The sequence below is a fragment of the Myotis daubentonii genome, chromosome 3, assembly GCF_963259705.1.
Source record: "Myotis daubentonii chromosome 3, mMyoDau2.1, whole genome shotgun sequence".
In the NCBI taxonomy this organism is placed as follows: domain Eukaryota; kingdom Metazoa; phylum Chordata; class Mammalia; order Chiroptera; family Vespertilionidae; genus Myotis; species Myotis daubentonii.
In genome coordinates, this window is record NC_081842.1 from 58,211,446 (window position 1) to 58,466,781 (window position 255,336).

The 255,336-nt window shown below is 40.9% G+C and overlaps 4 protein-coding genes across 10 annotated transcripts; 2 read left to right on the forward strand and 2 right to left on the reverse strand.

Annotated features, from left to right (window-relative positions):
- Window positions 1-28,603: 28,603 nt before the first annotated feature.
- SLC49A4 (solute carrier family 49 member 4) lies at window positions 28,604-101,641 on the reverse strand. 2 transcript variants are annotated; one of them, XM_059687662.1, is made up of 9 exons: window positions 100,980-101,630; window positions 92,251-92,344; window positions 75,027-75,292; window positions 67,991-68,120; window positions 63,028-63,136; window positions 56,401-56,468; window positions 52,117-52,244; window positions 36,722-36,904; window positions 28,604-29,643 (listed from the first exon to the last, which is right to left on the reverse strand). In XM_059687662.1, the coding sequence occupies exons 1-9, from the start codon at window positions 101,320-101,322 to the stop codon at window positions 29,528-29,530; spliced, it is 1,437 nt and encodes a 478-aa protein (XP_059543645.1). In that variant the 5' UTR covers window positions 101,323-101,630; the 3' UTR covers window positions 28,604-29,527. The 2 variants fall into 2 exon arrangements, with proteins under 2 accessions (XP_059543645.1, XP_059543646.1); XM_059687663.1 differs by lacking the exon at window positions 36,722-36,904 and having other exon boundaries at window positions 100,980-101,641.
- Window positions 101,642-103,098: 1,457 nt separating this feature from the next.
- On the forward strand, window positions 103,099-157,842 carry HSPBAP1 (HSPB1 associated protein 1). 2 transcript variants are annotated; one of them, XM_059687660.1, is made up of 9 exons: window positions 103,107-103,435; window positions 108,808-108,885; window positions 119,192-119,377; window positions 135,090-135,271; window positions 145,103-145,239; window positions 149,820-149,991; window positions 152,754-152,837; window positions 156,726-156,836; window positions 156,950-157,842. In XM_059687660.1, the coding sequence occupies exons 1-9, from the start codon at window positions 103,147-103,149 to the stop codon at window positions 157,481-157,483; spliced, it is 1,773 nt and encodes a 590-aa protein (XP_059543643.1). In that variant the 5' UTR covers window positions 103,107-103,146; the 3' UTR covers window positions 157,484-157,842. The 2 variants fall into 2 exon arrangements, with proteins under 2 accessions (XP_059543644.1, XP_059543643.1); XM_059687661.1 differs by lacking the exon at window positions 152,754-152,837 and having other exon boundaries at window positions 103,099-103,435.
- A 1,541-nt stretch (window positions 157,843-159,383) lies between these two features.
- Window positions 159,384-231,402, reverse strand: LOC132230333 (protein mono-ADP-ribosyltransferase PARP14-like). 2 transcript variants are annotated; one of them, XM_059687649.1, is made up of 21 exons: window positions 231,187-231,402; window positions 225,456-225,589; window positions 224,683-224,716; window positions 218,477-218,713; window positions 215,741-215,977; window positions 209,848-212,099; window positions 207,474-207,707; window positions 206,522-206,743; window positions 201,842-201,920; window positions 199,520-199,669; window positions 199,116-199,178; window positions 198,622-198,789; window positions 196,126-196,329; window positions 188,946-189,095; window positions 188,543-188,605; window positions 188,047-188,214; window positions 184,370-184,573; window positions 181,234-181,833; window positions 166,693-166,826; window positions 160,278-160,452; window positions 159,384-159,937 (listed from the first exon to the last, which is right to left on the reverse strand). In XM_059687649.1, exons 1-21 carry the CDS (start codon window positions 231,371-231,373, stop codon window positions 159,648-159,650), a joined length of 5,985 nt encoding a protein of 1,994 aa, XP_059543632.1. In that variant the 5' UTR covers window positions 231,374-231,402; the 3' UTR covers window positions 159,384-159,647. The 2 variants fall into 2 exon arrangements, with proteins under 2 accessions (XP_059543632.1, XP_059543633.1); XM_059687650.1 differs by lacking the exons at window positions 184,370-184,573; window positions 188,047-188,214; window positions 188,543-188,605; window positions 188,946-189,095 and having other exon boundaries at window positions 231,187-231,401.
- Window positions 231,403-239,510: 8,108 nt separating this feature from the next.
- LOC132230342 (HSPB1-associated protein 1-like) lies at window positions 239,511-247,685 on the forward strand. Of its 4 annotated transcripts, XM_059687666.1 has the most exons (5): window positions 239,511-239,815; window positions 242,599-242,682; window positions 243,526-243,632; window positions 246,567-246,677; window positions 246,791-247,685. In XM_059687666.1, exons 3-5 carry the CDS (start codon window positions 243,564-243,566, stop codon window positions 247,298-247,300), a joined length of 690 nt encoding a protein of 229 aa, XP_059543649.1. In that variant the 5' UTR covers window positions 239,511-239,815; window positions 242,599-242,682; window positions 243,526-243,563; the 3' UTR covers window positions 247,301-247,685. The 4 variants fall into 4 exon arrangements, with proteins under 4 accessions (XP_059543649.1, XP_059543650.1, XP_059543651.1 ...); XM_059687667.1 differs by lacking the exon at window positions 243,526-243,632 and having other exon boundaries at window positions 239,540-239,815; XM_059687668.1 differs by lacking the exons at window positions 242,599-242,682; window positions 243,526-243,632 and having other exon boundaries at window positions 239,540-239,815.
- Window positions 247,686-255,336: the final 7,651 nt, after the last annotated feature.

Genomic DNA, 255,336 nt, shown 5'->3' on the forward strand with positions numbered 1-255,336 from the left:
ACGACAGGAGAAATTTCTGCCCGTTCTCTTAGCAGCTCTTCCAGAGCGGGAATGTGTGAGTCCGGCAGGGGAGAATTGATAAGGGTTATTTTATGAGGTTTTTACAATGCTGAGTTTAATAAAATCAAAATTGACTGAGAAATGTGTAAAGCTGTGAGGTGTAAATGAGTAAACCTGTGAAGCCCCAAGCAGTTTTTGCTGGGTTAAATACAAATCACCTCAAAGTCTCAGCCCACCACATCAATGCTGCTCTTTTGGATGAGAATGATGGACATGTTAAATTCAGAGAACAATTTCCTCACTAGTAATTAGCTGGATCAATTCTCATAGGATTCCCAGCAAAATCTACTTGTAGGTCAGCCTGTAAAGGCTGTGATCCTAGTGGTAGAGGAGGAAGAAAAGAGCATTGCTGGACCCCATGTCCTGGAATCCCTGTGCTTACCAGGACAACTGAAATAGCAGCATCCTCAGGCCAGGGTGGAGCCCGTCAGAGAGCTCAAGGAAAAGGGGTATTTCTGCAGCTTTGGGATTTCTCACTGGGTTCTTGTTAGCCCCATGAGTCCAGAACTTGTGGAGGCCTGGCCGGGGCCGGGTGGGGGTGGGGGAGAGGAGGCGGGGGGCGGGGGGGAGGCGGTATTAGTGGTTAGAACTTAGGGTCTTGATTTCCCTCAGATCTGGTAGAGCCAGTAAAGTTCAATTGTGTTTGAAAGCCGTGTGCCGGCTTCCCAAGGGCCACTCATGTATGTCCAAGTGGAGGGAGTATATTGGTCTGTAGGAAGTAGTCATGGAAAAATCCCAGATAATGCCCACCCCCTGTTGACTGCAATGGCACCATTGGGAAGAAATCAATAGATGCCATGGCAAAATGCCACACACACACTCTGAATTATCTTTTTATAAAAACTGTTGTGATTTTGAAGGCATGACCATTCAGAATGCATGAAGGGATCCACATCATGCATGGTTGATATGGCTACTCCATAACCAGCCCTGGCTGAGATGAGGAAACCAGGATTGTGCTCCTTGACAAGGAGAGTGTGGTACTCTTTGGCAAATGCTTGAAGCCTCATAGATGGCTGCATGGTGTCAGGAAGCTGAGGTGTGAAAGATAAGGGGGCTTCAGGAGCCCAACTGGCTCAGCAAGAGAAGGAAGATGCAGGGTCTAGTGTCCCAGGCCTTCAATAACGTTGTGTGGGTGTGTGTGTGTGAGTGTGTGTGTGGGGGGGGGGTGCTTTTTTATTATTAAAGTAATATGTATTCATTGCAGAAAATTTAGAGGATACAGGAAACCAAAAATATAATTACAGTTATATTAAAAACCAAGGCAGAGACTTAGGGATTTAAATGGTGGTGTGAAGACATTTCTTCCCCTTCTCTCAACAGCACTCCAAAAGCAAAGAATACAAAAAAAACAAAAGCTCTGTAACTATTTTCAATAAAACTAGGATGTATCTATAATCCCAAATCATAACACATGAAGACAGAAACAGATGGAGGAATCTCAGTCATCTAGTGGAGTGGATGTAGGTCAAATCTGGGCACCCAAGCAACATCAGAAAGAATCAGTAATTTGAGGTACCAGGTATTAAGAAAGGTGAGATTAAGGTGGGAGCATGAAAAGAGAGAGGTTGGTTGAAAATTTGCATGTAAACTTCAGCTAGACCCTCAAGTTGTCTTCATTCTGAACTGTTGAGTGTTTCCTTCCACGACTCGCGTGGAGTAGGGTTCAGTATCTGAAAGAGGAGCCGCACAACAAATGAGAGAAAAAGACACGAGATAATTTTGCAATACTGGGGGACCAGGCGGCAAGTCCCGAAGGACTTCCTCTCTATGCTCAGGCCTCACCAAGCTTTTATTGATCTGGGATGCACCCATAGCATAGCCCTAGGCAGGTGACCCCCTGAAACAGGCAGACTAGCCCATCAGCAAGGATTTACATAATAATAAATGGGGGAGTAGTTTCAGCTACCACTGTCTGGACAAACAGAGGTGGCGCCTAGCTCCGAGCTTTGGGAGGGCTTCAAAGGCACCCAGCCTTCGGGGGATTCTCTGTCTATGCTTATCAGATAGTGAAGGCAATAAACAGTTTCCCACACTGAACTTTTACAGCTAGGTCTCCATAGGGGGCAATATTTATGTTCCCTTGAGACACTGAACCAGAGAGGCCCAGGACATGGGGATGCTAGGCACAGAGGTGGGTGTGTGGTGACAGCCTGTTTAGACAACTAGTGACTGTATGATTTTCTATGGACTGTATGATTATCAATGGGCGTTAGCTGTTGCCCTTTCCAGCTAACTCCAAGACCCTGGCACCCAGGTTTCTCCCCCCTCTGCCTCTAGGCAGGAGATTGGAAGATGATTCTTTGAAGAAACAAATCAAGCCTACGGATTCCAAAAGAATAAGCCAGCTAGTCATCCATTCATCCATGCAACAGTCCTATAGCAAAGTACACTCAGTAATATGCAGCGCCCAAGCACAGAGAGTAATGGGCACAGACATCAGAAAAAAGTGCCAACATGAAAGAAAGACCAAAACAAGTAAACAGATAAAGAGGACTTCAACAAAAATACAGATGGCATATGGAAAAGCACATTTCAAAGACACCATAATTCTTCAGAATAAGTGAAGATATTGCATTCGTGAACTAATATAGGATGCAATAAAAAATTTGAAGCCAGCCCTTAGAAATGGAAAAATATATATGACAGCAAAAAAAAATAGTAAAGGCACTTAAAGATAAAGGAAATTTCCCAGAAAGTCAAACAAAAAGTCAAAGAGATGGAAAATAGGAGAAAAGAGTAAGAAAATTAGAGGATCAATCCAGGAGGTATAACAGCCCATTAAAAAACTCAGTGGAGGGCCCTCACCAGGTCACTCAGTTGGTTGGAGCGTCCTTCCATACACCAAATGGTTGTGAGTTTGATTTCCGGTCAGGGCACATACCTAGGTTGCGGGTTCCATTCCTGGTCTGGTGCATACAGGAGGCAACCAAGCAGTGTTTCTTTCTCTCTCTGTCTCTCTGTCTCTCTGTCTCTCTCTCTCTCTCTCTCTCCTTCCTCTCTCTCTCAAGTCAATTTTAAAAAACAACAGCCCTGGCCAGTTTGTCTTAGTGGTTAGAGTGTGGGCCCACAGACCAAAGGGTTGAGGGTTGGATTCCCAGTCAAGGGCACATACCTCAGTTGCAGGTTCAATCCCCAGCCCTGGTTTGGGCCTGAGAGGGAAGGCAACCAATCAATGTGTCTCTCTTACATCGATGTTTCTCTTACTAACAAAATTTAAAGTTAGAATACAGTGGAAGTTATCCTCAAAATTCTGGAAAATAATGTTTGGGTGTGAATTTTATACCCAGCCAAACTATGAATCATATGAGAATAGAATAAAGACAATTTCAGGCATTTAATCTCAAAAAATGTATCTCACATGTGCTCTTGTTTCACTAAAACAAAAGAGTAAAAAAAGAAAATGTGGATGCAAAAGAAAGGGGATCTAACACAGTAAGGGGGTGAGGAGAGAGCAGCGATACAGATTAGGAGGTTGCCCTGCACCAAGAGGAAAAACTGGAACATCAATAAATCAACAAACAGTAAGTGCAGGTGAGGATGCAGAGAAAAGGGAACCTTAGTACACTGCTAGTGGGAATGCAGACTGGTGCAGCCACTGTGGGAAACAGTGTGGAGTTTCCTCAAAAAATTTAAAATGGAACTGCTATTTGACCCAGTAATCCCACTTCTGGGAATATATTCTAAGAATCCTGAAACACCGATCAGAAAGAATATATGCACCCTTATGTTCATAGTAGCATCATTTACAATAGCTAAGATCTGGAAACAGCCCAAGTGTTCAGTATATGAATGGATTAAAAAAAAACCTGTAGTACATTTACTCAATGGAATACTATGCAGCAGTAAAAGAGAAAGGATCTATTACCCTTTGAGACAGCATGGAGGGACCGAAGATGATTATGCTAAGTGAAATAAGCCAGTAGGAGAAAGACAGATATGATCTCATTTATATGTGGAATCTAATGAACACAATAAACTGATGAATAAAATAGAACCAGAAGTATGGAAACATGGAACAGACTGATGAATCTAAGAGTGTGTGTGTGTGTGTGTGTGTGTGTGTGGTGGGGGGGGGGCGTGGGCGGGGGGCAGGAAGAGATTAATCAAAGAACTTATATGCATATATGCATAACCCACAGACAACAGGGTGGTGAAAGCCTGAGGTTAGGTGGGAACCGGGTTGGGTGGGCAAGGAGGAATAAGGGGGGACATCTGTAAACTCTCAACAATAAAGATCTATAATAATAAAAGTGTAATATGCTAATTAGACTGGACATCCTTCCAAACGACCTTCCGGACAAAGCCGGGGCTGCGAGGGAAGCCCGGGTCCTGGGTGCCAGAGGGAAGCCAGTGCCAGCAGCTGCTGGGGGAAGGAAGGCCTACTTTTGCATGAATTTTATGCATCGGGCCTCTAGTCTACACTAATAAAAGAGAAACATGGTAATTGGCGTACAACCGCTACCCTTTCCATTGGCTAATCAGCGAGATATGCAAATTAACTGTCAGCCAAGATGGCAGCGGCAGCCAGGCAGCTTGAAACTAACATGAGGCTTGCTTGCTTCAGTGACGGAGGAAACAAATGTTCCCTCCCTGCAGCTGAGGGCCTCTGAGCCGGCAGTTTCAGAAACTCTGTAACAAATACCACCGGACTTCAGCCAGCAGATTCACAACATTGTAAGCAAAGGCCAGAAAGCTACTTTCAGCCTCAGAGGCCTAAGAGCTGGAGCCAAGCCTCAAAGCTAAAGCTGGCCCAGAATTAAAAAAGAAAAAAGAAAAAAAGGAGCGGTTGGGAGCTTCAGTCACCCCCAGCCTGAAAACAGCCCTCAGCCCTTCACCCAGACTGGCCAGGCACCCCAGTGGGGACCCCCACCCTGAAGGGTGTGTGACCTGCTGCAAACAGCCATCATCCCCTCACCCCGGCTGGCCAGGCACCCCAGTAGGGACCCCCACCCTGATCCAGGACACCCTTCAGGGCAAACCAGCCGGCCCCACCCATGCACCAGGCCTCTACCTGCCGGGGTCCAGCCCCAGTGGGTCCAGGGGTCCCCAAAGGTGTGGACGGAGTCAGCGAAGACTATCCACCTTCTTCCTACGGTGGAGTCCTATCCATCCCGAGAGTGGGGCTTACCTAAGGGTCCCTGTTCAGGCGCCATATGCTGGGGTCCAACCCCAGCAGGTCCAGGGGTTCCCAAAGGCGTAGACGGAGTTGGCGAAGAAGGAATGACACGGAGACAGCGTTCAGTTGATCAGCAGCCTAGCCAGGATCTCCAGCAAAGTTCTGGTCTGGATCTCCAGCGAAGTTCTGCTTAGGATCTCCAGCCAGGTTCTGTAGCCATGTTCCCTCGCTAGGTTCTCAAGCCAGGTTCTGTCTGAGATATGTAGCCAGGTTCGGTCACCAGGTTCTAGTCAGGTTCTCTTGCCAATTTCTGTAGTCAGGTTCAGTCCAGGATCTTTTGCCATGTTCTCTCCAGCGAAGTTCTTCTGTCTGTAGGTTCTGTGTAGGTTCTGTCTTCTTGGCTCTCTTCTAAGTTCTGTCTCTTTCTGTCTTGTTACATCTGTATTTATACCAGTTGATTCAATCCTATCAATCTCTATTACAAAGGTTAGGGCGTTTCTTATCTCCATTCCAGGGAGTAAAGATTATGTAGCTTAAGCATGATTGTTCGTAGTTAAAGTGATTAACTACCCGCCTGGCACTTAGATAAGAGGTTTTATCCCCTCCCTAACTTCAGGGGAAAATCCCTACCTGGGGAAACAACCTTTCTCAGAGACCTTGGTTAAAACACATAGTGCCAAGAAGGTGAGCAAACATATTAAGAACAGTATGCCATATATGCCAGGTCCCTTGAAACAGCAAACATGGACCGGCTCCCGGCATCTACCCTATATAGTAAAAGGGTAATATGCCTCCCAGCACCAGGATCAGCGGAGCCATGAGGCCTCCCAGCACCGGGATCAGCGTGACAGGGGACAGCGCCCAAACCCCCTGATGGGCCCTGCTCTGTGAGTGACAGGGGGCAGTGCCCCAACCCCCTGATTGGCCCTGCTCTGTGCGTGACAGGAGGTGGCGCTGCAACCTCCCCATCGACCCTGCCTTGAGTGTGACAGGGGGCGGCGGTGCCCCAACCCCCCAATCGGCCCTACCCTGAGCATGACTGAGGGTGGCATCGCAACCTCCCGATCCGCCCTGCTCTGTGCATGACAGGGGGCAGCGCCCCAACTCCCCAATCGGCCCTGCTCTGAGCCCGACCAGGGGCTGCACCTAGGGATTGGGCCTGCCCTCTGCCAACCGGGAGCAGGCCTAAGCCAGCAGGTCGTTATCTCCCGAAGGGTCCCAGACTGCGAGAGGGCACAGGCCGGGCTGAGGGACCTCCCTCCGCCCCGAGTGCACAAATTTTTGTGCACCGGGCCTCTAGTAAAATATAAAAATAAAAGTCTTGGAGCCTCAGAACCTCTTTCAGCAGCTGCCCTAGGAGTGAGTCAGGGAGGGGACACAGGGCCTTGTTTGTAAAACTCCACAGGGAACCTCCTGCCCCACCCCCACCATTTGAAGTTCAATTTATATATATCTCATTTGTTTACATCACGGAGGATGTAAAATTTGCATAAAATTTGAAAAATCCTAACCTAAAACATTCTATTATATAAGTGCTATTTCTGTTACACAAATTTATCTATTCTATTACAGAAATTTATTCTACTCTATCATATAAATGTATAATTCTATTACATAAATTTATTATAATTTAAATTACTCTCATTTGTTTCAAAATTTTCTTTATCAAAGAATGCTATTATGGACCTTATCCATATCTCTATGTCCTCAGGATAAATTTGCAGAAGTGAGGGCTCCTAACGTCTAAGGCCAAATATCTTGCTGGTGGGAATGCATCCCACCAGCAGTGTATTCTCATTTTATTATTACTAACCCTAACGACTAACTCTGATAAGAGCTGTCCTTTCCAGGCATGGTACCAAGTGCTGTGCATTGATATCATCTTCAATTCTCACTGCAATCCTAAGAAGGTACTAATGGCATGCCCAATTTACAGATGAGGAAACTGAGGTTTAATAAATTTCATTGCCCAATGTTGCACAGTCTGTAAGAGGGCCAGGATTTTAAACTAGGTGGTCCATGAGCTTATTATCAACTTGATAGTTTTTTAAAGCACAATGGTTTACATTTTCATTTTTAAATATTTAGTGAGTAACCATTCCCCCCTCCCCCATAAGCATACTGGCTATTTGCATTTCTTATTTATTTATTTATTTATTTATTTATTTTATATATATTTTATTGATTTTTTACAGAGAGGAAGGGAGAGGAATAGAAAGTTAGAAACATCGATGAGAGAGAAACATCGATCAGTTGCCTCCTGCACACCCTCCACTGGGGATATGCCCGCAACCAAGGTACATGCCCTTGACCGGAATCGAACTGGGACACTTCAGTCTGCAGGCCGATGCTCTATCCACTGAGCCAAACCGGTGCTGGCGCATTTCTTCTTTTTAAGGGGGATGTTCTGTTCCTTTTCTCTTAGGTGGCCATCTTTTCCCTATTATTTTATAGGAGCTCTTGTATATAAAAAATATTAATTCTTGGTCAACAGATTTAAATATTTCTCTAATTGAGCCTATGCTTATTTTCAAACATTGATTTTTTTACATAGTCAGAACTATTGATTTTTTAAAAATGAAAATTGCACTGATTTTGCATGAACGACCCTGAAGTGATGACCCTTCTTGCGGTCACCACCATGAATCTCCGGTATGAAGACTTTAGGGGACACATTTCTCTCCTGTACACCCTGCCTGGTGAGCAAGTAAAGACGGGTCCAGGTTGGGGAATGATCAGTTTGGAGTTTGACTTAGGAAGCTCCCATCCTTATGCTGTCTCAAGGAAGGGGAATGCTTAAGCGGGAAAGAGAACAGAGTGTAGGTTGAGTGGTTCATGTCTCTGGGAGAAGGAAATACAACTGGGCCCCTTCTACCTACAGGACAAGTGAGTTTAGATGAGAAACAAAACCGAGGGCTCTTCTCTCGGCTGGCAGAGACTGGCCGCAGTGGTCAGTAGTTATTCCAACCCGGAGTACAGGGCACCTTTGATCACAAGCCAGGTCTCTGAGCAGGTCAGATGGACCCCTCAAGCATCCCAGGGTAGGAGCGCATTGGTGATGCAAAGAGATCCGCTCCCCGCACGGCCAGGGAAGGGCCGCTGACAGGAGGCGGTATACCTGCATGAGGGCCAGGTCCTCTCTGACTCGATGCTGGCTTCTGAGTCCTGCTTCCAAAGTCGTACAGCACAATCCAGCTCTCTGTGTGCAAAATTAAAATTAGTCTGACTTGGTTCACGTAGTCTGGGGACCGAGGATATTGCCCCAAACTTGCTCTGACAGCCAAAAACAGGCAGGCACCTCTCCCATCGGGCCCATTCTGCTTGCTCATTCTGTGGGAGGACAGACGTGGTACAGAATGTCAAGAGCCCAGAGTCTCTGGCTTTACCTCTCACTAGATGTGCGACCTCAGCAAGTCTCTTCCCTTCTCTGGGTTTCTGTTTTCTGGCCTATGTAATGGTAGGTAGGCCCTAAGGTCGCTGCCAAATTCTGTGATTCCCAGACCTTTGGGGAAAAAAAATCTTATATATGGTGTTTTTTTCCCTTTGGGATGTTTTACTAGCCAAGCGCTCCAGTGTTGCCCCAGCCCTGGCCCCACTGTCCTCACACAGGAGCCTGGGGAAATGTCTTCCTCAGAGAGTCATCCGGACGAGTGCTGTCTCCCCGACTTGCAACATTCTAAAAGGCGAGCTTCATTCGAGAAGGGGCATCGTCATTAATACCACACAAGGGTCCAGAGTCCCGAGTTCCTAAGACCTGATTGGGTCCCCAAGGATAGTCTTCCATATGACTCTGTGGTCAAATGGCTCAGGTGTTCATGTCCTCTGCCTAGGTCACTCTGGCCTCAGCTGCACCACTAGGTCCCTCAGAACTCCTGGAGAACCTGCAGGCCAGCCTGGGAAGGACCCCTGGCAAAGCTTTGTCCTCATCCTGAGCTCCCTCAGTGCCCGAGGGCTGGCCAGCTAATTCTACGTCCGACTGTGCTCAGCCTCAGGGTCAGACTCCTAACTCTCAAAGTCATTGGAAAGTTCATGTCTATCTGGGGCATACTCGGGGCATTCTTATCCAGCTGTGCCCAGCATTGGCCATTCTCAAACATAAGGGTCACCCCCCCCCCCAGTAAGTCTCCTTTGCAAGATTCCCAGGGGTGCAGGCTGTACATAGGCCCTGCCACACAGCTCTCCTAGGTGTAAGTAGGTAGCGCCAAATTCCTCCTCAACCAATAGCATTTCTCTCCTTGAACGTAAGTATACAACTTTCTTCAATATATTTTTTAATACATTTCTTTAATGAGCATAGTGGGTATTTAGAAAGAATGCATGTATTGGGTTAAAAAAAAAAATCAAACAGTACAAAAAAGAAATCCAGTGACAAGTGAGTCTCTCATTCTTGGTTCTTGTGCCCCAGATTCCCTTTCCCTGAGGCAGATAGAGGTGGACACACAAACATATCTGTATCTTTATGTGGATGTACATAAAATGCACCAATGTTTGGCTTTGACCTTGATATTCCACCCCAAACCTGTAAATTGGCCTCCACTCTCAACTTCTGGAAGTCTAAATCGCTGAATGTGTACTTTGCCATCATTTATAGAACTCCTGAGCTTGTGCCTGGTCTACAGGCATGATTATATAGGTTACCATTGTATCGAATCAGCACATCAACTCTAGTGGTTTGCACAGGGCACGCCACTTAGATTTATTGTTAATAGATGATACTTGCTATAAATGTATACCCGGACCTTGAAATAGAAATCTCCTTATGCTTCATATGTTAAAATACTATATATGTATATTTAGTATTGTAAGAGTAAAATGCCACATTAATGATGACTGTGAAACTGCTAATTGTATTTCCAAACACAAGTAAGCATTTTAAAATAGCAAATAAATATGGGAAAAGGTTGAGAGTTAAAAGAACATTGTGAGAGAATGATTCATGATAGTCTTTGTGAGTCAACAAATGTTAAACAATTTTACAGAGAGTTAGTCAAGGTGATTTCATTGTCCCTCCACCTCCAAGGAGTCCCCTCCTTCCCCGCATGGCCCTGGTTCCTCAGGCACCTGGTCAGACCCTCTCAAGGATCCTGCCACACCTGTTCTTTCACCATCCAACTCTGTCTGTCCGATGTCTTCCGTTTCCTAGGACCATGTTCTCTAAAATACTAGCTGGATAAGCAGATTCTTGCTTCATATAATTTCCTAGCATTAAAATAATTAGGCTTTCCAGGCCTCACCTAAAAGAAGTGATGCTGGGACTTTCAAGACCTACCTGGCAGGTGAGACCGACATTTTAGGTAGAGGGACACTTGACACTTCCTTCTTCCACCCCTTTCCATCTTTCAGGAGTTGGGAAAAAGCCTGGGGTTCTCTCAAATTCCTCCATGGCTTCCTCCAGACCCTCTACTGAGCACTTTCATCTGCACAAGAAGTGGGGTCTCTCTGGCTGCTTGGGGCATCTTTTTGTACTTAGAAGGTTCCTGTGTTTTCTTGCTCTTCATTTTAATGTCTGCATAGGACCCTGGTCCCTAAATAGCAATATAAAGGCATTATTTCAACTTGATTTGTGGCAGGAGACTGGGACAAGCAAGCATGGAGAGAACCAGACTTCCATCTCAACCCCACAGAATGACACTCAAAGGAACTCATCAGACCTAGTCCTGTCAAGTCTATTGTTCCCAAAGCTCTGAAGCAGCCCCACCCTCACACCAGGCCTCCTCCCATCAGACAAGCAACTTGGTCGTTGGTTGGTTCCACCTGCCACAGGGTGGCCTGGCATGAAGGACTCAGAAGCCCAAAGGAAAATCAGCTAAGCCAATCAGATTGGAACTCTGTGGGATTTGTGATGAAGAATAAAGATAAGATTGGCCAACAGCAGTAGAAGAATGGAGCAGACACACAAGGACTCCACCGAGACAGACTGGGCTGACTGAGAGAGATGGGGGATGGGTGGCGATGTCCCCTCTTGGCTCCACACACCTTGCCTTGCTGGGATGGCTGAGGTAACTCTGTGATTCCTGTGACCATGGAGCACACTGTCGCACGGACAACCATGGTGCAGCTCAGAACTCACTCTCCTGGTCCACCTTCTCTTCCACCTTCTCCCTCCACTCAATATCCGGCCAAGGAGATTCTCCACCCACAGGGTGTAAGACTGGCCTGGCTCATGATCTTTACTTTTAAAATTTTCTTGCAGAGAAAAGTGGAGTCTGACCTAGTCATGTTTGCCTTCCTGACCACATCCAGAAGCAAATCCAATTCCCTGAACGTCTTCTCACCCTCCTCCGAGAGGCACACCAGCACCCAGCCAACAACTCTTGTGCACCTGCTGGTCCTGAAGGGTAGAGCAGTGGCCATTATTATCATCTTTTTTTTTCCATACATACTTTCTGAAAGAATTTTGAAAAATTTAGTTTTATCTTCAGATTTTTACATTGACATCTAGAATATTTCATCATAATGTAAAGAGCTGCAAAGGATGTAATTTCTGGCATATTGTAAATACTGGCATCCTATATAATAAAAGGTTAATATGCAAATCGACCGAACCGTGGAACAACTGGTCACTATGACGCACAATGACCACCAGGGGGCAGACACTCAATGCAGGAGATGCCCCTTGTGGTCAGTGCACTCCCACAGGGGGACCTCTTCTCAGCCAGAAGCCCTGAGCAGGGCTTATGGCTGGTGAGCACAAGGGCGATGACGGGAGCCTCCCGAACTGCAAGAGGGTACAGGCTGGGCTGAGGGAACCCTCCCAAGTGTATGAATTTGTGTACCGGGCCTCTAGTTTAAAAATAAAGTTGTTCTTTTAAATGTAACTAATACAACCTAAAAAGCACAGCATTTAAAAAAAATACAGGAAGAGTTCTTTAACAATTGGAAATTCACATTGCTCCTTTACCCTTGAATGTGAATATCATCCCACTTACCCCACAGAATTTTACCCCACTGTAACTTATTTTTAAGCTCAAAAGTCTCTTAATATTCATACAATCATACTTCTCTGCAACTAAAATGTGTACATGGATTATAATGTTAATTTTTAAAAATTTCTTATGACTGTAAGATCTAAGTTAATCAAGTATTTGGAATGAGATATCATAATTATTATTAACATCAAACATTATAGAGATACTTGAATTTTAACAAATATTAAATGTAAAATAATTTTTAGGCAACAGTGGTTTAGAATAAATATTACTTATTACTAAAATGAGAAAGATTAACAATAGAGAAAGAGTCCATTTTAGGACTTGCAAAACATGTATTAATGCTGAGTATCAAGTGCATTATTTACAGAACAACACTTCAGAAAATGGTCTGGCCATTTCTTAAGTAGTTAAGTATATGTTTACTACATGATCCAGCCATTCCACTCCTAGGTATTCACTAAAGAAAAAAAGAAAGTATATGTCCACACAAAGAAAAAAATAGAGGTTTTATTTGCAAAGCCGGAAACTAGACACAGCTCCTCATCAGGTAAATGGATGAAAATTGTGGTATATCCATTCAATGGAATACTATGCAACAATAAAAAGGAACAAACTATTGATACACACAGCAGCTTGAATAAAAATCAAAATAATTACACTAAGTAAAAGAAGCCAAAAATAAAGGGTACATACTGTACTGTACTGTTCATTTATATACATTCTAGAAAATGACAACTAATCTATAGTGGCAGAGGGCTGATCAGTGTTGGCCTAGGATGGGGTATAGTGACAGGAGAGAGGAGTATTAAAGGGGGCAGTAGATATGCCCACATAGTTGATGGTAGTGATGGTTTCATGGGTATGTGCATGTATCAAAATGCATATTGTACACTTTAAATATGTCAGGCAATTATACCTCGATAAAGCTGTTAAAAAAATGTGAATAAGTGTCCAAGAAAATATAAAATATATAACTTAGCTCTTACAGTGTTTCCTTTACTTGAAGGTGTACTATTCATCTGGCTCAGTGGTCGGGAAACTCATTAGTCAACAGAGCCAAATATCAATAGTACAATGATTGAAATTTCTTTTTCTTTTTTAAAAATATATTTTATTGATTTTTTACAGAGAGGAAGGGAGAGGGATAGAGATTCAGAAACATCGATGAGAGAGAAACATCGACCAGCTGCCTCCTGCACACTCCCCACTGGGGATATGCCCGCTACCAAGGTACATGCCCTTGACTGGAATCGAACCTGAGACCCTTCAGTCTGAAGGCCGACACTCTATCCATTGAGCCAAACCAGTTAGGGCTGAAATTTCTTTTGAGAGCCAATTTTTTAAAACGTAAACTATATAGGTAGGTACATTGTTATTAACTTAATTAGGGTATTCCTAAGGCTTAGGAAGAGCCACACTCAAGGGGCCAAAGAGCCCCGTGTGGCTTGCGAGCCTCAGTTTGCCGACCAATGAATTCTGGCTAAAGTAAATAGGGAACTTCTTTCCCCCCTGGTCTTTGGAACACTCTCAAGGCCTCCCCTGGGATCCAGGCCGGGCCTGGGTGAGAGACAGCCCTCTCAGAGCACTTCCTTGGGGCTGGGCATGTGGAGAAGCAGAGAGGATGGATGGCCTTCACACGCAGCAGGCTTTATTCCAACCTGGAAGATTCTAAGACAGATACAGTTAGATAAGGCCCGTAGCCCAGACAAGAGTGTCATGTGGGGGAGATAAGGTCCTGCCACGGTCATCATCTCTCACTTGCTTTGCTTTCTTGGTCTGTTCTTTAGGAGTTTCATGATCTTTGACAATAGTTGGAGGATGGAAAAGGTGCTCTCCCATTCTATACTACATCTGAATTCTGAGCCAGAGTACCCCATTTACAATGCCATGTTTTCTGTAACAGAAATATGTATAAGAAAGGGATAGAGCCCTGACTGGTTTGGCTCAGTGGATAGAGCATCGGCCTGAGGACTGAAAGGTTCCAGGTTCAATTCCAGTCAAGGGCATGTACCTTGGTTGTGGGCACATCCCCAGTGGGGGGTGTGCAGGAGGCAGCTGATTGATGTTTCTCTCTCATCGATGTTTCTAACTCTATCCCTCTCCCTTCCTTTCTGTAAAAAAATCAATAAAATATATTTTTTAAAAAAGAAAGGGATAGATACGAAGCTCTATAATAAGTTACTATAGGAGGCATTGTGGACATGTATTTCTAATTGTCCCGATTCCTCCCCTTTTATGGGGCACTGGGCAGGTTTTCACACCCCAGGACCTCCATAGTAATATTGCTAAGTGTGAGAGATACACCTCCCACTTATAAAGTAAAAAAAGGACAAAGATGAAATGGTAAATAGGAAAAATAGAACCCAGCCCTCACCTTCCATCAGCAGAAGCCATCTCAGATGGGCGTTAGGAAAGGCCGTACTTGGCTTCCTTAAATCCAGCACCCTGTGAACCTCCTGCACTCACATGCCCTGATCTGAAAGCCCCTGATGCAGAAGGATGACCCCTGGATCTTTGCATTCTAGACCCACCATTTCCTGGCTGGGCGATGTGTGAGGTGGGAGCAGTGACACCTACCTGGCAGGACTGTTGTGAAGAGTAAATGTTATAGAACAGAGCCTTAAACAAAGTCTGGCAGTGATCTTAAAAAAAACCGAGAGAGAGAGAGAGAGCGAGAGAGAAATATTTCCAGGACCTGCTGCCTCCTGGTTAGAGTTGGGGGTCTGCATCCTCACAGCCTGGCCTCTAACCCAGCACACCACTCACCAGCAATTGGACCTTGGGCAATTTGTTCTTCTTATGCAAAATGGAGCTAATAATAGAATGTACTCTGGGTTTGCTGTGAGGGCTAAAGCATGGAAAGTGCTTAGAACAGTATCAGGCACCCAGCAAGCACCCAAAATTGTTATCATTGTTACTGAGCTAAGCATGGGGGTTAAAGTTTGTTTCAGCAATCTAAGTCACTGGTATGTCAAAGTAAATATGGAAAATATAGTCTTGAGCTTCACAAAAATGGCTTCGTTGACAAAATTCCAAAATATGTCCTAGCTTCCTTTGGGGACAGAAGATACCAGTCCAGTAAATTATGCATGAAACAGCTCTGCAAGACACCACGAGTGAAAAACTAAAGTCTCCTCTATAGGGCTTTCCATTTATCTCCATTTATCCAAACTTGAGAATTTCTCTTCTTCCCTCCATCCCTTCTTATACTGCCTCCTTCTGGCCTCTTACTTACTGGAATTCAGAATTGAACGGGATCTTAATGCTCAGCAGATCCAGTGTTTTAATGTAAGAAAGAACTAAAGGGTTGAAGCAAGGCTCATACATGCCAAGGGTGTGCAATTTATGAGAAGCGAAGAAAAGAACAGGGAGGGGAAAGAGAGACCAGTGTGACTTGCCCTCCTGTCACCCTTACTGGCCACTTTCCCACCAGAGCAGCATCTCTGAATCAAACTCATTTGCTGGTACACTTAATGGGGCTTGTGACACAATAAGAAATATACATTTGGTCTCTGCCTCCACTTTCTGGCACACAGATCCTAAAATCAGGAGAGTCTCCTAAGTGCTGTGTCTTTTTGTATGCTCATGAGACAAATGGAGGCACAGCTGAAGTACAGGGGCTGGTTGCCAGGTGAACTAACCACGGTGATTAGACTGAACTTCAGTCCCACTCTGAAACCTCCTGGGAGGGCAGAGGAATGGGAAGTTGAGCTAATCTCTAACAGCCAATGATTTAATCAATCATTGTTAATGAAACCCTATAGAAACCCTAACTGAAGGTGCTGGGACCTGAGCCTTTGGTGAACACATGGAGGTGCTGAGAGGGTGGTGTGCCTGGAGGGCGCTGAAGCTCTGTGCCCCTTCCCCCATATCTCCATCTCCTCCACCTGGTCATTCCTGGGTTGTAAAGGCCTCTGGCCATGACGCCCTAATGCCGTCAAGACCAAACAAGCAGCAGCTCTCCTGGCGGGTGGGGCAGGGCGCAAGCTACTAGTGGCGGAGAGCTATGAGGCGCAAGCTACTAGTGGCAGAGAGCTATGAGGGGCGGAGGGCAGGGGTGTGAGCTAGAAGTGGGTCGGCCAGCTGAGGCAAGCAGAAGTGAGCTACTCGTGCACGCTGGGCCTCTAGTTTAAATGTGTGATCTAGAACATAAAGTGTTTTCCTGAGTTCCGGGTCATCCTAGCAAATTATCAGACCCGAGGAAAGGCTCATGAGAACCCCTAATTTAAAGCCTTTCATTGGTCAGAAACACAGGTGACAACTTGGCTTGCCATTGCACCTGAAGTAGTGGGGAGAGGGGTCATCCTGTGGGGCTGAGGCCTTAACCTTGAGGTCTACCCTAACTCTGGGCAGTTAGTGTCAGAACTGAGTTAAATTGTTGGTGTCTCCTGAGAACTGGAGAATTGCTTTGTGTGGAAAATCCCACACATTTGATGTCAGAAGTGAGAATAGACCTGCCTCATTTTATTGCGCTTCAGAGACACTGCCTTTTTTTTTTTTACAAATTAAAGGCAAGATCTTCCACCAGCAGAAAGATTCCAATGCATTGAAGGCTCAGCTGATGGTTAGCATAATTTTTTAGCAATAAAATATTTTAAAATTAACTTATGTACATTTTTAGATAATCCTATTGCACATTTAATAAACTACATTATAGTTTAAACTTTTATATACACTAGGAAACCCAAAAATTTGTGTGACTCACTTTATTGTGATACTCACTTTATTGCAGAGTCTGGAACTGAAATATCTCCAAGGTATGCCTGTACTGAGTGTAGAGAAGAAATAGTTTTTCCATTGAGGCTGGATAAATAATCCTATATAATAAAACACTAATATGCAAATCAACCGAATGGCAGAACAATCAGCAGAACGACCGGTCACTATCACTTGCACTGACCACCAGGGAACAGATGCTCAATGCAGAAGCTGCCCCTGGTGGTAAGTGTGCTCCCACAGGGGAAGCACAGCTCAGCCAGAAGCCGGGCTCACAGCTGGCCAGCCCTGGAGGCGGGCAGTAAGGAGCGGTAAGAAGCAAGGGGTCCGACTGCCAGCTTAGGCCTGATCCCCAGGGGATCAGTATAGTTTAAGATGGACTTCCCCTGAGGGCTCCTGGACTGTGAGAGGGCACAGGCCTGGCTGAAGGGCCCCCCCCCTGCACAAATTTTGTGCACCAGGCCTCTAGTTAAATTAATATGAGGATGTGTGTCAGGAGCTAAGTCTCCATACCTGAACCAAGTAATTCTCCTTCTAGGTATCTTTCATAGGAAAATATTGAGAAACTAGGAAAAAGATAAATATCAAACAATGTATTTCCCTAGAATACATCTCCTCAGAAACAACCTTAATGTCCAAAAATAAAATTAAAAACCTTAAATAATAAAAGTGTCCCTTGTCATGGGAAAATGTTCATGACATGTTAAAGATATAAAACAAAAATACAGTGATGATACATTCTATATTAAAACTATTCACAATGAGATGTAAAGAAAGCATTATATTTTTCTGTATTTTTAAAAATGAAGACTTTGGAACCTGTAAGAGGAGAACAGGACAGTTCAGAAACTAATCCGGGAAGATTAAGAAAAACTTTCCTCTGCAAGGTTAAAGGACGTTCACGACTCCAAGTGATTCCAGGACTGGGCTCCTGGCCACTCACTCGTGGATGAACTTGCTTAGAAACTAAGAAAGGAAGTGCCCCCACGTTTTAGCAATGGATCTGGACCTACTTCAATAGCTTTTGCTGCTTGTTCATTTGTTTCAAATTCCACAAGGTAAATCCCATTGGGTCTCCAGTGGACTTAGGGTACTGTCTACTTACATAAACAACATCACCTCATTCCCAGGCTGCTCTTTCAATCCAGCTGTGATCAACAGTTTTGGGAATTAGCTTCCATGAAAAATTAGAAGCAGCATTAAATATGTAAACATCTAATCACAATCTTCTTTCTCAGATGCCATTACATTTTAACTTGAATATTAAAAAAATAAAAACGACTTTGGGAGAGATATAAGAGGGAAGGAAGGGGAGAAGGCAAGTAACACCAGGCGTAAAAAGAAAAAAATAAAAATACGACTTCAACAGTTCCAATGTGCCAGGTGCTCCATGTTCCTCACTTTTTGCTGTCATCACAAAACTCATGGGAGGAAAGCCTAATTTCTCCCCCTCCTTTATTTTGATTATGTATTTTTAAAAATATGTTTTATTGGTCTTTAGAGGGAAAGGGAGAGAGAAACATTAATTGTTGCCTCCCACACCTACTCAGACCAGGGATAGACCCGAAACCTGGGCATGTATTCTGACAGGGAATCAAACCAGCAACCTTTTGGTGCACGGGATGATGCTCAACCAACTGAGCCACACCGGCCAGGGCTTTATTTTTTTTTAAATATTTTGTTAAATATATTTTTTATTGATTTCAGAGAGGGAGAGGGAGAGAGAGATAGAAACATCAATGATGAGAATCATTGATTGGCAGCCTCTTGCACGCCCCCTATGGGGGGGATCGAGCCCGCAACCTGGGCATGTGCCCTTGGCCAGAATTGAACCTGGGACCCTTTAATCCGAAGGCTGACACTCTATAACCAGCTAGGGCAGGGCCAGGGATTTAATTATGTATTTTTAATGGATGAGAACACAGGATCTCCAAAAGAGATGAAGGAGTTCCCAAGTCTCGGGGCTTGTCTGTTGAGGGGCAGGGTTCAGTGGCCCAGCCTGTTCTGCTTCCAAGCTCACGTTTTTCCCACCACATCTCGCTGCCCAAACGCTCAGGGAGCTTTGGCTTCACGTCTCCTGCCATTTGGAGTTTGGTTAAAAACAAAATGCGGACCACGCTAGCACAAGTGCTTTCAATACACATTTATTGCAAAAGCACAGCACAGTCACTACACCGTCAACATCACCGTATTTCCTGACTGAACAGGCGATCGCCATTCTAATGTGAATTCTCCCCAAAAGCCGGCCTGTGTGGAAGCTCCCACGCTGCGAGTAATGACTAGAGCCTCCATTCTGAGCTCGGAGTTCTAAACCATTAAACATTTAATTACCACTTTGGCAAAGCAAAGCACATTACCATTTCTACAACGTAACAGCACAGAGATTTTAAATGCATCTTTATTTTTTAGAATCTTCAGTATGCACAACATGTAGAATGAAGTTTTAAATAAAAAGCTATGCCAAAACACAGTTTCTTAGAAAGGCCCAATGGAAAGGAAGGAAAATTGCACATGAATAATATTGATCAGTGCTTATAGTTGACACGAACTATGGTTTTAAAAGAACAAAAATACGACTTCAACATTTCCTTACAAAAGTATACTTGGCCATAAAATAAAAATCTAGAAAACCTCAACTGTTGAAAAAGTAAAATGCAAAACAATTTCTTTTATTAAAATGTAATACAACCTTTACATGGTAAGAATTATTTAAAAACTCACAGAACCCTTTCTAGGAGAATTCATCCCACACACTCATGTTCTGACAGTTGCATAGACCCACCAGGTCGCAGAGCTGGGACCCCCAGCATCGTCTCTGTACGGGCAGATGTTAGGCCCCCTCTCTGCACCCACTCATATTTGCACCACACCTCCTGCCAGGAGACCACGGGGCATCACAGGAAGAGAGCACCGGCTGTCAGGAGCCTGTAATCACCTGGGACTTAGAGGTGCTATTTTAAAGTCAGGTCCTGGAGGTGGGAGCAGCTCAATACATCATGTGCTCTATCCTCAGTCCCCTGGGACTGGCCTGGCCTGTTCTTAACTCAGAGCCCAGAGGCAGGCGTTAGGGCAGCCGGAACTTCTTATGTCTGTCCCACTGCAGCGGTTTCACCCGAACCACTCCCAGGACCCCCATAGGTAAGGAGTTCGTTCTTCCACAGACTGAAAAGGAGTTAGGGGCTTCAGTGTGGCCGGGACTGGGAGGAGGAATAGGGGAAGGCATGACATTCAAGGTCCAGAGGGAGGTCTAAAGCCAAGGCCTGGGTCACCTCCAGGAACCGCAGGGAATGGGGTGAGGGAGACCCTGTTTGGCATGTGAGGCCCCCGAGTGTAGAGAGTGGTGACAATGGGACTATTAAAGGTTCCCACACCAGCAGCTGCCTCTGCTATTTCTGCAGCCATCCCACTCAACTCTCTTCCTCCTGCTGCCCCCACAAAATCAAACCAAACACACCCTGGCTTGAGAACAGGAGAACAAGAGTGCTTGGGCGTTGGGATAATGGTTTTGGTTGGACAGGCTTAGTGGCTTGCTTCTAGGAGTGTGAGAGGGTGGAGGCAGATGGAAAAGTCTGAATGGATAAGACATGGTCACCTGACTTGAATCTGGGTCCACTTGGACAACTCAAGGTTCCTCTGCCCCACGCTCAGGTATGAAAAGTGATTACTCAGGCAGAGTGCACGAAACACATTGGGGAGCTGAAAGCGTGCCTTCACTTACAGACATTCCTTTGAAAATGGGAGGGGGCATTGTGAGAGTTACAGCCCTTTGAATAAAACACAGTTCCTCTTGGGAGGTGGTGCAGGTCTAGATTCCCACTGTTTCTCAGAGCAGCACAGGCACCTCCACTGTGCCAGATGGGGCATCTGGGTGGGCGGGCTCTACCTTCCGGTGTTTGGGGGGGGGGGGGGCGCTCTGGAGTGTGGAGGAAGTGCGAAATTCCTCGTCACCATTCCTTGTCACCGGGTCCTCTGCCCTGACTCGTGCTGCTGGTCTTCCCCCTGACCCCATCTCTCCTGCCGCCACTCCTTGAAAGCAAGCACTTCTAAGGGAGAAGGGGCTGGCTCTGGAACAGACGACAGGGGAGTATAGAGCTGCCATCTCTCAAGAGCTGAAGAAGCAGGTGGCCAGACGCACTGCAGACAGGATGTGTGTGGAGGCAGGAGGCTGGGCCAGATGAGTCAGGAGATGAGCCAGCTCGAGGTTGTTTTCTGGAACCTGCTTCCACCACAATTCCCTGCCTCCAAACCTGCTCCTCCACTTTTGCTCAGCAGACATGCTTACACAGGCCTATAAGCCAGTTACACCTCACTAACTCTTCCAAGGGGGTCTCCTGGGTTTCCCGTGCTGGAGGCCCTTCCCTCTGCCTCACCCCATGCCTGAACGAACACTAGCCGATATGAACGCTTCGGAAGCTTGTCATCTTTCTCTAAACTCTTTCCAATTCTTTTCAAGCCATTAAACCAGATTTCTCTGCCTTTCCCTTCGAAGGCTGTCCACAAAGGTTACACATAGCTATACGTTGATTAGAGACAGCATGGACTTTTAACAGACCAAGAAAACAGGATTTAGAAGATATTTTCCAAGGAGGGAAAGATACCATAGACAGCTGTAGAAATAAGCTGCAGAACTTCCAACAGCATTTAGGTGGTGTTGCTGGCTTTGAATCAGTTTTTATGAATGGATTCTTCAGAATATGAATGTCTCTGAGGGCCAGGACCCTGTCTTATTGTTTCTGTAGCCACAGTGCCTAGCCCAGTGCCCAGTCTCCAGCCCCCAGAGTAGCCTTCTCTACCGGAATAGGTGGTATTCCAAGTTCTGTCATTAGATGCCCTGCCCGGTTTGGCTCGGTGGATAGAGTGTCGGCCTGTGGACTCAAGGGTCCCAGGTTCGATTCCAGTAAAGGGCATGTACCTTGGTTGTGGGCAAATCCCCAGTAGGGAGTGTGCAAGAGGCACCTGATCGATGTTTCTATCTCTCTCCCTTCCTCTCTGTAAAAAATCAATAAAAAATGTATTTTAAAAAGTTACTAGTCCAAAAAAATGAAATCAAAATGATGAGTCCACATTTAAAAAAAAAAAGTTCTGTCATTAGAAATCCTTCTTTTTGGTGTTTAGACTTTGTTCTTTATTAAAACTCAAATCTCTTTCAGAAAGGAGTCTCACAGGCCTTCTGAGCATGCATATTTCAATGTGTATGCATTTGTTAAATTTTGTCTCCAGGGGGAGTTGAGGAGCCAACAGTATCCCCAGCTTCCCTAAGGAACAGTCACCCACCCCCCAGTCATGGAATTATGACAGGGTCTGGGATTCCTTGAAATTGGTCCTATGCTCCCAGGCAGGTACAGGCTCTGTCTATGATGGCAACTTCAATGGAACAAAATATCCTCCCTTGAATTCAGTGATAGTCAATGATGTTATGAGACAAATATTTGGGTTCCTGCTATGCATAATTAGGTATTTGGGAAACTCTCACCATTCCTTTTAATTGTTAGTTCAGGAGAGTATTTGCAAATCAATGCACAATTCGAGGATCAGCTTTACCATCTGATCTGACAATTTGATTCCTGTGGATGCAAACGCATTGCTGGCCCTGATGAATCAAACCAAACCAAAGGACGTTCCTGTTAGGCCTGATTCCCGGGAGCAAACGCAGTACTCTGGCCTGGTGCCGGAATGCTCTCTCGGCATCAGATGGCAGATTTTCTCTTATTGCATTTGACAAATTTAATAAACCCCACGTCATGTATATAGTCCTCCAGGGAAATAAATAGCACCTGTGGTTTATCTCCTGGCAGAAAATGAAGAAACCACTTCTTATTGCACGTGAGTGCGATGGAGCAGCCCATGTGTTCACATACCAGCAGGCACAGTAGGAGGGCTACTGCACAAACATGACCGTGACCGTACCACAGGCTGTGCAGTTTCACAGACTGCATGACCTTCAGTCATTTTCTAATACTCAGATAAGAGTGGCCCCGAATTTCCTGGAAGAAACCTTAGCGAACATCGTTGCTCACTCCCTCATTTCAGCGATGTGAATACATGAGAGACGAAGTGACTTACTCTCAAACAGCTGAAGACACCAGGGCTGGGACCTGAGCCGGGCCTGGGGCTCCTTGGCCAGGGTGCTTTCTCTAGGTCCTCTCTCGTCTAGTTCAGCAGTTCTCAACCTGTGGGTCGCGACCCCTTTGGCGGTCGAACGACCCTTTCACAGGGGTCACCTAAGACCATCCTGCATATCAGATATTTACATTACGATTCATAACAGTAGCAACATTACAGTTATGAAGTAGCAATGAAAATAATTTTATGGTTGGGTCACAACATGAGGAACTGTATTTAAAGGGCCAGAAGGTTGAGAACCACTGGCTCTAGTTCATTAAGACACTGGTCGGCCAGCTTGCCTCCCTGATGCTGGCAATTCAGAAAATCTGGGTTTCACACAACTTGCTTCCAAGCATAGTCAGAAATAAGTAAGAACACAACCAGAAGGGACAGCTGGATGGGAGGGAAGGCAGGAAAGGAAATGACCACACAAAACTAAGTTCTTGTCCTGCTGCAGCTCATCAGTTTCGCTGCTAGCGGGAAAGATAGGAGAGCTGAGGAAGCCGATCAAGAAAACAGTAAGGGTTACCAAATCTTCCTTATCTGTTATTTTGAGCAAGTGGAATCACATAAGTGCATCCTCCAGACGTGCTGCAGCATTGTGTGCCTCTGCTGAGATGGGGAGCCAAGAAACCCTGTCAAGAAATCTATTTGGCCGTAGCCGGTTTGGCTCAGTGGATAGAGCGTCGGCCTGCGGACTGAAGGGTCCCAGGTTTGATTCCGGTCAAGGGCATGTACCTTGGTTGCGGGCACATCCCCAGTGGGGGGTGTGCAGGAGGCGGCTGATCGATGTTTATCTCTCATTGATGTTTCTAACTCTCTATCTCTCTCCCTTCCTCTCTGTAAAAAATCAATAAAATAAAAAAAAGAGAAATCTATTTGGATTTTGGGGGGTCACTCATCTTCTTCCCTCACAGTATGTGGACCTTAGTTGGTGACTAAAAAACAGAAGCTCTATTTCCCAAAAGAAAAGCAGAATGTTGCATATTGGAATCCATCTTTACATTTTAGAATATGATAGAGCTTGATGGTATATAATGAGGCCGGTGAAATGCTGCTAAATATTAACCACTGTGACATTTGATACAGACTCATGAGGAGACAGATAAGGATCTCAGAAACTCCTGCTTCTGCCCAAAGTTAATGCCAATGTGGCCTGAGAAACAGTTCCTTAGGTCACTTGATTTTAAATCCCAAGTTTTTATACATTTGTAGGAAACTGCATAGAAAGATTTGAGAGGCTTCTTAGGGATGACCTCTGGAAAGGAGAACGGACTAGCCAGCACTTGTTTGTAGGGTTCACTTTATACTTCTGGACTAAGAATTTTACAATGAGCATACAGTCATGCATTTCTTGTTTAATTTTCAAAAATTTTAAAGAAATGAAAACAATTTACCTATAAGAATTTACTTCTGGTTAACACATTTATGGGGGGAAATGCTGGTCTGGGAGGAGGTGACCTGCTAAGCCCTGGCTGTGTCATTAACTTCTCAGGCTCTATTTTTACTTATCTGTAAAATGAGGTGGTTGGATCAGATCATCTTTTTGATTCTACGATCCTTCTGGGTACATGGGAAGAAAGCCAATCTGAATTACAGGAAGTCCAAATTAAACTGTAGTTTCTTAAAGAAGCATCATTTTCTAACCTTGAGGTAAATTAAAAGTATCTCCAAATCATTCTGGCCATTTTGGTCGAGCCTGAAGCCGCCTCCCTTTCAAACTGGAAGAGCCAGGCGGGAACCCCGAGAGCCCGTGACGTGGGGTGGATCTCCTGGCAGTCCCTCTGGAGCCCCAACCCTCAACATGTACCAAGCCCCAAGCCCAGCACATTTAAACTAAAAGAGTTTGACGTGTGTGTGTGTGTGTGTGTGTGTGTGTGTTGGGGGGGGGGGGGTTAAATCATTTTACCAAAGTTGCTGAAATGAATTCTGTGCTTTGTTTCATTTTTTAGCTGTGTTTTTTAAAATGTTATTTCAATGCCCCCTTGTTGAATGAACACAGCAGGTGGGCTGGGCTAACTTTCTGCTCTTTCTCAGTAAGGGCTGCGATGGAAAGTTACTGTTTGAGGCCCACCAAGTTCCAAAGCACAACAGAAAGACAACGTAAGGCAATCTAATGTCCGTATTCTACAATGCAGCAAATAACAAGTATAGAAAGTTGTTAGAGACCTTTGTGATTCTCATCTCAGGGAGACAGTCTAACTTATGAGCCTTGACCCTAAGAATTGCTACAATCTTTCTGGAGTACCTGGATTTACTTGTGTTGGGGTCATGTTAGCATCCTTTCAGGAGAGGGAGGTCTACTACCAGTCAGGTCTGAGCCTGGGACTTTGGCCTGGGAGCTGAGGGAGGGGTGGAGGGCGTGAAGAAGCCTGTGCCAGGAAGTCAGTTCAAGGAAGCCGGCACCTAGGAGTCGTAGGGATGGAGCTGAGGTCTGACTCATGCAAGCTTTCCGAAAGCTGAGGTGCCAGGCAATGAGGACAGTGGAGAAACTGTTCGGTGAAACAAGAGGCTGATGTTACTGTCCTGCCCCAGAACAAACTGCAAGTGGTTATAAAAAGAAGCATGGTTCAGGGGAGAGACTGCCCACAGCCTCTATCCTTCCCATCCCCTGGCCAGAAGTGACCCTTTCAAGGGCCTTGGTATTGTTCACCTCCTGACTCTGAGGTTCCAACTGAGCTGGGAGAACTCCTGAAAGGAAATGAATGCTCAGGGTGGCCAACATGATGCCTGCTTACCTGATGGATGCTGCTAGAAGGAAATCCCCTCCCCTGCCTGCCAAGTTTTGTTCTTCTAGGATGGTCCAACACTTTCCCCAAAGTATTGCTTCTATTTCCTAACAGAGTAGCAACTGTTTGATATTATGGAAATAAACTTTATCTTTCTTCTTTCTGCATAATTCCCAATTAGAATGGAATTCTAGTTTTCCTATATTTAGGTCAAACAGGTCTGATAATATTTTCTCACAGTTTTCTATAATTTCTTTTTTAATATGGCACTTTCTTCCTATCACAGCTTTTGCACTTGCTTGATAATATGGCATAATCATAGTAATTCCTTTATTTATTACTTCAGGGACAAATGTGGAATTAAATGTGGTTGTTAACATTAAAGCAAATTTACTATGCATTTGTATTGGATCTTAAAGTGAAGCTTGTACGTATGCAAACAGCAGGATGAATGCCTAGATTTTAATAAATATAATAGTAACAAAAACTAATTAAAGATAAGTAGATGGGAATTTAACCTCTTCAATTTAAAAGCTCTTAGCTTGAATCCTTCATTAGAAGAGCTTCATCAACAACAAGTTGTAAACATTCTCAATAATTAAACGTGAATATGTGATCTATGATAAAATTTGGCCCTTAGGCCATATATGCTTAACTATACAAGATTATACTTGTCTGGATTCCCTCTTTTTATTTTTTTTTATTCGCTCCATCCTCCAGGGAAATGTGTGTACTTGTCTTATTACTATTCCTCCATCATGGACCATATTAAAAAATGTGTCTTCCCATAGACTAAGTGTTCATTGGTAAGCCACAGGGAACTTAGACTATAACATGTCCTTACCAATTAATAATGTTGTGGACTTGGTTTATGAGGACTGAATTATTCATCAGAATCTTTCTGTATCATGTCATTGCAAACTAAGACTTAGAGCACCAATTGGAGAGTGAAGAAGAGAATAGAATGATTTCACTTAAAAACAAAATAATCACCTCAATTTAATCCCTGTACTTTCCACACAAAATAATGGCAAGATCCTTTAAGCCCCATTGTTTGTGAACATGGAAGAGTATTCATAAACTCCCCCAAGTGTCCAAATTAAGCTGCAATTCTGTGAGGTAGGAAAAAAGTATTTTAGAAGTCAGAAGATGTGGGTTTTAGTTCTACGTTTGTCACTAAGAGTGTGACCTTTGGCAAGATCCTTGACCTCTCTGGGACTGTTTCTACAAATTCTAAAATGAAGGCTTGGGTTAGTGGAAAGTTAAGATTTCTTTTAGTTATAAAATTTCATTAGGATTCTATAACATTTGTTTAGAAAGTGCAAAGATAGCAGCTGGCCTATTTTAATGCAAGCTAGAAATAAAAACAAAGATAAAAAAATATGATTTGAAATATTCAGGTAAATAAATAGTGTGTAATCCTCCCCCACTCCAAAGCTTTTTGGTTCCCTTTCTATCAGATTTGGTATATGAAATTTTAATCATTTAAAACAGCTGCAATTTGTGTTGAGAACAATGAATGATCTGCTGGAGTGGTAAGTGGATATAAATGAGACAGAGGGGCTCATCTCATGCTAAAAACAATGGCTGGTGTCTGGCACATGTGAGAACTTTGAATCACTACTCACTTGAGATGTTGAATTAACCAATGAGCTGTTAACTAATTAGTCATTTAGGTAATAAGTGTTATTCTTTACTTTGTGTTAAAACTAGAATTAACCATAATGAAAATGTCCTACTAGTATATCAGAAGCATTACAGCAAAATTTTATACAGCAACATCCTCAAACACAATCGATCTGACTAAAACCAAACACTTAAGAATTCTTCCCTCTGCTTTCTATCTTCTTTCTAAATAGAAGGGCTGGTGGTTAATTTAGGTTCTGGGGCATGAACTAATAATATCCTTAGTGGCTGCCTTTCAATCATCTTAAAGAATTCTGGTTTTACTTTATTTTTATTTAAGAAGAATGATTGAGTTCATTGGAAATAAGTCTAGCTTTCATGGGTTTTCTTCTACTTTTCAGCAACTTCCTTAGTTCCTTTGTTTCTTGTTGCTAAGTCAGCAGAGTGGTTATAAAAGGGAGATGATTTAAAGGTGACTTACAGATGTTAAATTTCAGGGTTTTTGTAAGAAACTTTCCAAGTTGCACAATTTAGGATTTTAGAAGAAGGCTCAGAAGTAATAGAATCTTCCTCCAGGACCGAGGTGAGCTAATAAATAGCTTTGAACTTACTAAGAGTTGGAACTATGGATGAGTGTGTGTGACGGTATATGTACACATGGAGAGATGAGTAATTAAGTGCTGACCAGCTTTCCTTAACCATACGTTACCGCCGTGGCTAACAGAAAGAGCTGGCTTGCACCTCGTCTGCCCCAAAAAAGACAAATATAAGTTATATTTAGCTGACAAGGAAGACACAATTTCAAGTGAGGAAAAAGGAAATAGGGTTGAATGAAACTGAGAATAATGAAGGCAAAGTATTACTCTTGACTTCTGGGGGAAATGTTTGGTTTCCCTGTGTGAGGGGAATTATGTAAATGTGAATGGTGGTAATAATCCCACCAGAGCATATTTTATGTGACAGTGAAGTACATGTCTGAGAGCTGTTCAATGAGTTACTGTTATTTTTTACAAAGCTATCCTCCTTACACAGAAAATGGGTACCGGCAAAATACTGCCTTCTCAAATACATCGACTCCATATAGAACTGAATATTTTTCAACCTGAATTGAAATACAAAAATGTAATTAACAGAAGTTTCAATGTTATAAATTATTATTTTCAAACAAGGGTCATTTAATAAAATGTAACCCCTGTAAATAATATCTGATACACACACACACACACACACACACACACACGCACACAACCGAAGATATAGAATGTCCTATGTGATTTGTCATTTCTCTTTTAACAAAGTGCTAAATCAGAATGGAATTACATTTGTCATACAATTTTTAATGAGGCTACATTAAACGTTTAGTTACCTTTAATATAATCATTTAAGAGTCTAATAGATGAAACTGTATTTCACAGAAACAAGGATAACTTTAGGTCGAGACACAAAGTGTGTGTTCTGAAGTCACTGGAAAGTGGTTGGTCACCATAATAAGATGGCCAGGGGTTTCTGACCTAATCTATAATAATAAAATCGTGATATGCTAATTAGACCAGACAGCCGAATGACCTTCTGGACATCCTTCCGGATGACCTTCCAGATGAAGTCGAGGCTGCGAGGGCCGAGGCAAGCTGCAATGGCTGCGAGGGCCGAGCCCCTTGCATGAATTTCGTGCATTGGGCCTCTAGTTAAAAATAAGGAGTCATAGAAGAAATGACTTTATTAGAAAAAAATGTAGTGTACGTGGGGCTAATTCCTATTCTGGATATATCTGTTGGCTGTTTTTTTATTAAAATCGGATATAAGGTTTAAACTTCTTTAGAAGTTAGTGGCATTTCTTCCTATTCTGATATGTCCCTTAGGGAAGGCGTTATCTCCATGTGATAGACGCCCTTTATTTCTTTTCATAGTAACAATGGATCCATCAGCAGTGTGGCACTGGCACAGAGCACAGAGGGAATTATTTAGGTAGTGCCTTGTGTGTAAGACAGCACACTGCCAACCCCAGCAGTGGGCACAGGCATGCCATTTAGAGAGTTTTTAAATCCCCGGTTATCATTGGAGTCCCACATTATCATTACCTAGTAGTAATTAAATTAATGTGATCACCAGTAACTTCACAAGACTTCTGAATGAATTTTCTGTCTTCTCCTTTTTATCCGTCAGGTGTGCAATTCCGAGCAAATGTGCAGGATGCAAAATGGATCTCCAGTCTCTCTGTAAACTCCTTCGAGTCTGTGCTATTACACTGAGACAACCACATCAAGATAGAGTCTGTCATAGGATTCCCTGAAGCACAGAATGAGGAGGAGACTGAGCAAACACGACCCGGGAAGGCACCAGTTGAACCAAGACAACTCTGTAAGACAAAAACACGCAGTTGTAAGCATTCACGTGGCACCAGCAGAACGCCTCCTGTAGGCCGGGAGCAAGCTGCTCTGCATTCAAAAGCACTTACGATAAACTCACCCTGGAAAGCCTGGCACTGGCTTTCAATAAACAGAGAGAGTCTGGGGTCTAAGTGATGCATGTAATATATGACAGGGCTTTCATGTGGAGTATTTTTAATCACTTTGCTAATAAGTTTTCATCAATTTAATCCACCTTGACTTTGGTGGCAAAAAAGAATCTATTAACTTCAAAGAAAAAAATCAATCACCTTTAAATGTTAGTTTGTTAATTATTTTTAAGGGCCCTCTATCACTCTCACTTTTGTCCTTATTTAGAAATAGCTGCTGGATTAGAAAGACAAATAAGAACATCACCTGAACTTTGAAATAACACTTTTATTTTTTGGATAGAAACATCTAATTCTCAGCAAAAACATCAAGTAGTAATTCACTGTAAAACAGATGAGAAAATATATAAAAATTAAAGAAAAACAAAAAATCCTAATTCTACCCTCACGGAAACTACTGTGCATATGTTGGCTTATTTATTTCTTCCTTTTTCCTGCTGGCATCATAGTTACATACGATGCCAATTACCAGAAAACCTACAAGAATCACCTAAACCAGTGGTTGGCAAACTGTGGCTCGCAAGCCACATGTGGCTCTTTAGCCCCTTGAGTGTGGCTCTTCCACAAAATACCAGCTCTTCCACAAAAAACCGACTTCTGCGCATGGGCCACGAAGTTTCAATCGCACTGTATATGCGTGCCCGCACGTGGTATCTTGTGGAAGAGCCACACTCAAGGGGCCAAAGAGCCGCATGTGGCTCGCGAGATGCAGTTTGCTGACCACTGACCTAAACAGACAATTCTGTTATGAGCTAATTTAATGGAATTAAGAACATGCTTCTTCAAAATGGCTTGCTCCTGAATTCAGGACTTGCCAACAGGCCAATCCTGGGCCTCTCGCTATGAATACACACCAGCCCACTGTGGCTGCTGCCAGCTGTTCCTCCAGCTCCAGTGGCCCTTCAGCGAGGCATCTGCTCAGCCTTCTCCTATCCCGACTCCTTTACCAGCCGATCCTGAGGTGCTGGGTGCAGAAGTGCGCAGCTTCTTGGCATAAAGAGGTTGGTGGCAGTGGTGGGGATAACTTCTATAGTTTAATATCCATGTAGCATTTTTAATTTAAAGAAACAGCAAATGGCCCTAGCCGGTTTGGCTCAGTGGACAGAGCATCAGCCTGCAGACTGAAGGGTCCCAGGTTCGATTCCGATCAAGGGCATGTACCTTGGTTGCGGGCACATCCCCAGTAAGAGGTGTGCAGAAGGCAGCTAGTTGATGTTCCTCTCTCATCAATGTTTCTAACTCTCTATTCCTCTCCCTTCCTCTCTGTAAAAAAACCAATAAAATATACTGAAAAAGAAACAGCAAATGAGATAAAGAAGTTCCCTGGGACATCTTTTCTTTGGGCACTGCTATCGGTTTATATTTTCCCTTTGTACTTCTACCGAATGCTAATACTGCCCTAATCTTCAAAAATCATCCTAAAGATGCCCACAGTTTAATCCATAATTCATATGGCTAAAAGAGCAATTTATGCTCAGGAATGGAAACCCAAAAACCAACAGGTAAGAGAAGGTGCTGAAATACTTTTTTTCTGTAATATGCTCAGAAAAGCCACCTCCTTACCTCTCAATTTCTACATTTTAAGTCAGACATGCTATTATATGGCATGTAACAAAGGCATGTATTTCAATCATATTTCATGCAAAGCTATTTTCTGTGCTTTACTTGTGCTGAATATAATCTAAACACTCAGAGAGGCTGTGACCTCTGGGATCTTGTCTTTATTCTGATATTCCCTGAAATGACACACCCGGTGTCTTCTGCTTTAATATTAACCATATTCTGGATTTCTGATGTTAATTTTAACAGGCAAAAAAAAAAAGCAGTAAAAAAATAATAAGAGAAAGAGCAGCAAAACAGTTGACAACATCATACCATTTGTAGCGAGTATTTTGACTTTAAGGAAAAATTTTCAGCTGTTTTTTATGGGGAACTAGAGCAAACACACATGCAGCAACAATCAACTTGTCCTTGCTCTTCTTAAACCTAGCTAAGTGTTTGCCAAAGCAAAACTTTGTCAATACTAAGCAAAACTTGGTCAAATATTGCCAAAGTGGACCTTCTAGTTTATCAGAGTTGTAAATTCTTCCTTCTACCTACATTCAGATGAAGTCTTTAAAAATGCCTCATCATTACTCTTTAGTGTCATGGTGGGTTGGTTCATGTTTACTATTATGCTTCTCTCTGAAAAGTCAAACCCACTTGGCTCAGTAACTATAAGTGTTCTTTGAAATTCTTTGCCTTTTACGAAAGCAAAAGGTCAGGGACATGAACCTGTACATTTTCCCACCGGAAGCCACTCACATAAACCACAATGTAGGCGCTCTAACAATCAGGAAATGGTTTGTGTAAAAGTGTCATTTAACTTAGCAGTCGCAAAGTCAACTGCTGTCCTTTTGAGCCAGATGTCATAGGACCCAACTGAGCCAACAGAGTCCTAATCCATTAGATTTGCTTATTCTTATCCTTAAATCTTTTAGAGTGAGCATGGTTTTCTAACATTCCTTCCCTTTGTCCTTAACTAGAGAAAATACAGATCTATACTCCAGGCTCCGCAATTCGCCTCTCTGCTTCTGCTGGTTCTCTGTCAGTTATTACGTACACTGTAACCTGAGGCTCTCTGCCAATTTACAGTTTGGACAGGTGCTATATTTCACTCGGTGTAGTGGCTCTGCACCAAATGGTGATGCTCTGTTGGGACCAAACTAATTAGGGTTTTGCTCATCCTTTCACCTTTTTCTACCAGAAGCACTACTGTGCTTTCCACCTGCTCTTTCCATTCAATGATGCCATGGCTTCGTCTCTACCACCTTCAGGTACTATTCTGAATCCAGATACCACCCTCCAGAACGAACCTTCTATTTGTTTTTGGTGGTTTAACCAGATGATTTAGCAAAACTGTCTCCATTCTCATTTGTGAGGATCCAGCTGACATCATGATTTCACACACAGAGTAACACCCTGCTCCCTTCGCTCCACGTAAATTACCCACCGGATCTGACCATCAAACACACTGCCTGATTTTACTCCTTAGATGTCAGAATACTTCTCACAGGCCCACATATGCTGAAGCTGTTGTAACCACTAGTCAATGCCTCCCACCTCAGCCAGACCCCTGAATCTTTTGAGCCACATTGTAGCCTCAAATTCAGGGTCAGCTGCTTCAAAAATGAAAGGACTGAGGTAAAAAACAACAACAACAAACTTTAAGGCTTTTAGCCAAAACCTGCTGCGAAGCTTCTAGAACAACAACAACAAACCAGATAAAGCAAATTGCAGAATAAGTTACAAATCATACAATAGAACGTTGGAATACATTTCAGAGCATATAAAGAATATACGAGCATTCCCTAATGATGCTGTAAGTGAAGTTATTAGAGGAAAGCATCACTGTGCTGCGTGAAATAACTCACTGAGATTCTCAAAGTAAATATTATAGGAAACAACTGAGTTTTATAAACATGCTTATATTAAGGAGCATGTAACAATTTTTTTTAAAGTGACCATGAAAAAGCCAGGTCAGAACAACTCTAAGAAACTTCTGACACAGTCCCAGGTACCCAAAGCAGAATCAAAACAGGACCTGGGGAGCCCTGTGACCCCGGGCTCCAGTGCCTCGGTGTAGGAGCCTGACATTCACTGTTGAGGGTGGCGATGGCCATGAGCTGCAAGCTAATTGCCAGTGGAGCCTTTCCTGCTGGGCAAGCCTGTAGAAAGGGCTCACTGCAGGCCAGTCTGTACGCCCTGAAAAACTGTCTGACGTAATCGCCTACTGGGCAGCACACTGTGGGAGACAGAACCCCAGGCAGGAAGTGCAGTGCTTCTTTGGGAAGAGAACTAAAGAGCGGCAGATCTTGATGATGATTAAAAAGCTGGCCTTCCAATCATGTAACTAACAGCTGAATTCTGACATACAACTTAACTTCTGGGTGAATTTTTCAAGTTTAAAAATGACTAAATGATGACATTTGAACACTGGCTCTAATGGAAGGGAATTCAATGTATCATAAAAACTGTCGAGGGTACTAGGCTGTGGAGCTAAAAGATATTTTTAGGAAATAATTTTGAGATTTGCAATTTCTGTATCATCATGCCTCAGTTATAAGGCACGTGAACTTTTGCTGCAGGACTTTTGGGACAACACCAATTAACTGTATGTGTAAGATTCTCAACACAGTTTTCCTAGTTCTGAGGACTGCAGCCTCAGAGAGATGTGGGGTGTGTTTGTGTGCCTTTAATAGACACCCAAAAACAAATATATAAAAGAAATTCTTTAAAATAGAAGCCTAGATATTTAAATTACTAACACCAACCAGCTAGTTATCTACAAGGAAACAAAACAAGCATTGGGGGAGTGTCAGCATCTCGGGCGTGACAGGGATATTCTGCTGGCCAAGCAGGTAGTCAGGAGTGCCCTGGGCTCTTCCAGTCAGACAGTGTAAGGATATTCCCTGCCCTAAACTGATCAATAAATACGTGTTACAGTCCAGAGACCGCACACAAGAGGGTTATTGGGGGAAACAATATCTGGCATCGACTGTTGTTTCTAAATACTGGGAGGACAGAACTCTATTTCCAGCAGACAGGAAAAGCCACGCTCTACTGGGCTGCAAGGATCACTACCAAACCTGTGCCCATGAGCTGGAAAATTGCTTCTATCACCCGGAGAGGCAACACAGCCATCTTTGATACTTTACCTGGCAAAAGAGAGGTGCTGAGCCTCTTAATTGCAACTGTGGCATAACTGAAGTAGATTAAAGCTGATAAGTGGTAATTATCAGGTGGTTCTGTTTAGAAAACTCCCTGGAAGCAAACACCTTAGTCCAGTAGGTGGTGATGGCATTTTTCTAAAGGAAACACACGTTTCCAGGACAGTCAGGAGTGGTCTGACGTCACTGACGTCACTCTCCTTCATCTGATAAACCAAGCACACATCAGGTTTAGCAAAGCTAAAACCTACTTTACCTGCATTACTGATTGACAGAAATAATCTAGTTTGTTGTTAATTATAATCAGAAGTGAATATATCGTGTGTATGCTTTTTGCTGTTAAGTGAAAGTATGATGCCGAAAGTTGCCCAAAACTTAGGGCAAATTCTGTTTCATCAGCTTTGAAAGTTTCAAAAATGTCTTTTCCAGGTAAGCAGGTTATCGTGGCTACGATTTCAATTATAAGCTTGTCAGAAAGCTTCCTATAAACAATTAGGCCTCTTGGAGCAACACATTTTAGAGCATTTCTTACATTTGAATCTTAAAGATTCTTCCATGTACAAATTATTCACATTTACTGGCATTTGATGAGTAGTAAGAGAATAGCAACCAGAGTGTGGGAGGGTAGTAATATTAGGTTGATTAAGATGAGAAATAAAATGGGACATAAATCTAGTAGAAATTAATAAAAGCTTTCTATTCAAAGAGTCACAAGCATGAGTTCTTATTTTAACATGCAAAAACAATTCTAGTTAATTATGCCCAAATTTTCTGAAAACAGTAAAACAGAATTTGGATTGCAGAAGAGAGAACATGAGAGAAAACCAGACAACTGTACAGAAAAAAACAAACCACGAACCCGAACACCAGTGGCCCTGCCTTCAACATGCCCCGCAACCTCTCCAGCTGTCCCCATAGCGCCTCCTCCCGCCCCTCCAAGGTTATGTGAAAATTTCATTCTCTTCTGAAGCCTGTCCTCCACCTTCTTCCCACCAACTCTTAATAGATGAACTGGCTTCTAAGCAGAACGGTGATGCCATCTAGAATGAACTCCTTCAATATTCTGCCCAGCAAAGGTATTTGCCTCCATGCCCATCGACACAGCCTTCTCTCCTATCTCCTTTTGTGCAAGGCAAATCCTCCACTTGGGTTCAGGACCCCATCCCGTCCTCCTTTGTACGGATTTCCCTCTTCTTCAAATGTGTACCCCGGGTCCTAACTTCAACCTTCTTTTCACTCTATACTTGCACGACTATGAATAGCTACTTAAACTTGAATTAATTAAAATGAAATAAAAAATCCAGTTCCTTAGCTGCACTAGCTTCATGTGGCCAGTGGCCACTGTCCCGGACAGTGCAGATAAAAACATTTTCATTATCATAAAAAGCTCCGTTTGGACAGTGCTGTTCTATACACTCTATACACTCCTTGGGTGACCTCTCATTCATTCCAAGGCTTCAAACTATGTACCCCTGACATTAATATATACCTCTGTTAAGATAGGAGATTCTAAATATTCTTTAAAGTAATATACCAGTGGTTCTCAATGGGAACCTGCATATTAGAATTTATAAAAATTATAAATGCTGGGCCCTGGTCCAGGTTAATTAAATCAGAAATTCGAGGACAGGGGTAAGGGTACATTAGATCATGTTAGGATGCATTTTTAAAAAAACTGAAAGTATTTTCTTTTATTAGTATGTAAAAGCTCAACTAAAGTAATTGGTCTTAATGAAAATTCTCCATATAAATTCCCTATATAGCAGTGCCACAAAACCCCTCTCATAACACATCTATACTAATGAAAATGTAATATGCTAATTAGACCAGTGAAACAGCCATTTTCTGGATGTCCGACTTCCTTCCAGACATAGCCATGGTGGTGGGGGCCGAGGCAAAGGCAGTTAGGGGCAAGATCAGGCTGGCAGGGGGATAGGGGTGATCAGGCCAGCAGGGGAGGGCAGTTGGGGGCAACCAGGCCAGCAGGGGAGGGCAGTTGGGGGCGGCCAGACTGGCAGGGGAGGGCAGTTGGAGGCATTAGGCAGGCAGGCGAGTGGTTAGGAGCCAGTGGTCCTGGATTGCGAGAGGGATCCCAGATTGGAGACTGTGCAGGCCGGGCTGAGGGACACTGCCCCTCCCCCCCCCCCCCGCATGAATTTCATGCACTGGGCCTCTAGTTTAGATCATAAACAAGAAGCCAAATTTCTTACCTTTGTGATAAAATGTGAGAAAAAGTAAAAGCACTCCCATGAACATATTACTTAAAAAAGTGACAACTCCACAAGTAATTCCTTCTGGAACTGGGTAGACAGTTTCCACAAACAGCTCGAAAAATATAGGTATACTGCTATTCAAGAACACTCCCAGGAGAATACAGGAGGCATACAACGTCACTGAAATAAAAACACAAACAGGTCAGTTTCCCAGTGGCAGCGTGAGTCCCAGCAGGTAGGTCTTCTGGGTCTTCTCTCTTGTAAGTATTGACTCTGCAGTTTCATCTCTTTTCAGTGCAGCTGATAATGTTTGACAAGGCATCATATATCCATCAGCTCTTTGCTCCGGTGGGCAGATAGGGAGAAGTTTTGTTGCTAGATGCTTAGCAGTTTAATTGTTTTATCCTTTTGGTGGCTTATTCCAAAGCACAGAAACAATTTTACCATTGTAATATAATTAAAAGGATTCTTTCTCCTTAGTCATACACTCCTGGCACATAGATAGATAAAATATAGCAACTAAATTTGAAATCTAGACTCATTCTATCATTTTAAAGAGAACTTAAAATCTAAGAATAAGTATAAGAAACATTAAGTATTACTGAAAGTTACATCTTTAAAGAGACTGGTAAAAAAAACCCCTCCCGGTACAAAATAAAAATTATTCAGTATGTAATTCCAGAAGAAACACTTAAAATAGAATTAGTCCTCAATTTTGGAATGAGTTTTGTGTCAACTGTTGTTTTAAAATTTGTAACTTTTTGGAACACAGAAAAATTTCATCCAGAAATGCATCATAAATAGTAATTAGAGTCCTGGCCAGTGAGTGTCGGCCTGTGACTGAAGGGTTGTGGGTTCGATTCCCAGTCAAGGGCACATACAGGAAACAACTAAACAATGTGTTTCTCTCACATTGATGCTTCTCCCTTCCCTTCCCTTCCCTTCCCTTCCCTTCCCTTCCCTTCCCTTCCCTTCCCTTCCCTTCCCTCCCCTCCCCTCCCCTCCCTGCCCCCCCCCTCTCTCTTCCTTTCTTTTCCTCCCTTTCTCCCTCCCTTCTACTCTCTCTAAAAATCAATGTGAGGATTAACAACAACAAAAAATAGTAGTTAGAACCCTAGATTAGTAAATAAAAAGCCTATTAACCCTGTTCTGTAGTAAAATTTTTGAATAAGGACATTATTCTTTTTCTTAGAATAAAGTTTAGAGACATGCACCCCACTCCAAATAATTATATCATTTGCTACATACAAACTGCTTACATACAAACCTTCACAAATTTTAATTTGAAGGTAAAAATGGAACCAGTGAGGAAAAAATGATATCCTATTTAGAAATCTAAAACATGTTTCCTATAGACAAATAAGTATATCATACCCACTAGTGATAATGCATAGAACTTATTCTAAGGTTAAGGTTACCAGGAAAATATATATATTTTTTAATTTTATTTATTTATTTTTTAAATATATTTTATTGATTTTTTACAGAGAGGAAGGGAGAGAGATAAAGAGTTAGAAACATCGATGAGAGAGAAACATCGATCAGCTGCCTCCTGCACATCTCCTACTGGAGATATGCCCGCAACCCAGGTACATGCGCTTGACTGGAATCGAACCTGGGACCTTTCAGTCCGCAGGCCGACGCTCTATCCACTGAGCCAAACCGGTTTTGGCAGGAAAATACTTTTAGTAAAAATATTTGTTAAGAAATTTCTGTACAGAAAGTGACGGAGTGATCCCAAATCTGTTAATGTATTATTCATAGAACATAACAAATTACCACAATTTATCATACTGATTACAATAATTAACAGTCTAAGACATTGTTGAAGGGGTAAAAAAATAATATCCACTGTTTTCTAATAAAATTTCTCCAATTAACCTCAACTCCCACTTCCTCTTCCAATTATACTGGCCTTTCAGGGTTATAAAATATTTAGTTCCTTCTAATAACATAAATAGCTGGTGATTACTTTGACTTTCTTTGCATAGACGACACATGAAAATAGAGAACAAAAGGGTGACAGTGAATAAAGAACATGCTACTGGCTAAAGCAGTGACCAAATTACCCACAAAATTAAATGGGAAGCATCTAATAGTTACAATAAATACCATTTAAATCATGAAGTAATTGTCAAGAGATTCCTGGAAACAACAAAATCTAACACTACATGCTCACTGTATATTTACTAGACATAGATCATGTAATTCAATCACCAATTCTACCTAACACATGACTCACTAGTGACCCATTAGGAAATCCAGGGATGGAATATCACTGGTAGCTTTTATAAAGTATTCTATCTATAAAACATTTTATAATAATTTAATGGGCAGTTAATGGTAATCAGAGCAGATTTGGCTATTGACCCAAACACAGACAGGCCTAGGAGTGTAAAACAAGACAACACTTAAATAAGTGACAGAAAAAAGCAAACCCTTAAGAACTAGAAAGTGCTACTGCTAAGAATTCATAAACCTTTGACAGACTTACTATTCTTTAGAAAATATGTTTGGAAATAATCCTTTTGACATTTGTATTTCTGAAGGATATATACCCTCACATGTAATGTATAATCAGGCAAATTCAAATGTAATACCTACAAAATAATCATAACCTCTGTATAATAGAATAATTGCATGTTGTTAAAAAAAGAAAGATAATGTAACGATGACATACTGAAAAGGGACCATCTAAGGGTATGGAGTCTTGAAAAGAGATATCTGAGTTTGCTGATTTTTATCAATCATGATACAAAAAAGAGAGGGAGGGAGGGAAGAAAAGAGATAGAGATAGAGATAGAGATAGAGATAGAGATAGAGAGAGAGAGAGAGAGAGAGAGAAAGAAACTTGGGATATCTCGGAGAAGGAGAGCCTGGTGACGCAGGGGAAGAGCCCTGTCTGAAAACCTCTCATGGCCATGCAGCTCCCGTGGCTTCAGTTTATGCTCATTATAAATCTTCCAGTTTTGGTTTCTTAGGTATCTAAACTGTGGGAAGGGAAGAGGAAATCTTGGTCATTGGAAAAATAACATTTTTATTGTTGATGGAGCTGTAAATAATTCATCTTCTGGTGGGTAGTTGAAAATGTCTATCAAATAAATAATGCACACTGTTTGACCCAGCAATTCCAGATCTAGGAATTTATCCTGCAAGTCCAAGTATATAAAGCAGACTCACTGAAATATTGTTTGTAGCATGAAAATATTACAACCAAGCTAAATGTCTATCAATAGGAGGTTGGTCATTAAAAAATTTATCAAACATCCAACAAAGATACATTACATAATCATTAAAAATGAATTAACTTTATATGTACTGATATTAAGGACATCTAAGATATGTAAATAAAAAAGGTACAAGTGTTATATTTTTAAAAAGGATACACACACATTTGCAAATGTATAGAATTCTCTGGGCAAATACCCAAGAAACTGACATTTAGGGTTGCCTCTAGAGGGAAATTGGGGGCACAGGAAAGTAGACATTTTTCATTGTATACCCTTTATCTATCATTTGAATTTGAGGTGTTTTTTTTTGTTTGTTTGTTTTTTTAACTATGTGTATATCTTGCCTATTTGACAAAATAAAAAGGGAAATTTCATTGGTAATAAAATAGTGAATTGGTAGCTCATCCAACTCCCCTTCATGCAAAATTGTTAGCTCACTGACTCATCAATGATGTCTGCACCTGGGAGCCACATAACCCAGTCTTGTTGCAGGAGCCTTGACATAATCATTCCCATTTTATTTACTAGAATTCCTGTTATACACAGGAAAAATGTGCTGTGATGAATAATATATCGCTTCAGAGGCCAGTAATAAAAAAAGTGAGTATTTTCATTCAACTCTCTTACTCTCAATGTTTGCTTCGTATCTCTATATATAGAAGGCTAATATGCTAAGTGTCCAACTATACGACCGGTAGCTATGATGCGCACTGACCACCAGGGGACAGATGCTCAATGCAGGAGCTGCAGAGCTGCAGTGACTTGGCAGCAGTTGTTCTCGGGTGACGCACCCCGAAACCAGAGAGGAGGGATCCCGATTCCTCATGGGGTCATGTGATTCCACCTTTGGCTGTGGGTTATGCTGTTGCTGGGGCACTGTTGGCCCTGAATCTGGTTTACTGCACACTTGTGTTTGCATTCCACACCCTGCACAACAACAACTTTGCAGAGTGCCCCCTCGCACCCTGGGACCCCTCAGGGGATATCGGAGTTTCAGCCTGATCCCCACAGGCCAGGCCAAGGGACCCTACATGCCAGAGGGACCCTGCTCACTATGCAGACACCCTTCGAGCCACGGCGCCACCCCAGGTGCAGCCAGCCGGGGAGGGACCACAGGAGGTTGGCTCCAGGATGTTTCTTGCCTGTCTTGCCCAGTCCCTCCCCGCTGGCCATCTTCTAATTAATTTCCTTTCAATGTGCACGAATCCGTGCACTGGGTCACTAGTCTATATACATAAAAGGCTAATATGCTAAGTGTCTGACTGGTGCTGCCGTGATGTACACAGAGAAATGGCACCATGGACGTGGCGCCCACAAAGCAACACTTGGCTTCTCCCAAGTGGGACACAGGCCCTGCCACCACCCTGGAACGACACCCACCCCACCAAATTGCAACTGACGCTGCCGGGACCCTATAGTGCAAAATGCGGCCCCAAAACGGTGGCTGTGGGCGCCAGGTAATGATGTCACGTAGCAACGCCTGGCTTCCTCTCCCTAGAGACTAGCCTTCTTGCAGTTTCTTCAGCCCAGGAAGACGACTTGCTTTATAGCCAGGTGGAAATATTTCACAATTTAATCAAATGTCTGTGAAGTGTTTTCCCATGCCTTATCTCATTTGATCCTCACAGAAGTCCTGGAGTAGGTAGTTAGGAGACTCAGTGGAATCCTATTTTCTTTTAATTAGCTAGAAAATAGAGATTTAGGAAGTTTAAAAACTTGACCCGACTGAAAAGAAGAAATGGTGGACCTTGAAAATGACGTCAGGTTTTCTCACTGCGCAGAATACAGTCAAACACTGCTGCAGTTAAATCTTTTACCCTTTGTTCTCCCTGCATGATCTACAATAACAATCTGCTTCGTGTTGATATTTCCTGCTGTGTTGCTGACAATTACCTGATAGAGAAGTTGGGGTGCTTCACTGGGCTGGAGAAAGTTTAGCTAAATCAGAAAGCAGGTCTAATTAAGCATAATCTATATATATGTAAAGCTCTTGCTGGCGCCAATCACATGCGTGTATTTCGATCTGTCACTGTTGATCGTGATTTTGGTTAACACTTCTATTATAGAGAAAGGGCAAACAGCAATATTAAAATATTTCTTCTAATTAATTTCCTTTCAATGTGCACAAATTCTTGCACTGGGCCACTAGTATTACTATAAAAATGATGAGCAAGCCTTAGCCAGTTTGGCTCAGTGGATAGAGTGTCAGCCCGAGGACTGAAGGGTCCTGGGATCGATTCCAGCCAAGGGTACATAAATTGGTTGCAGGTTCCCTGGCCCTGGCTGGGTGCATGCAGGAGGCAACCAATCGATGTGTCTATCTCACTTCGATGTTTCTCTCTGTGGCTCTCTCTCTCTAAAAATCAATAGAAAAATAACCTTGGGTGAGGATTAACAAAACAAAACAAAAAAAGAGCAGCAAAAGGTTGTTTTACACTTGATGGATATGCTGAAATCACTTCTTATTGTAGAAACTAAAGAATCAAAGTAATTTGCACAGGAAAGGGTTAAATTAAGATCTCCATAAGCAGAATGGGGGAATGTGGCTGTCAGGACTGATATAAAATATTCCTCCCCAGTGTTCTGGGGCATGCCGAAAGTAGAAGCTGATTTTTAAGAGCCTGAATTTGACTTCCATTTGAGTTTGCAGTTTAGAGCCTGATACATTGTCTTTATATACTGGTTTGGCAGATCTAGTGGGTGAATGTCATCTATTAAAAATCAGGCAGACAAGATAATTTCCTGCTCGTCAGAGAGGGTTCAAACTACATGATCATTAAATATTTCCATAACTTTCTATAGTACTCATACTAAAATTATAACAGACTGCCTTTCAATTAAAAAGCCAAGGTAATTTAGCAGAACAAACACAATGCTGATGTAGAGTTCTTTCAAAGAAGCTAACAAAATTCACAGGCCCATAATTTAAATTATAAAAACACAAAGCCCTCTGTAGCACAAAATACAGTTACAATGGATGTGTTTCAAGAACATGAATTGGATCATAACCCTGAACATCTGGTCCCCCAATCCTGCTCCCAATGACAAACCAAATTACTAAACTTCAGGGAAATAAAACTATGTATAAGTACATTTTTTAACCAAAATACTCAAACCTTAGATGAGTAGCAGTTATAAAACAAACACAAAATTTCAGATAAGGACTATTTCCACTCAACATCTAATGAGATTCTCAAGATATCATCAATAACAAGAACAATTTCAAATCTTGGATTTACATACTTTTAAAAACATTTTTGAAAATGCTTTCAAATATATTATCATATTTTATCATCTTATCAACTCTTTGAGGCAGGTAAGGTATTTTACAGATGAACTGACCAAAGTTCTGAAGGTCAAAAGGACTTATTTAGGAACAAAGTGAGTTAGCAGTGGTAAAAATAATGTAATTAAGGCCTACAGAATCTAGCATGTTTTCCATCAAGCCACTGTGTCAGGTTGGAAAAACACAAACAAGGCTTGGTATTTCTTTTATTCAATGGTATTGACACAACAGGCATGCTCCTCAAATCTGTATTCAGTACAAAGCTGGAAGTGATTGCACATAAGACAGATGACAGAAATCAAAAATAGAGCACCAAAAGGTTACAAAGAAAGAGATGAACTTTAATCGTGATAAATGCAAAATGAGTCCAAAAATTATTGCTTAGGCATATAACAGGGAAAACTTTAGCTTAAGTCTTTCTTCAAAATCATTTATCAGGAGCCTATTATATACATGTAAGCCACTATACTAGAACAATTAATAGGACATACTCTGTCCTCAAATCACTCTGAATCTAAAGAAATATGATAGATGCCTATTGGCTCAGCAGCCATTTACATGCACAAGAAGAGTTCGGGAGATAATTATTCTTCATTCTCTTAGAAAAGGCAATGTCTAATCATGAGAAATAAGAGCCTCCTGATCTTAAGTGCTGAGTGCAGCAGGAAAGGTGTGCTAAACTCTGGCAGTACATTTTAAGAAGGACAATGACAAGCAATGGTAGGTTTAGAAGAGAGTGACTATGCTGGTCAGTGGTGTGGAATCCAAGTCCAGTGAGAAAGAGTTGTAAGAACTGGGGGATGGTTAGATTAAAAGGCTAAGGCCAGACATGATAAATGTCTTCAAATGTTTTGAGGGCCATTAATGGAAGAGGGAGGGAGCTGGCCTGCTCTGTGGAAGCTGTGTTGTTCCACATCAGTTATTTCAATGGAAGGAACAATTTCCCAGGACCCAGAGCTGACTAACAACAGAATTGGTAATGTACGTTTGGGGAGGTATTCAAATTGCAGTGTGATGAAGATCTATGTGGATGGTAATGAAAGAGATACACTGATACATTTATGGGATGATAAGTTATATCAGATGATGACCAGGATTCATTTTAGTAGATCAATAACAAAATTAAAAGATGTGCACTGAAACTGATTTGGCTCAGTGGATAGAGCGTCAGCCTGCGGGCTGAAAGGTCCCAGGTTCAATTCCAGTCAAGGGCATGTACCTTGGTTGCGGGCATATTCCCAGTAGGAGATGTGCAGGAGGCAGCTGATCGATGTTTTTCTCTCATCGATGTTTCTAACTCTCTATCTCTCTCCCTTCCTCTCTGTAAAAAAATCAATAAAATATATTTTTTTTAAAAAAGATGTAGGCCATCAACAAACGACAAGTGCTGGAGAGGATGTGGAGAAAAAGGAACACTTGTGCACTGCTGGTGGGAATGCAGACTGGTGCAGCCACTATGGAAGACAGTATGGAGTTTCCTTAAAAAACTGAAAATGGAACTCCCATTTGACCCTGTGATCCCACTTCTAGGAATATATCCCAAGAAACCAGAAACACCAATCAGAAAGGATATATGCACCCCTATGTTCATAGCAGCACAATTCACCATAGCTTAGATCTGGAAACAGCCTAAGTGCCCATCAGTAGATGAATGGATTAGAAAACTGTGGTACATCTACACGATGGAATACTATGCTGCTGTAAAAAGGAAGGAACTCTTACCATTTGCAACGGCATGGATGGAACTGGAGAGCATTATGCTAAGTGAAATAAGCCATTCAATAAAGGAAAAATACCACATGATCTCACTCATTCATGGACAATAGAGACCATTATAAACTTTTGAACAATAATAGATACAGAGGCAGAGCTGCCTCAAACAGATTGTCAAACTGCAGCGGGAAGGCCGGGGAGGGTTGGGGGGCAGGAGGTAGGGGGGTAAGAGATCAACTAAAGGACTTGTATGCATGCATATAAGCATAACCAATGGACATAAGACACTGGGTGATAGGGGAGGCTAGGGGACTGTCTAGGGCGGGGGGATAAAATGGATACATATGTAATACCCTTTGTAATACTTTAAGCAATAAAAAAAAAAAGATGTAGGCAAGAGAGCTTAACTAGGATATGAAAAACAAAAATCTTATAGGTGCTTCTAGAATCTAGATAGATAAGAATAATAGAGAATTTGTTTGTGGTTTTATTAAAAAGCATTATAAATAAGAAATAAGGATTATAAAATAACAATACATTTTTATTATGAATTATTAACAATTAGAATCAAGAAATTTTCCTAAAGAGTAGGTTTATAACATTAATACTCTTCATTAGATAAACTTTTATTCTTGTGCATATTGATTGAATTTTTATTTTATTTTATTTTATGATTTAGGAAAATAACTGGGAGTTATTATATTAGACCTTTACTAAAAATATTTCTACAATCTAAACTTGATATTGCAAATCCTTTTGGAAATAAAGACATACCTATAAAGAGAAAGAGTAAACACCCACATTGTTAACTACACAGTCTTTCTTCATAGATTTTGAGCGTGTGGAACAGGCAGAATACTTATGTATGCATACACACTCACTGATACACATTCCTATATCACTGAGCTGTGTTTCTCTTCTCAGCCTCATATTTCCTTCCTAAAAATGACTGCTGTGGCCTTCGTGATCTACCATAATTAAAATATGCAGTGCATGAAACTGTGGTTCCAAAAGAGGATGGGCATGTTTTGCTGCAGTATTCAGTAGTGGAGATGATTTTCTTTCTTTGTGTTATTAATTTGTGGTGTCCCTTGTTTAGCCTCTTGGTTGACACAGTCCAGTCCTCCAAAGGTTGATGGTTATGTTTAGAGTCTCTAAGGGCTAGAAGTGATTATCTCGCAGGAATGAGGCACAACTAATAATCCATTGTAACAATGGTCCCCGAATAGAGACTAGTGTGGAATCAGATATTGTAGATATAGGTTTAATCAGTAACTTTCAAGCTCCCAAAGAATTACTTAAGGATCTGAAGAAGGCGATGTACTATTAAATCACGAAACACTGATCACCTGGTCAAGCCCTCTACCTTCAAGAAATACAGATTCTGCCTGGAAAATTATTTGTTCTTGACAATCTCATGGATAAACAAACAGTACATGGTCTTCCCTAATAGGCCCTTTGAGCATTTCATGACTTACATTTCAGATTTTTCACAAATTCATTTCTTCTTTTAATCTATGTTCTATTTTTTTCACTCTTGATCAGTCATAAACATGAGTAATAATCATTTTTAGTTCATAAAAATTGAAAACAATAATTAAGTCATTTCTAATCTTCTTAATATCCCTAATTTACCCTCAATACCCCTAATTTCCTTAATAATATGCATTTCTTTAATCATGTTCATCATTCTTTTCTGAATTTTCTTTTTAAAAAATATTTCTGTTTTCTAATATGTTTTTATTGATTTTAGAGAGAGAGGAAGGGAGAGAGAGAGAGAGAGAGAGAGAGAGAGAAACATCAATTTAAGAGAGTAACATCGATTGGTTGCCTTCCATACGTACCCCAACTGGGGATCAAACCAGCAACCCGGACATGTGCCCTGATCGGGAATTGAACTGGCAACTCGTCAGTGCATAGGACGACACTTAACCAACTGAGACACACCGGCCAAGGCCTGAATTTTCTTACTTACCACCCATTTTTGGCAATTATGTTTTTACTTCTTTACATGCTAATTAAAATGGGACATAATTATCTTAATAAATGCAACATACATGAAAATATATTAAGAGGATATATATACATTCCCCTATTTATGTCACATGCCTTTCAGTACAAACAAATATGTTTTCTTTCTTCAAATATCACTTGAAGTCAGCTTGTAGTCAGGTATCACTCTCAAGGAGCTCATGTCTAGCTAATTATCCCCTTTATTCCCCTCCCACTATCTGTTTCTGATGTCACCATCATGGCATTCTAGTAACTTGAATTAGAGGAAAAATGTCTCCCAAGGCAACTTCTGTTAAATACCCAAATTATATTGTTTCAGCAAACTCAACACCAAAGTGCTAACATTTTTCAAAATGCCATTTTCAAACTATTCATCTGTTCTGTGAAAAATGACTGAGTTGTGGCTAACAGGGCTAGACATCAAGTTCTCAGATAAGGTGAATAATGTATTTTCATAATTTTGTTCATGGCATAGTTTCAAGATTTTGAAACTTGCATTATCTAGTCAAGAGTTTATTTATTTTCCCTATTGTAGATGCTTCAATTTATAAAGATATAGTGCAATTTTAAATATTAAGTTTCCTTAAGGAAATAAAAGCATATTGCTGGTAGCCTACAAGAAGATGTGTGTAAACAAGTACATATAGCAAAACAGTATGCCTTTACACAACTGAAATGATCCAGTTTTCTTCTGTATGGCACAATAATGTCAAGATCAGTGGATTACAAAATGATTGCAATAGAAGGTTTTTAGTAGTAGTTAGCACTTACAACACATAAGTTGAACAAAATTAACTAGCTTTTAATTTATTATGTCAACTGTTATAATTAATGAATATATTTTCAAGTGCTTTTCATGTAGATTCTTCTGATATAGAAAAAGCAGTAACAGACATACTAAGTTTGCTAGAAATGGGGAATAAGGCTAGATATTTTCCTGATTAAAAAAAGAATGACTGTGGTAAAAAAAAGAAACATGAATTTGCCATTACTGACTTTAAATAGCTCCAAGGTCTAACTTTGTCTATAATTAGGTTTTATAGTAAGTTCCTTTTTGTGAAACCTCTTTTACTTAAGAGGAATGAGATCAGATTTTTACAAAGGCGGTAAGAGTATCTGTGACAGATTTATTCAAATGCTCCACTGTTCCATTAAAATGTGCCCTTTTGCCTTCCTACAGCTAGTGCTGAATAACAAAGAGTGGGCATGATTGCTGACTACTACTTGCAATAAGTCATATCTACTGAGAATCAAAATGGAGATAATATATACATTGCATTCATTCATTCACTCACTCATTCATTCATTCCTCAGGGCTTGTGGTAGGTACTGTGGTGGGAGTTGAGGTCAGAATTTATAAGGCACAAGTTCATACTCCACATTTTTAGAGATGAAACATACACTCAAGTAACTATTAAGTGGTATCAGGAAAGACAAAAAATATATACTACAATCAAGAGAAGGAATGTGAACAAATCTAGTCCTTAACCCAGTGTATGTATAAAATATAAATGTAAAAAATATTTAAAATGCATCTTTCAGGAGTATCTAAGTGACATTCAAAAACTGACTTGCAGTTGAAAACAACAGTAGAATTTATAAATTCAGTAGTTGTTAAGATGGCCAAGTCAAATTCAACCTTTTAATTATGGTCTTGATTTAATTTAGAATTATGTTTTTCCTTTCTGTCCAACATATTTTCAGGGACAAATTGGGAAAACAGTTGTGACCAGGTTCAGTTACATCAATTTTCTTTTAAGATTAAAAAAGATGCATTGTTTTCAAGTATATACTTTTTTTCCCTGATTATAAAAGTATGTTCATTATACAAATCCCAAACCAAAAAAAGGAGGTAAAAAGTTAAATTCATTCCTAGTGACTCCATTTAGAGATAAAACTGTTAATTTATGTTAATTAGAAAATATATATAATTTAATGAATGTACTATCTTATAATGGGTATTTTACACTTAATTCAAGGGAAAGAAATCTGTTCGTTGGGTACTCACGATCGTGTTCTTGTAAAATCTAACAGATGCATACTTGACATACAATATCACACAAAAATCTGAGCATAATGCCATGAATAAGAAAAGTTATAAACCAAAACTGTTCCACCAGAATGTTGTACAACTGCTAAACTATGAAATTATACCAGAATAAAATAAAATTATGGCCCAGAATACTTTCCCAAATTGCTCAAAACCCTAAAGTAGGAATGTTAATGTATAAAAAGTACGTAATATCCAAAAATGATTATTCTGGACACTGGGCAAAGCGATAAACATTACAGAGGATTCCCAGGGTGGTATAGAGCAGAGGTTTCAAACCTGCCCTCTCAGCAGCCGTTCTGTCTCAGTAAATTTTTCATGGTGCTCCAAAGAGAAACAGCTAACAACTGTGTTAATTACATAGTTAGAGCCAAACAATTTAAAAAATATATATGTCCTAACAGTTTAGTAGCTATTTTAAAAAATAATACCCAAATATTGAAATAAATATGTTTTTATTTCATTCTTAAATAACCACAGTTACCCACTAATGGGATGTGTGCATCTGATGGGCACTGTACAACTTCTCAGATCTTAGAATCAGATTGATACCACCACTCTCATTTCCTGTTCCACATTGATTTTTGGCAGCATTTGCTTTTTATCGCGGCAACTGCAGAAAACCTAACTTTGCCAAGACATCATCAAAAATAACGTAGCAGGATCCATGCTGAAAGTGGAAACTGCCTGGAACTAGAGGCTCGCACCGTGTCTGGCAGATGTGGAATATCCGTTTCCTTTGGAAATTTAAAATAGCCCGTGTTGCCTTGTGAGTTTGCTGTGGCACTCCAGGGCAGCTCGCTTGGCACAGTTTGGTAATCATGGCTATAGGACAACTGTATCCTGTTGCCCTATTATTACCATGAAAGTGTAGGAACTCCCAAATAAATGAGTGGACTTACCCCCCTCCTCCTTACATCTCAGATGTTGGTCCTTTTATTACAGTATAAGTCCAAATTGGGATGTGTAGTATTCCTTAATTATCTGTAGACAAGGAACCCTCCTCTCATGGAGTCCCAGGGAACATGCATGCCCCTGGATAATAGGTGGCTACAGAGCCACTTTCAGACTATTCACTCCTACCCATATAAGTGCTTTGGTATAACAAATAACCCTATAATCCTACAATCTACCTTCACAGCAAATAATCCTAGAATTAAACACATAATTCAACAGGTGGCTGAATATTAACTGCAAATGAAGTAAAAACAATATGGTAGTCCCCCTTTATCTGTGGGTTTGCTTTCTGCAGTTTCAGTTACCTGAGCTCAACCTTAGTCTGAAAATATTAAATGAAAATTCCAGATATAAGTAATTTGTAAGTTTTAAATTGCACACTTTTCTGAGTAGGGTGATGAAATCTCTCACTGTCACCTTCCCAAACTCCATCCAGGTTGGGACTTGAATCATCATTGTCTACACATCCATGATGCATACAATGTATATGCTACCTGCCTGGTACTCACTGAGTAGTCTCTGTTATCAGATCAACTGTTATGGTAGCTCAGGGATTGTGCCAGTAACCCTTATTTTACTTAATAATGGTCCAAAAGCACAAAAGATGCTGGCAATTAGAATATGCCAAACAGAAGCCATAAAGAGCTTTCTTTAAGTGAAAAGGTACTTACATATAGGAAAAAAACATAGTATGTTTAGGGTTTGGTACTCTCTGGACTTTCAGGCATTCACTGGGGGTCTTGGAACATATCCCCCATGGATAAGAGAGACTAGTGTATGAATCTTAATCTTTTGTTAAAGTGAAAAAAAAAAAGGAACAGAATCCCTTGATTTATAAAATAATTTGTCATAGTAATTTTTAAAAATGTTTTAATTCAGAGAGGAAGGGAAGGGAGAGATAGAAACATCAATGATGAGAGAGAATCACTGATCAGCTGCCTCCTGCATAGCCCCACTAGGGATCGAGCCCTCAACGTGGGCATGTGCCCTTACTAGGAATCAAACTGTGACCTTTGGTTGAAGGTCATAGGTTGAAGCTCAACCATGGAGCCACACTGGCTGGGCTGTCATAGTAATTTTACAAAGATCCTGTGGTAGGCAGAACAATGTCCCCCTAATCCTAACCCAAAATATATTTATGTCTTAATCCCTGGAATCCATGAACATGTTATCTTTGGAATTAAGTTTACTAATCAGCTGACTTTAAAATTGGGAGACTATCCTAGATTATCTGGATGGGCTCAATGCAATCACAAGGATCCTTAAAAGTGGAAGAGGGAGATCAAAGGTGAGATCAGAGGAAGATGTGGCTTTGGAAGAGAGGCACAGATGATACAATGTGAGGAGGAAGTAACAGGCTGTCCTGGGCTTTAAAGATGGAGGAAGGGAGCCACAAGCCAAGGAATGTGATAGAAAAGGCAAGGAAATAGTTCTTCCCAAGTCGGCCCACACTTTCATTTTAGCCTAGGCCTTAGGGAGATCCAAGCTGGACTTCTAACATACAGAAATGTAAGATAAATTTGTGTTGGTCTAAGCCATTACCTTTGTGGTAACTTATTACAACAGACACAGAAAACTAATACAGACCCCCAATGATACTAATAACAACAATAAAAACAACAACTATAAATGTTTCAGGTCAATTGGATGAGCTAAGTAAGCTGCCTCTAATATACGTCCAACAGATATTTCCAGTAAGTTTTGTTTTGTATTGATGATGTAATTATACTAAATATAAAATATTGTTGCTGGTTCAAAGGATTTTACTAAAGTGTACTACAAACATCATAGCTTTTTGCCTTTGTTCACTTTCTTTACTGTTCTACAATGATGTAATGGCTATAAAGAAGATAAAAATCTTTGTATTATGCACTGATATGAATGTTAAAAGCATATACACTTATGTTATATAGCTTGGGTTAAAGATAATACTTCTTTTTCATATGTAAAATACCAGTGAAATATTATATATTTAGTTATTTATTGAGTTTTTCTTAGATGGGATAATGGTTTGATGGCTGGCAAGGGACCTTTTTGCATATTTAACAATTACTTATAGAAAGCAGAAAAAGTCCTACTGTCAAAATATACATACTTCTATGAACTAAAAATATTTATTCAAAGTTCAAAAATCAGTGTTTACCTGTGGTTAAAGGCAGGTGTGTGATGCTGTTCAAACAGGTGAGGGTGAACCACGTGGATGATAGTGTAGCCCCAGAAAACAGGAGGAGAAGAATTAATTTCAGCATACCCCTGATAAAATCTGCAAACCTAAAAAAAGAAACAACAGTCTATTAATCCTAGCTGAATTTTAAAAATACTGTTTAAATCAATGATACACTTTCATTTAACATGTTAAGTGCCCAGCCTTTTTTGTCTTTGGGACAGAAAGTATAGTGTCAGTCACCGGTGACTGACAGTGTTAAGGACTAGAGGCCCAGTGCATGAAATTCGTGCACAGGTAGGGTCCCTAGTCCTGGCCTGAGATCAGGGCCAATCGGGGCCTTCCTTCAGCTGGGGTCTCCCTTCAGCTGGGGTCTCCCTTCCCATGGCTGCTGGCTGCTGGCTAGGGCCTTCCTTCATTCCGCGCTTCCCCCTGGTGGTCAGCGCCCGTCATAGCGAGGGATTGAACTCCCAGTCTCCCGGTCAAACTCCCAAGGGGACACTTTACATACTAGCCTTTTACATATATAGAAGAAGATAGATAATTTCTTAAAGAAATTTCCATACATTCTTTTAAAAGCAAGTTTTAAATTTTTTTAACTGATACATTGTGTTTGTGTACATAAGTGATAAATGTTACTTTGTGATAAATGATTTTCTTCTCTTACAAAACACACAAAAGGTGATCTCTATTCAGGATCTATAACTTACAGGATGGATTCTGAGCTTTTCAATACCACTTTTACTTTCTTTATATTTTTTCTATAATTGCTAAATATCCTCTAATGAGTACATATTGTTCTAGTTTTAGAAAACAGGCTAATTGTTGACATAAACTTGCAGAGATGGCTCTCCCAAAATTCAGACTCAGAGAACCAATTCTAATGCTTTGTGGTCCTATATGACCTGGTCTCTGCCTCCACCCTCCCTTTGCTTTACTATGCTCCAGCTGAACAGCCCTGATTCTGTTTCTCATACATGCAACGCTGTTTCCCCAGCAGTGACCTGTCCTGTCTGCCTGGAATGCTAGTACCCCGGTTCTTCACATGAGTTACTCCTGCTTCTTCCTCAGGTCATTCAGGTGTCAGTTCAACAAGGCTCATTTAAGAGCCTTGCCACTTCTTTATTTTCTTCATATCATTTACCTCTATTGTAATTCCTCCTGTTTTTGCATTTGTTTTCTGTCTTTCCTATCAGACTGTAAGCTTTGTGAGAGCAAGAACATGGCTCTGGAACAGTGAATACTATTTTTTAAACCTTGTGACTACTGTTTCCTAGCATTTTAAGTTCTTAAAATCCCTGCTTTTCCCTCTGAATTAACGTGAAACTAAAAGGCATCTGGTAGAGATGCTTACCATTTAGTTGTGACCAAAACCTTTTCCATTTGTTAATTGCTTTTCCTCATCTGCTGATTAACTGTTGACTGTATAGGCACAATCCTCTGGCTGAGCCAACATACAACTTTCTCTGTCCTTCAGAATTGTTTCCATTGCAGAAAAACAGATCCCATCCCAAATCTGGCATTTACCATGTTTTCTCTTTGAAGCTTTAAAAATAAATTTAGTTTCTGTTGTAATTATGTATCTGTCCCTATCAACATACTTTCAATACTATCTTTTGTATTGCACTTACTTGGCATGATATGGTTAATCATGTTTGTGAGCATTCTAGACTAAAATGACTTCCTCTGAGAGCTGATGCCATCTTTTGGTAGGAAAAATGACTGCACCTTTGCCCAGTGACAGGTTTATTCTCAACTATGAAAGTTCACAGACAGAAAATTTTGATCTTGAAGCTGTGGAACCTTCTAAAAAAGGTTCCACAGCGTGATAGAAATGTCCCTCAAGAAAATCTAAAAATCACACATGTTTCTGGTATATATTTTTGGTATGCTTCCTGAACATACTTGTCAGATAGGCAGGTGGCCAGGTCTGAGAGAATAGAAGAGTTTTCTGGTACAAGCAGAGCTGAGTGAAGTTGAACTGGGAGACAGTTTCGCAGGGCCAGATGATCCAAGAATAAACTGACCACTGGGATCTGCTTTTTTTGGAGGCCTAGACCTTTCAAATGGGAAAATACTATAAGTATACTGCTAGGACCAAAGTAGTACATTTATAGTGGCCTTTGCCAACATAATTATAATCACCCAAAGCACTCATGTCTACAAAGGGACTGCAATCTAGGGGTCCCAAAAACTGGTGTTATAAATGTAATTTTAAAATTTATTTAAGGTCTAGGAGATACCTATAATTGATTTCAGATCCCAGAGTAAGGGTAGTGCTTTATAGAACTTCCATTTCAACATATTAAAAACAAATTGTTCTCATTCTAATTTTCTCCTCTAATTCTATTTCTATAGAGTTAAAATGAAAGGTTTATGGAAAGAAAATGAAGAGAAAGGAGAATGTGAGATGTCATTTTTAAAAAAATATATTTTATTGATTTTTTACAGAGAGGAGGAGAGAGGGATAGAGAGTTAGAAACATCAATGAGAGAGAAACATTGATCAGCTGCCTCTTGCACGCCCCCTACTGGGGTTGTGCCCGCAACCAAGGTACATGCCCTTGACCGGAATCAAACCTGGGACTCAAGGAACCTGGGACCCTTGAGTCCGCAGGCTGATGCTCTCTCCGCTGAGCCAAACCCGTTAGGGCGAGATGTCATTTTTGATAATGGTTTCCTCTAATCTATTTGGTGCTCAGAATAGAATTTGGTAAATGATGACTCACTCTAATTGGCTTGGAGATTTAATTAGAATAATTAGGTATGATTTTTGTCAAATGTGATAGGTCAATACATTTCAGTATCAATGTAGTGATTTGCTACAAATAACTATCTTTTAGATTTTATTCTTATATTTTCTTAACTTATAAAAACCTCATAAAGTGTTTTAGAAATTAGTGTCAATTTATTCTTTCATTATCCAAGAAACACTTTGCAAACTTTAAGATCTAGATTGCCTTAGCCAGTTTGGCTCAGTGGATAGACCACCAGCCTGCAGACCAAAGGGTTCCAGGTTCAATTCTGGTCAAGGGCACATACTTGGGTTGTAGGCTCCTCCTTGGCCTGGGCCCTGGTTGGGGTTCATGCAGGAGGCAACCAATCGATGTGTTTCTCTCACATCAATGTTTTTTTCTGTCTTTCCCTCTCTTTTCCACTCTCTCTAATAATCAATGGAAAAATCTCCTCGAGGATTAACAAACAAAAGATTTACATATAATATTATCCTGTGTCAATTATGCTTAAGTGTTTAGATATTGAGGTGATTTACCCATCTTATTTACCTCCCCAAATATGTAATTAAATTCTTCCTTTCCTGGCAAAGTTGATTGCCTAATTTTGTTTCTGATTAAATAGGGTAAAATTATTTGGGAAATGAATGAATATCATCGCTTTGGAAAGACCAAGAGTAGCTTTATAGGCAGTCACATACATGAGTGACACTGTCATTCTTTCCCTTTTTAGAATAAATGAAACTTTTTCCCTCTCTTGACTCATTCTAAAAATGTGTTGTTGCCGTAACTGGTTTGGCTCAGTGGATAGAGCGTCGGCCTGCGGACTGAGGGGTCCCAGGTTCGATTCCGGTCAGGGGCATGTGCCTTGGTTGCGGACACATCCCTAGTGGGAGGTGTGCGGGAGGCAGCTGATCGGTGTTTCTCTCTCATCGATGTTTCTAGCTCTCTATCTCGCTCCCTTCCTCTCTGTAAAAAATCAATAAAATATATTAAAAAAAATGTGTTGTCATAATGTGTTAAGATCATAGGCAGTTTGATGAAACTGGAAGTCTTTATGAACATTTTTAATCAAAATAGAATAACCATTGAGATGCATGCCAAAAAAACCCAGAAGTCAATATATGCTAATCAGGACAGTACCTTTTCATGGAAATTTCTAGACATGCTCTTACAAATGACTTTTTTCAATTCTTTTCAATTCTCGATAACTATCAATTTGCCTCTATTACACTATCACCTTTCTTTGAGTTCCATCTGTAGATGTTCTCTAATAATATGGAAAGAGGCAGCTCAGTTACACTGGAAATACATCTCCAGTCTACAAAAACATTTCAGGATGGACCACTCCTGAGGTTTCTTCTAGCAGCACATTCTCCCTACTGTATGTCGATTTTCTTGTAGCCCCCTTCTCTGACCTTTGCCTATTTACTTTTCCTTAAATTTTAATTTTTATTTAGGGGAGCTGATTATTTCTTTGGGCTTTTTGTTTGTTTCTGGCTACTCACATGTTTAACATAAAATGTTCTTACCTTGCCATAGCTATTCCAACAACACAGCCCCCAACTATGGACCAAAATCCAATCCAGCCAGCATCTACCTGTTAAGAAAATGGCAGACACATTAAACATAAGATTATCATGTTGCAATTTAGAAGGCTTGAAAAAAGTCCTCTTTAATCAATATTAATAGCTATACAACAACAAATCTAGGAAATGCCATTTAAGAAAATGAATCAAATGAAAGGATTTATGTGTGACTAAGTAATATAAATGTATCTCAGTAAATATGTCTTCCATTAACTTATCAGTGTCATACCATATAATTAATGTCACAACAAATCTTTAAAAATATATTCTACATGCCTAGCTTTATAATAGGAACTCTTAAGAAAACAGGAAAAGGACAAAAGATGGTCACTGACAGAAAAAAAGTTTAAAAATAGCCAAAATGCCCTAACCAGTTTGGCTCAGTGGATAGAGGATCAGCCTGTGGACTAAAGGGTCCCAGGTTCGATTCCAGTTAAGGGCATGTACCTTGGTTGAGGGCACATCCCCAGTCGGGGGTATGCTGGAGGCAGCTGATCAATGTTTCTCTCTCACTGACGTTTCTAACTCTCTATCCCTTTCCCTTTCTTTCTGTAAAAAATCAATAAAATATATATTTTTAAAAATAGCCAACACAAAGGCAACTACTAGGAAATAATTGAGTGTTAAACACCTAGCAACAACTAAAAATGTATTTAACAGAACACAAAAGGGGGGGGGACGACAATGTAGGTTTGAGGGTTGAGCACCTGGAGAGACTGAATAGAGCAAGAGAATTTGAGCTGAGTTTTAATTGTATAGCTCAGTCAGTTCTTGAGAAAACATTTCTGGCCCTGCCATGTACTAGCTCTGTGACCCTGGGAAAAATGTTATTACATCTTCTTACCTATAAAATAGACTAAATGAGATAATTTATGTATAGGCCTTAGATCAGTGGTTGGCACAGAGGAAATGCTCAATGAAGGTTAGAGCTGTCATCATTACCTGATGATGCTTCTCCATCTACCTGAGGTCTTAATCGCTTTCCTACCTTCACGGACAAACTTATTCAGAGCAATCTACAAATGCTGCCTTTATTTGCTCATCATGCCTGTATCTTTAACTCTTATTATGACGTGGCTTCTGTGTCAACTCACACTCTAAGTTTCAGCTTTCTCACTAGGTAGGTGGGGATGATAAAGAATTATTTTTTTGAGAATTAAATAAGCTAATAAATGTAAAGTGCTTGGTACATGTTAGTTGTTGTTACACTGAAATCCTTGTTTCCCTAACAATACAGATGCAGTCTGTCTCCTCTTTCCCTTTCCCACGTCCACCACACTTGCTTATCTTATTTCCTACTCTAGACTCCTGTAATAGCATCTGGAATGGTCTCCACAATCTATTCCTCCCATCCTGCCAGAACAATTATCCCGATCATTCCCCTTCGTTTCTCAGAAACAGTTCCTGGATTTCCTTGTGGTTACTGGGAGAAGTCCAAATCTAACTGGCATCTGAGAGCTGCCCATACTAACTTCGACCTTTTATTTTTTCTAGTCATATTTTTCATTACACCTGTGTCAGAAATGTTCAGCTGTCCACCAAAACATATTATTTTCTTCTGCCTGGGCATTTGGCTAGATTACACATCCCAACCCCCATTCATTTCCATGTGACCACGTGGCTAAGTTCTCATTACTGGAAGTGGCCAGACTGAGGTATGCCATCTCTGGGCTAGAACCTGGAACACAGTTATATGCCTCCTCCATGGTTTCTTTCCCTTCTGCCAGCTGGAATCCAGATGTGGTCACCCAGCTTCACCCATGACTATAAAGACAAGGTCTTAGGAGACAAAGAGCTGCAAAGTGGAAGCAACCCAGGTCTCTAAACGAGAGTGAGGAAAATACCTGTCCAAACTGTAGACAACTGTCCTACATTACCAGGCAAGCTGTCCTAGATTGCTATGCGAATGACAAATGGATTTCTTCTTAAGACTCAGAATTTTGAGATTCTGCTCCAAGTAATACAATACTTTTACACAAGTTCTTTGTTGTGCCAGTGTTTGGTGCCAAAACAAAGAAAAACTCTCTCTGGAAAAAAGAGAACACCCTGAAGCTTAAATTCTCTCTACATTTTTTTTTATACTATTGGTTTTTGGAGCAAGAGAATTCTCTGTTCTGCAGAATTGCCCCTCTGATTGTATCCATCATCTAAGGCCCAGATAATGCTATCAGGCTCCCACTAACATTTCCATCTGTCCCCTAGGCGAGTGGGGTCCTGTACCAGGGCAAGAACCACCATGCTTCTGACCATACTAACCCTGGTCCTGTCAGGCTTTTGTGCTTTTCTGCTTCCTTTGCTCATGATAATTGCTTTATTTAATAACATTCTACACAATAATTAAAATATTTTCTTTGTTTTGATCTGCTGCTTTCATTTAATTTTAAATTTTGCTTTATTTAATACCTGGTGTGATTTATGGTCTCTATACCTCTCAGAGTTTGTACAGAGGCAGATACTTGGAAGGATTTATAAGATGACGCATAAGATGTTGCAAAATCAGTCCTTGCCTGTTTGGCTCAATATTTAGAATGTCAGCCCTGAAGGGTCGCAGGATCAATTCCTGGTCAAGGACACTCATCCTCCCTGCCTAGTTGGAGTGTGTGCAGGAGGCAACCAATCCATCTGTCTCTCTCACATCGAAGTTTCTCTCTGTCTCTACCCCTCCCTTCCACTCTCTCTACAACTCAATGGAAAAATATCCCCTAATGAAGATAAAAATGAAAAAGGATTTGCAGAATCAGAATCATTTAAATGAGTGCTACACTTTTCCTTCTTGAAAGTGAACATGCTTGAAATACCTGCCGTCCAGAAAACAGGTTAGGAAATTAAGGCTTACTTCTTATGGTGAAGGTATACTAAGTAATCTGGATTAATATTCTGGTTGAGAACTAGGAAATCTGGAAGGAAATCTATCTGATGGCATCAGAGAGCCAAGAAGGTAATACATAATTATGGAAACACTAGAGGCCCGGTGCATCCCTCTCGCAATCCAGGACTGTTGACTCCTAACCACACACCTGCCTGCCTGCCTGATCACCCCTAACCACTCACCTGCCTGCCTGATCACCCCTAACCACCTCTGACTGCCTGCCTGATCGCCCCTAACCACTCACCTGCCTGATCGCCCCTAACCACTTGCCTGCCTGCCTGATCATCCCTAACCACTTGCCTACCTGCCTGATTAGCCCTAACCACTCACCTGTCTGCCTGATTGCCCCAACCACTCACCTGCCTGCCTGATTGCCCCTAACCACTAACCTGCCTGCCTCATGCCCCTAACCACTCACCTGCCTGCCTACCTGCCTGATTGCCCCTAACCACTTGCCTGCCTGCCTGATCATCCCTAACCACTTACCTGCCCGCCTCATGCCCCTAACCACTCGCCTGCCTGCCTGATTGCCCTTAACTGCCTTTGCCTGCCTGCCTGATCACCCCTAACCCTCTGCCTGCCTGCCTGAACACCCCTAACCTCTCGCCTGCTTGCCTGATCACCCCTAACCACTAGCCTGCCTGCCTGATCACCCTTAACTGCCTCTGCCTGCCTGCTTGATCACCCCTAACCACTCACCTGCCTGCCTGATCACCCCTAACCACTCTGTCTTGGCCCCCGCCACTGTGGCTTCGTCTGGAAGGACGTCCAGAATGATGTCCAGAAGATTGTTCGGCTATCCAGTCCAATTAGCATATTATGCTTTTATTATTATGTAGAATGGGAAGGAAACTCAGATACACCTGGTACTTGGTGACACTTTTCCCTTAGGGGTGGGGTGTCTGCTGATTTTAGAAAAAGGGGCCAAGGGGCTGAGAAGTTATCAACAGCCTTATTGACATAAAGGGGAAAAAATGAATTTGAGGCTTATTGTGGGGTAAGTGGCCTTGTGAAAAATCCCAGGCTTTAGTTGGGGGCTCTGAAGGACTATACTTAAGAGTACTGTGACCTGAAAACTATATTTTGAGGGACTGAAGCCCAGCTATAAATAATCCCTATTTCTGGAACTAGATTAAATGATCTCTAGACTCCTGCAAGAAAAATATAAGTTCTTTTTGGACAAAAATAACATCATCTTGGAGCTTAACTTATATCTACAACTTTTCATAATGCTACTATGTCTAGCACTCAGTCAAAAATAGTAGAACATGTAAGGAGATTAGAAAATATCAATGAATACCACAAATATAAAAATACCCACAGGGGATCTAGAAAAGGGAATTATGAGATGCAGACTTTAAATAACTATTTTTAAAAGTTTAAAAAATAAAAGATAAGCTCAAGCATTTTACAGAAAATTGGAAACTACAAAAAAGTACCCAAACAAATTTTATAACTTAAAAATATAATTGAAATCGGTAACCCTTAGATAAGTTTAATAGCATATTAGACTGAAAACTAAAACTGGATTTGGAAGAAAGGCTAGATAAAATATCCAGTCTGAAGCAAAGGAATACAAAAGGATGAAAAACTCAGAACTGAGAGTAAGAGACTTAGGGAATACAATATGAAGGTATAACATATATAGTTAGAGTTCCTAAAGGTGAAATTAGAAAAAATTTAGCATAGCCCAGCCATCATGGCTCAGTGGTTGAGAGAGAATCATTGATCGGCTGCCTCCTGCACTCCCCACCCTGGTGATGGAGCCCACAACCCAGGTATGTTCCCTAACCGGGAATCGAACTGTGGCCTCCTGGTAATTTTTGAAATTACCAATGACAACAGCTTCAAAAAATATCAAATACCGGGAAATAAGTCTAACAAATATACAGATGGCATCTTTGCAGAAAATTATAAAGCATCATTCAGAGACATTACGGCCTAAGTAAATGAAGAGAAATACAATGAGCATAGCTTGGAAGACTCAGTATTATAAATAAGTTAATTCTCAAGCTGATCTATTGATTCAAAAATATTTCATCAAAATCTGAATAAAAAAGAGTATTATTCTATCAGATACCAAAATTTGTAATATGAGAATACTTCAGACAATTTGGTATTGGCACAAAGACAGACAAATAGACTAGAGGTTGACACACATAGACTAAAGATGACACAAAAACTGTATACAAGAGGAAGGAATGGATGGCATCAAGGATAGAGGGAAAAACTGATTTAGAAACACATTCATGCACACGAGGGCACTTCATTAAGACAAAGATGACACTAGAGACAATGGGAAAGCATGATGTTTTCAAAGACTGATATTAGGTTAATGGATATTTATTTATATTGGGGGAAAATAAACTCCTAACTATAACAAGCACAAAATTCCATTCCAGGTTTAAATATGACAGGCATAACGATAAAGCTTCTAGAACAGCAATGTCCAATAGAACTTTCCATGATTATGAAAATGTAATATATCTGCACTGTTCAATTTGGTAGCCACAAGTTACAAGTGGCTATTAAGCACTTGAAAAGTATCACTGAAGAAGTGAATTTTTAATTTTTATTTCATTTCAACTGATTTAAATTTAACAGGCACATGTTGCTAGTGGCTACTATACTTTCAGGTCTACGAGATTAACAAGGGGCATATGTTTATGAACTTGGAGCAAAGATTTCTCTCTCTCTTTTACGTTACAGTCTCTGTCTGCTAGATCCAACGTCAGGACTATCTCCAAGTTGGTTTCTACTGACTACTTTTCTTTTCACTTTTTATTTTTATTTTTATTTTCCTGTTTCTTTGTATGTCTAATGTTTTGGTGTGGTTTCTTTTTTTTTTAATTGTAAAGTATATGTCATGGAAAATACAATATAAAGATTCCGAACTCTTTCAGTTCAGCTACTAAATGATCACTTTGCACTTGGGTAGGCTTGATTTTGTGCTTCATTGTAGCAGAGAAGTAGAAACCAAGGTGAGAGGACTCAATTGCCTCCTCTGCAGATTTTCGTTGGGGCCTGGTTTTAGGCTTTGTTTCTGGGTTTAAGTAGGCTAGGTCTTACTCTCTCTCGGGCAGAGTCCTATATCCTGGTGTCTCAGCAGAAGCCCAAGATGTTAATGAGGTCTCTCCACTCTGGCAGCGCCCGAACTCCGAGAGCCCAGTATTGCTCACCCTCTACTGTATTTGTTCTGCTTTCAACCCTGTAACAGTCTCTCTGTTAAACCTCTGGTAGCTTTGCCCTTTACATGTGCAGCACATTTCTCACTTGCTGAGGACCCCACACCACCAAAGAAATGGCTACTTTTAAATACATGAGATATCCTTATCCTGAGACTAGAGAGAAAGTGAGAAATTAGATGTAGGAATAGCCATATATTTGATGATGGGATCTTAATCTTCATAAAGCATAAAGCAAGAATGTAAAGGATAGAGTCAACAAAACTAAGATTTTCCTTCTTTATTTTTCTGTTTAGTAGCATCATTAATAACACCCAAATAAGTGTAAAATTCATGGCTTTTTCCAGGAAGAAAATAAATATTGTTTATAAGTATTTCACATGGACCTTGCTTTTGCAATAATGGTATGGACTATTGTTTTATCCAGGCCTTGAAGCTAAAACCAAGAACATGCAGACAATAGTTATCATTTAAATGAACTAAAAATACCTTCAAATATAAAGACAAAATGCTTACTTGGCTGACATGCACTGGTGTTAAAATTAAGTCCAGAACTCCAGACCAGCCAGCAAATACACCGAGCGGTATGGCATATGCTAAAGCAATCATCAAAAATCTCACATTGCTGTGAAAGAGAAGTGAAAAATATTATTGCAGATTCAAACTCTAGAATTTAAACTTACTCATGAAAACAGTCATTTGAAAATTAGAACATCAGAATCAGAAATAAAAAATAGTTGTCAGTTCGTTAATAAAATCAAAGTTCTTTAAATTTTTTATTTAGTAAGAATAGTCTTTTTTGTTCATATTGTTTAAAATTGTCAATGTTTATTACATCAATGAATTACCAACATTATTTCATAGAATGATGTAGGTAGGTTCAATTTTAAAAAAGCTCTATTTGAAAGGATAAATTACTGTTGCTTAAGTGGGTACTGGACTTATCAGGTGATCACTTTATAAGTTATATAAATGTCTAATCACTATGTTGTATGTCTGAAACTAATATAATAATATGTCAACTGTAGTTGAAAGATAATTCAAATGTTAAAAAAATTATACTTTCTCCTCGAACAAGTTAGAAAAAAAGATTAAAAACAAATGTATAATTTGCTAGTTTTACCATTTTCAGAAAGTCGTTTTAATTTTTGTTTTATTATTATTTGTTTTACTATTATTTTTTAGATAATTATTTAATAGGCAATACAATTCAAATGGCTCACAATCAAACAGGGAAAATAGTATGGGGAAAATATCTCCCTCTATTCCCTCTTCCCCTCTTCCCACAGTTCTCAATGTTATCACTTTCTTTGGTAACTTCCCAGAAATATACAAAACATACAAAATATATATTTCCCCCAATCTTTTTACATAAATGATAGCATAGTACAACCATTTGCTGAATTTTACTTTTTCAATTTAAGTCTTAAAGCTCTTCCATAGTCAATACATACAGAGCTTCCTCATTCTTTCTCATAGCTGCATAGTATTCCATTATGTTGGTATATCATAATTTATTTATCCAGCTCCACACTGTAATATAGACATACAATTTTACATTTTATATAATACGTAGTTTACTATTTTTGTATATGTATATATAACATAATTTTATTCCTTTGCTCTTCCTGTTAGAAGAAGGAAGCATCATTTATGAAGTAGTCTTGTAAAACCAAAACCAAAGCAAAAGCAAAACCTTGAGTTAGAACATAGCTCTGACTACAATTTACAGGAAATACAAAGAACAGAGAAACATGGCAAATTACACCATAAGGAAGCAATCCTCAAAACCTAGACCCTGGAGACAAAAGAGTTGGCTCCTCAACAAAGAAATTACAAGGGTGAGAGAGAGAGGAAAGGAAACCTACAGATTGTAATGGATTTAAGCCAAATGCAGTATGTGAACCTAATTTGGGTCCTGATCCAAACAAATTGTTAAAAAAATTTTATGACATTTATGACAATTGGAAATATAAACTATGATGTCATATTAGTAAACTACTTTTTTAAAGATTTTAGGTGTGATAATGGTACTATATCTTAAAGTGTCCCTATCTTTTTAACATATATTACACATATTGAAATATTTATGGATGAAATGACTTGTCATCTGGGATTTGCTTCATGATACAGGAATGGGGGAAGTAGGTAAAGTAGAGCTGAAATAATATTAGCTATAAATAGGCAACTGTTGATATTGGGTAATGGGGACATGGAAGTTGAACTATTCTACCTTTGGATATTTCTATAAATTCCCCAAATGAAGTTATTTTTTTTAAAAAAAAACATCTTACCATGTTTAGTGAAAAGAGTAAAAAAGAATGAGATACACAGACAGATACACATTAAATGCATTTGAAAGGTGGCCTGGGAAAGGGAAGGGAAGAGGAATGAAAGTGGGAAATATAAATAAAAGAATGAACAAGTAAATAAATGAGTAAATGTGTTCATCTGTCCTGAAGTAAAGAACATGTTCAACTCAACTCTCCACCCTTGAAGTTTGAAAGGCAAAAACAACCAGCACCGTCATCGAACATTAAACCAACACATAAATGGAGAGAAATGTTTACATTAGGTTACACAGTTTAAATGCATATTAAGAGATGAGAATGGTATGAATAGTACAAAAAAATTGTGGTGGAAACCTTAGCACATAACCATTGCTTCCCTTCACCACCTACCCCAGATAATGCAATTAGTCTAGAAAAAGAAAACAATTATTCCAATGAATCCAGGAAATAAAAAAGTAACCAGGGTTTCTTGGAAAGACCAGAGAAAATTTAAATTACATTGGTAGGCTAGGGGAATACAGCATGGCAGGCCCAAAGAACTCCCCTGAGGAAGCTCTGTATGTACTGACTATGGCGAGCCAAAAGTAGAAGCAAGCAATTCTGCAGAGTAAACAGTCGAATATGGGAGAGACAAAGGAATGTTAACATTAATGAAAATGATTTTTTTTAAATAAAGAAAAAAATCTTACATTTCATGGTTTACACAGAAAATAAAGATCTTGACTCTGGGGCAATTAGAAGCAAACAGAGGGTAGTCAGAGTGATAATTTTAAGTTGTTTTCCCTTCTCAGAACAATATTTTATGTAACTTATTTCATTAAAATCAATCCTTCAATGACCCCACATTTCCCACAGAATAGTCCAAAATTACTAATATGGCATAATATGACCCTAATCTACCTTTGTGACCTACCCATATATATGTACATATAGATAGACTGAAACTCTCACAAAAGATATATATCATTACTATAAATGATTCAATAATATTATTCTATTTTATTCTACTTTAAAAAAAAAAAAAAAGTAAAGATGGTCAACCTTCTTTCATTAGTTGGCTGTGAACCAAACTTGAAAAATAATGTTACATAGCTATGCTAACATGGTGGTCACAAGCCAGATGTGGCTATGAAACACTTGAAATGTGGCTAGTGCAACTTTAGAACTAATTTTAAATGCAACTTTTTTTTTTTTTTTTTTTTGGTAGAACTACAATTCACTTTAACTGCTGCACTGGGTTAGATATTGTAGTGTGCATGTTGTAGTATGTGTTGCTTCTAGTATTATAACCTGTCACTGACCTTCTTGGTGTCAGTGAACTAACTCAATTCTAAATATTTTTTACATAATAACATTGTAATTTGCTTATCTAAATGTTTTATAGAGAAAAATATGAGACTGGAATAAAATATGTTGCAAATTTCGTAATGAATAGCAATTGCAACTTGCTGCAGCAGAGCAAAATGATGTCTGCTGTGTAAAACAAATTTTAAGATAATTAAGTGGATAATATTAAGAGACATGTTCAACAAATACACAATGAATTTTATTAAGAAGTTTCCACGAAAGTGAAGTGAAAGATCTTCAATTAAGGCCCAAACAATTGTCTGTAGAATATAAGACCTCTGAAATAATATCACAGATGCAATGATTCCAAGCTTGAAAAATTGCAGGTGCGTATTTTTAACTTTAGATAAAATAGTGCAATGTGGGAGACACTGCTCAATTGTTAATATAACAAAATTTAAATGCAGACCAAGTATTTCTAATGAAAATCTAGCATCTGAATTGAGATATGCTGTAAGTAAAATATACACCAAATTCCAAAGATTTTGTATGAATAAAAGAATATAAAATACTTCATTAAGATTTTTTAATATGGATTACATGTTAAAATAATATTTTAGATATACTGGCTTAAGTAAAATATGCTACTAAAATTAATTTTTACCTATTTATTTTAATCTTTTTAAATGCAACTACTAGAAAATTTTAAATTACCTATTATGTGGCTCATATTATAATCCTGCTAGAGGCCCGGTGCACGAAATTCGTGAGGGTAGGGTCCGTAGGCCTGGCCGGCGATCAGGGCCTGCCGGGGCCTTCCTTCCCCTGGCTGCTGGCTGCGGGCCAGGGCCTTCCTTTGTTCCATGTCGCCCCCTGGTGGTCAGCACACATCATAGCGAGCAGTAGAACTCCTGGCCGGTTGAACTCCCGAGGGGACAATTTGCATATTAGCCTTATTATATAGAATTAGGTAATATTACTGTGGACAAAAAGACATAGTTTTTGACCACAGGGTCTTATCATCTGGTGGGAGAGGAGGACTAGAAAAGAAAGAACCAACCAGAGAGAGTTGCTAATGAATCACTAAAAACTTATTATAACAAACTGGGGGAAAACTTCAAAAGATAAGTTCTAATGGTCCAACTGCAAATCATAATCACCAGTGATGGTCTATATATCCAAAGAATCGAGTTCAGTACTATAGCATTTGAGCCTTCAAGGGCAGAATTTAATCTAATTACAGTTAAATTATACCAATAAAATAAAATATTAAATTTCTCAAAGTATGATCCTACTGGAGGCATATAAATATGCACTATTTATTTTATTCACTTGTTATTTTAATGTGTATGGAGAAATACAAAATGGCCCGACTGGTGTGGCTCAGTGGTTGAGCGTCAACCTATGAACCAGGGGGTCACGGTTCGATTCCCAGACAGGGCACATGCCAGGTTGCTGTTTCTATCTCTCTCTCCTTCTCCTTTCCTCTCTGAAATCAATAAAAATATATTTTTTAAAAAAAGAAATACAAAATGAATAAAAAGAATTTACATAATAGAAAAAATATAATAAACACATAAAATTCATGATTTCACAGATACTATTATGTGATATGGCTCCTTATAAATCACTTAAATTAAAGATTTAATTTTTAAAATGTTAAATAAATAACAATAGAGATAGAGAAGGGAAAAATTATGGAGGTTTTTGTTTTGGGCAACTTTTTAAGATAGATTTCTGATAGGAAGTCCCATTAAAGTATTTAATCCATTTTTTATCAATTATTTACAACCTGATTAATAGATTGCTGAAAAATTACTATTTTAAATTATCTTAAATAAATGTGAAATTCTTTTTAAAGGTGCTAGTCAAAACCACTCAGTAATTCTAAGTGCATTTACCTTAATAATCTACAAAAGCTCCGCCGATAACTCAGTCGCTGACTAGCTGCAGCAACACTGGGAGGAAGGGGAGGCCGGGGTGGGAAATAAGCGAGAGTTGCAGAAAATATTAAGCAGACCACTCCAAATTCTGAAAAAAATAAGAACATAAAAAATAAAATGTTAACCAGATGACACAAACAGTTCAACATTTCAATTATTATTTATCTAACAAATATTTATTGAGCATCAACTAAGCACTAGGCATATGAAAATAGGCGAAACATAGTACCTAACCAAAATAGCTCAGTCTTGTGAGAAACATAATATGTCAAGATAAACATTTCAGCAGGTCATAGGTAAGAAGTCCTTCGGTAAGCAATGAAGTATGGTGGTACTATGGTGCACTATACAGACAAAAAGATTGAGGCAGTAAGCAAAGGTTGCTCTATGGAGAAAAAGGAGGGGGTCTGGGTGGAGGGGGGCAAAGAGGGAGGAAGGGGGAACATCTGTAATAGTGTCAACAGCAGCAAACATTTTCCTCATCCCCCCAAAATACCACCTTTCCCATTAGCAGTGACTCCACTCCCCACCCTCATCCTCCCCAGCTTGTGGAAACTGCTAATCTATTTTCTATCCCAGTGGCTTTGCCTTTTCTGAATATTTCATATAAAAATATAGATACAATGAAAACGAAACCCACAGTATTGAACTGTAAGAGATTTTGAAGCAGGTCTGGGATGGTTGTCTAATATGCATGGTCCTCATAAATAAAAAATATGAGAAAATATGTAAGAAGAGATCAGGAGGCTTGGTTGATCAATGATATGATATTCTGATGTAGGACTGACTCGATTTACAGGCTATATGGGAAATTTGAACAGAACAGGAAAGCATCCTATCTAATAAAAGAGAAAAATGGTAATTGGCGTACGATGATACCCTTTTCATTGGCTAATCAGGGCTATATGCAAATTAACTGCCAACTATGATTGGCAGTTAACTGCCAACTAAGATTGGCAGTTAACTGCCAACAAGATGGCGGTTAATTTGCATATGTAGGCACAATGCAGGGAGGCGAAAGGGAAAGCAGGAAGAAGCCCCCTGCCACTGACAGTGATTGGAAACCCAGGGGGGAGCTAAGAGCTGGGGGGCAGGGCAAAGGTGGCCCTGGGGCCGCCTTTGCCCTGCCCCCCAGCCATGATCGGAGAATCAGGCGCCTTTTCCGCCCTGGCCAGTGATAGCAGGAAGTAGGGGTGGAGCCAGCGATGGGAGCTGGGCACGGTCGAAGCTGGCAGTCCCGGGAGCTAGGGGTCCCTTGCCTGGGCCTAAAGCGGAGCCCACGATCACGATCACGGGGCCGCTGCAGCTGTGGGTCCCCGCTGCCCGGGCCGGATGCCTCAGCCAGAGGCCTCAGGCCTGGTCAAGGGGCCGATCCGGTGATTGGTGATCGGAGGGTGATGAGGGTCAACTCCTCTGGCCGAGGCATCAGGCCTGGGCGGGGGGCTGAGCCGGGGATTGGGGGGATAGGATGGTCCCCTTGCCCAGGCCTGAAGCCTGGGTCAGAGGCGTCAGGCTTGGGTGGGGGGTGGAGCAAGCGATCAGAGGGAGATGGGGGTCCCCTGCCCAGGCATGATTCCTGGGCCAGAGGCCTCAGGCCTGGGCGGGGGCCAGAGCCAGTGATCGGGGGGAGATGGGGGCCCCCTGTCCAAGCCTGACACCTCTGGCGGAGGCGTCAGGCCTGGGCAAGGGGCCGATCAGGTGATCGGAGGGTGATGGGGGTCAACGCCTGAGGGCTCCCAGTATGTGAGAGGGTGCAGGCTGGGCTGAGGGACACTCCCCTCCCCACACACCCAGTGCACGAATTTCGTGCACCGGGCCCCTAGTACAAAATAAGAAACCAAGAGACAGAAAGTAAAATTTATAAACACAAGACTAGCTACTGCAGAATATTAAACAATCAGAATTAAAATGAATATTGCAACAATCTTAGTGTGGCATTATCACAGGAGGAAAGGTTCCTAGCTATCCCGATTATTCCCTCCAGAGATTTGTCTCCTAGAAGTCCCACCTTTTGTTAGCTGTGCTTAATTTAGTAGAAATGTCTGGAAGCCTTAAAGTATATACCTGTCTATGCTACCAATTAACTTGGAATTTGAATGAATCACTTACTCTTTCTGAGCCAATAAAGGGTTTGGGTTAAGTGATTTCCAGGGACTTTTCAGTAGGATAATTCTAATTCTAGGGCTATATTCTTTGCAAAAAATACAACATTCTTATGACACTTAGCCACAGATAATATCTTTATTCTTTGTCAATCTGAGAAGCAACTAAAGTTAATGAATTGTTTTAATTTACAGTTTTTATTTATTAGTAAAAATGAATGAGCATCTATAATAATAAAAGCATAATTGCTAATTAGACCAGGATCAAGGATCCAAGCCACTGAGGCACCATGGCTGCGAGGGAGGTAACTTGAAATTGGGAAGTGTGAGTTCTTTTTCAAGATTGTTTTGGCTATTCACCATGGCTGTGAAGGCCTACTCTTGCACGAATTTCGTGCATGGGGCCTCTAGTCTTCTATATGCTTATTGGCCACTTGTATTTCTTCTACTGTGGTTGCCTTGTTCATATTCTTTACCCATCTTTCTTCTGGCATTTTTGTAAACAGCTTGAGATATAATTCACATAATATACAATTATAAACATGACTAGCTACTGCAGAATATTAAACAATCAGAATTAAAATGAATACTGCAACAATCTTAGTTTGGCATTATCACAGGAGGGAAGGTTCCTAGCTATCCCGATTATTCCCTCCAGAGATCTGCACTTTTAAAGTGCACAATTAAATGGTTTTTAGTATATTCACAATTGTGCAACCATTACCTTAATCAATTTTAGAACTGTTTCATCATCCCAAAAAAGAAACTCTGTATTCATTACCTGCACAAATATCCCAGGCCTAGGTTACCACTAATCTACTTTCATTATCTATGGATGAATATTATGGACATTTCTTATAAACAAAATCATATAATTTGGGGGTTTTTGTGACTGGCTTATTTCACTGGCATGTTTTCAGGGTTCATCCATGTTGGAGCATATATCAATACTTTATTATTTTTTTGCCAAGTAATATTCCACTGAGTAGATATACCACATTCTTAATCCATGTAATTGACAGACATTTTGGACTGTTTCTACATTTAGGTCATCATGAATAATACTACTATGAACATTCATGTACAATTTCTTGCACAGATGTGTTTTCATCTCACTTGGGCATATACCTAGAAATGAAATTGCTGGGTCATATGGCAATTTCTGTTTAACATTTTGAGGAATTGCCAAAATGTTTCCAAAGTGGCATTTTATATTTCTACTAGAAGCCTGGTGCACAAAATTTGTGCACTCGGGGTAGGGGAGGTGGTCCCTCTGCCCGGCCTGTGCCCTCTCGCAGTCCAGGATCCCTTAGGGGATGTCCAACTGACAGCTTAGCACCGCCTCAGAGGCAGGAATGGTTCCCACCACCACTGCTGTGCTCGCCAGCCTTGAGCCTGGCTTCTGGCTGAGCGGCGCTCCCCTGTGGGAGTGCACTGACCACCAGGGGGCAGCTCCTGCATTGAGCGTCTGCCCCCTGGTAGTCAGTGCGCATCATAGCGACCAGTTGTTCTGCTGTTTGGTTGATTTGCATATTAGCCTTTTATTATATAGGACCAGCAACGTATAAGTGTTCCAATGTATAATATTCCCACTTTCTCACCAACACTTATTTTCAATTTGATTGATTAAAGCCACCCTATTGGGTGTAAAGTTTATCTCATTATCACTTTCATTTGCATTTTCCCAATGACTAATGACAGTGAGTTTTTTTTTCAGGTGCTTGTTAGCCATGTATATATTTTCTTTAGAGAAATGTCTATTCAGTCCTTTGCCCATTTTTTAATTGGGTTGTTTAACTTTCTGTTGTTGAATTGTAAGTTTTAAAAAATATATTCTGGTTAAAAGTTCCTTTTCAGATATGTAATTTGAAACTATTTTCTTCCATTTTATGGACTGTCTTCTCAGTTTGTAGAAGGTGTCCTTTGAAACACAAAAGTTTTAACTTCAATGAAATCCAATTTATATATTTTTTTCTTTTGTCATTTGTGCTTTTGGTATCCTTTAAAAAAGGCTTTGCCTAACCCAAGGACATGAAGATTTACTCCTATCTCATCTTATATAAGTTAATTGTTTTAGCTCTCACATTTTAAGTCCATGATCCATTTTGAGTTCATTTGTGTATGGTGTAAGGAAGGGGATCAAATGGATTCTTTTGCAGGTGGATATCCAGTTATTCTAGTAGTGTTCATTGAAAAGACTTTTCTTTCCCCCATTGAATTGTCTTGGCACCCTTGTTAAAAGTCAATTGCACATAAATTATGCAGTAGTTTATTTTTTGGAATCTTACTTCTGTTCCATTGACTTATATGTTTATCCTTATGCCAGTATAATCCTGTTTTGATTAGCGTAGCTTTGTAGTAACTTGAAATTGGGAAGTGTGAGTTCTTTTTCAAGATTGTTTTGGCTATTCTAAATCCCTTGAATTTCCATATAAACTTTAGAATCAGCTTGTCAGTTTCTGCAACAAAGGCAGCCAAATATTATTTGGGCTTGCACTGAATTTGTAAATAAATTTGGGGATATTAGCATCTTCACAACACTAAATTTTCACATGGATTCTCTTTCCATTTCTTTAGGTCTTCTTTTAATTTTTTCCAACAGTGTTCTGTTGTCTTTCAGAGTGCAAGTTTTACCTTATTTTGTTAAACTTATTCATAAATATTTTATTCTTTTTGAGGCTATTGTAAATTGCATTGTTTTCCTAATTTCATGTTTGGATTATTCATTGCCAATGTACAGAAATACAATTGATCTTTATATATAGTAATCTTGCATCCTAAAACTTTTTTTTAGAATAAACTTGTTCATTCTTACTGAACTTGTTTTTTAGATTAATATGTTTATGGATTACAGAGGATTTTCTACATTAAGATCATTTTCAAAAGAGATAGCTTTGTTTTTTCCTTTCTGATCTAAAATGCCTTTTATTTCATTTTCTCAGTGATCCTAGTTAGAACTTCCAACACAATGTTAAGTAGACATATCAAGAGTGGACATACTTATCTTGTTCCTGATCTCCAGATAAATGCATTCAGTCTTTGACCAATAACTATGATCTTATCTGTGGATTTTTCATATTTGTCCTTTATAGATGGTGCAAAAATAGACATCCTTGTCTTATTCCTGATCTCAGGGGGAATGCATTCAGTCTTTGACCAATAACTATGATCTTATTTGTGGGTTTTTCATACATGCCCTTTATTAGGTTGAGAGAGCTCCTGTATCTATTTCTGATTTGTTGAGTGTTTTTATCTTGAAAGTGTTGGATCTGTCAAATGCTTTTTTTTCCCTCTCATCTTTTAAGATGATCACATGGTTTTGCTCCTTTATTCTACTGATATGGCATATTACATTAGTTGAGTTTTGAATGTTCAAACAACCTTGCATTCCAGAAATAAATCCTATTTGGTCATGGTATATAATCCTTTGTGTATGTTGCTGGATTTCGTTTGCTAGTATTTTTTTTCAGGACTATGGCTCTATATACCTAAGAGATATTGGTCTATTAGTCTATATTTCACTTATGATGTGTTTGTCTGGAATAATTCAGTGTAAGAGTCATTAATGTTTTAAGGTAGCAATTCTAGCAAATGTTTTTAATGGAATGAAGGTTTTGGGATAATATTTCAGGAAGGCAGATTGGAAAATATAAAAGCAATGAAGAAATAACTGGGAAGCTTTGAGTAGGTTATCTGCTATACCCAAAAGTGCCTAAAATCAAATCATTTGAAGATATAATCATTGCTTACATTTTCAATGAAAAGAATGATATAACTGAAATGAAGTTTAAAATTTGTTTCACCTGCTTTGTGTTTTATTTTCTTATTTAATTTTACAATTCAATTTTTTTTCTTTAATAGGAGTCAAGTGGGTTAAATGCTTTATATGCTGCCACTATTTCTGTTTTCCCTTTTATTCCCTTCAAACCATATTTTGAAATGTAAATCTCACCATGTAATTCTCTAGCATAAAATTCTTCAGAGTATGGCCACTGCTGAAAACGTGGTGAATTTCAAACCCTTTAGTCCTGTTTACAAGGCTTACAGGGCCTGGCTTACATCTCTAGCTTCATCCACTCTCACCACACCTAAGCCACTCTGGGCTTTAAGTTGCTTGAATGTAGCACTCTCTCTCCCCTTACTGGGCTTCTCTCTCTGGTTCTCCCTCTCTGGTATATTCTTCCTCCTGCCCATTGTACTTGGCTAACTCTCTGCCATCCCTCAGTTTCCAACTTAGATGCTGTATCTCTGGGAAGCTCTACTTGACCTCCAAAATCTGGGTTAGGTGTTCCACTTCTCAGCTCTTAGAACAAGTGTAGGCTTTTGGTTATAGTACTTACTACCCTCTTTAACAGCTGTTTGCTTTCCTGCTTGTATCCTTTGCGACACTATAAGTTCTATGAGAAGAGGAACCATGTTTACCTCAGTGCCTAGCACAGTGACAGATATATAGGAATGTAAAATATAGCTGTCAAATTAATAAGTGAATAAATTAATTCAAAGTTTATTATAATCTGGTCCCTTACCTTTCCAGTCTCATTTTCTGCCACTTGCTATCAACACCTAAACACAAATACTGAATCTACTGTAGACATACCAAGTTACGTACAGTTCCCGCCTCCGAGGCAGCACTCCTAAGCAAGCAGGCAGACATCCCCCGAGTGGTCCTGGACTGTGAGAGGGTGCAGGCCGGGCTGAGGGACCCTCCCCCCCCAGTGTATGAATGTCGTGCACCAGGCCTCTAGTATTATAAAACAAAGAAAGCACATATATGCATATGTATATATTAGCCCTCTTAAGTATTTCATAAGTGATCTGTTACACAAAAGCAGAGTGAAGATGACTGGGATAAAAGACAAAGTATAACAGGAAGGAAATAAACTTCAAAATACCTGCATATAATACAGTCTCTATACGGTCTTTAATGTGGGCCCTGCTATTCTCGGATGCAAGAAGAGGCGATGTGCCATTGGGAGCTGGAACAAAAAGCGGTCCAACTAAAAATGCACATGCTCCACCGAGATAACTGAGCATGGACGCGATAGCTGTGGCAGTGGCTCGTTCATCTGCAGAAAACCACGTTGTGGACAGGAATGGAGCTGCATTCATTACGGTTGGGCCTGCCAATCCATTTAAAAGCTGTCCTCCATGGATTAGTCTGGAATTAAACAAATTAAAAGGCTGTGAGGTAGGTAAAGCAGGCATTTTCTAGACAAGACAGTAGCCAAACAGCAGTTAACTAGGGCAATAAGAATACATATCTGTAAATAATATCCCACACCTGAAGGGTAAAGAATATTGACTCTCTCTGAGGAAGGTTAAATACAGTAATAGTTATCCCTTATTCATTTCACAAACATTTACTGAAGCCTATGATTTGTGCAACACACCAAACTAAAGACTTCCAAATAATCTTGTTTCATTTGTTATAACACTATGTGGGAGCTATTATTATCCCCATTTATTGAGATGTGAGAGCTTCACGTAGAAAGAATAAGAAACATGCCCACGTGCTAACAGGCAAAGCTGAGATTTAAGTCTGACTCCAAAACCCATACTCATAAAGAGACCTAGCAAGTGCTACCAGCCCTACAAATGAAACAGTTATTTAATGAGCTCCACATTTCATGCCTACTCTGTACCAAGCGACAGAATTATAAAAACAGAAAAAGTTACCACAGTACCTTCTAATGGAAGAGGAATTAGTGGAAGAATCAGATGACGTGATGTGCAACTAACTAGCTGAACGGCACTGGGTAATGTACCTTTGTGGGAGTCCCTTTCTTCTGCCGTAAAATGAGGGGTTAAGTTGCATAAGCAGGTACTAAGCACCTGTTAGGTTAAGGGACTGTAATCACAGGATCACTAGTTCTCGTTCTCTGACTCACATGACTTGTAAGGGTTGGTGAAGAATAGTTTCTTGCTTCCATTCCACTTGTTCTCTTGCCCACCTTTTCTCGGCATTCTAGTCAATGCTTCATCCTGTTCATTGCTGAGCAAACCCTTTCCCAGCATTTCTTTATCCATCCCTAACATTCACATACATTCACATTCATGAATAGCCTTGAAGAAGAAAAGAAGCCAGAAGTCCAAAAAGGAGATGAGTCCACTGTTTTCTGTCTTAAAGGTAAAGGAAAGGGCAGGGACAGTATATGTGACATATACATGATAATAACTACTTTTTGTTGTTGCTTGTTTTGTTTTTTAATCACCATATGGGCGTCAAATCCTCTTTATAAAAAATTACCACCTTAAGTTACTTACTTAAAGGTTTCTTAATGCAGAAAGAATAAACAAGTATATGAAAGAGAGGTAGGGCCTTAATGTAGAAGCATAAGTAAGTGGGAGGTAAAATATGTGAATTAGGTCTGCTCACATCTTTGTAAATGTTGGAAAAATTATTTGAAGGCAAATGGTTTCACATGTCATTATTAAATTAAAGCAACTAAAGACATTTTAAAATCTTCTTGTGTAAGGGGAACTATTTTCTAGATGACAAAAACAATTTAGTGTTTATAAATTGAATGCCTCCTCCAAAAGTCAGTGGATACCAAGCTGTCACACAGCAATTTCATCATAAAAGTATTCTTGAAACAATGTCACTAAGTGGTTTTAATCATGACTCCCATAATCATGACTCATTATGGCGCAACAAATAGACAGCACAGGATGGCTCATATAGGTAACTGCTTTGATATTTAATACTTTTAATAAGGTGTTCCTGCCGAAACCGGTTTGGCTCAGTGGATAGAGCGTCAGCCTGCGGACTGAAGGGTCCCGGGTTCGATTCCGGTCAGGGGCATGTACCTGGGTTGCGGGCACATCCCCAGTGGGAGATGTGCAGGAGGCAGCTGATCGATGTTTCTCTCTCATCGATGTTTCTAACTCTCTATCTCTCTCTCTTCCTCTCTGTAAAAAATCAATAAAATATATAAAAATAAATAAACAAACAAACAAACAAACAAATAAATAAATAAATAAGGTGTTCCTGAAAGACTCGTCTCATCTGGAAAGGGGAGGGGTGGAAGAAGTACATTTTATTAGTCCTAAAAATGTTAAGAATAGAAGGAGAATAAGGAAGAAACAACCCATTAAAAAGACAAAACAAACAAAAAAAAATGACAAAACAGTATGAATCCTCAAAGTTAAGGTTAAAACTAAAGTTATTGCCATGGCTTAACATTTTGGCACTCTTCTGCGGAATCATGAATTGACTATTTTCCAAATAGCAAACCTAAGAGTCAGAACATGTGAGCTTGCGATAATGTAAGGATCATCCAAATCCAGTTTACTCAATTCTCATATCAGAGTATTCCTCACTATAGTGTGGTACATGTGCTCAAGTAGAAACCAAAGCAGGTATGATACTAGGGGCATTCAATCTCTAAGGTCACTGAACTTGGTGGTGGTGGTGGTGGTGGTGGTGGTGGTGGGGGCGGGGGTGAACCTAGAACAGTGTTGGTGAACCTATGACACGAGTGTCAGAGGTGACACGCGAACTCATTTTTTTGGTTGATTTTTCTTTGTTACATGGCATTTAAATATATAAAATAAATATCAAAAATATAAGTCTTTGTTTTACTATGGTTGCAAATATCAAAAAACTCCTATATGTGACACGGCACCAGAGTTAAGTTAGGGTTTTTCAAAATGCTGACATGCCGAGCTCAAAAGGTTCGTCATCACTGACCTAGAACATATGTGTATTATCACACTGAAAAGTCATCTCGAATTAAAACATGCTGATTTTGTACTTTAAAATTACTTAAATTTAAATAATTATGTGTATTTTGTATTAAAAGTCATCACACACAGACACACCCCTCACAAATGAGCTCAGTAGAACTGGGACCTCAGTTGAACAGGATCTTGGGGTTACTCTCTGAATTCATGGGAAACCTGGCAAGGAAACCCAATTCCATTCTTACCAGCATCTTTAAGTTTTCCTGCTCCTTCTCACACTAGTATCCCAGAGCCCCTCAGGGCTTGGTAGTTACTAATATAACTGGTTATAAGCACTGTTGTCCTGGTAACCATGATATAACACTAACTTGTATTATCAAGAATTTTATGTTTGCCTGACACTATTTTCTGCTACCTACCATTAACAACTCTATTTTATAAATTGTTTATAAATATATATTTAAAAATAAAATTCAGTTTTATATATAAAATCTAGTTTCCCATAAAAGAGTAATGCAAAATTAGAGGCATGTTTTCTGGAAAAATGCTGGCCATAAGACATAATAAAATCTATAAACTTTACAATGACAACGAAGAAGATGAATAATTTTAAATTATTCATTATAAGCTGTGTTGTTAACTCATTCAACAAACATACTGAGTATTCACTGCATATTGGGGTAGGTATTGTGATAGGCTATGTATACTGGAACATAAAGTTAAAAAGGTAAAGCCCCGCCCTTAAGAATCGCTGAAAGTAGTTGAAGCCCTGCACCAGGAATATAAAGGAAAGTAAGGCAATGATTAGTCCTACCCCTAATGCTGCGGGCCTCTGATGAGAGTACCAGTGGAGGTCCCTGTGTGTCCTCCTCCTCCTCTGACCTCTGGCTCTGATCTATAGCACCAAGGGCTTCACAGGTATGCACATGACCAGCTCCATCCAAGCACCATCTATCCCCTTCAAACAGCTGTCCCTTCGGCATAGGGAACACGCACGAGGCATGCAGTCTACTCTTGGAAGAACAGACCTGGGAAGGGGGCCCGTTGCAGGGATTTCTGGGGTCTGTGTAGTTAGATAGCGGTCAGCAGGGGTGAGGGGACACACACACATTTCACATTTCCTTGGCCCTACAGACTCCTCAGCTCATAGGGAACGGCAAAACTAAAGGAAAACCAGAGTGGGACACTTTCGAGCATGGAGTCCAGGACAAGGACCCTTTGGCAGTGATGGCAACAAGAGTGCGGCTACAGAGGAGAGGGTGGTTTGGAGAACTGGTCCTAGCCACACTATATGGCTAGGTGAATGACTGGATATTGGGGGGTAGGGGGAGGGAAGGCCTGCAACCATATCTCTGTAAAAATGTTCAGTAAGTTTTTTAACATAGGTTAGAAGCTAAGGAAAGAGGTCTAAGCTAATAGATGTACATTGGGATTGGGAACAAAAACTGGAGAATACCAATATATATATATTTTCTTTTTTTAATCCTCACCAGAGGATATGCGAAGGGAAGGGAAGGGAAGGGAAGGGAAGGGAAGGGAAGGGAAGGGAAGGGAAGGGAAGGGAAGGGAAGGGAAGGGAAGGAAAAGAGAGAAAGAGAGAGAGAGAGAGAGATCAACTGGCCATCCAATCGCCACCCCCGCCCTCCCACACCCACACACACACTCCCCTATTGGGAATCAAATCTGAAACCCAAGTATGTGCCCTGACCAGCAAGAGTCAAGAAAAAGGATTGAGAAGGGGCAATTATAGAGCCAGGAAAAAAAATAAAAGGAAAGATGAACATTATAGCAACTGAGAAGAAAAGGGTATCAAGAAGATGAGAGTGAGTGGTTGATAGCATCAAAATTAACAGAGAGATTGTTTAACTGAAATGTGACCACTGGATTCGGCAACAAGGAGGTTATTCCTGATCTGAATAAAAGCAGTATGCTTCCTGAGGAAATGGAAATTTCAATTTAGACTATTCATACTTGTAGTTAGAAACAGATGCCAGAACAGAAGTTAGGTATATAAGCTTAGCAATGTGATAAAGAAAAGCACGCGGCTTAAATGAACAGTCTGGGCTGAAAAGTCTCTCTGCCTTCATGAAATGAAAGATAAATGCACCTCATTATGATTGTCTTAATGCTTTCTAAGCACGCGTGGAAGAAGTTGGCTTTCAGAAATTAATACTTAGCGATCTGGGCTGACTGTTAAAAATAATGCAGATAAACAAAAGAAGAGTGATTCACAATCTCCAGTGAAGTGAAGCGAATCGTATAACCTAATGTCTATTTTTGTGTGTCATTACGTGCTTCAGTTTTGTTTTGCAAGTAACAGTTAAATTCCTTGTGGGTAAGGACCATGGTTTCTGAATTCCCAGAGTGCTTCATGAAGAGCTGCAGCAGTGTGGACGCTCTCTAGGAATGCAGGGACTGATTCAAGTAGAGGCAGGTAGGGTCACTGAGATACATAGCTAACCTGCCCTTTAAAAATCTCAGTTACCTTTCCTGGCCGGCGTGGCTTAGTGGTTGAGCATGGACCTATGAACCAGGAGGTCATGGTTTCGAGTCAGAGCACATGCCTGGGTGGCGGACTCGATCCCCAGTGTGGGGCGTGCAGGAGGCAGCCAATCGATGATTCTCTCTCATCATTGATGTTTCTATCTCTCTCTCTCACTTCCTTCCTCTCTGAAATCAATAAAAATATATTTTAAAAAATCCCAGGTACCCAACACATGCATCATGTCAGTTGCACTTGTAGATTTTAAACTTTTCAAATTCAGCAATATGAAAAACAAGGTGATTAACAAATATTTGGAAATAAACCTTTTTAAAAAGACACTCAGGGTGGTAAAAGCAAGGCCAACACTTTAGTACTGTCCCAAGCACAGTGGACTTGGGAAGGATGAGAAGTTAAGAGCGTGAGGAGGCAGTTTTGTCTCCTGGGCAATAAGCTCTGCAGCAGAAAGGGAGCACCCTGGAAATTGACTAATTAATTCAAGGGGTGAACTCTTGCTTCCTCACCTGAAACTTCGTGCCTGATGAAGTAGGTGTACATTCAGAGTTAGGGGATAGCAAGTCTGACCTTTGCAGGCCAATCTGTGACAGATCAACCCAGTCTCCTCTCACTGACCCCTAAACTTACTCCCTCTCCCAGTCTCCCACCCTCCTTTTTTCTCCCTCGGGTCTCTTTCCTTTTCTCCTTACCTAGCTTCTGCCTGTTTCTGAGGTCTGGTTTGTGCCATCCCCATAGGCCCAGTAGAAAAGTGGATAATAGATAGGGGCATTTCCATAGAGGCTGAGAGGAAGATTAAAGATTCGTGAATTTCTCCAGCATCAGCAGAACTATACCGTAGAGACTGGGAAGGCCGAATGCTGCCCACCAGTGTCAGTCTTGCTGAGGTTTGCTGGCCTGTGGTAGGCCAGGGGGACTCCTAAATGGGACTCACCAAGTCCTGCCCTTGCCTGGGTACTTTCTGCCCCAATTAGTGCCCCTGCCCATAGAGAGGCTCAGGCCTGGTGGTCTGTGTGGTATTTGTGTACAGCTGCATTCCCTTTTGTGTTATTCAATATTCTACAGCTTTTCAAAGAAATGCCAATAGCAAAAGTTCAAACTGAAGATCTCTAGTTCACATTTTCTAATGTACTTGACATTTCCATTTGTATTTAATGGTATTCTAATATCCTAACCTTTTACTTTCTGATCTCCTGAAACAAACACCTATCATTCCTAAATTATTTTCTACTTGGAATAATCTATATATATAAAAGCCTAAGGGTCTTTATGACCAGATGGTAGCTATGACTCACACTGATCACCAGTGGGCAGATGCTCAACACAGGAGCTGTCCCCTGGTGGTTAGTGGGCTCCCACAGCCAAACTCCCACGGTTGGTCAACCTCCCATGGCCCCTCCTCCCAGCTCCTGACCTCATCAGCCCCGATCGCCAGCCAGGCTGAGATACCCCACCCATGCATGAATTTGTGCACCAGGCCTCTAGTATGATATATTAACCTTACAATTTTTATAGCTGAAAGAGACCTGAAACCTCACCTAGATAACCCACCCTTCTCATTTTATAGAAAAATTGAGTTCCAGAAAGGCTATTACCATGTTTAAAATAACACTCATAATTTTATAACTTTCCTTACCCCTAAAGTATTGGGGGGAACTCCAAAGTCATACAATTAGCTAATGGCTGAGCCAGGACTAGTAAGCAAAATTAGAAATGATTTCATCAGCCCACAAATTTCTCTATTCTTCCACATGGTCTCATTCTGAAGGTTCCCTGTTAATAATAGTAATAATAAAAATCATTGATTGCTAAGACAACCTAAGGTTCTCAGATCCAAAGGCATACAGTAGCTAGTATATTTTTATTATGTGCATAAATCTACTTTATAAACCTTCAGTTTATTATGACTAGCATTGGTGATAACATTGGAGAGTCAGCTTTTTAGAAACTTAGCAGATACAGCATTAGTGTAAGTACAGCAATCTTAACTTAAATTATATGTATTTTTAATATGAAATAATTTACAATCTATAAAAATACTTCCCTCTAAGGCTCAAGATGCCAATGGCTCACAAACATATTTTCTAATTCTTAATCATTGTATATCAGAATAAACTCATGTGTTATAGAATTTCCTGTATATTGAAAATGTCAGAAGTGCTAGAGTTTTCCTTTATGTAGCCCAAGAAAAGATAGGGCAATAAAAAGGATCAGAGATGTTATGAATCAATTACAGGAGAAAGGAAGTTAGGAAGGACGAAATAGAGATAATGGTGGGAAGGAAGTGAGCCCTTAAAGACTGTTATCACAGCCTCAGTTTTCTTTTATAAAAATCTATTTCACTTTTGTATCTTTAATAATCTTGGCCAATTAAGATTCAATTAAAAATATCTATTGAATATCTATTATAGTGAAGGCACCTGAAGCTAGACACCAAAGGGAATACAAAGATGAGTATTACAGTCTTGTCCCTAAAGAAGCTTATAATTACTTATCAAGTACCAGTTATAGAAAGTACAGAAAAAACACAGAAAAAGAATATTGGATTAGATATCAGAAGACTCAGCTTCTAGTCTTAGCTAAATTTATTAACCATGTAATCTTTGTTGAATCACTTATTCCCTTTCTGTTCTATCTCACAGAGTTTTTATTAAGGCCAAATGCAATAATCTCTCGGCAAGGTACAGGGGGAAATGAACTGATCTGAGAGATGTCAACCTCCTCACATTTGTCTCATAACTTTTTTCTTGTCTCCTACCTTATATTTTGTACTCTGAACTTAAAAGTATATATACTCATAGTAGAGGAGTACAAAGAGAAAAAAAAAAGAATGCATTCAGTAATGCAGTTAAGTAACTCACACAAGCACTACTAATACTTTGGGTTTTTTTTTTAATCTTCTTTTTTCTTTCATCCCCCCCCCCCCCAATCAATACTTAAGCATAGGTAACCACAGATATCATATAGAATATATAGTTTTATGCACCAAATATTTTTAACTTTACAGTCTATCATAAGCATTTTATCATTTCACTAAAGATTCTCCATAATTTATTATCATAATCATAATGGCTCCATGGCAGTCTATTATGCAGATGTACAAAAACCCACTTAAGCATTTTTCTAATGTTTGCTACTTATTTGCTAATATTAATAATGCTGTGTGACCATCTTTGTATGTAAATATTTGCCACTTTCCAAATTATTTCTTTAAGATCAATGAAACTCTTTGGAAGCAGCATAGCGTTGACTTGCACAAAACAAGACAGCTTGGTCAAGTACAATCTGGCTCTCTCTGGCTTTTTTATTTATTTATTTTTTATTTATTTATTTTCTCCTATAATGTGGCATCACATCCATCCTTTCAAACCGCCCGGGGAGCCACTCGGGGCACATGTAGGAAAAAGCACATCATGCCAATGTCACCTTTTGTGGTTTCATGATTTTCAAACTGAACTATATCATTGCATCCTCTCCCTTCACAGATGTTTGTTTTTGGTGAGTTTTTTTTTAAGCCATGCTGTGACCTACAAGCAACCTAAATACCTACCATTTCTGACCCCCATGTCCTCTGTGTCAAGCTGCTCCCCAAAATGGACTTTCTCTCCATCTGTACAGATTTGTTACACACTTATATTTGCTTCTTAATAACAGGATTTATATTAGCACTCATGACCATTGGATACAGTGACATCTAACTGTCCACAGTCCAGCTGACCTTTCACAAGTCGTTCTTGTGTTCTGAAATTTTCCAACATGTATGTGATTTATGTAACTCCGTAGCGACATAAATTGCCTTGGGGCTTACAGAGATGAACTATTATGTTTGCACTAAGATTCGCTGGGAGTGGTAGGTGGACATATCTATATATCAGTCAGCACTAACCGCCTTTTGTACATAGGAGACTGATGAGACTATTTGTTCTAACCCACAGCATTTTACTCCACTTGCAAAGAGATGAATTTGGCACTTTTTTCAATATTCTTTGTTTTTTTTTTAATGGAAGTAAGAGTTTGTCTCTCATTTTAGGGCAAATGATAATTAGAAAGATTAAACTAGACAGATAGTTTAGGTGGAGTATATTTTTAAAACTAAGAACATGTATATTGGTCCAGTGTTACCAAGTTCAAAAAAAAAAGATCAATGAAACAAAGGTATGAACATTTCAGCCCTCATGAAACTTACTTCAAAACTGATTTTCAAAAGAGTTTGTAGTAATTTTCATTCCCCTCAGTAGTGGATGACAGGATGTGCCTTATCAGCACTGAATATCACTAAAAAATTACGCATACATGCACACATGCACGCACGTGCGTGCGCCCGTGCACACAATCACACACACACACACACACACACACAAAAGTAAGTTGGTGTACTAGTTTTCTATTTCTCTTATAACAAAGTATCACACACTCAGTAGCTTTAAAACAACACTAATTTATTATATTACAGTTCTATAAATCAGAAGTCCAACATAGGTCTCACTGGGCTAAAATCAAGGTGTCGCCATGGCTGTGTTCCCTTCTAGAGGGAAGACATTACAAAACAGTTCTAGAAAAGTTTATGATTGCAGATGCCTAAAGCAATCCTCAGGTCCTCCAATCAGCACCAGGCGTGACGGGGCAGCACCCAAACCCCCGATCGCCCTGCAGCTCTGTGTGTGACAGGGGGCGGGGCCACAATCTCCCTATCCGCCCTGCTCTGTTCGTGACAGGGGAAGGCGCCCCAACCCCCTGATCGGCCCTGCTCTGTGTGTGACAAGGTGCGGTGCCCCAACACCCCCCCACAGGCCCTGCTCTGTGTGTGGTTGGGTAGAGCCATAACCTCCCCATCGGCCCTGCCCTGAGTGTGACAGGGTGCGGAGCCCCAACCCCCTGATCCGCCCTACTCTGTGAGTGACAGGGGGGAGCTCCTCAACTCCCTGATCGGCCCTGCTCTGTGCGTGACAGGGGGGAGCTCCCCAACCCCCGGATTGGCCCTGCTCTGTGCGTAACAGGGTATGGAGCCCCAAACCCCCTGATGGGCCCTACTCTGTGAGTGACAGGGGGCAGCGCCCCAACCCCCTGATTGGCCCTGCTCTGTGCGTGACTGGGGGTGGCGCCACAACCTCCCCATCGACCCTGCCTTGAGTGTGACAGGGGACGGTGCCCCAACCCCCTAATCGGCCCTACCCTGAGCGTGACTGAGGGTGGCATCACAACCTCCCAATCTGCCCTGCTCTGTGCATGACGAGGCGGCGCCCCAATTCCCCAATCGGCCCTGCTCTGAGCCCGACCAGGGGCTGCACCTAGGGATTGGGCCTGCCCTCTGCCACCCGGGAGCAGGCCTAAGCCAGCAGGTCGTTATCTCCCAAAGGGTCCCAGACTGCGAGAGGGCACAGGCTGGGCTGAGGGAACCCCCTCCCTCCCGAGTGCACAAATTTTTGTGCACCGGGCCTCTAGTCTATAATAATAGAAGAGGATTATGCTAATTAGACTAGATAGCCGAATGACCTTCTGGACATCCTTCCGGACGAAGCTGGGCTGAGGGACACCTCCCCCGTGCATGAATTTCATGCACTGGGCCTCTAGTCTATATACATAAAAGCCTAATATGCAAATTGTCCCCTTGTGAATTTGACCAGGAGATCAGGAGTTCAATCACTCACTATAATGTGCACTGACCACCAGGGGCAGTGTGGAATGAAGGAAGGCCCCAGCCAGCCGCCGGTAGCTGGGGAAGGGAGGCTCTGATCACTGGCCAGGCCTAGGGACCCTACCCATGCATGAATTTTGTGCCCCGGGCCTCTACTACTATTATAAGCAAAGCTACAAACTGGTAGAGCTTTATATGTGAGCCAATTTTCTAGGCATGCAAATACTGGGTTAAAGAACATGTGCATTTTGAATCTGATAAGTACTGCCAAAATGCCCTCCAAATAGGATGCATCAAACTACTCGCCCATCAGATGGTTCTGTTTTTCCCTATACTTCAACAACACAGCACATTATCATATTTTTTCATCTTTGCTAATAAACAGATATTTAATTGCTGTCTTAATTTTCATTTCCTTAATTATGCTGGGAAGTTGAACATCTTAAGTTTATGTCATTTGTATTTCAATTTCTATAATTACTTGCTCATATCTATCACCCATTTTCCTACTGAGTTGCTATGTTTCTTATTGTAGAGAACATTTCCCATTTTTTAACTTGTCTCAGACTTTGTTTTATAGTATAATTAATCATGCAGATATTTAAAAGTTTTAAGTTGTCAAATATATTAAGCCTTTCTTTTATCACTTTGGGGATATGTGTTTTAGTTGGAAGGCCTTCTCCCTTCTAAGGTTATTTAAAAAAAGTCTTATTAAAAAACAGTCTTGTTTTCTCATATGTTTATGGTTTATTTTTTGCATTTAAATCTTAGATCCATCTGAAATTTACTAAGCGTTGAGGCAGAGGTTTAAGATTCAACTTTATTTTTTTTCCCAGAGAGATAAGCAGTTGTCATAAAACCATATACTAAACAAATCATTTTTTCTGTTATGATCAATTTAAATGTAATTTTGCCAGTTGCAAAGCATTTCAAAATGGAGTATATTTCTAGAAAATCTATCTTAACTAGATGCATAGTATCTAACCATATAATACATATTAGTAAATGTTATCTATTGTTAATATTAATTAAAATTTACACTGAATTGAAAAATAATGGTAATACTAATGAAAATTACGCTGAATTGAAAAATAGGAATTATTGAATACATCTATGATTAAAAGTAGGTCTAACTTACTATATACGTTCACCTCTAGGTCTTTAAATTGTTCACTGGGTATGCAAAATCACATTTCACACTATAGAGCAATGCCATCTATAATTTCTTAGGTTTGAATTGCTTTCGGATCATAAAAGGAGAAATGTCTCATAGTTCATTATTCTAAACTCCATATTTGTCTATGATATAAATAAGAGAAAAGTAGTAAAATAATTTTTCTTGAATTTTCATTGGTACGATGTACATAAAATAAATAATTGATACTATGCAGTGGTAGAACACCATTTGGAAGGTGGTTAAGTCTAGTTCTGATTGAGGAAAGGGCTTGTCAGAAAGCCACTATTCTCGAAATTTACATAAGCTAAGATACAGGAAGCCATAGGTGCATGGACAATATTCTACAGGCTGGGTCAGTAACTCAAAAGCTCCAAGTGAAACAGGGCCACAAAAACACAGACTGCCAAATGCTGTTTCAGTGCTGGACAAATGCACATTAACAGTCTTTATCCCCTTCCCACTGAGTGTCCGATGAAGCTTCAAAGTGGTGATGTACTGAACTTACTAGTCAACAATACATATTCGAGTTGTAGCATTTTCATTTTAACAGCTGTTAATAAATAATGCTGCTTAAAAGAAATACTGTATAGACATAAAATGAAGTCTAATTTCAAGACGATAATGTTACTAAATTCTTTATAATTGAACACATGAGGACTGAAAATTCAACTTATATGGTTTTTTCATAAACGATTCAATCTCTCTGAACTCTATTTTATTTCTTCTCTTTCCTGCTTTGTTTACATTTCTTTATGAGCTTTATTTCTTTTTCATACCACTTTCTCCACCAAAACGGAGAGTCAACTCTTTATTATTCCTGGAATTTTATGTCTGGAAAGTATATGAAGGGATGGATATAAAACAGAGAGAATAATATGGATGGCCCCAAACAGAAGAAAAGCCAACAAATCTTCTACACTAATAAAAGAGAAAAATGGTAATTGGCGTACGGCGCTACCCTTTTCATTGGCTAATCAGGGCTATATGCAAATTAACTGCCAACTGAGATGGCAGTTAACTGCCAACAAAGATGGCGGTTAATTTGCATATGTAGGCACAATGCAGGGAGGCGAAAGGGAAAGCAGGAAGAAGCCCCCTGCCACTGACAGTGATCAGAAACCCAGGGGGGAGCTAAGAGGTGGGGGACAGGGCAAAGGCGGCCCTGGGGCTGCCTTTGCCCTGCCCCCCAGCCATGATCGGAGAATCAGGCGCCTTTGCCATCCTGGCCAGTGATAGCAGGAAGTAGGGGTGGAGCCAGCGATGGGAGCTTGGCACGGTCAAAGCTAGCAGTCCCGGGAGCTAGGGGTCCCTTGCCTGGGCCTAAAGCGGAGCCCACGATCGTGGGGCCACTGCAGCTGCGGGTCCCCGCTGCCCGGGCCGGACGCCTAGGCCAGAGGTGTTAGGCCTGGGCAGGGGCGGAGCCTGAAACCGCGGGGAGCTGGGGGTCCCCTGCCCAGACCTAATGCCTCGGCCAGAGGCGTTAGGCCTGGGCAGGGGCAGAGTGGGAGATTGCGGGGAGCTGGGAGTCCCCTGCCCAGGCCTAATGCCTCGGCAAGAGGCGTTAGGCCTGGGCAGGGGCAGAGTGGGAGATCGCGGGGAACTGGGAGTCCCCTGCCCAGGCCTAATGCCTTGGCCAGAGGCGTTAGGCCTGGGCAGGGGCAGAGCCTGCAACCGCAGGGAGCTGGGGGTCCCCTGCCCAGGCCTAATGCCTCGGCCAGAGGTGTTAGGCCTGGGCAGGGGCAGAGCAGGAGATCGCGGGGAGCTGGGAGTCCCCTGCCCAGGCCTAATGCCTCGGCCAGAGGCGTTAGGCCTGGGCAGGGGCGGAGCCTGCAACCGCGGGGAGCTGGGGGTCCCCTGCCCAGGCCTGACACCTCTGCCGGAGGCCTCAGGCCTGGTCAAGGGGCCGATCCAGTGATTGGTGATCGGAGGGTGATGAGGGTCAACTCCTCTGGCTGAGGCATCAGGCCTGGGTGGGGGGCGGAGCCGGGGATTGGAGGGATATGATGGTCCCCTTGCCCAGGCCTGAAGCCTGGGTCAGAGGCGTCAGGTTTGGACGGGGGGTGGAGCAAGCGATCAGAGGGAGTTGGGGGTCCCCTGCCCAGGCATGATTCCTGGGCCAGAGGCCTCAGGCCTGGGCGGGGGTCAGAGCCAGTGATCGGGGGGAGATGGGGGTCCCCTGTCCAAGCCTGACACCTCTGGCGGAGGCGTCAGGCCTGGGCAAGGGGCCGATCAGGCAATCGGAGGGTGATGGGGGTCTACGCCTCTGGCCGAGGCATCAGGTCTGGGCAAGGAGCAGAGCCAGCAATCAGAGGGGTCTGGGGGTCCCCTGCCCAGGCCTGACGCCTGGGCCAGAGGCATCAGGCCTGGGCTGGGGGCAGAACCAGTGATGGGGGGAAATGAGGGTTCCCTGCCCAGGCCTGACGCCTCTGTCAGAGGCGTCAGGCCTGGGCAAGGGGCCGATCCTGCGATTGGAGGGTGATGGGGGTCAACGCCTGAGGGCTCCCAGTATGTGAGAGGGGGCAGGCTTGGCTGAGGGACACCCCCCCCACACACACACCCAGTGCACGAATTTCGTGCACCGGGCCCCTAGTATATTAATAAGCATTTTACAGGAATGTGTTGTAGAATTTAAGCTTACCCTGAAATTTGTACTTAAAGCTGAGGATGCTTAGGGAAAAAAAACTAGATGTTTGAAAAATTAAGACCATAATGATGGTCTTACACAATAATGAAAGTAATCACAACACAATAATGAAAGTAATATATTAAAACCTCACTCAGGATAGGAAATAAGACTAGCTTTCCATAGGAACCCAAATGATTTGGCTGTTTTCCTTTTAAAATATGAAATACTTGCAGTTTATATTTTCTGGAAAGGTAACATTTTAAAAATTTGAAAATGAACAGTATTTATTTTGAAATGGAAAAATTCTTTTCCAAATGAAAGTCAACATCTTGTCCTTAAAATTCACTCCTCCCTCCTGTGTTCTTTGAGTGAAACCTTAAACATGCCTTCAATTTCTTTCTCTCTTATCTGTGCTATTCTTTTCATTCCCACAACTTCCCAGAGTCATTCTGAACCCTACTCTTTTTCTTACCTCCTTATCCAATCCATCAGCAAATCCTTCAAAACATAATCAGAATTTGTTCACTTCTAGCCTGGCTGGTATGGCTCAGTGGTTGAGCATCAACCTATAAATCAGGAGGCCACGGTTTGATTCCCTGTCAGCATACATGCCTGGGTTGCAGGCTTGAACCCCAGTATTAGGAAGTGTGCAGGAGGCAGCCAATCAATGACTCTCTCTCGTCATTGATGTTTCTATCTCTCTCTCCCTCTCCCTTCTTCTCTGACATCAATAAAAATATACTAAAAAAAAAAAAAAAAAAAAAAAGACCACTTCTCACTACCACCATTGTCACCACTATGGCCCAAGCTACCATCATCTCTTACCTAGTTTATAGCACTGGTTTCCTAATAGGTCTCCTTACTCCTGCCTTGACCTCCAGCTTCAGTCTATTCTAAGTAAAGCAGAATATGACTCTGGTTCTCGTTGGCTCAAAACTTCCAGTGGTTTCCTAGCTCACACTCCCACCACCATGCATAACTGCGCTGGTCTCATTTCCTATTATTCTTCCCATGAAGTCTCTCACTCGATTCCAGCCGTATCTCCCTGCCAAGCCATGTCGTTCCCTTCCCACCCATTCCCCTTGTTATTCTCTCTGCTCAGAATTCCTGTCCCCTAAATAATGCATCATTCCGTCCTAGGTTTTTATCCAAAAAAGTGAACTTCCCAATGAGGTTTTTTTCGTTATTTATGAAATGTTACCATCCTTCCCCTGACATTTCAAATCTTTCTTTCTTATTTTACTTTTTTCTCCATAGTACATACTACATATTTTACTTACTTACCTAGTTTATTGCCAGCCTCCCCAACTGGAATCTAAACTCCATGAGGCAGGGATTTGTCTACTGTGTTCCATGCTGTATCCCCCATGCCCAGAACACATGATAGGAGCTCAGTTAACTTTGTTCAATAAATAAATAAACAAACAAAAGAATGACTCCAGCTTGGGCTCTCGCTGCATCTTTCCTGGTCTCCTCCCGGCAGGCTCTGTAATTAATCCTACACACCTCAAATCAGTAGTTGACCTCACATGGGTCTGACTCTATTGCTGCTCTGGTTAAGAACCTAAGTGGCTTGCAAACTGTCCTTTGAAGAAAATACAGCTCTATAGGGTGGCATCAAGATCCTGCATGACCTGGATACTCTTTTCTGAACTCATCTCTTTACATTCCATTCTTATACCTTATTCTATAGACCAGTGTCTCCCCAAATCGAGTACTTTATGGGTCCTTTTTAAAGGGAAAAAAATTCTTAGTGGCTTACAAGGTCACATCTAAGGCCCCCACTTAAGAAACACTAATTTAAGAAATTGAAGTTCAGATCAATAAAAATCTTTTTAAAATATGGATTGTTACTGATAAAATAATTCTTAATACAGTATTATAACCAAAAGGAAAACAAACATTTTAAATCTTCGTATACTTTACACCCTCTGAGAATAAACCCATGGACCCCAGTGACAGAAATGAAACTACCTACCCAGTCCAGAAGAGGCCTACACTTACCTGCCTCCATGCTTTTGTTCCTAATGTTCTGCTATCCCGGAATATCCTTCCCCTGACAATAGTTATCAGAATTCTACTCATCCTTCAATACCTAGTTTAATTATCAGCTCCTTCACAAACTCTTCTTCTTCATACCCTCAGACAAAACTTCTCAGTCTCTCAGAGCAATTTTAACCTCTTCTATGACATTAACTACATCATTCTTCCTTAAGTTACACTATTATTTTCCTGTGGTTATTACAGCACCTGGATAGCATGAAGATGAACTTGTTCTCTTAACATAACTAGTATAATGTCTTCCATATAACAACTAATAAATGTATACTGAATTAATCATTATATAGGGGGGAAATAAATGCTACTATAAATATGACCCTCTATTTATCATTTTAAAAATAGAACTGTTCACTAAAAGTTTATAAGCAAACATGCATAACATACTCATAGCAAAAGAAAAATTGGGAAAAAAATTTTAAGTTATTTATAGGAGTTACCTTCGTTTAAGCACTAAGTCTGATATAGGTATGCATCTTAGACCAGTTCCCAAAACCATGAGGAAGGATGTCAGAAGCACAGTTATCCGAAGACCTAAATGGAAACAAAAACATCCGGATTATTTTCTATTTTCTCTTCAAGTAAGTCCAGTGTTAAGAACAAAGATTTTTATACTCAATCATAATGTTATAACCTAATATTATAGCTTTTCCCCATAATACCCAACATGCAAAAAAGACCTCTACATGCTGAAAATGAAATTTTTATAACTTTAATAGAAAATTTAATGATCACATCAAGGATAAAAGAAGTTCCATTAGCTCTGGTTTTTTCAAAATAAATGGCTATAATGTTTTGTTCATATGGAACACTAAAAATATAGAAAAAAAATTTTAAAGGACTAGGTATTATAGTTTTATATCTCCAATATAAAATTTCTAATTTTCAAATGCAAACTGCAAAAACTCTAAACTTTCACTAATATATATATATATCTTTTAAAGACTGGTAGTTTTAACTTTAAAAAAATGTTTTTTATTGATTTCAGAGAGGAAGGGAGAGGGAGAAAGAGATAGAAACATCAATGATGAGAGAGAATCATTAGTAGGCTGCCTCCTGCACGCCCCCAACTGGGGACTGAGCCTGCAACCTGGGCATGTGCCCATGACCGGAATCAAACCCGGGACCCTTCGGTCCACAGGCCAACACTCTATCCAGTGAGCCAAATTGGTCAGGGCACTAAAATATTTTTTAATGTGATACATTATTGCTTAAATTTTCTCCAAAATTGGAGAAAATGGCTAATTACATATTTTATAGTATAATCAGGATAAGCTAATGCTTGTTATAGGGCAGGGGTGGGCAAACTTTTTGACTTGAGGGCCACAATGGGTTCTTAAACTGGACCGGAGGGCCGGAACAAAAGCATGGATGGAGTGTTTGTGTGAACTAATATAAATTCAAAGTAAACATCATTACATAAAAGGGTATGGTCTTTTTTTTTTTTAGTTTTATTCATTTCAAACGGGCCGGATCCGGCCCGCGGGCCATAGTTTGCCCACGGCTGTTATTGGGCCATGGGGGTGATCTTTAGAATCCTTTGATTAGTAGTAACACAATAATGGTCTTTCTTCTTATTTTTCTTGATTTATCAAATGGCTTTCAACTTACAGAAAGATGTTTTAAAAAGAAAACATAGCTTAGGACTTTAGAAGACAATTTAGGTCAGATAGCTTTCCCTTTTGTATCTCAATATGATCAATTATTTCTAAAATGTTTGCCTTTGGTTGGTCACATGGATAATAGGGTAGGAGAGAATATAAACAGAAGGTACCAAAAAATGGACACAATAATCTAAGTAATAAAGTGGGACTATATCCTCTTACTATTGGAAAGCTGCTGTTGCTTCTAAACGAATGCCGCCTTCTTGTTTGCAGCAGCCACATCACACAGTGGCTCATAGTGAGCATGTGGCAGAGGTGGCAAAAGTTCTTCCAATTTCTCCCAAACTCAACACCTCTCTGAAACCATTTCATAATGAGTAGACAAATTGTTTAATGCAAATTTTTCTCTCTTTTCAGATCTTTCTCATTTTTTGGCAAAGGGGAGATGGTTAAATGTTTGGTTTCCAAAGGGCTTCTCTGCTTGAAGAAAACTGAAAATCAACAAAACTATAATTATTCAGATTAAACATAGTGAAGAAAATAAACTTGCTATCCAGATCAGGTACACGTTGACACTACATTGAGGACAATTTGTGATGTGAACATTATAATATTCTTATATGAGCTGAACATGATTAATGCACTTTGGCAGAAGGAATAGCACAGAAAATTGTGCTTCTCAGTAACAAGCAATGCATACACATTGCTCATTTACTGCTTCTACTAACAGAACACATATTTTAAAACCACATTATCGTCCTGGCTGGTGTGGCTCAGTTGGTTAAGTGTCGTCCTATGCACCAAAAGGATGCTGGTGGGATTCCTAGTTACGGCACATGCCAGGTTTGTGGGCCCAGTCCCCAGAAGGGAATGTGCAGGAGTCAGCTTATCAATGTTTCTCTCTCTCTCTCTCTCTCTCTCTCTCAAAAACATTACATTAGAGCCACAGGAAATAGAATGTAATTAATAGAAAGTACATTTATGATCATACATATCCTAAACTTTCAAAATGGGTGCCCTATGAGATACTGAATAAGATTTTTCAGATTTGGGACTATAAGGCTTACATTCTACATGATATTTATTTTTCCCTTAAATATTTGATTTGTAAGTGAGCAGTAGAGCATTGGTTATAGCAATATGGCCCAAATAACCAGATTCTCTATTACTACTGTTCAAGGCTAGCACACGATTCTACTCAAGTATGCTTTTTATCAAACCAATGATAATATAACAGCTAATACAAACATTTAAGAATAAAGAGTTGTCAAAATCTAATTATGAAAGCAACCTCGCAAGTACAGCTTGTGACTTTCTTGCTTATTTTTAATTGTTGCTAAGTATTACTTAATCCACCCCAGTTGATGCTCAATTTTGAAAAGAATGCTTTCTTTACCTCATTCAAATCTTGACGAGGCAGGATTCTATAACTGCATGTAATAAAAAAGATATCAAGAGGACCCCAGGAAAATAGGCTGAGGAGACATCTAACACCTTTAAATAACTAGATCCCAAGTGATTACAGTAGTACTAGGACATGAGTGCAAAAACCATTTGATGAAAGGTATGAGAACAATTTTGGAAAACATGACTGAAAATAAAAATAAATTCCAAATTCCATTCTAATGTGGAATCCAGACACGGTAGGAAGCTTCCTTCCAGTAGAGGAGATAACTCTTTTGCTGGGCATCTATTTAGTGCAGGAATGGAGTCTCTATATCAGGTGCCTGGGAAAGAAAGCAGTTATGGCCTCAATGTTTATCTGGAAAGACTACTCTTTCCAGCCTCCACGCTTCTATCAGCTGGAGTGAAGGCAAGCCTTGTTTTGCTCCTCGCAAGACCTCTAGCCTCCCTGTCCCCAACAGTCACAGCCAGGCCAGCACACTCTGTCTTAGAGCCCATCAGGACTAATTACATTGTGCCTGTTATTCCTGTTTGCATTAGTCAACAGAGATCCCATGATGGGATCCAAGCCGTATCCCAGTATGGCTTCATATACTCCCTAATCTAACCTCACCTGCCACCTCCCCAACTCCTTCCTGAAACCTTTCCACTGTGCCTGCCTTCTGAGGTACTCAGAATCAGTGGGTCAGTGGAATCCCTATATCCTCAAGCTCTTCTCTAAATATTCTCTTCACCTTCTTACTCCCACTGAAACCTCTCTCCTGAGAAAATTGTTTCTCCAGCCACTTGTAGCTCACTGTTACTCTCTCATCCCTTAAGCTTCCTAATCTCTTTTCTCTCAATGCTTTAAGGTTTCCCCTGGTTTTAGGCAAACTGATTATGATGTGTGTTGGTATAGTTTTCTTCATGTTTCTTCTGCTGGGATTTTTTTAATTTCTTAGATTTGTGGATATCAAATTTGGTAATATTTCTACCATTATTTCTTTATTGCATCCCCCAACCCGCCCCCCCCCCCGTGTGTGTGTGTGTGTGTGTGTGTGTGTGTGTGTGTGTCTCGCGCGCACACACTCTATACCCTTTCACTCTATACCCTTTCCCATTACTTCTCACTTCTTCTTCTGGGATTCTAATTACATGCAAATTATTAGGCTACTTAAAACTGTCCTGCAGCTCACTGATGTTTGTTGGGGTTTTTGTTAATTTTTAGCCTTTTATTCTCTGTGTTCCAGTTTGGATAGCACTTATTGCTGTCTTCAAGTTCACTTACCATTTCTTCTGAAACATCTAATCTGCTCTTAAATCCTGAAGAGTATATTTTTTGGTTTCAGACATAGATCACATTTTCATTTCTAGAAGCTTAATGTTGGTCTTTTGTTTCTGTGTCTCTCCTTGCTTTCTTCTATCTTCTTGAACATATGTAGTATATTTAAACTAGTTGTTCTGATGTCCCTGTCTACAAATTCTATTATCTGTGACATTTCTGGGTCTGTTTCTATTAACTGATTTTTCTCATCTTTATGAGTTGAATTTTCCTGCTTCTTTGCATGTTTGGTAATTTCTGATTTGGATGTCGGGTATTCTGATTTTTACCTTCTTTGCGATGGATTTTTTTTTATTCCTTTAAATATATTTGAACAATATTCTGAGATACAGTTAAGTTATCTTTGATCTTTTAAGCCTTACTAGTTGGAACCAGAACATCGTTTAGTCTAGGAATCATCTATCTTTACTACCGAGGCAATGCCCTTCTGAGTATTCAACCGAACCTCCTATGTATTACAAGCTTTTTCCATTATGGCTGTTGGGAAAGTGAACTATTCCCAGCCTTGTATATCCTTTGGGAATTGTTCTGCCTGCTCCTTTTTGTTGGTCCTTTCTCCAGACTTAGTTTCCTTACAACTATCTACTGACCAGGACTAACTACATTGTCAAGAGGAACAGTCTTCTACACTAAGCTGGCTGTCACCCATGGCAGCAGGAACTTGACTCAAGAGGAACTCCCTATAGATCTAGACCTCGCTTCTATGAAGCTTTCCCCTCTCTGGTAGTCTACACTAAGAATTCTAGCTCTGTTGGACTCTTTGAATCCTCAATTGTCTCCTCAACTTTAGAAAACCACAGCTACCCTAGCTGGTTTGGCTCAGTGGATAGAAAGTCAGCCTGAGGACTGATGAGTCCCAGGTTCAATTCCGGTCAAGGGCACATGCTGGGTTTGCAGGCTGATCCCCAGTAAGGGGAGTGCAGGAGGCAGCTGATCAATGGTTCTCTCCCATCACTGATGTTTCAATCTCTCTTTCACTCTCCCTTCCTCTCTGAAATCAATAATAAATGACTTAATGAATGAATGAAAACTGCAGGGCTTGCCAGCTCTTTAGTGTTGCTTGGAAATTCTCTCCAGGTAGTAAGCTGAAGCAACCACATGAATCACTGTCCTGCTCTGCGGGTTGCTCAACGTCTAAAAACCAGCTTCATGTACTCTGATTTTGTTTTTAGTTGTTTAAGGTGGAATGATATATCCAGTTCTTGTTACTCCATCATGGCCAGAACAGCCTTTGATTTCATTCTATCTGACTGTAATACTCACCACTCCTGGCTGCAATTGTCTACAGACCACCACATACCTGCCTCCAGGTCATTCACCTTCACTACTTGAAAATGAAGTGGCTCATTATTCCTCCTTAGGACACCACTTCTTTCATAAGTCTGGTGATTTCTTGTGCAGATCCTTTCAATATCCTGCCTTCTCAGTCTAGTGACTTCTTATTCCACAATCATGTTCTCTACTCCAGCTTAGTCCTACTCTCTGTTGGTTACACTCTGACCTTAAGTTTGCCATAATTGTATCCATGACACAATTGCAATTTCCCTCAAGGATCAACTCCAGCCACACAGGCCTCATTTCTCTTGGATATACCAAACTTGTTTGCTCTTGGATATGCTAGACCTTTGTATTTTCCCTAAACAGTCTTATCCAGAACTGACAAATCAAGCTTCCTTTTAATCTCAGGTCTCTCCTCAAACACATGCATCAATAAGGCCTTCCCTGACACTCTATACTAGTAGTTCTCAACCTTGCCTGCACATTAGAATCACCTGGGAATCTTTTTAAAATCCTGATTTCTGGGCTTCATCCTCCGGAAATTCTGTTTCGTTGTTACTAATGTTGTGGCCTCACCCCATAACAAAGAAACAGAATTTCTGGAGGATGAGGCCCAGAAATCAGGATTTTAAAAAGATTCCCAGGTGATTCTAATGTGCAGCCAAGATTGAGAACCACTGCTCTATACAGAGTATTATCCAGTCACACCCCTTTCTCCCTTGCTTTGCTTTATTTTCCAAAGCACTATTTGCCATTTGACATAGTAAATATTTATTTTTATTGTTGCACTAGTGACCCAGCGCAGGAAATCGTGTGAGACCCGGGACCCCAGACCCTGTGGCAGCACGGGATCCAGAGTCAAGTCCCTGTCCACCTGGTGATCGGCCTTTGGTCATTACAGCGTTAGGGCCACTGGGTTTTTATAATATAGATCAGGGGTCCTCAAACTACGGCCCGCGGGCCACATGCAATTACAAATATTGTATTTGTTCCCGTTTTGTTTTTTTACTTCAAAATAAGATATGTGCAGTGTGCACAGGAATTTGTTCATAGGTTTTTTTTTAAAACTATAGTCCGGCCCTCCAACGGTCTGAGGGATAGTGAACTGGCCCCCTGTTTAAAAAGTTTGAGGACCCCTGATATAGATGATTCCTGGGTCTTCTCACTAGAATGCAGACTCTGTGAGGGCTATCTCCCCAGTGCTTAGCACACATGTAGATGCTATCTCTTCTTAAACCTTTCTTCATTTGGCTTCTAGGGCACACTAGCTTTTGGCTCTCCTATTATCTCACTAGCTAGTCCTTTTTTATCTCCTTGCTGGAAAATGAAAAGGGGTGAAGGAGTACAAAACCAACCTCAGGAAGAGAAACAGTCTTCTACACTAAGCTGGCTGTGACCCATGGCAGTAGGAAGGCCAGATAACTCCCTCTACCTTCTAGGAAGAAAGATACTGTAGAACCCGACAATAGCACGAACTCACTTTCAATGTATGCAGATAGACTATCTGCAGCAGGACAACCAACATATAAACATTTATTAGCCTTCTCCTACTGAAAAGGAAAACCACTTCCTAAAACAGAGAATTTTTAAATCTATTTTTTATTGCTTCAACCAACTGAAAACATAAAATTGAATTCACTACATATTCATGTGAACTCTGAAACAACTCTTAAAGTAACATGTTTTATGAAGCAAATAGGTAGTCCCTAATTTATCTGCCAGAGATAGCAGGTAGAATTATAATCATAAGGGTGAAAATTAACATTTCTCCACCATAAAAACAAGGCTGGCTAAATTCAGTGAACAATATTGAAAATCGCTCCTGATAAAAAGAAACAACAAAAAGAGCTTTCCCTCTAAAGTTAGCCAACCTTATAAGAAATGACTGAGGAATTGTCACAGATTGGAGGAGGTTAAGGAGAAATAACAACTAAACACAATTTGGGACCCTCCACTGAAACCCTGGAACGGGGGGGAAGGGAAAAGACATTGGAAAAACTAGTGAAATCTAAATAAAGTCTATAATTTAGTTTAAAAGCAAACAAAACAAACAAAAAGAAAAGAAGAGAAAAGAAAAAAGAAAAGAACACCTCCTCCTGGCTCTTGGGCTTCAGTGGTTGAGCATCGACCTATGAACCAGGAAGTCAGAGTTTGATTCCTGGTCAGGGCAGATGCCTGGGTTGCAGGCTCAATCCCCAGTGTGGGGCATGCAGGAAGCGGCCGATCCATGATTATCTCTCATCACTGATGTTCCCATCTCTCTCTCCCTTTCCCTTCCTCTCTGAAATCAATAAAAAAAATTTTTTTTTTTAAAGAAAAGAAAACCTCCATTCAGAACAAAAACCCTATCTCAGCACCTAGTGCACATCTTCTGCATAAGTACCTGCTCTACCTGGAGGTTCCACGCCAACCAAGACACACCTTCCAGGGCTGGGCACCTTTCATTGTTAGAAGGTTCTTCCTTGTGTGGCTTCTCCCTTAGTAACTTCACTCAGTTTAGTTCTTCCTTCTAGACCCACGCACATTAAGTCTAATTCTTCCTCTTTCACTTGATCTCCACATATTTTATATTCTGCCTCAAGTTTCTTTTTGAAGCCTGACACACCCAGTTCCCTTCATGTTACACATTATGATTTTTACATCCTTGATTATCCTTGCCTCACAACTTCTAAGGTACTCCAGCTTGTCAACAGCCTTCTTAAAATTAATGTTCAGAACTGAACACTGGACTAGAGCCTATCCAATTTTTTTCTCTTCTTGTTTTTGACACTATGCTCCTCTGCCTAAAATCGCCTGCCCTTTTCCAGCAGTTCTGTCACATCTGTCGTGAACCATTTGCTTGTACTTGTGTGGTAAAAATCAATGCCTTATCATTCAATCCTATGACCTTTCCTTCCTCCTCAAAGAATCATACTGGCAAGTGGTAAAGCGAGATATCTGACCAGAGTATTCTTCTGTGAAGAGAGAGACTGGATTATCTACAAGTTTCATCTGAGAATTAAAAATCTCAACTGACACAGCCACCTAGCCACATTCACACACTTTAAAGCTGCGGTGCACCAGTTCCCAGAAACCAGAGTCAGATCCGGAGTTTCCCAACAGCTCTTCCTGGGCTGGAGTCATCTATTAGGCAAAGCCAGCTCACTACTGCCCTGGATCTGGGCATCACCTATTTTCTGACCTTTCACCCTCAACATCCCCAAGTTCCCATGAAGTCAAAGCATCAGTCATTTTTGTGAGGGGTAAAAAAACATACGCAGCACGTGCACGGGAATGCTCTGAGGTCCGCAATATGCAAAAAACGCGAACGTTCAGAGAACGCTTTATCTCTGCTGCTGCATAATGAGCCTTGATTAAAACAACAACAACACAATAATAATAGCTGCAAAGATGCCTTCCCGTAGCTGCTGCTTTGGGCCCAGAGGGTTCCTAGACAGGAAAGGGATGCCTGCGACACTCCCGTCACCTCTGACAACCTCCAAGACGAAACCGAGGAGGCCCCCCACCCCCACCCCACCCCCGGGAGTGCCAGCGCGGGCGGGTGTTCCCCGGAGCCCCTCACCTCTCTTGTCCAGGAGCCACATAAACGCGAAGCAGGGCAGGAAGCCGATGGGCCCCCACAGCACGAGCAGCGCGATGTCCCAGCTGGAGAAGCCGTAGGCCTGGCACGCCGAGTTCTGGATGGGGCCCCAGGTGTTCCAGACCAGGCCCTGCGCGAACCCCAGCAGCGAGAAGAGCAGAAGCACCAGCCAGCGGCGCCCGTACACCCGCCCGGGTCCCGGGGCCGCCGCGGGCAGCGCCGCCGCCGCTACCTCCCGGCTTCTCCAGGCGGCGCCCGGCGCAGGCCCCGGCCCCGGCCCCAGCAGCGGCTGCCGCTCCTCCTCGCTGCTCCAGCCGGAGCCCATGGCGACGCGCGGCCCGCGGGGCCCCTGCCCAGCGCGGTCCGTGCGGCCGCTGACCAGCCCCGCGCAGAGGCGACGGGAATCGGCGGAGGCCGGAGCTGCTCCGGACGCCCTCGGCCTCCCGGCCGCGCCTGGTGCGCCTGCGCCGCGCGAGCGGGTCCCGGGCTGGGCGGGGTGGCAGGTGCGGCGCGCCTGGGGGAGGCTGGGGTGCAGGAGTGGGACGGCCCCCGGGTGAGGAGAGATGGAGCGGAGCTGGCGTCCCAGAGGAGGACCGTGAGGAATTGGGACGGCGGGGAGGAGGCGGCTGGCCCCGGGAAAATGCCAGAGAGGCTGTATGAGAGGAGGTTGGGCAAAGAACCCGGGTTGCTTGAGGAAGTGTCCAAGTTTTACATCATGTGCCTAGTAAACAACTTGTTGACCTCTAGTCACTCAAGCTAATGCTTGCTTCTATATTGGGTTTTATTTTTTGTTGGTTTTTGTTTTAAACTTCAGAAATTATAGGGGGAGGTAGAATAAAATTCAGGTGTAGTAGGGACCCAAATGTCGCCACTTGAAAATAATTTTTAATGTACAGTAAGTACTGCCTAGTTTTAGCAGCTTTTTGTATTACATACCCAATGAGATGATAAACTAGCCAATTTTACTCATATATAAAAGATGATGTTTCTACTTTTTTTCCTGTCATCAATAAACGAGCAATAAAGATATGGTCGTGCCCTAGCTGGTTTGGCTCAGTGGATGGAGGGTCCTGGGTTTGATTCTAGTCAAGGGCACATGCCCAGGTTGCGCGCTGCACCCCCCATCCCCCCCCCCCCCAGTTTGCAGCTGGCTGCCAATCAATGATTCCCTCATCACTGATGTTTCTCTCTCTCTCTCTCTCTCTCTCTCTCTCTCTCTCTCTCTCTCCCCTTCTCCCTTCCTCTCTTAAATAAATAAAAATATTTTTTTAAAAAAGATATGTTCATTAAACTGGAAGATTTGTGCCCTGGCCCGGCAACCAATTTGGTTGGAGGGTCCTTCTGTATACCAAAAGGTTGCGGGTTCCATTCTGTCAGGGCACATGTTGCAGGTTCATCCAGGTTCTGGGTACTGGAAAAAACAGATATTCCTTCTTTCTTTTCTTTTTTCTTCTCTTTCCTTTTCTTTTTTCTTCTCTTCTCTCTCTCACCAATCTCTTCTTTCTCTCTCAAATCAATTCTACTAGTATATATCCTCGGCTGAGGGGGGAAAAAACCTACACTGGAGGATTTGTTCCCAAATGACCCAGATCCATATCCAATTATGATTTTGACCTGAGGAAGAGTAAACGAGAAGGGTGGGGGTTGTTGATCTCTAGATCAAGCTGACGGTTGTTTATTTTGCTATACAAATCTAGAAGCCTCACAGCTGCTGGTTAGTGCCCTTGAAAACCTAAGCGATTTGGGCTGACTGGGTGGGGAGATGAGTCACAGGGAACACAATTAAAGGACATCTGATCGAGGTTCATATTCCCGGCAGCCACGAAAACCAAATGGAGTCATGCTGCTGCCAGAAGGGCAAAGCAGGTGGGAAGGGAAAGGAGGAGAAGCGTGCGATCTAGTATCCAAGGCTGTAAGAGCGTTAGCAGAGTAAACGGACGCAGGGCCACATTCCACTGCTCCGAGCTCCACCAAAAAAAAAAAAAGCAAACATTCCCTAAAACTCCAATATAATTGGAGAGAGGAAATCACCAAGGCGGAAAGGGAGGATCTGACTAGAAAACGAGGAGAAGCAGAAACGAAGCCAAGAAAAGCCAGCATTGAAAGAAGGACAAAACTGCGGAAGGCAAAAAGAACCACAACCGAGACCATGTGCTTACATTGCGGCTCCGGTGGAATCAAAACAAACCTGCGTGGCCCCGCCCAGCGCCGGTCACATGACTTGCACGTGAGCGGCGCTTCCGGAAGAGCCGGTAGCAACCGCTGCAATTCCTTTCTGTGCACCGGCTGCAGAGCCAGAGCCTTGGCCCCGCTGGGACCCTCTCACTCTCCACTCCACGTTTGGGTTTCGGGCGGAGCTGGAGCCGTGCTAGCCATGGCGGCGGGCTCGGGGGCCACCACCGCTGCGGGCGCTGCAGCTGGAACTGGAGAGGAGGAAGGTAGGTGCCAGCCTGAGGTCAGGCCGTGGGTACAACCCTGTGCCAGTTGACTCTCTTGGCACCTCTCCTGTGGCCGTTTGGTCTGGCTCCTGTCTCAGGCCTCTCTAGCCCTGCAGTAAGCGGTGAGGGGAATTGTTTCCTAGCGAACGTGGCTGTTCTCACGTTGTGGCATCCAGATTTTGGGTCCTCGCACAGGCCCTGTATCCCCGCATCCTACCAGCGCTGTTGCACGCTTGACGGTGTTTCGAATGTTACAGTGGATTAAAATTAAATGTGTGAAATTGGAGCCCACTCTTGAGGCAGATGGAGATGTCTGGGGCCTCTGCGAACAGAGATTGTGAGCTTTTGTTTGATTTGGGTGGAATCCTGCTTTAAAGGACGGGTGAGGTTTGGAAGCCCAGTAGCCCGAGATCCCTGTTAGCATTTATGGAATGGTTGCTCGGTTCCTGGTGCTGTTCTGGGGACTGCCGCAGGACCAGAGATTGTTTATAACAATGCCTTTTCCCAACCGAGTAAAGAGGTATAGAAAGGAAAAACAGTGACTAACATGTGGTAACGGGAATACTGTCAGTACACACTGGGTGAGGTCTGTCACCAGGAGGAGAGAGCCCAGTAGGGTGGGATAAATGCTTCAAGGTGGGGAGAGTTTGAGGTGGGCCTTTATGATTGGATGAGATAGTGACAAACTCAGGTGGTAGTCATGGGGAATCTTTGGAAGACAGGAGGGGGCAGGATGGATGTGATTCCAGATAAAAGTCAATGTTTGCCTAGAGGGGGAAATGACCGTTCCAAACAGAAGAAACAAATTATAACTTAATATCTGACCCAAATCTCCTGCATTTATAACTCACTTGCTTGTGTACCCCAAGGGGATAATTCTTTTTTCCCAATTACATTTTACATTAAATATTATTTTGAATTAGTTCCAGGTGTACAGCATGGTGCCTAGACAGTCATATACTTTACAAAGTTGTCCACCTGATATTTCAAGTACCCACCTGGCACCATACATAGTTATTACAGTATTATTGACTATATTCCCTATACTGTACTTTACTTTTTTTAACTATTTTTTTATTGTGTAAAGTTTTACATATGTCTCCTTTTCCCCCAATTGACCCCCTCCCCAGCCATTCCCACCCCAGGCAAGCCCCCACCCCCCCAGTGTCTGTGTCCATTGGTTATGCCAATACACATGCATACAAGTCCTTTGGTTGCTCTCTAACCGCCCCTTCCCCTGCCATTTGTCTCTGGATCTATTCTTGTTCATCAAATTATGTTGATCATTATATCCCACATATGAGTGAGATCATGTGATATTTATCTTTCTCCAACTGGCTTATTTCGCTTAGCATAAAGCTCTCCAGTTCCATCCATGTTGTTTCAAATTGTAAAAGTTCCTTCTTTTTTATAGCGGCATAGTATTCCATTGTGTAGATGTACCACAGTTTTTTAATCCACTCATCTACTGATGGGCACTTAGGCTGTTTCCAGATCTTAGCTATGGTAAATTGTGCTGCTATGAACATAGGGGTGCATATATCCTTTCTGATTGGTGTTTCTGGTTTCTTAGGATACATTCCTAGAAGTGAGATTACTGGGTCAAATGGGAGTTCCATTTTTAACTTTGTGAGGAAACTCCATAGTGCCTTTCACAGTGGCTGCACCAGTCTGCATTCCCACCAGCAGTGCACGAGGGTTCCTCTTTCACCACATCCCTGCCAGCACTTGTCATTTGTTGATTTGTTGATGATAGCCATTCTGACAGGTGTGAGATGATATCTCATTGTTGTTTGATTTGCATCTCTCAGATGATTAGTGACTTTGAGCATGTTGTCATATGTCTCTCGGCATTCTGTATGTCCTCTTTTGAAAAGTGTCTATTTAGGTCCTTTGCCCAATTTTTGATTGGATCATTTATCTTCTTTTTGTTAAATTGTATGAGTTCTCTGTAAATTTTGGAGATTAAACCCTTATTGGAAATATCATTGGCAAATATGTTCTCCCATGCCGTGGGCTTTCTTGTTGTTTTGTTGATGGTTTCTTTTGCTGTGCAGAAGCTTTTTATTTTGATGAAGTCCCATTTGTTTACTTTCTCCTTAGTCTCCATTGCCCTAGGAGCTGTGTCAGTAAAGATAAGGGGACAATTCTTGAACTTCATCTAAACTTCTGATTCATTGATCCTTCCACTTTCTGCCTATCTGTATCCCCTAACCCAATTAGGAATGCATGTCATAGTTTATCATTATAATCTTGTCCTTGAAAATACATTATCTCTTGTCTCTCCCTGCCTTTTATTTTTCTGGCAAAACCCACACTCTGGATGAACCCAGTCTTTTTGCCCTTTTTGCACCTGCACCTATCTGGATTAACTTTGCTGGGAAAAGTCCTGGATAAATTGATGACACTGTAAAATGAAAATGGTCAACTTGAAGATTCACTCAGTATGGGCATGAGATCCTTCTTATCCTTCTTATCCTCTGTTTCTGTGGTAAGCCTACTTTCTTTTTCCAATTACAATTCCCTAAACTTTGTGTATACTCTCTTCATCTCTTTCTCATTTTCAGCTGATGACATCTTTGTAAGTCAGGTCCGTTCTGCATCTAGTCTGTCAACTTTTTCCTCCTTCACTATCAGATCCTTGTCCAGATCATCCACATTTCTCAACTAAACCTCTTCAGGCCTTGTACCCCTCCAATCACTTCTCTACTCAGCAGCAAAAGGTGACACTTCCTTACTTAAAATTCTTCGATGAATTCCATTGCACTTAGAACTTAGAATAAAATCCAAATTCCTAACCACAGCCTACAAAAATTCTTGGTTTGGGTTGTATTCTTAAGGACACCTGTCACTCACCCCCTTCCTTTACCTGCTTTTCACATAGCTGGTTCCTCAATCATCAGGTTTCAGAGTATGTCACCACCTGAGACCTTACTAGAACAAACCTATTTGAAACATTCTTTGTAGTTTTCCACGACCTCTAACCCTAAATGTTCTATAACACAGCATGCTTCTTCCTTTGTTTCTCTTATCACAATCTGCAATTACTTGTTTATTTTTATTTCTTCCATTAGACCTTAAGTACCTTGAGGGCAGGACCTATGTCTGTTTTGTTCACCACAGGCAGCAAGTACAATGCCAGACATAGTGAGCACTTGTTACATATTTGTTGAGGGAATTATTAAGGGAACCCTGTGCCAAGTCCAGAGCAAGAGGGAAAAGAGCTTGGCCTGATCCAGGAACTGAAAGGAGTTGGTATGAGGAGTGGTGAGAAAAGAAGAAGGATCATAAAGGGCACCTTATACCAAGTTAAAGAGTCTGGACTTTCTATGGCAGTGGGAAGCCTTTGAAGAGCTTATCTGGGAGAGTGACATGATCAGATTTAGTTTTAGGGAACATCACTCTGGCTGAACGATAGGACATAGATTCAAGGGAGAAAGACTGAAGGACAAAGTACTTAATCCCCATTAATTTTAGTTACCTCTGCAAAATGCATAATTGTGAAAGTTAAAGACACTTATAGATCATCTAGCACAGTATCTGGAAGGAACTATGTATTTAATAAAGGTAACCATTTGTATTATTAATAGAAAGTGCTGGCATTGCTGACTGACTAATGTTGAAACTGAGAGAAAATAAATTAGAGATACCCGAAAATTCCCAGTCTGAGAAATGACATATAAATTAGGAACCTGAAGAAAAAAGGAGGTGGTTGGGAGAGCACCGTTGAGTTTTCATGTGAATGCACAGAGTTTACGTTTGGAGGGATACTGCTAAAGAAGATGTCAAGCAAGCAGAAGGGGAAGATGAGCTTTTTATTTTTTATGGTATTCACATACCATAAATTCATCCTTTCAAAGTGTACAGTTCACTGGTTTTTACTATTTTCACAAAGTTGTGCAGCCATCATTACTATAATTTCAGAACATTTTCATCACACCCAAAAGAAACCTGGTACCCATTAGCAGTTACGCCCCATCCACCCCTTTTTCCAGCTCCTGGCAATCACTAATCTACTCTCTGTCCCTACGAATTTGCCTATTCTGGACATACTATATAATAAAAGGGTAATGTGCAAATTGTCCCTTCCAACTGAGTTTTGACTAGGGGGCGGGGCTGGTCCACCAACTGCCCAGGGCCCCTCTCCCCAGTCAACCCTGCCCCCGATTGGACCCCCACCCCAATCAGGGTCAGGGCTGGCCAGACCCCACTTGTGCACGAATTCGTGCACCGAGCCTCTAGTTTCATATACATAAAATCATAATATGAGGCCTTTTGTGTATGTTTTAGCATAGCATAATGTTTTTAAGGTTCCTCCACATTGTAGCATGTGTCAGTACTTCATTCCTTTTTATGGTTGAATAATATTCCACACATAGTATGGATATACCATATTTTATAATGGGCATTTGGGTTTTCACTTTTGGGCTATTATGACTAATGCTGCTATGAACATTCATATGCAAGTTTTTGTATGAGCATATGTTTTCAGTTCTCTTGGTCATAATATCTAAGAGGAATTTCTGGGTCATATGATAATTCCATATTTAGCTTTTTGAGGAAACGGGTGATTCTTCATCTGAAGTCCTAAGGAGTGGGTGAAATGTGATCAATTTAGGTTCATTCCTGGTAAAAATGTACCGTCCTGATGAGTGATGTTGATAATGGGGGGTGGAGTATGCATGTGTGAGTGGAGGGGTATGTGTGAAATCTCTATACCTTCCACTGAATTTTGTTGTAAGCCTAAAACTAATCTAATAGTCCTAAACAAACAAATATGAAACTACTTTGTTAAGAATCAACTTAAAATTTGAGTGTGAGATGTTACTTCCAGGATCACACATTGGTTGAAGCATTTAGTGAAATTAAAAATTATAACTCTTTGAATCTGATTTTGTCTTTCAGACTGAGGTTATTATGTTTATTTCTATTAGGCTCTCATAGTTTTAGTTATAGCTAGGTTTATACCTTTATGAAAAGAAGGATGTATTCTAATGTTCTTTCAGTCTTGCCCAAGGAAATATCTCATTTTAGCATTGTATGGATTTGAGTTTCATATATAGCTGACTCTCCTATACTAGATTTACTTTTTAGTTAGAGATGCTATACTCTCTGTGTCATTCTTATTCTCACTTTTAAAAATAAGGTCAGGGGAGGCACAAGAGTTCAAAGAAAAACACCTGTATGATAAAGAGTAAAAAATTCATATGTAGGTAAAATACTTCATGCTTGATAATAATGAATATTGGAAAAAGAATACCATTGATTTTTTAATAGTAGTAAAAAAACAAATAATATAAATTTTATCATCTTTGTCATTTTTACGAGTACAGTTCAGTAGTGTTAAGTATATTCACATTATTGTGAAACAGATCTCCAGAACCTTTCATCATGCAAATCTGAAACTTCCTATCTCCCCTACCCCCACACTCCCGCTGCCATCAGCTCTGGTAACTGTCATTTTACTTTCTGTTTCTATGAATTTGCCTGTATTAGTTTCTTTGTATAAGTTGAATAACACAATATTTATCTTTTTGTGACTGATTTCTTTCACTTGGCATAATGTCCTCAAGGTTCATCTATGTTGTAGCATGTGACAGGATTTCTTTCCTTTTTAAGGCTGAATAATATTCTACTGTATGTGTAAATATTTTGCTTATCCATTCATCTCTCAATGGACATTTGGGTTACTTCTGTTGTTGGCTGTTATGAATAGTGCTGCTGTGAATATGGATGTGCAGATACCTTTTCATGACTCTCCTGCTGAATATTTTTTATGAAAATTGAGATAAAATAACCAGGGTGTAGTGGTTGTTTTTTGGATTATGAAAACTTTACATAGTGAAAGCTGAAGAGATGGAAACATTTTGGTAGAAATTTTAAAGCTATTTTGGAACATTATAAAGAGCTTTATCGAGACACCATTTTTTCTAGTACTAACTTCACTTAAAATACACATTTACTATTCCTTGCTTTAGGTTTAAGACCAGTATTACTTTTGAACTTGTAAGTAGTATTTATGAGCCCGTTTCTGGTTCATGAATGGATTAAAGTAAGGAAGAGGGGTAACTGGGCCAGAGTGATAAGTGTAAGAAGATGGGAAGAGGGTGGTAGCTGTCCAGCATGTAACTGTTTGCCATCCCCAGGTGAACTTGCTTGAGGGTTCACTACCACACCAAGTATTGTTATTGGCAAGATGAAGTCATAACAGCCTCAACATTTCTGCTTGTGGTATCTTCAGTGGCACCATCTTCTAGGCCTTGAAATTTAAAGGGTTTTTAAACTATACATCAGTTTACTTAAGCATTATGTTAACTTTCAGGAGAATTATCTTCGTTTGTATTGACATTTTAAAATAGTGACTATAAAATGAAAAATTATGTTTGGTGTAAATTTTACCATTTAGTATTTAGTCATTTTGTTAAGTAGTTCTTGCATAATTCCATTAGTGTTCAGTATTTTTCTGACATGGCCCAATGTTCATGTTACCCTAATATCTACCATTTCTAATATCTACCATTCCAGAGGTTTTAAAATTTCCTGTATGTATATACAGTAGTTGTCAGCCTGATGAAACCGTCACAGGGATGTGTGTGTGTATACATGTGCGTATATATATGTACATATATATACACATAAACATTATACACACACACACACACACATATACACACACACACACTCTGTACCACTACGGTGGGTCTGTGTATTATAACTTTTTAAAATATATTTTTATTGATTTAAGAGAGGAAGGGAGAGGGAGAGATAGAAACATCAATGATGAGAATCATTGATTGGCTTCCTCCTGCAGGCCCCCTACTGGGGATCGAGGCATGTGCCCTTGACCGGAATCAAACCCAGGACCTTTCAGTCTGCAGGCTGACGCTCTATCCCCTGAGCCAAACCAGCTAGGGCTGTATTGTAACTTGTGACTTACTCTGATATCACCTTCTGAAAGTTTTTGAATAAGATTGAAAGCTATCAAATGTAATAATTGTTAAATTTTTATTAAAATTACATGTGAGTTCATTTTAATTTCAGGATCTTTGTTGTAGTATTCTATTAACATTAGGAGAGTATTCTGGAAACGTGTGTTAGTACACACAGACCCAGGTAAAGGTCCCTGGACTGAAAATCTACCTCTGCAAGCAGCGGGCAGGGAAAGCCTGAAGGAAGAGGCTGACCACTCCAGTATGGTGATAAGTAGAGAATATTAAGGGAAATTTACATCTGAGAAGTATCTTGTGTTGTGCAGAATGAAATGGTTCCCCCCTCCTCTTGGCAGGCATCAAAGAATTATACAGTGTAAAGAGCAGATATCATAGGTCTAGTATGTGAATGCTACCAGGTACAGAAAATTACTTTATGTGCTCAAAACTATGGCCTGTTCCAGGAACCAGCACCAAGTGGGAGGCAGGGGAGAGGTGCTGACTTAGATCAGCATGAACATGGATTACAATCAGACTGCCTCTAAGGGGGATCTGTGCTAAGCAATCTCTGTTCAGGCCCGTGTCCAGCTCTCAGGTCCTGCAGTGATCACATCATTGAGCAGTCTCTCCTCCACAACTTGGTATATTTTCCTCATTCTTGTCTTGAATTCTAACTCTCAGATACAAATCCACGCCAGATATTGACTGAAGCCAAATTGCTAGCAAATTCAGAGAAATTAGATTTCAAATTATCTTGTATTTTGCATTAACTAAAGAAAAAAATTGCTGAAAAAAGGGCAATTTGCTTTTTGATGGTGTATCATTATCTACAAAAAAATCAGTTATTAATCAAGCTGTAATAAATTGTCTGAATAACATGCTACATTTAGAGGAAAAAGAGACTAGACTGTTGTGCAACACCTAGGTCACTAATCTGCTTTTTCAGGGGTTTCTAAGTCATCTATTTAAACATCGCTGCTTCCTAGAATTTTAGACTTAAACACACTTATTCTTTAAAGGCTGTCAAGTTTGCTCGTTGCAAATACTGTTGGCATGGAGTAACTGGTGCATCCCTAGGCTGTTTAATTAATACAGTATAGATTGCATTCTTCTGAAAGGAAATTGTAATACTTAAATTTGTTAATTTAATGGCCCGGTTCATTGTTGATTAAACTATCAGAAACCAAAGTAGTTTTATCTCACAACCAGCTGGTTGTTTTATTTCACTGATAGGCCTGAAATCCTGTAACTATGCTGATTTCCTATTACAGGGAGCATCCTATTTCTCTGCATTGTATACGTTTTATAGCACTTTTAATTCATTTAGCAAATATTGGAGCATTTATTGTATTCTAATCACTGGGCCAGGTGTTTTAGTTTTTAGAGTCTCCTACTAAATAATGTCTGGGATTTTTTAGATCAGATCATTAAATTAATCATTTAATATTAAATGTTAAAAATGTTAACATTATGTTAGAGGGAAAAGTACTTACTTTCTTTGAAACTGTTCTGTCAAAACACTAGTCATGTTTTGGGAACTTTCAAAGCCATATGATCTATCAGCTCTGACTTAAGATAAGCGGAATAAATAAAAACCCAACCCCAAACAGACTGGTGCTTCTGTTTATCTCTGTCCTTTAAATTCCTAGGAGTAAAATGTTCAAAGCTTGAATATCTTACAGCCTTAGAACTGACAGAATGCTACAGTGGATTAGACTGCCATAATTCATTCAACTTAAGCCACAGAGCACTTTATAGGAATGTTAAAAAAAAAATCAACTTAGTAAGATGTAAAGATCTTATTGGTTTTATCCAAAGATTGATGAGTCGGGCAGCATCCCATCTAGTAGATAGAAAGGAGCTCTAAGAAGCTGTACAAAATGAAAGACTTTATAGGCACAGGGGAGTGGGAATAAGGAAGTTACACTAGCAAAACGTGGATTGGCTGTGGCAAGGTCATTTTTCTTTAGGGATGTCAGGGTCTATCAGGCAGATCGCCTCGCCAGTACTAACCAGGTGATTCTTTTCTTTTCTTTTTTTTAATATATTTTGATTTTTTACAGAGAGGAAGGGAGAGGGATAGAGAGTTAGAAACATCGATGAGAGAGAAACATCGATCAGCTGCCTCCTGCCAACCCCCTACTGGGGATGTGCCCGCAACCAAGGTACATGCCCTTGACCAGAATCGAACCTGGGACCCTTCAGTCCGCAGGCTGATGCTCTATCCACTGAGCCAAACCAGTTAGGGCTAACCAGGTGATTCTTGATTGGTTCAATGTTCCATTTCTATGAGAGCTGAAACTGTAATTAAGTTTGAGGTTGGTGACTTGGGGCTTAACATAAGCAACTCCATTTTGAGCCTGTTGTCTTGTTTGTAACAGAGAATATATGGTTGTCCTTGAAAACCATAGCTTCAGAAGGCGAGATGTTATACCAGTTATGAGCTAATAACAGTGTATTGACTATAAGAGTTAATTTTTTTAGTATGAAGGGATTCAGGAAGTAGAGTTTGGTTGGTGGCTCAGTGACACAAAGATGGACATCTTTGCATTCTTTCAGCTGACATTGCAATTTCCTGGGCTGTTCTTTTATCTCTTAAGATGGCTAACCATTATGTCTGTTTCCCAAGCCAAAGATAGGAGAGGAGGATAAGGGCAAAAAGGATGACTCGCAACTTCCAGATGTATCTCTGGCCGTTCCTATCTTTAAAGGATTCTAAGAAATATAATTTTTCAGCTACTCCCAATGACCAAAGTTCTGCTAGTAAGGAAGAAGAGAATGGTAAGTTAGGCAGCCAGTAGCCTCTACTACAGGTATTAACACCTCCCCCAATACATACACGATGCACAAACCAAACCATTTCTCCCTCCCCAGCCCCACATACGGATTTATTATCTATGAGTCGATCTAAAGCTTTCCTGCACCTATTTATCTTTTCAGCTTATATTATCTCTCCTGAGATTTTAGTGCCAGTGTAAGTCCCTCAGTGTTAATTCTCTGGTAGCAGGATTATGCAGTGGAAAGAGCACTGGACTTGGAATCAGGAATGTGACCTATAATTTCAGTTCACGACCAGGGTGTTGCCCTTTGATATCTGAGCTTCCATTTCTTCCTTTGGGTAGTGGTAATAAAATACCTTATCTGCCTTCTTAGAGGATCACATGTGCATTTTTATTTTAATGTATATAGAACTATGTGGCATATTTCTCCATCTTTACCATCTCTGCCTTCCTCACTGCCACTTCTTGTTCAGGGCCCTGTTATCACACTTCTCTCTTGGCTATTGCAATAGTTCTCGGAGTCAATTCCAGTCCTTACAACTCTACAGATTTCTACATAGCCCTCATTTTTATTGTTATTGGACATATGTACCATGGGGGAAATATCTAATTATAAATTTTACTCTTAGACATTAGGTGTATATTTTCAGATTTATTTTGTGGTGGTAGATATTTTATATGTATGTATATACATATATTACAAATGTATATCTTATGATTAATTATTTTGTTAAAAGCAAATTCCTAAGTTACTAGGTTAGTGGGTGGTTCTTTGAGACTTCTGCTTCTTTTTCCCAGTTATTTCTCAAAGGATAGTTCTAATTTTTATGCCACAAATGAGAGAGTATTATGAATGTATTAATAGCATTTCATACATAGTCTAGTAAAACTTTAAAAATATATAATAGCCCTAGCTGGTTTGGCTCAGCAGATAGAGCGTCGACCTGCAGACTGAAGGGTTCTGGATTTGATTCCAGTCAAGGTTATATGCCCGGGTTTCAGGCTCCATCCCCAGTGTCGGGTGGGCAGGAGGCAGCTGATCAATTGTTCTCTCTCATCATTGATGTTTCTCTCTTGCTCTCCCTCTCCCTTCCTCTCTGAAATCAAAAATATATTTTAAAAAAATGTTTTTAAATATAATAAAAATGCACCTTGTCCATTTTCATGCACATGGAATCTGTCCCTACAAGTCCTGGAAGATTTGGTGCACTGCAATCTGGTAACCTTGTATGTATAGACCAGTATGAGTTCAGACCTTAAATGTGCATTTATCATACATGTCAAAAGTGGTAAACATCTCAAGGAAAGATAGACATTTTTTTTATTCCTCATAACATCCTGTTTTCTTTAACAGGGTACTTCAAGGTCATTTAAGGATAGAGTTGGGGCCTGACTGGTGTGGCTCAGTGTTTGAGCATCGACCTATGAACCAGGAGGTTATAGTTCGATTCCTGGTCAGGGCACATCGCCGGGGTTGCAATCTCAATCCATAGTATGGGGCATGCAGGAGTCAGCCAATCAATGATTCTCTCTCATCATTGATGTTTCTTTTTTTTTCTTGTAACAGCTTTATTTAGATACAATTCACATACCACACAATTCACCTATTTAAAATGTATACTTCAATGGTTTTTAGTATATTTAGAGTTGTGCAACCACTAATCTACTTTCTATTTCTATGGATTTGCCTATTCTGGACATTTCATATCAGTGAAATCAGACAATATGTGGTGTTTTATGACTGACTTCTTTCACTTAGCATAATGTTTTCTTCAAGGTTCACCTATGTTGTACTATGTATTAGTACTTTGTTTTTTTTTCTTTATTGGCTAAGGTATTACATATGTGTCCTGATCCCTCCATTCCCCCCCCCCCCCACGCCACCCCCACTCATGTCCTTGCACCCCTGGTGTCTATGTCCATTGGCTAGGCTTATGTGCATGCAAACAAGTCCTTTGGTTGATCTCTCCCTCTTACCCCCACCCTCCCCTACCTTCCCTCTGAGATTTGACGGTCTGGTCAATGCTTCTCTGTCTCTGGATCTGTTTTGGTTCATCAGTTTGTGTTATTCATTATATTCCACAAATGAGTGAGATCATGTGATATTTATCTTTCTCTGACTCTGACTGGCTTATTTCACTTAGCATAATGCTCTCTAGTTCCATCCATGCTGTTGCAAATGATAAGAATTCCTTTTTTACAGTAGCATAGTATTCCATTATGTAGATGTAGCACAAGTGCTGGCAAGGATGCGGAGAAAAAGGAACCTTCTTGCACTGCTGGTGGGAATGCAAACTGGTGCAGCCACTGTGGAGAACAGTATGGAGTTTCCTCAAAAAACTAAAAATGAAACTCCCATTTGACCCCGTGATCCTACTTCTAGGACTATATCCCAGAAACTAGAAACACCAATCAGAAAGGATATGCACCCATGTGCTCATAGCAGCACAATTTACCATAGCTAAGATTTGGAATCATCATTGATGTTTCTATCTCTCTCCCTCTCTGAAATAAATAAAAATATATTTTAAAAATATATTTTAAAAACATAATAAAGATAGAGTTGGGGCTTTTTTTGCATTGAGACCTAAGAGAGTCTCTCCTTCCTCACTCCGTGTAGTCCCCAGCTCTTCTACTTGCCCTTACTCTCTCTAAGCATCCATACCGATTTCCTCCTCACTTGGAAGCCCTGACTTCCAAGGTAACACACTGTTATCAAATGTCAACTGCTGAAGGCTTAGAGCTTGCTCACTTTCACCAAGGATTTAGGAAAGGATTCTGAGTTTTAGCCCTTGATTAAGAAAGGAAATCAAATTGACTTAAATTTTCATTTTCTTTAAAAGTAAGTCTTCTATTCAGACAAGTTACTCAAGTTCCTCGATGAGTCCTGCCCCATTCCTCTTCTTTTATCAGAAAGTTTACAAAAAGTTGGATGATGGGAGAACTTGGATTAGTTATGAGCTTTTCTAAATTTTTTTGAATTAAGGGTAATTACAGATTATGTAACTGAAATACACAATTTAGCTGATTCAGAGAATCATAAATATATGTTTTGGGGGTCAAAGTACGAAGCATTTTTTTTACCTTTCCCAGAACACTTTCATCTTAACACATTGCGGCTGGATCATGAGAATTCTTGCTTCATATTACACAGTGTTTTACAAAGTATCATACTTTAAAAAGATCTTAGTTTGTAAGCATATGTAATAAATAACTTCAAAATGCAATGGGTATTTAACTTTAAAGCGTGCCTTTAACATTTATGTAAAACTTTTTTGTACTCGTCCAATAGAAATTTATCTGGCTACTGGGTTAAGCTAGCAATAAAACTATTGGTCCGCAGTGTGTTTAAGATGTCTTTAAAGAGAAACTTATTCTTTTATTTAGCAAATACTAATATTTAGTATCCTATCCAGAATTAGCATTATATAATTCTGTGGAATTTATTGCAGTACTCAGTTCTTAGCCCCTATACTCTTTATAAATGCAGTTGAAGCCAATGATTATTTTTTTATTTTTACAAATGTTTTATTTAGTTAGTTAGTTAATCCTCACCCAAGGACAGTTTCCCATTGATTTTTAGAGAGTGTAAGGGAGGGGGAGAGACAGAGAGAGTGAAACATCTATGTGAGAGAGAGACATCAATTGGTTTCCTCTCACACACAACCCAACCGGGCCTGCAACCGAGGTACATACCCTTGACCAGAGTCAAACCTGTGATCTTTCAGTCCATGGGCTGACGCTCTATCCACTGAGCCAGACTGGTCAAGGATTAACCCTGATACTTTTCCTAGCACATTTTTTTTATCCTTTTTAAATCTTTCAATAAAAGTAATTCCCCTTTTCCCACTGACTGGTGTATTTTTATTAATTCAGTTGATTTTGGAGACATAAATATGTGATAGAGCAAGTAGAATTGTTGCTGGCCCCAGCAATTCTGGTTGTTCTAGAATAGCTTATATCAGCTTTTCTTACATTATCCTCTGTTTAGAAAATAATATTTTCAAAAAAATTGCATCTTTTTAAATTTAAATAGTTAGAAAGCCTTTTTAAAAAAATCTTGATGTTAAAAATTGTAAGTATTTTCTAACATTTAAAATTTAATATAAGACATATCATTGATGAATTATGGTTGTTTGATATTTATATTTATACTAGGGGCCCGGTGCACGAAATTCGTGCACTGGGTGTGTGTGTGGGGGGGGGTTGTCCCTCAGCCCAGCCTGCCCCCTCTCACATACTGGGAGCCCTCAGGCGTTGACCCCCATCACCCTCCAATCGCAGGATCGGCCCCTTGCCCAGGCCTGACGCCTCTGACAGAGGTGTCAGGCCTGGGCAGGGGACCCTCATTTCCCCCCATCACTGGTTCTGTCCCAAGCCCAGGCCTGATGCCTCTGGCCCAAGCATCAGGCCTGGGCAGGGGACCCCCAGACCCCTCCGATTGCTGGCTCTGCCCCTTGCCCAGGCCTGATGCCTCAGCCAGAGGCGTAGACCCCCATCACCCTCTGATCACCTGATCGGCCCCTTGCCCAGGCCTGACGCCTCCGCCAGAGGTGTCAGGCTTGGACAGGGGACCCCCATCTCCCCCCGATCACTGGCTCTGGCCCCCGCCCAGGCCTGAGGCCTCTGGCCCAGGAATCATGCCTGGGCAGGGGACCCCCATCTCCCTCTGATCGTTTGCTCCACCCCCTGCCCAAGCCTGACGCCTCTGACCCAGGCTTCAGACCTGGGCAAGGGGACCATCCTATCCCCCCAATCCCCGGCTCAGCCCCCCGCCCAGGCCTGATGCCTTGGCCAGAGGAGTTGACCCTCATCACCCTCCGATCACCAGTCACCGGATCGGCCCCTTGACCAGGCCTGAGGCCTCCGGCAGAGGTGTCAGGCCTGGGCAGGGGACCCCCAGCTCCCCGCGGTTGCAGGCTCCGCCCCTGCCCAGGCCTAACGCCTCTGGCTGAGGCGTCCGGCTCGGGCAGCGGGGACCTGCAGCTGCAGCGGCCCCGCAATCGTGGGCTTCGCTTTAGGCCCAGGCAAGGGACCCCTAGTTCCCGGGACTGCCAGCTTCGACCGTGGCCAGCTCCCATCGCTGGCTCCACCCCTACTTCCTGCTATCACTGGCCAGGGCGGAAAAGACACCTGATTCTCCGATCATGGCTGGGGGGCAGGGCAAAGGCGGCCCCAGGGCCGCCTTTGCCCTGCCCCCCAGCTCTTAGCTCCCCCCTGGGTTTCCGATCACTGTCAGTGGCAGGGGGCTTCTTCCTGCTTTCCCTTTCACCTCCCTGCATTGTGCCTACATATGCAAATTAACCGCCATCTTGTTGACAGTTAACTGCCAATCTTAGTTGGCAGTTAACTGCCAATCATAGTTGGCAGTTAATTTGTATATAGCCCTGATTAGCCAATGAAAAGGGTATCGTCGTACGCCAATTACCATTTTTCTCTTTTATTAGTGTAGATTAGAGGCCCAGTGCACGAAATTCATGCATGGGGGCTGGGGGGTCCCTCAGCCCAGCCTGCACCCTCTCCAATCCGGGACCCCTCAGGGGATGTTCAACTGCTGGACATCCCTCCCGCAATCCGGGACCACTACTCCAAACCACTCACCTGCCTGCCTGCCTGATCACCCCTAACCTCTCTGCCTGCCTGCCTGATTGCCCCTAACTGCTCTCCCCTGCCGGCCTGATCGCCCCTAACTGCTCTCCCCTCGTGGCTTGATCACCCCTAACTGTTCTCCCCTGCCAGCCTGATTGTCTCTAACTGCTCTCCCCTGCTGGCCTGATTGCCCTTAACTGCTCTCCCCTGCTGGCTTGATTGCCCCTAACCTCTCTGCCTGCCTGCCTGATCACCCCTAACCTCTCTGCCTGCCTGCTTGATTGCCCCTAACTGCGCTCCCCTGCCTGCCTGATCGGCCCTAACCACCTCTGCCTCGGCCCCCGCCACTGTGGCTTTGTCTGGAAGGATGTCTAGCCTAATTAGCATATTACCCTTTTATTAGTATAGATTGATAACTATAGTTACTTATCTGTTGCTCTATTTATTTCTCTTCCTAGGTGAATATGTCAAACCTTTCACACCAGAGAAAGCAAAAGAAATTATCATGTCTTTACAGCAACCTGCTGTCTTCTGTAATATGGTTTTTGATTGGCCAGCACAACACTGGACAGCTGAGCACCTTTCCAAGGTCCTTCATGGCAAGCAGATACGATTTAGGATGGGAATGAAAAGTACAGATACAGGTAGGTATGATTACCACAAGTAATCATAATAATAATGTCTCTTCAATAGTATTTCCACATTCCCAGCAGTGTGTTCTTTATCTCTAGAAAATCCTTTATTTCTTATTCTCTTTTTGACCATTTTCAGATAGAGAATATTTTATTGGAAGTTTTAGGACAGTTTGTGTTAAGCTTTTTTTTTTTTAAGAATAAACAACCTATAGTTTATAACCTCATCTATATATATAAAAGCCTAAGCGACCATCTGACTGTTTGCCTGTCCGACCTATAGCTATGACACACAATGACCACCAGAGGGTAGATGCTCAACGCAGGAGCTGCTGAGCTGCAGTGACTTGCAGCTGCGGTTCTCGGATGACACACCCAGAACCAGAGAGGACGGAGCCTGATTCTGGGGTGCGTCACCCGAGAACCACCCTCACGCAATCTGGGACCTCTTGGGGGATGTCTGAGAGCTGGTTTTGGCCCAGTCCTCACAGGCCATACTGAGGGACCCCACCGGTGCAGGAATCCATGCACCAGGCCTCTAGTATAAAATGTTTTTGTTCAAGCATGTGGCAAACACTTAATAAATATTTGTTAATCTGCTATTATTTCTGTTCCCACATGACTGAAAATGACCAATAGTAATCTAATAGTTGCTCCCACTTTTTTTTTTTTTTTTTTGACTCTTAAACAGCAGACATTTATTGATCACAGTTCTGGAGGCTGGAAGTCCAGGATTAGGGTGCCAGCATGGTCTGCTGATGCACACATGGCAGAAGCGTTGCTCCCACTTTTGACTTGCATAGAATGTGTCCTTTTATGTGTGGCTTCAGGCACTATTTATAGTGCTCAGTCTTGGTTGAAATTTTATCTCTCTGCCTTATCAGCTGCCTGACCTCCATTGCAAGTAATATGTATAACTATTTTCTTTTTCTCTTAAGCAATTAGATTTTGCCAGCTCCCTCTTCTTCCCTAAAGACTTGTAATGTTTTGATTGGTTTGCCTTATAGTCAGCACAATTATTGTTACCTCTCAGAATACTTAATATAAGAGAAGGATATAGTTTCTAGTCTAAAGGAGTCCACAACATTGTCTGGCTTCAGAATGTGTGTTTAACTTATATTTAAATATGGGCAGGTTTGGTAGTCTAGAAATTCAGCGTTTTAAGTATTGCTGTGAGGTGGCCTATGAATATCTATTAACTGAGACAGTTTAAGAAGGTACCCGTCTTCTCAAAGCTTCTTTCTTTCATGTTAACCTTCTAGTAGATCTCATAGAATTATTTGGGTTTTAGTGTCTAGAGCAGGGTTGGGCAAACTTTTTGACTCAAGGGCCACAATGGGTTCTTAAACTGGACGGGAGGGCTGGAACAAAAGCATGGATGGAGTGTTTGTGTGAACTAATACATGTTAACACTGCTGCTGGTGAAGGAGCGGAGGGGAGAGCAAGAGAACTCTCCGCTCTTTCGGCTCCGCAGGCCGGATAGAACAGCCGAACGGGCCGGATTCGGCCTGCGGGCCGTAGTTTGCCCACGGCTGGTCTAGAGTCTCCTTGTATTCCCATGACAGACCGAAATGTTTTTACTATATTTTTAAAATTAAATGCTAGACCAGTGGCAGCCACATAAAAATCAGCTTGTGCTTTTTCCTTCTTGATTGTAGTCAAATAAATCTTCCACTCATTGAAGACAATAATTTGGAGAGAAATAAGATGTAATTTTTTCCCCATCCTGGTTAGACTCCAAATACAATACTACTACTAATAGCTAACAGTTATTGAGAGCTATTGTGTCAGTCACTGGTGTAAGTGCTCTATGGATATTAACTCTTAATCTTCTTCAGACTTATAGATGAATCACAGTAATTTGACATTTTCAAGTTGATACTTAAGCATAAGAGAAAGTAGAAAGTCTTTGTGGTTGTAACAACTCCTCTGAGTTTTTACTAAAGATATTTTGTTCTTTTTATTTATTTATTTTTTTTAATTTTATTTTATTGCTTACAGTCTTACAAAGGGTATTACATACTAGGGGCCCGGTGCATGAAATTCGTGCACTGGGTGTGTGTGTGGGGGGAGTGTCCCTCAGCCCAGCCTGCCCCCTCTCACATACTGGGAGCCCTCAGGCATTGACCCCCATCACCCTCCAATCGCAGGATTGGCCCCTTGCCCAGGCCTGACGCCTCTGGCCTAGGCGTCCGGCCCAGGCAGCGGGGACCTGCAGTGGCAGCGGGGGGCGCCGCGATCGCGCGGGCTCCGCCCCTGCCCCTGCAGGATGCCTCTGGCTGAGGCGTCCGGCCCGGCCAGCGGGGACCCACAGCTGCAGCGGCCCCGCGATCGTGGGCTTCGCTTTAGGCCCAGGCAAGGAGCCCCTAGCTCCTGGGACTGCCAGCTTCGACCGTGCCCAGCTCCCATCGCTGGCTCCACCCCTACTTCCTGCTATCACTGTCCAGGGTGGCAAAGGCGCCTGATTCTCCGATCATGGCTGGGGGGCAGGGCAAAGGCGGCCCCAGGGCCGCCTTTGCCCTGCCCCCCAGCTCTTAGCTCCCCCCTGGGTTTCCGATCACTGTCAGTGGCAGGGGGCTTCTTCCTGCATTCCCTTTCACCTCCCTGCATTGTGCCTACATATGCAAATTAACCGCCATCCTGTTGACAGTTAACTGCCAATCTTAGTTGGCAGTTAACTGCCAATCTTGGCAGTTAATTTGCATATAGCCCTGATTAGCCAATGAAAAGGGTATCGTCGTACGCCAATTACCATTTTTCTCTTTTATTAGTGTTGATGTGTCCCTTTTATCCCCCTGCCCTTGACAATCCCCTGGCCTCCCCTACCCCCCAGTGTCTTATGTCCATTGGTTATGCTTATATGCATGCATACAAGTCCTTTGGTTGATCTCTTACACCCCTCCATCCTGCCCCCCACCCCTCCCCGGCCTTCCCGCTACAGTTTGACAATCTGTTTGAGGCTGCTCTGCCTCTGTATCTATTATTGTTCAAAAGTTTATAATGGTCTCTATTATCCATGAATGAGTGAGATCATGTGGTATTTTCCTTCATTGACTGGCTTATTTCACTTAGCATAATGCTCTCCAGTTCCATCCATGCTGTTGCAAATGGTAAGAGTTCCTTCTTTTTTACAGCAGCATAGTATTCCATCGTGTAGATGTACCACAGTTTTCTAATCCATTCATCTACTGATGGGCACTTAGGCTGTTTCCAGATCTTAGCTATGGTGAATTGTGCTGCTATGAACATATGGGTGCATATATCCTTTCTGATTGTTGTTTCTGGTTTCTTGGGATATATTCCAAGAAGTGGGATCACAGGGTCAAATGGGAGTTCCATTTTTAGTTTTTTGAGGAAACTCCATACTGTCTTCCATAGTGGCTGCACCAGTCTGCATTCCCACCAGCAGTGCACGAGTGTTCCTTCTTCTCCACATCCTCTCCAGCACTTGTCGTTTGTTGATTTGTTGATGATAGCCAGTCTGACAGGTGTGAGATGGTACCTCATTGTTGTTTTGATTTGCATCTCTCGGAGGATTAGTGACTTTGAGCATGTTTTCATATGTCTCTTGGCTTTCTGAATGTCCTCTTTTGAAAGGTGTCTACTTAGTTCCTTTGCCCATTTTTTGATTGGATTGTTTATCTTCCTTTTGTTAAGCTGTATGAGTTCCCTATAAATTTTGGAGATTAGGCCCTTATCAGATATGAAATTGGCAAATATGTTTTCCCACGCAGTGGTTTTTCTCATTGTTTTGTTGATGGTTTCTTTTGCTGTGCAGAAGCTTTTTATTTTGATGTAGTCCCATTTGTTCATTTTCTCTTTAGTTTCAAGTGCCCTAGGAGCTGTATCAGTGAAGAAATTGCTTCGGCATATGTCTGAGATTTTGTTACCTTTGGATTATTCTAGAATTTTTATGGTATCCTGTCGTACATTTAAGTCCTTTATCCATTTTGAGTTTATTTTTGTGTATGGTGTTAGTTGGTGATCCAGTTTCATTTTCTTGCATATATCTGTCCAATTTTCCCAACACCATTTATTGAAGAGACTATCTTGGCTCCATTGTATGTTCTTGCCTCCTTTGTCAAATATTAATTGAGCATATTGGTTCGGGCCGATTTCTGAGCTCTCTATTCTATTCCATTGATCTATATGCCTGTTCTTGTGCCAGTACCAGGCAGTTTTGAGAACAGTGGCTTTGTCGTACATCTTGATATCTGGTATTGAGATCCCACCTACTCTGTTCTTTTTCAGGATCGCTGCAGCTATTCGGGGTCTTTTTTTATTCCAGATGAATTTTTGGAGAGTTCGTTCTAGATCTGTGAAGTATGCCGTTGGTATTTTAACGGGAAGTGCATTGAATTTATAGATTGCTTTCGGTAGTACAGACATTTTAATGATGTTGATTCTACCAATCCATGAACACGGCATGTTCTTCCATCTGTTTATGTCTTCCTCTATCTCTTTTTTCAACGTCCTGTAGTTTTCTGAGTAGAGGTCTTTTACCTCTTTAGTTAAGTTTATTCCTAGGTAGCTTAATTTTTTTGGTGCGATGGTGAATGGAATTGTTTTTATAATCTCTCTTTCTGAAAGTTCACTATTGGTGTATAGAAATGCCTCAGATTTCTTGGGGTTAATTTTGTATCCTGCTACATTGTCAAATTCATGTATTAAGTCTAGTAGCTTTTTGATGGAGTCTCTAGGGTTTTGTATGTATAATATCATGTCATCTGCAAATAAGGACAGTTTTACGTCCTCTTTTCCAATTTGGATGCCTTTTATTTGTTCTTCTTAACCTAATTGCGATGGCTAATACTTCCAGTACTATGTTGAACAGGAGTGGTGAGAGTGGGCATCCCTGTCTTGTTCCTGTTCTTAGGGGAAATGGTGTTAGTTTTTGTCCATTGAGTATGATGTTGGCTGTGGGCCTGTCATATATGGCTATTATTATGTTGAGGTATGATCCTTCAATTCCCACCTTGCTGAGAGTTTTTATCAAAAATGGGTGTTGGATTTTGTCAAATGCTTTTTCTGCATCAATTGATATGACCATGTGTTTTTTCTCTTTCAATTTGTTTATGTGATGAATCACGTTTATTGATTTGCGGATATTGTACCATCCTTGCATCCCTGGGATAAATCCTACTTGGTCATGGTGTATGATCTTTCTGATGTACTGCTGGATCCGATTTGCTAAGATTTTGTTGAGGATTTTGGCATCTATGTTCATGAGGGATATTGGCCTGTAGTTCTCTTTCATTGTGTGTTGTCTTTACCTGTTTTTGGTATGTGGGTGATGCTGGCTTCATAGAATGAGCTTGGAAGTGCTCCTTCCTCTTGGAATTTTTTGTAGTAGTCTGAGGAGGATAGGTTTTAGTTCTTCCTTGAATGTTTGGTAAAACTCCCCTTAAAGCCATCCGGTCCTGGGCTTTTGTTTGCTGAAAGCTTTTTGATGACTGCTTCAATTTCTTCCATAGTTATTGGCCTATTGAGATTTTTAGATTCTTCCTGATTGAGTTTTGGAATGTTGTATTTTTCTAGGAATTTGTCCATTTCCTCCAGGTTGTCTAGTTTGTTGGAGTAGAGCTGTCCATAGTATTTTTTAACAATCATTTGTATTTCTGTAGGGTCTGTTGTTATTTCGCCTCTATCATTTCTGATTTTGTTTACTTGGGTCCTCTCTCTTTGCTTCTTGGTGAGTCTGGCTAGAGGTTTGTCAATTTTGTTTATTCTTTCAAAGAACCAGCTCTTGGTTTCATTGATTTTCTGTATTGTTTTTTTGGTCTCTATGTCATTTATTTCTGCTCTAATCTTTATTATCTCCTTCCTTCTGCTCACTCTGGGGTTTTCTTGTTACTGTCTTTCTAATTCTTTGAGTTGTAGAGTTAGATGATTTACTACCATTTTTTCTTGTTTTCTGAGATAGGCCTGTAGAGCTATAAACTTCCCTCTCAGGACTGCTTTTATTGTGTCCCATAGGTTTTGGATTGTAGTGTTTTCATTGTCATTAGTTTCCAGGATGTTTTTGATCTCATTGTTAACCCAATCAATATTCAATAACATGCTATTTAGCTTCCAAGTGTTTGAGTATTTTGGGTTGTTTTTATTGTAGTTTATTTCTAATATTATGCCATCATGGTCTGAGAAGATGCTTTTTATGATTTAAATCTTCTTGAATTTGGGGAGACTTTGTTTGTGACCCAATATGTGGTCTATTTTTGAAGATGTCCCATGAACACCTGAGGTGAACGTATATTTTGTGGCTTTGGGGTGAAGTGTTCTGAAGATGTCAGTTAAGTCCATCTGATCTAGTGAGTCATTTAGGATTGCTGTTTCTTTGCTGAGTTTTTGTCTAGCGGATTTATCCAGTGATGTCAGTGGTGTATTAAAGTCCCCTACTATGATTGTATTGTTGTCGATCTCTCCTTTGATATCTTCCAGGAGTTTTTTTATGAATTTGGGTGCTCCTGCATTGGGTTCATATATGTTTATCAGGGTTATATCCTCTTATTGTATTGATTCCTTTAGTATTATGAAGTGGCCTTCCTTATTTCTTGTTATGGCCTTCACTTTGAGGTCTATTTTGTCCGATATAAGTATTGCTACCCCAGCTTTTTTTTCATTTCCATTTGCCTGAAAGATATTTTACCATCCGTTCACTTTCAGTCTGTGTGAGTCCCTTCTACTGAGGTGGGTCTCTTGTAGACAGCAAATATATGGGTCATGTTTTTTTATCCATTCAGCCACTCGATGTCTTTTGATTGGACCATTTAGTCCATTTACGTTTGAAGTTATTATTGAAAGGTACTTGTTTGTAGCCATTTCTATTTTTTTTGTGTGTGGCTGTTTTCTTTCTGGGCTTTTTAGTTCTTCTTTTTACACCAGTCCCTTTAGCATTTCTTGCATTGCTGGCTTGGTGGTGATAAACTCCCTTAGCCTTTTTTTGTCTGTGAAGCTTTTTATTTCCCCTTCAATTTTGAATGATAGCCTTGGTGGATAGAGTATTCTTGGATTCAGTCCTTTGCTTTGCATCACTTTGTAAATTTCCGTCCATTCTTTTCTGGCCTGATGTGTTTCTGTTGAGAAATCATTTGATAATCTAATGGGAGATCCCTTGTATGTAACTTTCCGTCTCTCTCTTGCAGCCTGTAAGATTCTCTCTTTGTCCTGAACATTTGCCATGGTAATTATGATGTGTCTTGGTGTGGGTCTTTTCGGGTTCACCTTGTTTGGGACTCTCTGGGCTTGTGAGACTTTTTTCTTCCCCACCTCAGGGAAGTTTTCTGATGATATTTCTTCGAGTAGGTTTTCTAATCCGTGTTCATCTTTCTGTTGTTCTGACACCCCTATTATTCGTATGTTGTTTCATTTCATGTTGTCCCAAAGCTCCCTTAGGTTCTCCTACTGTCTTTTAATTTTTTTCTCCAATTGCAGTACAGTTTGGGTATGTTTTGCTTCCTTGTCTTCTAATTCACTAATTTGGTCCTCCGCTTCTCCTAGTCTACTATTGATACTTTCAATGGTGTTTTTTATTGCAGCTATATCACTCTTCATTTCTTCTTGGGTCTTACTTAAGTTGTTGATTTTTTCATCTGTTTCTTCTTGCTTCTTGCAGAGGTTGTCGATTTTTCCCTCCATCCGGTTTATGCACTCTAGGACCCTTATTCTGAATTCTTTTTCTGTCATGTTGCATGCCTCTGTATTACTTAGCTGCTTTTCTGGAGAGTTCTCCTTCTCTTTCCTTTGGGGGTTTCTTTGTCCTGCCATGTTTGATCTCACTGACATATCTAGACGTTGAGTCGTTCAGTGGCTGCTCCCTGGGTGGCAGTGACTCCTTGGTCTGTGGTTGCTCTTCGGGTGGTTGCGGTAGCAGCTGCTCTTGAGTTGGCAGCAGCTCCTCTGGTGGGTGCTGTTCACAGCTGTGGTGGCTCTTCTGGCTGGTGGGGGGCGGTTTCACGTACAGCTGCTGTTCCTTAGCAGAGGGTGTGGTGCTCAGTAGGCTGCTATTGCTCGGATCTGCTGCGTTGATTTAAGGGCACAAAATACAACACAACAAGGCACCACGTACCAGGCACTAAACACAAATATATTCACGATGTTAATAACCCCAAATAAAGGTGACCACCCGAATTAAGAGAATTAGGGGATAAGGAAGAAAGAAGAGAAAAAGATAAAAGAGAAAAAAGAAAAGAAAAGTAGGGACCAAAAAAAAAGGAGTGCAAAAATGAAATTGGGAAAAAGGAGGGGGGGGGAAATAAAAGAGAGAAAAGAAAAGAAAAGAAAAGAAAAGAGAGAATGAAGTGGAAGAGGGGAAGAGACTACTAATATGAGGAGAAAACTATGGAACCTCCACTAATCCCAACAAATTCCAGCAACAGCTCCCTGGAGATGAATGCAAACTAGAAACAACCAATAATATCAAGAGAGGCAAGGGAAAACAGAAGCACAAAAATAACCGGGGGGGGGGGGGGGATGTGTGGAGGGAGGGGGAAAACCAGCAGAAAAAAATAAAAATAAAAAGCAAAACAGCCTCACAACAAGTCCTAAAACACACACACACATACACACAGACACACACAAAAAAACAAGCAACAACAACAAAAAAACAATATACTCAACAATCAAGCAAACAGCAAGAAAACAATAGAAAGATAAAAGAAGAAAAAAAGAAAAAAATTTTGGATAGTGAAGAAAGATAAGGGGTATGTGTATAAAGATTTAGAGCAGTGGATTGGAAATAGGATATATAAGTAGGGTGAAATTTTGACAGGAGGTAAACAGAAGGAATAGGGAAAATCTAGAGCAGGAATAGGATAAGAGAAACAGGACAACAAAAGGGGAAAAGTGAGGGAGAGGGTTTTAGCATAGAGGTAAAATTGAGGTAGGGAAAATTGTTGCTAAAGGAACGATGAAAATAGAATGGAGAACACTAATCCCAAAATAAAATAAAGAGAAAATAAAATGGCACTTGAAAAAATGGTAAAATGGTAGCAATCATAATACTGGTTAAAAATAAGAATGTAGTAATTAAAAGGGTAAAATCAGGTGATGGAAAAAGAAGAAAAAAAAATTTGGTTTCTTAGTTAAAAGGTGAAAAAAGAAAAAGAAAATTGCAGTAGTGAAGATCCTTCCGTTCTTCTACTCGTCAGTCTGGCTCGCCTTAGTCCTGCCAGGTATTCAGGAGAGTGTTGAATTTCCCTGCGATACCCTGTTCCTCTGTGTTGTAAACCACAGTCCTTATTTTAAAGCAGGCCGTATTTTTTTCTCAGACTGCCTTATTTTGTGTTTAGCAAAGAATCAGTTTGTGGCTCAGCCTCTGGGTGGCAGTGTTCTGGCGTTGGCCTCTGAGGTTATATGGCTTCTCTATCGCTGGGATTGAAAATCCCTCTATAAGCCAGATCCTGTTAACTCCCAGGGACTGATCAGATTATTTTAATCCTTGATCGCGTTCACAGTGGAATCTGGGTGTGGCTGTGCTCCTTGCCTGGGGGCTAGGTAGGGGAGTCCCACCCTCTGGAGAGAATGACTGCCCCGATCCTGGGCCCAGGGGTGTCTCAGCACTCAATTCACTGCCATCTCTCCCGGCCCCCCCTCTCTCCTCAGTCTCTCCCCAGATTCCACTCGTCCGCACCTTCTCCCTCTCTTCAGCACAGGTGAGTGTCCGTATCCGAGATGTCTTATGAACAGGATTCAGTGAAAATAAATAAGCAAACGCCGGCCGCGGAAACGGGGAAGGCTGACTTTCTTACAAGCTCTTCTACTACCGGCACTGCATGCTCTGGTCAGCTCTTCAGGCTGCCCCCTTTAGGCTCAGTCCTCCGTGATCACAGAACCCAGCTCTCAAATCCCCCGGTGGCCCCAGGAATCCCGCGGATCTCCTTTCCCTAGTCAGGGGCTGTGCCTGTCCCAAGGGACGCGGCTGTCTGCCGCGAGGTCTGCCTCTATCCCTCTGGGCTCAGAGGTCTGGCAAACTTTCCTGCCCAGATCCCTGGTTTTTTACCTTTCCAGGGGAGCTCTGCCCTTCCCGGCTGCAGACCGTCTCACCAGCTGAGTAGTTTCGCCAATTTGGGGTGGGTGTTATTAGTTTCAGCTGCTTACTCCATTTGCTCCGGGAGACGACCTGGGACACGTCTGCCTATATCGCCGCCATCTTCCTTCTCCTATAGACGGTTTCTTAAACAACAGAATTTTTTTTCTCACGGTTCTGGAGGCAAGAGGTCTGAGATCAGGGTTGAGTTCCTGATGAAGCTCCTCTTCCTGGCTGGCAGCCAGCCAGCCACCTTCTCACTCAGTCCTCATATGCAGGAGGTATTTTGTTCTTTTTAAAAAGATAAAATTCACATAATGAAAAGTTGACCATTTTAAGTATACAGTGGTTTTAGCATATTCACCATGTTGGGCAACATCATCACTATCTAATTCTAGAACATTTTCATCGCTCCATAAAGAAGCCCAGTACCCCTTCAGCAGTCACCCCCTGTTCTACCTCACTGCCAGTCCCTGGCAACCACTAATCTACTTTCTGTTTTTATTGATTTGACTATTCTGAGCACATCATATAAATGTAATCATACAATATTGTTGCTTTTTGTGCTAGTTTCTTTCACTCACATAGCATGTTTTCAAGATTCATCCATGTCGTAGCATGTATCTGTACTTCATTTATTTTTATTAATGAACTAGAGGCCCAATGCACGAAATTCGTGCATGCGTAGGGTCCCTAGGCCTGGCCAGCGATCAGGGCCGATCAGGGCCGATCAGGGCCTTCCTTCGTTCCACGTTGCCCCCTGGTGGTCAGTGCACGTCATAGCGAGTGATCAGTCTCCAGGTTGAACTTCTACAGGGACAATTTGCATATTAGGCTTTTATATTTACAGATAATATTCCATTATGTGTATATGCCACATTTTGTTTATCCATTAATCAGTTTCTGGCCATTTGGGTTGTTTCCACTGTTTGGCTATCATAAATTAGGCTGCTATGAACATTTATGTACAAGTTTTTGTGTGGACGTATGTTTTCATTTCTCTCGGGTTTATACCTAGAAGTAGAATTGCCAACTCATACTGTAACTCTGTATTAAACCTTTTGAGAAACTTCCAAACTGTTTTCCAAAGCAGCTGAACCATCTTAAATTCCCACCCCAATGTATGAGTGTCCGATTTCTCTGTCCTTGCCAACACTTACTCCATTTTTTATTCTGGTCATTCTAGTGGGGTGTGAATTGTTATCTCATTATGCTCTTGATACACATTTCCCTTGACTAATGATGTCAAGCATCTTATCATATGCTTATTGACCACTTGGATATCTTTTTTGGAGAAATGTCTATTCAGATGCTTTGCCCATTTTCTAATTGAGATATTTTTTGCTTTGGGGTGGTTTGGTTTGTTTTTGTTTTTGCTTTTTTGTCTTTTGTTGTTGATTTGTCAAAGAGTTCTTTATATATTCTGGATACTAAATCTTGAAGTTATTCTTTGAGTATAAATGCAATTCTGCCACAAGCAATAAGAGAGCTGACTCAGAGTCAGCTTGCATGGATTCAAATTTTAGCTTACTATGTGACTTTGGGTAAGTAACTTCTCTGTAATTGATTAAATGTGTTCATGCACATAAAACATTTAGAACAGTGCCTAGCACATAGTAAATGCTCAATAAATGTTATTTTAAAAATAACATTGTAGAGAATATTGCTTATTGTAGAGAATATTGAAAAAAATGGGAAGAGCCAGAGAAATTAAAAAGCACTTGGTCCTATCACCAAAGTTTACATATGTCCATATAGGCCTTTTTGTCTTTTAAAAATAATGTATTAATGTTCATAGCCTGCTTTTTTTTTTTTTTTTTACTTAACATATTCTGAGCAGTTTCTCTTAACATTAAATGTGACTTTTAAATGGCTACCTAATATTCCATTGTATGATAGTATCATAATGTATTTTTTAAATTCTCTTATTTTGATATATAGATTGCTTTGAAGTTTTAAATTTTTTAATAGGACTGTAGTAAACAATTTTGAAAATAAATCTTGTCCACGTTTGTGATTATTTCTCTGGAATAGATTTCTAAAAGGATCATGACTAGATCAAGGGATATGACCATTATCATCAGTGGCAGCAATATTCATGAAGCTTCTTAACACAAGAACCTTCTGAGGCGTTCGGGAATGCCTCTCTTAAGTGGTGTCCTAAATATCTAGTAGCAACCTGCTTCTCTCTTTCTCCATAACCATCTTCTAGTTGGGGTTACCCTGCTTTCTCTCATCCCACTAGCCTCATCTATAGTCCCACTGTACCTCCTGCTCTCCCTACCTAGGCTATTCTTATACTTAAACCAGAGACAGTTTTTGTTTTTTAAACTCATCTTATTTCTCTGCTTAAACCCTTAAATGGCTTCTCATTACCTTTAACTAAAGGTCAAAATTTTGTTTTGGTGTAGAAAGCTGTGTTTGTCTCATCAGCTTAATCCCTCTTCCTGAGCTCAAGCCAACCAAGTATTTCTGCATTTTTTGTATTTCCAGAGGTTTGTTTCTTACCTCAGGGCCTTTGTGTCTGTAGTCTAGCATGCTTCTCTCTGTTCCTCTTTCCCCTTACTCCACCTTTACCTAGTTAATTTCTCTTCTGCCTTCAGATCTTCCTTCAGATGTTAGCTCAAATAGCATTTTCTCCTGGAAGTCTTTCCTGACCACATCTCCCTCCCTACCCCCAAATGTGTGACTCTTAAATTATCTCAGAGCACCTACTATTTCTTAGTAACATTTAGCATAGTTATGATAACTAACTGATTAGTTATGTCAGTAATGAACTGTTCAAAGTCTCTCTTCCCATGAAGAAGTTCACTTTCTCATCGTGGACTGAGCTCCTAATGGACATTCAGATATGTGTGGGGTGAAAGAATGAAAGACCTCTGATACTATGGCCCAGCTCTTTGCAGACAGCACTTTTCAAAAAATAATCTTGCTTGGGATGGTGAACACACAATACAACATACAGATGATGTATTATAGACTGTATCCTGAAACCTATAAAATTGTTTTTAAGATAGATAGAAAGATAGGTAGGTAGGTAGGTAGATAGATAGATAGATAGATAGATAGATAGATAGATAGATAGATTTCAGAGAGGAAGGGAGAGGGAGAAATAGAGATAGAAACATCAGTGATGAGAAGGAATCATTGATCGGCTGCCTCCTGCACACCCCCTACTGGGGATTGAGCCCACAACTCGGGCATGGGCCCCGGGCCGGAATCAAACCCTGACCTGGTTCATAGGTCGACGCTCAACCACTGAGCCACGCCGGGCAGGCTGAAACCTATATAATTTTATTAACGAGTGTCACTCCAATAAATTCAGTTAAAAAGAAATGAAAACAATCTTGCTGATAGGTGAAAAGTAACATCTCATGAGTTTAATTAACATTTTTTTGGTTGCTGGTGGTGTTGAACATGTGTTCATATTTAGTGGCAATTTGTATTTTCTTTCTGGTAATTGTTCTCTGACTATTCCTTATTGGGCTTTCAGGTTTTTGAGGTGTGTGGTTTTTTTTTTAATAAGTGCTTTACATATTAAGAATACTGTATTTGTTACTGATCTTGCTAGACTAAAAGGGTCCATTTGCCAGCACCCATGAAAGCCCAGTAAGATGTGACCAAGAGTTTACAGCAAAGAAAGTAAAGATTTATTTAAGGAAATGGCACAAGCCGAGAGTCACAGGTAAGCTAGTGCTCTAAAACCTGGCTCCAGGAGGGACCACACAGGGACAGGTTACGAATGGGGAAAATTAGTAATCATGGTGATTTAGGGAGTTAGGGTTGTAGGCTCTCCTGATTGGTTGGGGCCAAGGTAGGGAGTAGTTGATCATTGTGTTAGTTCCTGAGGTCAGCCATGGCGTTGTTCTGCCTAGCGCTGTGAGGGTGTGGTCAGTGGGATCCTTCTGCTTTATGGGCCTGGGACTGAAACACAACTGAGGTCAAGATGTGTGGTTGGTTTCTGTGGTCAACAGACTTGAGGCTTCATTCTTAAGACAGTTGGTACTGACTGGAGTCTGATGTCCTAAGGACTTAAGCATTAAAAAAGAGAGGATTGGCAGAAAGGGGAATGGGTCATGTTAAAGAAATGCAGTTTCTACAAGGATACATAATGTGTTTCCCATGTTATTATTTGCCGTCTGATTTTGCTTCCTTATTTTTACCTTTTAATATAGTCAAATCATATATTTCATTAATATTTTTAATCCTATTTATTAGAAATTTCTTCTGTATCCTGAAAATAAATATTTTTAAAAAATATTTTTATATTTCAGAGAGAGAGAGATAGAAACATCAGTGATGAGAGGGAATCATTGATCTGCTTCCTGCATGCCCCCCACTTGGGATCTAACCCCCAACCTGGGAATCAAACTGTGACCTCCTGGTTCATAGGCCATCGCTAAACACTGAGCCATGCCAGCCAGGTCTGAAAATAAATATTCTAATAACTTAATGATTTCTTTTTTATATCTTAATAAAAGCTTTCTTTCAGAAGAGCTTTTGGCTTTGTTGTTTAACAACTGAATCAGCCAATAGTAAGGATAGTTTTTAGTTCTAAGGTTAAAACTGTGTCTTTTTATAAAAAAATCTTAGAATATTTTACTATTTTATTTAAAAATGAATGCTTAATTCAATAGTGTCTTTAAAATTTTTTTATTAAATTTATTGGGGTGACATTGGTTAATAAAATCATACAAGTTACAATTCTATAATATATCTGCATATTACATTATGTATTTACAACCCAAAGTTCAATCTCTTTCATCACCATGTGTTTGATCCTCTTTACCCTTTGACACCTCCCCTCCACTTCCCTTTTCCTCTGGTAACCACCATACTGTTGTCTGTGTCTTTGAGTTTTTGTTTGTTTATTTGTTCATTTGTTGCTTCCAGTTTTATATCCCATACAAGAGGCCCAATGCACGAAATTGGTGCAAGGGTAGGCCCTTGCAGCCCCAGCTGCCTCGCAACCCCGCTGCCTCACAGCCCCGCTGCCTCACAGCCCCGCTGCCTCACAGCCCCGCCCCCGACCCGCACCTGCCTTGGCCTGGTGTTGCCCACATCCGCCACCACAACCCCCTGGCTCCCTGGTTCCGCAGAGTGTCCCCCCACCCCCCATCAATTGTCCTGCAGCAAGTGGCCTGGGCCTCCCTTTGCGAGGCAATCGTGGAGCCACCCATTTGATTGCCTCGCTGACTTGTGGCCTGGGCCTCCCTCTGTGGGGCAATCCTGGGGCAATGGCAGGCCCCCCGACCAATCACATCACACCTGCCTTGGCTGGCCTGGTGTCAGTGTGTGTCATAGCATGGTCATCGGGAATGTTGTCTGGATGGTTGTTCTGCTGTTCGGTCATTCGGTCGATTTGTATATTACACTTTTATTATTATAGATATGAGTTAAATTCATATGGTTCCTGACTTTCCTGTCTAATTTCGCTTAACATGATATTCTCAAAACTCATCCATGTTGTCACAAATGACAGTATTTTATCTTTTCTTATGGCTGAGTAATATTCCATTGTATATATGTACCACAATAGCATTGTGAAAGTTGTAAGTGATTTTAATTATATAGCAAGTGCCAAGTTAATTTTTAATTAATTGAAATGATAGTTAACATTTTTGGTTGAAAATATTTTTTAAAAAACAATTTTGGAAACTGTTTCAAATACATTTAAAGTTGCGTTCTCTTACTTTACAGTTCCTCAGTTTGAAACTTCATGTAGTTACGTAGAAGCTACACTTGAAGAGTTTCTGACCTGGAACTGTGACCACTCTAGTATTTCTGGACCATTTATAGATTATGATTATTCCAAATTCTGGGCTTATGCTGACTATAAATATGTTGTCAGTCTATTTGAAGACAAGACAGATATTTTCCAGGTAAGTCAACACATTCCTTTTAATCACGGTAATAATTTATTCTTGAGAAATTCCCTGGTACCATTTTTCCTCACTGTCATTTTTCTCTCAAAAGAGGTTCACTGTGGGTGTTGAGTATTTTATCCACTCTAACCAAAAAGATTTGTTCAAGAGAAGTGAAATGTTGGGCACACACACACACATGAGTAGCCTTCTCACTGGTTTTCTACTCATCAAATTTCCTATGCACTTTCTCCTGTGCCTTTAAACAGCCCCCAAGCTGGTTTGGAGTGTATTAGAAGCACAGATTATGTATAACACTTCATTTCCTCTGACCTACATAGAAGTTTTCATTCATTCTGGTGAGACAGAGGTACAGAGCTGACTACATGAAGCAGTCCAAGCTGCTGCTTCCATCTCTCCCTGTTCTGAGGGTTTAGTGCAGATATAAGGCCTGGGTCAGGTGCTGGTTCCCACTTTATTGTTGTATTTGGTTGTAGAAGTCCTGCAGAAGTGTGGGCGTACTTGCAGAAGTAAGAATGTGGAAGTTCTTTGCCGTGTGTTGACATAATTGACAGAAGAGTTTGCAGGCTACAATATCCTCTTTTCTTTTAAGTGTTTTCTGCTGCAGACTGCCAGTTTATTTTGTGGAGTGATTTTGCAAACTTCCTGCTCTGATTTCTGGGTGGGTGTCTTAGGCCTGGCCATGAATGGGAGTAGTCCCTGAAGCTGTTAGGATGACTTTGCCTTGCCCACAGTCAGGTCAAGGTTCCAGAGTCCTTTACCCTGCCCACCCTTTGTGGAGAGAAGTCTTAGCCGTCACTGCCAGCTATTCACCCCCCACTCCTCCCCTCCTGCCCGTTACCACCACTCCCTCTCTGGACTTCCCTCTCACATAGGCTGTAGGCCTTGGACTCATGAGAAGTTTTTAATGCAGCCTGCGTTTTGTTTTGTTTTTTTTCACTTTGAATCAAGGTGTAGATGCTGATGTTTACATAATTACTATGATACAATTGTTAATACTTTGTAGATTTCTTTATTAAATTTTTAAATGCTTATTTTTTGCTTTTTATTTAAAAAATGAAAATTATCTCACCTATTTCATAATTGTTAGGCAAGGACATATTTTTATTCTCATAACCATGAAAGAAATCCATCAGTTTTAAAAACATTTCATAGATGCTTTCTGAATCCAAAGTCTATACCAAATCTACTTTTTACTCATTTTTAAATGATAATTTTGAGGTAATTTTTTTCTTACAACCTTAGTTGTGATCGCTTTATGGATGTTGAACCCTGGACCTTTTAAATATCATAGTTACTTTTTAGAGTATTTCATTATTATTTCTTATATCCCCCATTCAATCTGTAGATTAGATTAATACTTTTTTTACTTTAAATTTCAGGCAAAATGTTGTGTAATGGTAATACTTATCAAGTACTTATAATTGATGCTTTTCTAAGTACTTTACATTTATAATCCTCACAGTAACCCTATGATTTAATAATTATCCTTATTTTAAGAAAAATGAGGTTAAGTGAAAAAGCTTTTGAAAATATACAACTAAGAAAAGAGTAACCCAAGCTGTCCGCCCTCCAACCTTTAACTGCTTCTCTGCTTCACTGCCTCCAGAGGGTCTAATACATTCAGTTCTGTGGGAACTCTACAGCCAGAATTAAGGAATTCCATTTATGCTTAGTCTAGGGCTCACTCTGCCTTGGGTGAATCTCTGATCTGACCCCCTCAGTTATCTGTCTCAGCCCAGGCATAACAGCACTGGGCATACACGTATCCAGTCCATGAAGTGTGGACATAAAAACAGTCTTTTGGCATTGTGCTGGAATTCTAATTGAGCCCTTATAAAATCTGATCTTTTTAGTTGAATGAGTTTTCTGTCCGCTCACATTATGGTGATTAAGTCTCCGGATTAGTACAGGCAAATCTGCTATGAAAAACCAAGTCTATTGAGATTATTTTATTTTTTAGCTCAGAGTTTTCTGAGTACCAAGTCTTCTTACATCAGGTACCAAAGTTGTTTACCATTTTTTACTGCTATAACTCATTTGACCACTTAGTCTTATTACTTATTGTTTCAAGTATTCTTCTCTCTGTCATGGTAGGTAGTTAAACATTCAAACTGATCAATGTTTAAAGTATTTATTAATTCATTTTAAATAAACTCGTGAACATAATAACATTTTAATGAAAATAACTATATTCAGACTTGTATGTTCTGAGAGGAGTGGTATTATTTTACATTTTTGTAAGTCTTTTTAATGTCTGCTTTAATAGAAGACAGCTGGATTCTTCTATCTGTTTCTTCATTCAGTCTTTGGTAATTTGTTGGTTTATTTGAAGTATATGAAGAATATCTTACCTCGTGCATATGCAGCTGAAAATAGTTTTTTAGCCGCCTTTTTAGATAGTTGTGGATTTTTAAAAATACTCTGCCAAACTTGACAAGGAGTAGTTTCTCAAAAGATTTGTTTGTTGCAGTAGAGTCTGAACCCATAATCATTGAACTCTTTGCACTCATACAATAAACTCCATTGGTCTCTCTTGTAGAGAATGGAGCTTTTATAATACTGTTCATCAGCCATTTGGAAAATATTGGTTTATTGAGTTTGTAGATCTTCCAACTATTGACACATTTCTGTATGCATCATCATAAAAAAATGACTTGCTAATATTACCATTTTCATCAGAAAGACTTTTAAGTATTAGGAAGCTTTAAAGTTTATGGATTTCAGGATACAAATTTCCAAAATCATTTTCATTCTGTTCATAATATTTCCTTTTTCTTTTCTTTTTTTACATGTTAAAATGTTATTTACAAAGCTTCTTGGTTGTACAAAAGATAAAAATGCTGTTACAATCTTGGTGTAACTGAAAGCCACAGGCAGTTGACTCACCAATCACAGCTATCCGCACTACAGCAAGAGTCTTACTCGAAAACCTAACAATGCTTACAATTTTGTTGGTATGCAGTCCCCCAGTTTGGTGGCGAATTTCCAAAAAGGAATAAATGGAGGAAGGCAGATGTTATTCAAAATATTTTCTAATTTTCCTTGTGATTTATTCTTAGACTTAAGAAGTATAATGTCTAGTTTCCAAATATTTGGAGGTTTTCTAGCTATCTTTCTGTTACTGATTTCCAACTTAATCCCATTATAATCAGAGAATATACTTCGTATGATTTCACTCCTTTTAAGTTTATGGTTTTGTTTTTTTTTTTAAGTTTATGGTTTTATGGGCCAGTGCTGGGGGCCAACCCCAGCAGGTCCAGGGGTCCCCAAAGGTGTGGACGGAGTCGGTGAAGAAGGAATGACACGGAGACAGCGTTCAGTTGATCAGCAGCCTAGCCAGGGTCTCTAGCCAGGATCTCCAGCCAAGTTCTGTTCAGGATCTCCAGCGAAGTTCTGGTTAGGATCTCCAGCCAGGTTCTGTGTCCATGTTCTCTTGCTAGGTTCTCCAGCAGGTTCTGTCCAGGTTCTCCAGCCAGGTTCAGTCACCAGGTTCTAGTCAGGTTCTCTTGCCAATTTCTGTAGTCAGGTTCAGTTCAGGATCTTTTGCCAGGTTCAATCACCAGGTTCCAGTCAGGTTCTCTTGCAATGTTCTGTACAGGTTCTGTCTCTAGGTTCTTCAGCCAGGTTCTCTCGCTAGGTTCTGTCTCTAGGTTCTGTGGCCAGTTTCTGTCCAGGATCTTTTGCCATGTTCTCTCCAGCGAAGTTCTTCTGTCTCTAGGTTCTGTGTAGGTTCTGTGTCTAGGTTCTGTGTAGGTTCTGTGTCTAGGTTCTGTGTCCTGTTGTCTTGGTTCTGTGTCCTGTTGTCTTGTTACATCTGTATGTATACCAGTTGATTCCAATCCTATCAATCTCTATTCCAAAGGTTAGGGCGTTTCTTATCTCCATTCCAGGGAGTAAAGATTATGTAGCTTAAGCATGATTGTTCATAGTTAAAGTGATTAATTACCCGCCTCGCACTTAGTTAAGGGGTTTTGTTCCCTCCCTAACTCAGGGGAAAATCCCTACCTGGGGAAACAACCTTTCTCAGAGAGGTGACCTTGGTTAAAACACATAGTGCCAAGAGGGTGAACAAACATATTAAGAACAGTATGCCATATATGCCAGGTCCCTTGAAACAGCAAGGATGGACCGGCTCCCGGCAGGCCAGAATATAGTCAGTCTTGATAAATGTTCCAGGTGAACTTGAAAGTAATGTGTATACTGTTGTTGTTTTTTATAAATATAAGGTATTGTTCAAGTCTCCTGTATCCTTACTAATTTTCTGTGCACTTGTTTTGCCCATTATATAGAGAAAGGTGTTGAAATTTCCCAACTGTAATTGTGTATTTGTTTCTTTTTCAATTAAGATTGATCAGTTTTAGTTTTGTGTATTTTGAAACTATTAGATTTATGCACATTTAGGATGATTATTTCCTCTTAATGTATTGATCTTTTATCATGATGCAATGATTGTCTCTCCTGGGTTCTTCCTTGTTTTGATATCTACTTTGTGTGAAGTCAACTTTGTTTGATTTGCCTTTGGATTAATGTTAGCATGAAAAAGGAGTACTGAGTATATGCTTCCATTTGTATGAAATTGTAGAACTCATAAATAAATGGACAGAAAGTAGATTAGTACTTGTCTAAGAATGAGGGAGTAGGGAGAGATGGGTTACAAAGTATCACTGGGGAACTTTTGGACATGATCAAAATGTTTCTCATCTTGATTGTAGTAATGGTTTCATATATATGTGTGTGTGTGTGTGTGTGTGTGTGTGTGTGTGTGTATATATGAAAAAATTCACCAAATTATACACTTAATATATATGCTGTTTATTGTATCATTAATTATATCTTAACTAGAGGCCTGGTGCACAAATTTGTGCATGGGTAGGGTCCCTCAGCCTGGCTGGCAATTAGGGCCATCAGGGCCGTCTCGCCCAGTCCCGATAGGAGCTGGGCCAATTGGGGTCTGCCAGCTGGGGGGAGGGACTGTAGGAGGTTGGTCGGCCAGCTTGGGGGAGGGACCACGAGAGATTGGCCAGCCAATGGGGTGGAGGGACTGATCGTGGGAGGTTGGCCGGCTTGCCAGAGGGGGATACCAAATGGGGGACAGACCATGGGAGGTTGGCTGGCTGGCCCTGATCGGGGCGGGTCAGGGCCAGCCGGCCGGGGGGAGAAACCGTGGGAGGTTAGCCGGCCAGCCTCGGGGAGGGACCGCGGGAGGTTGGCCAGCCACGGGGACGGACAGGGGGAGGTTGGACTGCCACGAGAGGTTGCCTGTGGGAGTGCACTGACCACCAGGGGGCAGCTCCTGTGTTGAGCGTCTGCCCCCCTGGTGGTCAGTGTACGTCATAGTGACTGGTCAACCGGTTGTTCAGTCATAACGGTTGCTTAAGCTTTTATAGATAGAGAGATAGATAGATAGATAGATAGATAGATAGATAGATAGATAGAGCTGTAAAAAAAAAGAATGCAGTGCTACCAGTATACTTTGGTTCCACTGTCTTGACCAGCAGTTTTATTCACCATTATTTTTGTGCCCTCAGTGTGAACACAGTGCATCTTAACATAGCTAAGTAACATCTTAGTAGTATAATGAAAATAATTTTAACCGTACAGATTCTGTGAAAGGATCTCAGAGACCCCCAAGAGGATCTATGGGCCACTTTGAGAACCTCTGGTCTACATCACTTCTGAAATTACTCTTTATTCCTCCAGTTCTGACTCTTCCTCTGATTACTTCTAAAACAGTTTCTTATGAAAATACATTTCAAGTCATGCTCCAGATTAAATATTGAAATATGTTAATCATGTTCACAAACGTTTCATGACTTAAAATTAAGGATAGCATTTAAGACTCTCCCCAACATGACTGATGCAACCTTTCTCCTCTACTTTACTTAGTCCCTTGTCTAGTCTCCTCGCTGAGTGCTGGGCCACTATGTTCTCTCTCACCTTCTGGCCTTTATTCATGCTCTTCTCAGTTTCTCCTTATTAAAACTCTACTTCTTAGGGTCTGGCTAAGGTTCAGTCTTGGCTATAAAACCTTCTCAACCACTTGCACCCACATCCATTCATCCCTTGGTTTCATTCCTGTTTTATTTGGATTGTTATTTAAATGGTATATTACATAGAATTTCTCTATGTAAGCTCTTTGGGAACAGGGACTGTGTTTTATAATTCTTTTTATTCCCCAAAAGTGTTAACATAGTGCTGAATGCGTAGTCCCCTTATCTACTGGGCGTATGTCCCAAGACCCCCAGTGGATACCTGAAACTACAGATAATACCCCATGTATACTATTTTTCCTAATCATACATACCTATGGTAAAATTTAATTTATAAATTAGACACAGTAAACATTAACAATAACTAGTAATAAAAGAGAACAGTTGTAAAATATACTGTAATAAAAGTTCTGTGAATGGCTTTGGAGCCATTGTTAAGTTATATAAGGGTTACTTGAACACAAGCATTGAATACAGTCTAATAACCCAGAAGGCTACTAAATGTTTAAGGGTGGATAGCTTATGGAATGAATACTAGACAAAGGGATGATTCATGTCCTGGGCGGAACAGAGCCATTCCGTGTAAGATTTCATCACGCTACTTAGAAGGTTGTTGAATTTAAAACATGAATTGTTTATTTCAGAAGTTTTTCACTGAATATATTTGAACTATGGAAAGTGAAACTGCATAGAAAGTGGGGTGGGACCAGTGTACGTAGTAAGTAATTGAACAATTACATAAGTGTATTTTTTTCTTTTCTTATTTCTTGTTTTGATATTTCTTTGGTCTTTAGGGCCCTCCAAAGAATGTTTTAACTTAAACCCCTAGCTTCACCCTTGTCAAATTTTCTGTGGCTTCTAGTTAATCAATTATAGCATTTGTTAATCTTGATACGAAATTCTTAGCTCTCTTCAGCCTTCTATTAGTTTTATAAGTTTTTACTTAGCTTTACTTAAAGTTTCCATGTACTAACCATGTTATTTCACAAATTAAAATCATCCACTGATAAACATGCAATACACATACTGGTAAATACACTGGCAAATATGCTAATATTATTGGAAAATGTCCGGTGATCAAAATTAGGATATTGGCACTTAACTGACTTTCATGAGTGGAAAATGAAATTAATAAGTCTCACTAATTTTTAGTTATGTATCATATCATTGACTAATCTAAGTAAAGCATTTATTTGAAACATTTTGTGTTCTACTTCCCAAGGAAGGTAGGGAATTTGTGACATTCCATATAAAATTTCTTTACCTCTGATTCATTAGGTAAGAATGACAGGTGTGTTACCTTTTATAATTATCAATAAGTATCATCACAATTGAAGCTATTAAGAATCAATATATAGCAAAAGGGATTTTGCTCCAAGAATGTTTTTCAGGTAGGTTCCATGTTATGTTGTGATTCAGATTAGCTACTGAGAGTCAGGAAGTTTGTTAAGTCACCAGGACACAGAATCCCAAAATGCAATACATGGAAGATTAGTTCTATCTAACTGTCTTGGACTTTACTGTATAACATAGTTATGAGAGTATGTTGAAATTGAACCAGGCGGTTTAGTAATGATTTAAAGGGATTTGTTTGACAGCCAGCAATGCTTTCTGATGAAACAGATTGGAATGTAAGAATTTGGGTGTTTATCCAAGCCTACCTGTTTTCTGTGTATGTTACTTAAGGTAATTTCCTAAGGAAAAACAGAGCCTTAAGTACTTGCTAATTTGTAATGTCCATTTAAGGGTTGTTTGAAATTTAAATTGAAGTATTTATTCTTTATAAGTTTTACATAGTATTTATTGTTAAGTAAGAGGTCAAAGGGGAAAAAGGGAACATATAGTAATACTTTCAACAATTAAAGATTTTCTGGATATAGATGATTTCTAAAGACTTCTCTGGCCCGATTGGCATGGCTCAGTGGTTGAATGTCGATCTATGAACCAGGAGATCATGGTTCGATTCCCAGTCAGGGCACATGTCTGGGTTGTGGGCTTGATCCCCAGGGGAGGCGTGCAAGAGGCAGCCAATCAGTTATTCTCTCTCATTTATGTTTCTGTCTCTCTCTCTCTTTCCCTTCCTCTTTGAAATCAATAAAAATATATTAGGAAAAAAAAAAAAAAAGACTTTTCCAGCGCTTGAGGTGGATGCGAGAATAGATTCCAGGGTGGATTCACCCCATCATTCTCCTGTGTTGGTTTCACTGATGTTGTGACCTAACAGGGTCACTTGTTTTTAGCAAGACTTGAGGCTGATTCCTCCTGGGCTTATATTGATTTCAGACATTTGGCTACCTGTAAGTAGTGGAACTCGATTGGTAAGAAAGGCCCAACTCTTAAGAGCCTGTGGGAAAAGAAACAAAATGCTGTCCGTTTCCTGACAAATTTTACTTTGATTCACACTTTCTCTGCAACCCCATCACCCGCCTCCCCAACTCTTCCTCCTCTGGTGTTTCCCAGCCAATATGCTGCTGAAATTGTAGGTAGTTTAGGTCACCTTGATCTAATCATTCCCAAACAATTTCCCTTTTTTAGTCATTATTGTGGTAGATAAGAGGTCAGGGAAACCTCTTGTCAGTTTCTCATATATTAACTCCACTTCCCCTCAACCCCCATCCTGTAGAAAACCTTTTTTCTGTGGTTCTTTCTGAAGCAATGCTGTGGAACAGAGCTTCTCACCTGCAGTCAGTGCTTCGACTCCCGCAAAGCATAAGAAATTTTGTGTGTGCTTGCATTTCTCTGTGGATAGGGGCGTTGGCATTCATTAGATTCCCAAGGGAGTGTATCTAGAAGATTAAGAATCACTTAAACCAGCTGCTTCTTAGCTAAGGCAAACCCCTGCTTTTTGTTTTTATACTGCATGTCTTTAAGCTGCCTTTAGCTAAATTCCAGACTGAGGTGTGGTGACTTGTTCAACAGGGACCCAGGTTCATTGGCAGCCTTCCCCAAGCTCCCTGCTGGCGACCAGGCGTCCTTCTTTGGTTATCTGCTCACTTCTGTCAGAGCATCTGCCACATTATAGTGAAAGGTTCCACTTATGGGACTATCTTTCTTTATTAGATTCGAAGGCTGGGCCTGGGTTGCATTAATTTTTGTATCCCAAACACCCAATGTCATACCAACTATGTGATAGATGCTTTAAAATGTTCCTGGCCTGAACCATTTACCCATAATCAGGCCACAGATTCTTCTCTCCTTCCCAAGCAGCCAGTGTTATGGGCACTCACCCTGAGGCAGGTGTAATTTTAGACTCTGGGAATGCAGAGCTGAGTCACTGCGTGGAGCTTATGGGCTATATTCAGAAGACACATGACTTTTGCCACTCCCTGGAGTGGCTGCACATGAGCCATAGGCATTTACAGTGGTGCTGACCTTGCGAAAATTCCCCCTTCTGTAACAGACCTTAGTTATGTTCACATGTTCCGCTATTTTCATCACTCAGAACAAAAATGGAAATGTTCATTCTAATCTTCCTCAAAACCATCCATTAAATGTCTCCCCAAAATATTCTTTCTCTGAATACAGCTGTTAATGGTTTGCCTCTAAAAATAGAAAATATAGATTGAAGATACTGATAAAGAAGTGTCAGCATGTAGGACTATGTTCTGCGCATGGAAGTTTTTTTTTCTTGTTTTCTTAAACTCAGTAGGAAATAATTATGATTGAAAAAATGAATAAAACCAAACCAGTAAGCTGGTTCACTAGTTTGCTCTCTTCTAGCTTATATATATTTTTTAATTCCATGGGTTTGGGTTTATGTCAGACTAATGTGCAACACTACCATATAGAGGAATTGGTTGATTCTTAATGGACTATAACTTTATTTTCAAAACAGGATGTGATATGGTCTGACTTCGGGTTTCGTGGAAGAAATGGACGGGAAAGTACATTGTGGATTGGCTCCCTGGGGGCTCACACACCCTGTCATCTGGATTCATATGGTTGCAACTTGGTATTCCAGGTACAAGGAAGGTAACACACAGGCCCATGCATGAGAGTGTGTGTGTCTGCGTGCCTAGTGTATCTCTGTGTGTTGCACAGGAAGAGGAACCAGTACGAAATGGGTGGTAGGACCCCAAGGTTTTAGTTCCAGCCCCATCCTGTCAGCCTGCCTCATGACCAAGGTGGAGCTCTTGACCTCTGGTTGTTTCCTTCTTTGTTCTCTCTCTGTCTTACCCTCTTTCTTCCACTCTCCCTAAAAATCAATGAAAAAATAACCTCTGGTGAGGATTAACAACAACAGAAAGCTGATCCTAGAATCTCAGTTCAGTGAGATAGTGCTCTGCTTACTCTTTTACATGAGAGTCTGCATAATTTTTAAACTTCTATTTAAAAGCAGGAACACCTTTCCTTCAAACCTAAACAAGTAAGAACAGAGCAGTTTGTCGAAAGGAAGAGACTGCTGCCACCCCCCGGCCCCTGAGGCGATGCCAGGGAGCCTGGTTTGAGAACTGCTGGACCAGAACTGCCTCTTTCAACTCTTAAGTTTTAGTTTGTGCCTACCTGTAGACACAAGGCAGTATTTTTTTTTAAACTTGGGTCAGTTTTGTATCTTCACCTATCTGTGGACCCTAAGAGACATAAGAGCTAAGGCAGCTAATACTTTTGATAGCCCCTGGTTCTAGGAGTTATGTAGGAATGTAAGTGTTCCTGCCGGTTTGGAGATGTACTCTGGCTGTTGTATGTGCAGCCTTATTTCTCCCTAATTAATGACTCCCCAGTCTCTTCTCCTGGCCTTTCAGGGCTTTTATAGGGCAGCACAGAGGGAAAAGCAGAAAGGGTCATAAAGGTCTTGCCTCCCAGGCAAACACTGCTTATTCTCTGTTCTTTCAGCATGCCGAACCATGAGGGCTTTTTGAGCAGGGTTTGACATATGGATTGACTATGCTTTCTGATTAGCAAAAGAAGGATGCATATATGTTACACTTTAAGCCAAGCCAAGCACTGGAGAAACCAAGATGGCGGCATAGGTTAACGCCGGAGATTGCTGCCTCGAACAACCACTTCAAAAAACAACTAAAAGACGGAACGGACATCATCCAGAACCACAGGAAGGCTGGCTGAGTGGAAATTCTACAACTAGGACCAAAGAGAATATCATACCCAGACTCAGAGGAGGCGCAGTGCTGAAGTGAAATACTAAGGTGCGGAGTGCACGCGGAGCGGGCTGGAGGCGGAGGGTGCGGTTGTTGTTTTCAATCGGGAGGGAGTTTCAGACTCTGAGCTCCAGATCCGGGCGAGTCTCTAGGGACCCAGACTCAAGCGGGAGAAGCGGGACTGTCTGGCTTCAGTCAGAACTCGAAGGCAGCTTTCTCTCCGACGTTTGCAGCGGTTGCTGGGACTCTGTGAGGCAGAGCCCCTAGGGACGGAACTGAGAGCAGCCATAACTGCTCGCTCCGGCCCGCCCTGTAGATTCCTGGGGTCCTGCCCCGCCCAAGCCCTGCGCGGAGCCATTTGCCGGATAGCCTCAGGCAAACGCTAGATTAGCACCGCCCTAGAGATCCAGCACAGAAGCTCTCCCACTGCAGACACAGCGGACCCTCATAGCCAGTTAGCCTGGAGGTCAAATCACCCCCGGTATTGCCGACAACAATCAAGGCTTAACTACAACAAGACTGCGCACAAAGACCACTAGGGGGTGCACCAAGAAAGCATATAAAATGCGGAGACAAAGAAACAGGACAAAACTGTCAATGGAGGATATTGAGTTCAGAACCACACTTTTAAGGTCTCTTAAGAACTGTCTAGAAGCCGCCGATAAACGTAGTGAGATCCTCAAGAAATCTAATGAGACCCTCGATGTTATGATAAAGAACCAACTAGAAATTAAGCATACACGGATTGAAATAACTAATATTATACAGACTCCCAATAGCAGACCAGAGGAGCGCAAGAATCAAGGCAAAGATTTGAAATGCGAAGAAGCAAAAAACACCCAACCAGAAAAGCAAAATGAAAAAAGAATCCGAAAATACGAAGATAGTGTAAGGAGCCTCTGGGACAGCTTCAAGCGTACCAACATCAGAATTATAGCGGTGCCAGAAGATGAGAGAGAGCAAGATATTGAAAACCTATTTGAAGAAATAATGACAGAAAACTTCCCCCACCTGGTGAAAGAAATAGACTTACAGGTCCAGGAAGCGCAGAGAACCCCAAACAAAAGGAATCCAAAGAGGACCACACCAAGACACATCATAATTAAAATGCCAAGAGCAAAAGACAAAGAGAGAATCTTAAAAGCAGCAAGAGAAAGAAACTCAGTTACCTACAAGGGAATACCCATACGACTGTCAGCTGATTTCTCAACAGAAACTTTGCAGGCCAGAAGGGAATGGCAAGAAATATTCAAAGTGATGAATACCAAGAACCTACAACCAAGATTACTTTATCCAGCAAAGCTATCATTCAGAACTGAAGGTCAGATAAAGAGCTTCACAGATAAGGAAAAGCTAAAGGAGTTCCTTACCACCAAACCAGTATTATATGAAATGCTGAAAGGTATCCTTTAAGAAGAGGAAGAAGAAGAAAAAGGTAAAGATACAAATTATGAACAACAAACATGCATCTATCAACAAGTGAATCTAAGAATCAAGTGAATAAATAATCTGGTGATCATAATAGAATCAGGGACATAGAAAGGGAATGGACTGACTATTCTTGGTGGGGAAAGGGGTGTGGGAGATGCGGGAAGAGACTGGACAAATACTGTGCACCTATGGATGAGGACAGTGGGTGGGGAGTGAGGGTGGAGGGTGGGGCGGGAACTGGGAGGAGGGGAGTTATGGGGGGAAAAAAGAGGAACAAATGTAATAATCTGAACAATAAAGATTTAATTAAAAAATAAAAAATAAAAATAAAATAAAACTGTCAAAAAAAAAAAAAAAGAATAAGCCAAGCCAAGCAAATTGTCTGGCCTGGTTATCATTATCGCTCTTCCTTTGGAAACCACAGCTATGGGGCAGAGGTAGGAGCTGGTACCTGGAGAGGTCAGGAGAGCTGTGACCTAGCTCTGGCCCTACCGTTATCACTAGCCCAGTGGAAGACCCAAGCAAGTGCTGGGTCCCTCTTCCACTACTTTGCAAGTGAAATTAGACTGATGATCTCTTAAGAGTCCTTCCAACATTCTAATCATACTAAATACCCAACATTTTTCTAAACTAGTCATAGGTACAGTGGAATGGAGCAGCTTTATCATCTCTCAGGCAAAATGAGACCTGAGTGTATACTCTCTAGTTTGAAAATGGCAGCCAACTGTTTCCCAGTTCTTTGTTGTTTTTTTAATATATCTTTATTGAATAAATTCAGAGAGGAAGGGAGAGGGAAAGAGAGAGAGAAACATCAGTGATGAGAGAGAATCATTGATTGGCTGCCTCCTGTTTCCCTACTGGAGATCAAGCCTGCAAACCAGGCATGTGCCCTTGACCAGAATCGAACCCGGGACCCTTCAGTCTGCAGGCTGACTGAAGTGGCTCTATCCACCGAGCCAAACCAGCTGGGCTGCTTCCAGTTCTGAAGGACATGATGGCCCCAGTGGAACTGCATTGGGTCATGAGAGGGCTTCGGGCTTTTCTCAGAACTCGGTGTGTTCTTCTACCTTTTTTTCTCTTTGCTTCCCCACCAGTGTATTTCTGTGTCTCTTCCTTTTTGACACTTGCTCCTCCTTTACCTCCCATGTCCTTCCTCTATTGGCTCGAACTATGGGTGTGTCTGGTGTTGTGTAAGAAAGTTTATCACCTCCATTTTTCAAAAATTTTTAAAGTGAAACTTCTTATACTTTTCTCTTTTTGACCACTCCTCTATTACATTATACTGTATTAGTTATGTGGCATCATTTATGCATTTGTCGTCCTTAATAGATTAACATAACAAATGTTTAACTTAAAAAATGTACAACCCAAACAGGAAGAAGTCTGGAAACTATTTGGAGGATAAAACTACAGGTAGTTACTCTGGATAAGATAAGAATACAGATAGCTGAAAGGGTGGGGATTGCTTTGAGTTACTCTATAACAGTGGTCCGCAAACTGTGGCTCGTAAAACTGCGGCTCACGAGCCACATGTGGCTCTTTGGCCCCTTAGGTGGCTCTTCCACAAAATACCGACTTCTGCGCATTGGCCACAAGTTTCAATCGCACTGTCCGTGTGCGCCCGCATGTGGTATTTTGTGGAAGAGCCACACTCAAGGGGCCAAAGAGCCGCATGTGACTTGCGAGCGCAGTTTGCCGACCACGGCTCTAGAATGAGGAATAGGAACAATTTATTGGAGGATTTTGATTTGGGAAGAAAGAATGACCTTTCAAACTACACCCTGTCCCAGCAAAGGGCTGCCTCAGGGCATCATGAGGTTATTCTTTGCTTCCTGCCCTCCCTCCACTCTGTTCAGCAGAGATGCCAGCACTTACTGAGAGGTGGCCCAAGTGACCACTGACATTGCTCCTCCATTCCTCTATGGATTGAATGAAAATGAGTAAATATGAATATTTACTGCTGCCTCCTTACATGTTTTGTCTCAAGTTCACAGTACTAACTTATGTCTTTTTTGTTTAAATTAGGAAAAGATGGCATCTCTTTCCCCCTGAGGATACTCCTTTCCTTTATCCAACTAGAATCCCTTATGAAGAATCTAGTGTGTTTAGTAAAGTCAATGTTGTCAATCCTGATGTAAAGCGTTTTCCTCGGTTTCAGGAAGCTCGAAGACATGTGGTTACACTGAGCCCAGGACAGGTAATGTGGAAGCTGGGACTTGTATCTAGGCCTTAGGACACATGCCTCTAGTTTTCCTCACCTTCCCCTAGTCCAGTGGTCGGCAAACTCATTAGTCAACAGAGCCAAATATCACCAGTACTTCTTCAAAATACACTCGCCCAGGCCGAAAACCGACTTCTGCGCATGGGCCACAAAGTTTCAATCGCACTGTACATGAGACTGCACGTGGTATTTTGTGGAAGAGCCACACTCAAGGGGCCAAAAAGCCACATGTGGCTCACGAGCCACAGTTTGTCGACCACTGACCTAGTACAAATAAAAAGGGTTTCTTCCATGGTGCTCTGCTATTGGAAGGTAGCTTTTCCAGCTGCAGGCTTCATATACATACTTCATATACATGCTTCTCAAGTCATGGAAAGATGGGAGGAGGGATCACAGCTCCTCCTACTGGTAAAGAAGAGAATGGACTGGAGGAAGACAGCTCACTAAGTCGTTTTTTTCATATTAGAGCAAGTGTCAAGGCATGGGTATCCGAGCACTTCTGGAACCTTTATTCATAGTTCATGTCTGTTCAACCGTGCTAGAACCCAGACACATATCGTTGCGGTGCATCTAGGGCAGAGGTATTACAGAGCCAGAATGATGTGCTTTTAAGCAAGAATGGATGTTGCTTTTGTAACTGTCTCTGAAACATTACAAAAGTATTGTACCTAGTGCTGCTACCCTGTAGGTAAAATCACCTTACAACACGGGCATTTGCTGTCTGATGTTTTATTAACAACTTGAAAGGTATTCTTAGTCTCTTACAGAGAGTTTACTCCCTCCCATATCCCTCTCTCCTGCCTGTTTTCCTTCCTTTGTTTCCTTTTCCCTAGCTCCCTTCCTGCTTCCTTCATACTTGAGAACTCCAACGCAAACAGTCTAAGTCGCTTCCATCCATTGGAGGTTACCCCCCTTCACTTTTGCCCCCAGCCCCTGGCAACCACTTACCTATTTTCTTTCCCTATAGATTTACTGTTCTGGACTTTTCACATAAGTGCATTCATACAGCATATGAGCTTTGAGAACTGGCTCCTTTCATTGAGCATAATGTTTTCAGGGTTCATCGATGCTGTAGAATGTTATTAGTACTTCATTCCTTTTTATGGCTGAATATATTCCACTGTTTGGAGATCTATTTTGTTTATCCATTAATCAGTTGATGGACATTCGTGTTGGTTCCACTTTGATAAGTAATTTTGCTAAGCACATTTGTGTACAAGTTTTTGTACATGCATATGTTTTCAGTTCTCTTGGGTACATATATAGGAGTGAAATTGCTGGGTCATATTAGTAACTCTGGGGGAACTGCCAAACTTTTTTCCACACCATCTACTTCATTATATCTTCCCACCAGCAACATCTTATGGTTCCAATTTCTCTACATCCTCACCAACACTTGTTATTTCCCTTTACTGTTATTATTGTTATAAAAATTCTACCGGGTGTAAAGTGGTTGTAATTCATTTTTTCTTTGATTTTAATAACCAAATTTGAATGAATGTTTTTTTCCATCATATCAGTTTTCCTTACATCCACTACAAACTGCTTATTCCTTAATCCACTACAAACTGGCTCTCTCTCTTCCTACTTTACTGAAAGTATACTCTGTGATGGGACATGCATGACCTCCTAGTGACGGAATCCAGTGGTTGTGTTTAGTCCTATTCCACTGAAAGGTGCTCTCTTCCCACCTCCCAGCTCTACTTGTCCATAGTGAGTTCCACCAGCTTCCTAAATCTGAAGCCCTAAAGCTTGAGGCATCTCCATGTGCTCTATTTAGCCTTCCGAGGAAATCTCATACTGAGTCTGGACAAGCGCAGTCCTCCTTGACTCTGCCCATTGCTTTTGTCTACTATACCTTCCTATTTAGATCTTAACATTTAATAACTGGACTATTGTAAGAATCTCTTGTCCTTCCTAGACTCTGCCATAATGTTGCTATTTTAACCATCCCCCTACTCAAAGTTTCTCAGCCACTTCCAGTGCCAGTTGGATAAAATTCAGACTCTGTGTTCTGATTTCAGAGCCCTCCACAGAACCTCACCTAACTAACTCTCCCACCTCATCTCTCATCTGCAGTGGTAAGACTGGCCTACTTGCTGTGCCTCAACAGTCCCACCTCCCTTGTCTGTGCCACTTCTCCCTCCTGATAAGTCCTCATCCTTTTCTCTGTCTAAACTCTCTACCAGCCCTGGTTCAAATCACACTTCCTCCATCCAGGATGCCCCTGACCTTGGTTCGTGCCTGCTTCTCCCACCTTCGAAGCTCCCTTGCACCAGTGTCCACTCATCTACTTCACCACTTATACCACCTTTCTATGTACTACTTTTCCACTGGCTAGGTTTTAGACTGTGAGGAGACAGAAACTATGGCCTATCTTTTTACCTAGGCCCTTTCTCAGAATGCATGCAATTATTTTGCAATGGAAAGGAGGAAATATTAGAATCTCAGAATTCTTTACTAAGACCTAGATGTAAACAGATAAGGTCTTGGATTAAGGAGAGTAGAAACTGGAGGAGCTGACAGTGTCCTTTGTAGAACAGATGAATTTGTCAATAAAAAAGGAAATGAAAGGATTGTGGGTTTTTTTCTTGTTTTCCTTTATTATAGCAATATTACTGTAAATTCATTTGTATTACTTTCTTTTTCTAGTATCTTCAGTTGGGCATTTATTTTGATTCTGATATAAAAATAAAATGTCCTGGACTTGTACTAACCATTCTTTACTTGGTTTTCAGGTTCTGTTTGTTCCCAGACACTGGTGGCATTATGTAGAATCCGTTGATCCTGTCACTGTCAGTATAAACTCGTGGATTGAATTGGTACTTTTTTTTCTTAATAATTGTATTCCCTGCTTTTAAGATACACAAAGCCTGTTTCTAAAACGTGATTAATTTTAACCAACATTCCAGCATTACTTTGTGTTGCTGTATCATGAATTGTGTTCTGTGCTCTGTGGATGGATGTTTAGGATGGAAACAGGATGTTTAGTGATGTGCCATTCTTTCTTTTAATGGCACCCAATGGGCCTTGAGGTTGGCTTGCAGGGTCTTTTCCCTTGACCAGTGTAGTTAGATTGTGCGGGCCTGGCTGGATCTGCCATGCATGTCTCATGTTGCCAGACACATCTCACACCATCTGGACCAGAAATACTGCTTCTTGATTCAGGTCTCTCATAACTAGTTGGACAATTCCCAGTCCTGGCTCATACATTTTCTCAAAGCAGAGTCGTGCTAGGTTTTTATCATTTCATTTCTGCCTGAAGCCTTTTCCCTCCAATATGCTATGCTTAGTCCTGGTTGCCTGCTCTACTCCACAATTAAAGTGGCTGCCCATTTGGCTCAAGTCTATCTCTTCAACCCAAGACCTTGATTGCATCTATACGCTCTTTCACCAGAGGTGTTGACTGCACCTGTGTCCTCTTTAACCTAGGCCTTCAGTCCATCTCTGCTGTCCTCTCCGGCCTTGGTTGCAGCTCCTCTCTTTGGCAGCTGCATTCTCCCCTCAGTAGGGCTTTTCTTACCTTTTGGTGATGGAAAGGGCTCTGGTGGAACACACAGTAATAGGAAGCTGTATAGTGTGAGCTTAGAACAGATCTGTCGCCCTTGGGAGTTAGGTGAGAGGTGGGGCAGATCAGTAGACTCACCGAAGTTTTGCTTGTGGCAGGCTGAATTGGAGTTGGAGCACATGCCAAGGCAGAATCCATGGACTCCACTTCCACTCCCTGTACCAGTCACATGTGCAGTACCCCAACAGATGCCACTTCTCCCAAGGTAGCTCATCCTGTTCTTGAATAGTGGGCCTGTCATCTGCCTGCTTACAGCCATACCCATTATTTCTGAAACTATACACAATTTTTTTCCTTTCTAAGTATTTTACAATACCTTTGATGTGTCTCCTTAATCTCTTCCAGGCTCAAAACCTCTTTTTATTGCACGATGTTTTTATGTGATTTTCTTTTCAGACTCTCCACCATTTTGGCTGTAGACTTGGAATTAGGTAGACTTAAGACCCAGGTCTATACCTTTTTTAGCTGTCTCACCTAGGTGATTACTTAATGCCATGAAGCCTAAGTTTCCTCACTGGTAGAACAGGGATAATAATTACACTTCAATAGGGTGACTGTGAGGTTTAAATTGGGCAAAACATGTATAAGCATCTAATTCAGTGCCTGGCACATGGGAAGTGTTCAAAAACAGAAATTGCCACGAGGAGGAGAAAGAGCTGTTATGCCAAGCATAGCCCTCTTAATGTTCGGCACCTAAAACTGAAAACCAGTGGGCCTCATTTGGTGGAGCATAAGGTTTCTGCCTCATGTGACTTTTGACCCTAAATTTCTTCAGTGCTGCTCATAATGCTACATTAACTTTTTCAGTCATCTTGTCTCACTTGCGGCTCACGCCCAGCCCTACGGTATCCGTGCTTCTCACGTGGTCAGTGCCACATCAGATTGTCCTCCATCCTGAGTCTGCAAAGCTGGTTCTTTAAATTTGAGTCCCGTTCCTTAGTCACCTCTCTTAGTTTTCATCATGTCTATTTGGTTGAGCATTGCAGCTTCCCAAGATAATTTTGAATTTGAGTCTCATTTATGCTTTTAGTGAAACTCCTTCAGGCTGGCTTGTGCCCTTTTGGTATGTCACCATTAATCTTTGAGATTATCCTTGCTTTCTGGTACATAGTAGATACCCCAGGGTTGCCTTGTACTTGGGCTGCCCCAAACTTGGAAGTCAATAATTTCTCCATGTGGCCAAGGTTCCTTTTAGTGGGAGTGGTATTTAGAAATCCAGATTTGGGCTCTATGGTTGCTCATTGCTACTGGTGTCACTGTTTCCAGACTCTCTAAGTGGTGAAGCTAGAATGTGATATAGATAGGTAGGTGATTGATAGATTGATAGATAGAAATATACCTATACTTCTAAATCAAAGTTAACATTATAGGGATTTTTCTTATTTATTTCTTTAGTCTTCTCTTACACTGAATTTCTGGGTCCATAATAACAGTAACATATTTACTTCTTTGTTTTATCCACCAATGTTTTTTCAGATGTCGAATTTACAATTCCAAATTCTAGTACTCATATGTGACTTTCTTTTCAGAAACTATAAAACTTGTCAGTAAAATTTGATATTTTTTTTTGCATCCTTTTTATCGTTAGACTATATCCTACTAACTGGGTACAGAGTACTATTTTCAGTAGCCATCATGACAGAATTCTTTTCATTTGTGATTATGACTTCAGTTTTTGCTGTTAAGGCCTTCAACTGATTGGATGAGGTCCACCCACATTGTTGAGGACAATCTTCATTATTTAAATTCAACTGATTATAAATATCAATCACATCTAGAAAATATCTTCACAGCAACATCTCTGCCAGTGCTTGACCAAACAACTGGCACCATAGCCGAATCAAGTTCACTTATAAAAATAACCATCACATACAGCAACTCTATGTTTAACCTTCTGAGGAACTGTCAGGCTATTTTCCAAAGCAGCGGCACCCTTTACAGTCCCACCAGCAGTGTAAGAAGATTCTGGATCCTCCACAATTTTACCTATCTTTTTTATTATATCTGTCCTAGTGTAAAGTGGTGTCTCATTGTGGGGATTTGCTTTTTAAAATTTAGTATTATGTTTCTAAGATTCATCTGTGTTGTCACATGGAGCTGTTCATTCATTTCACTGTGGTACGTTTTCTTGTGTTAATATACCACACTGTATTGACTCATTGTTCTATTGATGGATAATTGGGTTGTTTACAATTTTTTACTTCTATAAATAGAATATTCTTGTACAAAAGTACAAGTTTCTCTAGAGAATATGTGTGATTCTCAAAGTGGAATTGGTGGTCTGTAGGGTACATAATACTCAAGTTTACTGATAATGCCAAGATGTTTTCCAAGTGGTTCTATCAGTTTGCACTTCCATCACCAGTGTGTAAGATTTCTGTCTGTGCACATTTTTCCACCACTTGAAATAATCAAACCCTCTTTTACTAGTTTCATAATTTATATTCCCCCTATTTTTAATGAGGTTAAGCATATTTTTATGTTCATTAGTCATATAATTGTTATTTAATTGAAATGCTTATCTTCATGTCTTTTGACCATTTAAAAAAATTGGGTCATTTTCTTTTTGAAATGTGCAGATTCTTTATGTATTCCAGATATTAATCTCATATCAATTATACTAAATGTTACAGGCATCTGGTTTTTTTCTTTTATGAGTTTGAGGAACGGAAGTTGTTAATCTTAATACAATTTCTCATTAATGCTATAGTTTATATTTATTGTGTCTTTACATATTTACATTCGTGTGGCTAAGCAAGTTTATATGAAATTTTCTCCCATTCCTCAAACAATTAGCATATCAACCTCTATAGGGATTATTCCTCCATATGTAACACTTTTTCTTTTTTTCCTTGAGACATGTCAGAGAATGGAAAAGTTTGGAAAAACATCAGAGGGCGGTTCTTACTCAAGGCCTATGCCTTATAGACAGGATATATACTTAAGTTTGGTTAGTGAACTATTCCACAGCTCTTCTAGATGTCAGATGATAGTGAACACATAAAACACTGTGGTCTGCCATTCCTTGTGTAACAAAGCTTATGTTGATGAGAACAGAACACACAATTAGGGACTCTAGTCTCTGTTGTACGCCATGAGACAGAGAGACAAATGAAAAAATGATGTTTTTATCTCAACTTAGGAAGAGGACCACCAGGCTCGGGTAGAAGAGGCAATTACCCGCATGCTTGTGTGCGCCCTGAAAACTGCGGAGGACCCACACAGTACCAGGGCTTGGTTAAACCCAACGGAGGTAGGCCGCTCCTGGTTTCCATCATGGCAGTTGGTATTCTGTAATAAATCAACCCTGACTAGATTTATTTTCCAATTTATGTAACCACTTAAAAGATTTCTCTTTTTCCTTAGGTTGAGGAAACGTCCCATGAAGTCAATTGTCGCTACTTAAATAGAGCTGTTTCTGCCTTTTTTGATCATTACAGAACATCTGAGACAGGAGAAATCCAAACACTCAGAACAAACGGAGAGCACATGAAAAAGGAAGAATTCAACATGCACAACCTCTTGGAGGTAGAACAAACAGGCAGCCAGAACTTAACCTTGGGAACAGTAGGAGAGCAGGCAGCATGTCCCTTTGGCCCTGATCTGGCTCTCGTACTACCGAGTTCAGAAGATCCACCCTCAGAAACAGGAGGCATGTTTAAAAATGATGGTAAAGACTTTGTTGGCAAAGCTGGAGAGCACTTTGACAAATTGCACTGTATCAAGAAGCAACGAATGATGAGTGGACGTGAGAATATAATTGTGGAACAGATTGCTTCAAATAGTAGTATGGTCCCTTCCCAAACATTCATTTCTACAGATGACTTACTTGACTGCTTGGTGAATCCACAAGTAACCAAGATAGTGGCACAACTTTTGATACAAGGAAGAAGTTTGTGATTGTAATAGAAAATGACTTTTTAAATATTTCAAACATTTTTAAAATAGTGTGATTTTTAAATAAAAGATGAAACAATGAAAAGCAGTTTGCACAGGCTTGTATATGTACTTGTTTTTGCCTAGTTAAATTTCAGCCGCTTGCCACCTTCTTGCATGTACATTGCTCTTTGCCCAAACTGGCTCTTTGTTATTTGTGAGGCCTTCTTTCTGAGCCTTTTTCTTTCCTCTCCCTTCCCATCTCCTCAGCCTATTTCAAATGTAAGCCCCAAGTGTTCTCAACAGGAAATATCTCCATCAGCCTTAAGAAGGGGTCAGCCTGCTGCCTGTTTTTGTAATAAAGTTTTATTGGACCACAGCCATGCGATTTGTTTATATGTTGTCTGAGATCGTTAGGGTTGTGGCGTCAAAGTTGAGTAGTGACAGAGGCATTATGGCCCACAAAGCTGAAAATCTTCACTAGCCCCTTACAGAAAACAAAAATTGCCAACCCCTGGTGTAATGCATCCACTGGGTAGATTCTAGCCTTGACCTGAAGTGATCACACTTCTAACACCTGCAGAATTCTTGCTGTTAATCCCTGTCATCAGGGCAGGATACCAATCAAGACAAAAGTAGGTAGTGGTCCAATATGGAAGGAACTGGAACATGTAGGAACATCAGCCCTGGGAAGAAAAAGGCCTGGTTGCTACTGATGCCTGAAACTGACTAAAAGCTTGGTTTGGTGAAATTGATCCCACTCATTACATTTGCAAGATCCTGAGGTAATTATTACCATTACTCTCTAAGAATTTAGAAATTAGAAAAGCATATTTATCTCTGGGTAACCACTTTTGAAACAAATACATAACAAAAGATAAAGTCACCTTTTCGTTGAGCTCACTACTGGCCCCATCCTTCTCAGTCTTTAGGCTGAAGGTACCAGTAAATAAAAAATAAAATTTAAAAACTGCTTTCCAGGAAACAGCGAGGGAGGGAGGTGTTGTATGAACATGACTAGGGTAGAAGGATCTGGAAAAACCCTTCTGCAGCACTTACCACCATCTATCTGATCACTATATATTTACCTATTGATTTGATTGTTGTTTATCTTCCCCAACCAGAATCTCACTGCATGAGGGTTTGGACTTTGATTATTGCTGTATTCACAGAGCCAGATCAGTGACCAGAATATGGCAGGTGTTCGTTAAATACCTGAGCAGGTTATTTTTAAAAGGATGTCTTGTGGCAATACTCCATCAAATACATCGGGGCAGAGGATGTTGTAGCCAAGGGTATGATGTCCATGAACCTTAATAGGTATATCCCTATTGCAGAAATACACATATCTTTGTCTTAAAAAAATTTTATTTTTTATGTTTGTTACTCCTTTGACCATTGTTTTTCAAGTTGCAAGCTGTGACCCATTAGTGAGTCATAAAATCAATCTAGTGGGTGAGACCAGCGGTTTTTTTTTTTATAATGGGACATAATAGGCAATTTTAGTGAATTCAATAGTAAATGTAAGTATTCTGTGAAACTTTGCAGGAAAAGTATTTTTTTCAGGGTACATATATTTTATAAAACTTTTCAGGTATATCTGCGTGTGTACTGAGCCTAATATAAAATGTATTTCTTAGTGTAGATCAGAAACATTTGAAAGTTGTTCTGGGACAAAGCATTTGACTCAGAGGTAATAGTCTTTGACATGCAGAGCTGGAAATAGTTAAGACATTAGGCCCAGCTGGTGTGACTCAGTGGTTGAGCATTGACATATGAACCAGGAGGTCACGGTTTGATTCCTGGCCAAAGCACATTGCCCAGGTTGCAGGTTCAGTCCCCAGTGTGGGGTGTGCAGGAGGTAGGCTGATCAATGATTCTCATCATTAATGTTTCTCTCTCTCTCTCTCTCTCTCTCTCTCTCTCTCCCGCCCCCCGCCCCCCGCATCCCTCTCTGAAATCAATAAAAAAATATATTTTTAATGACAACAGCCAACACTATAGCTATTTGGTGTGAATGAATAAAAATTATACCGTTTTTGTTTTGTTTCTTTGTCAGATCGGCAAAAAATATATTTTTTGGTGTGTTGTAGATTTTTAGTAATTAGTTTATGTGTGCCAGGAGATGAAAAAGGTTGAAAATCACTTGTGTAGATAAATAATGTCTTCTGTGAAGGATACCAAAATGTTATTTTTTAAAAGTAATGAGGTACTCTGGGTAAGCCTGGTAGTCATAAAATACCACAAATAAAGTTGGAGTGCTCACTCTATCTGTGACAGTATCATACAGGTCAAGAGGATTTTGAGGATTCTTTGGAGGAGGTTCAAGTAATGAAAAATGTCCACGTGCGTACAATCCAGTGAGCACACGCACATAATACATATGCTTTTTCCCATTTGCATCTGGTCTGGAGTAAGTATCATTGGCAGAATAATTGGCATGGACAGCAAAGTAGGTTCCCTTTCCGTATGCCACAGCTGTGAAAAGAAAAATGACATTTTTAAGAATTTCAATTTGTCTACAATTTGATGTATTGACTCAATGTCCAATAATGTTAATATAATGTTCAGTTCTTTCTAAAGCCTCCTTAAAAATAATGTGTGTGTGTGTGTTTTTGATTTTTAAAAATCATTCCTCCACCTCAAAGGGCCAGTCAGTCCCTTTGGGAGGAAACATAGTGAGTCTGACCTGAAACTTTGGCTGTATCCTGGCCATGAACCATGAGGGAACATAATGCAATCCGCAGGACCCCTGAGCCAGCTTGGCTTCTATTGGCTGACACCTCCTTTGGAGCAGCCACGGGACTTACTTCCTTACCATTCTTTCCTGCATAACTGCGGTTAAAGCCATGTTGATTGACATGTGGCAAGGAGTCAGCATCTGTCCCATGGAAGAGCAGCTGCTCATTCTGCATATGGCCATTCTTTTCATCCATGGTTTTTTTCTTTGTCTGGTAGAACTGCCAGAGACTTCGATTCTGGATTCTCTCAATCTGCAAATCAATAAGGAAAAACATTCTGTCAGTGCCAAGGGCCTGTAGCAGATACAGCAAATGAAACATGATCACTATTTTTACTTAAATATTTTTATTGATTTCAGAAAGGAAGGGAAAGGAAGAGCGAGAATCAATGATGAATGGGAATCATTGATTGGCTGCCTCCTGTACACCCCCTACTGGGGACTGAGCCTGCAACCTGGGCATGTGCCCTCACCGGAATCAAACCTTTTTACATCCAGTGCTTCACAAATCAAGCCTTGGGGGGAAAGTTGCTTTAATTTTTAACATCGTTTTTTTAAAATATTTTTTATTGATTTTTTACAGAGAGGACGGGTGAGAGATAGTCATAAACATCGATGAGAGAGAAACATTGATCAGCTGCCTCCTGCACACCCACTACTGGGGATGTGCCCCCAACTGAGGTACATGCCCTTGACTGGAATCAAACCCAGGACCCTTGAGTCCGCAGGCTGACGCTCTATCCACTGAGCCAAACCGGCTAGGGCAATTTTTAACATCTTTTATGCACCACATGCTGCAAGCAATATTTAGGATTTTGGACAACCAAGGCAGCTCAACTTCTCCTTCTTACTTTCACTGTAATTACTGCTCTTATTGCAGGTATTCTGGGTAAGCCTCTTTGCCTCTCCCATCCAAGTCCTTTTAAGATACTGGTTTACCTAGCCAAGGTCTAACCATGGGAGAAGCACTAGAGTGTCTATGCAAGAAGGAAATTAGTTCATGAAAATTAATCTCTCATCTAATTGGAAGAGTGGGGCATGAATCCTGGTGGCAGGGAACCTGGCTGTAGACCAAAGTGGCCTTGCTTTTTCTTTTCTAATTTATTTTTCAATTACAGTTTACATTCAATATCATTCTCTACAAGTTTCAGGTGTACAACAAAGTAGTTAAAGAATTATGCACTTTATAGAGTGGTCCCCCCGCTGCGTCAAGTACCCACCTAGTCCTATACCCATTTATCTCGATATTATGGACTATATTCCCTACCCTGTAATCTACACCTCTGTGGCTATTCTGCAACTAGCAATTTGTACTTCTTAATCTCTTCACCTTTGTCACCAGGTCCCCTAGTGCCCTCCCCTCTAATAGCTATCAGTCTGTCCTCTGTATCTATAAGTCTGTTTCTATTTTGTTTGTTTATTGTATTCACTAGAAGCCGGGTATATGAAAATTCATGCACTGGAGGGTCCCTCAGCCCAGCCTGCCCCCTCTCACAGTCTGGGAGCCCTCAGGGGTGGGAGGTGACCCTGCGATCAGGGGAAGGTGACACCCCATCACACCTCTGCTGCTGCCACTGCTGGCAGCGCAAGTCTCAGCTGGCCCTGGTTACCTGAGCCTCAGGTGGCCCAGGGTGGCTATGCAGCCACCATCTGAACCTTGCATATGTCTCGAGCCAGCCCTGGGCAGCTGAGGGGCTGAGGGGACTGGGGGACTCTGGAGGCATGTGCCCCAGCAGGGCTGAGGGGACTATGTGCTGCCATCTTGTGGCTGTGGGCGCCACCCTCTTTGAGGGTGGGGCAGTCAATTAGCATATTCCCTCCTTATTGGCTGTGGGCACTGCCATCTTTGAGGGCATGGAAATCAATTAGTATATTTCCTTCTTATTGGCTGTGAGTGCCGCCATTTTGAGGGTGGGGCAGTCAATTAGCATATTTCCTCCTTATTGGCTGTGGGCACCACCATCTTTGCAATGGTGTGAGGGTCAATTAGCATATTTCCTCCTTATTAGATAGGATTAGATTCCACATTTAAGTGAAATCATATGGCATTTGTCTTTCTCTGACTTATTTCACTTAGCATAATCCCTCCTAGTTGCATTCTTGCTGGCATAAAAGGTAAGATTTCCTTCTTTTTTACAGCCCAAAGTAGTATTCCAATGTGTAAATGTACTACCACTTTCTTACCCACTAGTCTACTGATGAGCACTTGGGCTGCTTCCAAATCTTCGCTATTGTAAATACTGCTGCAATGAACATAGGGGTGCATATATATTCTTTTGAAGTAGTGTTTCTAGTTTCTTTAGGTATATTCCCAGAAGTGGGATTACTGGGTCATAAGGCAATTCCATATTTAATTTTTTGAGGAACCTCCACACCATTTTTATAGTGGCTACACCAATCTGCATTGCAAAGTGGCCATCCTCTATGGGCAATGGTTCCAGGGCTGTGGTGAAAACTCCTTGGATCCTGGATTGCAGATCAGCCTCAGAACTTCCCTAATCAATAGGTAGTGGTAGTTCCATAAAGTTCTCAGAATCTTCTTCCATTCTAAAGGACTCTCAGTTCTAATACTGTTACCTGCCATCATCTGGTTTGTTTGCTTTTTCAGTTTTGGGATTCCTATTTTTCATTAAGATACAGTTTGACCTCTAGCTCAAAGTCTCTGCATTATCATGCATTTTGTTAATCTGATTTGTGATTTTAAAATTTATTTTTCTTTTTAACTAAAATTAAGTTTCTAATCTTTAAACTGCCTACTTCTATTCCATTTCTACTTACCTTAAATTTTATTTATTTTACTCATCTTCCTAAAGCCTTAAAAATTTCATCCTAAAGAGTTTTGAAATAATTCTTACTTCTTAGTCTGTTCATTCTTCTTCCTCACATTTTTTTAGTATATATGCTGCTGAAGCTAGCACCCACCCTTATAAAATTTAGTAACCACACAAAGAAAAGAATTACTTCAAAAAGTTTTAAAAACAGTAATCTTAGTCTATATTTTTAATGGGGTAAATTATAAGATTAAAAAAAACACACTGCAAGTAAATCTTAAAACTTTACTTAGTTGGTTTATGTTAGCAGTAGGCTTCTGGCTGTACTAAACTATTTGTATCTGACCAATCCTCTTTTTTAAAAATTTTTTTATTTTTTATATATTTTTTATTGATTTTTTTACAGAGAGGAAAGGAGAGAGATAGAGAGTCAGAAACATCGATGAGAGAGAAACATCAATCAGCTGCCTCCTGCACATCTCCTACTGGGGATGTGCCCGCAACCTAGGTACATGCCCTTGACAGGAATCAAACCCAGGACCTTTCAGTCCGCAGGCCGACGCTCTATTCACTGAGCCAAACTGGTTTCAGTCAGACCAATCCTCTTGCCAGCAACTATTAGAAGGGCTTGAGGGGGAGGTGGTGGAGGATAGCTTTTTGAAGGCAACAAGGATTTGATGGGCCAAGCTCCAAGATAGAAGGGCAGTGCAGAGTGAGAAGAAAAGTCAGAAGACATTAGAATAATGCCTTAAAAGTGCTTAAAGAAAATAACTGTCACCCAGAATTCTACACCCAGCAAAAATATCCTTCAAAGAATGAAAATGAAATGAAGACATTTTCAGACAAAAACTTAGACTACCAGAAACATCACAACCAGATCTACACCCAAAAGAAAAGTGAAACCAGAATGAGAATGATCCCAAGGTGTAGGCATGAAAATGCAAGAAGAATGGAAGGTCAGTGGGCTAAAAGGGTAAATATACAATGACTGTATTAAAAAATTAAAATGTTTTATAGGGTTTCAAATATACATAGAATTAAAACACAGGTAAAAGTAGTATAAGAGGCAGGAGGGATAAATGGGTTTAAAGTGTTCAAAGTTCATTGCATTGTTTGGGAAATGATAACTATACTAGAGTTTAATAATCTCTAAGTAACCAATGAAAGGATTATAATAGGATGTATAATGAACATCCTAATAGGGCATAAAAATGGAATGATAAAAATACTTAATGTAAAATAAGGTAGGAAAAGAGAGAAAAGGAGCAGAAGTGATACATAGGAAAAAAAATTAATATGGCATATTTAAACCCAAACATATCCGTAAATACATTAAATATAGGAAAAAAGATTAATATGGCATATTTAAACCCATACATATCAATAAATATATTAAACACACTAAGCATTTCAATTAAAAGATAAAGATGGCCAAGTCACTGTGGCTCGGTGGTTGAGCATCCAACCATGAACCAGGAGGTTGAGTTTTGACTTGGGTAAGGGCACAAGTCTGGGTTGCCAGCTCTGTCTCCAGTAGAGAACGTGCAGGAGGCAGCCATTCAATGATTCTCTCTCATCATTAATGTTTCTATTCCTCTCTCCCTCTCCCTTCTCTCTGAAATCATTAAAAACATATTTTTTAAAAAGGTAATGATAATTCATCCAAGTGGATGAATAAAAACCAAAACTTAAGTGGATGCTATTATCTTAAATACACAACTATAGGAAGTTGAAAAGGAAAAGGGTTAGAGATGCCAACAATAACCAAAAGAAGGAGGGAGAAGATGCTTGCCCTTCTCTCAGATAATTTACATCCCCTATGATCCTGGATCCTATCATGCTGCTGCCCCAGCTCTGGAGCTCAGAGGGAATGAGTTTCACTAAGCCCATGCATGAGCCCTTTAAAAGGAACTGCCTGTGATTCTAGCAGCCTCCATGTCACTCAGACACAATCCCTGCTGGCTTTTACATCTGGAAGGAAGTCACGAGAAGTTCTCTTCCCAGCACTGGAACCCTGGGCTTGGGGCCTGATATTGGGCTGGGACCTCTTGCTCCTCATGGGAGTCCTCCTCAACCAAGATATCCCTCCCCCCCGATTAAAAACATGCCACATATGGGGTCAGATCAGCCCATTCTGCACCTCCCCCCTCCACCAGTCTCAATGTGCTTTCTTCTTTAATTCTCTAGATATAGGACTTCCATTCAGCAGATTTCAGGTGGTTCTGAATGATGGTTGTTCTGTATTTTAGTTGTAATTTTGATGTGGTTGTAGGAGGATGCAAGTACCAGTGTTTTCCTTTGCCACTATCCTGGTTTCTCTCTGGTATATATCTCTTAGGACATTTCAAATCTTTTTTGAATTATTATGTGCTTAACTACATGAGTAAACAGAATGGGGGAGAATACCACAAATGGGGCCAAAAGGCACTGGCACCCTTCAGTTGGCAACAGAAGGGTGACAACATAATGGAGGAAATCAGGATTCCAGGCCAGGGCAGTAAATAGCAATGTAGTCTGGCTGCACAGCACAGGAAGGCCAGGCTGAGAACTAGGCCTCTGAAGTCTGGAGCGATGCTAAGACTTTGGTGCTTTCCAGTCACTTAACATATAAATGCACTTGCCCCAGGTTCACTCTCTTGGGAGAAGCAGCTGGAGTTCATCAGAGCATCCCCTCACATTGGTGTTTGGGGCGTGGCCCCAGTTCTAAAGAGCAGTTGTGGCCGTGCAAATAGAAAGTAAAAGAAAATTTGCAAAGAAAAAAATGTACACCTTATTGGCACACTCATTATTATGGATGAAGAGAAGGAACTCAAAAATCTCTAGCTTTACTCAGGGTGGAAGCAAGGTCAGAAAAGAGAAGGAAGGAGAAGATAATTACTTAGAGATGATAAGTTAGGTTTTAGGAAATTGATTTAGCAGGTAGATAATCAAGTGGAGATATTTTTAGTCCACTGGAAATATGTTCTAGAGCTAGAGTCAAAGATCCAGATTGATGATATGTTGATTTGAGAGCTATTAACATTAAAATAATAGCTGCATCCATGAAAGGTAAAAACATTCCCTGGTGAAGTGCAGAGACAGAAGACCAAAGTATAAATCCTGTGGGTAAAGCTAGGATGAGAGCTTTGGAAGAGAAACAGATACCAGTGATAATGAAAGGAGAATCAATTAATGAAGAAGAAAACATCAAAATATTATTGCCATAGAAGTCAAGAAAGAACACAAGTTTCAAATAGCAAAATTAATTTTTAAGAGTAGGAGATGCCAAAATACTAGTAAATGAGATGAACAGTGAAAGGACTAGTGGGTATAGTAAGGAAGCAAGCACTGTTGGCCTGTGAACAGTGAGGCAAACGCACATAAGCCAAACCTGAGGAGCCTTCGCCGGTCTCTCTGTGGTGGTTTGCTTCTTATCAACTCCAAATTTGAAGCCATACTTTGAATTTTTATTAGCTTGCTTCACAAAAGAAATAAATGTCTTCAGTATTCTAATATCATATTGCAATCTGTTATCTTGTAATAACTGACTCAAAAATCTCAGTCTTAATGTCTCAGGAATTATGGGGAGATGCGGAAAATCTAGAATCTAAAATCTAATTACCATGAAGTATTCTAATTCTAGGGTAAAATTATGTTAGGAAGTGAATATAAATGTATTTATCCAGGAACACGATACCTCTTATGTTCACCATTAAGAAACTCCATGTCATCAGAATGCTTACCTTCTCTATCTTGAATTGTGAGCAGGTCTGATTGAAGGCATCTGCCACTTTGCTGTATTCTGGTTGTCCAGGCTGTAGCTCAACCAGACAGACACGCTGCTGCTTCATATCACTCCAGTGTCCAGGGATCTCAACTGCAAAGTAGACATTTGAGGACACTCTGCACCCGGGAAGGCTCATCTACACAGTCCCCCTCCCTGGTATGCTTCAAAAAACCGAATATCGTGCGTGTTCTTTTTTTACAATCTCCTGATTGAATGTATTCAATACATTTCTTATATTTCTAGGAGAATGTTTTTCAAAGCATGGACCACGGACCACTACAGAACCAACTGTAATGCTTATTAAAACACACACACGCACACACACATCTATCAAATCAAAATCGCTCAGGGGTGGCACCTGTGTCCCTACATCTTCACAAGTTTTTATCATGTCCAGATTTAAGAACTGCTGGTGTAGTGCGACTCGGCTGCATATTCTGCTCAGTCTCCAATCTGTCATAATTCAATAATTTAACAATCAATTATTTCCCTACAATGTTTAAATAGTCTCAATTGTCTTGTTTTCAAATGTATGGATTTTTTTTATTATTGTCTAAAGTTTTACATATGTCTCCTTTTTCCCCAATTGACCCCCCACAACCATTTCCACCCCAGGCAAGCCCCCACTGCCCCAGTGTCTATGTCCATCACTGCCCCAGTGTCTATGTCCATTTGTTATGCTAATGTCATGCATACAAGTCCTTTGGTTGCTCTCTAACCACCCCCCCACTGCCCCTGCCATTTGTCTCTGGGTCTATTTTTGTTCATCAAATTATGTTGATCATTATATCCCACATATGAGTGCGATCACGTGATATTTATCTTTCTCCGACTGGCTTATTTTGCTTAGCATAGTGCTCTCCAGTTCCATTCATCTTGCAAATGGTAAAAGTTCCTTCTTTTTTACAGCAGCATAGTATTCCATTGTGCAGATATACCACAGTATTTTAATCCACTCATCTGTTGATGGGCACTTAGGCTGTTTCCAAATCTTAGCTATGGTAAATTGTGCTGCTATGAACATAGGGATGCATATATACTTTCTGACTGGTGTTTCTGGTTTCTTGGGATATAGTCCTAGAAGTGGGATTAAGGGGTCAAATGGGAGTTCCATTTTTAACTTTTTGAGGAATCTCCATAGTGCCTTCCACATTGGCACCAGTTGGCATTCCCAACAGCAGTGCACCAGGGTTCCTTTTTCACCACATCCTCTCCAGCACTTGTTGTTTGTTGATTTGTTGATAATCATTCTGACAGGTGTGAGATGGTACCTCATTGTTTTGATTTGCATCTCTCGGATAATTAGTGACTTTGAGCATGTTTTCATATGTCTTTCGGCCTTCTGTATGTCTTCTTTTGAAAAGTGTCTACTTAGGTCCTTTGCCGATTTTTTGATTGGATGGTTTATCTTCCTTTTGTTAAGTTGTATGAGTTCTCTGTGAATTTTGGAGATTAAACCCTTATCGGAAATATCATTGGCAAATATGTTCTCCCATGCAGTGGGCTTTCTTATTGTTTTGTTGATGGTTTCTTTTACTGTGCAGAGCTTTTTATTTTGATGTATTCCCATTTGTTTATATTCTCCTTAGTCTCCATTGCCCTAGAAGCTGTGTCGGTAAAGATATTGCTATGACATATGTCTGATATTTTGCTGCCTATGGAGTCTTGTAGGATTTTTATGGTTTCCTGTCTTACATTTAAGTGCTTTAGCCATTTTGTTTGTTTTAGTGTATGGTGTAAGTTGGTGGTCTAGTTTCATTTTTTTGCATGTATCTGTCAAAATTTCCCAACACCGTTTATTGAAGAGACTGTCTTAACTCCATTGTATGCTCTTGCCTCCTTTGTCAAATATTAATTGAGCATAATGGCTTGGGTCGATTTCTGGGTTCTCTGTTCTATTCTCTTGGTCTATATGTCTGTTCTTGTACCAGGACCAGGCAGTTTTGAGAGTCATGGCTTGGTAATATAGCTTGATATCTGGTATTGTTATCCCTCCAACTTTGTTCTTCTTTCTCAGGATTGCTGTGGCCATTCAGGATCTTTTTTTATTCCAGATGAATTTTTGAAGAGTTTGTTCTAGATCTGTGAAATATGCCATTGGTATTTTAATGGGAATTGCACTGAATCTGTAGATTGCTTTGGGTAGTATGGACATTTTAATGATGTTGGTTCTATCAATCCATGAACATGGTATGTTCTTCCATTTGTTTATGTCTTCCACTATCTCTTTTTTCAATGTCCTGTAGTTTCCTGAGTACATGTCTTTTACCACCTTAGTTAAGTTTATTCCTGTGTATCTTAATTTTTTATCTTTGTTGTTAAGATTATTACAGATGTTTCTCTTTTTTTCCCCCATAGCTCCCCTCCACCCGGTTCCCTCTCCACTCCAGGGCCTCACCCCTCCCATTGTCCTCATCCATAGGTGTAATATCTTTGTCCAATCTGTTCCCACACCCCCCAACACCCTCTTCTCCTGAGAATTGTCAATCCGCTCCCTTTCCATGCCCCTGATTCTATTACATTCACCCTTTATTCTGTTCATCAGATTTTTCATTCATTTGATTTTTAGGTTCACTTGTTGATAGATATGTATTTGTTGTCACTTTGTTGTTCATAATATTTTATCATTACCTTTTTCTTCCTCTTCCTCTTCTTAAAGAATACCCTTCAGCATTTCATATAATACTGGTTTGGTGGTGATCCTTTAGCTTTTTCTTGTCTGTGAAGCTCTTTATCTGAACTTTAATTCTAAATGATAACTTTGCTGGGTAGAGTAATCTTGGTTGTAGATTCTTGCTATTCATCACTTTGAATATTTCTTTCCACTCCCTTCTGGCATGCATAGTTTCTGTTGAGAAATCAGCTGACAGACATACGGGTACTCCCTTGTAGGTAACTAACTGTTTTTCTCTTGCTGCTTTTAAGATTCTCTCTTTGTCTTTTGCCCTTGGCATTTTAATTATGATATGTCTTGGTGTGGTCTTCTTTGGATTCCTCTTGTTTGGGGCTCTCTGCACTTTCTGTACTTGTAAGTCTATTTCTTTCACTGGGTAGGGGAAGTTTTCTGTCATTATTTCTTCAAATAGGTTTTCAATATATTGCTCTCTCTCTCTTCTTCTGGCACCCCCATAATTCAGATGTTAGTATGCTTGAAGTTGTCCCAGAGGCTCCTTACACTATCTTCATATTTTTGGATTCTTTATTCTTTTTACTCTTCTGATTGAGTGTTTTTTGCTTTCTCATACTTCAAATCTTTGACTTGATTCTTGGATCCTCTAGTCTACTGTTGAATCTCTGTATATTGCTCTTTATTTCAGTCAGTGTATACTTAATTTCTGACTGGTCCTTTTCCTTTTTTTTTTTTTTTTTTTTGGCATACTCACTAAGATCGTTGAAGGTCTCACTATGTTCCTCAGAGGTTTCTAGAAGATTCTTGAGTAATCTTATAACTGTGGTTTTCAACTCTATATCCAGTTTTTCACTTTCTTCCATTTCTTTCATTTGTGAGATGTTTTTTTTGTCTCTGCATTTTGGCTGCTTCCCTGTTTGTTTCTATGTAATGGGTAGCTGCTAAGTCTCCTTTAGTTGATATAGTGACCTTGAGTGGTAGGTGTCCTATAGGGCCTGTGGGTTGGCCTCCCCAGTTACCTGAGGTGGACACTCTTGGTGCACCCCTTTGTGGGCTGTGTGCACAGTCTTGTTGTAGTATGTTTTGAATACTGTTGGTATCACTGGGAGGAGTTGACCTCCAGACCAATTGGCTGTGAGGACCAGCTGTGTCTACAATGGAAGAGCTGCTGTGCAGGAGACACCCTCATGGGGCAGGACTTGCTTCAGTGGGGCTTCGGTGCTCACTGAGTCTGCCCCTTGAGTGTGTCACTTATGGATGTGAAGAGTTGTAATCTCGTATGGTCTCACACTGACCACTGGGTACACTGGCTCTTGGATCTCCAAAAAGATGTAAAGTCAGCCACTGCCTGGGATTGCCCAGCAGGACCTACAGAGAGATCTGAAGATTCCTCCTCTTTGTATTGGGTTTGGAAGTGCCTATACGAGGCCCAGCTGTGAAGCAAGGCAGGCTGCTACTGCCAGCCTTGGGCCTTCTTTTAATAGCTTTAGGGCTCCCTGACCCAGCTGCTGCCTATTTGACAGGTTTTAGGCTGAGAAAGAACAGACCATTCATATGCAAAAGCCACTGAAAACAGCTTGGGTGGGGTTGTAAATTGGGTAGGATGGGGTCTCAGGGAATCACCAGGGTGGTGCAAACAGCAATGGCTGCCAGTCAGCCTTGCACCAGTGAGGTTCCATCGCAGGACCAATGACCGCTGTGAGCATCTCCCTCTGAAAAAAAGCTGCCCTCACTTTCCTGCCTCAATGCCAGACAGTCCAGTTTCTCCCTATATGTGTCTGGATCCCCCAGAGTCTCACCCAGAACTAGAGGTCAGAGCAATTGGGAGCTTGTATCTCCCTCCTGATTAAAAAAGCAGCACATCCGGGTGCCAGCCCGTTCCACGCCTCCACACCTCCTACCACTCTCAATGCACTTTCTTCACCTCTCTGGTTGTAGTACTTCCATTCAGCCAGCTTTCACATGGTTCTGGATTATAGTTGTTCTGTCTTTTAGTTGTAATTTTGATGTGGTTGTGAGAGGCAGCTAGTACAGGTGTTTACCTATGCCACCATCTTGGTTCTCCCCCTAGGTATCTTAATTTTTTTTGGTGTTATGGTAAATGGTTTTTGTTTTGTTTTGTAGTTTCTATTTCTTTGAGTTCATTTGGTGTATAAAAAGGCCATAGATTTCTGGGTGTTAACTTTGTATCCTGCTACATTGCTAAATTCAATTATTGGGTCTAGTAGTTTTTTTTTATGTAGTCTTTGGGTTTTCTATCTACAGTATCATGTCACTGCGAATAAAGACAGTTTTACTTCTTCTTTTCTAATTTGGATGCCTTTCATTTCTTCTTCTGTCTGATTGCTATGGCTACCATTTCCAGTACTATGTTGAACAGAAGTGGTGAAAGTGGGCATCCCTGTCTTGTTCCCATTCTTAGGGGAAATGGTTTTAGTTTTTGCCCATTGAGTATGATGTTGCTGTAGGTTTGTCATTTAAGGCTTTTATTATGTTGAGGTATGATCCCTCTATTCCCATTTTGTTGAGGGTTTTTATAAAGAAAGTGTGTTGGATTTTGTCAAATGCTTTCTGTGCATAAATTGATATGACTATGTGATTTTTATCTCTCAATTTGTTTATGTGATGTATCACATTTATTGATTTTCAGATATTGTACCATCCTCACATCCCCAAAATAAATCCCACTTGGTCATGGTGTATGATCTTTCTAATGTAAAGCTGGATCCGATTTGCTAGAATTTTGTTGAGCATTTTAGCATGTATGTTCATCAAGGATATTGGCCTGTAGTTCTATTTCATTGTGATGTCTTTATCTGTTTTTGAATTAGGGTGATGCTGGCTTCATAGAAAGAGCTTGGAAGTGTGCCCTCCTCTTGAGTTTTTTGGAAAAGTCTGAGGAGGATAAGTTTTAGTTCTTCTTTGAATGCTTGGTAGAACTCCCCTGTAGAGCCGTCTGGACCAGGGCTTTTGTGTGCTGGAAGATGTTTGATCACTGCTTCAAATTTTTCAGTGTTTATCTGCCTATTCAGGTTTTTTAATTCTTTCTGATTGAGTTTTGGGAGCTTGTATTTTTGTAAGAATATGTTCATTTCATTTAGGTTGTCCATTTTGTTGGAATAGAGTTGTTCATAGTATTTTTTCATAATCTTTGTATTTCTGTGTTATTTCACCTCTTTCATTTTCGATTTTGTTTATTTGGGTCCTCTCTCTTTGCTTCTTGAAGAACCTGGCTAGAGGTTCATCGATCTTGTTTATCCTTTCAAAGAACCAGCTCTTGGTTTTGTTGATCTTTTGTATTGTTGTGTGTGTTTTCTTGTCTCTATGTTGTTTATTTCTGCTCTGATCTTTGTTATTTCCTTCCCTCTGCTTATGCTGGGCTTTTGCTCTCTTTCTAACTCTTTGAATTATAGGGTTAGATAATTTATTACCATTTATTATTATTATTATTATTATTATTATTATTATTATTATTATTTTTTTTTTTATGTAGGCCTGTAGAGCTATGAACTTCCCTCTCAGGACTGCTTTCACTGTGTCCCATAGATTTCGGATTGTTGTGTTTTCACTGTGTTTTGTTTCCAGGATTCTTTTTATTTCTTCTTTGATCGCTCCAGTAACCCAATCATTGTATAATAGCATGCCATTTTGCCTCCAGGTGTTTTATTTTTTTCATTGTTTTTATTGTAGTTGATTTCTAATTTTATGCCATTGTGATTTGAGAAGATGCTTGATATGATTTCTGTCTTCTTGAATTTGAAGAGACTTTGCTTGTGCCCCAATATGTGGTCTATCTTTGAAAATGTCCCTTGTGCATTTGATAATAATGTATATTCTCTGGCTTTGGGGTGAAATGTTCTGAAGATGTCAATTAAGTCCATACAATCTAGTGAGTCATTTAGGATTGATGCTTTTTGGCTGGTTTTTGTTTAGAGGATTTATTCAGTGGTTTAGTTGGGTATTAAAGTCCCCTACTATGACTGTATTGCTGTCAATCTCTCCCTTGATATCCTACAGAAGTTTTTTTTTATGTATTTAGGTGTTCCTGTATTGGGTACATATATATTTACCAGAGTTATATCTTCTTGTTGAATTGCTCCCTTTAGTATTATGAAGTGGCCGTCCTTATTTCTTGTTATGGCCTTCACTTTGAGGTCTAATTTGTCCGATATAGTATTGCTACTCCAGCTTTTTTTTTCATTTCCATTCGCCTGAAAAACCTTTTTCCACCCCTCCACCATCAGTCTGTGTGAGTCACTTGTTCTGAGGTGGGTTTCCTGTAGACAGCAGATATATGGGTCATGTTTCATATCCATTCAGCTACCCTATGTCTTTTTATTGGGGCATTTAATCCATTTACATTTAAAGTTATAATTGATTGGTACTTGTTTGTTTCAAGTTTTATTCATTATGCCTGTGTTCCTTCTTCCCTTCCTATGTATTTTTTTTACAACAGACTCTTTAGCATTTCTTGCATTGCTGGTTGGTGGTAATAAACTCCCTTAGTCCTTTTTTTGTCTGTGAAGCTCTTGATTTCACCCTCAACTTTGATTGATATCCTTGTTGGGTACAGTATCCTTGGATTCAGACCCTTCCTTTGCATGACTTTGTATATTTCATTCGACTCCCTTATGGCCTGATGTGTTTCAGTTGATGATCTAATGTGAGATCACTTGTTGGTAACATTCTGTCTATCTCTGGCAGCCTTTAAGATTCTTACTTTGGCTCCAAAAAAATGGCGGAGGTATAGATGGACGTGTACCGTGCCTTGTCCTGGAGCTGATAGGGTGAGCAGCTGAAGTGGGTAACATACAGCCCGAATAAGCAGAAGATATTCAGCTGAGAGACAGTTTGCAGCTGGGAAGGGCGGAGGACTCCCAGAGAAAGGGGACGGTTGGAGACTGCGGCTGGAATCTCTCCCAGAATGCCGGCTCAGCCGTGGAAACTGTGCCATCATGAGTGGCTGTTATTGGAAGTGTATACAGCCAAAGATCCGGCATCCAGAGATCGGCTGCTAACCTGGAAACACTGGATCTAGGACAGCGCGACTACGTGGAGCCCTGCTGCTCCTTATGGAAAGAGAGAGAACTACATAACCAAACACCTGGAGAAGAGAGATCATGGGGAGACCAAGAAAAGCCCGCATATGAAAGAAAACAGGCATCACCAGAAAAGGAATTAACAAAATGGAGGCAACGGAGGCAAGCAACCTATCAGAGAAAGAATTCAGAGAAATGGCCATAAGGTGGATGAAAAGAATGGAAGACAAATCCACCAATGTGTAAGAACCAAGAGGAAATGAAGAAAAACCAAGAAGAAATGAAAAATGACATCACTGCTATAAAGAACACAATAGAGAGCATCAACAGTAGACTAGAAGAAGCAGAGGACCACATCAGTGAGCTAGAAGACAAGCTAAGAAAAAATATCCAAGCAGAGCAGCTTCTGGGGGAAAAAAATTAAAAGCAGGAGGAGAGCCTAAGAGAACTTTAGGACAACACAAAACGAAACAACATCTGCATAATAGGGGTGCCAGAAGGAGAGGAACCTGAGCAAGGAATAGAAAACCTGCTTGAAAAAAATGACAGAAAACTTCCATGATATAGGGAAGAAAAAGCTCACACAAATCCAAGAAGCTCACAGAGTCCCAAACAAAATGAACCCCAAAAGACCGATGCCAGGGCACATTATAATTAAATTGACAAACACCAATGACAAAGCAAGAATCTTAAAAGCAGCCAGAGAGAGACAGAAAGTCACCTACGAAGGAGCCCCCATCAGACTAGCATCTGATTTCTCAATAGAAACACATCAGGCAAGAAGGGAATGGAATGAAATATATAAAGTCATGCAAAGGAAGGGTCTGAATCCAAGAATACTGTACCCAGCAAGGCTATCAATCAAAATTGAGGGTGAAATCAGGTGCTTCAAGGACAAAAAAGAACTTCAGGAGTTTATTACCACCAAACCAGCAATGCAAGAAATGCTAAAGGGTCTGCTGTAAAAAGGAAAAATAGAAAACAAAGAAGGAACACAGGGGTAAAGAATAAAAATGGCAACTAACAAGTATCTCTCAATAATAACTTTAAATGTAAATGGATTAAATGCCCCAATCAAAAGACATAGGGTAACTGGGTGGATAAGAAAACATGACCCATATAACTGCTGTCTACAGAAAACCCACCTCAGAAAAAAAGACGCACTCAGACTGATGGTGAAGGGATGGGAAAAGGTTTTTCAGGCGAATGGAAATGAAAAAAAAGCTGGGGTAGCAATACTTATATCTGACAAGTTAGATCTCAAAGTGAAGGACATAAAAAGAGATAAGGAAGGTCACTTCATAATACTAAAGGGAGCAATCCAACAAGAAGAAATAACTCTGGTAAACATATACGCACCCAATATATACATAAGAAATCTTCTGTAGGATATCAAGGGAGAGATTGACAGCAATACAATCATAGTAGGGGACTTTAACATCCCACTATCACCATTGGACAAATCCTCTAAACAAAAAATCAGCAAAGAAACATCAATCCTAAATGACTCACTAGATCAGATGGAATTGATTGACCTCTTCAGAACATTTCACCCCAAAGCCACAAAATATACATACTTCTCAAGTACACATGGGTCATTTTCAAAGATAGACCATATATTGGGTCACAAAGTCTCTTCAAATTCAAGAAAATTGAAATCATATCAAGCATCTTCTCAGATCACAATGGCATAAAACTGGAAATCAACTACAATAAAAACAATCCAAACAAATCAAACACATGGAGACTAAATAGCATGTTATTAAACTATGACTGGGTTATCAAAGAGATCAAAGAAGAGATAAAAACTTCATGGCAACAAACGACAATGAAAACACAACAATCCAGTCTTGAGAAGGAAGTTCATAGCTCTACTGCAAGAAACAAGAAACAATGAGAATAAATTACCTAATTGTACAACTCAAAGAGTTTGAAAGGGAGCAACAAGAAAATCCCAGTGTAAGCAGAAGGAAGGAAATAATAAAGATCAGAGCAGAGATAAATGACATAGAGACCAAAAAGAACAATACAAAAGATCAACAAAACCAAGAGCTGGTTCTTTGAAAGGATAAACAAGATTGATGAACCTCTAGCCAGGCTCACCAAGAAACAAAGAGAGAGGACCCAAATAAACACATCAGAAATGAAAGAGGAGAAATAAGAACAGACCCCACAGAAATACAAAGGATTGTTAAAAAAATACTATGGACAACTCTACTCCAACAAACTAGACAACCTGGTGGAAATGGACATATTCCTAGAAAAATACAACCTTCCAAAACTTAATCATAAAGAATCTAAAAATCTCAATAGACCAATAACTGTGGAAGAAATTGAAGCAGTCATCAAAAAGCTTCCAGCAAACAAAAGCCCGGGGCCAGATGGCTTCACAGGGGAGTTTTACCAAACATTCAAGGAAGAACTAAAACTTATCCTCCTCAGACTATTCCAAAAAATTAAAGAGGAAGGAACACTTCCCTGCTCCTTCTATGAAGCCAGCATCACCCTAATACCAAAACCAGATAAAGACAACACAATGAAAGAGAATTACAGGCCAATATCCCTCATGAATATAGATGCCAAAATCCCCCCCAAAATCCTAGCAAATCAGATCCAGCAGTACATCAGAAAGATCATACACCATGACCAAGTAGGATTCATCCCAGGGATGCAAGGATGGTACAATATCCACAAATAAATAAACGTGATACATCACATAAACAAATTGAGAGATAAAAACCACATAGTCATATCAATTGATGCAGAAAAAGCATTTGACAAAATCCGCCACCCTTTCTTGATAAAAACTATCAGCAAGATAGGAATTGAAGGATCATACCTCAACATAATAAAAGCCATATATGACAAACCCACAGCCAACATCATACTCAATGGGCAAAAACTAAAACCATTTCCCCTAAGAACAGGAACAAGACAGGGATGCCCCCTCTCACCACTCCTGTTCAACATAGTACTGGAAGTACTAGCCATTGCGATCAGACAAGAAGAAGAAATAAAAGGCATCCAAATTGGAAAAGAAGAAGTAAAACTGTCTTTTTTTCAGATGACATGATGTACATAGAGAACCCTAAAGACTCCATCAAAAAATTATTAGACTTAATAAATGAATTCGGCAATGTAGCAGGATACAAAATTCATACCAAGAAATCTATGGCATTTCTTTACACCAATAGTGAACTTAGAGAAAGTGAGACTAAAAAAGCAATCCCATTTACCATCACATCAAAAAAAATTAAGCTACCTAGGAATAAACTTAACTAAGGAGGTAAAAGACTTTTATGCAAAAAACTACAGGACACTGAAAAAAGAGATAGAGGAAGACATAAACAGATGGAAGAACATACCGTGTTCATGGATTGGTTGAATCAACATCATCAAAATGTCCATACTACCCAAAGCAATCTATAGATTCAACGCACTTCTCATTAAAATACAAAAGGCATATTTCACAGATCTAGAACGAAAGTTCCAAAAATTCACCTGGAATAAAAAAAAGACCTTAAATAGCTGCAGCAATCCTGAGAAAGAAGAACAAAGTAGGTGGGATCTCAATACCAGATATCAAACTGTATTATAAAGCCACTGTTCTTAAAACAGCTTCGTACTGGCACAAGAACACACATATAGATCAATGGAATAGAATAGAGAACCCAGAAATTAACCCAAACCACTATGCCCAATTAATATTCGACAAAGGAGGCAAGAGCATACAGTGGAGTCAAAACAGTCTCTTCAATAAATGGTGTTGGGAAAATTGGACAGATACATGCAAAAGGATGAAACTAGAGCACCAACTCACACCATACACAAAAATAAACTCAAAATGGATAAAAGACTTAAACATAAGACGAGAAACCATAAAAATACTAGAGGAATCCACAGGCAGTGAAACCGCAAACATATGCCAAAGGAATTTCTTCTCTGACAATGCTCCCAGGGCAATGGAAACTAAAGAGAAAATAAACAAATGGGATTACATCAAAATAAAAAGCTTTTGCATGGCAAAGGAAACCATCAACAAAACAAGAAGACCCACTGCATGGGAGAACATATTTGCCAATGATACCACCGATAAGGGTTTAATCTCCAACATTTACAGGGAACTCATGAAACTTAACAATAGAAAGATAAACAATCCAATCAAAAAATGGGAAAGGGACCTAGATAGACACTTTTCGAAAGAGGACATACAGAAGGCTGAAAGACACATGAAAACATGCTTGAAGTCACTAATTATACGAGAGATGCAAATCAAAACGACAATGTGGTATCATCTCACACCTGTCAGAATGGCTATTATCAACAAATCAACAAACAACAAGTGTTGGAGAGGATGCGGAGAAAAAGTAACCCTCTGCACTGCTGGTGGGAATGCAGACTGGTACAGCCACTGTGGAGAACAGTATGGAGCTTCCTCAAAAAACAAAAATGAAACTCCCATTTGACCCAGTGATCCCACTTCTAGGAATATATCCCAAGAAGCCAGAAACACCAATCAGAAAGGATATATGCACCCCTATGTTCATAGCAGCACAATTCACCATAGCTAAGATTTGGAAACAGCCTAAGTGCCCATCAACAGATGAGTGGATTAAAAAACCGTGGTACATCTACACAATGGAATACTACGCTGTGGTAAAGAAGAGGGAACTCTTGCGTTTTGCAACAACATGGATGGAACTGGAGAGCATTACGCTAAGTGAAATAAGCCAGTCAGAGAAAGTTTAATACCTCATGATTTCACTCATTTGTGGAATATAGGGAACAACATAGACAGATCCAAAGACAGAGAAACAGCGATCAGACTATTAATCCCTAGAGGGAAAGTAGGGGAGGGAGGGGGCAAGGGGAAGAGATCAACCAAAGGACTTATATCCATGCATATAACCCAAACCAATGGACATGGACAACAGGGGGATGAGAGCATGAGTTTGTGTGTGCGGGGAAAACGGGGGTTAATGCGGGGGATGAGGACACATTTGTAATACCTTAACTAATAAAGAATTTAAAAAAAATTTTAAAAAGATTCTTACTTTGTCATTGGTGTTTGCCAATTTAATTATAATGTGTCTTGGTGTTGGTCTTTTTGGGTTCACCTTGTTTGGGACTCTGTGAGGTTCTTGGATATGTGTGACTTTTTTCTTCTCAATATTGGGAAAGTTTTCTGTCATTATTTCTTCAAAAAGATTTTCTATTCCTTGCTCAGTTTCCTCTCCATCTGGTACTCCTATTTATGTGGATGTTGTTTTGTTTTGTGTTGTCCCAAAGCTCCCTTAAGCTCTCCTCCTGTTTTTTAAGGTGTGTTTTTTTTTCCAATTGCTGCTCTGCTTGGGTATTTTTTCCTATCTTGTCTTCTAGCTCACTGATGTGGTCCTCCACTTCTTCAAGTCTACTGTTAATGCTTTCTACTGTGTTCTTTATTGCAGTGATTCCATTCTTCATTTCTTCTTGTTTCTTTACCATTTTCTCTTGATTCTTACACATATTGTTGATTTTGTCTTACATCTTTTTCTGTGTCCTTATGACCATTGCTCTGAACTCTTTCTCTGACACATTGCTTGCCTCCATTTCATTTTCTTCATTTTCCTATGATTCCTCCTTTTTTTTTTTTTTTCGTATGGGGACTGTTCCTTTGTTTCCCCTAGTTTGTTCCTCTCAGGGTGCCTGGTTATGTAGCTCTCTCTCCTACATTGTCTCTCTCCAGGCGATCTCTGGATTGCCTCACCAGCTGTGTTTAATTTGGCCACCAAGTTGTCTCCCCCTGGACAAACTTTTAGGTGCCCATTTCTGGGGATGTTGGAGTCTCAGTGTTCGTGGGTTTGCAGCTGAGGCAGCTGGTCCCTAGGCATTGTGGTTGTAGGGTCCCAGGAGGTATCCCAGGTCTCTCCAGTTGAAGGTAAGGCTGGACTTCCAATCACAGCTGCTCTCCCTTTTAAGATAGTGTGATCTCTCCCAGTGCATGGATTTTTGCTAGAACTCCCAACACAAGGCCATCCACATCTGTTCCTTCATTATTCTTTACAACATCTTTACGAGTTGAGTCGGTGGTGGGATTTGCTATGTGGCAGTTTGTGGTGGCAGCTCCATCTCCTCTTCTGCTAAACAAAATTTTATTCTTGAGTTCTCATTGCCCCAGGGTTGCGCAGGATTTGAGAAATTCATTTGCACTGATCTCCCAAAAGATGAAGAGAAGGTACTGAGAGGGAAGCCATTTTTCTAGTTTTCAGTGGGGGACTTCTGTGGTTGGAAGTCTGTCTCACCTCTATATGAGACAAGCATTCCCTTCTCAGAAGCAGATACAGTCAGAGAATCTGAGGCTGCTTCCTATGTGTGTGTCTAGGAACTTTATTTTCAGGGCAGAGGACACAGTGACTGCTGGGAGATCCTGCAGGCTCTGGGGCTCTCTGGGAACCAATCACAGAGGCAGAAAGTGCCCACTTTCTGAGCAGGCTGTCTTCTTCCTTTTGTTCTAAATAAAACCTTGGGCCACTTTTCTTTAGAGCCTATGGCTGTCCCTCTCCTGACTAAAGCAGCCATTACCTCCCAGAAGAACTGGCTCTAGGAAGCTTGCAAACTACAAAAAGGCACGGTTTGGCTTTGTTACCACTAAGATGGTCATCCTCAGGATGTTGGGCTCACCCAGGCTGTATTTTCCCGACCTTAATGTAAACTCCCTAAGTTTTCTATTTTAATGCATGAGTTACTTGAAATCTATCCACTTGACTACAATTTTGATAGACGTACAAAATAGTGTTAAGCCCAAAGTAGGTGTAAAATAGTGGATAACAAGCGTGAAAGTTTGACTCACCTTGAGGTTTCGTGATGCGCTGAATTTGTAAACTGTGTCCGTTTGCACCTGTAGCAATGCATGTTTTCATGTCCACTGTGTAGTTCTGATTATTAATTAGGACATCAACTGTTTTTCCTTGTTTTTTTCTTGCCTCCTCTAATTTCATATTGGTTATTTTGTCAAAACTACGATACGTGTTATTGTCGTCATATTGCCATTCTACAAACTCAGTGATATAATCTGCTCTGGATTCCTGCTCTTTGGCTGATCTAACTGTCTTGATCATCTCCTCAACTGCATTTCTAGCCTGTTCCACATCTCTGCTAATCCCTGAAACCTTAATCAAAGGTTTCTGATGGTCCAATTCCACCAAAATATTCAAGTCCTTCTGCAGCTTATTCAATTCCTGATATTCCTTTTCATCAAAGTCTTTAATACATTCCTCTTCACTGGTGTAAAGACTTTGTTCCTTTTCCATCAGATACTGTAGGCAGTAGAGGGCGTGCTCTACACAAGTTTCATTTTCACCACACACCTGAAAAATTGCTGATTCCGTTTTCTTCTCCAAAACCAAAGGCTTTCGTTTTGGAGGCAGTTGCTGTGAGAAGCCCAAAAATGCTTAAAAAGAAACACAAGCGAATGCAACAATTGTTTTAGATTTAAAAAGAAAAAAAAACATATTTAGCTATTAGCTATTTCTCCCTGTCCTTCTCCTTTCCTCCCTCCCTGCCTTCTTTACTTCTGTCTCCTTTTATAGTCACTGTGCTGTATATGGAATTTCTAGAGATTATTAACCTTATAATTGGAAGTATGTACCTTTTGAGCACCTTTACCCATTTGCCCACCTCCCACCATCCCACCTCTGGCAACCACCAATCTGTTCTCTGTATCTGAATTCAGGATTTTTTAGATTCCACAGGTTAGACTTATTATACATTATTTGTCTTTCTCTGTTTGACATTTCATTTAGCATAATGCCCTCAGGACTATCCACGTTGGTGTAATTGGCAGGATTTCCTTTTTTATGAATGAATAATATTCCATCATCAATGCAGGATTAGTCAAAAGTAGGTTTACAGTTGTTCATATGGAAAATAATACCATAATTTATAAGTAATGCAAGAATAAACTCAGTTTCACATACAACTATAAACCTACTTTTGCCCCATCCATCTTCTTTATTCATTTATTTTGTCAACGGACAGTAGGTTGTTCCCATGTCTTTGCTATCTCAATACTACTTCTATGAACATGGGGGATCAGATATCTTTTAGAGATAATGATTTCATTTCCTTCAGATAAATACCCAGAACTATAACTACTGGATCATGTGTTAGTTATATTTTTAATTTTTTTTAGGAACCTCCTACTATTTCCCATAGTGGCTACACCAGTTTACATTCCCAGTGCTTAAGGATTCCCTTTTTTCCACATTTTTGTCAACACTTATTTCTTGCCTTTTCCAAAATAGCATTCTAACATGTGTGAAGTGATATCTCATTATTACTTTGACTTGCATTTCCCTGATGATTAGTGATGCTAAGCACCTTTTCATGTACTTGTTGGCCAATTATATATCTTCTTTGGAACAAAATATGTCTATTCCTATCTTTTGTGGATTTTTTAATTGGATAATTTGGGTGTTTTCTATTGAGTTGTATGAGTTCTTTATATATTTTTTATATTAACCCCTAATTAGGTATATGATTTGCAAATAGTTTCTCCCATTCAGTAGGTTGATGGTTTCCTTGCTCTATAGAAGCTTTTTTTTTTCTTATATATTCCCACTTGTTTATTTTTGCTTCTGGTGTGTGTGTTTTTGGTGTCAAATTCAAAAAAATATTGTCAATACTGATGTTAAGAATCTTACTCCTTATGTTTTCTTTGAGAAGGGTTATGGTTTCAGAACTTACATTCAAGTGTTTAATCTATTTTGAGTGGATTTGTGTATGTGGTGTAAGATAGTGGCCAGTTTCATTCTTTTGCATGGCTGTCCAGTTTTCCCAACACCATTTATTTTAGCATATGTGCTACTGAAGTAAGTGCCCAACACTATTTATTAAACAGACTATCCTTTCCTCATTTTGTATTCTGGGCTCCTTTGTTGTAAATTAATTGACCATATATGCATGGGTTTATTTCTGGGTTCTCTATTTTCTTCCATTGATCTATGTGTCTGTTTTTATACCAATACCCTACTGTTTTGATTATTACAGCTTTGAAATATACTTTCAAATCAGGAATCATGATGCTTCTAAATTTTATCTTCTTTAAAGAAAATACCTTTTTGCTATTTGGGGGTCTTTTTTGATTCCATACATTCTTTACAATTTTTTGTTGTATTTTTGAGAAAATTCCATTTGAATTTTGTTGGGATTGCACTGAATCTGTAGATTGCTTTAGGAAGTATGGATATTTAACAATACTAATTTTTACAATACATGAGTACATAATATCTTTCCATTTACTTTATCTTCTTTAATTTATTTCATCAGTGTCTTACCACTTATACCTTCTTGGTTAAATTTATTCCTAGGTATTTTATTGTTTTAGATGCAATTGTAAATGGGAGGATTATTTTCATTATTTTTCATTCTGATAGTTCATTAAAGATTAGCATCTTCAAAACAGACAGAAAAAGACAAATACCATAAGATCTCACTTACATGTGGAATCTAAGAAAACACACACACACAAACAACTCACACTCATAGAAAGAGATCAGATTTGTGGTTATCAGAGGTGGACTGGGGGGAGGGAAAATTATAAACGGAGGGTCAAAAGTACAAACTTCCAGTTACAAGATAAATAAGTACTAGGGCTATCATAAACAGCATAATGACTATAGTTAACAAACCTATATGATATATGACAGCTGTTAATTCTAAGAGTTCTCATCCTGAGGAAAAAAATTCATTTTGCTTTCTCTTTTCAAGAGATGTATAAGATGATGGATGCTAACTAAACATAGTGCAGTAATATTTGTAAAATCAAACCATTATGCGGTACACCTTAAACAGTGATGTATGTCAATTATATCTCAATGAAACCAGGAAAGCTAATAAACTACCACAAAAAATAATGTAGAATTTTAGCTATTTCTCATGTAACCTCAATATTAGGAACATGCATTTCATAAAAATCAGCAACTCACATGCAATTTTAGACATTATAGACTGTGAGGGAGCCTGAGAACCTTCTCTTTTTTTCATGTTGGCACAAAAAACATCCATTATTTGAAGCTGAAAGATAACAACTTTAACTTTTTTCACAGACCGGATAAGTCCTTTCTGGATAAAGTCTTCAATGGCATCCATTATGGCTTCAGCAACCTTATCCGGGTCTTGTTGAGCACGTCCTAGAAAGGCAAATAAAAATGACTAGAAAAATAAAGACACAATTGGAGAAGGCTGAGGGATTAATTAGGGATTCCAATTCTCAGAGAATGCATCCACACACCCCAAATTTTTCACCTCCATGGACTTTTCTAATAATCCATCAGCAAACATTTTTGAAGCACTAGATGTGGTGGAGAGTTCTTGTTCCAGGATGTCAAGAAGCCAACAGCCAAGAATGAAAAAAGAAAAATCTAACTTTTGATGTCTGCTGTTCATATCTGCTCTATTTAGTGAATTCAAGCTCATTGTGTTTCTCTGTGTTACTAAGCACAGTTAATCTTTCTTGGCTCACTAGTGTTCTCAAAATATCCAAAGTAAAAGATACTAATACATATTGAATTATCATGCTCTTTAAACACAACAACTTTTTGTTTTTCTTTTTGCCCAACAATCACTTAACTTTACCCATGTGTATGTGTCCTTTTTCTTTGGGGGCTTGATTTATGCTAAGATAATTTAGTAAGATGCCTAGAGCTCTAAGCTTTTGTTATTATATATACTTTTTTACATGCAAGTTATCGTTGAACCTCCAGGAAGTCTTCTTCCCACACTTGGTGAGATTTTAGCTGACTAGCAGGAATTAAGGTTGCCACCTGAGCAGGTCGTCTCCTAATTAAGCATGCCCCATACCCTTTTTCCTCCAGCTGACTGCCTTGGTAAGACCATGGCAAGTTCCTTGAAAATTCTCCTGAAAAACCATGGAAGCAGTCCCATCTGAACAGCAGCTGTCATATTGGGTGAGGGAAGAGCAGGTAACAGTGGAGTAGTCCCCTGACAAACCTGGTGTGATAGACTAAGGGCCCACTAGGTTTATCCCCATCGATGGTGCCCACCATTACTGCAGAAATAAGAGTAGACCTCTGTGACTTGGCTCTGTAGACGATTGTGGCAATGTAGACAAACCCCACATAAAACTAACCAAGAAGGTTTGTTCAGGTGTTTTGCTTTTGTTTTTAATTAGATGAGCAGGGAAAGAGGGAAATTCTCCTTTGCAAAGCTGTGGTTATCTCATGATATTTGGAAGAATATAAACAGGAATGTTTAGATATAGTCACTCACTTTCAACAAATATTTAATGTGTCCCATCAAAAGCTAGATGCTCATCTAGGCACTTAGAACACAAAACATAAAATATGTAAAGATGAATGGTGTTCAGTAAGTGAAGTATGGAAAACTGAAGGAAAGCCCAGAACTGAGTAATAAGGGTGTGATATGTGCAAACTGACCTGGTGTGCTAGGGAAATAGATCTTTTTTTTTTTTTGAGAAAAATAAGTCTGGAAGGCCAACAATTCCAGTGATGGTGGTGGGGGTTGGGGGGCGTATAGGAGGCACTGGGGCAGAGAACCCAGGTCTAGATAGGAGGTTATAATAAAAGGTTAGGCAAAGACAAGAGCTAAATAAAAAGGGGACTAGAACAAGGCGATATTTAGGAAGTAAAGTCAGGAGGACCTAGAGACCAATTGCCTGTATACTTGACCTTTTGTTCAAGTATACATGTACCTTGTTTTGCCCCCTGCACACCTTCATATGTATATCATGGCACACAGTACCGCAGTTGTTTGCTTACATGTCTGTCTCACAATTAGCTAGGTGCTTCTTGTGGACTGGATCCTTTCCTTAGTCATCTTTCTATCCTCCACGCCTCAGCACGGTGCCTGGCACATGGCAGTCACTCAGAAAACATTTAATCAAACTAATTAATAAACTAATAAACATGGGAGTGATAAAGAGGGTAGAGTCATGGAATCTAGATAGAAAGTGATATAATCAGGGATATAACAGGAAGGTAAGGTTTTTGGGGAGAAGACAGTGAATTGGGTTTGGAGTTTTCATTGAACTTGAGGTGCTTGCAGGAATCACTGACCACCCATTCTCTCCCTGAGGGCAGATGTCTGTAGATACTAGGTAGAAGGCTTCCTTTAAGGCCAGAAGCTGTCTTGATCCCTCCCAGTCAAACTCAACTCATAAAACACCGCTAAGAGAGAAAGTGTCCCCATCTATTAGTCTAAGGACCAGCTCAGTTGGTGATAGGGATAGGTAAAGAAGATAAGCAAGGAGAACCTGCTAATGTGCATTTATTTGTGCAGAACAGCAATGCCATCAGGTTGATAGAAGAAACTAAAGGTTTGCAGTAATGCAGAAATAGTCAAACATGCCTACATATTTATACAAAACTAAACCAGCCTCATTTCCTTGTTTCTTTTTTGATTCTACTTAGATAATCCCTTGGGCAGGTCTATTCTAACCCTGGGCTGTTGCTTTTTGTCCCAAATAAAGTTAAGATAAAAATACAAGACCAGAACAAGGAGGAAATAGGAAATGAAACAAAGACTAGAGAATCATTAATGGATTCCACAAGACATGACAGATGATAGATAGATAGATAGATAGATAGATAGATAGATAGATAGATGATAGATAACATGTTGGCTGATGTGCTAGGGTTGGATGACACTACGGGAGAATGAAAGCATAAAGGGGCAATAGATTATACTTTTAGAAATAGGAAAGTAATAAAGTAGACATAGCATTCCTTCTGGAAACTTTAAGAGGAATTACACAAATCAAAATGTGGGACACGGGATTAGAAGAAGGTCCAGAAAGTGACAAGGATGGGTGAGTTTATTGAGGCTTAACTTTTGGGGGCCTACTAGCAATGGAATGATCAATCCAGGGCCGAGTGGTCCCTCTCTGGAACGGGTCAGCTCCATTCCACTTCAAGCCTGATGGAATTTGCCTCCCCTGCCCAGCTCTCTTAAGGGAGACCAAGCACAAACTCCTAATCAATGCATAGAACTCAAATTCCTGTGAAAAGAGCTCAAAGAGTATAACCTTAGTAATGATAAACCCAAAGCACATCTTTGTATATGGAGAATTAATCACACAATCATTATATACTTAGAGGAAAACAAGAAACTTGAAAGAGGCAAGTAGGCTGAGAAGAGAAAGGCGGTGAGTTGAGTTTCTGACCCCTTAGAACCCACTGGGTTAAGGTGACTGAAAGGTTTCTGTGCAGAGATGCCCTAAGGCCAATCTGCACAGCCACTGCTCAAGAGCTGAGAGAAGAGGCTTGGCAATGCTCATCTGGGAGTCAGTTACAGGGAGGTGGGAGGTGATGCACTGATGTTCTCCATGGAGAGGGGATGGAGGGGAAGGTTAAGTACTAAATAATGGGGGATATAGAAGAGTTGGAAAATAGAGAAAGGAACAGGTGAAAAGAGAAGGAGGGATGGCCATTCTTTCTCTTTGCTCCTTTTCCTTCTTCTCTCTTCCCCTCCATATTAGAGAGCAAATGTCTTGCTCATTCCCTCAGTGAGTGCCTTGGGGAGAGGAAGCTGCCCTTACTCAGGTTCAGCACCAACTACATTCAAGTCAGCAGGAAATCAAAGGGAAAAGGGACACCTAAGAATTTAGCCTTGAGAGGCTACCAACCTGTCCCAATGGCTGGGAGGCAAATGGTCGAGTAATTCCGTTTTTCACACTCTCGCAAAACACGGGTAACTGATCTCTTGACATCAGCTTCCCCAGCAACATGAATAATATTCTTGCAATTCAGTGATCCACCATCAGTAATTATATAACCATTGTTGTACTGTTGAGCTAAGAAACACAAAACAAAACGATGCAATATCAGATGCTGAACCTACTCTCTGATTGTTTACAAAGCAAAATGTCTGCTTTGGCAAATAAAGCATTTTACGCCAATAAGAGACTCCTGAAATACTACCTCTTATGAATCTGTCTCGCTTACCTTCTATTTTTAACCATGATCTCACTTTTCACTTCACTTCATTTCTAATTCTCTATGAGTGGAGTTCTTTAGTAAAATGTATGATTTTAAGATTAATATGTTGTCTCCCTCTCCACAGCCTCCCACATTCAGCCTTCCACTTATACTTTACGACTGAAAAACAGCATTGTGCCTTACCTAGGCGAGAACATTCTATTTCCACATTTTGTCCAGCCTTTTCCAAAATTGCTTTGGAGACCCCTACATGAGAACATCAACATATTTACAAACATGAATAAAAAATCAGTACAGTACACTTAGATCACAATGATTGACTCATTATCTAAATGCTTTCCCCATTATTAAAGGAATCTTACAATCTGGGCATTTTTGATAAAAAAAGAAAAATTCAGGAAATAACTGTTACCAATGATAGGAAAGCATGTCAAAATAATTTTAAAATTATTAATTCATATTACTAAACCAAAGTTGTAGAAACCAGTTTGGCTATAACCACTGTAGAATAGTTTGGTTATAGAAACCCTCCTTCAAGGGATCTACTGTGACCATTACTGTAGCAAAAGTCCTACAAATAAAGTACCTGCTTTATGATCAAATGTCTTTGTTGTTGAATTCACAATCACATCTGCTGCTTCTTTAGCAATATCTCCAGTGGCCACCTGGAAGGTGATGGGGCCAATTTTCATTTCGTGCACTCCTGAAGTGGGGCTGGTAACAGTCCCATACAAACCTTGAAAAAAAAATGAGGTTAATAATCAAGTTAACAATAGCAAGAATGACTTAAGTCTCATTCTCCTCACATGTGGCCCTCCCATACAGTACTTCTCTCCTTCTCCATCCCAAATCCCGTATCTCTGGCCTTTAATATGGTCCTGACCCTTAGCCCCAAGTACAGTCTGTTTCTGAAAAAGCATTATAAAATACTAGTGCCCTGGTGCACGGATTCGTGCACATTGAAAGAAAATTAATTAGAAGGTGGCCAGCGGGGTGGGACTGAGCGAGATGGGCTGGACATACCCTGGAGCCAACCTCCCAAGGTCCCTTACACGCCGGCCGCACCTGGGGCAGCACTGTGACTTGAAGGACATCTGCAGAGTGAGCGGGGTCCCTCCGGTAGGTGGGGTCCCTCAGCCTGCCCTGCAGGGAACGGGCCAAAACCAGCTCTCCCACATCCCCCAAGGGGTTTCAGATCTTGACAGGGCAGTTCTCTGGTGACACACCCAGAATCTGGCTCCCTCCTCTCTGGTTCCGGGGCGCGTCACCTGAGAACCACCACTGCCAAGTCAATGCAGCTTGGCAGCTCCTGCATTGAGTGTCTGCCCCCTAGTGGTATTGCGTGTCATAGCTACCAGTCAGACAGTCAGATGGTCACTGAGCCTTTTACATATTTAGATAAAACATATCAAATGTGGGCTCCTTGTGCTGGCCAAGGTGAAGTCAGCCCATGAGAGCATATCTCTCCAACTGATTACAACTAAAACAAGGGACAAATACAATATCTACTAAGTGAGGACTGAAAAGTAAGCAACAGCAGGCAGATTGGGGAGGGGAGTCAAAACCTGAAGAGGCAACCTGTAAAGAGAGGAGTTTTGTAATTTTCCTCTTACTCTCTCAGATTTGGAACTGCACAAGGAGCACGGTTAGCAAAACTCTCAGAGTATCCCTGTCTTCATGGCCAGATGATTGAGAAAAGGGGGCCCTGTGAGCTGAAGAGTATGGCAGGGATATTCCTTATTTTCCTTCTTCTTTTTTTTTTTGAGATCCAATTGAGCTTTATTTAGAAATTGGCACAGCTTCCATTGGAAAAATGTGATGTACATATGCTTAATATTTTTTTGGAATAAAATATTACTTATCTGGATATTCTTTTTTTATATTATATACATTTTTTATTAATTAATTACATATTACAAATGTGTCCTTATCCCCCCATTATCTCCCTACCCTCCCAGTCCTGTCCTCACCCTCACCCCCTGTTGTCTGCGTCCATCTTTATGCTTATATGCATGCATACAAGTCCCATTTTTTTTTTTAATACAGGCCCTATCCCCAAGTTGACCCCAGTTGCAGAACTCCATAGTGGCACCACAGGGAGTTAAAGCTCTTAGAGTTCTGTATTTCTATCCAGAAGATCCAGGGGAAAGGGCCCTTGTGGTCTGAAAAGTGTACATGGCTGTGTGTGGGAAAATCCGTTATTTTTTCCCCTCTCTTTTCTCTCTCCCCACTTTGTCCAAGGTCAACCCTGATCACACAAAGTTATGCGGCAACAGAACAGGCAACTTAAACTCCAAGAGAACACTGTCTCTCTGGGGAGAGGCCTAGAAAATGGGCTCCTGCAAGCCAAGAGTGTGAGGGCAGTTCTGCTGAGGGGATAGCTGGAGAAGGTGGACCCAAGTTCTGTGACAAACAGGAATAAATCCTAAGCCCACCCTGGAGCTGCACATGGGGGAGCCGTCCCAAGCAGCACAGCAAAGGCTCTGAGAACTGAAGTGACATGGGAACGCCTCCCATAGAAGGTAAGACAGGACTGTTAGGATGAACTTATCTGATGGACTGCCTGCTAGAACAATTACAACTTTCCAGGAGATTTTTAACAAGACCCAAGTGTCACAACATAAAAATAAAAACAACCAGCCTATTATCTAAAACTGCTTGTCATACAAAGAACCAAGAAAATGTGAGCAGTTCTCAAGGGTAAAGATACTCAATATAGATGCTTATGTCAAGATGATCCAGATGTGGGACTTATCAAAAACTTTGAAGTATCTACTATAAATATGCTCCCTGAGGTCAAAGTAAATATATTTGAATGAATGGAAATGATTTTGAATGAGTGGGAAAATCGGAGTCTCTGCAAAGAAATGGAAATTATAAATTGATTGTATTCATCCAGAGACCCTGCAACCATGGCATCCAGGAATCAGCTACTGACCCAGAAACACTGGATCTAAAGCAGCACGAATATGTGGACTCAGAGGAGCCCTGCTCCTCCTTACGGAAAGAGAGAGAACTACCTAACCAAACACCTGGAAAAGAGAGATCATGGGGAGACAATGAAACAGCCCGCATATGAAAGAAAAACAGGCATCATCAGAAAAGGAAGTAAACGAAATGGAGGCAATGGAGGCAAGCAACCTGTCAGAGAAAGAATTCAGAGAAATGGCCATAAGGTGGATGAAAAGAATGGAAGAAAAATTCAACAATATGTGTAAGAACCAAGAGGAAATGAAGAAGAACCAAGAAGAAATGAAAAATGACATCACTGCTATAAAGAACTCAATATAAAGCTTCAACAGTAGACTAGAAGAAGCAGAGGACCGCATCAGTGAGCTAGAAGACAAGCTAAGAAAAAATACCCAAGCAGAGCAGCTTCTGGGGAAAAATAATTAAAAGCAGGAGGAGAGCCTAAGAGAACTTTAGGACAACACAAAACGAAACAACATCTGCATAATAGGGGTGCCAGAAGGAGAGGAACCTGAGCAAGGAATAGAAAACCTGCTTGAAAAAAATGACAGAAAACTTCCATGATATAGGGAAGAAAAAGCTCACACAAATCCAAGAAGCTCACAGAGTCCCAAACAAAATGAACCCCAAAAGACCGATGCCAAGGCACATTATAATTAAATTGGCAAACACTAACGACAGAGCAAGATTGTTAAAAGGGGCCAGAGAGAGAAAAAAGGTTACCTACAAAGGATCCCCCATCAGGCTAGCAACTGATTTCTCAACAGAAACGCATCAGGCAAGAAGGGAATGGAATGAAATATATAAAGTCATGCAAAGGGAGGGTCTGAATCCAAGAATACTGTACCCAGCAAGGCTATCAATCAAAATTGAGGGTGAAATCAGGTGCTTCAAGGACAAAAAAGGACTACGGGAACTTATTACCACCAAACCAGCAATCCAAGAAATGCTAAAGGGACTGCTGTAAAAAGAAAAAATAGGAAACAAAGAAGGAACACAGGGGTAAAGAATAAAAATGGCGACAAACAAGTATCTATCAATAACTTTAAATTTAAATGGATTAAATGCCCCAATCAAAAGACATAGGGTAACTGAGTGGATAAGAAAACATGACCCATATAACTGCTGTCTACAGAAAACCCACCTCAGAAAAAAAGACGCACTCAGACTGATGGTGAAGGGATGGAAAAAGGTTTTTCAGGCGAATGGAAATGAAAAAAAAGCTGGGGTAGCAATACTTATATCTGACAAATTAGATCTCAAAGTGAAGGACATAAAAAGAGATAAGGAAGGTCACTTCATAATACTAAAGGGAGCAATCCAACAAGAAGAAATAACTCTGGTAAACATATACGCACCCAATATAGGAGCACCCAAATACATAAGAAAATTTCTGGAGGGGATCAAGGGAGAGATTGAAAGCAATACAATCATAGTAGGGGACTTTAACATCCCACTATCACCATTGGACAAATCCTCTAAACAAAAAATCAGCAGAGAAACATCAATCCTAAATGACTCACTAGATCAGATGGAATTAATTGACCTCTTCAGAACATTTCATCCCAAAGCCACAGAATATACATTCTTCTCAAGTACACATGGGTCATTTTCAAAGATAGACCATATATTGGGTCACAGACAAAGTCTCTTCAAATTCAAGAAGATAGAAATCATATCAAGCATCTTCTCAGATCACGATGGCATAAAACTGGAAATCAACTACAATAAAAACAATCCAAACAAATCAAACACATGGAGACTAAATATCATGTTATTAAACAATGACTGGGTTACCAGAGAGATCAAAGAAGAAATAAAAACATCATTGCAACAAACAACAATGAAAACACAACAAATCAAAACCTATGGGATACAGCGAAAGCAGTCTTGAGAGGGAAGTTCATAGCTATACAAGCCTACTGCAAAAAACAAGAAACAATGATAATAAATTACTTAACCCTACAACTCAAAGAGTTTGAAAGAGAGCAACAAGAAAAGCCCAGTGTAAGCAGAAGGAAAGAAATAATAAAGATCAGAGCAGAGATAAAGGCATAGAGACCAGTCAGTGTGCTCCCACAGCCTGACAAACTCCCGTGGCCCCAATCACCGGGCAGGCCGGGGGACTCCACCCATATATGAATTTGTGCACCAGGCCTCTAATAATACAATAATTTATAAGTAGCCATACAAGAATAAACTGTTTCACATATTCACAACTATAAACCTACTTTTGCCCCACCTGTATATACCACATCTTTATCCATTTATTTTGCCAATGGACAGTATGTTGTTTCCTCTTGGCTATCTCAATGATGCTTCAATGAACATGGGGGAGCAGATATCTTTTAGAGATAATGATTTCATTTCCTTCAGATAAATACCCAGAAGTGTAACTACTGGATCATGCGTTAGTTATATTTTTAATTTTTTTTAGGAACCTCCTACTATTTCCCATAGTGGCTGTACCAGTTTACATTCCCACTGTACAAGGATTCCCTTTTCTCCACATTTTTGTCAACACTTATTTCTTGTCTTTTCCATAATAGCATTCTAATATGTGTGAAGTTATATCTCATTATTATTTTCATTTGTATTTCCCTGACAATTAGTAATGCTAAGCACCTTTTCATATACCTCTTGGCCAATTGTATATCTTCTTTGGAAAAAATATGTCTATTCATATCCTCTGTGTATTTTAAAATTGGATTCTTTGGGTTTTTTCTATTGAGTTGTATGAGTTCTTTATATATTTTTTATATTAACCCCTAATGAAGTATAAGATTTGCAAATTTTATTCCCATTCAATAGAAAAATATTGAAGGTTTTCTTTGCTCTACAGAAGCTTTTTTGTTTGATATATTCCCTCTTGTTTATTTTTGCTTTTGCTGTATGTGTTTTTGGTGTAAAATCCAAAAAATTATTGTCAAGACTGACGTGAAGAAGCTTACCCCTATGTTTTCTTTTAGATATTTTATGGTTTCAGGTCTTATATTCAAGTCTTTAATCTATTTTTGAGTGGAATTTTGTGTGTGGTGTAAGACAGTGGCCAGTTTCATTCTTTTGCATGGCTGTCCAGCTTTCCCAACACCATTTATTTTAGCACTAGAGGCCTGGTGCAGGAATTGGTGCACAGGTGGGGTCCCTTGGCCTGGCCAACGATCGGGCTGATCGAGGCCTTCTAGCCCAGTCCTGATCAGGGCCAATCAGGGCCAATCTTTGCCGGCCCCCATGGGGGAGGGACCATGGGAGGTTGGCCGGCCAGAGGGAGGGACTGCGGGAGGTTGGCCTTGCTAGCACACTGACCACCAGCGGGCAGCTCCTGTGTTGAGCATCTGCCCCCGGTGGTCAGTGCGTGGCATAGTGAATAATCGACCAGTCATTCAGTCGACCAGTCATAATGGACACTTAGGCTTTTATTTATATAGATATGTGCTACTGAAGTAGGTGCCCAACACTATTTATTAAAGAGACTACCCTTTACCCATTGTATATGCTAGGCTCTTTTGTTATCAATTAATTGACCATATATGCATGTGTTTCATTTTGGTCTCTCTATTCTCTTCCATTGATCTATGCTTCTGTTTTTAAACCAATACCCTACTGTTTTGATTACTGTAGCTCTGTAATATACTTTCAAATCAGGAATTGTGATGCCTCCACCTTTTTTATTCTTTCACAAAATTGCTTTTGCTATTTGGGGTCTTTTGTGGTTCTACACAAACTTTACAATTGTTTGTTGTGTTTCTGAGAAAATTCCATTGGAATTTTGATAGGAATTGCACTGAATCTGTAGATTGCTTTAGGAAGAACAGATAGTTTAACAATGTTAATTCTTGCAATATGTGAGCACATACTATCTTTGCATTTATTTTGTCTTCTTCAATTTCTTTCATCAGTGTGTCTTATCAGTTTTACCTTCTTGGTTAAATTTATTCCTAGATATTTTATTCTTTTTGATACAATTGTAAATGGGATTTTTTTCTTATTTTTTCTTTCTGATGGTTCATTAATGATTAGCCAATTCAAGGCGGCAGAAAAAGACAAATACCATAAGATCTCACTCATAGCCCTAGCCGGTTTGGCTCAGTGAATTGATCGTCGGCCTGAGGAACATAGGGTCCTGGGTTCAATACTGGTCAAGGGCACATGCCCGGGTTGTGGGCTCGATCCCCAGTAGGGGGCGTGCAGGAAGCAGCCGATCCACGATTCTCTCTCATCATGGGTGTTTCTCTCTCTCTCTCTCTCTCTCTCTCTCTCTCTCTCTCTCTTCCTCTCTGAAATCAATAAAAATATTTTTTTTTAAAAAAAAAAAATCTCACATGTGGAAACTAAAAAAACAACTCACACTCAGAAAAAGAGATCAGATTTTTGGTTACCAGAGGTAGATTGGGGGAAGGGGAAATAGAAAAAAGAGGTCAAATGTATAAACTTCCAGTTACAAGATAAATAATTACCAAGGATATAATGTACAGCATGATGACTATAGTTAACACACCTGTATGATATATATGAAAGCTGTGAATTCTAAGAATTCCCATCACAAGAAAAAAAATCATTTTGCTTTCTCTCTTTAAGACATGTATGAGATGATGGATACTAACTAAACATACTGCAGTAACATATGTAAAGTCAAACCATTATGCAGTACACCTTAAACAGTGACATATATCAATTATATCTCAATAAAACCAGGGGAAGCTAATAAACTACCCAAAAAATAATGTAGAATTTTAGCTATTTCTCATATGACCTCAACATTAGGAACATGCATTTCATAAAAATCAGCAACTCACATGCAATTTTAGACATTATAGACTGTGAGGGAGCCTGGGAGTCTTCTCTTTTTCTCATATTGGCAAAAAACACATTCATTATTTGAGGCTGAAAGATAACAGCTTTAACTTTTTTCACAGACCGGACAAGTCCTTTCTGGATAAAGTCTTCAATGGCATCCATTATGGCTTCAGCAACCTTATCTGGGTCTTGTTGAGCACGTCCTAGAAAGGCAAATAAAAATGATTAGAAAAATAAAGACACAGTTGGAGAAGGCTGAGGAATAAATTTGGGATTCCAATTCTCAGAGAATGCATCCACACACCCCAAATTTTTCACCTCCATGTACTTTTCTAACAATCCATCAGCAAACACTTTTGAAGCCCTAGATGCAGTGGAGAGTTCTTGTTCCAGGATGTCAAGAAGCCAAGAGTCTAACAATGAAAAAAGGAAATCTAACTGTTGATGTCTGCTGTTCATATCTGCTCTATTTAGTGGAGTCCAGCTCATTGTGTTTCTCTGTGTTACTAAGCACAGTTAATCTTTCTTGGCTCACTAGTGTTCTCAAAATATCCAAAGTAAAAGATACTAATACATATTGAATTATCATGCTCTTTAAACACAACAACAACTTTTTTTTTTGCTTAATCATCACTTGACTTTACAATTTGTCATTTTTCTTTGGGGTCTTGATTTATGCTAAGATAATTTAGTAAGACACCTAGAGCTCTAAGCTTTTGTTATTATACATACTTTTTTACATGCAAGTTATCGTTGAACCTCCAGGAAGTCTTCTTCCCACACTTGGTGAGATTTTAGCTGACTAGCAGGATTTAAGGTTGCCACCTGAGCAGGTCGTCTCCTAATTAAGCATGCCCCATACCCTTTTTTCTCCAGCTTACTGCCTTGGTAAGATCATGGCAAGTTCCTTGAATATTCTCCTGAAAAACCATGGAAGCAGTCCCATCTGAACAGCAGCTGTCACACTGGGTGGGGGAGGAGCAGGTAACAGTGTAGAAGTCCCCTGACAAACCTGGTGTGATAGACTAAGGGCCCACTAGGTTTATCCCCATCGATGGTGCCCACCATTACTGCAGAAATAAGAGTAGACCTCTGTGACTTGGCTCTGTACATGATTGTGGGAGTGTAGACAAACCCCACATAAAACTAACCAAGAAGGTTTGTTCAGGTTTTTTGCTTTTGTTTTTAATTAGATGAGCAGGGAAAGAGGAAAATTCTCCTTTGTAAAGCTGTGGTTATCTCATGATATTTGGAAGAATATAATAAGAGTGTTTAGATATAGTCACTCACTTTCAACAAATATTTAATGTGTCCCATCAAAAGCTAGGTGCTCACCTAGGCACTTAAGACACATGGCATATAATATGTAAAGATGAATGGTGTCCCATAGGTGAAGTATGGAAAATTGAAGGAAAGCCTAGAACTGAGTAATAGGGGTGTGATATGTGCAACCTCATCTGTTGTTTTCATGGAAATAGATCTGTTTTCAAAAAAAATAAGTCTGGAAGGCCTGCCATGTGAGTGGTGGGGGTATAAGAGGCACTGGAGCAGAGAGCCCAGGTCTATATAGGGGGCTATAATAAAAGGTTAGGCAAAGACTAGAGCTGAATAAAAAGCGGACCAGAGCAAGGAGATATTTAAGAAGTAAAGTCAGGAGGACCTAGGGACCAACTGCCTGTATACCTGGCCTGTCTACCTGATCTAATGTACCTTCTTTTGACACCCACATACCTTCATGAGTATATCATGGGCACACAGTATTGCGGTTATTTGTTTACATGTCTATCTCACAATGAGCTAGGAGGTTATGTGGACTGGATCCTTTCCTTAGTCATCTTTCTATCCTCCAGGCCTCAGCATGGTGCCTGGCACATGGCAGTCACTCAGAAAACATTTAATCAAACTAATTAATAAACTAATAAACATGGGAGTGATAAAGAGCGTAGAGTCAAGGATTCTAGATAGAAAGTGATATAATCAGGGACATAATAGGAAGGTAAGGTTTTTGGGGAGAAGACAGTGAATTGGGTTTGGAGTTTTCATTGAACTTGAGGTGCTTGCAGGAATCACTGACCACCCATTCTCTCCCTGAGGGCAGATATCTGTAGGTACTAGGTAGAGGGCTTCCTTTATGGCCAGAAGCTGTCTACATCCCTCCCAGTCAAACTCAACTCATAAACACCACTAAGAGAGAAAGCTGTCCCCATCTATTAGTCTAAGGACCAGCTCAGGTGGTGATAGAGATAGGCAAAGAAGGTAAGCAAGGAGAACCAGGTAAATCGCAGGTTCAGAAAGTGACAAGGATGGGTGAGTTTATTGAGCCTAAACTTCTGGAGAGCCTACCAGGCCAGTGTAGACATTCAAATTTAGATTCCAGTGACTGCCTTGGGGTGAGGAAGCTGCCCTTACTTAGACTTAGCACCACTACATTCAAGTCAGCAGGAAATCGAAGGGCAAAGCGACACCTAAGAATTTAGCCTTGAGAGGCTACCAACCTGTCCCAATGGCTGGGAGGCAAATGGTTGAGTGATTCCGTTTTTCACACTCTCGCAAAACACGGGTAACTGATCTCTTGACATCAGCTCCACCAGCGACATGAATAATATTCTTGCACTTCAGAGATCCACCACCAGTAATTATATAACCATTGTTGTGCTGTTGTGCTAAGAAACACAAAACAAAAAGATGCAAAGTCAGATGCTGAACCTACTCTCTGATTGTTTACAAAGCAAAATGTCTGCTTTGTCAAATAAAGCATTTTACGCCAATAAGAGACTCCTGAAATACTACCTCTGATGAATCTGTCTCGCTTACCTTCTCTTTTTAGCCATGATCTCACTTTTCACTCCTCTTCATTTCTAACTCTCTGAGTGAAATTCTTTAGTAAAATGTATGATTTTAAGATTAATATGTTGTCTCACTCTCCACAGCCTCCCACATTCAGCCTTCCACTTATACTTTAGCACTGAAAAGCAGCATCGTGCCTTACCTAGGCGAGAACATTCTATTTCCACGTTTTGTCCAGCCTTTTCCAAAATTGCTTTGGAGACCCCTACATGAGAACATCAACATATTTGCAAACATGAATAAAAAATCAGTACAGTTCATTTTGATCAGAATGATTGCCTCATTATCTAAATGCTTTCCCCATCATTGAAGGAATCTTACAACCTGGACATTTCTGATCAAAAGAAGAAAAATTCATGAAAAAACTGTTACCAATTATAAGAAACCATGTCAAAATAATGTTAAAATTATTAATTCATATTACTAAGCCAAAGTTGTGGAAACCAGTTTGGCTATAACCACTGTAGAATAGTTTGGTTATAGAAACCCTCCTTCAAGGGATCTACTGTGACCATTACTATAGCAAAAATCTTACAAGTAAAGTACCTGCTTTGTGATCAAATGTCTTTGTTGTTGAATTCACAATCACATCTGCCGCTTCTTTAGCAATATCTCCAGTGGCCACCTGGAAGGTGATGGGGCCAATTTTCATTTCATACACTCCTGAAGCAGGGCTGGTAACAGTCCCATATAAACCTAAAAAGAAAAAATGGAGTTAATAATGAAATTAACAATAGCAAGAATGACTTAAATCTCATGCTCCTCACTTATGTCCCACCCATACTTCTCTCCCTCTGCACTGTTTCTCTGGCCTTTAACATGGTCCTGACCCTTAGCCCCAAGGACGGTCTATTTCTGAAAAAGCATTATAAAATATAAAACATATCGAACATGGGCTTCAGGTGCTGGCCAAGGTGAAGTCAGCCCGTGAGAGCCTATCTCTCCAATTGATTACAACTAAAACAAGGGACAAATACAATATCTACTAACTGAGGATTGAAAAGTAAGCAACAGCAGGCAGATTGGGGAGGGGAGTCAAAACCTGAAGAGGCAACCTGTAAAGAGGGAAGTTTTGAAGTTTTCCTCCTTTCTCTTTCAGCTTTGACACAAGGGTGGCCCTATTTGTGGAACTGCACAACGAGCACAGGTGTCAAAACTCTCAGAGGATCCCTGTGGCCAGAGGATTGAGAAAAGGAGGCCCTGTGAGCTGAAGAGTATGGAAGGGATCTTCCTTATTTTCCATATTTATTTTTTTAAATCCAGGCCCTATCCCTAAGGTGACCCCAGTTGCAGAACTCCATAGTGGCACCACAGGGAGTTAAAGCTCTTAGAGTTCTGTATTTTTGTCCAGAAGATCCAAGGAAAAGGGTCCCTGTGGTCTGAAAAGTGTACATGGCTGTGTGTGGGGAATCCTGTTATTTTTCTCTCTTCTCTCTCCCTACTTTGCCCGAGGGCAACCCTGATCACACAAAGTTATGCGGCAACAGAACAGGCAACTTAAACTCCAAGAGAACACTGTCTCTCTGGGGAGAGGCCTAGAAAATGGGCTCCTGCAAGCCAAGAGTGTGAGGGCAGTTCTGCTGAGGGGATAGCTGGAGAAGGTGGACCCAAGTTCTGTGACAAACAGGAATAAATCCTAAGCCCACCCTGGAGCTGCACATGGGGGAGCCGTCCCAAGCAGAAGAGCAAAGGCTCTGCGAACTGAAGTGACATGGGAACGCTGCCCATTAGAAGGTGAGATAGGATGTTAGGATGAATTTAACTAACTGACTGACTGACTGCTAAAACAATTACCATTTTCCAGGAGATTTTTAACAAGACCCAATTGTCACAACATAATAATGAAAATAACCAGTCTATTATCCGAAACTGCTTGTCATACAAAGAACCAAGAAAATGTGAGCAGTTCTCAAGGGTAAAGATACTCAATATAAATGCTTATGTCAAGATGATCCAGATGTTGGACTTATCAAAGACTTTAAAGTATCTACTATAAATATGCTCCATGAGGTCAAGATAAATATATTTGAATGAATGGAATTGATTTGGAATGAGTGGAAAAATAGGAGTCTTTGCAGAGAAATATAAATTAAGAATCAAATGGACATTTTAGCACTTATAAATACAATATCTAAAATTTTAAAAATTTCATTGGATAAGCTCAACAGTAGACAGAAAAATGAGTCTGTGATCTTGGAGGCAGATCAATAAAAATTATCCAATCTGAAGAACAGAGAAAAAAAGACTAAAAGAAAAAAGAACAGATTCTCAGGGACTGGCAGGGCACTATCGAAGGGTTACCATTCATGTTATTTGAGCACCAGAGGAGATAAGGGAGAGACAAGTGCAGGAAAACTATTTGAATAAATGACTGAAAAAATTCCCAAATTTGATGGAAGAAATATATATTTAGATTTAAGAAGCCTCAGAAAACTCCAAATAGGATAAAGCCAAACACGTAACAGAAAATTTGACAGAGAAGCATTTGGTTGGTATTGTCTCTTTAAATGTGTCTATTTCCAAAAACATAGGTCACATCATCCGTAGGAAATACTAGCCTCATCACTACTTAAAGCCCTCTGTACAGATTATCTAACTTGGATTGCTTAATCTTCCACTCAAGATTGTCAATCATGGCCAGTGTCTTGCATGCTCGTGTGTATGGAGTATGATTTAATATCTCCTTTATCACCAATAGATTTTTTTTCATAAAAATCATCACTGCCATCTTTCATTATCATTAAATTGTCATTTAACAACTAGAAATAATTCCTTAATTTAATATGTTTTTTTCTGAACCCCCAAAAAAGAGCAACAAAAAAAGAATAAAATAAATGTAGGAATAATGAAAAGATATCTCTACTGAACCTTGTGTATTCTGAGCCTTGGGAATTCTGTCACTGATGGAATTTCCATTAGCTCTTCTGTCAAATTCATCTGAAAATGCCTAGAAACACAACAACAGTTTTGATTACTACAATCCTTAGTAGATGAATGAATTTGATTCATCACAGGTTATGATCATGCATGCACAAATATTGATGAGAGAACAATTCTCAAAGTATTATTATTATCATCATTATGTACTTTCAAAGTCATGAAAATACATATATTATTTCTACAAATGCATCCCATCAAAATTATCAAAGATGGGAACAAAGATATAAATACAAAAATATTCATTACAGTGCTATTTAATAAAATCAAGAAGAAAATAAAACAGTTTAAAATCCAGTACAGAAATAGTTAAATACATTTTAGTATATCCCTGTATTAAAATATTTAGCAGCCATTAGGAATTGCATTTTCAAAGAGTAGTTACTAGAATAGGGAAGTACTCATTTTACATCATTAAATGAAAGAAGATTAACTTTAATTATATTATTATGACACCACTTTGCAAAGTAGCACATATGTATAGACGAAGACCATAACAAAACATGACTAAGGTAATTTTTGCATTTTGCATTGTTCAAAGTTTCTATAATGAATATATATTTCTTTCATATTAGGTAAGAGCAAGTAAGTTGCCAGTTGTTAAGAGAAAGACAATCACAAGAACCAAGATACTTTAGTTTTTAACTTCTTAATTGTACCAGAATAGAAATGGCTAGTGGTGTACTGCATTTTGGAGCAAGAGGCTGTATTTTAGGTTTAGTGAACCTGTGAATTCCATTTCTTTGCCTGGTAGAGGCACCCCACAATCATCACATTTGTGTAAACAAGCAACAGAGAATTTTGTTGGTAAAAAACAAAAAGTACCAAGTAACATCTAGGCTGAAAGGCTGATACAATAAAGGGATAAGGACTGGAATTGACTATAGACTGAGGGTGTCAGACTCATAGACCTCCAGGGCCCAGGCAGGAAGCTACAAGTGTAAAGGTGAAGGGATGTGACTCTAGAGGACAATACAGCACCTGCCACTCAGCCACAGCAAACTGTTCAGACAGAACCCATACCCAATGTATCAGAATGTCACAGTGGACATCTGGAGTGTTATGTGAAACGAGATGCCCAGTGCATGAAATTCATGCACCCGGGGGGTCCTTCAACCCAGCATGCACCCTCTCAAAGTCCTGGAACCCTTGCTGGATGTCTGAACAAACAGCTTAGCCTGCTCCCAATGGGAGTGAGCCTAAGTCTGCAGTTGGAAATCCTTAGTGTTGCTGTGCAGGTGGGAGAGGCTTCCGACACCACCGCTGCACTCACCAGTCGTGAGCCTGGCTTCTGGCTGAGAAGCACTCCTCCTGTGGGAGCACACTGGCCATCAGGGGACAGCTCCTGCTTTGAGCGTCTGCCCCCTGGTGGCCAGTGTACATCATATCAACTGGTCTTTCTGCAGTTTGGGCAATTTGCATATTAGCCTTTAATTACATAGGATGTTTGATTTGAAAATATTAGCAACTGATTCAAAAACATATCTAGAGGCCATGTTCAGACCATAGGCTGCTGTTTTGTAACCTCTGTTACCTCTAAACATCTCAATAAGTTTGTTGTTGTTTTTGTGTGCAAATATAACCAAAGTTTAACTGTCTTTAAAAGTCTTAAGCAAAAAAGTGTCACAGCCATGTATAGAGAATCAATACTATTTCCAGTGGCAGTAAAGGTGTCTGTAGAGACTAATCCTTCTCCTGAATACTTGCAGAGGAACCTGAGCCTTTAGGAAAGGAAACAGGGCCTGGGGTTGCACAGCAACAGTGAAATTTGAAGGTTCAGGTCCATGTCATAGGACTTGCTCCCCTATTCACCCATTCAAAAACACTCAGCACTTTCTCTCTAATTTAGTTCATTTTATGTGTATAAATCTTAGCTCCCAGAGTAATTATGATGTACAGGAGGGGAAGTATGTGCTACATACCCATCCCATGATCCACATCATCTTGTATAATGTGGGTCATAGGGGGGTTGTTCAAAAGCATTTATTAACTAGAAATTACTACAGTTATTCAGACCAACTAAATGGACCATATTATCTTGCTCAGGTAGTTTGGTTGTCTGAATAGAATTTAGATTAGAATTGTTTGCTTTGTAAGAACTTAAAGGTAGTATTTAGATCCAGAAAAAAATTAACAATGACTTAAAAATTCAAATGGTCCAATGATTCATGAACCTCTCTTGGGTTGCTGGCCTTGATCTGATCATTTAATTCTTGCACTACCATGGAACTTTTCAAACATTTAATGTCATTTATTCTACTGGATTCTAAGGACTTGGAGGCAGGATAATGGACTCTTATTAAATGCCTCTTGTTCTCTCATAATGTAGAGTCCAGTAGCTCACCAATAGCTGATGTTCAGCAAAATGAGAGCTGGTCGATGGACTCTCTATGAGTGAAGATGGTCCTAGTATTTCTGGTACCAACTGTCCTATTCCAGCAGGTGTGGGGGGTGCTGAGTTCGTTCTTACCACATCCTTCAGTTGTATTTCATCCTAACAATCTTCTATTTATAGAACCAAAACTATGCTTTTATATTATGTATTAAAATTTCTGTGTTCATATGGAAGGAAATCCTATAGCTTAAAAGAAGGTTAAGGACATGTCAAGTCCATTGCAATATATGGGCCTTATTTGGATTCTGATTCACACAAACAAGCTGTAAAATCCAAACATTTATGAGACAGTTGGAAATTTGAACATTAACTTGATAATTGATGAAATAAAGGAATGATTGTTAATTTATTTTATGAGTGAAAATAGTATTGTAGTGGTGTTACTTTTTTTTTTTTAAGTGAAGGGAAACTTTTTTTTTTTTTAAATTACATTTTTATTGACTTGAGGAGAGAGTAAGTGAAACATCGATGAGAGAAAATATTGATTGGCTACCTCCTACATGCTCAACAGAGATCGAGCCTGCAATCCAGGCATGTGTGCTGACTGGGAATCGAACCTGTGATCTCTCAGTGCATGGGACAATGCTCAACCAATTGAGCCACTCCAGCCAGGGCCATGCTGTTGTTACTTTTTAAGTTCCAATGTCTAAAAAAATGCTGACTTGTTTATGGGTAAAATTATATCTGTGATTTGCTTCAAAATAATATGGGGTCCTGGCAGAGTGGCTTAGTTGTTTGGAGTGTCATCCATACACCAGAAGGTTGTGGATTGGGCACATACTTAGGTTTCAGGTTCGATTCCCAGTAGGTGTGTGTGTGATGTTTCTCTCTCTCATTGATGTCTCTCTCTCTCTCTTGTATTTTTCTCCCTTCCTCTCTCTCTCAAAACAAAAATCAATAAAAAAATTCTTGGGTGACAATTAAAAATAAATAATTTTTAAACTAATATGGGAAGAAAGGCATAAATGGAGATAGAGGTAAAACATATTAGCCATAGGTTGATAATTGTGAAAATGAGTGATGGTTATAAGGGAGTTTATTATACTACTAGAGGCCCAGTGTAAGAATTCATGCAGAGGTGGGGTCTGGCTGGCCTGGCCCCAGTTGGAGCAGATCAGGACTGGGCCTGGTGGGAGGAGGAGATGGTGGGAGGTTGGACAGCTGGCCCACCCCGATTGGGGCCCGATCAGGGCCAGGCCGGCTGGGGGGAGGGGCCATGGGCGATTGGCCAGCGGGCCACCCCCCCCTTGATTGGGGCTGGGGAGGGGCCATGGGAGGTTGGCCAGCTGGCCCTGCCCCTGATGGGGAGGGGGGCCGATCTGGGATGGAGATGGGCAGAAGGAGGGCCTGCAGGAAGTTGGCCAGCTGGCTTCGCCCCCTATTGTGGTGAGGGGGTGATCAGGGGCGGTGACCAGGAGGAAGGGCTGCAGGCCGATCAGAGTGGTGGGGGCCCATCAGGGGCAGGGCTGGCTGTGGGGAGGGAATGCAAGAGGTTGGCCAACCAGCCCCACCTTCTATTGGGGTGGGGTGTGTGATCAGGAGTGGGGCAGCCGGGGGGGGGGGTCTGCAGGAGGTTGACTGGCCAGCCCTGCCCCCTACTGAGGTGAGGGGGTGATCAGGAGTGGGGCCCACTGGGGGGAGTGGCTGTGGGCTAATCAGGGGGGTGTGGGCACATAGGGAGTAGGGCCAGTTAGGGGGAGGGGCTGCAGGCCTATCATGGTAGAGTGGGCCGATCGGGGGCATGGCCAGCCGATCGGAAGGACAGGGTGTATGTGTTGGGGGGAGGGGGGAAGTTTGGCTGGCTGGCCCTGCCCCTCCTCAGGGTGGGAGAGAACTATCAGGGGAAGGCAGGACGGGGGTAGGGGCTCCAGTAGGTTGGCCGGTGGGCCCCACCCCCTGATCAGGCTGGTTTGCTGGCCACAGTGGGCGTCATAGCGACCAGTCATCGGTCGTACCTATTGTCACGGTTGTTGGCTTTTTATATATATAGATTTTGTTTATGTTTGTACATGTTTGAAATTTTCCTAAGTAAGAGCCTAAATTTATTTCTATATTCATAACTTTGCTTGAAAATTGCTATGCTACAACTAGTCTACAGTGCTCTTTTACTTTCCTGCATGGGAAATACATGAAAGAAACAACCTGTTTGACCAAGAAGACATTGGATACCATTAGGGCTCAGTTGACAAAATAACCAGAAAAGAATGAAGCTGTACCTGAATATTCCCGTGATCACTCGGGTGCAGCAGAAAGCAAACCTCTTGTAAAGCTGTTGGTTGATTGTTGCTACTAAATTTGAACACTTCCGAAATGATCAATTCAGCAAAAACAGTCTTAGGAAACCCCAAATTGCCTGTTCCTATGGCTGGAAACGCAATTGAGTTTAAGGACAAGTTCTCAGTCATTTCCAAACATTTTCTGATTATGTCTTGCATGATCTGAAAAGTACAAAGCACATCCTCATACATTTTTTTGCCTAGAAATGGGAGCTAGGACCAAAAAAAGAGAATTTAGCAACTATGACTGTGGTATTTTTCTACTCCTTTCTGCTTTGAACAAAAGGCAGGCTAAGGTCTGTCAGAAGGGGAAAGAAAAATACAGGAAAAGGAAATGTAAGAAACCCTTCAAAAAGATTCACATGCACTTGGCAATGAAGGAAAGAATCAAAGCAACTACTGTTCTAACCCTTCATGCTCTTCCATTCTTCATGCCCTCACCTTGCCTTCCTCACTAAAGATGTGCTATCTTTGCCCGGCCAGAGTGCCTCAGTGGTTGAACGTCGACCTATGAACCAGGAGGTCATGGTTTCATTCCTGGTCAAGGCACAAGCCTGGATGGCAGGCTCGATCCCCAATAGGAGTTTGTGCAGGAGGCAGCCAATCAATGATTCTCACTCATCATTGATGTTTCTATCTCTCTCCCCCTCTCCCTTCCTCTCTGAAATCAATTTTTAAGAAAAGATGTGCTATCTTCAATAACTCTTCCCCATCTTCAATAACTAGTCTTCAGGAGCAGTCAGCTACACTAAAAGAAAGGGCCATAATGATGGAACCTGCCAAGAATGTGAAGTTATTACAGAAGAGAAACAGACAGAATGCAATGTACATTTTATTGAAAGGAGAACAAAAAGGTACCCAATTTCCTGGAGAATTTAAAACCAGGCCCCACCTTGAGTGAAGACGTGTCACCATTGTTCCAGCTCGGAGCCACCACGTGAAGCATTTGGTAGGACACACTCTGACCAGTGGTTTGAAGAATTGTGCCCACTTCAACAGCTATCCCTTGTCCAGCTGCGTTCAATTCCTTCTGGAGATTTGGCCCAGCTTTTGCCAAGAGGGCCTTAGAAAGGGGCCCACTATTAAGGTTGAGATCCCGAGGAATGGAGTTGACAACAACATCAGCCTAAAGACAAAACCAACAATTTGTTTCAAATTCTAACAAAAAGCATTCATCAAGGATTACTGTATTTGAGCCATTGGACTTGGCACAATGGGGACAACTAAAGATTATTGTTTTCAGAGACAAATACCACCCAATATAATGTTATTAGATACTTATTTAAGTTACACTCCAGGACAGAAGAGAGCTGTCAAAAAGTAGGATCACTGAAGGCGTCCAGAGGAAGTGCCATCGGTGGCCAGTGAGGACACCCTGTGTGATGTGGGCCCTTTGGGAACAGTTGAAGCAGGCAGGGGGAGACGGGGAAATCATTCAGAAGGGGTAACACAGGCATGGTGGGTGTGAGCTGTTGAGCTGATACACAGCTTCTACAGCAAAATGGTGCAGCCAGGCCAGCAATGTTACCGTGGGGGTGGACTGCAGAGGACCTCAAGTGCCAGGCCATCTGGACTTCCCGACAGACAGTGAGAAGCCATGGAGGCTTTTTCAGCAGAAAAGTTAATGTGAACAGAATAATCAACTAGTAAGACACCAAGAGAAGAGAGGAGAAGGAATGTGACTAAGTCATTTTCAAAGCTGTCCTGCATGGGTCCTGGGCAAGCAACACATGGCAGGTACTGTGGCATCAGAACTCAAACATCTATGGGAGAAAAAGGAATGGAAGAAATATCTTACTATTTAGTGTTCAAGATGGAAAAGGAATGGAACTCATTCCAATTACTGACTCGCGGTCAAAGAGTTTCTTGTGTATGCATTTGGGTTTTTTTATGAGAAATAAAATCATTTTATAATATTTTTGAAATAGTCCCTGAACAGATTCTATCTTGCCTCTACCATTTGTTATCTGTGAGAGTTGGGCAAATTACTTAGCACCTCTAAGCCTCATTCCTTCATCTCTTTGAGAAGAATAATAAGCATGGAATCTACCTCATGGCTTTGAGTGAGAAAAGGCAAGCCAAGCACTTAGCATAGTGCTTGGCACATACTAAGTAATCATTGTTAGCAATTATTCTTCTAATTATCATTTAAGATTATTATATAAGGAAGAAGACCCACAGAATGGGAAAAAATATTTGCAAATCATAATCTGGTAAGGAACCTGTATCCAAAGTACATAAAGAACTTTTAAAATTCAGTAATAAAAAGATAACCCAATTGCCCTAGCTGGTTTTGCTCAGTGGATAGAGCATCAGCCTGGGGACTGAAGGATCCCTGGTTCAATTGCAGTCAAGGGCACATGCCTGGGTTGAGGCTCCATCCCCAGTAGAGGGTGTACAGGAGGAAGCATTCAAGGATTCTCTCTCATCATTGATGTTTCTATCTCCCTCTCCCTTCCTGTATGAAATCAATAAAAAATATATTTTTTTAAAAAGATAACCCAATTTAAAAGTGGACAAAGGATCTAAGTAGATATTTCTCCAAAGAAGATAAGCAAATGGGCTTCCCTAGGAATCTCTTCCCCAGGCCAGCCCCCAATCCTCAAGGGAAGGAAGGAAGATCTGACACAGCAGGGGCTTCCAGGGCTATTTCCATTAGCTAGAGCCTGTGTGGAAGAGGTTGTTAAATATGTTTTAAAAAAACACATGACCCCCCTGGCAGACCTACAATAACTGTCCCCACATAGTACTCAGACCACTTCCAGGTGCAGTTTCCACTTTCCTTCCCACATCTTCTTACTGGTGCTGGGTGCTGATTGGCCCTCAGACTCAGGCCTGCAGGCTCAACCTGGTTCAGCTCCATTGACAAGATTCCTGTCTTCTGTCCCCACTCTACACTCTATTTTTCTATATCTGTTATCAGTAAAATTGATAGGAAATTGACCTCAGATTTGCCAAAATGTCACAGGTCTGAAGGCCTTGAAAAGTATACAGACCCTTGAAATTGTAACCTATTATTGTGGATTTTCATATTTACTGGAAACCTAGTGATCTGAATATACTTCCAGGTCCCACAGATAACTGGCCACCCTCTATTAGTAAATGCTGTGGTGAAGTAGCCCACTTGTCTAAGGAAATTTGTTTCCAGGTCGGCATGGAGAACATGAAATACTCTCCCTAATTCTCCCTTGATCCTAATCTTCCTTTGGCAACAGACTCCCTGGAGTTGCAGCACCTAGTGGGTGTTCTGTAAAACGGACACTCACCATAGCATATTGCACGTCTCCTTTCACCAACAGGATCCTCAGACCGCCTGGGCACAGCAGCATTTGTCTGTTTCCATCAGTGTTTCTTGGACCTGGCTGGACTCCTGCGGGTACACTGGGCAGGGAAGCAGTACCAGGCTTGTTGTTTTTAAATACAGTTTTCACAGTTTCAGCAAAGGCCTCAACAGTCTTCTCAGCTAAATCCACAAGGTAAACCTCTTTCAAGGTGCATCCAGCCCAGTTATACTGGAAGGATTCCTTGATGGCCAAAACAATGGTCTCCACACACTGGGATAAGGGAAAGCCATCGTCTCCAGAACTAATGGCAGGGATGGCTATGGATTGGTACTGAAAATTATCAGCCAAATGGAGGCTTCTTTTCACGGCATTCTTTAACTGTAACATACACCCTAGAACGTCACTGCTGTTCCACTTGGGTCCTACTGCATGGATCACCTGGTGGTATGGGAGCTTTCCTGGTTTTGAGATGGTGGCATGGCCAGTTGGGATCTTACCCTTTTTCTTCACTATCCGGTCACAGTCTGCTTGGAGCTCAGGGCCAGCTGCCTTTGAAAGAGCAGCAGCCAGGCCCTCACTGAGACGGAGGTCCTCATTTGCGGCATTCACCACCACTTCAACAGGAAACCGTGTCAAGTCGCCTTGCTGTACAATCAGCGAGACTCCAGGGGCCAATTCTGTCCGACAGGAGGCCTTCTGCCCATCTCTGCCACCTCCCTCCTTCTTTCCTTCATTCTGCAGTAGTTCCACAAAACAACCAAATGACCGTACCTCACGTTTATAATACCATGGTCTATCCCGGAAGGACTGGCTGGCTCCTGGCTTATCAATACTGATGCTTTTAACACAAACTGAATCCCTGGCTTGCTTGAGGATGTTCATTCCCTCCAGGACTTCGGCCTTTGAGCCAGTTAGTAAAATGCCTTCTGGTTTGTTTCTAGAATTGAAATCTACCTGAACATTTAGCTTGTTCATCCTTATCTTTTGCAAGAATATCTTCTTCTCTGCTTTTAAATAATCAATAACTAAGGAAGGCTTTACTTCAAGGAATCTTTCTATTTTCATGTTTTTTTCCACAAAGTCAAAAAGGAAGTGGTAGATGTCATTTACTTCTCTCACGCAGCCTGCAATAATGACCTCAGCTGTGATTCCTGGAGTTAACTCATTGATCGTTACAGTCTTTGAGGAGGAATTATGTTTCTTTGGCAAATTTTTAGTGATGGCTTTCCATTTCTTGCTGTTAAGAAATTCCCTGTCCTCAACGTCTATGCGCTTATAACTTAAGGCACTGACCATTTGCTTCTCAGCTTCTAAGAGGACTTCAGAAGAACAGCTGGTTAAGAAAACAGTTGTGCCCTCTAGCTCATAAACTGCAAGAATTTTCTGTGCTATCAAAAGAGACTTGGAGAGTTCTGAACAGTTGACCTGCTGCAAAAACTGCAAAACCTCCGGGGGAAGCTGAATGCTTTTCTGAACCATGGTGTACACCTTTTCCTGGACTTCACATTTTGCTTTATACACATCTATGCCGAGTCCTTTAAAGCACATGTGTTGGGTGGCTCTGTCATAAAAAATCTCCATCTCTGGGTACTCCCTGCGGAGATGCTCCTGCACACCGCTGTGGCACAAAAGAGAATACTTTCTTGGAGACATGGCCACTTTCCCCTTCAGACTTTGCTCTTCTCTTTTAACTTTTTGAGTGCCGTTTTCTATTAATTCCTTGATTTGTGGCTCAATGTTTTGTACATCCTCTGATTTCCCCACTAAGGTTACAATCCCCATACCTGTATCAAATTCAATCAAAATTCTTTCATCTTCTAAGTCATTTTTCATGATGTCCCACTCTACTGAGTCCACTTGAAATGTGCTAACTTTAAATCTAGACCTGATGCCAAAGAAGGCTGTGGAAGCATCTTTCTTCCAGTTCTTGATTCTTTTTCTTCCTTGATTGACTAAGTTGGCTGCAGGTCTGATGGTAATTTCACCATTGAGTGGGGACCATGTTAGCTCAGCGTGAGAACGTCTCACTTCTTCATTAATCTCCTCAATCAGATGATTCTTTTTGTGTAAGAACTTCCATAAAGAAAGATCCAAAGATTCTTTAAATGGTGCTGGAAGCTTGATCAGAGGCTTCTCCTTTCCATACAGAGCTGTGCCCAAGGAGGTATAATATGGGAACACGGAGAGCAGCATATTATTGAGGTCAAGCTTCTTGGTCATGATGGTGTCTAACACTTAAAAGGAAGCAATAAAATAAAGTTATCCCAGGGTAATATGTTTCAAATGAAAACAAACAAACTAATCTCTCCTGTTTGGGGAGAAGGGGGAACCCTAGTGTTTATAGAACTTTGCCGTTACAACATGGTATTAATAGCAGCTCTAGTTTCAAAGTGCTCAAATATAAATTGACTAGAGGCCTGGTGCACGAATTTGTGCACGGGTGGTGTCCCTAGTCCTGGCCAGTGATCAGGGCCAAGCAGGGCTGGGCCATTGGGGCCTACCGGCCCCAGGAAGGAACAGGGTATGGGACGTTGGCCACCAGCCCCAAGGAGGGAGCCAGCCCTCAATGCCCCTGGGAAAGGGGCCTTGTCTGCTGCCACCCAGCCCCAGCTCCCCATCCCAGCCCAGGGCCAAATGGCCAAGTGGGGTGGGGAGAGGAGATGATGGTCACCGGGCCAGGCACAGAAGGAACGGCTGCCGCCTGCCAGCGGCCAACACCACTGGCCAGCTGTGGGAGCACACAGACCACCAGGGGGCAGCTCCTGCATTGAACGTCTGCCCCCTGATGGTCATTGCGCATCATAGTGACTGGTTGAATGGCTCCAGTCATTCTGGTCTTTTGGTTGTAAAGGTCACGTAGGCTTTTATATATAAAGATATGTATTAACATTGCACAGGTATCCCTTGTATAATGGAGTAATTACTTTCTGGCCAAGATCACTGTATGGTGAAATTCTGTTATGTAAATTCTATTTTCTGTTTTTGTGATAACTCTGCTACATCACCACCAGATTAAGAAATAGATATGACTTTGGTCAAAAGTATGGGGATACTGTTTGCGCCAGTGTAAAGAATATTTTGGTGTTTAAAGCCAACCTTGTCTAAGAAACATGCTATGTGCTGTTTCTTGTGCCTCTCACAGTTTTAGGCTTCATAGATGATTTAGATTCCATTATTACTTCTCAGGGGAGGCACACAATAATAATTATCATAGCTTACTAAGTGTCAGACACTATTCTAGGGGCTTTATATATATTTAATTAATTTAATCCTCACGACAACCTTTTGAGTTAGAGACACTATTATTATCACTATTTAGAAATGATAAAACTCTGGCTAGTTAAAATTAGATAACTTAAATAGGGTCATGTAGACTGTAAATGTCTGAGCTAAGATTCAAATCAGTGTCTGACCCCAAAGCCACACTCTTGCCCTTCTACCAGGGGTTCCAAACCAAGGTCATCCTCAAAGTCATCAGAGCACAGCCCAGAGACTGATTCAGCAAGTCCTGCTCCTCCCCCATCCCTGCTATAATCAGTCTCTTGCCACTTTTACTGGGACAGTTGCTAGGATGGCATATGGGCATGTCTGTGTGTGGGTGGGAGGATACTCTTCTCCCCAAACTCATTTTGTGGTAGTTATTAGACAGGTACAAGGAGTCTAAGAAGGAAGAGAATTAGAATGAATTCCAGTAAAAACTTGGATTAAATTAGCATCCTTGTGGAAAGATGTTAAAAATACCTTCACTTGTGATGATTGGATCCTAGGCCATGAGCCAGACATAATAAAAAGAACATGGCCTTCAGAGATCCAGACACATAGCCTCAACTTCCCCATGTGGCCCCGTACACGCTACAGCCTAGGCAGTACCAGTGACCACTAACACTGACTGAGCACCCACCATGTGCCAAGCACTTTGCAGATATAATTTCATTTAATCCTCTAATGTTCCTTCGAGGTAAGTAATAGCAAACTCTGTTTTACACATGAGAAAACATAGGATTTGGTGGGTTTAGTAACTTGTCCAAGATCACAAAGCTAGTAAGCACCAAAGCCAGAAAGCACCAAAGCCAGATTTGAACTTGGATCTATCTGATACAAGAACCATCAGAGATCTTAAATTTTCCACCCCATTTCCTCTTCTGTAAAGAAAGAGTAACCAAATCTAACCATGCAGGTTATTATGGGGATTCAGTGTGGCAGAAAACAGCCAAAAATCTCACCTGCAATAGGTGTTTCATAAGGGTTACCTTCCTGAAGATTTTGTGAATCAGATTTGGGGAAATTGAGCCAAATAATTTCAGAGTGAAGTGCCTAACATTCATCTCAAATAATCTACATATAAAACAATATTGCTAAATAAATTCTGTTTTTAACCCATCTTTATCGACAGTTTACCTCATTATTGGTAACCCACCGTAAGTGGTGAAATATCCCACAAGAAAAATTCATGTTATAGGTGAACAGGAAACTGTGGAAAAGTGGAGAACTTAAAAGCATTGATTATGGGCCCAGACTGCCAAGGTTCAAATCCTGCCTCTGTCACTCATTAGCTGCAGAACCTTGGTCAAGTGATTTGATCTTTCTGTACCTCAGTTTCTTCATTTGTAAAATAAGGATTATAATAATAGCAACGCCTGTAAAGCAATGTCTATAAATCCACTTTGTAGCACTCTGCAGAGCTCTGCAAATGTCCAGAGTGAGAAAGGGGAAAGTCAGTGTATCTCAGGCCCTGTAAAACAGGGAATGTGCAAGGTTAAAGAGGAGGCATGACCAACATAGTCAGTTGGTAAAAAGATGTCAAGTGAAATGGAACCTTTAATAGGATCCTACTGTTCACAGGTATAGCTCAGATATAAAACAAGCCTCAATTAAATAAATCCTATTGTTAGTGGTACCCATGTAACTAGGCATTATGAGGATACACCCAACTGCCCCATGCCCTCAAGATGTTCAAAAGCCCTAAGTTGTCTACTCCCACCATTGGTTGGGAGCTAAGTTCTAGAGTAGACAGCTTTATGTAGCTCTACCTTTGCCCAAGGAACACTAGGTCTTTCATTCTATTTTAAGCTAAATCACACCTTCTTCCCATTTTCTCCAACTTATAAAAGCTGAAGGGAGGTTCTTCCAAACGCCCCATGAAGCAATTTATCTTAAGTGGGTGGCATATCACATGATCCTATCTCATGCTCCCCCATTTAACCCCAAACACGATGTTTCTTCTTTCCCTAAGAAGTCAGGTTCCCTAATTCCTCAGCCTTGACCTCTGAACATGAATGCAATCTCCAAGCCGACTTTCCAAATGTCTCAGAGAACTGGCAATTCCTGTCTACAAAACCCTCAGGAGTGCTTCCCTGAGGTTCAGCTGGACATGGTTTTCGCAGGGTCACTGCACCCACTGATCATGTGAAATCGCCCCCATTAACTTCTGAATGATGACCCTGACAGGTGAAAGGGGACTTGGTGATACTTTCTAGGAGCATATGCATTTCTGAGTATTTCTTTACTTAAACTTGTTGAAATTAACTTGAGAATTTCTGCCAAGTATACAGCTAAAAAACACAGATAATCTCTTTTTTAACACAGTATTTTCAGGATTCTAAGAGTTATATATTTTTCAGTTATCATAAGTAGAGACTTATGAGAAAAACTTTATATCTTTCAACAAAGTGACATTACTTCTTTAATGTTTGAATCACTGGACACATTAAGTATCATATCCCAGATGAACAGGATTCCTAACTGGATTACCAAGGAAATATATGAATAAAAATAAAATACATCAGAATTCAACAGATAACTATAATGATAAGATCTGCTAACATATTTAAATTATGCCAGGTAAGGTATGCAAAATCAGGCTAATAGACATTACCTTTTCTGTCAAAAAATTCTATCAGAGCTGAACTCTCTTCAGGAAAACATTCAATACTGACAACTCTTCCCCCTCCATTTTGAGGATTTTCAAATAAACATTTCAAATTATAGGAGTCAACATCAGGCGGCAGGTTTTCAACCCTGATTGTTTTTGTCATTTCCAGAAGTCTTGGGGAAAGCTGAAGTTGTGTCACTGAATGGTGCATGGCACAATCTTCAACAAATTTTATGGTATCTGCAAACCAAAATTAATCAATCAGAAAATTATGATTATATTTTTATATTATACAAAAAACTGTCTCAATTAATAGAGATAAATAGGGGAGCTAAGCACTCAAATTTTAATTCCTAAATGCAAATTTACTTGCCTAAAATTCCCAGTCTCTGAACAATGATGCATCAATGAATGTCTTACCACAGTGTTGTGTCCTTACCTCTGCTCACAGCCTGCTCCAAACCTTCTTTTTATAACCACCTGAGTACTCTCTACTATTCAAATCTCTTCACTTCACCCCTTTCTCAAGTCTTTCAATGGCTCCCCATTACCTGCAGGCATGAGTTCACATTCCTGAGCTAGTTGAAGTATATCCTTTGCTATTTGACTCCAAACTAATTTCTAAATATCACCTCTAGTTATTCCATGCCATTCATTTTATTTTCATACTGCCACAGAAACTAGTCATTATTCTGAAAACCTATTCTTTTTTGCTTTTGTTTATATGGTTTCCTGTGCTTGAAATGCCCTCCTCCAATTTTTTATCTTAGTCTTATTGCTTCTTGAGGACTCATCCCAATTATCTCTTTCAAATAAATAAATATTGATGCTGGGCCCACATTGAGTCAGGCACCATGCTAGGAGCTGGGGAGGGAGAGTGCTGAATAGAACAAGTTCTGGAACATTCACCTTCCAGGTGGGAGGAAGTTTTGAAAGCAAACAAGTGGTCTATTGTGGTATCAAATGAGGCCGGAAGACTAATATTGGCACTCAGACAAGGATTCACAGAGTAAGTAGTCACCAGTCTGAGTTTTGAAGGATGAAGAAGAGTTTGCCAGATAGATAAGGGAGGAAGCATTTTCAGGCAGAGGGAACAGCAGTGACACTGAACATAGTATACTGGGGACCTGATAGCCTGGTACTGCTGAGTGTCTAAGCTTCATAGAAGGATGGAGGCAGGGCAAAGCCATGCTGCCTTGTTTAGGTCCTCTTTCCTCCCATTCCCCACAGCCTGCTGTTCACAGCCACGGGAGGCAACTTTTACTCTTGCATCTTCGTTGTTCATTTATGTATTGGTTTCCACCCTGCCCCGTAGGGAGTTCCTGAGAAGCAGGGACCAAGAATTATTCATCTTGGCAACATCAAAATCTCGTATTATTACCACAGCACCTAGACATGTGCACATAGTAGGCATTCAAAATTTTTGCTCAGTAAACAAAAGGAAGTCCATCTAGTTCTACCTTTATGAGAAATAATCATAAACTTGAAATCAGAATAGCTCCCTTTATTGAGTCCTTACCATGTCCTTACCAGGAACTATGTTAAGAGCTTTTCAAACATTATTTCTTTAATTCTCACAGAAACTGAATAAGGTAGGTATTCTTATCCCCATTTTATAGGTGAAGAAATCAAAGCACACAGATAGTAACTTGGCCAACCTCAGATAATCAGTTAAATGTTGAAGCTGGAATTTTGACATCATGACCTTGCTTTTTTTTTTTTTTTTTTTTGCAATCCTCAACCGGGGTATGTTTTTGTTGATTTGAGGAGAAAGGAAGGGAGAGAGTGAGAGAAACATCAATGTGAGAGAAAAACATCAACATCAAACCCAGAACCTTTTGGTGCATGGGATAACATTCTAACCAACGGAGCCACCTGGCCAGGGCATGACCTGTGTTTTTAATTAACTATTCCAGTGCCACAGCTATGGAATAGTGAGGACTTGGAATTGGAAAATGTCCCCGTTATCCTGGAGATGGCTCTTCCAAATCACAGACTCCTTCCACCGACCTCAAAGAGCACTCATTTTCTGCATCACATGCACTTACTCTCCCTGCATATGTGATGACCATGAAAATACTGAGAAGATATATGGCAAAGGGGATAACAGAACAGGCTGTATAGAGGTATGCTGCCAGGGTTCAAATCCAGTTCTTCATTTATTAGCATCTCTGCACCTGTCTCCTTAGGTGTAAAATGAGAAATAATAATAATCATCTCAAAAGGTTGTTGAAAGAAACAAATCAATTAATATATGTAAAGACCTTAGCATAGTAACTGACATACCCTAACAGCATTTGAGTGTTTGCTAGTATTATAATTATTACCTTCAAGTCCAATTGGTAACAAGATCAATATTTACTTCTCTCAATGAGGTAACACGTGAAAACACTCATTCCTATGTTCAGAATCACTTTAAGATTCTTGGACTTTATTTAGATTTTCATTTGGGTGTGTCCTCTCTCTGTCTGTCTGTCTCTCTCTCTTACACACACATACACACACACATACACAGAAAACTCATACAATAAGTTTACTCTATTAAATATGCCATGCCATTATTTGAATTCACAACAAAATTGCTTCTCCTTCAAATAAAAATGATATTTTAACTTGCAGTCCTCTCTTACCAGCTACTAACAAGAGTCTAACTTTCAGAGACATCCCATTAACTATGTGTCCAAAATCCCAAAAGTGCTGTGCAAAGAAGACTGAACATGAAGGGTCAGTTCATCTTACCTATGTATTTTTGAAAGGTAACGACGCCAACATCAAAATCTCGTATTACTTCCACTTCAAAATCAGCACTGGACAGGCCACTTATGTTCTCCACCAACAAGGTTAGCATCATGTCAGTTACATTTGCTTTGAGATTTTCAAATGCAACCAAAGAGGGAATATTTTCACATTGCTTTGGGATATCTTCCATTTTTTCTGATCTTTTGTTGAGAGAGATTTGTGTATCTTCTGATGCATCTGATTTTAGGGATACAAAGGAGGTCAAGATGTTATATTTACCTACCATGATTTCAGCAAAGTAAATTATCATAAGACACTGCCCTCTTTCCTTCCCAACCTCTTAGCTAACTCAAATAAACCAGATCTTAGAAGGCTTCTTGCTTAAATGAAGTATGATGATGATGTTCAATTTTATTACACCTGTTTCTGCTGACATATACTTCTATCTCAGCACCATAGTATAATTATTGAACTCAGTTTCTCAAAAGCAAGGAACATGTTTATGCATCCTGGTATTGCTAGCACATGGTATATAATTGAGGCTCAATGAATGTCTGTTAAATTGTAGATTTGGTGCTTAGACCACTGGAGGAAAGCAAGAATATCTGATGATGGCAAACATGAGCATGATCTAACACTTTATGCTCTGAAAAGCAGTACTTCCCATCACTGAAGAGAAAAAAAAAAGATGCTTGCATTGAATGACTAGGGGATACACAGAGATGGTAAAATGGCCTAGAGGCTATACATGTACATCAAACTCAGTGAATAGCAATCACTCTAGCCAGCTTGTTCCTCCCCATTGTTGACCATAAGTGAGTTACACATATGCATAAGGTCAGTCTCACTCTATGCTTAATCCAGTGCAGTGAAGCATGATGGGCACAATAGGATCTTTAGACATTCTTTGAGCAACTATTCAGTTGGAGCCCTTGTTATGTTAAAGGTACTGGATATGTGGAGAGGGTACATACAAAAAACATTAGATAAGGAGCTTATTTTTCTAATGGAGGTATTCAAGAAAAAATGAGAAGAGAAACTGATATTTGTAAATGTTTATTATGGCAGAGTAAAATGTCATGTGCTTATCAAATCCATTTTGTTTTCTTTCTGGGAAATATTGCCCAGACTTCCTACAATTAAGTTCCTATAATAGAGTTTGTGTGGCTAATGGAATATGGGAAGAAGGGGCGAATTCCACTTCCAAGCCTGACCAATACCTGTCTCCTTCATATGGATCTCCATTTGCCCTTTCAGTGACCCTGGAGGCCATGTGTCAAGGAGGCCTGGATTCCCAAATGACTGCATAAAGCAGTCTACACTCTACCCACCACCCTAGCTGCCAACTACACTGCACTGTGATCTGAGGTGTTGTTTGTTACAGCAGTTAGATCACCCCAACAAATACACACACACACACACACACACACACACACACACACACACACACTCCCAACAAAAAATAGGTTGAGGATTCAATAGCAACATGAACTAGCATTCAATATGACAATCCAGAATGAGTACTGGGCTGGAGGTGAGGCCCCAATGAGTTCAACCCCTGACTCTGCCACTCTTTAGCTATGTGACCTTTGGCACATCTCTTAATTTAAAAATGCAAATATTGGACTGAGTGAATGATAAGAGGCTGGCTAGCAATACAGTTTTATCACCCCACTATTAGAAGCTTCATCACAAGAGAGGCATTGCCATATAAAGAGCACCATCAATTAAGTTAGGATTCCAGGAAAGAGAGATAAAGGGATTGGCTGGCTTGGAATGGCTTTAGAGAAGAGGAGGAATCTGAGTAGATCTTGAAGGGTCTATCGAATTTTGGTAGAGAAAAGTGAGGTAGAGAGTACTGTGAGCAACAGAATACAGGCAGAGTATCGTGTTGTGCCAAACTATTTAGGAAATGGTGATCTGACCAATAAAGGTTAAGGAGCTCTCATGTACAGAGATGTAAGAAATGAGGCCAGAAAAGTCAGCTTCATCCAGAATGTGGTCTGGACTTTATCTTGCAGTAGGTGGTAAGGTGAGCCAGGGAAGGTTTCTGTGAAAAAGATGACCAGAGAAACCAGACATCATCCCGAACTACAGGAAGGCTGGCTGAGTGGAAATTCTATAACTAGAAGGAAAGAGAAAAGCACACTGAGACTCAGAGGAGGTGTGGAAGTAAAGTGCAGAGGTACAGAGGCATGCGCGTGGAAACGGCAGGCAACTGAGGACACGGCTGTCTTTTTTGAATTGGGAGGGAGTCACAAGCCCCAGACTGCTCTGAACTCCAGCTCCGGGAAGGCTCTGGGTACCCAGAATCATACGGGAAGAAACTGGAGTGTCTGGCAGCTGGCAGAACTTAGAACTCCAGAGCCGCTTTCTCTCAGAGGTGCTTGCAGCGATTACTGCAGGACACTGAGACACGGGGCCACTTAGGGCAGGGCTAAGGATCAGCCATAGCTGTTTGCTCCGCCCTGTTGATTCCCTGAGACCCCGCCCCACCCAAGCTGCCACCAGAGGCGTTTGCATATGAAAGGCCTGGCCCTTTGCAATCTGAAAATTACCTAACAAACTGCATCTGGGCCAGACAGACCCAGATCTTCCAAGAGAAGTCCCAAGGCCCCACAGCAGCTTTCATTGCTTCACAGCTGGGCCTCATCTGGGTACCTCCAAACCCCAAACAAGGAAGGGGAATCTTAAGATCTCTTCGTAGCTCCTGCTGGGTAGCCTCAGGTAGAGGCTAAATTAGCACCTCCTTAGAGATCCAAGAGCCAGTGTACCCACTGGTCAGATTGGGACTATCCAGATTACAACTCCTCAGATCCATAAGGGACACACTCAGGGGGCAGACTCAGCGAGCACCAAAGTCCACTGAAGCAAGTCTTGCCTCATAAGGGTGTCTCCAGCACAGAAGTTGTCCCAGCATAGACACAGCTGATTCTCACAGCCAATTAGCCTGGAGGTCAATTCCTCCCAGTAATACCTACAACAATCAAGGCTTAACTACAACTAGACTGTGCACAAAGCCCACAAAGGAGTGCACCAAGAGTGTCCACCTCAGGTAATTGGGGAGGCTGAGCCACTGGGCACTATAGGACACCTAGCACACAAAGCCACTCTACCAACACAGGGAAACATAAAAAATGTGGAGAGAAAGAAACAGGTCAGAAATGGAGGAAAGCAAACTACTGGATATAGAGTTCAAAACCACGGTTATAAGGTTTTTCAAGAATTTTCTAGAAACCGTCGATAACTTTAGTGAGACCCTGGAGGATATGAAAAAAGGCCAACTAGAAATTAAGCATACACTGACTGAAATAAAGAATAATATGCAGAGATCCAACAGCAGACTAGAGGATCCCAAGAATCAAGTCAAAGATTTGAAATACAAAGAAGCAAAAAGTAACCAACCAGAAAAGCAAAAAGAAAAAAGAATCCAAAAATATGAAGATAGTGTAAGGAGCCTCTGGGACAACTTCAAGCGTATCAACATCCGAATTATAGGGGTGCCAGAAGAAGAGAGAACAAGATCTTGAAAACCTCTTTGAAGAAATAATGACAGAAAACTTCCCCTACCTGGTGAAAGAAATAGACTTACAAGTTCAGGAAGCACAGAGAACCCCAAACAAAAGGAACCCAAAGAGGACCACACCAAGACACATCATAATTAAAATGCCAAGAGCAAAAGACAAAGAGAGAATCTTAAAAGCAGCAAGAGAAAGATAGTCAGTTACCTACAAGGGAGTACCTATACAACTGTCAGCTGATTTCTCAACAGAAACTATCCAGGCCAGAATGGAGTGGCAAAAATATTCAAAGTGACGAATACCAAGAACCTACAACCAAGATTACTTTATCCAGCAAAGCTATCATTCAGAATTGAAGGTCAGATAAAGAGCTTCACAGATAAGAAAAAGCTAAAGGAGTTCATCACCACCAAACCAGTATTATATGAAATGCTGAAAGGTATTCTTTAAGAAGAGGAAGAAGAAAAAGATAAAGATAAAAATTGTGAACAGCAAATACATATCTATCAACAAGTGAATCTAAAAATCAAGTGAATAAAAAATCTGATGTACAGAGTAAACTGGTGAATATAATAAAATCAGGGGCATAGAAAGGGAGTGGACTGACAATTCTTGGGGGAAACGGGGTGTGGGGGTGCAGGAAGAGACTGGACAAAAATCATACACTTATGGATGAAGACAGTGGGAGGGGTAAGGGATGAGGGTGAGGTGGGGACTGGTTGGAGGAGGCAATGGGGGGGGGAGGGAACAACTGTAATAATCTGAACAATAAAGATTTAATTAACAAAATAAATGAATAAATAAATAAATAAATAAATAAATAAATAAATAAAACAAGTGAAAAACTGAAAAAAAAAAAGATGACCAGATATCCAGCAATATAAAAGACTGGTTAGATTTAAGGAAAAGGAAAGCAGGTACAGATAGACCCTTGGTTGGCAAACTGTGGGTTGCAAGCCACCTGTGGCTCTTTGGCCCCGTGAGTGTGGCTCTTCCAAAGCCTTAGGAGTACCCTAATTAAGTTTATAACAATGTACCTACCTATATAGTTTAAGTTTAAAAAATTTGGCTCTCAAAAGAAATTTCAATCATTGTACTGTTGATATTTGGCTCTGTTGACTAATGAGTTTGCCGACCACTGAGATAGGCCAAGCAGGGTATTCCTGCCATGCTGGATTTGTAAAGTGATAATGGGGGCCTGGGGTGATGGAGGAATGAATGAGACCAACATATGTAAAAGCATAAAGGAAAGACAAATTTCTAGTAGGTGATGGGCAAACTGGTTATGCACTTGAAGAGAAATAAAAAAGACAGAAGAGGGTACTGGTTTGGAGGCAGATGACACATGTGGCTTCAGACACATTGGCACTAACATATTTTTCAACAGAAAGGTCAGACACAGCTCTGGGATTTAGAAGAGGGTCCAGGCTTGAAATATAGACTCGAAATAAACAGAATTTTCTGACCACAAGTGACCAGAATTTCTCTGCTCTTGTTCGTCTCTCTTCTCTTAGTTCTTCCACTTGCTGGTTTCCACATTTGAGGCCCAACCCAGTTCAGCTTGATCTAAAACCAGATACTGGCTTAGTGCTCATACCCCCTGATGTTGGTGTGCGCCTTTCCCTGCTCTGTCACTGCCTGTCAATCTTTAACCTGAAGCTATGGGTTTCAGGCATACCTAGTGACTTCATGGTGCTGTGTCCTCTGCTCTCCTCATCCCTTAGATATGGGACCTATTAGGTAACCACCCTCCATCCTCATTTTGATCACTATTCTAATGAGTTACTAGATTTCTGACAATGGACCCAAGGCCCTGACAATGACCCCAAGCTCTCATCCTAGTGCCACATTAAAAAAAAGAAAGTTGCAAAAATCTAAACATGTTCTCAAGACAATTTCTACTTTAGAAGAAAATATTTACATATTTTTTGGAATTTTCTTTTCCATAAGATCTGGATATGTATCACTTTATCTCTCTTGCTCAGCCATTCAACACATTTCACTATTTCTTCCCCTTTATAACACCATGCTTAGCCCAGAAAAGTGGGGTAGAGAGTACTGGCTTCTTCAGTAAATGTCAGGTGCTACAGGCTAACACCCAGACACTAGTTAAGCAACAGACTCCACAACATTCACTAGGTGTCGGGCTCTATCTTACAGCCGATGGAGGAAAGGAGCTGCTGCTGCTCTGGAGGGTTGCACCCCATCCTGCACCCAGCACTCAAGCTTTCATCCACAGAGGACCCACACCTTCCTGTAGTGGCTTCTGAGGACAGCAGATCCCACACCCAGTGCTCAGAAACTGACTTGCCACACACAACATCCACTGATACGTCTTGCTTCTAGATGGCAGCTTGGGCACAAGTGGGCTCTAAAGGTCAGTTCATCACCTTCCTTCAGGCCCTCTCAGCCCTCCGCTCAACTGCAAGGTATCTCCCCGTCCCCACAGAGAGAGCTGTTTTCATCCTTCTGACCTGAGACCTTAGAGCTCAAGTGGCTGCCCCAATGTTCACCCTCTGAACAGCTGGCTGAGAGTATAAAGAGAATGAGCCCAAGGCACCACCAAGTTGAGAAAAACCTGCCTTGTGAAGTAAAGAGGATAAAGATGATGTATGTCTACAAGTTCTATCTTTAATCAAAGCAAAACTACCTCATGAAGGCCAGTCATCTCAATTGAGACCTTACCTGGTTCTTTGGCATGTTCTTTGGTCTTGGATTCCTGAAATTCAGACCATAAAGTAGCATTAATAAATTGCCAATAATTCAAATTTCTTTACATTAAGAAAATGTGCCTGAAACCAGCCTGGAGATATAAAGTCAGCAGACACAATCATGAAAAACTCCAGCAATAATGTTTTTGAATGCTCCCCATGTGTAGTGGCACCTCCAGTTAATCAGAACAAAAATTACTGGCAAAAACTAGTCACAGATAACAGAAACCCCAGTGATTACCAAGTGTCTGGGGCATGGGGTAAGATCTGCATCTTTTCCCCATTTGGCATTTAGAGAGTCTTTGCTATGAACACTGTACCATTTGCTTTACACAGGTTGTCTCATCCAACCCTCACAACAATCCAACAAACCAACAAGGTAGATATACTATTACTATACCATTTTAGGAAATACTTAGTACATGCAGTATGGATCGCTATCTCCTCAAAACAATGTAAAAGTAAAACAAATACAGCAAATTCCAAGTTAAGAGCAACCCAAAATTTTATATCTCAAACCACCCTTATTATAACCCCCAAATCTTGACTTTTCTAAAAGTGTCTAAAATCAAACAAAACGTGCCTCCTCTTCATTATTCCATACCTGCCCCACCACATCTGTAAGTTGCATTTCTCACTGCAGTTTGATTTATATTTTTTGTTCCACTAGGTGTTCCTCATTGTGCTTCCCATCCCACACACCTTGGGAGAACACCCTACTTCCTGGCTACTTGCTCCTTTACTTACCTTTGCTGGAATTTTCTCCTTAGAGGCATCATGGACTTCATTTGGGTCTGGAGGCAACTTGACTGTTAACTTAAATGTTCCTTTTCCTGGCAATGGTAACTCATGGTTCCCTCTCTCCAGAACGTTCTGCCGAACTGAAATATCAAAAAAGAAGGAGGAGAAGGAGAACCATCAAGCAATCTTTATTCACAAAATTATTCCATATTTCCAAAGCCTTTGTCATCATCAATCAATTACTCAGCCATTTCCCCAAGAGAGACCTTACGTGGGGAAAAAAAAAAAAAAAAGGAAAAGTTTAGCAAGCTGATATGGATTTGAATTCTATCTTTAAACTTATTTTTTTAACCTAAGTATTCCCAAAGCCTCAGTCTTCTTGTATAATAAGCAATTAATAAAGATTGTATTATATGGGTGTTACGTGGATTAAATCAAAGAAACATAAAGAATGTAGTATAGTACCTGATGCTCAGTGGGCACTCAAAAAGGGAGCAATATTTATTGTACAGTAAATGAAATAACTAAAGCATCCATCACGGTGAGCCAGTGAACATTGGGTGCTGGGACATGGCATAATAGAAGCCATGTTTTAGGAAGGTGACTCTGGTAACCAGGATAAGAATGGCCAGGAGCCTGGTTAATAAGTTTTTCATTAATTCTTCAACTTGTGAAGATAAAAGCCTCACATCTGATAGTAAAAGGAAAAGGAAAAATGGATGGAGAGATTTAAAAAGAAAATAGCACATCAGGCAGCTGGGCTGTAGTGAAAAAAACTGAACAGTGAACATAAGCATTCAAAAAACCTGGATTAGAATTCCAACTCTAGATGAGTGACATTGAGAAACTATCTTAACTTTTCTTAAATCTGTCTTCTCAGTCAAACCAGTGTTCTGTGAATGACTTTTGTAGCACACACAAGAGGTATGCAAATGTAAGTTATAATTATAAGAGGCAGGCAAAGAAAGAAAGGCAAAGCTAGTGTATCTCACAGTGTGGAGAACAGGGAGTGAGTTTAGATGAGGAGATGTGGTCGACATAGTCAGATGGTACAAATATTTCAGGATGAAGGGGAAACTTTGAGAGTTCCCTGCTCTTCACTGTTGTAGCCCTGCCATGAATGTTGGGTTACCATGTTGTATTCTGATATGGTTGGTGTGATGAGGCCAAGGACATAGATAGGACCTCTGTGATACCGTCCTTTTATTATTCCCTAGACTTTGGTAGAGTCCTATCTGGGCATGTATTTATTTATTTATTTATTTATTTTTATTGATATCAGAAAGGAAGGGAGAGGGAGGGAAAGAGAGAGAGAGAGGGAGGGAGGGGGAGAGAGAGAGAGAGAGAGAGAGAGAGAGAGAGAGAGAGAGAGAGAGAAAGAGAGAGAGAGAGAGAGACAGAAACATCAAAGAGGAAAGAGAATCATTGATCAGCTGCCTCCTGCACGCTCCCTACTGGGGATGGAGCCTGCAACCCGGGCATGTGCCCTTGATGGGAATCAATGGAACCAGGGACTGACTAGCACCATGCATTTAAATGTGCCAGCCTGGCCCTGGCTGGTGTTGCTCAATGGTAAGAGTGTCGACAGTCCCATGGAAAGGCCAGGGGTTTTATTCCTGGTCAAGGGCACATACCTGGGTTGCAGGTTCCACCCCCCATCCCAATTAGGGCAAGTGCAGGAGGAAACCAATTGATGTGTCTCTCTCACATCAATGTTTCTTTTTCTCTCTCTCCCTTTTTCCCCTATCCCTTCCAATCAATAGAAAACATATCCTTGTGTGAGAATAAACTAAACAAATTAAATTATAAAATAAAAATGTCAGCCTGGCTCAGCTGGTGTGCTCAATGGTTGAGCTTCAAACTATAAACCAAGAGGTCACAGTTCGATTCCAGGTCAGGGCACATGACCGGGTCTCAGATTCTATCCAACATAGGAGGCATGCAAGAGGCAGCCAAACCATGATTCTCCCTCATCATTAATATTCCTTTTTTAAAAATATATTTTATTGATTTTTTACAGAGAGGAAGGGAGAGGGATAAAGAATTAGAAACATCGATGAGAGAGAAACATGGATCAGCTGCCTCCTGCACACTCCCCACTGAGGATGTGCCCGCAACCAAGGTACATGCCCCTGACCAGAATTGAACCTGGGACCCTTGAGTCCACAAGCCAATGCTCTATCCACTGAGCCAAACCAGTTAGAGCATCATTAATATTTCTATTTTTGTCTCCCTCCCTTCCTCTCAGAAATCAATTAAAAATAATTTAAAAATAAATAAATGTGCCATCCTGTTCTATGTGCAATATGCATGGGCATCACTACTTCAAGAGGACAGAGGGTAGCAAGATCAGTAACTCCCCAACAAGGAAAAGCTGAATCTGTGAGGAATAAAGCTGAATCTCTGATGTCCAGCCACCCTGACCTATGTCCTTCCTGCACTAATCTCAAACCATCCACACTTACTTTTATTAATGGGTTTCCTTACCCCAAAGAGACTGACAATAATCAGGAGCCAAATTATGACCAGAGAGGATGATAAATGTACACATCCAAAAATCTCCCAAGTCAATTTACGCTCAACTTTTCAGAAATTCAATGAACTGTATAAAAGTAAGATGCAGCTTCTCAATAGTTCAGGTTGCTCTACAGTAATTTCTCCAGAGAAATGCTGGTGGGCTCAGCCTGATTATGTGAATTATATGACTAAAATCCTGTTACACGACGAGCCTGCATCTGCTGAGTCCATTTCCTGGTGTGGAGGGGATGAGTCTCCCTGCAAAGAGACGATATCATGCCATAGAGCTGCTAGGGGAGGTCATTTATTGTTAGCAATTTTCTGGCAACTTGCTGCTGAGAAAGCTGCTTCTGATAGGAAACGGAAACTGACTGGGACTTTCCACTCCCCAAGACCTCTGACCATAAAAGGTCATCAGTTACAGGGATTATGAGATGTCTGTGCTGAGGGTAACACAAAGGAGCCATAGGAGCAGCCTGGGGGTGGGAGAAGGGGTCCTGGGCTAGAACAGGTGAAGGAAGAAGCCTGGCAGGAGACTGAAATAGGTTCTAATTTGAGGGCTAGAACAGAATGATGATATCATCACAGAATCATATTTTGCACTGGTTGTATTTCTATGCTGTGTGTATTTCCTATAATGGGCTCCCATTTTATTCATCCAGGGACATCAACAGCCAGCATTCTCAAGCTTTAGTGCCTCAGAGTCACCGAGGGAGCTGGTTCAAAGTGCTGATGTCCTCACCCACCCACACTCAGGGTTCCTGAGTCCCCAGGACAGAGCTGGGCTGTGTCTGTTTAACCCGCTGAGGGTTAATGAGATGCTAAAGAAGAAAGAAGCATTGCTAAGGGCCAGAACCATGGTGATGCTAACAGTTGGAATCAAAGTGGTAACATCCCTTGAGAAAATGGCTTATGCCCTTCTGTGCATTCTTTGGTGAAATTAATCCTTGCAAAATTCTGTACCTGTTTCCATAAAGCTCTGGGCCCAGCAGATCTCCTGTCTTCTGCCCCCTGTCCACCTCACTTCTTTCACACTCTTCTGTGTTCCCCTTTCCTCTCTGGGTTTCATCTTTTCTTTCTGGATCCTTGCTTAAAGCTTTCCAATTTCTCTCATGGCCTTGTAAGCCTCCTTGCCTCTCCTCTGGCCCAAAGACTTCTCAAATCCAGGGAAGGAAAGTGCGATTAGGAGTTGTCCACATCCTCTCCTGGGAGATTCCAATGGAAAAAGTGTGTGCTCTGGGAGTGTCTGGTCACGTGCTTCCCTATAAAGGACCTGGTGGTTGTCTTAAGCAAGCAGATGTTTGGTATTTGTTTTCCTCCTTTCCTTTTTCTTTTGTTGTTGTTGTTAATCCTCACTGGAAGATATTTGTTCATTGGTTTTTAGGGAGAGTGGAAAGGAGGAAGAGAGGGAGAGGGAGTGGCAGAGGGAGAGGGAGTGGCAGAGGGAGAGGGAGAGGGAATGGGAGAGGGAGAGAGAGAGAGAAAGAAGAAGAAGAAGAAGAAGAAGAAGAAGAAGAAGAAGAAGAAGAAGAAGAAGGAGGAGGAGGAGGAGGAGGAGGAGGAGGAGGAGGAGGAGGAGGAGGAGGAGGAGGAGGAGGAGGAGGAGGAGGAGGAGAAGGAGAAGGAGGAGAAGGAGAAGGAGAAGGAGAAGGAGAAGAAGAAGAAGAAGAAGAAGAAGGAGGAGGAGGAGGAGGAGGAGGAGGAGGAGGAGGAGGAGGAGGAGGAGAAGAAGAAGGAGGAGGAGGAGAAGAAAAAGAAGAAGAAAAAGAAGAAGAAGAAGGAGGAGGAGGAGGAGGAGGAGGGAAGGGAGGGAGGGAAGGAAGGAAGGAAGGAAGGAAGGAAGGAAGGAAGGAAGGAAGGAAGGAAGGAAGGAAAGAACTTCGATGTGAGAGAGACACATCTACTCGGGATTGAACCTGCAACCCTTCAGTGCACTGGTCAATGCTCTAACCACTGAACCCACCAGCCAGGGCCTCCTCTTTTCTTCAACAGCAAAAGCAAGCGGGAGGAGAGAACTCAGCTGCTCAACTGCCTGTGAGGGGGAACTTCCCCCTCAAAAGCTCAAAACTCTCAACCTCCTTCAACCCAGTCTGAGGACCAGCCTGAAAACGAGGGACAGGTACCAGCAAACGACCAACAAAGACAGTGGTCATCTCCCTGCAATAACTCTCTCTATGTCACCCAGGCAATGTGATTTTAAGCAGGCCTCTGCCAGTCCCCAGGTGACCCCAGAACCACTGGGAAGCTCCAAAATACATGGGGAAATCTCATGACTCCTCTAATTGCTTAGCCCTCCCCCCCCCATAAAAATTAACAGAAAGAAGAGGGGCTCTTTCTCTCCCTCCTACTCAAATGGAGCACTGCCCATTCCCAGAGAATCAGTTACCAAATCCAGAACAGCACACAAATATGTCTCTTCCAACCCCACACTGACTTTCATTGTCACAGCGGTTCTCAACCTGTGGGGGTCGAACGACCCTTTCACAGGGGTCGCCTAAATACATCCTGCATATCAGATATTTATATTACGATTCATAACAGTAGCAAAATTACAGTTATAAAGTAGCAACGAAAATAATTTTATTGTTGGGGGTCACCACAACATGAGGAACTGTATTAAAGGCTCGGGGCTTTAGGAAGGTTGAGAACCACTGGAAGGACTCACTTGTCCTCAGAATAACTGCACGTATCTCTTCAAAGGTCTGATTTTCATGGTCTCTCCCAACAGAAACCAATGTGCCTATTTTCAACCAAATTTATCTCCCTAACGTATAGTTGGACTTTCACCCCTCGAAACTTTCTCTTCCCTTAAAATCGTGTTCCCATAAACCTTGGGAGTTCTAGAACTGCTGCCTTAATTAATAGGCAGAAGACCAAAAGCGCAAGAGATGCAACTCTGCCATTAGCACTCTGTGTATTAATACATTAACGCACTATGTAGCCTTGTAAAATGAGGCGAGTACCCGGGCTCTCAGCGCCTTTTGGTTCTCCCTGGCGCGGTTCTGCCCCCACCCGCCACCTCCAGGCAGAGGCAGCGCCACTGAATTCCTAGAAGCGCGGGGCAGAGGAACGCAGCGACCTCGCGCATTTCTGGTCCATTCTGCAACCCGCCCACCGCCAACTGCTGCTGCTGGAGCCGGTCCCGCTGCGCGCCCCAGTCCAAGTGTCCCCACAGGGAGAGCCCCATGGTCTCCTCTCACCCCCGCCCCGACGCCCTCACCGTCATGTCGGTTGAAGAGCAGTAGGAAGTGGGCCAGGCTGCCTGGTTCCTGTCGGACCTCACACTCCCCGCCTCCGGATCTCTTTTGGCTCTGGAAGTACAACTGCAACTTAGTGATCAAGCTCTTCGGGGGATCGGGACCCCAGGACCCCTCGACCATTAGCGGGAAGTAGCCAGGCGCAGCCATCCTCAGCCCTGCTCAGGGCAAGACTGCTAGTCCTACCCCAGCTCAAGCAGTTAACTTTGCCTCTCTAGCTTTCGTTTCAGGGAAAAACCCCTCCCTGCTCTTAGGTAACTGCCTTTGGTTATAAACAGCAACCCCAGATTTGATGAGTCACCCCCTCAGAATCTTCACTTTCATCTGGGCCCCAGGGCAAGGCCATCCAGTTATTTGGGTGAACACGGGTCCCTAAACTCAGGGCTCATTTGCCACACACACAAGCCACAGGGGCAATCAGCGGCTTTGTGTCACATTCACAGGTTGTTTTTTTACGTAATATTTACAAGGTGCCATGCACTTGGGATGGATTCAACTGATGGACACAGTTCCTGCTCTCTCTGAGCTCAGGAAGCTTTGGGACAGAGGAGTTAGGACACAGTGGAAAGATTGCTCTGAATGTCCTCTTTTGAAAGGTGTCTATTTAGATCCTTTGCCCATTTTTTGATTGGATTGTGTATCTTCTTTTTGTTAAGTTGTATGAGTTCCCAATAAATTTTGGAGATTAGGCCCTTATGAGATATGACATTGGCAAATATGTTTTCCCACGCAGTGGGCTTTCTTGTTTTCTTGATGGTTTCTTTTGCTGTGCAGAAGCTTTTTATTTTGATGTAGTCCCATTTGTTCATTTTCTCTTTAGTTTCAAGTGCCCTAAGAGCTGTATCAGTGAAGAAATTGCTTCAGCATATGTCTGAGATTTTGTTGCCTTTGGATTCTTCTAGAATTTTTATGGTTTCCCGTGGTACATTTAAGTCCTTTATCCATTTTGAGTTTATTTTTGTGTATGGTGTAAGTCAGTGGTCTAGTTTCATTTTCTTGTATGTATCTGTCCAATTTTCTCAATACCATCTATTGAAGAGACTATCTTGGCTCCATTGTATGTTCTTGCCTCCTTTGTCAAATATTAATTGAGCATATTGGTTTGGGCTGATTTCTGGGCTTTCTATTCTATTCCATTGATCTATATGCCTGTTCTTGTGCCAGTACCAGGCAGTTTTGAGAACAGTGGCTTTGTAATACAGCTTGATATCTGGTATTGAGATCCCACCTACTTTTTTCTTTTTCAGGATCGCTGCAGCTATTCGGGATCTTTTTTTATTCCAGATGAACTTTTGGAGAGTTCGTTCTAGATCTGTGAAGTATGCTGTTGGTATTTTAATGGGAAGTGCATTGAATTTATAGATTGCTTTGGTAGAAAAGGAACACTCGTGCACTGCTGGTGGGAATGCAGACTGGTGCAGCCACTATGGAAGACAGTATGGAGTTTCCTCAAAAAACTAAAAATGGAACTCCCATTTGACCCTGTGATCCCTCTTCTAGGAATATATCCCAAGAAACCAGAAACACCAATCAGAATGGATATGTGCACCCATATGTTCATAGCAGCATAATTCACCATAGCTAAGATCTGGAAACAGCCTAAGTGCCCATCAGTAGATGAATGGATTAGAAAACTGTGGTACATCTACACGATGGAATACTATGCTGCTGTAAAAAAGAAGGAACTCTTACCGTTTGTAACGGCATGGATGGAACTGGAGAGCATTATGCTAAGTGAAATAAGCCAGTCAATGAAGGAAAAATACCCCATGATCTCACTCATTCATGGATAATAAAGAGCATTATAAACTTATGAACAATAATAGATACAGAGGCAGAGCTGCCTCAAACTGATTGTCAAACTGCAGCGGGAAGGTCGGGGAGGGGTGGGGGACAGGAGGGAGGAGGTAAGAAATCAACCGAAGGACTTGTATGCATGCATATAAGCATAACCAATGGACATAAGACACTGGCGGGTAGGGGAGACCAGGGGATTGTCAAGGGCGGGGGGAAAAAAGGACACATATGTAATACCCTTTGTAATACTTTAAGCAATAAAACTATAAAAAAAAGATTGCTCTTGGAAGGAATACAGAGGTGTTCACAGAATGGAACAAATTAGGAGGGGCTCAGGGAGGGCTTATGGGAGGTGAGGTGTAACCTGAGGCCTAAGGATGATGGGGGATAACCTTGGAGGTGTGAGAAGAGGGCATGCCATTTGTTGTACGTGTACAGAACCACTGGCTGTTGTATGGCAGCTAGAGAAGAGGCAGGGAGGCCTCCAAGCGGCTACTGTGTTGTCCCAGGTAAGAGGTGAGAGTGGCTGAGACCAGGGTGCTGGCAGAGGAGGACCTTCTGAGAAAAGGCAGGATTCCAAATCCATACTGAAGGCACAGCTGCAGGACTGGATGAAGGATGTGGGATGACAGATGGCCTGAGCAACCAGCTGGATCAGTGATTTTCAACCGGTGTGCCACAAGAACTTTTAAAACATGCAATACCCGACTATTTAGTCAGGGACACCGACCTCTCTTCCCTTAGATTGTCAAGTTAAAATATGACAACAGCCAACACAACAATAGCTGTCTGATGTGAATAAATCAAAACTATACCTATTTTTTGTCAGATATATATATACACACACACACACACACACACACACACACACACACACACACACACACATTGAGTGGCCAGATTATTATGTTATTATGACCACCTGATGTTTGTAGGCAAATTAGCTATAATTTCACTCTAAAGTTGCTAGAGGGCCAGACCATTATAAATAGGGAAGCAGGTTGTTTACCATGACAGTAGAAGTGATTCTTTTCTGAAGATACGAGTAAATGCGATTTAATAGTCTTTGAACGTGGGATATATTTGAACTTGAGTGACCAGATTATTATGAGCACCCCATCAGTACTTCGTTGAGCCACCTTTTGCCTTCAACACTGCGGCGATTCTTCTTGGCATTGACTCCACAAGATGCGGAAAGGTGATGCGAGGAATCTGACACCATGCCTGATGAATAGCACTGTCCAGTTCTGTGAGATTTGATGGTTGTGGAACCAGCTGCCTGATGGCTCTTTTAACTTCTTCCCACAAATACTAAATTAGATTGAGATCTGGTGATTGTGGGGGCCACCTAAGCATGGTAGTCTCCCTCATGTTCTTGAAACCACTCCTACACAATATGAGCACCGTGGCATGGCACATTGTCTTATTGGAAGAAGCCATTTCCATTGGGATACGCCATCAACGTGATAGGATGAACCTGATCAGCAACGATACTTAGGTATGTTGTGCTATTCAGACGTTGTTCCACACGAATTAAAGGGCCCAAATCATGCAAGGAAAACATGCCCCAAGCCATAACACTGCCCCCACCAGCTTGAAGGGTTGTACTCATGCATGTGGGGTGCATGCTTTCATGTTGTTGCCGCCAAATTCTCAGTCTGCCATCTGCATGATGCAACTGGAAACATGACTTTTCTCCAATGCTCGACAGTCCAATCCTTGTGTTCCTGTGCGAATTGGAGACATTTTTATCTTGGTAACTGCACACAGCAAAGGTGTTTGAACAGGCCTTTGGCTTCCATATCCCATACATGCAGTGTATGGCTAATTTGCCTACAAATATCAGGTGGTCATAATAATCTGGCCACTGAGACAAGCGAAGACAGCTCTTCCAGAAGTGTGACTGAAGCGGAAAGGGAGTTAGGCAGCAGATTATGGGGTTATAAGATCAGGCAGTTGTTGTTATGTTTGTTTTCTGGCTTTTAAAATCTTTTTAAGATGGAAGAGTCTTAGGCACGTTTAAATATTGGTAGAAAGAAGTGAAGGGAAGTTTAAGATACAGGTTGTGGGAGAAGATGGGATGGAATCCTGGAGGCAGTAGTAACCTGAGGAAGGGGACACTTTTCCCACGCACCAGGAACAAGTGGAGATGGAGTAGAGAAGTGGGGAATTCTGAATGGCTGTTGATGGAAGGTATGGAAGTCCTTCCCTGGTGGATTCTGTTTCCTCTGTGAAGGAGGTAGTGACGTCTCTCAGATTCTGCCAAAATTAGGTCTGCTTCCCCTGCTGAACTGGACCTGACATATTGTCCCTTAATCAAAAAGAAACTACATTTCAGAGATGGTCCAAAGAGAGTTCACTGGGCTTTTGTCCTGATCCATAATAATGCTGAACTGTATTCACATATTTTCTCCAGTTTTCTACCTGCAGGTGGTGCTCATCATCCAGTTCAAACCAACTTGGTGCACAGTACAGGAAATGGTGAGGGCACAGAAGGGCAAGTCATAGCTTACAGCCACACAGCAGTGACTGATTCCCCACAAAGTGTCCCACCCCAAATCACAAGTAAAATCAACGTCCTCTTCTCACCAGAATTTGGATCGCCAGAACTGGACAAACAATTTTTCTTGTTCCCCACATAATCATTTTCAAGAAATAAAATCAGATTTAAACTAAAACTCTTCATTTATGGGTGAGTCAAAAGTAGGTTTATAGTTTAAGTACATGAAACACAGAGTTCAGAGTTTATGCTTTTTAAAATTTATTTATTTATTGTTTTAATTCTAATCCAAGGATATTTTTCCATTGATTTTTAGAGAGAGGGAAAAACAGAGAGAAATATCTATGTGAGAGGAACACATCGATTGGTTGCCGTCCAAAGAGGAGCCTGCAATTGAAGTATGTACCCTTGACTGGAATTGTACATGGCACCCTTCGGTCCACTGGTCAATGCTCCATCCACTGAGCCAAACTGGACAAGACTCACAAAGTTTATTCTTGTACTAGTGGCCCAGTGCATGAAATTTGTTCGGGGGGGGGGGGGTTCCCTCAGCCCAGCCTGTACCCTCTCCAATTGGTGACCCCTTGGGGGATGTCAGGCTGCTGGTTTAGGCCCAAACCAGCAGTTGGACATCCCTCTTGCAATCTGGGACTGCTGGCTCCTAACTGCTCACCTGCCTGCCTGCCTGATCACACCTTACCTCCTCTGCCTGCCTGCCTGATTGCCCCTAACCTCTCTGGCTGCCTGCCTGATTGCCCCGAACTGCCAATGCCTGCCTGCCTGATCACCCCTAAATGCCCTCCCTTCCAGGCTGATCTCGCCGCCAACTGCTCACCCCCAAATGCCTCTGCCTGCCTGATCACCTCTAACTGCCCTCCCCTGCCTCCCTGGTCTGGCCCCCAACTGCCCTCCCCTGTCATCCTGGTTCCCCCAACTGCCCTCCCCTGCTGGCCTGTTTGCCCTCAACTGCCCTCCCCTGCTGGCCTGATCACCCTTAATGGCCTCTGCTTCGACCCCCACCACCATGGCTTTGTCTGGAAGGAAGTTGGACATCCGGAAGATGGCCGGTCAACCAGGTCTAATTAGCATATTACCCCAGTAGTATAGATAGATTATATAGGATAGTATTGCTTAAATGGGGGTAGGGGGTGGGGGGAGAAGCCTTTTTCATCAGGAGGAGATACTCTTGGCAGACAAAAATACATAATCCCTATATCTGGATTGATAGCCAGCCATATGAACTATACTGCCAAACCATTCATTAAAAAATTGAACCACTTTCTTACACCTTACACCAAACAGCTATTGCCCTTAAAACCCTTTCTCAGCTCCCACCTTAGGTTCTGCCTTCGAAGTTCACCAGATTAGGTTTTGATTGGTCGGTTTCTATGCCAGTCAGCATCAAAAGCTGTGCCTCCTAGGCAGCCATTGGCTCCTCACACTTCACACAGATTTAGTTCTGATTGGTCAGTTTCTATGTCAGTCAGCATCAAAAGCTCTGCCTCCTAGGCAGCCATTGGCTCCTCACAGTTCACCCAGATTTGGTTCTGATTGATTGGTTTCTGTGCCAGTCAGTGTCTCCGGGCCTATCTCTGGGGCTGATCAGAGAGGCGGGGCTGATCAGCAGCCCCGGCGGAGGCCCAGAGAGAAAGAGAGGCGCAGCTGCTGGCCAGGCCTGGAGAGAAAGAGAGAGGCAAGGGCTGATCAATAGCTTCCACTGAGGCTATAGATCAGACTTGACTTCTCTCTCCAGGCCTCTCTCTGGGCCTGATCCACAGCCCCCTCAGCAGTCAGGACTGACTTCTGGTGTTCAGTCAAGCCTTCGATTTGGGGTGGGATGCCTTGTGGGGAAATAGTCACTACTGTGTGGCTTAGAGCTATGATGGACATCCATTCTTGGCTTTGTTCCCTGTGCTCATGTCTCTTTCAGGAAATTCATCTTCTTCAAACCTCTACAGTCTCCAATACCTTTCACTCTGCCAGTACAGTAATTCTTCATGTACATGTTCCCACAGAAGTCATTTAGGTTCACTAATACTACCATTGGCTGGGAAGCGGAGGGAGAAGTTTATTCTACAGAAGAGTCCAGAATAAACTGGATCTTTCCAAGTTTGTGTGAGATGAAGAGTAAAGATCCTTCCTGGTGATCTAGTAGGTAACCACTGAATCAGACACACATGCATTTATCTCAAGACAAGCATTAACCAGATACTGAACCCCCTTTAGCACAAAGTAGCTAGAGCAGTCGTCGACCTTATCTCCACTTTCTGAATCTTTTGTAATCCCCAAAGCTAAGACTATCTTGTGGAACAAGCTGGGGAATGAAAAGGAAAATGGAGGGGGAGGGGAGCTTGCAACCTAGTTCAGTATCTTGTTAAAACTGTAGTCTTACTTCCCCACTCTGACTGACTTGGAAGGAGCTGCAGAGCCTAACCCCAGGCCCCCCCCAAGACTGATTTGGGTGGAGCTGTGGGGACTGTCAGGGGCCACAGGAGGAGATATATAGGACAGAGCCTCCCCACGAGTTCAGTTCAGGGTTTGGATCCAGAATTCCACTGGACTAGCAGATCTGCAAAATAGAGGTTAAACTTTCCTCTCTCAGAGTGCTGGCTCATTGTTCTCCCATGCATTCTGCCACAATACCACTACTTTGCAAGTAAAATTAGACTGATGATCTTTTAAGAGTCCTTCCAACATTCTAATCATACTAAATACCCAACATTTTTCTAAACTAGTTATAGGTACAGTGGAATGGAGCAGCTTTATCATCTCTAAGGCAAAATGAGACCTGAGTGTATACTCCCTAGTTTGAAAATAGCAGATAACTACTTCCCAGTTTTGTTTTGTTTTTTAAATATATCTTTATTGAATTCAGAGAGGAAGGGAGAGGGAAAGAGAGATAGAAACATCAATGATGAGAGAGAATCATTGATTGGCTGCCTCCTGCATATCCCCTACTGGGGATTAAACCTGCAACCCAGACATGTGCCCTTGACCAGAATCGAACCCAAGTCCCTTCAGTCTGCAGGCTGACACTCTATCCACTGAGCCAAACCAGCTCAGGTTGCTTCCAGAAAAGAATGACAGCCCCAGTGGAAATGCATTGGGTCACAAGAGGGCTTTGGGCTTTTCTCAGAACTTGGTGTGTTTTTCTATCTGTCTTTCTCTTTGCTTCCCCAAAAATGTATTTCTGTGTCTCCTCCTATTTGACACTTGCTCCTCCTTTACCTCCCATGTCCTTCCTCTATTGGCTCAAGGTATAGGTGTGTCTGGTGTTCTGTAAGTTAAAATTTATCACCTCCACTTTTCAAAAATTTTTAAAGTGACTGAAACTTCTTCCAGTTTTCTCTTTGTGAAAATTCCTCTATTACACTATACTGTATTAGTTATGTGGCATCATTTATGCATTTGTCTTCCTTAATAGATTAACATAATGAATGTTTAACTTAAAAAATTTACAACCCAAACAGGAAGAAGTCTGGAAACTATTTGGAGGATAAAACTACAGGTGGTTACTTTGGATAAGATAAGAATACAGATATCTGAAAGGGTGGGGATTGCTCTGAGTTGCTCTATAACAGTGGTCAGCAAACTGCGGCTCTGCAAACTGCGGCTCGTGAGCCACATGCGGCTATTTGGCCCCTTGAGTGTGGCTCTTCTACAAAATACCAACTTCTGTGCATGGGCCACGAAGTTTCAATCGCACTGTCCGTGCACGCCCGCATGTGGTATTTTGTGGAAGAGCCACACTCAAGGGGCCAAAGAGCCGCATGTGACTTGCGAGTGCAGTTTGCCGACCACGGCTCTAGAATGTGGAATAGGAACAATTTATTGGAGGATTTTGATTTGGGAAGAAAGAATGACCTTTCAAACTACACCCTGTCTCAGCAAACGGTTGCCTCAGGGCATCATGAGGTTATTCTTTGCTTCCTGCCCTCCCTCCACTCTGTTCAGCAGAGACGCCAGCACTTACTGAGAGGTGGCCCAAGTGACCACTGACATTGCTCCTCTATTCCTCTATGGATTGAATGAAAATGAGTAAATACAAATACTTACTGCTGCCTTCTTACATGTTTTGTCTCAAGCTCAGAGTACTAATTTATGTCTTTTTTGTTTAAATTAGGAAAAGATGGCATCTCTTTCCCCCTGAGGATACTCCTTTCCTTTATCCAACTAGAATCCCTTATGAAGAATCTAGTGTGTTTAGTAAAGTCAATGTTGTCAATCCTGATGTAAAGCGTTTTCCTCGGTTTCAGGAAGCTCGAAGACATGTGGTTACACTGAGCCCAGGACAGGTAATGCGGAAGCTGGGAATTGTCTCATGGCCTTAGGACACGTGCCTCTCCCTTTCCTCACCTTCCCCTAGTCCAGTGGTCGGCAAACTCATTAGTCAACAGAGCCAAATATCAACAGTACTTCTTCAAAATACAGTTGCCCAGGCCGAAAACCGACTTCTGCACATGGGCCACAAAGTTTCAATCGCACTGTACGTGAGACTGCACGTGGTATTTTGTGGAAGAGCCACACTCAAGGGGCCAAAAAGCCACATGTGGCTCGCGAGCCACAGTTTGCTGACCACGGCCCTAGTACAAATAAGTAGGTTTTCTCTGCTATTGGAAGGTAGCTTTTCCAGCTGTAGTCTTCACATACATACTTTTTTGCTTCTCAGGTCATGGAAAGATGGGAGGAGGGATCACAGCTCCTCCTACTGGTAAAGAAAAGAATGGACTGTGGTGGAAGACAGCTCACTAAGTTGTTTTTTGTTTTTGTTTTTTTCTTGTTTTCATGTTAAGAGCAAGTGTCAAGGCATGGGTATCCGAGCACTTCTGGAACCTTTATTCACAGTTCATATCTGTTCAGCCGTGCTGGAACCCAGACACATATCGTTGCAGTGCATCTAGGGCAGAGGCATTACAGAGCCAGAATGATGTGCTTTTAAGCAAGAATGGATTGAATGGATGTTGCTTTTGTAACTGTCTCTGAAACATTAACAAAAGTATTGTACTTAGTGCTGCTACCCAGTAGGGAAAACCACCTTCACAACACTGGCATTTGCTGTCTGATGTTTTATTAACAACTTGAAAGGTATTCTTAGTCTCTTACAGAGAGTTTACTCCCTCCCTTATCCCTCTCTCCTGCCTGTTTTCCTTCCGTTGCTCCCTTTCCCCTGGCTCCCTTCCTGCTTCCTTCATACTTGAGTACTCCAACGCAAACAGTCTGACTAAGTTGCTTCCATCCATTGGTGGTTACCCCCCCCCCCACCTTCCCCCACAGCCCCTGGCAACCACTTACCTATTTTCTTTCCCTATAGATTTACCTGTTCTGGACATTTCACATAAGTGCACTCTTACAGCATATGAACTTTGAGAATTGGCTCCTTTCACTTAGCATAATGTTATCAAGGTTCATCCATGCTGTAGAATGTTATTAGTACTTCATTCCTTTTTATGGCTGAATATATTCCACTGTATGGAGATCTATTTTGTTTATCCATTAATCAGTTGACGGACATCTGGGTTGGTTCCACTTTTAGACAATGATAAGTAATGTTGCTATGCACATTTGTGTACAAGTTTTTGTACATGCATATGTTTTCAGTTCTCTTGGGTACGTATATAGGAGTGAAATTCCTGGGTCATATTACTAACTCTGGGGGAACTGCCAAACTTTTTTCCACACCATCTACTTCATTATATCTTCCCACCAGCAACATCTGATGGTTCCAATATCTCTACATCCTCACCAACACGTGTTATTTCCCTTTACTATTATTATTATTATTGTTATAAAAATTCTAGTGGGTGTAAAGTGGTTGTAATTCATTTTTTCTTTGATTTTAATAGCCAAATTTGAATGAATGTTTTTGTCCATCATATCAGTTTTCCTTACATCCACTACAAACTGCTTATTCCTTAATCCACTACAAACTGGCTCTCTCTCTTCCTACTTTACTAAAAGTATACTCTGTGATGGGACATGCATGACCTCCTAATGACGGAATCCAGTGGTTGTGTTTAGTCCTGTTCCACTGAAAGGTGCTCTCTTCCCACCTCCCAGCTCTACTTGTCCATAGTGAGTGCCACCAACTTCCTAAATCTGAAGCCCAAAAGCTTGAGGTATCTCCATGTGCTCTATTCAGCCTTCTGAGGAAATCTCATACTGAGTCTGGACAAGCACAGTCCTCCTTGACTCTGCCCATTGCTTTTGTCTACTATACCTTCCTATTTAGATCTTAACATTTAATAACTGGACTATTGCAAGAATCTCTTGTCCTTCCTAGACTCTGCCATAATGTCGCTATTTTAACCATCCCCCTACTCAAAGTTTCTCAGCCACTTCCAGTGCCAGTTGGATAAAATCCAGACTCTGTGTTCTGATTTCAGAGCCCTCCACAGAACCTCACCTAACTAACTCTCCCACCTCATCTCCTATCTACTTGCTGTGCCTCAACAGTCCCACCTCCCTTGTCTGTGCCACTTCTCCCTCCTGATAAGTCCTCATCCTTTTCTCTGTCTAAACTCTCTACCAGCCCTGGTTCAAACCACTTCCTCCATATCCAGGGTGCCCCTGACCTTAGTTTGTGCCTGCTTCTCCCACCTTCAAAGCTCCCTTGCACCAGTGTCCACTCATCTAATTCACCACTTATACCACCTCTCTGTGTATTACTATTCCACTGGCTCGGTTTTAGGCTGTGAGGAGACAGAGACTATGGCCTATAGTTTTACCTAGGCCCTTTCTCAGAATGCATGCAATTATTTTGCAATGGAAAGGAGGAAATATTAGAATCTCAGAATTCTTTACTAAGACCTAGATGTAAACAGATAAAGTCTTGGATTAAGAAGAGTAGAAACTGGAGGAGCTGGCAGTGTCCTTTGGAGAACAGATGAATTTGTCAACAAAAAAGGAAATAAAAGGATTGTGGGGTTTTTCTTGTTTTCCTTTATTATAGCAATATTACTGTAAATTCATTTGTATTACTTTCTTTTTCTAGTATCTTCAATTGGGCTTTTTATTTTGATTCTGATATAAAAATAAAATGTCCTGGACTTGTGCTAACCATTCTTTATTTGGTTTTCAGGTTCTGTTTGTTCCCAGACACTGGTGGCATTATGTAGAATCCGTTGATCCTGTCACTGTCAGTATAAACGCGTGGATTGACTTGGTACTTTTTTTCTTAATAATTGTATTCCCTGCTTTTAAGATACACAAAGCCTGTTTCTAAAACGTGATTAATTTTAACCAACATTCCAGCATTACTTTGTGTTGCTGTATCATGAATTGTGTTCTGTGCTCTGTGGATGGATGTTTAGGATGGAAACAGGATGTTTAGTGATGTGCCATTCTTTCTTTTAATGGCACCCAATGGGCCTTGAGGTTGGCTTGCAGGGTCTTTACCCTTGACCAGTGTAGTTAGATTGTGCAGGCCTGGCTGGATCTGCCATGCATATCTCATGTTGCCAGACACATCTCACACCATCTGGACCAGAAATACTGCTTCTTGATTCAGATCTCTCATAACTAGTTGGACAATTCCCAGTCCTGGCTTATACATTTTCTCAAAGCAGAGTCGTGCTAGGTTTTTATCATTTCATTTCTGCCTAAAACCTTTTCTCTCCGATATGCTATGCTTAGTCCTGGTTGCCTGCTCTACTCCACAATTAAAGTGGCTGCTCATTTGGCTCAAGTCTGTCTCTTCAACCCAAGGCCTTGACTGCATCTATACGCTCTTTCACCAGAGGTGTTGACTGCACCTGTGCCCTCTTTAACCTAGGCCTTCAGTCCACCTCCACTGTCCTCTCCGGCCTTGGTTGCATCTCCTCTCCTTGGCGGCTGCAATCTCCTCTCAGTCGGGCTTTTCTTACCCTTTGGTGATGGAAAGGGCTCTGGTGGAACACACAGTAACAGGAAGCTGTATAGTGTGAGCTTAGAGCAGATCTGTCGTCCTTGGGAGTTAGGTGAGAGGTGGGGCAGATCAGTAGACTCACTGAAGTTCTGCTTGTGGCAGGCTGAATTGGAGTTGGAGCACATGCCAAGGCAGAGTCCATGGACTCCACTTCCACTCCCTGTACCAGTCACATGTGCAGTACCCCAACAGATGCCACTTCTCCCAAGGTAGCTCATCCTGTTCTTGAATAGTGGGCTTGTCATCTGCCTGCTTACAGCCATACCCATTATTTCTGAAACTATACACAATTTTTTTCCTTTCTAAGTATTTTACAATACCTTTGATGTGTCTCCTTAATCTCTTCCAGGCTCAAAACCTCTTTTTATTGCACGATGTTTTTATGTGATTTTCTTTTCAGACTCTCCACCATTTTGGCTGTAGACTTGGAATTAGGTAGACTTAAGACACAGGTCTATACCTTTGTTAGCTGTCTCACCTAGGTGATTACTTAATGCCATGAAGCCTAAGTTTCCTCACTGGTAGAACAGGGATTATAATTACACTTCAATAGGGTGACTGTGAGGTTTAAATTGGGCAAAACATGTATAAGCATCTAATTCAGTGCCTGGCACATGGGAAGTGTTCAAAAATAGAAATTGCCACGAGGAGGAGAAAGAGCTGTTATGCCAAGCATAGCCCTCTTAATGTTCGGCACCTAAAACTGAAAACCAGTGGGCCTCATTTGGTGGAGCATAAGGTTTCTGCCTCATGTGACTTTTGACCCTAAATTTCTTCAGTGCTGCTCATAATGCTACATTAACTTTTTCAGTCATCTTGTCTCACTTGCGGCTCACGCCCAGCCCTACGGTATCCGTGCTTCTCACGTGGTCAGTGCCACATCAGATTGTCCTCCATCCTGAGTCTGCAAAGCTGGTTCTTTAAATTTGAGCCCCGTTCCTTAGTCACCTCTCTTAGTTTTCATCATGTCTATTTGGTTGAGCATTGCAGCTTCCCAAGATAATTTTGAATTTGAGTCTCATTTATGCTTTTAGTGAAACTCCTTCAGGCTGGCTTGTGCCCTTTTGGTATGTCACCATTAATCTTTGAGATTATCCTTGCTTTCTGGTACATAGTAGATACCCCAGGATTGCCTTGTACTTGGGCTGCCCCAAACTTGGAAGTCAATAATTTCTCCAAGTGGCCAAGGTTCCTTTTAGTGGGAATGGTATTTAGAAATCCAGATTTGGGCTCTACGGCTGCTCATTGCTACTGGTGTCACTGTTTCCAGACTCTCTAAGTGGTGAAGCTAGAATGTAGTATAGATAGGTAGGTGATTGATAGATTGTTAGATAGAAATATACCTATACTTCTAAATCAAAGTTAACATTATAGGGATTTTTCTTATTTATTTCTTTAGTCTTCTCTTACACTGAATTTCTGGGTCCATAATAACAGTAACATATTTACTTCTTTGTTTTATCCACCAATGTTTTTTCAGATGTCGAATTTACAATTCCAAATTCTAGTACTCATATGTGACTTTCTTTTCAGAAACTATAAAACTTGTCAGTAAAATTTGATATTTTTTTGCATCCTTTTTATCGTTAGACTATATCCTACTAACTGGGTACAGAGTACTATTTTCAGTAGCCATCATGACAGAATTCTTTTCATTTGTGATTATGACTTCAGTTTTTGCTGTTAAGGCCTTCAACTGATTGGATGAGGTCCACCCACATTGTTGAGGACAATCTTCATTATTTAAATTCAACTGATTATAAATATCAATCACATCTAGAAAATATCTTCACAGCAACATCTCTGCCAGTGCTTGACCAAACAACTGGCACCATAGCCGAATCAAGTTCACTTATAAAAATAACCATCACATACAGCAACTCTATGTTTAACCTTCTGAGGAACTGTCAGGCTATTTTCCAAAGCAGCGGCACCCTTTACAGTCCCACCAGCAGTGTAAGAAGATTCTGGATCCTCCACAATTTTACCTATCTTTTTTATTATATCTGTCCTAGTGTAAAGTGGTGTCTCATTGTGGGGATTTGCTTTTTAAAATTTAGTATTATGTTTCTAAGATTAATCTGTGTTGTCACATGGAGCTGTTCATTCATTTCACTGTGGTACGTTTTCTTGTGTTAATATACCACACTGTATTGGCTCATTGTTCTATTGATGGATAATTGGGTTGTTTACAATTTTTTACTTCTATAAATAGAATATTCTTGTACAAAAGTACAAGTTTCTCTAGAGAATATTTGTGATTCTCAAAGTAGAATTGGTGGTCTGTAGGGTACATAATACTCAAGTTTACTGATAATGCCAAGATGTTTTCCAAATGGTTCTATCAGTTTGTACTTCCATCACCAGTGTGTAAGATTTCTGTCTGTGCACATTTTTCCACCACTTGAAATAATCAAACTCTCTTTTACTAGTTTCATAATTTATATTTCCCCTATTTTTAATGAGGTTAAGCATATTTTTATGTTTATTAATCATATAATTGTTTTTTAATTGAAATGCTTATCTTCATGTCTTTTGACCATTTAAAAAAATTGGGTCATTTTCTTTTTGAACTGTGCAGATTCTTTATGTATTCCAGATATTAATCTCATATCAATTATACTAAATGTTACAGGCATCTGGTTTTTTTCTTTTATGAGTTTGAGGAGTGGAAGTTGTTAATCTTAATACAATTTCTCATTAATGCTATAGTTTATATTTATTGTGTCTTTACATATTTACATTCGTGTGGCTAAGCAAGTTTATATGAAATTTTCTCCCATTCCTCAAACAATTAGCATATCAACCTCTATAGGGATTATTCCTCCATATGTAACACTTTTTCTTTTTTTCCTTGAGACATGTCAGAGAATGGAAAAGATTGGAAAGACATCAGAGGGCGGTTCTTACTCAAGGCCTATGCCTTATAGACAGGATATATACGTAAGTTTGGTTAGTGAACTATTCCACAGCTCTTCTAGATGTCAGATGATAGTGAACACATAAAACACTGTGGTCTGCCATTCCTTGTGTAACAAAGCTTATGTTGATGAGAACAGAACACACAATTAGGGACTCTAGTCTCTGTTGTAAGCCATGAAACAGAGAGACAAATGAAAAGATGATGTTTTATCTCAACTTAGGAAGAGGAACACCAGGCTCGGGTAGAAGAGGCAATCGCCCGCATGCTTGTGTGCGCCCTGAAAACTGCGGAGGACCCACACAGTACCAGGGCTTGGTTAAACCCAACGGAGGTAGGCCGCTCCTGGTTTCCATCATGGCAGTTGGTATTCTGTAATAAATCAACCCTGACTAGATTTATTTTCCAATTTATGTAACCACTTAAAAGATTTCTCTTTTTCCTTAGGTTGAGGAAACGTCCCATGAAGTCAATTGTCGCTACTTAAATAGAGCTGTTTCTGCCTTTTTTGATCATTGCAGAACATCTGAGACAGTAGAAATCCAAACACTCAGAACAAACGGAGAGCACATGAAAAAGGAAGAATTCAACATGCACAACAACCTCATGGAGGTAGATCAAACAGGTAGCCAGAAGTTAACCTTGGGAACAGTAGGAGAGCAGGCAGCATGTCCCTTTGGCCCTGATCTGGTTCCCGTGCTACCGAGTTCAGAAGATCCACCCTCAGAAACAGGAGGCATGTTTAAAAATGATCGTAAAGACTTTGTTGGCAAAGCTGGAGAGCACTTTGACAAATTGCACTGTACAAAGAAGCAACGAATGATGAGTGGACGTGAGAATAAAATTGTGGAACAGGTTGCTTCAAATAGTACTATGGCTCCTTCCCAAACTTTCATTTCTACAGATGACTTACTGGACTGCTTGGTGAATCCACAAGTAACCAAGATAGTGGCATAACTTTTGATACAAGGAAGAAGTTTGTGATTGTAATAGAAAATGACTTTTTAAATATTTCAAACATTTTTAAAATAGTGTGATTTTTAAATAAAAGATGAAACAATGAAAAGCAGTTTGCACAGGCTTGTACATGTACTTGTTCTTACCTAGTTAAATTTCAACCTCTTGCCACCTTCTTGCATGTACATTGCTCTTTGCCCAAACTGGCTCTTTGTTATTTGTGAGGCCTTCTTTCTGAGCCTTTTTCTTTCCTCTCCCTTCCCATCTCCTCAGCCTATTTCAAACGTAAGCCCCAAGTGTTCTCAACAGGAAATAATCTCTCTATCAGCCTTAAGCAGGGGTCAGCCTGCTGCTTGTTTTTGTGATAAAGTTTTATTGGACCACAGCCATGCGATTTGTTTATATGTTGTCTGAGATCGTTAGGGTTGTGGCGTCAGAGTTGAGTAGTGACAGAGGCATTATGGCCCACAAAGCTGAAAATCTTCACTAGCCCCTTACAGAAAACAAATTGCCAACCCCTGGCGTAATGCATCCACTGGGTAGATTCTAGCCTTGACCTGAAGTGATGACACTTCTAACACCTGCAGAATTCTCGCTGTTAATGCCTGTCATCCAGGGCAGGATACCAATCAGGAGAAAAGTAGGTGGGGGTCCAATATGGAAGGAACTGGGACATGTAGGAACATCAGCCCTGGGAATAAAAGGGCCTGATGCTACTGATGCCTGAAACTGACTAAAAGCTTGGTTTGGTGAAATTGATCCCACTCATTACATTTGCAAGATTTGGAGATAATTACCATTACTTTCTAAGAATTTAGACATTAGAAAAGCATATTTATCTCTGGGTAACCACTTTTGAAACAAATACACAACAAAAGATAAAGTCACCCTTTTGATGAGCTCACTACTGGCCCCATCCTTCTCAGTCTTCAGGCTGAAGGTATCAGTAAATTTAAAAAAAAACTGCCTTCAAGGAGAGAGCAACGGAGGGAGGTGTGTGAACATGACCAGGAAAGGAGGATCTGGAATAAAACCCTTCTGCAGCATTTACCACCATATGATCACTATATATTTACCTATTTATTTGATTGCTGTTTATCTTCCCCAACCAGAATCTCACTGCATGAGGGTTTGGACTTTGATTATTGCTGTATTCACAGAGCCAGATCAGTGACCAGAATATGGCAGGTGTTCGTTAAATACCTGAGCAGGTTATTTTTAAAAGGATGTCTTGTGGCAATACTCCATCAAATACATCGGGGCAGAGGATGTTGTAGCCAAGGGTATGATGTCCATGAACCTTAATAGGTATATCCCTATTGCAGAAATACACAGTTTGTCTTCAAACATTTTATTTTTTATGTTTGTTACTCTTTTGCCCATTGTTTTTCAAGTTGCAGGCTGTCACCTATTAGTGAGTCATAAAATCAATCTAGTGAGTGAGACCAACATTTTTTTTAATAGGACATAATAGGTAATTTCAATGAATTCAATAGTAAATGTAAGTATTCTGTGAAACTTGGCAGGAAAAGTTTTTTTTTTTTTCAGGGTAAATATATTCCATAAAACTTTTCAGTTATATCTGTGTCTGTACTGAGCCTAATATAAAATGTATTTCTTAGTGTAGGTCAGAAACATTTGAAAGTTGTTCTGGGACAAAGCATTTGACTCAGAGGTAATAGTCTTTCACATGCAGAGCTGGAAACAGTTAAGACATTGGGCCCAAATGTTGTAGCTCAGTGGTTGAACGTTGACATATGAACCAGGAGGTCACAATTTGATTCCCAGCCCAAGTTTCAGGCTCGATCCCCAGTGTGGGGCATGCGGGAGGCAGCCGATCAATTGATGTTTCTATCTCTCTCTCCCTCTCTTTGCTCTCTGAAATCAATAAAAAATATACTTTAAAAAAATACATTGGTGTGAACGGACTGGAAGTGTAAATAGGTAATGGGAGATAAATTTCCTGACTTCAAATAAAGAGATTATGATGCAGCAAGAGGTCCTGGCTCTCTGTGAGTGGGGAGCCTGAGAGAGAAGAGAGTGAAAGGGGGAGGCTGTCACCCACCTGGGTACCTCGGTCCTGTTTCATCCTCTGTTTCTCAGATGAGCTGCCTGAGTGAGTAGAAGTCAATTATAAAAGCACTGACCCTAGAGCAGTGGTTCCCAACCTTTTCATGGCCATGCCCCACCTCAGTATCTCTAAAACCTGATGTCCCCCCACTCCCTGTGACATATAATTCTTATTATTCAAAAAGTGAACTCACATTCACGTGGAGGAAGCCTTAAAGGCCATTAACTTGGTCTAAATAAGCTTCCAAAGAACATGGCATCCATGAAAGAGAAAAACAAAAGAATGAAAGGACAATTGAAGTACTGAGGAAGAAATCACTAAGAAATTGTTAAAAAATAATAATATGAAGTGATATGAAAAAAATAGCAAATAAAGTTTCAAAACAAAGAGCACTGAAATGCATAAATATATCACAATATATATTTATATACTGTGTATGAGGCCCCTAGAACCATAAGGAAGGCAAAAAATTCATTGTTAATAACTCATTCTTGAATTGCCCCCCCAAACATAAAATTGCCCCCCTGTGGGGCGTGTGCCCCACATTGAGAACCACTGCCCTAGAGACTAGAGGGATTAAGGAATACAAGCTCATCCTGTGCCTAAAGTCACAATAGGGCTGACCTATACAGTAGGCACAGTGGCTAGGGTCCCTGAGCTTTTAGGGGTCCACAAAAATGGTTTAGTTTCTTTTAAAAAAAGTTTAATCCATCCTCAATTACATTCATGTTTATATCAATGAAGTTGCAAAGTACAAGTTTTAATACTTAATAGAGTAAGAGGCCCACAAAGGCCAAAGTGCTTGGGGCCCAAGAGAGTCCTAAGTGGCTGTGGGAACCAGGGGTTTCAGAAGCATTTGAGGTGCTTGCTGAAAATGCAGATTTTGGGGCAACCTCTAGATCTACAGAATCTGACTCCCTTGGGATGGGCCAGGATTTACAGTCTCAGCAAACACCTCAGGTGATTTAAATACCAAAAACAGTTGAAGAACCTCTGCCATAGAGTAGACCACCATGACCTATCACAGGCTCAAGGTGGGTTTCTTTCAGCAGGGGCTCCTTGTTGGGGTCAGTATGCCCTTCAGATTTATGAACTAAACCTGCGCTGTGCCCTTGTAAATTTTAGCCGATTTGTTTTTTTAAAGAGAGACTATTTTTGTTTTAATCCTCACCTGAGGATATGCTTTTTATTGATTTTTAAAATTTTATTCATTTATCTTACAGAGAGAGGAGGGAAGAGAGAGAAACATTGATGTGAAAGTAAAACATCAATAGGTTGCCTCCTGTATGCACCTGGACCAGGGATCGAACCCACAATCTCAATATGTGCCCTGACTGGGAATCAAACCCGAAACCTTTTGGTACTCGGGTTGACACTCCAACCAATTGAGCCACCCTGCCAGGGCTCAGCCGAATAGTATTACTACTCTGAGGATCCTCTGATGCTGTCATATGTAATTGTGGTCTTTCCCAGCAGTGGCCTGTGTTCATCATCAAGCTCTCCTGTATTTGCCTTGAGGATAAAAATGATCACCACCACATGACATTTTCCAAGTCTTTTATTCAAAAAGCAGATAAGTGACATATTTCTCTTGATTGGGGATAACTTAACATTTACTGACTGGATCATTATACCTTGAGTCAATGCACCCTGATATTCAGCCTTGCCCTAAGTTAACCAAACCACTGAAAGAACAGTAATAGAGAGCGGGCCTCTACTTTTTTATTTCTTACATTCATGGTCAAGCCCTAGTTCAGATGCCAGTGCCCAATCCCCTTTCAAAACAAAAAACAACAGCAAGAGAAATGTCAAGGTGTCTATGTTAATGAAGCAGCCACTGTGGCCCTCTCAACCACCTACCTCTACTTCAAGCTCAGGTGCTGTTCCCTGAGCCGGGGAAGAGCGACCCCTGGTGTCGGAGTGCACCACCTGCACAGGCTTTGCATAAGCATCAGCTCTGACCTCAGCCTACAGAGCTTCAAATGAAAACGAGGATAGGAACCAGAGCCAGAAGGAAAAAGTGGAGGAACTAGAAAGCGGCTCGCAGATTAGCTGAGATGTTCCTGGATTCGTAACATACATCTAGAGGCCATGTTCTGTCATGAGAAGAACGGAAGCTTGATGACACAGGGACCTGATTCTACTGGCTCTGAGGGCCGTTACCTAGGTGACCGACCTCAGGCAAGGAAGCTGCTTGCACTCTGAGCATCAGTTTCCTCAGCTTTAAAATGGGGATATAATTCTTACCCCACAGGATTGTTTGGGGAATACAATAAGCAGTGTTTGGGCCTGAGATTTACCTAGGGAAAAGTTAAGAAAGAAACTTTCCTTTACCGTCCAACAGATACGGAGTTAGCAAATTAGCATTATATTTCATTCCTTTGCTGTGTGTATTTGATTTAAATCATCAAAAGCTAGGCTGCCAAAGAAAATATGCCATTTAATCATCTTAGAATTCATTTCATCTTAACATAACAGAGTTTCACACTAAAAATGTAGCAGGCATTGTCCTACTCTTTCCACTGGGACCAAATGTGCACCAATGAAAAGTTATAAGAAGGCAGATTTGGATTTAACATTAAAAGGACCAACTGGGGCCTAGGCTGCTGTGCTGTACAACTCCAGGGGACACGATTCATCTACGCGACAGGGCAGACCACAGCCCTGGGCTGTGCAGGGCCCAGCTGCACTGCAGTCCCAGAGCCCCAACTGGAGTCCCTATGTCATGGGCTGGCTCATGAAAAACGAAGTTCCCTATCATGGAATCTGTTCAATTTAAGGCAACATGACAATAATCAAGGATGTAGAAGAAAGGGTTCCCACTTGGATAAGAGTCTGACTAGACCTTTTCAGTCTTTTTGTTTATTTGTTTGTTTCTTTGTTAATCCTCACCCAACCAGGACCTGGGCCAGGGAGGCGCCTGCAACCGAGGTACATGCCCTTGACTTGAATCAAACCTTGACTAGAATGTGCACCTTTTTATTGGTGCACATTTTGTCCCTTTGGCCCGCAGGCTGACGCTCTATCCCCTGAGTCAAACTGGCTGGAGGGACCTTTTCATTCTTAATGGTTCATGAAACATTTCTGGAAAATCCATTGGACTTCAGATGCAGGCCTCAGTCCAGGAATAAAATAAAATGAATAAGACACCATCTCTGGCCCCAGGAAAGACCGCAGTCCACTCAGTAAGTTGTGCTCCCCACAGTAATTTGGCATCCCTTTAGTGGCAGCTAAAATTGCATAGCCGTGCCCTCAGCTTTTAAGATTAAGGCTTTCTTTTTTTTCCTAGAAATATAAACCTGTTCTTTTCTTTTACAGATTTGATGTCCATGGTTGTGGACACTCAGTTGTAACTAAATTAATCTAATTTAAATTCTCAAATTTATTGATTTCAAGAAAAGGTCGCTGCAGTTATGAAAGAGAAGCTGAAGAAAGTCTGATGTCAGTGACAAGGATCCTTTGATCTTAGAATAAGCGGTTAAGAGAAAAAAATCTAAAACTTGTACATAGTATAGATTAGCAATTTTGAACTGGTGTGCCGCAAAAGTTTTTAGAACATGCAATACCTGACTAGTCAGGGACGCTGTCCTCGTTTCTGTTAGATTGTCAAGTAAAATAATGACAACAGCCACCTGGCCAGAGTGGCTCAATGGTTGAGCATCAACCTATGAACCAGGAAGTCATGGTTTAATTCCTGGTCGAAGCACATGACCAGGTTGCAGGTTCAATCCCCATTGTGGGGTGTGCAGGAGGCAGCTGATCAATGATTCTCTCTCATCATTGATGTTTCTCTCTCTCCCTCTGCCTTCCTCTCTGAGACAAAAAACTATATATATTTTTAGTGAGAAGAGCCAGCACAATAGCTGTGAATGAATCAAAACCATACCATTGGTTTTTTTCTGTCATATCGGCAAAAAATATATTTTTGTGTGTGTCACAGAATTTTAGTAATTGTTTATGTGTGCCATGAGTTTAATAATGTTGAAAATTACTTGTGTAGATAAATAATGTCTTCTGTGAAGGATACCAAAATGTTATTTTTTATGTTTAACATATTTTTTTAATATGTTTGAGAAATCAGAGATGTTTAAAATATAATTATAAATGTTCCTAATAAAAAACATATTTTTAAGTTTTCAAGTTAAAACAGTGTAAGTTTTAGATTTTAAGAAAATTTACTTTTGCCAAAACCGGTTTGGCTCAGTGGATAGAGCGTCGGTCTGCGGACTAAGGGGTCCCAGGTTCAATTCCGGTCAAGGGCATATACCTGGGTGGTGGGCACATCCCTGTAGGAGATGTGCAGGAGGCACCTGATTGATGTTTCTCTCATTGATGTTTCTGACTCTCTATCTCTCTCCCTTTCTCTCTGTAAACAATCAAAAAATTTTTTTAAAAATAAAAAAAAAAGAAAATTTACTTTTGCAGAACACCTCATTTTCTGGCAACTACAGAACTGAGTGAGATATTTGGCACTGATATTATTTTAAAGTTCAAATTATTATTTTGTTGAAGTAAAAAGTTAACCATGAGTTCAAGTGAAAGACTAGGACAGGGGTGGGCAACCATTTTGTGAGTGCGTGCCAAAACCAGCAAAATCTCTGACTCAAAATTCTTCTGCGTGCCAACCCTAATTTTTTAAAATTAAATCTTTATTGTTCAGATTATTACAGTTGTTCCTCTTTTTTTCCCCTCATAGCTCCCCTCCACCTGATTCCCTCCCCACCCTCTGCCCTTACCCCCTCCCCCCCCACACACACTGTCCTCATCCATAGGTGTACTATTTTTTTCCAGTCTACTCCCGCACCCCTACACCCCTTGCCCCCTCCCCCGAGAATTGTCAGTCCACTCCCTTTCTATGCCCCTGATTCTATTATATTCACCAGTTTATTCTGTTCATCAGATTTTTTTATTCACTTGATTTTTAGATTCACTTGTTGATAGATATGTATTTGTTGTTCATAATTTTTATCTTTACCTTTTTCTTCTTCTTCCTCTTCTTAAAGAATACCTTTCAGCATTTCATATAATACTGGTTTGGTGGTGATGAACTCCTTTAGCTTTTTCTTATCTGTGAAGCTCTTTATCTGACCTTCAATTCTGAATGATAGCTTTGCTGGGTAAAGTAATAATCTTGGTTGTAGGTTCTTGGTATTCATCACTTTGAATATTTCTTGCCACTCCCTTCTGGCCTGCATAGTTTCTATTGATAAATCAGCTGACAGTCGTATGGGTACTTCCTTGTAGGTAACTGACTGTTTTTCTCTTGCTGCTTTTAAGATTCTCTCTTTGTCTTTTGCTCTTGGCATTTTAATTATGATGTGTCTTGGTGTGGTCCTCTTTGGATACCTTTTGTTTGGGGTTCTCTGTGCTTCCTGGACTTGTAAATCTATTTCTTTCATCAGGTAGGGGAAGTTTTCTGTCATTATTTCTTCAAATAGGTTTTCAATATCTTGCTCTCTCTCTTCTTCTGGCATCCCCATAATTCGGATGTTGGTACTCTTGAAGTTGTCCCAGAGGCTCCTTACACTATCTTCATATTTTTGGATTCTTTTTTCTTTTTGTTTTTTCTGTTGGGTGTTTTTTCCTTCTTAGTATTTGAAATCTTTTACTTGATTCTTGTGATCCTCTAGTCTGCTGTTGGATCTTTGTATATTATTCTTTATTTCGGTAAGTGTATGCTTAATTTCTAGTTGGTCCTTTTCATATCCTTGAGGGTTTCACAAGACATATTGAGGATCTCACTAAATTTATTGGTGGTTTCTGGAAACTTCTTGAAAAACCTTATAACCATGGTTTTGAACTCTATATCCAGCAATTTGCTTTTCTCCATTTCTGTCATTTGTGACCTGTTTCTTTGTCTCCACATTTTGGCTGCTTCCCTGTGTTGATAGAGTGGCTTTGTGTGCTAGGTGTCCTATAGGGCCCAGTGGTTCAGCCTCCCCAATTACCTGAGGTGGACACTCTT

What these genes read in the sequence shown, in the direction of transcription:
- SLC49A4 (XM_059687662.1), bottom strand. Translation starts at nt 101,322, where the DNA reads ATGGGCTCCGGCTGGAGCAGCGAGGAGGAGCGGCAGCCGCTGCTGGGG. An exon ending in GTGGCTCCTGGACAAGAGAG is followed by an intron (nt 92,345 to 100,979) that starts GTGAGGGGCTCC and finishes GTTTCCATTTAG; the next exon opens with GTCTTCGGATAACTGTGCTT. An exon ending in GACTTAGTGCTTAAACGAAG is followed by an intron (nt 75,293 to 92,250) that starts GTAACTCCTATA and finishes GTTTAATTCCAG; the next exon opens with ACTAATCCATGGAGGACAGC.
- HSPBAP1 (XM_059687660.1), top strand. Translation starts at nt 103,147, where the DNA reads ATGTGCTTACATTGCGGCTCCGGTGGAATCAAAACAAACCTGCGTGGC. An exon ending in TGGAACTGGAGAGGAGGAAG is followed by an intron (nt 103,436 to 108,807) that starts GTAGGTGCCAGC and finishes ATTGTGAAACAG; the next exon opens with ATCTCCAGAACCTTTCATCA. An exon ending in AATGAAAAGTACAGATACAG is followed by an intron (nt 119,378 to 135,089) that starts GTAGGTATGATT and finishes CTTACTTTACAG; the next exon opens with TTCCTCAGTTTGAAACTTCA.
- LOC132230333 (XM_059687649.1), bottom strand. Translation starts at nt 231,373, where the DNA reads ATGGCTGCGCCTGGCTACTTCCCGCTAATGGTCGAGGGGTCCTGGGGT. An exon ending in AGGAGAAAATTCCAGCAAAG is followed by an intron (nt 224,717 to 225,455) that starts GTAAGTAAAGGA and finishes TCTGAATTTCAG; the next exon opens with GAATCCAAGACCAAAGAACA. An exon ending in AGAACATGCCAAAGAACCAG is followed by an intron (nt 218,714 to 224,682) that starts GTAAGGTCTCAA and finishes CCCTAAAATCAG; the next exon opens with ATGCATCAGAAGATACACAA.
- LOC132230342 (XM_059687665.1), top strand. Translation starts at nt 245,128, where the DNA reads ATGAGGTCCACCCACATTGTTGAGGACAATCTTCATTATTTAAATTCA. An exon ending in TTTACAGTCCCACCAGCAGT is followed by an intron (nt 245,380 to 246,566) that starts GTAAGAAGATTC and finishes ATCTCAACTTAG; the next exon opens with GAAGAGGAACACCAGGCTCG. An exon ending in CTTGGTTAAACCCAACGGAG is followed by an intron (nt 246,678 to 246,790) that starts GTAGGCCGCTCC and finishes CTTTTTCCTTAG; the next exon opens with GTTGAGGAAACGTCCCATGA.